Source organism: Mesoplodon bidens, assembly GCF_964165515.1.
Source record: "Mesoplodon bidens genome assembly, chromosome: X".
Classification (NCBI taxonomy): domain Eukaryota; kingdom Metazoa; phylum Chordata; class Mammalia; order Artiodactyla; family Ziphiidae; genus Mesoplodon; species Mesoplodon bidens.
The window spans coordinates 96524909-96813266 of NC_138163.1; the positions used below are offsets into that span (position 1 = coordinate 96524909).

Genomic DNA, 288358 nt, shown 5'->3' on the forward strand with positions numbered 1-288358 from the left:
TACTGAAGACGTGGAGAGACTAAGGGAAGGGTCATATTTTCCTCTCTCTCCCCTGCTTCTCTCCCAAGCCCTGTCCTCTGTTTTCCCCACACTCCAAATGCTTCTCTGTCTACTATCAGAATTTCCCTCTCTCCTCTACCTTTGCCTCAGTTTGATGCCCTCAGGAGACTTTCTTTTTCTGCAGGTAATTAAATTATGTAGAAAAGGACATTACTGAGAAGGTTAAACAAAGCCTCCGTTGTTGCTTCCCCCAGCCCCCATCCCATTTTTCCCAGCACCCACCAGAAGCTAATGGTATTATGAATTTAACGTGTAAAGTTTTGATTCAAGATTGTGGCCTTCCTGAGGACAATGACCACTCTTTCATCCTCCAGATCCTCTGCCTCAAGCACAGGCCTCAGTAAGTATCTGAGGAATGAAAGGAGGAGTGGACTTTCTGTTCTGTCTTGAACACTAATTATTGATTGACTTCCCAAGGAGGGGGAAGCTGTCCTGTGAGGGACACAAGGGCAGTGCCTACCCTTCAGGTACTTATGATCTGAATAAGGAGAGAAAAGAGTGCATAAGATAGCATATTCTCCAGGTCAAATGAAGGAACCAACTAGCATTGTTGGAGTTCAGAGGAAAGACTACCCTGGAGGCCTCAGAGCTAAGGTAGGATTTAAGTTGGGTGTTAAAGAAAAGAAGGTCTTAATTAATCAGAGAGTGAGTGGGGAGAACATTAGGAGAAGAAAGCAACCCTAGTGAATCTGTGGGGTAAGGAATATAAATACTTCCCTGGGCACACCAGTGTCTAGTAGGTTTCTTCCTGACATACCATCATCTACCATTAGCTGCCAGTCTGCAGCTGGAGTCCCCAGGGCAGCCTGTTATTCTAAAGCAGCTTCTCTGGTCACTTTTTGGGGATTTGTGAATGTCATCTACATGTTACTGGTTTCATAAATAGCCCTAAATTATATTCTGGATATGTTATATGAAGCCAATGGGTGTGCACTGAGGTATAAGATGGGCTGCTGCACTGGTAGGGCCTATACAGAAGTTTTCTTAAGTATTACTTTATATTTTATTTACCAAACATATAGCATTTACTAGTGCTAGGCATTGTGCTAAGCACTTTAAAATATTAACTCATTAACAGATACCAACCTCATATTGACCTATGAGGTAAGTGCTATTATTATCCTCATTTCAGAGATGAGTAAACTGAGGCACAGAGAGGTTAAGTCACTTACTCGTGGTCACACAGCTGATAAGCAGCGGAGCTGGGATTCAATCCTTTCTCTCTTTTTTTGGTTTTTATAACAGCTTTTTTGAGATATAACTCATGTGACATACAATTCACTCCTTTCCAGTGAATAATTCAGTGGTTTTCAGTTCATTCACCAGGTTGTACAACCACCACCTAACTTCTTCACCACCTCAAAAAGAGACCCTGTCCCCATTAGCAATCACTCCCCATTCCCCCACCCCAGCCCCTGGCAACTGCTGATCTCTTTCTACCTCTTCCGGACATTTCACATAAATGGAACCACACACTATTGTGGACTTTTGTGTCTGGCTTCTTTCACTCAGCATAAAGTTGTTTTTTTTTTTTAAATTGAAGTACAGTTGATTTGCAATGTTTCAGGTGTACAGCAAGGTGATTCGGTTATATATATATATGTATTCTTTTTTCAGATTCTTTTCCATTATAGGTTATTACAAGATATCGAATATAGTTCCCTGACAGTAGGGCCTTGTTGTTAGCATAAAGTTTTTAAGGTTCATCCATATTGTAGCTTGTGCCACAAAACTTCATTCCTCTTTACGGCTGAACAACAGTCCATTGTACCTAGGGACCACATTTTGTTTCTCTAGTCATCATGGACATTAGTTTTTCATAATCCTTGATTTGTCTATTTTTCTATACTAATCCACCTGTCTGTCCAATAGAACTTTCCAATGTTGGAACGTTCTAGATCTGCACTGTCTAATGTGGGAGCCACCAGCTACATGTGGCTAATGAGCACTTGAGATGTGGCTAGTGTGGCTGAAAAGCACCTTATTTAATTATACTTGAGTTTAATTACTTCAAATCCTGTGGGATGGACCACAGTCTATAGCTGCAGAGGAGCTATGCTAGATTGATCAGAATCGGAGGCTCGATTCACAAGTCACTCTGAGACTGTGCAGCCAAGAAAGGACACTCCAAGCAACCTGAAAAATAAGCCCCCCAGCTCTAGGAGATCTGCTCCCTGCACGGTCATGATGAAATACTGCACAGGGGTCTCGGCCCCTGGTCCAGCCAATCACAAAAGGGATCCAAATTCTGGAAGAAGTTACACATTGGCCCTAACCAGAAGGCTGAAGCTACCCATCATGATGTTGCAATTGCTACAGACCTGAGTGGCTGAGGAGGAAGGGAAACAGAGGTAAAGAACTGCTGGATTACTTATGCCTGACTCCCGGCCAGGCCCAGGAACAGTGGTGAGGAAATAGGAGGGCGTTCCCTTGTGTGATGAGTTATTTACATCCACTCCCCCAACAGCAGCTGCCTGTGCTCCCACAGCACAGCAAGGGCTCCTTGGCCTGAGAACAAGGTTGGTGGAGCTGGGACTTCTTGTTCCTCAGAGACAAAGCGAACCCAGAACTGACCAAAGTGAGGCACAGACGTGCACGTGAGGCCAGCACAGGGGACAGTCACGGCTCAGAGAAGACAGAATAAGCCCCTCGGTATGAAGTGCCCAGGGAGCCTGACAGCTCATCAAGGGGATACCCATCTGCAACCCAAGATCCAAAGGTTTTTACGCAAGTTGGCACTCAAGTTCACTTGGAGGCAAACCTGACCCACACCAGCGTGTGTGACCGTTATCGCTCTGACGCTAAACGTCACTGAACGCAGGCTCTGCCTCAGCGCTTGTCAACACCAATACCTAAAACCCAAAATTCTGAGTTCTGTAATGCACCCAGCCCCAGGGTTTTCAGGAAAGGGACTAGGCCAGTGTCGGGTCCTCCCAGCTACATTCAAAGCTCTCCAAAAAGGGTTTATTTGTTTTCCTCAGGACAGCTCCTCCAGATACCAAGAAGGACTGCTGTTTCAATGGAAGGATTCGGGAAGGGGGTGTACTCCTAGGGTATGCTTGGCCTTCAGAGACTGCTGCAGGCAGACACCGCACAGAACACAGGTGGAGCGCCTGCATATCAACCCTGGAAGATGCACCTGCGTGCCTCCCACAGGCCAGAGGAGGCATGGGAAGGCAATTCTTGGAACTCATAGGGTAGTGCTCCCAGGAACGTCCGCCTACGCTAGGTTTACATGCAGGGTGGCTTTCTTTTCAGGATAATATGAATGATAAGCCTTGTGTTCTAAGTCAGTCCCCAGACACTCAATCTTCCTGAACTCCCATAAGGTGTACAGGATAAAAAGGATTTCACCTAAAAGGTATCAGTCACTAGAAACAGCTCTTCATTCAACAAAAATATAAGGTGTGTACACTGTGTGCCAGGTACCAGGGTAGTCCTAGGACACGGTGAGTCCTAGACCCTGCACTCACAGGAAGAGACAGATGGCAGAGGCCAGGAGCCATCACGGATGCAGTGAGAGCAGCAGACGCACAGACAGTGCCCCCGCCCGGGGCCTGTGGGTGCAGGGTTTCCTCCCTGAGCCAGGACAGGGTGTGGAGGGGCAGCATGGAGCCTGGCTATGGGTTACTGGCTTGCAATCTTCTCTCTCCGGAGCTTTACTCTGCTCACCTGTCTTTTCCTTGATCTCACAGAGCACAATGAAGAGAGCAGTCTTCATCCCATGGCAATTCAGAGCATGCTTTCTGGCCCGCGCCTCCTCCAGGCTACGGTCGGTGATGGCCATGATCTGCTGCTGCAGGACGTCGCCCGTTTCGGGGCGCGGTGGGGTCCCGGGCGCGCGGCGCGGGGCGGTGGACGGCGGCGCGGGGCGCGGCGCGCGCTTAACCAGGAGCCGCCGAGCTTGGAGAGCTCGAGCTGACGTCATAGCCAACTGCCCCCATCTGTGTGGCGCGAGCGCGCGCGCGCGGCGCGCCCTCAATCAATTCTTAACCATTATGCTCTAGTGCCCCTCTCTACAAAAATTCTGGATGGATGGTTGAATTAAGATCCTTTAAATCTTGTTAAAGGAATCTTGAAACTATTCCTTTTGTTTCTTTTTAATAAACTTTATTTTAGAATAATTTTAGATTTACATAGAAGCGGCAAAGATAGTACCAAAAATTCACCCTGTTTCCCCTTATATTAGCATGTTACATAACTGTGGCCCTTGTGTCAAAATTAAGAAACCAACATTGTTACATTACTGTAAACTAAACTACAGAATTTATTTGTATTATACCAGTTTTTCCACTTATGTTCTTTTCTGTTCCAGGCTTCAATCCAGGCTACCATTTTGTATTTAGTTATCATGTCCTCTTAGTCCCCTCTGGTCTGTCAGTTTGTCATTCTCCTTGGTTCTCATGACCTTGACAGTTTTGAAGAGTACTGGACAGGTATTTTTGTAGAATGTCCCTCAATTTGGGTTTGCCTGAGGTTTTCCTTATAACTAGACTGGGGGTGACTGGTTTGGAGGAAGAACACCACTGAGGTGAAGTGCCCTTCTCATCTCATGGTATCAGGGAGGGCATGACATCCACATGACATCACTGGTGGTGTGAACTTTCATCACCTTTCTAGTTAGTGTCTACCAGATGTCTCCATCAGAAAGTTACTACATTTCCATTTCTATACACATCTCTATTCTGTACACATACTGGTTAGAAGTGAGTTATTAAGTCCAGCTCATACTCAAGGGGGAGGGTGTTAAGCTCCACCACCTAGAAGAAGGGAATACACATATTATTTGGAATCATTCTGTATGAAAGATTTTTTCCCTTCTCCTCTATTTATTTATTTGTTCAATCATTTATTTTTATCAGTATGGACTCGTGTGTTTCATACTTTGGGTTATTATTTGGATTATTATTGACTATTTTTAAAATATATATCCTTCCTGTACCTTTAAAAGGTTATTGGCTTGAAAATCCAGGATTCCTTATTGTGGATTTGTTTGAAGTAGGGACTGTCTGAATTAAGTTTGAGGGAGTGTATGTGTGCATGCAGATGAGGAAATTCAGTGATGTTACGTAAATTGACCATGCTTATATAGTATGTGATGGAATCTCATACAGGAATGGTGTCTACAGAATCCTAATAGTAGGTCTCCATCCTCTGCTTAAGCACCTCTTGTGACATGAAGCTCATTACCTCATAACACAGCTCTTTGGATGTTGAGTCTGCTCTACTCCTAGTGGGATTGCAGTCATCCAGGTAGTGGGATTGCAAGAGAAGAAGGGAAATGGTGGCCATGGGAAGAGCAGAATATGATAGAGCAGTTGACAAGAAAAGGGATTTGATTAGAGGAAGTGGTGACCGAGTCTATAGGATGAAGCAGCTAAAAACTGATGTGTCTCGGGACTTCCGTGGTGGCACAGTGGTTAAGAATCCGCCTGCCAATGCAGGGGACACGGGTTTGATCCCTGGGCCAGGAGGATCCCACATGCCACGGAGCCACTAAGCCTGTGCACCACAGCTACTGAACCTGCACTCTAGAGCCCGTGAGCCACAACTACTGAGCCTGCATGCCACAACTACTGAAGCCTGTGTGCCTAGAGCCCGTGCTCTACAACAAGAGAAGCCACCTCAGTGAGAAGCCCACGCACCGCAACGAAGAGTAGCCCCTGCTCGCCGCAACTAGAGAAAGCCTGCATGCAGCAACAAAGACCCAATGCAGCCAAAATTAATTAATTAATTAATTAATTTTTTAAGAAACTGATGTGTCTCCCTGGATTTCAGGGAAGTATTGGGTTGGCAAAAAAGTTCATTTGGTTCTTCCATAATATCTTACTTTTTGGCCAACCAATAGTTGTCTACCAGGCTGACAAAATATATACAGAGAGAACTTGTAGTGACTACTCCCCCACACCCCATGCCCATCTAGACCCTATTCTTCTCCCCCAGTGGACAACCTTTAGTTATTGTATTACTCCTTTGCCCATCCCCAATACATCCATTCTTAGATATAAACTAGATTCATTAATTCAACAAATATTTCTTGAGCACCTACTATATATGCCACAGGATCTATTCTAGGTACCACAGATGAGTAGTGTGTGCGTGCATGTGTGTAGGAGGTGAAGCAAGCCCTTCTATTGCTCTCTTTTATTTGGATTAAATTATTTCTCATTCCTTTTAGCCCTGATATGTTTTTTAAAAATCTTTGAGATGTAATTCACATGTCACATATCATACAATTCACCCATTTAAAGTGTACGTACAGGCAACTCAAGATGGCGGACGAGAGTGATACAGCAGTGGAGCCCCGGGCACCTCCAATGCATTCCAGAAATGCAGCCAGAAATGCAATGGAAATGGCCATGAGCACTGCAGCGATTGCAAGAACGAGGAGGACAACAGCTACAACCGAGCTGATTTGAGTCCAGCCAGTGACACTGGAGCCAAAAAGAAGAAAAAGAAACAAAAAAAGAAGAAAGAAAAAGGCCGTGAGACAGATTCAGCCCAGGATCAGCCTGTTAAGATGAACTCTTTGCCAGCAGAGAGGATCCAGGAAATACAGAAGGCCACTGAACTTTTTTTGGTGGCTCAGGGGACCTGCAAAATCATGGAGGAGGCTAGCAAGTGCAGCTACCAGTTCTGGGACACGCAGCCCGTCCCCAAACTGGGAGAAGTTGTGACTATGCACGGTCCTGTGGAGCCTGACAAAGACAACATCTGCCAGGAGCCCTACACCCTGCCCCAGGGCTTCACCTGGGACACCTTGGATCAGGGGGGACCATGGTGTGCTGAAAGAACTATACATCCTCCTGAACGAGAATTATGTGAAAGATGATGACAACATGTTCCAATTTGATTACTCCCCAGAATTTCTTCTGTGGGCTCTCCGGCCGCCTGGCTGGCTCCCAGTGGCACTGTGGGGTTTTAGTGGTCTCAAGTCAGAAACTGGTTGGATTCATCACTGCCATCCCAGCAAACATCCATATCTATGACACAGAGAAGAAGATGGTAGAGATCAACTTCTTGTGTGTCCATAAGAAGCTGCACTCCAAGAGAGTGGCTCCAGTCCTGATGCATGAGATAACCCAGAGGGTTCACCTGGAGGGCATCTTCCAAGCTGTTTACACTGCTGGGATGGTATTACCAAAGCCTGTTGGCACCTGCAGGTACTAGCATTGGTCCCTAAACCCATGGAAGCTGATTGAATTTCTCCTACTTGAGCAGAAATATGACCATGCAACGCACCATGAAGTTCTACCAACTGCCAGAGATTCCCAAGACAGCTGGGCCGCAACCAATGGGAAAAAAGGACATTCCAATAGTGCACCGGCTCCTCACCTGGAAACTGAAGCAGTTTCACCACAGGCCAGTCAGGAGCCAGGAGGAGGTGGAACATTGTTTCTATCCCCAGGAGAATATCACTGACACTTCTGTGGTGGAGGATGCAAACGGTGAGGTGACAGATGTGTTGAACTGTCTACCATCATAAACCACCCAACCCACAAGAGTCTAAAGGCTGCTTATTCTTTCTACAATATTCATACCCAGACCCCTCTTCTAGACATCATGAGCAATGCCCTCGTTCTCACCAAAATGAAAGGGTTTGACATGTTCAATGCAGTGGATCTCATGGAGAAAAAAAACCTTCCTGAAGAAGCTCAAGTTCAGCATAGGGGACAGCAACCTACAGTATTATCTTAACAATTGGAAGTGCCCGGCATGGGGGCAGAGAAGGTTGGGCTGGTGTTACAGTAACCGGTTGCCAGTGAGATTCTGGATAAAGCCACTGAGAATTCAAACCAGGAAATGGAGCCCCACCACTTGTTGGTCCAATTTTCACAAACGTGAGAATCTCTGGCAAGGGGAGCAGAACTGAACTTGCTTTACAAACCGCCACTGAATTTGACGATTGTTTTGCAATGGCATAGGCTGTGTGATGTCACCTCTGGCAGTGTCTCTGGTCTCCCTGTTTTTCAATTAATCACATCATTGTGCAGCCATGATCAAGGGAATGTAACTGCTGAAAACTAGCTCGTGACTGGCATATTATGGAGTTAATGGGTTAATAATAAAAGTATATATATATATAAAGTGTATGTACAGTTCAGTGGTTTTTAGTATATTCACAGATATGTGTAAACATCACAGTTAATTTTCAAACATTTTCATCACACCAAGAAGAAACCATTTAGCTATCATCCCTCTATTTCCTCAGTCCCTCCTCCCAGCCCTAAGCATCTACTAATCTACTTTCTGTCTCTATATGTTTCCCTTTTCTGAATTTTCATATGAGTGGAATCATATAGTATATAGTCTTTTGTGACTGGCTTCCTTTACTTAGCATAATGTTTTCAAGGTTCATCCATGTTGTAGCATATGTATCAGTACTTCATTCCTTTTTATAGCTGAATAATATTCCATTGTATGGATACCATATTTTGTTTATCCATTTGTCTGTTGATGGATATTTGGGTTGTTTCCACCTTTTGGTTATTGTGAATAATGCTGTTGTAAATATTCATGTACAAGTTTCTGTGTGGGCATATGTTTTCATTTCTTTTGGGTAGATACCTAGAAGTGGGATTGCTGGGTCATATGGTAACTCTATGTTTAATCATTAAGGAACCACCAGACTATTTTTCAAAGTGGCTGCACCATTTTATATGTTCCCGCCAGCAGTGTATGAGGGTTTCTACTTCTCCACATCCTCCACGTCAACACTTGTTATCTGACTCTTTGTTCTAGTCATCCTAGTAGATGTGAAGTAGTATCTCATTGTGATTTTGATTTGCAGCATTTCCTTGATGACTAATGATGTCTGAGCATCTTTTAATTTGCTTTTTGGCCATTCATATATCTCATTTAGGGAATTGTATATTCAAATTCTTTGCCCATGTTTTAATTGGGTTAGTTATCTTTTTATTATTGAGTTGTAAGGGTTCTTTATATACTCTAGACACAAATCCCTTATTCTTTTTCCCATCACTTGGCTGAGATCCATGTCTGGTAGGAAAGTGCCCAAGGCAGACCTTGTAGTCAAGGTGATGGTGTAATACGTCAGGAAAGAGCCTCAAACAGAAAAAGCTGTACATGTGGAGAAAGGGCCCAGCCTGCTTCTGGATTTACTAGAAGTCTGGCAGCCCGTGGAGGGAATCCTAGGCCAAGGGGAGCTGGCTACATCTAGCTAGCAGGCTAGCAATGCTACTCCAGGTAGCTGTTAAAAATTATTTGACCATACACAAACTTCACTAAATGATGCCCTTTCTGAGGAAAGCCTCACTCTGTGCTTGGTAATTTCAGCTCCTTGTCTTGGAACAATCATGCCAGTGTTCATAAAAAAATTATTCATGACACTTGTTAAAGACAGCAAGGCAGACTTTATTTGGGGGAGTACTACAATGGGGTTTACCATGGGGAGAGAGATGGGGCTTAACTTGGAATACAACAAGGAAGGGTAAGGATTTGTAATCAAGGAACAGGTTTAGGGTGGGTATATCAGTGTATGAAAGACTACTAAGAGGAAGCAACAGGGGTAAGGGGGGATTCTGGCTAAACTGACCTAACAGGATTCTAACTGAAGGCAGTCAGGGTGATCAGACATCACCTAGGGGATGGTAAAAGATGAGGAATTCGATCAAATATTGAGAGTGATCAGATGGGGGGGCATTCTGGTTAAAGAGACTTAGGAGTCTTGCTAAAATTGGACAATGCATAGAGGAACACAGGAGCTCAAAAGTCAGGGCCTAGTTGAGAAGATAGTTGGAGACTGACTTAAGTTTGGTCAAGGAGAGACTCTTCGACACTAGTCCCCCACCCCAACTCCCGTACATTTTCCCTGTCTGCTTCCCTATGAGTAGACAGTCAAAGGGGACAAACACTCCTCAAGGCTATTGTGTGGTCTGATGGTTGCTAGGCAGCCCCCAGGGCCCCTTTCAAACTGTAGCCTGCCCCACAGCCCTCCCGGCTGGGGTGTCCCTGCCCCACCTTATGACAGCTGGCTGCTATTATGGGTCCCATAGCAAAGACTCATCTGCCTGCAGGTTGCACTGCCAAGGGCCAGGAAGAGGCAGCTCAGGCCTGGTGGGGGAGGGGGGCAAAGTCATGTAAGTCCTTAGGATTCATCAGAGCAACCAAAGCCCATTTGGTGCTTCAGGATATCTCCACCACTCACCTTTTTGTCTCTTTTGTCATGCCCATTTCCCAGGTGAGGGAAGCTGGGAGCCCTAGAGTGTGGACCACTGGCACCCCTGGGGAGGGTCTGGCACCAGCAGGGGTTAATCTCCACATTATTTGGGCTCATTAGCCCCAGCCATAACCTCACTCCCTCTGTACTTCACTCCTAAAGGACCTGGGTTTCTGAGGTTCCTTCCCTGTCACCCAAATGCAAATTTGGGCAGGTCTGAGGTCCAAATCTTGGCTTAATTGTGGTCACATGGATAGACAGTGGTGAGAGTGGGGCTAAGCTTGTTTGTTTTGCTCAGAAAGGACCAGAGCAGGCAAAGTGGGACCTTCAGACGGTCTGTATGCTCCCGTCCCTGAGGTGGGAACAGTAGGTAATGTCACATCCTGGGAATGAACTCTGCAGATATGGGCAAGAGCAGAAGGTACTTTCAGCCTGGGAGCCTCCCAGGGAACAGACACTGCAGCCAGACTACCTACCTGGGTCCAAATAGCGACTCCATCACTTACTAGTTGTGTGACTCTAAGAAAGTTACTTCACCTCTCTGAGTCTCGAGTTCCATAAATGAGGATAACAGTTCCTAACTCACAAGGTTGTTGGGGGGACTAACATGTGTTAATATATGTAAAGTGATGTGTTTACTGTTATTTTCATTGTGAATGGAAAGAAGGCAAATGCCTTGGTTTTCAAGGGCCTAGGCCTGGCAATCCTTGATTCCCATAGAGCTGATAGGCACTGAGAATCTGGGGCATGGGCACTTCACCTACACTCATGGTTAATCCTCTCAACAACCCAGTAATGTATCATCAGTCCCATTTTGCAGATATATCTCTTAGCAAGGCAAGGAAATGGGTAGGGTTGGAGTAAGAGGGAGTGAGTGAGTGCGTGAAAAGCTCAGTCTCCTGACTTCTCCTACAGTGCCCTCTTCACTTCACAGTCTGCAACAGACAGCTGAGGAAAAAACAATTCCTGGACAGCAGGATAGAAAAGCTGTTCTATGAAATCAGAGTAAAATGGCTTAGAGGGAAGAACTGCCAATAGTTCTTAGGGCTTCCTGCTTGGACCCTGAGCCATGTTTTGACTTCTGGTTCCTGGGGGTTGTTGGTTTCCTCTGAAGAGGGAACTTATTTCCCTCCTGTAGGCAGAACCCAGGAAACAAACCTACTTTCCTATAAGCTAACCTGAGTACTCTCCAAAGAGAGAAACTAGGTCTTCATTAATCACCAACTCCAGCTACCTCATCCCTCCCACCCCTTACAAATCAACAAACACAAACACTTGAAACACTTGGCTCCCTGCCCAATGAGAATTTTGACCTTTATTTATTTATTTATTTATTTGGCTGTGCTGGGTCTTAGTTGAGGCATTCAGGATGTTCGTTGCTGCATGTGGGATCTTTTAGTTGCGGCACGTGGAATCTAGTTCCTGGACTAGGGATCGAACCCAGGCCCCCTGCATTGGGAGTGCAGAGCCTTAACCACTGGACTGCCAGGGAAGTCCCGAGAACTTTGATTTCTAAGGAGTGAAGAAACCTCTGACTCCGCTCCAGATTTGTTGAATAAATATCTACTGATTCCCAAGGCAGAAGAAATAATTTTCAGAAGGAAGAGATCAAGAACAAGGGAGAACAGTGACCTTGTTTTCCCATCACCACATTCCTCTCCATTTCTAAGCCCTCTCTACTACTCTTAGAAGGAGGTAGGGAATCTGCCTTTGACTACTGTAAGAATGGAGTCAACCAAAGTTCAGAGGTTAGCTCAGATGGAGAGTAACAGAACCCAAGTCTATAACCACTGATTCCCATCTCCTGGTTTTTTCACCCTCACAACTAGGACTCTCCCTAGACAGAGGTATAAACTTGCCTCCTGAGATTACCAGCCAGCCAAATTTTGGTACGAACTTCACCCTCCACCCTCACACTCTAGGTCAAAGCTGAATTAAGACTTCAGGAGCATAAGGACTAAAAAAAAAATGTTTTGGGGAAATCAGCTATTTGTCAATCAAGTCTTTTGCATCTTTAAATTCATATATGGACTATTCACGTGTAACATGCCTATCATTTTTAAATCCTCTGAAACAAATTAGATGTCATAAACTTCTCTTTCTCAGGAAAAATGGTTCTAAAGTATGAGGTAATTTGAACTTGTGAATTTGAAGTTGAATTCCAGATAAGTTATAGTTTTATTAAAGAAATTGAGAAAGTCCTGTTTAATGTGGCTGCCATTTTGGGGAACTTTTTTTTAAGTTATTTCAAAAACATGAGTCTTTTTTTGCCATATAAATTTTTGTTGCAATGTACACATAACATCAAACAGCTCGGGTGCAGGGAGTTCACCCTTTTCTAGGCTTCATATGACCTCTTCAAAGATCTTCAGACATTTTCAGAGAAACAGCAGATAAATTTATGTTTTATTATAATCCTTTTCTCCATTCACATTCTCAATGTCTTTCTAAATTAGAGAAGGACATAGTTCTTGTCCTACATTTTGAAATTATGATTTTATGACAGGCTGATATTTTAGCACCTTTTTTATGGCCAGCAATAAGGATAGACATCTTGTAGGCACATGTCTAAGGATGCTGTCTCCTTCCATTTCTATAAACTAAGAAATCTCATTATGTGCTTCTGCATGTTTCGAAGAAATTGAAAATGACCCCAAACTTTCATTATCAAAGCTCTAGTTTCACACGTAAGCAAAACACACTCCTTTTAAGCAGCGTTGTGTACAAGGTGTACAGGACATTTAACGGGCAAAAAATTTTCATTTTCTTTAGAACGTTTATAGACTGAATGGAATTTTCAAAATTTATGTGTGTACTGTCTGCTGAATATGCAGATAGATGAGCAAAATCTAGTTTGTATTGTTCTGCTTTCTGTGGTTTCATTAACATCTTCATAGGTATCAAGAAAGCAATATGAAACTCTACCTTTTTAAAAAAAATTGAAGTACCTAATAACTAAGTTTTTTCTTGCCGAGATCAGACTCATCATTTGACACACCGTAAAAAGCATGATCATTGGTAAGATATGACAGAATCAGATCTATGCTAGAAGGGACCTACATATCTGTTATCAAAATTTCCCCCTTTTGTTTGCCTAGATTTGCAACCTCGTAATCAGGATATGTAACTTTAGTCAGTTTCATAGAGTAATCAAAGGAATAACATGATAATGCATGTTCATTTGCGTGGTATGCCCAAGCTAATTCAGTGGCTGTTATTTTCAACCGAGCAGTGGCGTCTTTTGTGGAGACTTTTGATTGATTTAGAAGAACTTGCCAGTCTCATCCAGGACTTGTAAGATTCAGTTTCTATATGTGCTTTCACGTACCGTTCTTCACCATGCCCAATCCCAAATTCTTTATATTGTGTAATAGGTCCTGTTTGGGTTATTTACCTCCCTAATCCAGTTGTATATGGTCTTCATCTGTCTAAAATAACACAGTAATTTAGTCTTCTTTTTCAGTGATGCTAGTATTGGTATTGTAATGGTCCTCATTTTCATTATCTGCATTCTTGCAGAACATGGTGTTATGGGCTGAACTATGTCCCTCCCAAATTCATATGTTGAAGCCCCAACCTGCAGTATCAAAGAATGTGGCTCTATTTGGAGATAGGGTCTTTAAAGAGGTGATTTCAGGCTGTTAGGGTGGGCCCTGATCCAATCTGACTGCATCCTTATAAAAAGAGGAAATTTGGACACACAGGGAGACACAAGGAGTGCACGCTATGCAGTGGAAAGACCATGTGAGGACACAGGGAGAAGGCAGCAATCTACAAGCCAGGAGAGAGGCATCCGAAGAAACTAAACCTGCCAACATCTTGATCTTGGACTTCCTAGGCTCCAGAATTGTGAGAAATAAATTTCTGTTGTTTAAGCCACCCAGTCTATGGTATTTTGTTACTGCCACCTAAGCAGACTAAGACACATGGTGACAATATTTACAATGTTAAAGGTTAAACTAGCACTGTTTCAATACAATCACAACAAAGTACAGGCAAAGTCACAGACTGTTAATGCTCATGATTACAATACACTTAAGTTGCACACTGAAGTGGCATCATTCAGAGTGATGCAACAATGAATCATCCATTATTCATTCAGAGTGATGCAATAATGAATGATCCATTACTGTGAACCAAAATCATGGTTGTCAATATCAGTATCCAGGGGAAAAAACAGCTACAACAACTGCAGAAGGCAGATAATCTATACCATATTTGTTTCACACTAAAAACTGTGTTGTTTTCACCCCCTATTTTGGGGGCCACCATACAGGTTTTATACTCCCCCCTCAACAATATTTAGCACCCACCAGTGAAAACTGAGACTTTTGATATCCCAGGAAGGGGTTTCCTGGGATTCAGGACTTTCAGTGCTAAAACTGTAATAGTTCAAGGCAAACCAAGACAGTTGGCCATTCTAAGTGGTGCTCCTGGGATGCCACTGGCTATGTTCTATTTCTTGCCTGGGTGATGGTCACATGATGTACTTTATAATAACTTTTAGCTGTACATTTATGTTTTATGCATTTTTATGTTAGTATATTTGTTTTTCAATATATTTTAGAAAAAGTTACACCCCCTTGCTTCCCACCCCATATGTAATTCAAAATAAAATGATACTAAATCATAAAACAGAACAAAATCTAACCAATTTCTGATTTTTCCATGGTTTATATATAATTTAAAATTGATTCCACTTTTTGTGATGCCCTGCTTTGCTGGTGCCTTAGGTACCTGTTTATTTAAACAACCTGGTATTGCCCTCAATGAATGACATCACATTACCAGACACAACATTGGCAGGCCTTCCGACACTAGCCCCATGTGACCTTTTGCTTTTTATCACTCTTTCAGGTAGAGTTGATGGTTCCTTTCCACTGCACTTTGTGTCAGTGCTGATCACAATTAATTGAAATTAGGTGTTTATTATGTGTCTCCCAACATTGCACTGAACTCCTTGAGAGAAGAAGGAGTTCTTGTTCATTTCTCCATCATCAGTGCTTTGTGATTGGTACTTGGTGACATTTTTTTAATGAATGATGGGATTTTATTAGGGCCAGCTATCAAAGTCTTCCCTCCCTGGTGCCCTTGTGCTACAACTGCATTATAAGCCTGCCTATGTTGGCTAAATCCCAAACTGGCTCTGTCCAACTGACAGCATTTATTTTCTGAGCACCCCCATTACCCTAGAATATAGAGCTGGTATAAAATTCATTTATATGAGATACGTTTATTGACTGTATCAATAAATACAGTCAATAAATGTACCCTGACCTGTGCCTGCAGTACAAAGAGGCAAAATCTAAATTGAAAGGATACAAAAAATAAAATAAAATAAATTGAAAGCATAATCAAATGCTGAATTATGGCAGGGAAAACCGGTCTACATGAATCATTTACTGAGCCTTCTACATTGATGGCTCCTGGAAATAACTGCTTGACATCATCTTCTAGAGGTGTCAAACAGTTTCTTCCAAACACCCAAGGGGTTTTTGATTATTTTTCCAAATTTTATTATTGATTTTTTGGGGGGAGTGTGTCTTCCAAGCTCCTCACTCAGCCATTCTGAAAATCCCCACAATTATTTATTAATTGTTGTACAAAATTCTCTATCCATGAGAATAGATACTATAAATAGCCCAAGATAAAGAGGCATTGCTGTCTTGAAACATAAGGCAAAGATAGCTTCTTCATTGCCCAAAAGCACAAAACAAAGCAAAATCTGTCAAAATCATTTTTAATATTCAACTCATAAAATAACAAATATTATGTAATCTGATGGCCCTTGACCATTATGAGGTACTTCTGTTTTCCTGTTTTGTCTTAGAGGTGTTTTGTGCTTTTGATGCAATCAAATTTATTTACCTGTATCCCTATGTTTTATGCCTACCCTACCCTATATTTCCTTTTATAATTTTATATTTTATTTTCAGGACTTTTATATGAAATTTATTTTTATGAAAGTTGTGAGGTAAAGATCTAACTTTATTTTTCGTAAGTGGATAACCAGTGTTCCTAAGACCATTTACTGAATACTTTATCTTTCCTTTTTTTTTTGTGGTACGCGGGCCTCTTACTGTGTGGCCTCTCCCGTTGTGGAGCACAGGCTCCAGACGCGCAGGCTCAGCGGCCATGACTCACGGGCCCAGCCGCTCCGCGGCATGTGGGATCTTCCCGGACTGGGGCACAAACCCACGTCCCCTGCATCGGCAGGTGGACTCTCAACCACTGCGCCACCAGGGAAGCCCCCTATCCTTTCTCCTTTGTCAAAAACTGAATTCCCTTATACAGTTGGATCTGTTTTGGACTCTTTATTCTGATCCATTGATTCATTTGTCAGTGTTTCTTCCATTACCACATCATTTTAATTACTACACCTCTATGGTGTGTTTTCATATTTGATAGGGCAAGTTAAGTCTCAACCCACTGTTCTTTTTCAAAATTGTCTCAGCTATTTTTGTACTTTTTCTCTTCCAAGTGATTTTTAGAATCAATTTGTTGAGTTCTGTAAAACTTTTCACTAGGATTTTGATTGGGATTAAATTTAAAGACTTTTATAGGTCATTGACATCTTTACAATATTGAGTTTTACCATAGTGAAATACAACATATCTATCACTTCACTCAGATATTCTTCCATTTCCATCTGTAAAGTTTGGAGGTTTTTATCTAGATTTTGTACGTTTATTATAGATTTTTTTCCCCTGGGTAATTTATAGTTCTGGGAGTTGTTGTGACTGGGATCTTTTTAAAATCTATTACAATGCCCAGTAGATTATTGTTGGTGTATAAAACTATTATTGCTTTTTGTATGTTGCTCTTGTATTTTGCCACTTTGCTAAATTATTTTTATTGGTTCTAATGGTTTCTCGATTGACTGTCTTGGATTTTTTATGTAGACAATTATATTGCTTACAAATAATGATAATCATATTTCCCTTTTTATTATTTATATCTCTTTTGCCAAAGTTAATTCATTCATTCAATTAATATTTGGCAGCTGCTTATGTGCCAGGGCAGCTGCCATGTGCCAGGCATTGTTCTACACTTGGGAGATACAGTAATGGACAAAACAGACAAGGTTTATGCCCTCTAGTGCTTATATTCTATGCAGGAGACATTGACAATTTAAGAAAGGCATAAAAATGTCAGTCACCTAGCTGCATGTAAATCAAGGAAGTTAGAACACTCCCTAACACCATACACAAAAATAAACTCAAAATGGCTTAAAGATTTAAATATACGACATGACACCATAAAACTCCTAGAAGAGAACATAGGCAAAACATTCTTTGACATAAATCGTAGCAACGTCTTCTTAGATCAGTTTCCCAAGGCAAAAGAAATAAAAGCAAAAATAAACAAATAAGACCTAATGAAACTTATAAGCTTTGCACAGCAAAGGAAACCATAAACAAAATGAAAAGAAAACCTACAGACTGGGAGAAAATACTTGCAAATGATGCGACCAACAAGGGCTTAATTTCCAAAATATACAAACAGCTCATACAACTCAATATTAAAAAAACAAACAACCCAATCAAAAAATGGGGAGAAGATCTAAATAGACATTTCTCCAAAGAAGACATACAGATGGGCAATGGGCACATGAAAAGATGCTCACCATTGGTAATTATTAGAGAAAGGCAAATCAAAACTACAATGAGGTATCACCTCACACTGGTCAGAATGGCTATCATTAAAAAGTCTACAAATAACAAATTTTGGAGAGGGTGTGGAGAAAAGGAAACCCTCCTACACTGTTGGTAGGAATGTAAATTGGTGCAGCCACTATGGAGAAAACTAAAAATAGAGTTGCCATACAATCCAGCAATCCCACTCCTGGGCGTATATCCAGACAAAACTATATTTTGAAAAGATACATGCACCCCTATGTTCATAGCAGCACTATTTACAATAGCCAAGACATGGAAACAGCCTAAATGTCCACTGACAGACAAGTGGATAAAGAAGATGTGGTTTATGTATACAATGTATTATTACTCGGCCATAAAAAGAATGAAATAAAGCCATTTGCAGCTACATGGATGGACCTAGAGATTATCATACTAAGCGAAGTCAGTCAGAAAGAGAAAGACAAATATCATACGATATCACTTATTTGTGGAACCTAAAAATGAATACAAATGAACTTATTTACAAAACAGAAACAGACTCATGGACATAGAAAACAATCTTATGGTTACCAAAGGGGAAGGGGGAGGAGGGATAAATTAAGAGTTTGGGATTAACAGATACACACTACTATATATAAAATAGATAAATAACAAGGACCTACTGTATAGCACAGGGAAGTATATTCAGTAATTTATAATAACCTATAATGGAAAATAATATGAAAAAGAATGAATATATACATGTATATAAATATACATATATATATACATATATATATCTGAATAACTTTGCTGCACACCTTAAACTAACACAACATTGTAAATCAACTACACTTCAATAAAAAAAAAAAAGGTCAGTCATCACTGGCAAAATATCCCCAAACTTAGTGGCTTAAAATAACAATAAAGGGGGAGGGATAATTTAGAGGTTGGAATTGGCAGATACACACAACTATATATAAAATAAATAACAACTATATATAAAATAAGATAAACAACAAGGACCTACTGTATAGCACAGGGAATTAGCTATATTCAATATTTTGTAATAATCTATAAGGGAAAGGAATCTGAAAAAGAATATATATATATATATATATATAACTAATATTATATATATATATATATATATATATATATGAATCACCGTGTTGTACACCTGAAACTAACACAACAATGTAAATCAACTATACTCCAATTTTTTTAAAAAAGGCATAGGCTCTGAAATCAGAAAATAAAAAAAGCAATAAATATTTATCTCACACAGTTGATACTGGTCATGAATCTGGTAATAGCTTGTTGATGACTAGGGGTCTTTCTTGAGATTGTAGTCAAGATGTCAGCTGGGCTTGCCATCATCTGAAGATTTGGCTGGGGCTGGAGGATTCATTACCAAGATAGCTTACTTACATGGCTGGCAAGGTTCTGGTTGTTGGCAGGAGGCCTCAGTTCCTCATCTCCATAGGGCCGCTTAAGTGTCCTCATCACGTGGCAGCAGGCTGTCCCCAGGAAGAGTGATCCAAGAGGGAGAGACAGGCAGAAGCTGTAAAGTCGTTTATGACCTAGCCTTAACAGTATTCCATCATTTTCACAATATACTGTTGATTACACAGGTCAACCTTATTCAGTGTGGGAGGGGACTACACAAAGGTATGAATACCAGCAGGCAGGGGGCCATCTTTTTTTAAAATTTTTATTGGAGTATAGTTGATTTACAATATTGTGCTAGTTTCACATATACAGTAAAGTGAATCAGTTATACATATACATATATCAACATTTTTTTTAGATTCTTTCCCCATATAGGCCATTACAGAATACTGAGTAGAGTTCCCTGTGCTGTACTGTAGGTCCCTATTAGTTTACTGTTTTGTATATAGTAGTGTGTACATGTCAATCCCAATCTCCCAATTCATCCCTCCCCCCACCTTACCCCATCGGGGGCCATCTTGAAGGTTGGATACCACAAACTATACATGAATTTTGAGGGAATTGTAAAGCATGAAAGTAGAGGATGTCAGCTGTGAAGCATAGACAACTTGAAGCCAGGAGACAGGCTCATGAACAAGAATTGAGGATTATTAAAAAAGGAATCTCTAAGATAGTTATTCTCAACCATCAAACTCAATAATAACTTTATAACAAATATTTTGTAATACCCTTTTATTTTCCTGAAATGGAGTTTGTGGATAAGTAACTTACCTATATACCTACTTGGAAAAGATGAGCATAATGTCCTAACTGTAATATTAAGGACATAAAATTATATTTTTAACAAAATAAAACATATTTCAATATCTAAATGCTTAATCATGACTATACTGGAAGACATAATGAAGTCAGTGGCCTCCACCTGAAAATGCTAACTGATACCGGTGTGTTGTATTGGTCACTCAAATACCACAAATGGCATTGTCATAGTGATGCTGAAATGGAGCAGGACCCTATGGCCCCCCCCACAATGTCCTCTGCCTGCCTTTTGTCTGTGCAAAAACTTTTATTAAAGAATAAATTTAAATAAATAAATAAAATAAAATAGCTCAAAAAAAAGAATAAATTTAATCAGAGAGTGAGAAAATTCAGAAACAAAGGAAAACAGTCCAAGACTAAATAATAATAGTCACTAAGCATAATCAAGGACCTTTAGTTCCTCTTCATGGGCTATAGATAATATTCTGAGCCATATCCTGTGAGCTATCTTGTAGATATTGAAACCCCCACCAGATAGAAGAAGTTAACTACAGGATGACCAGACTGTAAGCATGACATAAGCAGCCACAATTCTGAGAATTGTGCTCAAGGAAATGGGAACAAACCGACCCTGGAACTGAAGGTTAACTGTACTTAAAACATCGAGGGCTTCCCTGGTGGTGCAGTGGTTGAGAGTCCGCCTGCCGATGCAGGGGACACGGGTTCGTGCCCCGGTCCGAGAGGATCCCACATGCCGCGGAGCGGCTGGGCCCATGAGCCATGGCCGCTGAGCCTGAGCGTCCGGAGCCTGTGCTCCACAACGGGAGAGGCCACAGCAGTGAGAGGCCCGCGTACAGCAAAAAAAAACAAACAAACAATCAAGATGATGCTGGTCAGAACACCACATGACCAACTTCAAGAGGACTGTCAGAGCTGACTCTTGCTTCTGCATGTAGCCCCCCCACTCTGTCTATAAAAGCTCTTGCACACTGGTTGTTGGGGGTCGGGGGTAGCCGGCCTTTGGACAGGAGTTCGCCCTCCTCCCGGGTTGCTGGCATCCAAAATAAAGCAAATTTTCCCTTCCACCAACTTGCCTCTTTATTGCCTTTTGAGAGGTGAGCAGCTGGACCTTACTTTTGGTTACATTGTGGTTTTCCAAATGATGAACAACTCTTGGTAAAATTCTGAATAAAACAACGCACAATCTTCCCTTGATTTACATGATTGTTGCATTTTTGAAAACTTCAGTGTTAATTTAAACTGTATAAAAATACTTGGTGTTTTTGTTTAGTATGGAGTTGTGTTATAAGCTCGGATAATCATAAACAGTCTTTTCACCTACATGAATGTCTAGCAGACATTCAAAAGTCACATGAGATAAGACCATCATGTGCACTGCAAGACTTTAGCAACCCTGAACCCTGCCCAACCCCCCGGTTGTTGTGACAACCAAAAGTACCACCGTATATTTCCCACAATGCCTTCTAGGGAGCAATATGGACCCCCACCTTCACTCCCGCCCCCACTGAGGACCACTTACCGAAGAGAGGGCAGGTATGTGTAGGCAGTGGAAGGAAATGAGAAGTGGAGGGGTATGGTTGTGAGGGGTACTTGAGAACAGGAAATGAGGCAATCTGAATCTTGGGGCTTCCATCGCCATACATATTTATTGATGGAATGAAGTTCTCAGAACCAAACACAGCCTTACACCAGGGATAAGAGGGAAGATGGAGAATGGGGTAGAAGAAAAGGCCAGGACTTGTGGACTCTGAGCTAATAGGACTTAGGACGACTATTGCACTTTTGCTGAAGTCACCTTAGCATTTTAGACACTACCTCATACCTTGCTTTCTTTCCCTTTCTTTGAGCCCAGACTAACTGGAGCTTCTAAAATGCTGAAAGACATCTCTATTTTACATATGAGAAGATTGAGGCCCAGAGAGATGAAATGCCTTACAGAAGGTCCCCACAGCAAGTTGATGGCTGAGCTGGGGGAGGTGAGGATCTTTCCACTAGAGTCCTTTTTTTTTTTTTTTTTTTTTTTGAGGATACAAAGAATTTCTTTTGGGGTGTCTCTTTCCTGACTGTCTTCTGTGGTTTGTCTGTGAGAACTGCTGATAGCAATATGTCTTCAGGAAATGCCAAAATTGGGCACCATGCCCCCCAGTTCAAAGCAACTGCTGTAATGCCAGATCGTCAGTTCAAAGATATCAGTCTATCTGATTACAAATGGAAATATGTTGTGTTCTTCTTTTACCCTCTTGACTTCACCTTTGTATGCCCCACAGAGATCATTGCTTTCAGAGATAGGGCAGAAGAATTTAAGAAACTCAACTGCCAAGTGATTGGTGCTTCTGTGGATTCTCACTTCTGTCTCCTGGCATGGATCAACACACCCAAGAAACAAGGAGGACTGGGACCCATGAACATCCCCTTTATATCTGACCCCAAGCACACCATTGCTCAGGAATATGGGGTCTTAAAGGCCCATGAAGGCATTTCATTCAGGGGCCTTTTTATTATTGATGATAAGGGTATCCTTTGACAGATCACCATAAATGACCTTCCTGTTGGCCGTTCTGTGGATGAGACACTGAGACTAGTTCAGGCCTTCCAGCTTACTGACAAACATGGGGAAGTGTGCCCAGCTGGCTGGAAGCCTGGCAGTGATACCATCAAGCCTGATGTTCAGAAGAGCAAAGAATATTTCTCTAAGCAGAAGTGAGCACTGGGCCATTTTAGGGCCAGGTTGCAGTAGGTGGCCATGAGAACAAAACTATTGTATTTTGTACTATTGTAATGCTTAAAACACAGGGCCCTACACTCAGCCGAGATGTGGTGTGGGACAGGACAGGCCTTTCCTGCAGGGGTTGGGGAGGCCAGCCTTTCTTCCTCTGGAGGGAATGGCCTGAGCTGTATTATGAGGCAGGCAAACTGATGTGTATAGTAGTAGGGTATCGCTTTGGTTTTTTGTAGTTTTATTAAACTTGAGCTGAGACCTTGTTGATTCTTCAGTTTAGGGAGGCATTAGCCTTTGAGCGTAAGAGAAATTTACTTTTTGCTTTCCCTCTTTAGGGGAAAATGAGGTGTGAGAGCTGCCTCAGAATCAGGAAATTATATTGAGGGGAAATGCAAGTAGATACAGGGAATGGACCTGAAGCAAGGTGTTTCATTTCACCATATCTGGAGAAGAGCAAGACCTACTACAGTATTGGCCAAGGCACTGCAATTTATGCTATAGGCTGGGTCGCAGGTTAAGAGCCCAATGAGATTACTGACATTTACTTTTACACTACTGGGAGGGCTGTATGAAAACCTGAGGCTTGGCCTCTTCTGATAAATGCCTGGTACTGGTTCTGTAAAAGATCAGAGTTAGAGGCTTCAGTATCTTTGGAACTAAAAGGGAGAGGGGGACACAAACACAAGCGCTGGTGTTCATAGGGTAGGGCTTTCTGTGTCAAAAGCACAGTGCTGAGCACCTCTTGGCTTCCCTGGGTTTCTATCCTTGATTTAAGGGTAGTTCTTTCTTGTCCTCATACCATTGTCCTGAGGGAGGGTTGTCAGTGGGGCAAAGGTGGATTCCTCCTGGGCTCTTGAGGCTAGGGCAGATTCAGGACTGAGAATCCTTCTGTATATCATGTGGTGCCCTTCTAGACACCTTCCAGACACGGCTACCCCAGCCTACCTACCCCTCCAGTATTCAGACAAGCAAGAACTATGAGCAGCGGTATAGGATTCCCGGGGCCTTCAATAATAGCTTATTATATGCCAGGCACTATTTCATATTTATTCAGTCTCCATAATAACCCTCTGAGGCAGGTACCATTATTTAGGGGACAGTTGCTTCTTAAGCCCTGTGACAAGTAGCATCTTGAAGCACTGCAGAGAAATGGTAACAGGTAATAATCCCATATTCCAAGGCAGGTGGCAAGTCTGGATCTGCTTTGGTCTTTTTTTTTTTTTTTTTTTGTGGTACGCGGGCCTCTCACTGCTGTGGCCTCTCCCGCTGCGGAGCACAGGCTCCGGACACGCAGGCCCAGTGGCCATGGCTCACAGGCCCAGCCGCTCCGCAGCATGTGGGATCCTCCCGGACCAGAGCAAGAACCCGCGTTCCCCGCATCGACAGGCGGACTCCCAACCACTGCGCCACCAGGGAAGCCCTGCTTTGGTCTTTTGACCAAACTTCTTTGAGCTTTGTTATCTTCATTTAAGACCTCTACTATAATTCTTTATCAAAAATGATCATTTTGTACCCAATAAAAGTCTTGCCCAGCCAAATTTTAAAAAAAGAATTTATTTTAATAATAGGCATCTGGTCAGTTTCTAGTGCTGGACCAAGGACTCTAGGCCTGGACATATTTCAAATTGACCTGGTTTAAATGGATCACACTCTACATTCCGGATTATAACTGCCACTTGGTGAGTAGACATAAGGTTTGCCTCAAAGCTAACAAGAAAATGTAAAAATATATTTATTTATCAGTAATAAATAAATGTTATACATATGACTTTTTTTCAGGTTAAAGCTTGAAATACACTCAAGGATGTTAAGCACTGATTTTTTTTCTCTTTCTTTTTTAAATTGAAGTAAAATTGACCTATAACACTATGCTAGTTCCAGGTACACAACATGGTGATTCAATACTTCTACATATTACAAAATGATCATCATGATGAATCTTCCACTTTTAAAAGGGAATTAGACCTGACTAGAAAGTGTAACTAGTGAACGGGCCTCTCTTTCCTCTTCAGGTTCCTTTGGAACAAGGTCAGGGACAGATAACACTGTTGTAATTCAGGCTCAGCTTCCTACTATCTGGAAGGTTAAGTCATGGGTTTGTTATGTTTTTTCTTAAAGAGCCAACCACTTGGAAGTCCTGAAGAATTGAAATACTTACAGTTGCTCAAGGGCCTGCCAGTGTCCCCTGACTTCTGACCAGATATGCCTCAAGCTGGCTGACAGTATTAAGAAATATGTGTCCTCACTAGAGAATGGACTTGAGGATATGGGGAGGGGGAAGGGTAAGTTGTGACAAAGCGAGAGAGAGGCATGGACATATGTACACTACCAAATGTAAAATAGATAGCTAGTGGGAAGCAGCCGCATGGCACAGGGAGATCAGCTTGGTGCTTTGTGACCACCTAGAGGGGTGGGATAGGGAGGGTGGGAGGGAGAGAGACACAAGAGGGAAGAGATATGGGAACATATGTATATGTTTAACTGATTCACTTTGTTATAAAGCAGAAACTAACACACCATTGTAAAGCAATTATACTCCAATAAAGATGTAAAAAAAAAAAAGAAAAGAAATATGTGTCCTCAGTGAGCGAGTGACCTGAGAAGGTTGACAGGCTGTCCAGTGACGACAGCCTCCTCCTTCTAGCCTCTGTCCTCTGCCCCTAATATGGGGATGGGGTGGGGCATACCAGAAGTTGGTCTTCTCAGAGTTGTCTAGCTTTCCTTCAAGGGACTGATAATATTCTCTAGCACAGTATCCAGAAACGTGAGTTGCTTCCCCAGGCATCCAGGAAGGGCTTTTGAGAAAGATAGGTTCATATTTCCTGGGGGTCCTAATTATCTATGGCTGTGTAACAAGCCTCCCCAGAACTTAATGCCTGACATAAAAAAGAATGAAATATGGACTTCCCTGGTGGTGCAGTGGTTAAGAATCCACCTTCCAATGCAGGGGACATGGGTTTGATCCCTGGTCCAGGAAGATCCCACATGCCGTGGAGCAACTAAGCCCGTGCATCACAGCTACTGAGCCTGCGCTCTAGAGCCCATGAGCCACAACTACTGAGCCCGCGTGCTACAACTACTGAAGCCTGTGCACCTAGAGCCCATGCTCTGCAACAAGTGAAGCCACCACAATGAGAAGCCCATGCACCGCAACGAAGAGTAGCCCCTGCTCACTGTAACTAGAGAAAGCCTGTGTGCAGCAACGAAGACCCAACGCAGCCAAAAATTAAATAAATAAATAAGAAGAATGAAATAATGCCATTTGCAGCAACATGGATGGGCCTAGAGATTATCATACTAAGAAAGTCAGACAGAGAAAGACAGATACCATGTGATATTGTTTATATGTGGAATCAAAACAGTGATATAAATGAACTTACTTACAAAACAGAAATAGAGGCATAGATGTAGAAAACAAACTTATGGTTACCAGGGGGGAAAGGGAGGGAAGGATAAAATTGGGAGATTGGGATTGACATATACACACTACTGTATATAAAATAGATAACTAATAAGAACCTGCTGTATAACACAGGGAACTCTAGTCAATACTCTTTAATGACCTATATGGGGAAAGAATCTAAAAAAGAGTGGGTATATGTATATGTATAACTGATTCACTTTGCTGTACACCTGAAACTAACATAACACTGTAAATCAACTATATTCCAATAAAATTTTAAAAAAGAACTCAGTGGATTAAAACAACCATTTTCTTATATCTCATAATTGTGTGAGTCAGGAATTCCATCAGGGTTTGGCTGGATGATTCTTCTGTCCCACATGATGGAGATTGCTCTCAGCTGGTGGATTGGGATGGTCTGGAGGGTCCAAGATGGCTTCACTCATATATCCGGCACATTAGTAGGGATGACTGGAAAGCTGGGCTCAGATGACACTGTTGTGCAAGGTGCCTACATGGGAACCCTGTGGCGTGACAGTCTCAGGGTAGTTGGATTTCTTACATGGCAGCTTAAGGCTTCCAGAGTGAGTGTTATAAGAAACCTGTGTGAAAGCTACATGACTTATGACCTAACTTCAGAAGTCCCAGCATGTCAGTTTTGCTGAATCCTTTTGGCCAAGCAAATCACTAAGTCTAGCCCAGCTTTAAGGCAAAGGGAATTAGACTCTACCTCTCAGGGAGAAGGGTAGCAAAAGATTTGCTATTAGCCTTAATCTGCCATACCAGTCTTATAGAAACATTCATTCATTCACTCAACAAATATTTATTGAATGTCTACTACATGCATACCCTAGTCACTAAAGACAATAGTGGGAAATAAAGCAGACACAAAAATTCCTGCACTTGTGGAGCTTACATTCTCCCAGGGGAGGTAAAAAACAAATAAGAAATTAGTAAAATAGGGGCTTCCCTGGTGGCGCAGTGGTTGAGAATCTGCCTGCTAATGTAGGGGACACAGGTTCGAGCCCTGGTCTGGGAAGATCCCACATGCCGCAGAGCAACTAGGCCCGTGAGCCACAACTACTGAGCCTGCGCATCTGGAGCCTGTGCTCCGCAACAAGAGAGGCCGTGATAGTGAGAGGCCTGCACACCGCGATGAAGAGTGGCCCCCGCTTGCCACAACTAGAGAAAGCCCTCGCACAGAAATGAAGACCCAACACAGCAAAAATTAATTAATTAATTAATAAACTCCTACCCCCAACAACAAAAAAAGAAATTAGTAAAATAAATACTATGTTAGATTCTTGCAAGTTTTAAGGAGAGAAATAAAACAGGGTAGGGGAATAAGAAGCATTGGAATGGAGGTAGAATGGCTAGAGAAAGCCTCATTAAGAAGAAGACTTTTGGGACTTCCCTGGTGGCACAGCGGTTAAGAATCTGCCTGCCAATGCAGGGGACACGGGTTCGAGCCCTGCTCCGGGAAGATCCCACATGCCACGGAGCAACTAAGCCCGTGCACCACAACTACTGAGCTTGCACTCTAGAGCCCACGTGCCACAACTACTGAGCTCATGTGCCACAACTACTGAAGCCTGCGTGCCTAGAGCCCATGCTCCGCAACAAGAGAAGTCACCACAATAAGCCCACGCACCGCAACGAAGAGTAGTCCCTGCTCACCACAACTAGAGAAAGCCCGTGCACAGCAGTGAAGACCCAGCGCAGCCTAATTAATTAATTAATTAATTATTTTTAAAAAACAGCAGCGTTATTATTTTAAAAAAGAAGAAGAAAAAGATTTTTGGGTAAAGAGCTGAAGAAAGTGAGGGAAATAGCCATTCACCTCTCTGGGGGCAAACATTCCAGGCAAAGAAAAAAGCAAGTGAGGAGGGCCTGAGAAGAGAGGGTGCCTGGTGCCTGGAATACTTGAGGAACAGTGAGGAGGCCAATGAGGCTGGAGGGGAGCGAATGAGCAGAAAGAGTAATAAAGTAAGACTAACTATGGAGATTGGCGGGTGAGCGGAACACCAGATCCCCTATGTTCTTGGGAGCCATGGTTAGCAGTTTGGCTTTTCTTGTGAATGAGACAGGAAGTCATTGGAGGGTTTTGAGCAGAGAAGTGATATGACCTGACTTTTGTGATGTCTATTTTAAAAGGAACATTCTGGGTGCTCTATGGAGAAAGAAAGACTTAAGGGAGTCTAAGGCAGAACAGGAAGTCCAATTGGCAGACTCTTGCAATCATGTTAAAGGTGATTCCTGGCGGCTTGCACCAGAATGATGGCAGTGGGCATGGTGAAAAGTGGTCGCAATCTGGATAAATATCTCCAAGGTCAAACCACCAGGATTTGCTGACAAACTAGATGTAGAGTACAAGGGAGAGAATAAGCAGGCACAAAAATATGGCCTCTTCTATAAGTTCACTAAAATCTCAGATCCCTTTAGATTCCCTGTTAGTGCTTTTCATGTGACATCGTTTTGTTGTGTATTTTTTTTCCCAGAGGTTCTATTTTATTTTGGTAATTGTGTGTGTATGTGTGTTTTACTTGCTTCCAGTATGAAAAAGAAAATTCACATCCTACTTATCTTAACTGAAAAAGTTATCTCTGTGTTTACTGTTTTAATTTTTGTCAACCATGACTTTCAACATTTTTGGTTAGATCTGAGAAAAATAATTTAATATAAATGTAAATGAATGTATCATGCTGATGATTGTTGGTTTCGAAAAGATGGGCCAGTAATATACAGCCCATATTGAACACAGTAGGCGTTTAGAAAATGTTGAATGACCTGAATTGGTACCTTCATCTAAGAGACTAGAGAAACTGAGAATCTGTAGTCTTTAAGAAAATTCTGTTAAACTGAGTTTCAGGATCATGTGTTATTTCATGCAGACACTTAGAATGATGGAGACTAAGAGTTTCCCTTCTGTTGTGTGGTGTTCATAGAAAATAAGCTACTTCTAACAGGTGTTTCCAGAGGCAGTGTCACTAATTCCAAGGGGGTAACTCACCTGTAAGGTCAGACTTAAGACTGGTTTGCTTTCTCATTCAACAACTATTCTCAAGGTATTCTACATGCCAGATTGTGTCCTGGACACTGGGGCTACATCAGTGAACAAAACAGCTGTGAATATCCTGGAACTTACTGATGGCTTGGATCTTGAGGACTATGGGCAGGAAGTTGTTTGTGGTCATCATATGTTGTTTTCTTTGTGGAAGGGCTGCTATCTGTGGGCAACGTGGTGAGATGCTGCTGGCTGCTGTTGCTTCTCCTCCCAGCAAGGCACCAGTTCATATACAGGGAAAAAGGTGGCTGCAAGAAAAGAGTTCTAGAGGCTGAAAGTCCAAGATCAAGGTGCTAACAGATTCAGTGTCTGGTGAGGACTGCTTCCTGGTTCATAGATAGCTGTCTTTTTGCTGTGTCCTCCTGTAGCAGAAGGAGGCAAAGGACATGTGACATCTTTTAATAGTAGGATTCCGGTGACAAATGCTGCAGTAAGCCTCAGAACACTGGACCAGTTGGGACTTGCAAGCCTAGAGGCACCATTCCACAGGAATTATGCTACTGGGCTGGCTAAATTCTCGTAGCCTGTACATAAGAGGTGGGAGAGCCCGTGTATTTCTAGCCAGTCTACATGTCTTGAGCAGCATTCATTTCACCAATGAAAAAATCATTTCTAATTTGCATTATGCTATTTCACAATCTCTGGTATCAACTGGAGAAAACTTAAGTATTGGTGACAGCCCTCTGGAGTGTGGGCTTCTTCAAATGAAAACTAACACATGGCTTGTGCATTTCTAATTCAGATACTTCAGATGTTAACCAAAAGCTCCTAGGATGTTGATCAACACTAACCAGATACACACACATGGATCCCACTCTCTTTGTCAAAGTAGTTAAAAGTAAATTTCCAGAAAATTTAACTCTAATTGGTCTCAGTTCTGCGTCCCAGAAGCACTTGGTCTATGGACCTTGAGAACTTAGATTCTTGTTGGGAGGGTGTGGGCTAATTAACTGGAGTGGCCTGCAATCCCTTCCCTCTGTGTCAATCTAAGGACACAGAGGTCTCAGAAAGAAATTTCAAATGGTGTTTTTCTGCACCACTGTCCCACCTCTGTCCCATGCTCTTTACCAATGAGGCTTATTTTTCCACTTCCCCAACAAGAGCCAGGATGGACACTGTAAGTGCATCTCAGGGGCAGCTGGCCACCCCTTCCTCACTCACCTCTGCTCACCTCACTCTGTTGCCCTGCAGCTCTGCCTCCTGGATGGATGGGAATGTGAAGGATGGGCTGGATTTGCTTAGGCAGAGAGGAGAGTGATGACAATCTGAGCTGGGGAAGAGCATGATCAAAGCCATAGAAGTGGAAGCACACATGGACAGGACGAGGAGACAGGAATTTGTCCCATGCAGTTGGAGCTGAAAGCCACAATAGAGAAGCAGTAGGAGACCAAATCTGAAACACAGGTTAAGGCCATGTAATAGAGGGGCTTGAAAATTTAGCTAATTCATTTGGTCTTCCTTTCAGTAATAAGAGTAATAACTTCTGTTTGTTGAACGTCCCCTATGTGCCAAACTGTCCCAGGTACTCTTCCTACATTGTCTAATATAATCTCCACATTAAAGTAGAAATTACTTACCCTGTTTTACATTTTGAGGAAGTGGAGTCTTAGAGAAGTTAAAATCCCTTGCTCAAGGTTACCTGGCTAGTGAGTGGTACAGCCCAGTCGCAAACCTAGGTCTGTGGTTCTTTAGACAATTTAAACAAGTTGCTCTCCTGTTTAAAAAACCTTCAGGTCCTTTGGAAGGCTGGGATAGAGGTGAGTTGAGTCCGAAGAGCTGATGGAACTCTAGGCTGAAGGTCTCCTTCATCCTTAACAGCCACCCGCTACTCTTTTCCTTCCAGAAACTCCAATCCATCCTGAGGAGCTGCTCTAGTCATCACTCCTACACAACTGGAAGCCCCGAGATCTGCTGTCTTCCCTGCACAACCTCACCTACCAGGCAGAGGCACTTTGGCTCAGTCAGGGTGGCAAGTACCATGTGTACACCTAGTCTACCTTTGCTTCAGTAACAGGGCTAAAGACAAGGAGCCCTTCCTCACAATCCAGTAGCTGATACAAGATACCAACTGCTACACTGATTACCACCATCCCAGTCTGCTCCTCAAGGATATGGCCACCAAGTTCTGGTCACTCAAGATCAAGTGTAGCCTACAGGCTCTATTCTAGCTGGGCATCTTTGAGTTGAGGAGTAGGGAGAGCTCTTTGTGTCTTATCATCCCTCTCTGTAGATTACACTGGCAGGACACCCAATTATTTGGGGGCTTTCCATCTGGCCATGTGACCAAGCTCGTGGCCTGGAGTTAGGGAGTAGCCAGACTAGATCACACATTTTTCTTGACTTGTGAACCCTCAACATGAGAACTAAAAGATAACCAGATACTCAGGTGCCAGTACCATGGCCAAGCAGCTAGGGATGGCCTTTTGGATCCCCTTCTCCCTCTCCTTCTCAAGAACCTAGTCCATGAGATGCCTGAAGGCCTGACATCATCCCCTCTGCCTATGTAGCCTGATGGCCAAAGTGAACAAGGCTGAGGAGAGAGCTGAGGATGAAGAGAAGCAGGAGACCTGTTCAGAGGAAAACAGCAGTTGCCCACCTCCATGCCATCACCCTTGGGGCTGGCAGAGTGTAGCCAGGGACTGAGAGCTGAATTCTCTGGGAGTGGCTTATGAGACAGTGATTCCACTGAGCATTTCCTGTCGGCTCTTGTTAGGACAAGCAGCACCTACTTTTTCTTCAGAGCATGAAGGAAGTGGGGAAGGCTAACCTATTGGATAAAAATGCTGTTGCTGAAGGAAGGAGAGAAGTAGGTTCTTGCGGCCTCTGAACTTGAGAATTGTGCAGTCCCTTGTGTTTATGTCTGTTCCTGTTGATTATTTCTATTAAATAAATATGTAAGGCTACTAAAGAGGCTTTTTGTCATCCGTCACCTCCTTCTCCTTATTCTAGTCTTTCCTAGTACACCCGAGACTGGCCTCCAAGTTGTAACCATTCCTATTTCTTTCCTTTCTTTCTTCTGTAATTCTCTCCAGGCTCCAGGTATCAATTAGCTACAAAAGCCCAGTCTTTTGCCTCGGTTTCTCCGCTCAAAACTCTAGCAATTTGTTGGGACTGCGGTCCTCTTGGAACTTCACACAGGCCTTTGAGTTTGTCCTTGGCCCTCTGCCTGGCTCTGATCAAATTCTTCCTTAATGGGAAGACTCCTGCTTGTATTTTCCCAGGGCTCTCCTGTGAATGGACCAATTATTCAAAATCCCAAGTCCACCAGGATAGTTGCTTCATGGGATTTTCATGTAAGAAAACCATGGTAAGAGGCATCTAAGAGTAAAAGAATGAAAAGATGGTTGATGACTTGAGCACAATGTCTGAAGGACATACTCCAATGATAGGATGTCTCTCTGAAATTTGTAGTATGGACTATGTTGGGGGACTTTGAGACCATGTGGAAGAGAACAGGGATACCATGAACTTTTCCTCCCTCTGCTACAGAAAAGGGAGTGAAATCAGAGTGTTGTGCAGTGTCCTAGTATGACATTATCATAGATCCTAAGCCCTGTGGTTTGGGCAGGTTCACATGGAGATTCTCCAGTGGGTCCTGGATTATGGAGTCAAACAGACCTGTGTTGAAGCCCTGCCTCTACTACTTAAGTCACTTGTCCTTCTGTACCTGCTTCTTCACCTTTAAATTGGGACTAATGATAGAGTTGTGAGGATTAAATGAGAATTCAAAAATGGTAGCTGTTACTCATAACAAGAAGACAAAGCTGAACTGAGTCTGTTGATCAAAGGAGAAAGCGTATAAGTTATACTGCATTTCAAGGAAGACAGAGGGACCATAGAATGAACCCCTCTGACCTGGTTGTCCCCCACTGCTGCTCCCCATTTGTAAGGTAACCATACAATGTATCATCCAAGCTGGGACACTTTTTTTTTTAAAAGAAGATGTTGGGGGTAAGAGTTTATTAATTAATTTATTTATTTTTGCTGTGTTGGGTCTTCGTTTCTGTGCGAGGGCTTTCTCTAGTTGTGGCAAGCGGGGGCCACTCTTCATCGCGGTGCGTGGGCCTCTCACTATCGCGGCCTCTCCCGTTGCGGAGCACAGGCTCCAGACACGCAGGCTCAGTAGTTGTGGCTCACGGGCCTAGTTGCTCCGTGGCATGTGGGATCTTCCCAAACCAGGGCTCGAACTCGTGTCCCCTGCATTAGCAGGCAGACTCTCAACCACTGCGCCACCAGGGAAGCCCACAAGCTGGGACACTTTTGAAAGTAAAAATAGGCTATTAATTATTACACCATGAATACAGGTATAAACTGGGACTGGCCCAGGGCAAACCAAGGTGTATGGTCACTCTACCCACAAGGAACATGGTATAACATAAGATAAAGGCCCCAACATTGTAAAGATAAAATCCATATGGTTTGAATCCATAAATCCATGCTCTTGTCTCCTGGGACCTTGGGAAAATCATTTTGCCTTTCTGAGATTCAATTCACACATCTTTAATTGCAGACTGAAAAATCCACTTCACAGAATTGTGGGTGAGGATTAAGTTCCTTGAAATTTTATGTAAAGTAACTGACAGTTCCAGGTGGCTAACAAATGCTAGTTCCTTTCCTCCTATTTTCCCTATGCCCTCAGGACAGGGTCCCAGTACCACTGTCTCTCCAAGCCCCAGTCTCAACTCAAAATGCCCAACTGGCCTCCAGCCTCATAACTCTGGACCCAAGTCCTACCCATTCAGAAAGCTCAGCTGTTAGCAACCCAGTCTCCTTTTGCCTGGCCAAACTCAAAGGATCTGAGGCTAATTATCATGATCCTATCTGCCCATATGTGCTCCCAGTCTTGCAAAATATTTTCTCATCCAACATTTCATCACTATATGTCCATGCCACTCTCTCACTTCATCCCAGCTTGGTGCTTTGTGACCACCTAGAGGGGTGGAGAGGGAGGCTAGGAGGGAGACGTAAGAGGGAGGAGAGATGGGGATATATGTATATGTATCACTGATTCACTTTGTTATAAAGCAGAAACTAACACACCATTGTAAAGCAATTATACTCCAATAAAGATGTTAAAATTTTTTTCATTAAAATTAAATCAGTATTCCTACCCTTAACTCACCATGAAACTCAAGAATGGTCTTAAATGGGGACATTTGAAACCATCAAAAAGAATACATGTTACTGGCTATCAGCATGACTACAAAATCCTGGGCCAGTATTTCACAGTATTCCTGGGAGAAAGTGATGAAATGTTGGATAAGAAAATATTTTGCAAGACTGGAAGCACATATGGGCAGATAGGATCATGATAATTAACCTCAGATCCTTTGAGTTTGGCCAGGCAAAAGGAGACTGGGTTGCCTTTTCTCCACACCCTCTCCAGCATTTACTGTTTCTAGATTTTTTGATGATGACCATTCTGACTGGTGTGAGGTCATACCTCATTGTAGTTTTGATTTGCATTTCTCTAATGATTAGTGATGTTGAACATCCTTTCATGTGTTTGTTGGCAATCTGTATATCTTCTTTGGAGAAATGTCTAGTTAGGTCTTTTGCCCATTTTTGGATTGAGTTCTTTGGTTTTTTGATACTGAGCTGCATGAGCTGCTTGTATATTTTGGAGATTAATCCTTTGTCAGTTGCTTCGTTTGCAAATATTTTCCCCATTCTGAAGGTTGTCTCTTCATCTTGTTTATGGTTTCCTTTGCTGTGCAGAAGCTTTTAAGTTTCATTAGGTCCCATTTGTTTATTTTTGTTTTTATTTCCATTTCTCTAGGGGGTGGGTCAAAAAGGATCTTTCTGTGATATATGTCATAGAGTGTTCTGCCTATGTTTTCCTCTAAGAGTTTTATAGTGTGTGGCCTTACATTTAGGTATTTAATCCATTTTGAGTTTATTTTTGTGTATGGTGTTAGGAAGTGTTCTAATTTCATTATTTTCCATGTAGCTGTCCAGTTTTCCCAGCACCACTTATTGAAGAGGCTGTCTTTTCTCCATTGTATATCCTTGCTTCCTTTATCAAAGATAAGGTGACTGTATGTGCATGGGTTTATCTCTGGGCTTTCTATCCTGTTCCATTGATCTACATTTCTTTTTTTGCGCCAGTACCATACTGTCTTGATTACTGTAGCTTTGTAGTATAGTCTGAAGTCAGGGAGCCTGATTCCTCCAGCTCCATTTTTCTTTCTCAAGATTGCTTTGGCTATTCGGGGTCTTTTGTGTTTCCATACAAATTGTGAAATTATTTTGTTCCAGTTCTGTGAAAAATGCCATTGGTAATTTGACAGGGATTGCATTGAATCTGTAGATTGCTTTGGGTAGTAGTAGAGTCATTTTCACAATGTTGATTCTTCCAATCCAAGAACATGGTATATCTCTCCATCTGTTTGTATCATATTTAATTTCTTTCATCAGTGTCTTATAGTTTTCTACATAGAGTTCTTTTGTCTCCATAGGTAGGTTTATTAATTTTAATGAAATTTGATGTGTCATATTCTGATTGTCAAAGAAATACATGCTTCATTGTAGGATACTTGGAAAACACAGAACAGTGTAAGGAAGAAAATTAAAAATCCCCTGAAAGCTACCATTCAGACACAGCACTGTTTCCTTCCAGACTTTTCTAGTAGTGTGAATAATAGAGTAATAACTAGTAATATTTAGTGAGTACTTACTATGTGCAAGCACTATACTAAGGGTTTTGTATTTATTATCTCATTTCAGTATTCACAACAACCCTATGAGGTACATAATAAACTGAGGCACAGATAGTTTAATTACTTGGCCAAAGTTACCACAAAGTATTAACTATTGACACTGTAGTTTGAATGCAGAAAATCTGCCTCTGGAGTCCAGCGCCTACCCCTATGCTATGTGGCCTTGTATGTTAGATATTTCCTACCTAATGCTTCCTACAAGAAGGCAGACAGAACATGCAAAAAGTAAATCGAAACTTTGCACTCACCATTCTTTGCCACATCTGTTCCTTTTCACCAGAGCTGTTCCCCTTCTAGGAGATGGGCTAGAAGCCACAAACTGGTCCAATACCATGCAACAGGAGGAAAACAGAGGAAGAAAATGAAGGTCTGGATGAGGTGGCCTGCAAGTTGAAGGAAGCCAGGATCAGACAGAGTAAACCACAAGAAGCCTATCCTCTATGAGCTCACACTCTGTGACAGATACTTTTGGCAGGCATTCTCCTATCTTCTTGCTAACAGAACCCCAACACTGATCAAGTCTCCAACAGAGAACTCTTGACCTCAGGGAGGGTGGGCCAGCACTAGGAGATGAGCCTGTGATTGGTTTATGAAAGTTACAGCAACACTCTTTTCCTTGACCAGTGATTGGTGCCAGTTCTGGCCAGTGAAGTATAAAAGGATGTCAGCTAGGAGACTTCTGGGAAAAGTTTACATCCCTTTCCTAGTGACCCAGATGCCTCCCTAAAGACTTCCCTGTGTATAGCATTAGGGACAAGAGTGAAAAGTCAGCAGAGAACATGAAATCCGTGCAACTCTGCAGGACAGAATATAAACACTACTAAAGCCCAAGGTAAAGCCTTAAAGGATGGGAGGGGTTGAATGGCCAGATCATGGAGGGAAGAAGGATTCCAGAAATATGATAAATGGCAGGGCTGAGCACAGTGAGCTTAGCCAGGGGATGAGGTACCATGATCTATTCAGCTTGGATCATGTGTCCATCATCCTTATGGTCCAAGAAATAGAACCTATTACCAGAAAAAAAAATAGAGATAAAAGGTAGTAGACAGAAACAATCGATGACCATTATTGGGATCATCCACTATTTATATTTTTTCAATAATTTCTCATACATTATCTGCTTTGAGAAGTCTGCCAAACCCACCAACCCCATTCTTTGACAACTGGATCCTTCCCCTCATAGGGGTAAGGTCCTGGCATCCATGTTGTAATCCTGACTTCTGGGTCAAGCTGATTGAACCGTACAGGATCCCTGATCCAATCTGGGACAACCAGATTCCATCCTGAGAATTTGGAACTGGAATACAGAGATGCTAGTCAGTCTCTGCTGGTCACTTAAACCTAGGACTTGTAAACTTGTAAAATAGGGAAGCTCTATTTAGTCAAGTTCATGGAAAAACAGAGAAGTCAGGATTGACTTCTGACTGTGAAGTGAAGACTGAAGCAAATATGGAAAGACAAAGACCACATGGACTGAAAGGGTTATTAAAAGAAACAGATAATTACCTTGATTCCTGATAACTTTCTAGTTCACAGATTTAGTCCCTCCTGAAACATGGCTGCACTTAATGACTCTGTGTTCCATGACACTCCCTATACCCTACAATCAATGTCTCCCTTTTAACTAAGCTAACTTAAGTAGGTTTCTCTTGCTAGCAACTGGAGGAGCCTTGATGAAGATATATTGTTTGCTCTTCAGACCAAATGAAGTAAGGGCAGTTAGTCATCATCCTCATTTCACACATAAGGAAACTGAGGACTCTCAGAGGTCAGCCATATAGTTTCCACTGAGGCAACTCACAGAACCTTTCTGAACGTAAGTTTGTGAAAAATGTCTGTGAGTAATGTCTGTATCTCTTGAGTTCCTTCAATTAAAGACCCATTGGGTGTGTGTGTGTGTGTATATATATATATATATATATATATATATATATATATATATATCACAATTTCTTTATCCATTCATCCATCAATGGACACTTTTGTTGTTTTTGTATCTTGGCTGTTGTGAATAATGCTGCAATGAATACAGGGGTGCATGTATCTTTTCAAATTAGTGCTTTTGTTTTCTTCAGATGAATACCCAGAAGTAAAATTGCTGGATCATATGGTAGTTATATTTTCAGTTTTTTGAGGAACCTCCATACTGCTTTCCATAGTGGCTGTAGCAATTTACATTCCCACCAACTTTGTGAAGAGAACATAGGAGAAAATCTTTGTGACCTTGGGTTAGAGGAAGAGCTCTTAGATATGACATCAACAGCAGAATCCATTAAAAAATAGATACATTAAACATTTTTATTTTTTTTAAAAAAATTAAAGTCTCCTGTTGTATTCCCATCATTTTAAAACTTTTTTTAAATTAAAAACTTTTTCTCGGTGGGAAAACCTTGTTAAAAGAATGACAAGACAAGCCATCAACTGGGAGAAAATATTTGCAAATCCCAGATCCAACAAAAAACTTGTACACGGAATATATAAAGAACGTTCTAAAATTGAACAATAAGAAAACAAAGAATCTGATTCAAAAATTGGCAAAAGACTTGAACAGACACTTTACCAAAGAAGACGACATGGATGTAAAAACACATGAAAACATGTTCAACATCACTAGCCATTAGTGAAATGCAAAGTAAAATCATAATGAAATATCACTACACACCTATTAGAATGGCTAACATGAAGAATACTGACAATATTAAGTGCTGACCAGAATGGAGTAATTCGAACTCTCATAACATTCCTGGTGGGAACAAAAACTGGTAAAGCTACTCTGGAAAACACTCCAGCAATTTTGTACTATAGGACTCAACAATTGCACTCCTGGGTATTTATCCTAGAGAAATGTAAACTTATGTTCACACAAAAAAAGTGTAGATGAATATTCAAAGCAGCTTTATGTGTAATTATACAAAACTGGAAACAACCCAACATCCTTCAGTGGATGAACGATTAAACAAATTGTAATACATCCACCCAATGAATTACAACTCAGTAATAAAGAGAAACAAGCTGCTGATACAGGCAGCAACAGGGATGGATCCCCAGGGGCTTATGTTGAGTTAAAGAAAGCTAATCCCTTTGTGATTCCATTCCCTTTTGAGAATATAAAATTCTCAAAAATGACAATATTATATATAGAGATGGAGAACAGCTAAGAACATATAGGGAATGAGAGGAAATATATAATTATAAAGTAGCAACTTTGGGAGTTCCTTTGCTGTGACAGAACACTTTTGTCTCTTGATTGTGGTGAGGGTTATATCCATCTGCACGTGTGATGAAATGTAATAGAATTATACACAAAGACATACCCCAAAAATGAGTGCATGCAAAAACTAGTAAAATCTGAGTAAGAGCTAAGTCTAGATAATTGTTTTGAACCAGTTAATTTCCTGTTTTTGATATGCACTTTAATTATGTGAGATGTTACTGCTAGGGGAACCTGGGTAAGGGGACACAGGACCTCTCTGTGCTAATGTTGCAATTTCTTGTGAGTTTATAATAATTAAGAAATGAAAAGTTTTTTAAAAAGAAAGAAACCTAGAGTCGGTAGTTAAAGCTATGCCCTAATTTTCTAACACTCACATGGCCCTTGTTTTCTAAAGACTATTTGCCCAGGGGTGACTTTCCAGGATATAAACCTTGCCACCAGTGTCTCTATAGAGCCCTTGATCTTGGGGAACTACCAGACTGAAGAGATGGAACATTAAATATTTGGGCAGGCTCTTTCCTCTAAAACAAATGTTCTTAACCTGGAGTCCATGGACCAAGCTTTTCAAGTCTGTCAGTGCCCTCTTTGATATTTTAGAATGGTATTTTTGTTTCTTTAGAAGCTATACACACATGATAAAATATTTGTAATGTACAAATAGTTAAAATCTTAGATTAAAAGCTCTCCAGGGGACTTCCCTGGTAGTCCTGTGGTTAAGACTCCACGCTCCCAATACAGGGGGCACGGGTTCGATCCCTGGTAAGGGAACTAAGATCCTGCATGCCATGGGGCACAACCAAAAAAACCCAACTCTCCAGCCTCAGAACCCTAGTCCTTCTATCCAAATGTAATTTTACTTTTGACAATTTTGTGTATTCTTCCAGGAAAAAGAAAGATACAAGTGGTAGCATACTATAGTCACAGTTCCTACTTTTCACACTTAAGAACAAATCATTGAGATCATTCCACATCACTGTAAACTGGTACAGCCACTATGGAACCAGTATGGAGTTTCCTCAAAAAACTAAAAGCAGAGTTGCCATATGATCCTGCAATCACACTCTTGGGCATATATCCAGACAAAACTCTGATACGAAACGATACATGCACCCCTATGTTCATAGCAGCACTATTTACAATAGCCAAGACATGGAAGCAACCTAAATGTCCATCGACAGATGAATAGATAAAGAAGATGTGGTACGTATACACAATGGAATATTACTCAGCCATTAAAAAGAATAAAATAATGACCTTTGCAGCAACATAGATGGACCTAGAGATTATCATACTAAGTGAAGTAAGTCAGACAGAGAAAGACAAATACCATATGATGTCACTTATATGTGGAATCTAATGAACACAAATGAATTTATCTATGAAACAGAAACACACTTGTGGTTGCCAAGGGGGGAGTGGGGAAGGGATGGATTGGGAGTTTGGGATTAGCAGGTGCAAACTATTATATAGAGAAAGAATAAACAATAAGGTCCTACTGTATAGCACAAGGAACTATATTCGATATCCTGTGATAAACCATAATGGAAAAGAATATGAAAAGGAATTAATATATATGTATAACTGAATCACTTTGCTGTACAGTAGGAATTAACACAACATTGTAAATAAACTATACTTCAAAAAAATAAAATTTTAAAAAAGATCATTCCACATCAGCACTACAGCTCTACCTCTTGGTTTTAAATAGCTGCTTAATGTTCTCAGAATTAATAGATGAACCACAGTTTATTTAACCAAACTTCAATGATGGGTTTTGCCATTATGAAAAATTCTTCAGTATCTTTATATGCTTACACCATGACATGCTTTTGAGTATATATACATATGGTAAATTCTTAGCAGTAGTCTTGCTGGGTCGAAGATACATAAATGGTAAATGCTGATGCACGCTGCAAAATTGCCTCCAGAGAACCTGTACAAATCATCCATCAACAGTGGAGGGTAGCACCTATTTCCCCTTATGCTTGCCAACCATGAGCATTATCAAACTTAAAATATTTGTTGTCATTCTGATAGACCACAAATGGCATCACTTGTTTATTCCTGGAGATAACTAGCTTTGGATGATTATGATTCTTCTGCAGTCTTTCTCCGAACTTCCCTCTTTGTCTGTTGTCCTTTATTTTTAATTAAATAATTGTATCTCTTTTTGTTAGACAAGTACTAAATAACATTCATTGTATAAAGACAAATCAAACAATAAAGAAGTATAGAGAGTAAAAGGGAAAATCCCTTTTCTCCTCCCCAACTCCATCAGTCCCACTCTGTCCTCAGAGCTGCAGAGATACTGCTGTGTGCCCATGAGTTTCACTCTGCTAGATGCCAATGCACCAGCACTCATTCTGAGTCCTCTCATTTGGGACTGGAATACTTGTGCCGGGGCATGGCTGAGGTTCAGCTTTATAATATCCAGAAAGAAGTGGGGCTGCTGAGCACTTCAACACTAATAAAGACTGCGGAGAATGGCTAAACAATGTATGTGAACAAAATGGCTTAAAAGTCCTTCAAAAGCTTTAGAGGCACCATTTCCCTACAGCAAACCATAAATAATGTGTTTATGAAAGCAGAGTCCAGAAGCACTTCAAGGAACCAAAGCTTAGTTAATTTATTTCCTATGTGCTTTGAAAGTAGTGAGATGGTTATTTAAACAGAGAGGGAGAGAGAGGAGGAATTAGTAAGAAAAGACAAAAGCGTAGTCTACATGTATAGAGACAGACTGGGGTAAATTATTTGACCCTTAATTTCCTCACATCAGATGGGAATAATTAGAAAATATCTAGCTCATAGGGCTATTATAGTAAATAATAATCTACGTAAAGTGCCTAGCACAGAGTTAGGCATAGAGTAAGTACTCTTAGCTATTAGCTACCCTTAGCTATTCCTAAAACCTGTCCTGGAAGGGGGAAGGTATTGTGGATAGGAAGCACTGAATGAATCAAAGCTTGGATTCTGTAATGGGGATAATGTTCTTAGGACAATGATGAGACCTGACCAGAAGTGGAAGATTTGTGCAGGAAAGGAATGATTGGGGAGGAAAAGTACTGAAGCAGTGGGGAAAATGGAGATATTTTAGGCAAAAATCACTGTGAGAAGTGGGCAGAACAGTTTGGGATGGGGAAATCAGTGGAGCGGGGGTGCAGTAGGAGGCTGTGGCAGTACAGGAGACGGGTCAGGGATATACTAACACAGGAGGAACCAGATGGCAAAAATGCTGTGAATTAAGATGAATGGACAAAGAAAATGTGGTATATACATACAACAGAATACTATTCAGCCTTAAAAAAGAAGGGAATCCTGTCACTTGCAACAACATGGATGAAACTTGAGGACATTATGCTAAATGAAATTAGCCACTCACAGAAAGACAAACATAAGTGCATGATTCCACTTATATGAGGTATCTAAAATAGTCAAATTCATAAAGAGTGGAATGGTGGTTGTCAGGGGCTGGGGGGATGAGGAAATGGGGAGCTATTAATGAAGCATAAAATTTCAGTTAAGTAAGATGAATAGGCTGTAGAGATCTGCTGTACAACATTGTACCTATAGTCAACAATACATGCATACAATATAACAATATCATACCCTTGAAAATTTATAAGAGTAGCTATCATGTTACATACTATCACAATAAGTTTTTAAAAATAAAATTTAAGAATAGAAAGAATCCCCAGACCCTGATGCCTAACTATTTCAGGTATTAGGAAAGAAGGGAGAAGAGAAAACTATACTTGTTTGCTGAATGGCTAGACAGCTGGTTTTACTCTAGGTGGAGAACTGAGGCCAGCAGTCTGTTCCCTACATATTGGGTATGTGTGCAGTGACTGCAGAAGACTCCAATTAGTAAGGTTTGCCTAGAGGTAAAATCAACAAGGCCGAGGTCTTCGGGTCTCCTTTCTGGAATTTCTGGCCTCTAAACAGTTCTGATTCAGAATGGCTGACACGACTATTACATGTAACCAAGGTTGCTAATTTAGAAACACTCACTATCCTCCTCAGACATTGTTTTTCACATGCAGATTTCAGCACTATTCCAAAACCTCAGTCCCAGGCCTGGTGGACCAGGGGTTTGCTACATCAAGAAGGCTGCTTTGAGGCCTGACTCCAAAATGGTGCCCATTCCAACCTATGGTTTCTCTGGCCTCAGACTGGTTATAGTCCAGAGATCTAGACCCTTGCTATTTCAAGTGTGATCCAAGGACCAGCAGCACTGGTATTACCTGGGAGCTCATTAGAACTGTAGAATCTCAGGCTCCACCCCAGACCTGCTGAATCAGAATCTGCATTTTAACAAGGTCCCCACATGAAAGTCTGAGAGACACTGACCTAGAGCATGGTTTTGGGAGTCTGACAGGTTTTGGATTCTTTGGGGGCAGGATGGGGAGAAAATGACTTTGAATGCAAATGTAAAATAATGTTGTGATGAGTCCCAATTTCAGAAATTTGAAAAAGATACCAAATCATAGAATTGAGGAAATGTGGTAGTTATATATTCAATAAATATATTATTACTTCTGTAACCCAGCTAGATGATGATATTAACAGTTAACATTAACTTTCATTGAACACTTACCTTGTTTCAGGTACTATTCTAAGTACTTTCCAGATAGGTTCTCATTTAACCTTCAAAATAATTTTATGTCTCACAACAAACCTATGAGACAGGTACTGTTATCATCCCCATTTAACAGATGAGGAAACTGAAGTACAGGGTATTTAATTGACTTGCCCGAGTTCACATAGCTAATAAGTATTGGAGCCACATTTTCAAACCAGTATATCTGACTCCAGAGGCCACAGGCTTAAATTCCATATGTCAGTTGACAAATTTTCCCCTATCCCAGACCTGGGAAGTTGGACCGTCTCTCCAAGATGTCTATATTCTCAATGTCACTTGATCACTTTTGGCTCGAAGAACCCGCTGTTACTGAAGTACTCTGCATCTCACTTGTATCTTACCTCCTGTGGCTGATCTCTTCTTTCTCTGAAGCAACCCCTCCATGAGACTCAGTCCCTTTTCCTTAATTTCCCCCAAAATCACACACAAAAGACATCTGCGTATGTAGCAGACTTTACTGAAAGCTCCGTTCTTCACTTTTGGCATTGATCATTGGATCATTATTAACCTTGGGTCATTCTTATCACCCAGTGCCCATTTGCATTCTCTTGCTCCCACGCCACAAATCATAGCCTATGGCTCTCGTGCTATTGCTGTGCTTTAGTAAAAACGGGCTTGAATTTGTGACTTAAGGGAGTCACAGATTCTGGTTCACTCCTTCTACCTGTTCCCAGAGCTGTCATTTCCTCTCATCTTCCCCAGTGAGGTTGCAGGTGAAAACATAGTTATTGAACAGTCACATGACCTGAGGCAAGTCCACAGGGGGCAAACCTCCTTTGGGCTTGGAGCCAGGGCCTGAAACAGGCTGAAGCTGGCTCAGAATAGGCTGGAGAACAGGAAGTCAAAAGCCCAAGAGAGAAATCATTCTGGAGGAAAAGACATCTGTGGAACGCAATCTGCTCTAATAAATATTAAATGGGAGAAAGAAAGAATATAAGGCACTATGAATCAGCATCACTCTAATTCTGTGTGTGTAGGTACAAACTGTCATATATAGAAAAATACTAAAAATAAATTCACCAAAACCTCAACAGTGGTATCTCAGAGAGAAGGAATTATAGATAATTTTACTTTCTTCACTATGATTTTCTATATTTTTTGACAATGATCCTACATTTTATAATCAGAGAAAACGGAACATTATAGTTTTAAAAAGCAGACTGTTGCTTTTCACATGTCCCAGTGTCATCTGTTGAGCAGTTGGGAACTGAGAGAGGTGGGTTCTGATCACTAGATTCTAAGAACTTTACCCAAGGAAGGTGTATTAGTCAGCTCAGCCAGCCATAACAAAAAATACCATAGAATGGGTGGCTTAAACAACAGAAATTTATTTTCTCATTGTTTTAGAGGCTGAAGTATGAGATCAGGGTGCCAACATGGTCAGATTCTGATGAAAGCTCCCTTCCTGGTTTGTAGACAACCACCTTCTCATTGTGTCCTCACATGGATGGCCTTTCCTCAGTGAGTACACACAGAGGGAGCAAGAGAGGGTGAGCTCTCTGGTGTCTCTTCTTAAAGGGACACTAATCCTATTGGGTTGGGTCCGGGCCCCACCCTTACAACCTTATTTAACTCATTACTTCCTTATTCCAATTACAGCCACAATGGGGGGTCTAGGGCTTCAGCATACGAATTTTAGGGGGACACAAATAGTCCATAACAGAAGTAAAGGGACGGGATCTACATAACTACTAAAGACCAGGCAGTTTAACAAATAATCTTACAAAATTCTCACAAAAATCTTGGAAGACAAGTGTTGTTTTTCCTCTTGTATATGTAATAATAGCAACAGTAAAATTTATTAAGTATTTACCGTGTGGCAGGCACAGGGTTATGGGGGAATCCCTGTTAAATAGTGGAAAAAAAGCTTATTGAAATTGTTGCCTGAAGTTAATGTGGAAAGTAGAACACGAAAGTGATAAATTTGCGTATTTGCTCAACAAGACTTCCAAGCAAAGTGTTGAAGGTGTGGCCTGGTATTTTCTTGCTACCCATAGTAAAATGTGAGAGGGGAGAAATAAATTAAGAAAAGAACTGTTAAAACTAGAAGGAACCAGTACATGATTGATTCTCAGGCTCTCCAGATGGCAGAAGATGCAAAAATTAAGAAATGGCAGACTTCCCTAGTGGTCCAGTGGTTAGGACTCAGCACTTTCACTGCTGTGGCCCCAGGTTCAGTCCCTGGTCGGGGAAGATCCACAAGCCACGCGGTGTGACCAAAAAAAAAAAGAAAGAAAGAAAGAAAGAAATGGCTTCCAAGCACTCTTAAGAAAGCATGGCATTGAGAAAAGGCTGAGAGAGTGGCTGTACAACCTTTTGTTAAAACCTCAGAAAGATCAAAGGATCAGAGTGGTATCCACTCATACAATGGGCCCTTTCAAGAGATTAAGGGTATGCCTCCCGGAACCTTTCAAACAATAGGGCCTCTAGGAAGCTTAAGAGCTATGTACCTAGCCATCTCAGGAGTCCAAGGTAGAGGAGAGCTTATCTTGAACAGATCTGTGTGTATGTATTTTTTCTAATGGAGTGAACCTCAATTAAATCCACTGAAGATTCCTAAAGCTTTTGAGAAAGTTATTTCAGCAGAAACACTGTTAGCTTGGACTGAGACAGAGAGTACAAAATTAAAGAAATTTTGGACCCCCCAAAATTCTATTGGCAGGAAGCAGGCTGATAAAACTACTCAGCTGCAAACTTGTGCCACCTTTCATGAAAAAGGAAGGTTAATTCAGAGGGCAGAACCAAGTGATTCAGAACTAATCAGGGAATATTTAACATTTGCCCAGCTGGATTTCAAAATTGCCATGGACTCTTTGATGCCTCCCAAGACCCCCTGCACCCTTTTCAATGGAAATGTCTATAGTGGGTATTCTATGCCTCCCCACCATTTTCTGTTGGTTGTATAGGGGTAGATTATTTGTCTCTTTAGTTTTATAGATCATCATATTGAGAGGAATTATACTTAAAGGACCACATCCACACCTGGACCTGATTTAAGTGATGAGACTCTGGACTTTAAGCAGATACTATAATGGGATGAGACTTCAGGGAATTTTGGGAGGGAGTGAATGTATTTTGAATGTGTGAGGGATGTGAATCATTGGAAGTCAAGAGGTGGACTGTGGCAGAAAGACTCTAACATGGCCCCCAGAACCCGCATCATCACCATCCCTTTGAATGCGGGCAGGACCTGTGACTTTCTTCTAACAGAATATGGCACTAGTAGCAGGTTAGCACTTCTGTGGTTATGTTGCATAATCTTGTAAGAAGCCTCCTGCTAGGACACTCTCTTCCTTACTGGCTTTGATGAAGCAAGTGGTCATGTTGGGGAGGCCCACAATGGCAAGTGTAATGGTTAGTTTTAAGTGTCAACTTGGCTGGACCACGGTGCCCAGATATTTAGTCAAACATTATTCTGGATGTTTCTGGTGTTTTTCTATGAGATTAATATTTAAATTGATGCCTTTGAGCAAGGCAGATTGCCGTCCATACTGTGGGTGGGCTCCATCCAATCAGCTGAAGGCCTGAGTAGAACAAACGATTGACCTCCCCAGAGCAAGAGGGAATTCCTGGACTTAAACTACAACATTGGCTCTTCCCTGGGTCTTCAGCCTGCTGGCCCACCCTGTGGACTTTGAATTTGCCACCTCCCTTATCACATGAGCAAATTCCTCATAACCTCCTCCCTCTCTCTCTCTCCCCCCCCCGCCCTGCTCCCTCTCACTCTCCATATCTGTACACACACACACACACAATTGGTTTTGTTTCTGTGGCAAACCCTAACTAATACAGCAAAGAAGCAAGAGTGACCTCTGGCTGACACTAAGCTAGGAACTGATGCCTTCAGTGTGGCAGCCCACAAGGAATTGAATGTTACCAATAATCATGTGAGCTCGGATGTGGATTCTTCCCCAGGTGAGCCCCAGATGAGAGCCCAGCCCTGGCCAATACCTTGATTTCAGCCTTGCAAACAACCCAGCTAAGCTTTGCCAAGACTCTTGATCCACAGAAACTGTGAGAAAATAAATGTGTATTGTTTGAAGCCACTAAGTCTGTGGTAATAGTCTTACACAGCAACAGACAACTAATAAAAGAAGGTATGGAAACTTGGAGATTCCTTTCTATTTAATGAGTCCTATTTTTTCTTTCAAGAGCTCCCCTAGGGGGCTTCTGTGGTGGCGCAGTGGTTGAGAGTCCGCCTGCCGATGCAGGGCACACGAGTTCGTGCCCCAGTCCGGGAAGATCCCACATGCCGCGGAGTGGCTGGGCCCGTGAGCCATGGCCGCTGAGCCTGCACGTCCAGAGCCTGTGCTCCGCAACGGGAGAGGCCACAATGGTGAGAGGCCCGTGTACAGCAGAAAAAAAAAAAAAAAGGGCTTCCCTGGTGGCGCAGTGGTTGAGAGTCCGCCTGCCGATGCAGGGGACACGGGTTCGTGCCCCTATCCCGGAAGATCCCACATGCCGCGGAGCGGCTGGGCCCGCGAGCCATGGCCGCGGAGCCTGTGTGTCCGGAGCCTGTGCTCCGCAACGGGAGAGGCCACAGCAGTGAGAGGCCCGCGTACAGCAAAAAAAAAAAAAAAAAAAAAAAAAAAAAAAAAAAAAGAGCTCTCCTGGCTTTCAGTAAGTCAGTCCTGTGTAATGCTTCCTTAGCAAAAATAGCCTATGGAAATACTGAAGCATCGTGGTATTATAGAAAGAGGCTCGGGAGTCATACAGACCTGGACTTGAATTCCACCTCCACCACTTCCTATCTGTATAACCTAGGACGAGTCACTTCACCCTCCCACCAGCATGAGCATCCCTTTCCTGAGCTTACATAGGGTATAATAACAGTATGTGTTTCTCAAGGTTGTTGTGGGGATTAAACAAAATAATAGATGTAAAGCTTGGAATCTACCACTTCAAACAAAGCAAGCACTCAATATGTGGAAATTTTTTAAATGCTAATTTGTGGAGGGTTCCTAAGCCTGCAAGACCCCAAGGATGAACACCATTGCCTATGGCTGCCCCAGATCCAGGGCTACTTGGTCATCTCAGGTAACAACTGGTAGTGGCATGATGTCACCATTCTCTCTAAATAGCAAAAGCCTGGAAGTACCAGGCCCAATAAATATTTGCTGAAAGAGTACAAGGAAAAGAAACAAAAAGTCTCTACTAGCCTGTAAGCCCTGTGAAGACAAGGACCATGTCTGTGTTGTTGGCCACTGTACATCCAGTACTCAACACAGTGCTTGGGACAGAATTGATTGATGTTCAATAAATAGTTGCTGAATGAATGAACGAACAAATGAATGAATGACTACCTCATAATGGGGCATGAAGGGAAGTAGGTTGGGTGTTTATTTCCAACGTGTGTCTTCTCCACCTGAATGGCTCCCCAGAGATCCCTGATACAAGTACTGGGGCCATCCAGGGACTCCCTTTAGACCAAATTATTTCTACTACTGTCTTGGGGAATGGTTAATTTCCCCCAAAGAGAGGCAAATAACTGTGAGAAGAAGGGCCCTGGTTATTTAATTAGAGCAAAATAGAAGTAGAATACCTTTTTTTTTTTTTTTTTTTTTGCGGTACGCAGGCCTCTTACTGTTGTGGTCTCTCCCGTTGCGGAGCACAGGCTCTGGACGCGCAGGCTCAGCGGCCATGGCTCACGGGCCCAGCCGCTCCGCGGCATGTGGGATCTTCCCGGGTCAGGGCACAAACCTGTGTCCCCTGCATCGGCAGGCGGACTCTCAACCACTGTGCCACCAGGGAAGCCCCTAGAATGCCATTTTTTAAAGCATTTACTGGGTACCAGGCACTGCTGAGGTTTTTACACACATTATCTGTCTCATTGATTTCTTACCACAACTCTCTAGGTTAGGTATTAACATTATCCCCCTTTGGCAGAAAAGATTACCGAGGTACAGAGAGGTTAGGTGCCTTGCCCAGGATCACACAGCTAGTAACTGAGAGCTAGGACATGAACTTAGGCCTGTCAGACTCCAAAGCCTATGCTCTTTCTACTACAGCAGTATTGGGATCTGGCAGTAGCCACAGACTTTTAGAAAGACAGCGGGCAGGGACCCTATCTTATTTGCCTTTGTGCCTCGAGTTCTGTCAGAGTGGCTGTCAAGTAGTAGAGATTCAATAAATGCTTAATAAACAAATCTATCAGTGAAGAACTCTTCCTATTCATTTGATCATTCATTCAATAAATATTTATTGAGTGTCTATAGTGTGCCAGGTACGTCTAGGTAGAAGCTGGGCATATAGTGGTGGACAAAAATCCCTATGGAACTTACATTCTAATTGGGGGAAATATACTATAAACACATAACTAAGAAAACCTCAGATGACGATGACTACTCTGAAGAAAAAAGAGCATGAAGTAATTAAGAATGACTGGGAGGGCTTCCCTGGTGGCGGAGTGGTTGAGAGTCCACCTGCCGATGCAGGGGACACGGGTTCGTGCCCCGGTCCGGAAGGATCCCACATGCCGCAGAGCGGCTGGGCCCATGAGCCATGGCCGCTGAGCCTGCGTGTCCGGAGCCTGTGCTCTGCAATGGGAGAGGCCACAACAGTGAGAGGCCCACATACCGCAAAAAAAAAAAAAAAAAAGAATGACTGGGAGGTGAGGGAAGGCTTCTATAAGAGAGGTCATTTAAACTGAATAATAAGAAGGTACTAATCATGCAAAAGTCTGAGGGAGGTACATTTGAGGAAAATGAAACAGCTAGTGCAAAGATCCTGAGGCAGGAATAAACTGGGTGTGTGAGGAACTGAAGAAAAAAAAAAGGTAGTGTGCTGGTAGCAAGTGAGAGAGAGGCTGAACACTAAGAGATGAGGTGTATTAGGTTGTTGGGGCTGCCATAACAAAGTGCCACAAACCAGGTGGTTTAAACAACAGAAATGTTTATTGCCTCAGTTCTGGAGGCTAGAAGTCCAAGATTAAGGTGTTGGCAGGGTTGGTTCCTTCTATGGCTGTGAGGGAGAATCTGTTCGTGCCTCTCTCCTAGATTCTGGTGGTTTGCTGACAAACTTTGGTGTTCCTTGGCTTGTAGACACATCACCCCGATCTCCACCTTCATCTTTACCTGGCATTCTGTGTGTGTGTGCATGTGTGCGCGTGTGCATGCACGTGCACTTGCTTCCAAATTTCTCCTTCTTATAAGGACATCAGTCATATTGGATTAGGGCCTGACCTACTCCAGTATGACCTCATCCTAATTTGACTAATCACATCTGCAAGGGCCCTATTTCCAAATAAGGTCACATTCTGAGGTACTGGGGGTTAGGACTTTAACACACGAATTTTAGGTGGACACAATTCAATGCATAACATAAGGTTAGCAAGATAGGCCAGATGAAGGTCATGGAAGGCCTCAGAGGCCAGGGTAAGGGGTTTGGATTTGCTCTGGATGTAATGGGAAGCTACCAAAGGGTTTCAAATCAGGCAACTGACATGATCTGATTTATCTTTGAAAAGGATCATTCTGTCTGCTGTGTTAGAATATGAAAGAAAACAGCCCGTGTGCCTGCATGAGTCATATGGCTCCCCTGCTGGGGATGGGAATTCTCATCATAACAACCATTTACTGGACCTGAGGCTTTAATTTTCTTTATTTATCATTAGTTTGCAAGAAAAACAAATTTACCTTCCAACTGATGAGATGAACACATATTTATAGCCACATATAAAAATAGTTTTCTTTCCTGGATGTTTACTTTTAAAAAATTATAAAAGTGACATATGCTCCCAGTAAAAACTTCAAATAATATGAAGGGAAGTCAATTAGTAAATACAGGCCCCCCAGACACTGCTCCCCAACCCCAATCCATCCCCACTTCTCACTTTTCTACACAAGCACATTTAAAAATAAAATCTCTCTGGAGATCCCCTTCCTAGGATTGCTTCTGATCACCTCTACACACCTCTATACAGATTCTTACCCACAGTAAATTTTTAACACTAGGCCAACTGTCCAACCAGGCAGGTTCCTGTTACTCTCTTCCCATCAACTGGCCTAGAAACAGTCAGGATGAACAGGAGCACGTAGCCATAAGATTAGTCTGGACCTGGGGTCAAAAACACTGAGTTCCAGCTTCTGTTACAACACTTCCTGCCTCTGAGATACTGAGCAAATCACAAACAAGTCTTAGTCTTAGTATCCTCATATTTTGCCTATCTCACGGGGTTGATGTGAAGTTCAAGGGTATTTGTGTAACAAAATATTTCTAAGTATATTGCTGCTAGTGTAGACAACCCTCCTCTCCACTCCCCATATTCACACAGCCACATCTGTTGGTATTCACCCACATACGAGGGAGTAACTAGAACTAGAAAGAGAAGTTATGCTGGAGGAAAGGGTACAATCGACTTTCTCAGTCTGGGTGATACCTGGGGTAGGGAAGGGTTCTCTGAGTGGCTTTGCAGGCTTCAGCTGTGGTCAAGTGGGGGCTAGAGCTAGAGGGAAAAAATGTAGGTGCATCCCTCTTGACAACCATAGCTGACAGATTGGTTTGAGTGTAGCTGGGATGCCCTGATTCCAGAGTCTCAGAGGCAGAAATAATTGGAAACCATTTTGGTGGGAGAGGAGGTGCCAAGATTCTGCTAATACTCAGCAGAGGCTGCTAAGCCCACAGATACCGGACTTGGAAAAAAATCTCTTTGTCATTAGAATAGACTGCTGGTTGATGCCACTCTTAATTGACTGTGTTTTGGATTGTCATCTCGGGAATGGGTCTATTTTTTCCTTTTATTGAATCTCCATTGTCTAGTGGTGCTCAATAAATACTGGTTGAACGAACTGACTATTCTCATACATTACCTCCTTTAGCCCTCAGGACCAAATGAATAACAATGATGTTTGTATAGCCAACTTGTAAAACCCAGTTTTCTTACCTAGTTTCATTCATTTCAACAGTCCAATCAGGCAGGTTTTATCATCATTACTCCTTTACAGATGAGGTTACTGAGGTCACAGAGGTCGAATCACATGGTGAATAAGTAGCAGAGCCTGAAATAAACATGCTCTTCATCACTTACAAAGGGTTGTATGAGATGGTGATTATCAGGTTGTGACTTGTAGTATAAATTATAAGAATTGCTTGGGGGCGGGTAAGCCTGGTGTCCCTGGAAGGTGGTATACATCTAGGGAAGAGATATATCTTCAGGCAGGAAACAGGAACTAAGAGGGCAAGTTTTACACAGGCTGCTGTTCTACCAGTACTGCATTTTCAGAGGTCTTGCTCTGTGCTGGGCGCTCTATCTGGCACTTGGGATACAAGAGTGAACAAGAGGAGGAACAATGAATTCTCCCAGGTGGTACTAAGTTGATGCCCACCACGTAGAAGTCTGATAAAGCTTCAGGGCAGGGTGAAGCCTGTAATATCCCCCATATGGTTTTTCAAATACTAGTCCAAGACCTGGCACCAAACCACCAAGAATCTATATTTTAATACCCATTTCAGATGATTCTGCTGCACAGTCAGGGTCAGTCCGATGAGTTCATTGCACATCACGATGGCTTCATTTTCCTCAAACTTTTAAATTAAAAGTTCTACCTCTGTCTCGGCTGTGCTATAGAGGCACTTTCAGACTAGAATATTAAAAAGGAGTGATCTCCACTACACCCCAAGGCCAGTGAGGTAACCAGAAAGATTGTCTCAACAGGAAGGAGAATCTTATGGAACACACAGCTGCACTGTGTGGTCCAGGAGCCCCTTTTCAAGAGAAGACTCTTCCTCCAAGGCCAATCTCAGAGATCCTGAGTTTTGTTTGATGGAGAAAGGTAGCAATTCCTTTATAGGAAGCCTGAGGCCCAGGTCCCCTGGCTCCAAATTCTATGCTTTTTCCATTCTGTCCGTCTTCTATTCTATCTGCAGCCTCCTGAATCAAGATCCTAAAATGTCTACTTAGAGACGCTAGCAGTGGGTAATGTATAGACACAGAACTTCCTCAACCCAACAGCTTGAAGAGGCCTAAAGGAACCCAAAAGCCATAAGTGTCTTTTTCTTACCCTGAATGTTGCTCTCTGCTCAGAGTCCTATTATTACTTTTGAGAATAAAATTTTATTTTTTACTTGTGGTTGTCTGAACACCTCTCTACCCCATGTCCCAGTAGCAGTTAAGATGAGATTGCTTATTATGAAGGAGGGAAGAGAGGCCAGGAGAGGCTTTGGGAGCTCAAGGGAAGGGCAGAACCTTTGATCCTAGGGAAGGAACTTAGGATCCCTGGAGCTAGAGACCAAAGGACAGGAGCTGGAGATGCCTCAGGAAGAGGGCGCGACCACACTTCTTGGTTTGCCAGTGTTATCGACTGGATGTTTGTGTAGCCCCAAATTCATACATTGAAATCCTAACTCTCAGTGTATTTGGAGGTAGGGCCTTTGGGAGGTGATGAAGTCAGGAAGGTGGAGCCTGAACGTGAACAGGATTAGTGCCCTGATAAAAAGGACCCCAGAGAGCGCTCTAGCTCTCTTTCTGCCATGTGAGGATACAATTCTGTAGTCTGCAACCTGGGAGAGGGGGTCTCACCAGAACCCCACCATGCTGGCACCCTGATCTCAGACCTGCAGCCTCCAGAACTGTGAGAAATCAATTTCTTTTGTTTATAAGCCACTCTGTCTATGGTCATTTGTTATAGCAGCCTGAGCTGACTAACACACCTGGGATAGTCCCAGGTTGTGCCTGTTGTCCCTGGGTAATTATTAACACCACCATCCCACCGTCAGAAGTGTCTTAGTCACACAATAAATTATATGGCAATCCTAATGAAGGAAGAACTGGAGTCCTTTCCTCATTGTTTTTATCTGAGGCACTGCTTCTAAAAAGAAACTACAACTTTCAGACACCAGGACGATAGGCTCCTTAAAGGCAGGGACTGCCATGTGATTGACTTGTTTTAACAATAAGAAAAACACGGTTTATTATATACGTTAAAAAGAGAATATCTGATCAACTAAGAAATACCTTGTGATTGAATTTTGTATTCCCAGCATCTAGCTGTATGTATGAATTAACGCTTTTTGCCCTGCCTACCCTCAGACACATTTTTTTTTCTGACCAAACCAGAGCTATACCAGTACTTTAATGATTGCACTGACATCTGGTGGTCATTTCCAGGTTCTTCTCTGGGCAGCTCCTGTACTAGATGATGGATTAATCTGTACCTTGTACTACATCAAAGCCATTTTTATCTGAGGCCTACAGCAACTAGTCATGATACTCTAATTCTTTGCAAGTTGTTGAGAGCTGGTAAGAGCTAGATGCAGTGTTTTTTTCTTAGAAGGTATTTAGATTAGAGGCAGGGATGACGATAAGTGTGGAAGGGGTCCAGTAAAATGATAAATAACATCAAAAACTGAAGTTTCCTTGTGGAATTTCAGGCTTATGAGGGAGTTATTTATACATACAGGTGTCCTTCCTGAAATGATACCAAGTAGGCCAAAGTCATTAAAGTCCTTGGTAGCAACAAGGTATCAAGTCAACACCAGTGCAGATGTAATCAAATGTCAACGGAAGAAACTCTTAAATGGAAACTTGGACACACAGTAAACTGCCTTCCTGGTGGTCTGGCTAACAGAGAGAGGGAGGGAGAGGGGAGGAGAAATCAGATGCAGGAAAAATAGAGCGAGAAAGTAGGAAAACCATACTTCAAAGTATAGCTCTCCTTTGTTTTCTGGGTTCCAGAGAGGTGTGAAAAGGAAATGTTTGCATATTCAACCACTTCCCCGAAAAGCCCCACTCCTCAGTCACTTCATAGGGTTTCCCACAGAAAACATTTTAATCCCAACCCACCATAACGAGGATACTACTAGCCCTACTATTCATTGGAGGAACATTTCCATCACCCATCCTACTCCTTGTAAGAACTGACGATAGGCAAGAGGCCTGTCAAAGCCCATAATCTTACATCATTAAAAGCTTAAAAAGAGAGAGAAAAAACACAGCTCCAGCTAATCCTCATTTCATCAGGAAAGGATCACCAATGTATGAGACAGGAACATTTAAGTAGCCATAATGAATGAGGTATCTGGAATCTCTCAGAAAATACAAGGTGCTCCTCATTTGTCTCCTTATGGTAAAAAGTATTACTCGATCTGTAAAACTAATTAAGTCTTTAATAAATCATTTTAAGAAGTGAGCCTACTAGCAGGAATTTGCAGGTACCTTTTACACTACCCTCCCCCAACCTCCACACCGAGCTTTTATGATCAGAAATCAATAGCTACAAAATTGAGGGTCTTCAGAAACACACCAGACACCAAGTTGAATAAGGCTGTGCTTTATTACATGCATAATTACAAATCTGTGCTAAGTGAAAAATGTATAAAGCAATGGCGACCTGGGTTTAAGCCACACAGAGAAAGGGCTGGACAATCCCATTAACCTTTCTGCCAAAGTCCATTCCATTGCCTTTAACGTGATTGTTTCCTTTTCTTACAATTTGCATAGCACTTACTTGTCAAAGTACTTTCCTTTCATTGTCTCAGTTTATCCTCACAACAACCCTGTGAGGTAGGTAGGGCAATTAACACTATCCCCATTTTGCAGATGGGAACACTGAGGCACAGAGCGGTTAAGATCTCGAGGCTAGTTAGTAGAAGCATAGGGAATAGAAACCAGGTCTCCTAACTCCCCAGCCCACATCTTCCTTTTTAGACTATGTTGCTATGCTTGACCAGGGAGCAGAATGAACTGTGCAGTGAGCCACAGCTTTGGTACAGGCTGTGCCTATGAACAGGGACAAATGTCTCTAAAAGTTAGAATAAAGCTAAGAAAGCGTGGCTAAAGGGTTGGCAACACTCAGATAAATAATTGCTCTGAACAGCTCAGCACCAAGTTTCCTGTGGAAACTCTATTAGCTTTAGTTGACTCTAGTTTCTGGACGCCTAGCTACTGCTAATGTCTATACCTTAGCTTCAGTTGAACTTTTACCAACTCTCAGGAACTAAAAATGTCGAGTTAGACAGGTTTTCTTTGGCTACTGCAGTTGGAGCCGGCCCTACAAATGAGCTTATTACAGAGACATTCATATAGTGGCCCATGGGCTGGAACCGGCCCCTCTGATCCTCCTGGCCTCACTGGCTCACCCGACAGGTGGTATTTTTCCCACAGCCAGAAATGAATGGACAGAGGTAAGAGCAGGAGGCTGGCCTTGGTCACATGAAGAAGAGTCACCATCATTACATCAATGGCATCCTTAGGTGACATGACCAGGGTGCTGTCCGTCAAGCCCAACTCCTTTCTGGCCTGTACCTGGTTAGCAGCATAGCTTCAAAAGACAGTTTAAAAGAACAAAATATTAAACACGTCATTTTTTATCTAGAATGAAATTAATTCTTAATCATTACATAGTCCCAAGGGACCAAATATATAATAAAAAGTAAATATTTATTAAAATCTGAGTGCTAAAAAGGCAGGACAATGGGAAAGAGAGAGAAAGGATAAAGTGAAATGGAGGAGGGAAAAGGAGCACTCTTGAAGGACCATATATTTGAGGTACACTCAATAAGATAATGAGGCTAAACATTCCTACCCTGACAAAACCATCTCAGGCCATTCCCTCATCTCCATTCTGCCAGGTGGCATTTCACTCATCAAACCCTAGACCACCTCTGACTTTCAACAGATTTGGACCTAGTAGATGATAAGAAGGTTTAGCAATGAATACTTCACATGTCTGCATTAAGATGCTAAAGCCCTGGACACCGACAACAGATACCATTGGCTTTAGCCCCTACAGTGGAGCAAAGCCCCACTGGCCCCATCAACTCAGAAGTATCTTCCATTCTCTACTCTCAGAACTATCCTCTGCCTCCCCAAGGTCCACATTCAAAACAATACACTTAGAGTAACTGAGAAAATTTTGAATTCAGGGTATTGGGGTGAGGAGAGAGAGACAGAGAGACAGGGGTGGGGAGGAAAGAGGAGGAGAGGCAGAGATCATTTATTTAAACCCTCATATTTTTATACCATCACACACTTTTTTCCCCTTAAAAGGCCAAACTTTAGGCAAGGCATTCATTCAATGAGTGTGCACCCAGAGGCTGAAGACCCTTTGGCAGGAACTTAGAGGTAGGAATTTATGACTGCGGGACTGGGCTGGATGACCTGATAGGTCCCATCCAAGAAACGCAAACTCCGCACATCACAGACCTTCTTTCTTTCTTGGGTGATTTGGCAAAATCAGACTACAAGGTGGAAAAACCGATTTTGCTCCCTACGTCACTTCAAAACTTTGCCGAGATGCAGATGTTCAGAAATGAGACTGTGACCAGCAAACATTTAGGGAGTAACTTGAAGTTGCTAACACCTACTAGTCCAGGAACTCCTCCCCTTGGGGCAAGCAACCAAAATTGAGGCTGAGCACAGCTCAGTGGTTACCACAGGTCCACCAGACCAACTTCAGTTCAAATTTACATAGCTCCCTGAGCTCTGAGAAATCCTCACCTTTTTCTTTTTAATCTACAATAAGTACCTACCAGGGAGGCTAACAATATAGACTTTTAAAATATTTTGCTATCAGAATTCAACATAAGCTACCTAAAGCTTATCACTTAGGCAATGGCAGTAGAAGCTGTCCTCCTCCGCAAGAGGTCTGGTCTTGGGTCAGCCCTCTCCACAAAAGTAGACTGCCTCCACCAAATGCTGCTTTGAGCCTCTTGGTTGCTTGGTCTTTGGGAGACTACAAAAAATTTTCTCTCCTTGAGGCACATGATCAAGCAGTTTATAAATGTTGGGGTGTTTGGCTTGGGGCATGGAATGGCCTTCCTCCCACCATCTTACAAGAACTCGTATACTTGCTTACTAGGGTTTTTCCACTGCCATAACTTTCCATTCTCTCTCCAAAGGGAATCCAGGTTATCCCAGAGGTGGTTAAAAAAAAAATCAAGGTCATAGGACACTGAAGTTCAGACCACATATTTAGACATCTTTTTTTTTAAGGACTCAATATTTCACCTCCCCTTTACTTTCTGAACTCCTAATTTTTCTCAGAGTTTTTAAGAGCTCAATACTCTATGCACCACCATGAAAGATGCGCTCCTGCTTTCTCTGAACAGATGAGTGGCCTGCGTTTGGCTCTAATCCAGTGAAAGTAAACCAGTTCCTCACAATACAATGTGGTCAGTCATCAGTAAGTACTCTGGCAATATAAAACACACTGGTCATGTCAAATTTTCAATTGTTTTCACTATTATTTATTAAAAACTCAACTTCAAAAACTGCACTCCTTGTGATTTATTAAAAAACAAAACCAAGAGATACTGTGGGGTAACAAGTACACCTTCCTACTCATCACCTAACTAAACAAATCAAGGTCAGGATCCGACCAGGACAGGTGATCCAAATACTTAAAACATACAGCAGTGATTACATTCCCTGATCGACTCTCTTGCACACTGTTTTAAAAAACATATTTGCTCCCCCGACACCTGAATGGGTTCATAAATTCATAGTTAAGAATTACTTCACAGCCTTAGACCACACAAAGTCCCCATTACTTTATTATTCTCGTGTTCAAGCACAATTGAAGACTTGCTAGAGACATTTATGCTTCTTCTCTGCTCTTCCTGTAAAGGGTTCAGATTCAGCCTCTGGTGCCAAAACAATGGAACTGCTTTGCAGTTCCATCAGCAAATTAATCGACTGCTCTGCCAGCTGGCAAATCCAAAGTACCATCAATGTCAGATTATCCACCAGAGGATATCTGCTCTGTGGATTATACCACCTCTACTCCACAGCTGGGCTGAGCCTGAAGGACACCAGAGCCAGAAAAGAGGGGGAGTGTCTGAACATACATCCAAATAGAAGTGATCTTAAAAGTGGCCATTATTTTGCTTGTTCAGTCCCCTGCTTCTGCCAATGGCATAACTAATCATGCCTTAACTATTTCGGCTTCTTTAATTCTTTACATCACAGATCTGAAGATACAAAATATAGCAGTTAGACTTTTACAAATCCATAGACTTTCATTCCTTTCGTGGCCTGGATGCCTACCAGATATTTTGCCTTGGAAAGGCCTAACTCACTCTCTCGAAGCACTTATTGGCATTCTTTTGTAAATCCTTTCCGTGTGTTGGGAAACTTTCTTTCTTATTACCAGAATCGACTGGTCTCGGCTCATACTGATTTTTAAATCACAGATTATCCAGTCTTTTGCCATTGAGGTATGTGGCTATTTGAGACTACTGACAGGCCCCCCTATATCAGCTTTGTTGGTTTAAGTATGTCCAACTGCTGAATTGGCAATGGCAGAAAGAACATTTTCCTTTGCCTCAAGACAAGAAACTCTGAGTGTTAAGGTGCTGAGCTAGCAGTCTAGCAGAGAGCTCTACCACAATTAGCCAAACTTGGAGCCAAACCATCGGACTGGACATATAATGGATACCATACACTACAGCTACTTCTAGCATATGAGTTACAAGGATTCCTGAGAAGCTGAGGTTAATGAATGAGATTTATCAGGAGTGAGGTATCAAAGGGATATTATTCTCTGGAGGGCCAATCGGTGCTTAGTATCTAGAAAGTATACCTTGGCACAGTGTTATCTGATTTCTTGAATTTATTCTCTGAAGTAGCACCTGAACACTGGCTCATCTGTCTCAAATCAAAAACAGAGCCTAGAAGAAACACAAAGGCAAACTTAGACACCCTCCATATCACTGCTGTACTATGAAATGCGACCAAACCTTTCACCATCATCAAATACCAGAAATACTAACATTTCCTGCTTTGCAAGCTTTAGTTGGACGGCTGATAAGAAAAGACAGGTAGTGAACTAGAAGTACACACATAAGAACTTTGATTTGTGCACAACAGACGCGGTGGTCAGGCAAATAGCCTCATCTCGTGTGAGGGAATCAGTGGTACAGAAGGGACAAAAGACGTGAAGTTACTGAGTCGTGACTATAATATAATATAACCTAGGGAGGTTTTTGTCTTTTTCATTAAAATGCTAGAGTGATATACTTAAAAGGAGAAACTCTGGTGACTGCCTTGATATTTTAGAGATAAAAATCAAAATAAGCCTTGGCTCTCCAGTTCTAGGCAATAAAAGAATTTCAGATTTTGGAAAGATAAGAAACTAGGGGTAAAATGTCCTAGAATTGGAGATTGGCAACTTTTAAAATGAGGTACGCTGAGGTGCTTGGAGTGGGAGGAGAGGCTGTGCCGCGTGACTGCTGATTCTAGACTAGAAGGATGGTGGGAAGCGCTGGGAACAGACTTGTAAAATGGGAAAGGCTCAACTCCTACCCCTAGCATTTGAGTCTCACTGCTGTGGGCGTCAGCGTGGAAATGGAGCTACTGGGCTATAGAGCAAAGCAAGTGGTTGTGCGTCACCTCTGGTCCTTAGGCTGTAAGATTGTAGAGGCTGGGTTTACAATTTAACTAGCCCTGGGAGTTATTTTTTTGTAACAGGAATGATTAACCGGGCACACTACTCAATTCCAAAGACAGGACTCAGGACTGAGGCGTGGGAAAGGGAGAATGGAGGGGGAACAACGGCACGTGGGTAAAGCTGTAGAAAACGAAACAGTAGTCGGAACGATGATGGTGGCTCTGTAACTCCACCAGGTGTCCCTAGAGTGTGATGTTTTCTACTGCAGTAAAGGTGGTAGGAAATTGAGACAGGCACCTTTTCAATTGTATACAAGCACCTTTGGTGTCACCAGGCCTTGTCCACACCCCTGGGTCTCAGGATGGTTCTGCATTTTATTTAGAATTCTAAGGAGCCTCAAGGGAGTCACAGCTGCCTATCCTGTTCCAATGCCTTGAATATACCTGAAAGTACCCCAAGCCTAAATTCATGATCACGGGGACAACACTGGCCTGTTATATATATGTACTTAACACTGGGAGGAGGCATGAGTGCCCAGTCATTTTAGTACTGGTGGTTGTTATGAAGGAATGCATGAGAACGCAGATACAGCTCGGGATCTTCCCTGGTTTACCAGTATGAAGTCTAGACTTGGTTCCCTTTACTATTCTTACATATTCCAGAAGCCAAAAGCACCATCACTCATGGAGGTGGCATCTGGGTAAGAGTTGGGACCTCACAAAAATGTGAAAGTCCTGGTCATTGACTTTGCTTAGAACTTTACTAATCATTCGTTTCAAGGAAGATGGAGAAATCATTCCTTGCTACTAACAAATTCATGGAGAAATCATTCCTTGCTACTAACAAATTCATGGAGAAATCATTCCTTGCTACTAACAAATTCATGGCAAAGTCCTTGTCTACTAGCTAACAAAGGCCATCTGGAAAATTACCCTTTTTGCAGACAAGGAGAAAATTCTATAACTTATCTTTTGTGCGCTTCAAAAGAGTACCAGGAACAAGCAAGCTATAAAAGTCAACCTCTCTACATTCATTTAGAGGAGATTAACCAAAGCAGCATTGTCTTATAATCAGATATTAAAATTAACATACACATACACACACATAAACTAATAATGCTAAATATTGTAACAAGAACAAGATAACATTTGAACTGAATTCACAGTCTGGAAAATACCACTACTATTTTCCTTCTGGCTTTCCTTTCTGTGGTTGGAAAAGCAAAGTCCCTGGTTTACACTTCATCTTCCACCAATGACAGAGTCCAAAAAAGTGACTTTTTCATGAGCTTCCTGCAGGCTATAGGTCAGGACGGTTGGAATTTTTCTTGCATAGTTTTCAGTGATTGCATATTGGCTAACATTTATGTTTTAAATTTAAAAAATCTTTAGAAAAAGAAAGAAAAAGAATTAAACCATAGCAATCTTGTTTACTCTTTCATGAAATCTTCCTAATGCAATATCACAGAAGCCTAACTGAATTTTCTCCTAAAGAGAAGATTAATTTCCAGAGATTATGTAGTGCAACTGGTTAACTTGTAGGAAAGAGACAACACACTAATATAACTTCACCATCCAAATGTGGGAAATGTTTTTTGGGTACCCAGTTAATAAAATATATCCATGGTCTGCAATGTCCTTCCTGTTTTATATCCAGTACAACCCTGTGATTCTAGTTGAAGAGAATGGAATCAGGATCTTGGTTCGCCATCTGTGCTATATGCTTTAGCACATCCTTTTTGGTAATGATTCCAAGCAATCGCCTAAAAGACAAAACAAGACAAGACAAAAATTAATCTGTAGTTAAAATAACATTCTCAAAGGTGACACTTTTTGTGGTCTTTTTAATCTTTGTCTTTGAATACTATCTGTACTTACAGAATGATGACAGGACTAGATTACATGTACCAGGTAAATGGGACAATGCATGGGTCCCTAAGCATGCTCTAAGCACTTCTTCCTCTAGGTCTTAAATCCTGCTATTTCCTGTGGTTTAAATATTCTTCTCTATATATACAAATCTTACCTTTTGCAACCCAGTTCAAATGTCCCTCTTCCAGAACACCTTCCCCGATCCTACGAGCCAGTAATAGCTGTGCCTTCCTCCTGGGAACAGCATGTTCTGTGCACACCTCTTCCGTAGCATTTGTCCAGTTTGCTGTGTTCTCAGCTTCCCTATAAACACTGTATGCTCCTTGAGGGCAGAGAAGGGTCTCATTGCTTTTTGCCTCTCCCCGGAATCTAGTGGAATGCCTTCTTACATGAAGTACAGATTCAGTAAAGGTTGAATGGATCAGTTAGGAAAAGTCCCTTACTGATCTCAATCCTGCAAGACACCTGCTATGCTATTCAGAAATTGTAGAGGGCGAAATTCTTTTATAATCACTAGATTAACATACCAGGGTCAACAACAACAACAACAAAAACAAAAACACCCACCCTTCTCCTCAACCTCCTTTCTTTTCCGATAAAAATAGCATGGCTTCCTTTACTGGATAAGAAATATCCCAGAAAGAAAGAGCCTTAGCCTTGGAAGTCAGAAGACTTGTGTTTAGGGAGTTCCCTGGTGGCCTAGTGGTTAGGATTCCGGCCTTCCACTGTGGTGGCCTGGGTTCAATCCCTGGTCCGGGAACTGATATCCCGCAAGCTGCGTGGCGAGACCAAAAATAAATAAATAAATAAAGCCTACCACTACTAGACAGTAACTGGGGGTCCTTGTGCAAATCTTTAAACTTCACTGGAACTTGGTTTTCTCATCCTCAAATACTATACATATACTACCTAATACCATTATAATTTCAGTGCTGCCTGTTCATGAGAACATAGTTGTTTCCTTTGTGGGGGAGGAACTGAGTTATTTATAATGTGCAACCAGCAGTTCACATCTCTCAAACCCACTATCTTCCCCAAACTCCTTTTCTATTAATTATGACAAAAAAAGAAACACATTCATCTTCATCTCAGAGCTTCAAAAAGGTCTATAAATGTTACAAATATTCATGTGAGTTGGGTTCTTCTTTCTTTATCTCTCTACATTCTCTTTTCCTCCCAAATCCAATTTGCCTTCACCAAAGAGCTCTCACCCATTGTGTGTAACCAGGCACTGCCGCAGTCCCAGCTTGCGGAAGATATCTACCACGATCTCCATGGGTGTAAGGTCAGTCACAGTGAAGGGGCTGAGATCCAGGATGTTCCGAAGCTTGAGGGTAGGTGCGGTGTATGGTGGCACTGGAGGAGAATGCTCGGTGAAATAAATGACAGAAGTGCTCACAACTCCATCCTGTTTTTTTCGAGCATTTTCTATTTGAAAAGTAGAAAAAAAAAAGGTTGAAAAAGGAAGGACTACTTCTAAACTTGACCCCTAACCAGTCCCCTCTCCACTCTGTCCTTCCCCTTTTCACGCATGCATGCATGCTTAGTGATTGATTGACAGCTGATTTACAATGTTTTGTTAGTTTCAGGTGTACAGCAAAGTGATTCAGTTTTATATATATGTGTATATATACATATAATTATATATATATCAATATATATAAACATCCTTTTTCAGATTCTTTCCCATTACAGGTTATTACAAGATACTGAATATACTTCCCTGTGCCATACAGGAGTTCCTTGTTGCTTACCTATTTTATATATAGTAGTGTGTACCTGTTAATCCCAAACTCCTAATTTATCCCTCCCTTCCCCTCATTCACATTTATTTATTTCCATAGTGGATTCCCTTATCCCAGTTCTGAAATCCTTACCAATTGAAATAATGAGGTCTCTTCGGAGGACAAAACCCACAAGTCTTTGGGACTCCCGGGACACCACAACTGGGAAGCCACTGTAAGTGGTTTCACTGATTATGGTCTCTACGTCTTCCACGGTCATACTGTCCTGAGTAAGGACAGTCAACAAAGGATCATTCCTCCGGGGTTTCATCACATCCATTGCCAGGGTCTTGTGAGCAAACTCTTCTTTGGCTTCAAGAAAGGGGTATCCATTGAGACGGATGTGGGCATCATAGATGCCCTCCCGCCCAAGAGCATCTGCCACCCACTTGCTTGTCATGGCTGCGGCCATCAGAGGCACAATGTATTCCAAGCCACCAGTTAGTTCAAACATTATGACAACAAGAGAAACAGTCATCCGAGTCACCCCGCCTGCAAAAAACAGACACAGGCTACTTACTGAAGGGAGCAAAAGTATAGAATTCATTACAGTTATGGGCCTGTCACAGGCCCCATCCAGAAAAAGCTACCTACCAGAAACATCACTAAAAGGAGGCCTCACCTATAGACCCCTGCAACTGCATTCAAGCAAGTTTACAATGAACATGAGTCAGACTTCTCAAAATAATCTCTACAAAAGTACAAGATACCTCCTTCATTCTTCTTCTTTTTTTCATTCGTCTGTTGCTCCCCACCCCCCAATTATACAAGTAATTGCATAAGATCTCTATGATTTGTGTAACACTACAGATACGAGAGGTTCTCTGGGATGTGCAGGCCCACTGTGGAAAGATCAGAAAATACATATATTTTTAAAGTATATAAAGGAAAGCCATTATCCATAAGCTCACTGTCTAGAAATATGCTGAGTAAAAATTTCAAATGACTTTTTTCAAAAACGTATGTTTTTATATAGATGAACTTGTATTATACGTTTAAATTCCCCACCATGCTTTTTCTCCTAACTTTATATTAGGAATACTTTGTATATTAGTACAAATGTATTTAACATTGTATTTAAAGATATTAAACCTATTAGCATCACATTCAGTGGCTGCATGGTATGGTATTATATGGATGTACTATACCATAATTTATTTAACCAGTCCCTTATTGTGCTTTTAGTTTGATTCCAGTTATTTGCTATTACACATAATACCATGATGCACATTCTTGTGCAGATCATCTTTGTCCAAATTTCTGATTATTTCCTCAATATGACGGAATTTGAGAGAAGAATTACTCTCAAAGGGGAGGAATGGAGATATACGGTAAAGAATGCTTTCTTAAAGCACTTGAAAATGGCAAGCCCAACAAGAAACGGATAGTCATCTTTAAAAAAATCTACAGTCAATTGTGTTTAATATCACTCATCTTTATAATGCCACCTGGGTAGCAATCTCTTTGAAATCAATGCAAACAGTACTCACCCAAGCAGGCTGCAGCCCCAACCATTGCATAAAGGCCAGGGGTGATACAATCCGCTCCTTGACTGCACCAGCTATTGAAGATGGCCCAGTCATGGTGGTAATAAGCCAGCTGTTCCATCCCTACTCCCAAAAGCCGACCCGCTATAGCACCAACAGCCATGCTAGGGATAAAGAGGCCAGAAGGGATCTGCAAAGAGAAAGCAAAAGATGGTCGGTGAGAAGTGACGTGATCGTCCGGCACATGGTAAGGGCTAGAGGACTGACCCTCTGCAAAGCGAACAGGCCAATGACAATTTAACTATGCACTATGCGAGCAAGTGGCCGCAAAGATTTGTGTAACACTACAGGGACTAGAGGTTCTCTGGAACGTGCAGGCAAGGACGACTGCAAAGACGCTTACCCTGATTCGGGGTCCATCAGGCAAGAGCCTGAACTCTCCAGACCAACACAGAACTGGAGGCAGAAATTAAGCCTTTCCCAAAGAAAAAGGAAAATAGATGGAGTTTCTCATATATGCAGACATTTTCCCCAATTTTGAATTCTAATCAACAACAATTACCCTTTATTGACTATCTACAATGTTCTATGCTGGATGCTCTATGGACCAGATTTCATGGGTTCTTTACAACCACCCCAGCAGGCAGGTGTTATAATTCCCAACTCGCAAAGGACCTAAGGTGCAGAGAGGTTAAGGAACTCACCCAAGGCCAAGATTTAGTAAACGCTGGTGCTGCGGTTTAAATGCAATGCTTGTAACCACTCTCATGTACTGAATCTTGACCCATTGCTCACACAAAAAGGATGGCATATAAGGTTTCAGTTTATTTTAACAGTATAAAGAAAGAATAAATAATTAAGTTTTCTTAATGAGATAGTGACTATGGTTGCATGACTGTCCCAAAAAGGAACCCCCATCTGTCTCCCCACTCTTTTTTTTAACACCTTTATTGGAGTATAATTGCTTTACAATGGTGTGTTAGTTTCTGCTTTATAACAAAGTGAATCAGTTATACATATACATATGTTCCCATATCTCTTCCCTCTTGCATCTCCCTCCCTCCCACCCTCCCTATCCCACCCCTCTAGGTGGTCACAAAGCACCGAGCTGATCTCCCTGTGCTATGCGGCTGCTTCCCACTAGCACTCTATTTTACGTTTGGTAGTGTATATATGTCCATGCCACTGGAAGCAACCTAAGTGTCCATCATCGGATGAATGGATAAAGAAGATGTAGCACATATATACAATGGAATATTACTCAGCCATAAAAAGAAACGAAATTGAGTTATTTGTAGTGAGGTGGATGGACCTAGAGTCTGTCATACAGAGTAAAGTAAGTCAGAAAGAGAAAAACAAATACCGTATGCTAACACATATATATGGAATCTAAGGGGAAAAAAAAGGTCATGAAGAACCTAGGGCTAAGACGGGAATAAAGACACAGACCTACTAGAGAATGGACTTGAGGATATGGGGAGGGGGAAGGGTAAGCTGTTCCCACTCTTTTTTTGACTCCTAGGATACAATAGTGCATTCTCAATTTTCTGTGCTAAGAGACAGAAAATGATGACAGAGATAATCCAAACAGCAGATTATTTTAAAATAGCTTGTATTCAATTCTGGAATATATTTGAATCAGGGTGTGTCTGATGGTCTGCAAATTCACTTTAGATGAAAGAATGAAGCCACGAGGTGAAAAGTAACTCAAGAAGCACTGCAAATCTGTCCAGGGTGTTGAGGAGGATGCATATCAATTCAGAAATTACAGTACTGCCTAAACCGACTTGCTGGCTCTTATTTTCTGTTTTGAATCTCCATTTCCCTAGAGAATAGAGGAAATACCTTGGTAGCTGAGTGCTAAAGAAAAGAAACAAACAAATGAAAACCAAGGAAGAGAAGGAAAATACTTTACAAATTTTCCTTCCTGGTTTCTTCTGACACATGGAAATGATAACGGGTATTGAAAATAAAAGATGCTGGCCTAATATCAGCTGTTGATAATCTAAATACTAATTTAGGATCACCTGTGAAGTTCTTGATAATTGGACACTGATAACTGTAAAAAATACATTTAGCTACATATTGGGTTGAGCCATATGAAATTGCTATTTTAGTGGTCAAAATGGTTGGCAACTTCTTTTGGTTCAACCTACTATTTTGCTTTATTCGTAACTCTAAAGCCACTTTATAAGGACCAAAAATGTGTTGGTCAGATATTGTTTTGATATAAAATGCACTGGAATAAATACCTCAGCATCCTTTTTGAGAGGCAAAATATGTTTTCCACAGAAAAGGAGAAAATGTTTCTACCTGAAATCTCATCACTGAGGTTTGCATTTGGCCTAAAACTGAGCTTGCACAATTTTAGATAGAGGTACAATCATCTAAGAAGTTATGAAATAAAAGGGCTTTGGGTCTTTCAAGTTGGACACGCCACACGAACTATGAGAATTGCACAATATCTTGGCTTTGCCCTCCAAACTTACAGCCACACAAATATCCACCAAGGACCAAAAGAATCTCCTCACCTTCATGCCAAAGGTGAATATAGTGATGACAATTTTCAGTATGAGTGTCAAGGCCAGCTGCCACATTGCACTGTAGACTCCCACACCAGCCGGTCTGTCGGGCAGCTCACCCGCCTTGCTTGTGTTGAAACGGTTCTCATAATCACAGAGCTTAGAGGAGTCCAGAAGGCCACAGTCATTGAACAGCTCAGAAATGAGCTCACTTGTGCTCATACGGGTGTACTCATTGGGGAAAGCCAGGATGGCAGTGATGGCCGTCATGACAAGTACCTCTATGACAGGATACTTGCCCAACTGGGTGGTCTTACGCTTCCGACACCAGGCGATGTTGGTGCGGATAAACAAAGCTCCCCACAGACCACCAAATATGCCCAACAGAATGAAGGGCACGAGCTCAAAGAGATGCCACGGGGTGTGAAACTCCACATAAAATAGAACCAGGCGGCTATTCCCAAACGGATTGATGGAGCGTAGAGTGAATGCTGCCACTAAAGCAGCAAAAAACGAACGCCACAGTGTTTTGAGGGGAAAGTAGTAGCTGACCTGTAAGAGAGAAAATGAGAAAGTAAACTCAGTCAACATGCATAAACTGGGGTGAAAACTGGTGCTGCAGGAATTAGAGTTGAGGATGAAAATGGCCTGGAGATCTCCGGCCCCGTGGCAAAGCACTGGAGTTGGGCAGAGCACTTTGGGACTGCAATGTACACAGACAATGGCCAGAATTCCTGGCACAAAATCATGTGCGTGGCTCTACAGACAGATAAAAGTATTACCTCTTCTAGGCTGAATAATACTCCGCCAATAGGTGCCCCAAAGGCTACAGATACACCGGCTGCAGCTGCAGCTGACAAGACCTACGATGCAAAACCCAAAATTAGTGAATAGATCAAGGCCACTTTCCTACCTTCAATCACATTTTAAAAAGGAATGTTAGTGGTTACTAAACATAAAAAAACAATTTTATATGCTTCATATCCAGTTTATCGAAAATGAAGTTCAATGTATACTTACTTTGAGAGCAAACACTGTATGCTGAATCTTGAACACATGGTTCACATGCTGGAACATGTAGAGGGCCTTCCTTCATAATTAATTTAGGCATGTACTTGATCTCAAATTATGCCCCCATCCCCAACACTCCCAATTCCGTAACTGATTTTGAGTCTGCAGACCTATTTACCACCGAAATGAAATACTTCCGGTGATGTATTTACATAGCACTTTCTTTACAAAGGAAAGCTTTTAAAATGAGATTTTAAAGGCTCTAATGATACAAAACTGAAGTAATGATTGGCTCACAGCTAGTCAGAAGTTGAAAATATTCAGACAATAAGTATTTAGAGTTTCCTGTACTATGTGCCCTACTCCATGCCTAGTGACCTATGGAAACAGAAGTAGGGGGGCAACTAGAGGCAAAATTGGGGATAGATTTTGAAAGGAAGAGAAGACCTAAATGTGTTTAGGTGTGGCAAGGAAAAGGGTGAGGAGGGAGAGGAAGTGGAAGAAGCTGTCAGAGAGAAGTTAAAAGGGACAAGGAGATGGGGAAAGAGAGCAAGTGATATTTCGAGAGCACCATCTTTTTATGTCATAGGCATTGGCGTGTGTATGTAAAAGGTGCATGACAAACACACCAGAATTAATAGAAGGATAAGGTCCTTTCATTGGATTCTGGTTGCTGTGGGGTGGTATATAATTTGTGGTAGTGAGGAACTATTTTTAAAAGGAAGTTGAATAAAATTAAGAGTTTTTGAAGCAAAAATGGTTCTCGGCAAAAATAAATAGGCAGGTTTCTCTGGGAGTTCAGGATGGCCAAAGAAAATGAAGGGGGTGGGGGGAAGAGTGATCTCTGGTGCTAACTGGGGAGGACTTTGAAATTCAAGGCTAGAATGACTTTCATCTGAGAAGGATGAGGACATTCAACATGGAACTTGAGAAAGGGGATTTCAGTGACTTTGTTTAGGATGAATTATGAGGGAGAAGAAAGAATCGAAGTGGCCTGTTTGCCTTCATATTATGTTGTAGAGTAGGGTCCATCTACACCCTACCTTCTCAAATCTCTATTTTACTCTCAACCATCTGGTCACTTTGACAAGGCCCTGGGACATAAGAGGGTTACTGCTGATGGTGAGAACAACAGGAAAAAAAACTGCAAAGTCTGAATAAGCAATAGGAACTGAATGACATATTCAAATATTCATGAGTTTAGTTAGAAATATATATGACATCTGTACAGAGCAACAGCCAGATCAAACTCTTCTCTTATTTTATAAAGAACTATTTGAACAAAAATGCCAATTTTTATGGAATGAAAGTAACCAACAATCTACAGTTTCAAAGTTACCTCTACCTATGCAAAACCAGCAACAATCAACACTTTACTCTTGACAGTTAAAATGTTTTTTTTCATGTCTTTAGCTTCTGTTATGCATTACTCCTGTCTAACAACCTCACTAATTTAATACTGCCTTTATGTCCCTCTAAATTTGACAGATAGCTAAACAACCTACTCAGATATCCCCCTCTCTCTCCTGCTAGCCTAACTCTCCTGCCAGGAACTTTCCCCCTTGAACTATCAAAATGTATTCCATATTTGAAATTTCAACATGTTTGAGTTTCCTTCTGAGTCTTACAGTGAATTTTGTTTTGTTTTGTTTTCAGAACAAAATCATTAGGTTCCAATTTTGTGAAAAATTCTTTCTAGTGAAATGACCTTGGTCTCGACCCATTCCATATGTGATTTCTTTGTAATTCAAGGAAAATAGAGCAAGAACCATTTTCTTAAATCCTTAATTATAGCAGGACAAAAGTAACCAATGACTTGGAACTTTTAAAAAAATGTTCTTCCTCCTCAAAATGACATACATTAACAACTGTATAAACACGAGAACAACTATAGAGATGCTGCAGCGGGGTTAATTTAGCGGGGTTGAGCCAGAAGACAGGGAGAGAGAGATCCAATACAGAGAGAAACCAATGCAGCGTGCTGTTACGTAGAAATAAAAGATGGAAAAGCTGGCATCTGAAACACATGCTGAATTTTATATTCTTTCACAGGGATAAACAACTTTCTTTTTAAATAATCTTCCATTAGTTTTGTACTTATTTTGTACTAGAAATAGCACACGCTTGTATAGAATTATACATAATAAAAGTTGACGTCCTTACTTCTCCCTCACTTTCCCCCTCACCAGAGGTAGACATTTTTTAACAGTTTGGGGTGAAACCACTTTCCAGCCATTTTCTTTCTAGGTGCATATATACCTACTTTTCAAAAACACTAACTGATTTTTACTATACACATTATTCTGAGATTGGCTTCTAAAAGTTTAATGGTATTTTATAGCCATCATTCCATGTGAGTATACATAGCATTATCTCATTCTTTTTAACAGTTGCACAGTATTCTAGAGTATGGACAGAATATTGTTTATTTAATCAGTCCCCCATTGATGGACATTTTGATTGCTTCCGTTTTTCACGATGTTGACAGATGCTTCACTGTCTATCCCTATACACCTTTGTGCACACATGGTAGGATGTCTGTAGGATAAATTTCTAGAAGTGGAACTGCTGGGTCAAAGGGCATTTGCATTAACACTGGTAGAATCCTTCAACTCTCATCCCTAAGGTTGTACCATTTACGCTCTCACCAAAAAAGAGACTATTAAGGCCGTTTGTTATTACCTCTCTGCGTTTGGCTTCATTCTTCCTGTATTTGTTGAAGCAGTGGCACAGGATGTTCCCACAGCAGCAAGCCACGTGCACTAGGGGGCCCTCTTTGCCCAAGCTCAGGCCAGATGACACTGCCAGCACCAGTGTTATGGTTTTGATAATCAGGGTCCACTTACCCAAATAGCCCCTAATAATGAAACCACTCAAGATAGTTTTTATCTGCAGGTCAAACACAGAGAGATTGAATACAGACTAAGTAAGGAAACAAGGCTAACAAGCAATAAATCTGGTCCTCGTTATAGAAACTGCACCTTTTGAAAACAACTGATATATAAATGCTTGGCCCACAGTGATCCCAGTTTGGGAGGGAGCCCAGCAGCCCAAGAAAGTGAGAAATGTTCTTTAAACTTTCATGTTCCTTTTTTTCCTTTTGCCCATGTGATAGCTGGGCAAGGTAGTATTGTAAGTATGAGAGTGCACAGTATGGAGAAGGGGCGGCAGAGATGGAGGGTGGTTCCCTTACTTAATCCTGACAGGCTAGTATAGCCTTGACTCTCTACCAAGGAATCTGTAACTATGACTTGGTCAGGAAACAGAGAGGAGGCAAGGACATCCAGGTAACCTAAAATCTCTGTGGTTTCAGTCACTGTCAAGCATTCTAAACCAAAAGTACTTAGAAATAGGGTTTTAGTCACCCTCCTTCTAGCCCAAATCATATTGCAGGAAATGTAGCAAAACAGTTTTATTTCTTCTGCTCTAACAAAGTTGACAATACCACTATTTTTTCAGACCAGAAGCCTGGGATCTACCCTAGGAGCTTCTTGGTTAGGGAGTCGGGGAGGTCTTCAGGGGCCTGGTTCACCAGGAACCCAGAGGAGGCTAGGAATCAACTCCCTCTATTTATTTATTTTTAAAATATTTATTTATGGCTGCATAAGGTCTTTGTTGCTGTGCTCAGGCTCTCTCTAGTTGCGGCGAGCAGGGGCTACTCTTTGTTGCGGTGCACAGGCTTCTCATTGTAGTGGCTTCTCTTGTTGCGGAGTATGGGCTCTAGGCGCACGGGCTTCAGTAGTTGTGGCATGCGGGCTCAGTAGTTGTGGCTCTCAGGCTCTAGAGCGCAGGCTCAGTAGTTGTGGCACATGGGCTTAGTTGCTCCATGGCATGTGGGACCTTCCCGGACCAGGGATCAAACCTGTGTCCCCTGCATTGGCAGGCGGATTCTTAACCACTGCCCCACCAGGAAGTCCCTCAACTCCCTTTAATGTCCAGGTAGCCCAGCCTGGGAGGAGACTTAAGGGAAGATCTAGAGAGGCCCTAGATTGCCTCGTGATCTGATCCTGCTTGATAGTCAACTGTGGTATGTGCTGGAATACACATTAAATCATTTTAACTAAAAAGGATTCATTATTGTTACCATTTATAAACCATTTTAGAGACTCACCTCAGGGATTCCGGAGCCACAGGCGTACGGTGCGAACACCTTGACAAGAGATACGGCAAGGAAGGCAAATAGGAGAGCCCAGAGGACATACATGAAGTAATTGACTATGTAAGCAAAGGCTCCCTGGAACAGGGGAAAAAGAAAGACGCTTGTTTTAGCCCAGACAGCCTCAGTGAGGCATGCAGCTCTTCTGAGTAATGGGTTTTCAGGAGAGGAGGTCAGAAAGAAAAAAAAAACAGTATTAAATCGCTCAAGATGTTCCTTCCCAGACTGTCAGCAAAGCAACTGTCAGCCCACTTGCTACTGAAAATGAGAGGCTTTGTTACACCCAGAGGACACTGACAATGCCTTCTAAGGATGGACAAGAATGAAGAAGCAAATTCACTTTCTATATGAGTGCTTTGATAGATTTTGTAGTCAAATATATATGATACTATGTCAATTTCATTAAGAGTCTTAACAGCCCTTTTATTGGAATGGCTGAACCTTGACTACACATTAGAAGTGAAGACTGGCTCCAGAGTTCCATTAAATTCATCCTTGCCTACTACCTACCTTGGTGTCAAATTCTCATAGGTTAGAGTATCTAAAATTCTTGGGTGTTTTTCTTAAAATAAGCAATGACATTCTGTAGAGACGACCACATCTTTGAGAGAGTTTTGCCACTGTTGTAGCAAAGGTGTAGTTGCTGAGTGGCAACAAGAAAATGCAGTAGAAAGTTTTGGGCTCTGACCATCAAACAAAATCCGTGAGATGTCAGATATCGCAAAGAATAAAACAGCAACAGCTATTTTTAAAAATGGAGAGAATATACTTATGAGACTATCCCCCATTATAATGAAATCTGCCAGAAATCTAATTTTGACCACTAGCAAGCATTCACCAACATTAAAGGGCTCGCAAAATAGCTATGCCTTACAAAAAAAGATATTTTGAACACTACCAGATGATGCTTGCTCATAGAAACATTTGAAGTTGAAACTCACTCAAATTACATGAAATACAAAACTCAAGGGACTTTCGACTTTTTAAAACCTAAAACACTATCAAAATAATTCATTGACCTAGACAAGGAGAACCAAAATGCTCAGGTTTTTTCTGAGTTATAATTTTGACACAGGTTTCCCATTACTTTAGTCCCTCAGAGGAACAAATAATTGCTCTCTCTTGGCCTTTAGAATGTAGCTAGGGAGGAAGAATACTCTAGAAGTAGGAGACAAAGAGGAAAAGGGAGGGAAAGGGGAAGTAGCTGAAACTGACTAGAGGCAGAGACCAGGAGGTCAAGTTCTTGGCAGGAGAACTCTTCTTAAAACCTAGAAGACTGTTTCCCCAGGCAAGAATTTCATTCATTAAAAGGAGGGCCAGAGAAAGTTGTCACTTGTGCAAATCTCCAGCTCGTTTGAAAGTTATGGTTGGAACACTTAAACACATGCACACAGCTCTCAAGGAGTAGCATGGGGGAGCCTTGTTGTGATGGAACAGTAGTTCTGCATCTTGATTGTGGTGGTGGCTACACAAATCTACGCATGTGCTAAAACTGTGGAGAACTACACACACACACACACACACACACACACACACACAAACACAGACTCACCCTAAATTTGGAGCTTCTCAAACTTTTCTACCCAAGTACATACTTCTAATCTAGGAGAGAGGATAGGGGGTGGGGTACCCAGAGCAGAGCTGAAATAGATATTCTGTTTTATCTTAAACATAGGACTTTTGCATTCCTTTTTAATGATTGTTTACATTTAATTTTTGAAAAAATTTTCTTCCAAATACTGATCAGGAAAAACTGATATTCTGGGAAAGTACATAGCATGTATCCTGAGGTTTCAACATACCCTCTGGTACGCTGACCTAACCCCAGTCTGAGAAGCACAGACTTAAACCCTCTCACACATATAGTATGTAGCTAACCCAAGCCAATATGCACAGTCAGATATATGTACATAAACACTCTTATTTCTGACTTTATTATTTTCTTATCCTTCTTTTACCTTCACTGAATCTGTGGGGGATGTGCCATTTCAAATTGTTTGTGGACCAAAGTCGGTACGAAAATAAATTTTAAAAGTACAAACAAACATCCTAGTCTTCTCCCCCTCACTTAACCAACAGAGCAGATGAGGAGTGAGCTGAGATAGTACCTGTTTTAGTTGGTGGAAGCCAGAGTGGAATTGGGAGTTGAGAGTTATTTTGTGTGCTTTCGTGTTTAGTAGGAGAGATCTAACATGCAAACCAAATGGTAAGAGAAAGGTAAGGAACCAGAAAACAAAGTTACTTTTACATCCAAAAAGATATGCTAAAAGACAAAGACAAATGAAAATTTTAATTTAGTCTCAAAATGTATGGTCAATTTTATTCCTGGGTTTCTGTTATTTTGCTATGGAATGTATCATAATTTTTTTAATGTTCTAATGCAATGCTCAGGGAAAAATCGCCTAAACACATTTTTAACCCATTTCGTCCTTTGTTAGAAATGATAGCTTACCTGTTGGCTGACTCTGACATTTCCACAGAAAAAACTAGAGAAAGATTCAGTCACACGGTGTACTAATAACTAAGAAGAAACATCAGGCTTGTTTAAAACAAGCAAAACATTTTAAGTTGTTGTGTAAGCATCAAACAACTCCACATGTCAGAAGAGATAGAAATAGGGCTGCACTTAAACCACAGAGAAAGGCAGCTGGCACTGGTTCCCCTTTTCATGAAAAGGAAAATAAAGGAAGATTCCACAATTGCCACGAGGACAGTATAAAAAATGAAGTAAATGTATGAATAATTAAATCAGTGGTTCAGAAATCTTCACTACGTGTTACCTCATTCGTGCTGATGATAAGCTGGGACCAGCTATTCCACTCTGGGCATTTGTCTCTGTCTTCAAAGGTGACGTGCTGGGAGTTCCAGCAACAGTGTTCATGGTTAAACCAGATTCCCCCTGTGCATATACCTTCTTTTAAGTCTGTCATCCAGTGAGCAGAGATGTCTATCAAGCCAGCTAGGGAACCTGATTTGAGGGGAGGGAAGGAAAGGCCACAGTTGTAAGAGAAAATAAGGGAAAAGGAATCAAAATGATGGACAAGTATATACTTTCTCATTCTATTTGCAACCTCCTTCTGATTCTCTGTCTGCTTGCTTTTCACCTTTTATCTCTAATGGATTTTACCTGTTATTAAATGCCTGTTCAAGAGGGGAAAACAACAACAACAACAACATTGTCTGCATTAAACACTGTGTGTGCAGGATCTTTATTGTATATGGGAAACTTAGAGGAGAGCAAAGTGGTTGGGTGGGAGCAAGGGGCGAGTGGATTTGACTTTTAGCTGCTTCCCCTGGCAAAGACTCTGCTTTGACTTAGAGTTGATGAATACCGATCCATAAAGACGGTCAAGTTTCTTAAAGTTTATTTTATTATCACTTTATACATAAAACTGAGAAACTGTGAATTGCCCACGTTGAAGAATATTATATGATATTTATTTGAGATGGCTTGCCAAGGGCAGTTGATGAAGACTATGAGGAAAAGGGCTCAGTCTCCATACCAATTTGGCTCCAGCGGCGAGGGAATTTGAGCGGTGGCAGGAAGGCATTCTAGGCTAAGGGAACTGAAGTTATAAAAGCACAAACTGTGATGTACATGGAAGATTAGATGAAGCTGTAGGTAGGCTGAAGCCTCCTGAGCCTAGGATGTGAACATCCTGAAGTTTTCTTAGTGACAAGGAGCAAATAGTATTTTATACAGAACGTTCCTCAAAGAAAATCATGAGAAAATGAATGGGGACTAATGCACTGCGGCTAATAGACTGATAGGGTTAAGATAGTTATAGTACTTTCAATTCTGCCCTTCTCATCATTTCTGCTGTCCAGATGAAGAAACGCTGGCATAAAGAAATTAAATGGTCTAGAATCGTGCTTTAGGGAAATAGCAAAGACATCATAAAATTCACAGCCCCTGAATTCCGAGACTGTTCCTGCATTCTGACACACTGCTTCTATTGTTGCTCTCCAATGCTTAAAAACAAAATACCCTGTGTGTATGAGGGAAAGAAAAATATTCGCTGACCACCTAGTGACAAGACATACATTAAAAAGTTGAGGATATTACGCCTACGTTCCAACAGGCTGGAGGCCATGTCATGTGTATGTTTTGGTAGGTGCTAAGAGTGCTAACACACTCTCTTAGTTATTTACATATTTGAATAACCTAGTCAAACCTAACAAATTGTTTGACACCTACTCTTGGCCACTCCAGTTCCCGCCGTCTCTTCCTTCTAACTCCTATTGCACTTACTGCCTGGATTCAGAAAACTAACACGATGTTAAAGAGTTTGGCTAATTCTCTGGTTGTTTCACGCGTGCATGTCTTATTCTACCTAACACTGGTACCCTCCATCCTATCTTCCCGTCCACATCTCCTTCTCCTTCTTTTCCCAATTGGCTCTTTCCTCCCTGGTTACAAGTATTAGCAGGTTTCCCCTGCCCTAAAGAATGAAATGCTTCCCCTTGTCCATGCTACCATTTCAAGCTTCTGTTCTTTCTCTCCTTCCAGTGACTACCCAGTATCCCCAAAACTTCTACAATGTTTGCCTTCCCTTGAAATCTGGCTCCTGGGTACTCCCTGGTAATCCAGTGGTTAGGACTCGGCGCTTTCACTGAAGGGGCCTGGGTTCAATCCCTGGTAGGGGAACTAAGATTCTGTAAGCCGCATGGCACAGCCAAGAAAAAAATAAGAAAGACATCTGGCTCCTCATATTTATCTGAGATGCTTTTTCAAGGTCACTGGTATCCTCCTAACTGCTAAACTACATAACCTTTTTTCAGCCCCCTTCCTTCTCATCGGCTTCTGTGCAATACTTGACATTACAGGCCACTCAGTCTACTATGAGCCAGCTCTAAATTGTCCAGACCACGTCTCTCTTCTGTGCGAGCCAGAAAAGGGACATCATTAACACCCTAGACCATGGGTTGGCAAACTATGGCCCGAGGGTCAAATCTGCCTCTGTGTTTTTAAATAGAGTTTTTCTTGGTCATAGTCCAGCTCGTTTATTTTCCTACTTTCTATGGCTACATTCTTGCTATACAGACCATTTGGCCCACAAATCCTAAAATATTTACTATTTGGCCCTTTACAGAAAAGGCTTGCTGACCCCTGGCCTAGATAATCTTTGAAAACTCTGCTATGGATGAACCATTTCTCATTTGCTGTGATCATTTTATACTCCATGGCTCATGAATTATCTCTAGGTAGCAACAGCATTGTGAACAACTGGGCACTGTGTTGAGTGCTGTATCGCTGTATTTCATTCAGTTCTCGCAACAAACTTGTAATATAGGTACTCTTATTATCCCCATTTTACAAGTCAGTAAACTAAAGCTTCCAAGGGTTAAGAAACTTGCCTGAAGTCACAAAACTAGCAAGTGGTGGGGCTGGGATTCAAATCCAGGTAGCCATAAACTAGAGCCTGTGCTATTAACTACCATTCCATCCCAACCGCCATCCAATTTCCCACCTTTTATTTTAGCTCAATATTCTAAATCTTCCTAGGCCCATCTTCTAATGCCACAAGGATATACGTCTCAGCATCTCTGCCTGGTATTCTTGGCTTTCTGCTTTCCCCATGGGAGGGGAAGCCCGCTTGGGAACCTGCTTTAAAGCTGTATTGCATAGCAAGTGTGCTATTCCTGGTTAAGATTATATATTATTTGGAGTGGCTTAGGAGGTTGATGGAGAAGATAGGAAAAGGTGGTACCATCCCAGTCCTCGGCCACCATGAAAGAGTAAGAATTTAGGGCCCCTAAGGGTATAAGCCATATCTTATATGCTTTTCTTTACTCCCAAATGAGAGAGTGTATATTTAAGAAATAGCTACAAAAAATCTCTCAGGAAGTCCTCTTCTACATGTTCTTTCCTAAACCCCATGCTTACTAATATGTTAAAAAAAAAAGGGAATTCCCTGGCTGTCCAGTGGTTAGGACTCAGTGCTTTCACTGCTAGGGCACGGGTTCAATCCCTGGTCGGGGATCAAGATCCTGCAAGCCACGCGGCACGGCAAAAAAACAAAAACAAAAAACAAACGAAAAAAACCTGTCTCTAATAGAAAGGTTCTTCCTCAAGATAAGCACCAAAAGGCAGTACTAACAGCACCTTAAACTGGATACAATATTTTATAGCATACAAATGCACTTAAATGCATTTCCTCATTTAACCTCATTTATTTAAGGAAGGAGATGAGGTATTAGTATCTCTTTATAGACGGGGACATCAAGCTTCCCAAAGGTCCATGAGCAATTCCGTTCATGTAGGAAAACAGTAAAGCACAGCATTCAATTCAGTTCATGACTTGGGAGAAGGGCACACCACAATTTTAGGAGATTTGTTTAGAAAGCTAACATGGTTTTCCATACCTGATAAAAGCCCAATAAGTAGCATCAACAACCAGCCAGAAAAAGCATCGCTCACACTGTGAATTAAGGCCCATGTTGACTCCTTGCTTTTATTGGTAATCTAGGGAGAAATGAGAAAACATTGATACATTCTACACACACTTTTGCTTTTTTACCTCAAAATGTGCAATAAAGAAACACAAAGACAAACCTATTCATTGGGAACAGAGTCCAATTTAGAGTTACTTCTCAAATCTTTGGCTGAACCAACACCACCACGAACTTTGAGCTTTATTGAACCCTGTCTTACTGAACCCCACCTTCATCTCCAGTATTGCAATGTCTGCAAGTACCTTATTCAGGACTTCCCTATTAGCTGCTAAATTCTTATAACATCAATCTGTTTTGCTTACTGCAGCGGTTTCTTTCTAGCCTGGACATCAGAGTCCAAAGATGGTCTCTTGACTCACAGCAAATAGTTTGATTGTTTTTCAAAGAATAAACAAACACGGGCTTATTTGAGGGGTTAAAAGTACAATTTGTGGTTTTCTACCTGGGGCTGTGCTTCAGGTCAGGCAAATTCCAAGACTTGATACCACAAACCTCTTACTGTACAGTGATCACAGATGCTAAATGATATCAGGGATGATCTCTTTCATTTTCAAAAACCTGCTGGGAATATCTGCAGCTTTCAAGAGGTGCAGAAACTTTTACCTTTTAGGTCCTAGTCTTGTCAATTTAACCCTTCAGTGCCCACACTTCAAAACCAAGCATTCTAACAGCTTTGTCATTAGTACTTCCTCCTTCTCTGTACCTCTATTTCTTTCTTTCTTTCTTTCTTTCTTTTTTTGCGGCACGCTGGTCTCTCACTGCTGTGGCCTCTCCCGTTGCGGAGCACAGGCTCCGGACGCGCAGGCTCAGCGGCCATGGCTCACGGGCCCAGCCACTCCGTGGCATGTGGGATCTTCCTGGACCGGGGCACGAACCCGTGTCCCCTGCATCGGCAGGCGGACTCTCAACCACTGCGCCACCAGGGAAGCCCTGTACCTCTATTTCTTATCTTTGAAACTGTAAGTTAGCTACCCCATCTTGATCTGCAGTGACATCACAAGTAATAAATTATTATAAAATTTTAAAAGCAGTTTAAAATTTCATTTTGACTTATGACTTTAAGTTTCCAATTTAAGTGCTGAAAGTAGATGAGGTGACACTTTTCCCTATGACAGTGTTTCCATTCAGATGATGAACAGTTAATGCTAAAAAAAGGTCACCTTTGAACATTTGATTAACACATTTTAATTGATTTTAAATTATTATTAGCTGATATAATGTGTCTCAGATGCAACCATTTTGATATAATGGGAAATGTGCCCTTGTCATATCACAGGTGGCTTTCACAATCTGAGTAACATGTTGAATAAGCAAATGGTGACAAACTGAACTCTGAATACAGATAGCAAAAATTCTAAAGCCGTAAGATTCTATATTTTAAAGGCTGCCTGATGAATTGATATAACAGAAAGAATATGTGTGTATGTTCCCAAACAGCAGGAATCTTATAAAAAACAGAATGTTTTATAGAGATCACCTTTTTGAGTTAGGAGAAGAAAACTCTATGGGATTATGACAAATCCAAGGACTACAAAGAAATTTCTCAAAACCTGTACCTGGGACAACCTGACTCCTGGGTTTAGGTGGTCTTGAGAAAGCCAGTCAGGAGCTCGGAAGGGAATGAAAAGTGATCTGAACCTGACTGCTCAGGAGATTCACTCAGGTCTGAGAGGAGGAAATCATGGATTCAGGAGAGAATGGAGTCAACTTAAAAATCGAATTTTAAATTTGGAATCAAAGCAGAAATAGTAAGAAAGAAAAAATAATCATACTTACTGTTGGCTGAAGAAATGTTCCCTACTGAATCAGGATGACTGGGGCTGGGGCCCTACCTTTTGAATAAGCTCTCTATGTGCTCCTGACACAAACTAGAAATTGTGATTCCCTGATTTAAATGATACACAGCAATAAGTTAAAGGCAAATGACCTTGGCGGACTGCTCTGAGAAGTTTTCACAGTACTTTGAAAAGAGAAAAGTAGGGAGATTCTCTTGTCATATTCAAAACAAACTGGGCCATAGCTATAAGTACCATCTATCACCTAACATATTAATGTCATTGATCTGAATTTGATTGGTCTTGTGGTTTCGTGTGAGTTGAATGCATAAATTTGCTTTGGTTTTATGGTTGTACAAGAGCTATAATCACGGGTTTACCCTGTAAGCTTCAGTAAACACTACAGCTCTGAGATTTTTTTTTCCCTTTATTCCTTTAAAAAGAGCCCATTTACTTTTCTTAGGTGTAAAAATCCTGCTTCAAGGGGAAACCATAAAAGAGAGATGAGATGGGGAAGGAAGATCTTTGAAATTTAATTTGGTTCCTCCCACCAACTTTGTTTTCACCTCTCTGCACAGGCATTTATACCCAAGGATCCTTTTCAACCACTTACTATCAGGAGATAAATCAGCATTAAATATAAATTCTTTTCAAAATCATATATAAGATACCTTAAAAATAAAAATATATTAAAAATAAACCCTACATGTCCAACAGAAAACAGATTCAGCCACATCCAGGGTTGAGGGAAAGAATACGTATAAAGAATCTATATCTTCAACTTCTTCTCCTGAAGTTTCCTAACACTCACTCACAATGCATCTTTCGTCTTACCTCTCGGTGCCTATCCCGGTCTCGAGACTTCTCTCTCACCCAGTCAATTGTATTGAAATCATCATAGGTCCCCACACCAGGGATTGGCTCCTCCAAGAAGTCCATCATCCTATTTGAAGAACCTATTCCTCCACCATTGTATGACTTGTCCTCTGGATTGAACAGAAAACAGACATTAGTACTTCAGACACTCTGGACATTTTTAATACCTCTTTTCTGAGCACCAAGAGGTGAGCCCTTAAACTATCAGATGACTACTGTTAGGGTGTGCTGATAAAGCAGAATAATCACCTGGTAGGAACATCCATCACATTCAGAAGTTTCTGTGGCTTAGGCACAAAATGATGAGCATCTCGAGGCAGTGTGAATGGAAAGGGACGTATGAGAGCCACAGTACAAAGGGAGAATTGACAGGGGTTGAAGTTCAGTGGGAAATGATTTGTGAAACAAAAAACAGGAGCTTGGAGCAGCTTAGGTATTTCAGTTTCTGTTCTAGGATGAAGACAAAAGGGTCAAAGGTCTTTGCAGACAAATCAAGTCAGAAACCATTTTACATTTATAAGGCAGTAATTCCATCCTCAGAGGTGGCTTTTGCCTGAGTGGGGACTCCAAAGAAAGCATGTAGGTCTCTTCTAGAGCTAAGCTGGTTGGAATGTACATATTTCCCTTCCATAGATATAAGACTTTGATTCCTGATGCCATGGGTTTGTGGAAACTTTTACTGAGTATGCCAGGACAGTCTAAGATTTCCAAGTAGAGATTTAAAGAAAAGTGCATGGCTCAGAGATGACATGTCCCTCCCTGATCCTTCAACTGGAAGAAACATATCCTTTTGGCCAAAAATCACAGTCCTTCACCTGCTTCGTTTTTAGCACTTCTACTCTAATTACTTAAGCAAATGCTTTATCTTCTTTTCTAGACTATAAGCTCTTTGAGGGTAGCCCTATTATCTGATTTACCATTGCCTTCTCCAGTGTCTAGCACATATCCACGACCCAATAAATATCAGCTGAACCCAGGTTTGTTTGATGAACAGTTGGGATGAGGGAGGAGTGTTCAAACTCAGAAGTTGCACTTACACAAGGTTCCTTAGTATTGCTTAACAAACTTCTTCAAAATTTCCACAATCCTCTGGTGGAACAAGATTTCACTATTAAACATAAAATGTAAAATCGTATTCAGGAATGCATGCAAATGCACAATGAGGAAAAATGCAGAGTAATGCCATCAATGAACTCAACCAGCCACAGCTCACATTTGCAGCATCAACCTTGGCAGGGACAAAGTTCTATCGAGACTGGTGATGAATTCCTCTGTGAAGAAGGCCAAAGTGGGCCTGAGCTGACCTCCTCTTCCCCCATCCATACCCCCACCTTCACTCTAAACTCCTAACAGACAACTTGAGCACCCTCAAAGGATAAGTTTGAATTAACACCCAAGTTGTACCTGGTTTACAAAGTCTAAGTCTCCTGAATACCTACCTAGTTCAGCGTACCTTTCGCAAGCAACACACACACATGAAAGGAAAAGCTCTGCAGAATCCAAATCATAGTAAGGGTGGGGGTGGGGTGGGGGTGGAGTGGAGGAGATGAATAAGTTAATCTTAAAACCCCTAACCAAAGTCCTTTCCATATCTTCAAGCATACCTGGCTGTAAAATGGTTGAATGCTTAATCACCAGCCCAGCATTTCCTATCATGTCAGTGGCATACTGATAAAGATTAACGCTGGTGTGTTGTTTGAGAGCTTGGAGGGAAACAGCCAGCCGAGAAATGAGGGCAGAAAGAGACTAAAGTATGTGGGGCAGGGGGGAACCAAGCTGTTTCAGTTCTCAAGACAAATGCTGACATGAACACAGGACACCAACCAACGAGAAACTGACTTTTTAAAGCAGGTTAATGCTTCAATTGAATTTGGTCTGGTTTAAGTGTGCTCCTTTCAGGAGAAATTTTCAAAGGATTTTGTGAAGCTGATTTTTAAAAGCACCTAATAGTTACCTAACGTTACACTATATATCAAATGAGGCCCCCAGCTGGAAGAATATTAAGACAAAATGAAGATCTGCAACAAGCTTCCTAACAGGAAAGAAAAAATCCTATTACATCACTAGGTAACATGAGCACTGCATCATCCTTCTTTGTAGATAGTCTCCTATTATAAATGCAAATTGTCAGGCAGCTCTAAAAGAGCAGGCAGTGATTAGAATCCGACAACAGACTGCTTGTGATTCTCCAGATCCCCTTCTCCCTGGGGTCACGCTTCGGTCCTTGGCCAGGCTCAAGTCTGCTTACCTTCAATCACAGCTTTCTTTTTTTCTGCCTCAAGGAAGAAATAACCTTGGCAGCCCGCATTAGCTCATTTAGGTTGAGGAGCTTTTACAGAAGGAGCCCCTGTCTGAACAGCTTTAGAAGGGCACTTGCTGCATTTTCTGCCTTTCACAGGAACAAACGCCACCTAAAGAACCACCAGTGTTCCCTGGCGGTCAGAATGTGATGTCACTGTTGGAATCACGTGACCAGACCCTTGGACCAGCCTTGGAGAAAGGAAGATTTTTAACCGAGCACAGAAGCCTTAAAGATGTAGTCTCATCTAAACAAATGTCATCAAACTTGGGGCAGTCAGGTCAGTTCAGAAAACTGGGATCCAGAAAGTTTTAGTTTTCAGACCTCATCTAGCAGAAAATCTATGAAGGCAAAGTAGAAATATCGGAAAGCATTTAGAGTTACAGGGACCCTAAGTTTAAAAAAAAAAAAAAAACGAGGCAGGGGAGACAGGCAAATATAGAAAGGCTTTTTAAAAAAGGGCACTGGGGGATTCCCTGGTGGTGCAGTGGTTGAGAGTCCGCCTGCCGACGCAGAGGACACGGGTTCGTGCCCCGGTCTGAGAGGATCCTGCATGCCGCGCAGCGGCTGGGCCCGTGAGCCATGGCCGCTGAGCCTGCATGTATGGCCGCTGAGCCTGCGCGTCCGGAGCCTGTGCTCCGCAATGGGAGAGGCCACAGCAGTGAGAGGCCTGCGTACCATTAAAATAAATAAATAAATAAATAAATAAATAAATAAATAAAATAAATAAGGGCACTGGATACTAATAACAGATAAAATCTCACAAATGTAACAAGCTAAATAAGTGAAATGAGTGACAGATGCCGGACACAAGAGAGCACATAACATGATTCTATTCATGTAAGTTCAAAGTCAGCCAAACCTAAATTATATCGTTTTAGGACACAAATGTAAGTGACTACATTCTAAAGAGAAGCAAGAAAATGACAGAAGTAAAGACAATAAAGCCAGAAGTAAAACCAGAGGAGAGAGGGGGTCGCCATCTGGATGGAGCACATGGTGAGGGTGGGGCTTCTGGAAGGCTGGCAATTTTTCTTAATCTGGGCAGGGGTTACCTGAGTATTCACATTATAATTATTCTTTAAACTGTACACACATGTTTTATGTCTTTCTATGCACACATCATAGAGAAAATTATGGAAAACTGAACCACATATGAATTTACTATACAAAGTCAGTTCTTTAATACCACCTAGTAATTTTGAACACTCAGAAAGCAGTCAAGAAAATGAGGTGTGTTAGTGGTAGTGCTCTAGCTAGAAAGCAACATCAAGTCTGATCTCATTCATCCAACCTGAGTAAAAGTAGCTATTTCAGCCAGGAAAATTAATTCACTACTACAGTCGCATTGTTTCAAAGGCTTTCCCTTCTCTTGTCTTATTCCAAAGGCTATTTTTAAGCAGGTTTTAATAAACTGTGCAGTAAGGCTAGTCCAGTAAAGAAGAATGAAATTGCCACCTCTCACTATACCTACCACTGCTGTATGATATATAGGAAAGTTGTTAAGAGAGTAAATCCTAAGAGTTCTCATCACAAGGAGAAAACTTTTTCCTTTTTTCTTTTCTTCTTTCTTTTCCTTTTATTGTATCTATATGAGAAGATGGATGTTAGCTGAACCTACTGTGGTAATCATTTCACAATATATGTAAATCAAAGCATCCTCCTGTATGCCTTAAACTTATACAGTGATGTATGTCAATTATTTCTCAATAGAACTGGAAAAAAGAGAAGAAAAAAACTGCCATCTCCGAACTCCCTACGTGAATCCACAGGACAGCCACTGTTGAACATTAATCTAGTCAGTGTGCTCCAATAATCAGACTTGAATGTAGGGCTTTAAAATGTTGTGATTACTCTCATCAGTTCTTAAGGCCCAATGCATCCTGAAATGTCAGTACAACAAAACCTTAGGAAATGTGAGGTGCTTCATGGAACCTGTATGCTTTTGGTCTGTCCATCACTATGATGACATCTCAGTCTCTTGATGAACTAACCTAGCACTAATGAGAAGTAAAATGAAGTGGCAATGGAGAGTATTGTGGCAAAGAACTAAAAAGCTTAAAAAGCAAAACCTATGGCCCAAGTGTGACTGTCTTATACAATTACACTTTTAGAAAAGTATGTATATCTTACTTAGAGAGGATGACAGGGCCAACCTCACAAGCCTCCTTCAAAGTTATTCTTTACTCAATAGGATTCTGCCTATAGTATCTGAAGACCACTACAGAATTAACTTACTTTAATAAGATTTACTTTATCTTTTTAGATTATTTTATACTTTAAGATACTATCTATCTCTTTCGGTACTTAAAAAGTGTGTAGTTCTTCAATGTACAGTGATTGGATTGCATAACCAGTACCACATCAATAACTTTTGATGAAAGTTCATGTGTTTTTCAAATACTCCATCAGTGCTTCTAGGGGAGGAACTTTCTTATTCCATGTAAATTTACCTCTTTTGAAAACTAGAGGGCTGATAGCCATGACACAGTCCTCATACTAAAATGAGATTTAATTACAATTCAGATTAAGAAATGAGGCACTGGATTTGCAGCAACATGGGTGGACCTAGAGATTATCAGACTAAGTGAAGTATCTCAGAGAAAGACAAATAGCATATGATATCACTTATATATGGAATCTAAAAAATGATACAAATGAATTTATTTACAAAATTAAAACAGACTCACAGACATAGAAAACAAACTTATGGTTACTAAAGGGGAAGGAGAGGGGGATAAATTAGGAGTTTGGGATTAGCAGATACACATTACTATATATAAAATAGATAACCAACACAGACCTACTGTGTAGCACAGGGAACTATACTCAATATTTTGTAATAACCTATAAGGGAAAAGAATCTGAAAAGGAATACACACACACACACACACACACACACACACACACACACTAAAATTACAATGAGAATTGTTGTATTCAATTTTTTGGCTGTAATTTATGCAATTGCTTTTTGTGATTTTTTAGAAGAGGAGGCACCTGTGTTACTTCATTACTGTAAAATTTTCTTAACCAAAATTTGGTGAATTTTAGTAGTCAGTCTACCTCACTTTTTGCTTATGATTCTAAATTTTTTTAAGTTGTGTTTACAGTATGTTCTTGTCCTTTAACTTGGTGAATGTAGTAAAATTCTCTCCCATCCCCCCCCAAATATATATGAATCACTTTGCTGTACACTAGAAACTAACACAACATTGTAAATCAACTATACTTCAATTTAAAAAAAAAAGAAATGAGGCACTGGTATTCAGAATTTGACATTATATTTCTTTTACTCTTTTCTACCCCTCTATTCCCTTCTCTGCCAAATTTGTAATCTCTAGCACATGTTTCTTTATACAGACTGCCAGGTCAACATATTATTATGGAAATAAGAGAAAGAAATGCTTACCAATTTTTAATGCATCCTATGACAAAACCACAATGATAAAGTTAATATTTGGGGACAAAGAGAGTTATCTTTGTGGAACACAGATCTGATCAGATCATTTTCTGTTTCTAACACATTAGTGGCTCGTACAACAATGTTTTTAAAACTTTCAACATAGGAAGACCACTTAATGAGCATTTGGCAGAAGTGTGGACTAGGAATTATAAGATATTCATTATAATTTTTAGAATAGGAAAAAATTATTTTATTTTTTTAAATAAGTAAATTTTTTAAAAAAGAGAGCAGTGTTATTTAAAAAACAGATTTTGAAATATTTTTCCAACCACTTTGGAAAAAATATTTTTAAATGTATAATAAGGATAATGACAATGACACTACTAATTTTTTAAGGTTTTACCAATGAGAGGGATGAAACTGCACTCTTTCACAGAGGTATCTATATCTGACTTGATGACAAACAGCTTAAGCTGTGGGTCTTATTCCACATCCAATTGGTTTCCTTTCTTACCATTTTTATTACTTAGCAGAAAGAAATATTAATGTCATAATACTTAGTTGTCAGGAATGGCAGTAGAGATTATTCCATTCAGGACCAACTACTGAGGTACAAAGAGAGTAGTAAAACGCAAAAGGCTTTTCAAAAAACAGTGTATTAATAGTTAAGCTTCTTTAGATAAACAAGGACCTACTGCATAGCACAGGGAACTACAGTCAATATCTTGTTATAACCTATAATGGAAAAAAATTTGAAAAAGAATATATATATATTATACACACACACACACACACACACACACACATATATATATGAATCACTTTGCTGTACAACTTGAAACACTGTAAAACAACTATACTTCAATTTAAAAAATGGTAATTAGGGGCTTCCCTGATGGCACAGTGGTTGAGAGTCCGCCTGCCGATGCAGGGGACACGGGTTCGTGCCCTGGTCCGGGAAGATCCCACATGCCGCAGAGCGGCTGGGCCCGTGAGCCATGGCCGCTGAGCCTGCGCCTCCGGAGCCTGTGCTCCGCAACGGGAGAGGCCACAACAGTGAGAGGCCCGCGTACCACAAAAAAAAAAAAAAAAAAAGGTAATTAAAATAAAAGATTTAAGCTTCTGGTGTGTAAATACTCTACCAAGGGAAGAAGAGTAAAATTAAACAACGACCCTAAATATCAGATTGGGGTGCTTATTAGGCAACTCTAGATTCTTGACTCTATACAAAAAAAGGAGTAAAACTTAGGTAAGTTTTGAAGGCATAGTGTGCCCTTCAAAGTAAGTTATATTTAAAATGATTTAATGCTCTAGCAGGAAAATGATTCAGGTTAAAGTACATCTAGCTCTTAAATGATAAAAGTCGCCCGAAAGCTAACCTGGATTGCCTGAGTCTGGGAAAAAATGTACAAAAAACAAGTCAGAAAAATAAGTCAACCTTGAAACAGCTTTCCCGGTAAGTTACACTTAGGTCTAAAAACTTAATTAATGGGTGTTTAAAAGCACACTGCTTGAATGAGGAGGCATATAAATGAATGTATTTAGCTCATTTTCCTTTATGGAAACCACTTTCTAATTTTTTTCTAAAAATCACATGATGCTTAAAACTGGAAAACCCCTTAAAATACAAGAAAAGAAACTCCAATTTGAGAATAATGTTTATTTCAATCCCTAACCAATATGCCATTAGACATTTCCCTGAGGAGCTGAACAGTAACTGATTAAGTGAATTAGTTAAACACTAACAAAGACACAAGGGGAAAGAGGATAGAAGGAAACCTCGTGCACCCTGAAGTACTGCTTTAATGATAACCACAGCTGCATGAGGGCTCACTTATTGGCAGCAGCCTAAAGAAAGAAATAAGCACTCAAAGAAATGGAGCAGGGCTATTGGTATGTATCACAGGACTTGAAAATAGTTCCATTTTTAGAATGTATTTCAGTTTTTACAGGGATATATTGTATTTTTGCAAGGCTAAAAGCACGTATACAAAAAAGTCAACACTCGACCTAGCACACATCAGCAGATATTCATCCTGCAATCTTTTAAACTGTACCTTCATTCAACAGCAAGTACTAAGGGTCTATTATGAGCCACTTCTCACTTCCATACCTGCGCCCTTTTCCCTTCTTGTATTGGTTCATCCATTCCAGATCTCCCAATAAGCCATGAACCCTTTCACATTCCATTCATCTCTACGTTTGAGAATACATTACCGTTGAAGCCCCAATAATTAGTCAACGTTTTTAGGACCTTTCTATATATCAACTTGTGCCTCCATTCTGCTTCCCCACTTACAGAAACCCAGAGGCTGAAAAGCAAATGCTTTTTTTTCTCTCCCGGCCACACCGCCCTGCTGCTTACAGTATTGAACTCAGGCCCACAGCAATGAAAGCACAGAGTCCTGACCACTGGACCGCCAGGGGATTGCCCAGAAAAGCAAATGTCTTCCTGTGTAAGCCCTGGAGAATGTCACAGGACCATGTTATGTTTTAATATACTATCTTAGTTTGGCCCTGGAACACTTATTCAGGGCGACTATTCCATTGATACACATCTGTACAGCCATACTGGTTGTTAAATAGTGAAATACCTGTGGCTGTAGATAAATAACTACTCTTTCCCAAGGACTCTCCTCCCCCACAGCCATCCCCCAGAGGCTCCTGAACTTTCCCATGATGCAGCAGCTGGAACACCAGGAGGCTCCAGAACACTACCCGCAGCTATATCTGACATCCAATCTGACGGGTCAGTGCCTGTGTTGTTTTGACTGTCACCCTGCACCCATTTCATTTAAGGACTGACTGCTTGGTTCCTGCTCACAGCACGTTGAAATGTGAAGCTAAGAGGCAGGAAGGACAACAAAGAGGAAACTCTCTATCCCAGCTCTGCTGAGCTAGACAATCAGAGAGGTGGTGAGAGAGGTGGGGAACGGGACTGCAAAAACAATAATGAATCTATGATATGTACTATTAAAATGAAGTGTGAGGGCCATGAGAAGTATATAGGAAGGTGGGGCATGGGAGAAAGGGATAGGGAAAAGGCTTTCGAGATATGTGTGAATCTAGATTCTTATACCACCTTCAGACTCCTTGGTTCCCACTGGATACAGCTCTGCCCCCACTGGGTTGTAGACATTTGCTTGACAGTGTACCTTTTGTGCCTTCTATTCCCAGCATCTGCTCTAATGCGGAAGTTCCCCACCCAAATCACTTTCATTACCAGTGGAGCCAGGGTGCTAATTGCCAGAGTTACCAATGTTATGAAAAATAGCTTGAGGAGTATGGCTTGGTATCTGCAGACCCCCACTGTACAAAATCAATGTAGAAATACAAGTAGAGGGGATAGGTTTGAGAACGTTGCTGAGAGGGTTGTCCACATAAAGAAAATAGCCCTCTGCTCTATTACTTGCTCTTCATTCCTTCCTTCTCAAATTTATACATAAAAGGGACTGACAAGAAGGCTGGTAAATGTAAAGGGTAGGGAAACCCTGCTCTAAAATGCACATTCCATACCAGAGTGTTGAGAAAGCCTTTGGCTAGCACGATCCTCCTGTGTGACTACTTGTGCTTATTATTTTAGAAGCAGCATTTCTCCAGTTCTTCTATATTGAGTCTGCACTGGTTTCTCTCTATTAATCTCCAAAAGGAAGTTGTGGACAAAAGATTAGCAACTATTCTTTAGCAGGGGAAAAAACTTCAAGAGAGGAAATACCAAGTAGGAGATTCTTCTTGGATTCATGGGAATAGTGTGATGTTGTGGACAAAAAAAAACAAACAAACAGTTAAACACACACACACACACACACACATATATAATCTAGGAATTGCTCTTAAGGAAACACTTGTACCTGTGCACACCAATGTATGTATGCTATTCACTGCAGCACTGGAAACAATGAAAGAGTTCAGTAATGGGGGAATAGCATAAGGAAAGAAGTAGACTGATGTGTACTGAAATAGAAAAATCTCCCAAACTTACTATGTGATAAAAGCAAGTTACAAAATAATAAGTAGATTTTTTTTTAAAATTAAAGTGTGTGTCTCTGTGTTAACTGGATAGAAAAAGAATTGAAAGGGTCATAACTGAGTTATTTTGAAGGGTTATCTCTGGAGTGGGAAGTAGTGAGGGGACTTTCACATTTTATATACATGTGTATTGTTTGAATCTTTAACAGTGAGGTGTATTTATGTGTTATATAAGTGTTTCTAAAAATAAAAATAATGATAATGCAGCTAGAAGAGTAGAGACAAGACATTGCAAAGGGAAGACTTCCATTCTGAGAGGCAGACCACTGGGGTATTTAGAAACAAAGCAGGTGACAGTTTCTGTAGAACATTAGGAGGAAAGCACCAAGAGGAAGATGACTTACTAAATTTTTACATGAAAGTCAATGGGAGGACTTCCCTGGTGGCGCAGTGGTTAAGAATCCTCCTGCCAATGCAGGGGACACAGGTTCCATCCCTGGTCTGGGAAGATCCCACATGCCGTGGAGCAACTAAGCCCATGTGCCACAACTACTGAGCCCACGTGCCACAACTGCTTAAGCCCATGCACCTAGAGCCTGGGCTCCACAACAAGAGAAGCCACAGCAATGAGAAGTCCACACACCGCAACGAAGAGTAGCCCCCACTTGCTGCAACTAGAGAAAGCCCACGCACAGCAATGAAGACCCAACGCAGAAAGGAAAGAAAGAAAGGGAAGGAAAGGAAAGGAAAGAGGGGAGGGAGGGAGGGAGGGAGAGAGGAAGGAAGGAAGGAAGGAAGGAAGGAAGGAAGGAAGGAAGGAAGGAAGGAAAGAAGGAAGGAAAGAAGGAAGAATGAAAGAAAGAAAGAAAAAGTCTTTGTGATCAGACCCATTGTCCAGCAGTGAGAAGATACAGATTCCAACCCTAGCTCCATAACTCACTAATTGTGTCACCCTGGGCAACTGTCTTAATCTCTGTGGGTTTCAGATTCCCCATCTGTAAAAATGAGGGCATATCAGCATGTATGATTTTTACGGTCCTTTCCAACTCTCATACTCTAATTTTAGCAATGGTTATTTGTGGGTCATTCGTACATTGTGTTGAATGACTTCTGAGAAGACATTAGCTTTGAGGAATTCCAAATGGTATTTTGATTGCATAGTTATCACAGAATACCCTTCTGGCAAGATCAATAAATGGTACTACCAACCCTTAGAAAAGTAAGATTCAGTTGAGCGGTGAAGTAGAGCACAACCTGGGACCCAACACTGCCAGTCTGTGCCTAACTAGAGCTATACCAACATGGCCACGGTACCTCTGGAGTACCTGCTAGCCACAGACCCCGGAAACACCCAGCACACATTCCTGAAACATCACAGCAACCCTCTCCTCTACCACATAATGCCATAAATCGGAACAAGGTGAGGTTCATAATAATCCACTCAGGATTTATTAGAGGCCAAATGCCCTCTAATTTCTTTCTCCCTTTGAGAGGGGACCAAAGTGGTCTCACTAATTAGAAAATAAACGGGGAGCTTCCAGATTCAGCTCTGGCAAGTAAAAAGCTCAGAAATTGTCTTGCTGTACACTTGAAACTAATACATTATAAATTAACTATACTTCAATTAAAAAAACAACAAAAAAAGATGTTGCTCCCATTCGTACAGCAAGAAAAAGCTAGACAAACTGAAAAATCAATAACTTTTCTTGGACCCACTGGAGAATTGCTGCAAGGGAAACTCTGACCCCCAAATCTGAAGAGACAGGCTTATCCAAAAAACACAGAGAGATCTGCTTACCTGGAGTAGAAACCGCTAGAAACATAACTGGTAGGGCTACTTAAACGGCAACTTTGACGAATAGCTGAAGGCTGTGTGTGGACTTCTGTGAGAGTAAGGAACTCCTGAGCCTATACTTCGGTGGGTTTTATCTCCAGGAACCCTACCAAGTTCTCAAAATGAAGAGCTAAGAAACATGTCCTCCTAGCTCAGAGGAGGAGAAGTGAAGAGCTATCATTGTGAAATAGGCCAGACCTGTCTCTGTAACAAAGGCCTATGCTCCAGGGGAAAATACTTTGCCTGAGCCTTATCCCAGTTGGGGGAAGGGCATTCTTCCCTCTCCAGCCCCAACCCGACCCTTCTAGTCTCACCTACGGGGAAAAAGCAAAGTCAGTAGGGGTCTGGGCTTCCTGGAAATGGGCTGGGAAAAAGCAAAGTCAGTAGGGGTCTGGGCTTCCTGGAAATGGGCTGGGAAAAAGCAAAGTCAGTAGGGGTCTGGGCTTCCTGGAAATGGGCTAGGAATGCTGAGGTCAGAGACAGGAGCAGGGGGCAGGGAGAACAAAAAGCTATACCACCGGATTACACTTTGTGAAGGTCAAAGACACAAGACACAGGTCCAACAGACACTGCACTTTAATCAGAAGATTATAAAATAACCTGCTCCCCCATACCATACAAGCACACCAATGGGGCTCCCATATCTTATTAACAGTGGATTACAGCTGCAAGACACAGAATCTCTTTCAAGGAATTGTACTTAAGGAAACTAAAAATCAAGAGAGGAGACAAAAACAAGGACACTACAGGAATTTAACCCCTGGCACCAATAATGACCCCAAACATTAAACAAAGCCCAACTCCTAGCCCGTTTAACATAAATCCTAACACAAGGGAATTAAACTAGAAACCAGTAACAGAAAAACAGCTGGAAAATGACCAAATACCTGGAAATTAAGCAACATACTTCCAAATAACCCATGGGTCAAAGAAGTCTGAAGACAAATTTTAAAACATTTTGGAGTAAATGAAAATGAAAATACAACATAACAAAATTTGTGGGATACAGCAAAAAGCAGTACTTAGAAATTTATAATATTAAATGTATATATTAGAAAAGAAGAAAGAGCTAAAATCAAAAGATCTGAACATCACCAAAGAAGACATACAGATGGCAAATAGCAAATGAAAAGATGCTCAACATCATTTGTCATTAGGGTAATGCAAATTAACAACAAGATCCCACTACACACCTATTAGAATGGCTAAAACCTAAAACACTGACAATACCAATTGCTCACAAGGATGTGGAATTACAGGAACTCTCATTCATTGCTGGTGGGAATACAAAATGGTACAGCCACTTTAGAAGACAGTTGGGCAATTTCTTATAAAACCAAACATAGTCTTACCATATAATCCAGAAATTGCATCTATATATTTACCCAACTGACTTGAAAACTTACGCCCACAGGAAAAACTACACACAGATGTTTGTAGCAGCTTTAGTCATAATTGCCAAAAGTTGGAAGAAACCAAGATGTCCTATAGTAGGTAGGTGCATGAATAGACAAACTGTGGTATATCCGGACAATGGAATATTATTTAGGGATGAAAAGGAACGAGCTATCAATCCACACAAAGACATGGAAGAACCTTAAATGCATACTGCTGAGTGAAGGAAGCCAATCTGAAAAGTCTATGTACTGTACGATTCTATTTATAAAGACATTCTGGAAAAGACAAATTTATAAAGATGAAAACGGATCAATGGTTGCCGGGGCTCAGAAGAAAGGATGCTGAATAGGTAAGACACAGGGGATTTTTTAGGGCAGTGAAACTATTCTGCATGATACTGTAATAGTGGATACATGTCACTATGCATTTGCCAAAATCTATAGAGCTTTACAGCACAAAGAGTGAACCTTAATGTATGCAATTAAAAAAAATCCCAGGATGGAATGCAGAATGTGGCAAAAGAATCCAATTATATTACAAATTTGAGAAACAGCCTCACTAAAGGGGTAAAGGAAAAAGATGCTGACCCAAGTAACTGGAAATGAGTGGAGTTTGTAAGACTAAAGGTAAAAGAATTTTGTATAAGCACTTTACTATAGTTGATAAAGTAGTTTCCCATGGAGGGTATGGGTTAACAATTTGAAACCATGCACGTACACTGGAAATGAACAGTTAAATATTGGATGGTGGATGGTGGGAGCCACGTTTCTCACGACCTGGAGGGGAAGGTTACAGACAAGCAAGGGGAGGAGGCAAGAATGATCCATGTGGTAACGGATTACAGTTAGAGACACCAGTATGATCTCATGTTTAGCTTCATATAGATGCAGATAGTTACATACAGATAATCTCTTTACAGGTATGTGTAAATACGTGGGTCAGAATACACCTATATTTATATTTCCTTACTGAGAGGGCCTAGAAGCAACAACGCCCCAACAGAAAAAAGCACACCTCATGCCCAGATCTTGCTTTCTTTTTTTTTTTTTTAAGTTTTACTTATTTATTTTTGGGTGTGTTGGGTCTTCGTTTCTGTGAGACGCCTTTCTCCAGTTGCAGAGAGTGGGGGCCACTCTTCATCGTGGCGTGCGGGCCTCTCACTGTCGTGGCCTCTCTTGTTGCGGAGCACAGGCTCCAGACACGCAGGCTCAGTAGTTGTGGCTCACTGGCCTAGTTGCTCCGTGGCATGTGGGATCCTCCCAGACCAGGGCTCGAACCCATGTCCCCTGCATTAGCAGGCAGATTCTCAACCGCTGCGCCACCAGGGAAGCCCCCCAGGTCTTGCTTTCTAATACTAATCTCTGCTGAAAGGAACTAGGGCTCCTTGGAGAAATGGCTGATTCTAGGACTGAGGCAGGAAATACATAACATGGGCCTGGAGCATACTGTAGTACCAGAAAGTAAATAAGTGCTCAAGAAACCTGCACAGTGACAGGGGTATATCAAAGGGAGACAGAGCCAATTGAAAGAGCTCCAAATGCAAAGTTAGAAAAATTTGAATAAAATAAAGTAATAATGGATTATAGCCCAAAGTATTAAACAGATGAGTCCCTACTGATATAAATAAGTGATGAATAAATAACTGAGAATAGAGAAATCTCCAACGAAGAACAATTCCAAATAGTGTTTGTAGAGACTTCACCCTCAAGGAGGTAGAGAATAACTTCCTTATTCTTAAGTGTCAGCTACGCAGTGACTTCCTTAACCAAAGAACACATTATGGAAAGGATGAAAAAAGAGTAACTTCACAGTGGAGAAAACTGACAAACACTACCTCAGCCACGTGATCAAGGTGCAGTGATGAGTCATATTGATGGTATATACCTTTGATATGATGTGGTAAGAATGACACTTTACCTCTAGTCTCCTTCCCCCAAGCCCCAGTCCAATTATGAGAAAAACATCAAACAAATCCCAACTTAGCAACATTCTACAAATACCTGGTCAGTAATCCTCAAAACTGTCAAGGTCACCAAATACAAAGAAGGTCTAAGAAACCATCACAGCCAAGAGGAGCCCGAGGAGACAGGACGACTAAATGTAATGCGGTGTCCTGGATGGGACATTAGGTAAAAACTCAGTAGACCTGAATAAAACATATACTTAAGACAAAAATATAAATATATAAATGGGGGAAAGAGTAGAGGGCATACATTCTGAAATCTGACCGGGTATTTTCCCATTAAGGAACCTAAAGGAAGCCTTTAAAGCCTGTGGACCATCACCATAGGCCTCATTTTATGGGGTCAGCATATTAAAACAGGTGAGGTTTATGGCCCCATGGAGCTTTTAAAAGATAAGGGCTACTTTTTCTTTTTTTCAAGCTCAAAAAGCAGCGATAACAATTGCCATTCTCCTAGGCTCAGCGTTTAGGGAAGTTTGAATATTATGAGGGTGACAGTTCCCAAATTCCCTTTCCTTCTCCTCCTGGCACCATCCACACAAATGAGTCAGTTTGGGAGAGCCTAACTGAGATGATGAAGGGAGGATTCTCCATGAGCTGAAGCCCAAGATGGTTGGTTTTTTTTTTTTTTTTGCGGTATGCGGGCCTCTCACTGTTGTGGTCTCTCCCGTTGCGGAGCACAGGCTCCGGACGCGCAGGCTCAGTGGCCATGGCTCACGGGCCCAGCCGCTCCGCGGCATGTGGGATCTTCCCGGACCGGGGCACGAACCCGTGTCTCCTGCATCAGCAGGCGGACTCTCAACCACTGCGCCACCAGGGAAGCCCCCAAGATGTTTTATGTTTCCCTCTGAAGGAATACTATAATCTTTCTTTACAGTGGGGAGGAACAAACAGAACTGTTTCACAGCTTCCATGGTGGATTTCATGCACTGTCATGTTTTTCATTTTAAAAGTTTTTTCCCTTCCCTGGGACATCGGGAGGTTATGCTGAGGCTGGCAGGGGTGGTCTGGGCATGTTCTCACACGTGAGGGGGAAATGGCCTGCTCATACTCCACCTGGACTTTGAAGTCATCTGTGACTCTTCTGGTTTATTCTCCATGTCTAATTGGTCCTATTGATCCCCACTCTGAAATTTCTCCAGAACTTATTCTTTCCCCCTCTCCATTTCCTGCTGCCTTAATTCAGGCCTTTGCTCTTTTGCCTAGATTGTTCAAAAATAACAGTTTAACTGGTCTTCCAGTCTCCAGCATACTCTTCCCCTGAATCTATCTTCCACACTGCCATAAATTCTCTAAAACACCAATCTGATCACATCATTCCTCTGCTTTTAAATCATTTGGTGACTCCTTGGTTACAAGATGAGGTCCAAAAGCGCAGACAATCTGGACCCCACCTAGATTCCTAACTAGATCTCCCAACCTATATCCTGCTCCAACTCTCACCATCCCCACCCTTGGAGTCTCAGGCCTCAGACACACAGACTCTGTTTCTTGAGCAGAGGATGCTCTCTCACGCTGCTGTATGCCTTTACCTGTGCTGCTCTTTCTGCCAGGAATGTCTCCTCATTCTACAGTTAGGGAGTAGCAGCAAGGCATGCTAGGTAGAAAGACAAGGAAGCGAGGGGGAAAAGAGAATCGAAGAACATTACCAAAACAACACAGTTCGTATCTGGGTGTTCCATAAATGAATGAATTGCTGAATTGCTGACCAGGAGTTCCAGGCTGCGGAGGCAGGCAAGTGAGAACAGATGGACTATGAGAATAGCTCTGAATTTTTTCCTGTTACTCAAACCCTTTTTCTATTTGCCTCCTCCTCCCCTTCTTTCAGATCTCTGTGTTTATGTTTCTTCTAATTTACAGACTACTATAACACTACCTCAGATGCATTTAACCATGCCATGCATAATTTATTTATTCATTACTCATAAATCAATCCCTCCAGCCATCTGGAAAACAAGGACCACTTCTACTGCCTTTCAAGCTCCTTTTAACTAATCTTTTTAGTACGTGCCATTGTGCCTGGTACAAAATGTAATATTTTATGCACAGTTTCACCACCAAATATCAAGGACTTTATGACCTTTTTTTCTGTTGTTGTTGTGTTCACTAGGAAATCCCATGTGAAAACATTAAATAAAATAAGAACAATTAAAAAGCAAAGCAAGAAAATTATATCACTACGGAGTATTATAAGTGGACTGATTTTTGTGTGTGGCTCATGGAAAACAGCCTCATTATTATACGGTCAGACCTTGGAAGCCACAAGTAGTAATTCTCCTGTAAAGGCTAGTGAAAAGTGGTGAAGGACTACTCACGTGAAACTATATTCCACAATCATAAGCAATGTCAAAATCTTGTCTGCCTCAGTTTTCTAGTTTATTAAATAGGAATAATGGATACTTGCCCCAATCACCTACCGAGAGCAACATGAACACAGAAAAACTACTTTGGTCATACAGATGCCATATGAAATCATTTTTCATTAGAAGCAATGATGATAACTAAGCCAAACCACTCTGGTTTAGCCAGAAGGCTTAAGTAGAGGTAGCCAGTTTAAGCTAATGGATACCCTAACTGACCACTTCACTAGAGCCAGTAATTGGTATGACTGACTCACTGTGGTTGTAAGTACTCATAAATGGACATGATACGCACATGTCCCTTTTATATTAGTAGGCAAATAGGAAAACCCACTAAATACCAAACCATGAGTACCTTTCTTTTATGAACTTTAAATTCAGGGGCTCTCTTCTACTGTCACTGCCCTGAGGTACCTTTACCAGGCAAATTTCTTGTTATCCTTTTGAACCTGTGGTTTTCTTACTTGTATATTCATCCCAAGTTGGGCACCTCCCCTCAGAGGAGCCTTCCCTGACCTTTCCAACTACTGTGGTATTCCCCAGTTATCATCTATTGTCATTCAGTTTATTTCCATCCTCGTACTTATCACAATGTGTAATTAACTAGGGAATCTGTTTATTTCCCCAACTAGATCTAAATTCCAGATCAGCTTGGATCTTATCTATGTTAATCCTGCCACTGTATTCCCAGTGCCTACAGCAGTACCTGGCTCATACCAGGTGCTCGAAAAGCATTTGTTGAATGAGTATGTGAAGGAGTTTTGTCCTCACAGTGATAATAAGGTTAATTCAAACTTCTTAGTATGACATTCAGGCCCCAATCTACTTATTTGGGCTTATATTCTGCCTTTTTATACCTCTGTATATTATGCCTGTTGCTATCTCTGTAAAAGCTTGCTTTCTGCCTCAAATGCTCTTCCTCCTACCAAATAACTTACCTTTCAAGGCCCTTCTCAAACACACCTTTTCTGTGAAATTTTTTTCCAATCCTACACACACACACACACACACACACACACACACAGAATGCGTCCTCTGCTAAGTCCTTGAATATAGGGTTATAATAGACATAATAATGATGATGATTATGATAGCTAACATTTTATTGAGCATTAACTCTATGCTGGGTACATAAGCACTTTATATGTTATTATCTCATTTAATCCTGAAAACAATTCTTAAGAGGTAGGTAGGTACTATCATAAGTACTTAGGTGTCTGTTAGGCTAGCTAGAATCAACTTCATGAAGGGACGGTGCCTTAAAGCCTTGCTAATTCCCAGAACCTAGCAAAATATCTGTAATGTCATAGGCCCTTAATACAAATTTGCTAAATAATAAATTCTGACAGTAGTTTCTTGTCCCCTGATTTCACTTTGAGAATGGCAATCCCAATCACTTAAAGAACCAGACAATAAAGTATATAAATTTAACCTTAAAGTGATACAGTCCTTTCTAATTATAACAAGAAACACAGAAGTAATAAAAGAAAAGGGTTATATACCTAGCTATACAAAAATTTTAAAAATTTGTAGATTAAAAAAACAAAGTTAACAAAGGCAAACCAGAAATAGAAAATATACATATTCAACCTATATTAGACAAAAGATTAATAATAATAATATAAAGGGCTCTTATAAAAAAAAGAAAAGATAATCAGCCCATTTAGAAAGACAGGAACATCATATGAACAGGAAACTTCCAGAAAAAGAAATTTTTTTTGGCCAGACCGCACAGTTTGGGGGATTTTAGTTCCCTGACCAGGGATTGAACTCGAGCCCTCGGCAGTGACAGTGCAAAGTCCTAACCACTGGACCACCAGGGAATTCCCCAGAAAAAGAAATTTAAATGGTTAATAAACATGAAAATATGCTCAAGCTCATTAATTTTAAAAAGTGAAAATTAAAACAATAATAGGGATGCATTTATTTATTTATCATATTATAAAGATGAAAAAAGAATTATAATATTTAGCACCAGCAAGGCTGGTGAAAGGGGAAATAAGCACTCTTACATACTCATGCCACAGAAATGCTCTCATACACTTAAAAGATACACACACACACACACACACACACACAAGCACATGGTTGTCCATTGTGGCATTGTTTGTAATAGCAAGAGATTGGAAGCAATTGAAATGTGCATCAATAGAAGCTTGGTTAAGTAAACTATGGTACAGCTATACCATGAAATTGTATGCAGCCAATGAAGAGAATGACGTTACTGCATAACCAAATAATAGACAAGGGGAATTCTCATTTTATAAATATATTCCAGATAATAAGAAAACAATTATAAAAAGGGGAAAGGATTTGAACAGACACTTCATCGAAGAGGATATAAGGTTGGCAAATAAGCACATGAAATGATGTTCAACATCATAAACCGTTAGGGAAATGAAATTAAAACCATGATGAGATAACACTACATAGCTGTTAGAATGACTAAAATTAAAATTACTGAAAATACTAAGAGCAGAACAAGTGGAAGAACTACCATACATGGCTAGTTCAGATGCAAAATGGTACAGCCACTCTGGAAAATGGTTTGGCAGTTACTTACAAAGTTCAGCATACATTTATCACACAGTCCAGTGATCCCACTCTGGGGTATACTACTCAGCAAGAGAAAGGAATGAACAACTTAAATGAATCTCCAAGGCATTAAGCTGAGTGAATGAAGTCAGTCTCAGAAGTTGAAACTATGTGACTCCATGTATATGACATTCTCATAAAGGAAAAACTATGGGACAGAGAACAAATCAGTGGTTACCAGGGCTTGGGGGTGGGGGAGGACTGACTGCTGCAAAGGGTAATAAGAAGGAATGCTTTGGGGGTGTTGAACTGTTCTGTATCCTGTCGGTGGTGGTGATTACAAGTATCTACGCATGTGTTAAAATTCACAGGACTGTGTGCCAGGAGATAAATAAATGTTATTGTATGTACATTGGAAATAATTTTAAAAAAGATAAATTGTCATCAGCAGTAATGATACCTTCTATTTCTCCATCTAAGGGAGGAACATCATCTCTCATGGAGAAATCCATAGCTGTCCCTGGTATGTCCATCAAGTCCTCATCACTGGAGCTGCTCTGGAAGCTATTGAAACTCCCCTGCTGAAAGCCTCTGTTATCCATGGCTCCTGTACAGAAAAAACAAAACAAAACAAAAACAGGAGGCTTATTACAATGATTTCCAAGCCCCTTACCACTTATTCTTTTTTTATTGTGGTAAGTACACATAACATAAAATTTACCACTTAAACCATTTTAAACTGGCAATTCAGTAGCATTTAGCACATTTACAATGATGTGCAATCATCACTATCAATTTCCAGAAATTTTTCATCATCTCAAACAGAAACTCGTTACCCAGTAAACATAACTTCCCATCTCCCTTCCACCCCAGCCCCTTATAACCTCTATTCTCTTTCTGTGTCTGTGATTTGCTGATTCTGGATATTTCATATAAATGTAATCATATAAGATGTGGGCTTTTGTGTCTGGCTTCTTTCACGTCTCATAAGTTTTTCAAGGCTCATCCATGCTGTAGCATGTATAAGTACTACATTCCTTTTTAGAACTGAATAACACCCATTGTATGGATATACCACATTTTATTTATCCATTTATCAGTTGATGGACATTTGGGTAGTTTTCACCTTTTGGGTTACCACTTATTCATATGTCCTCTTTCGTGCTCTTATTTTGACAGTATAGACGTACAAACTACTTAGCATAGTCAGTTACCCTCCAGATATAACATACCGCTACCCTTACCATGTAGTTGATATTGGTTTTTTGAGAACCATTGCAAATAAGCAAATCAAATGAGGACATGGGTACAAAACTCATGGGAGTTCACAATAAATAAAAATTTGAAATAAAAACTAGACAGCAGTATTCAGAAATGTGCTAGCCATCTGGGAGTGGAAAAATATTATTTTATGCCTCTGGCTCTCCCAGAGTTCTTAACACAATATAGATGCACAGAAATACTGGGAAAAAGAGGCATACTGTGCTGTTCAATGTTGTTCTCTGCTCAAGAATTTAATATTAAAGATGAAACACTTTCCACATCCCAAGTGGGAATCCTCAGATCATAAAATTTTATTCAAAAAAATCTTAGTATATTGATCTTTAAAAAAAAACCAAACAGCATTACAGCCAACTTTATCTAGCCCTGCAGCACAACACCCCCAGTTTTTGATGAAATCTTGATCAAGTTTCATAGTCAGCAAAGTTCTATTCGATTAGGCAAATAATACTCTTTTTTAAAAATTTCATTCATTCATTCATTTTATTTTTGGCTGCGTTGGGTCTTTGTTGCTGTGTGCAGGCTTTCTCTAGTTGTGGCAAGTGGGGGCTACTCTTCATTGTGGTGCACGGGCTTCTCATTGTGGTGGCTCCTCTTGTTGTGGAGCATGGGCTTCAGGAACGCAGGCTTCAGAAGTTGTGGCCAGCAGGCTCGGTAGTTGTGGCTCACGGGCTCTAGAGCACAGGCTCAGTAGTTGTGGTGCACAGGCTTAGTTGCTCCACGGCACGTGGGATCTTCCCGGACCAGGGCTCGAACCTGTGTCCCCTGCATTGGCAGGCACATTCTTAACCACTGCACCACCAGGGAAGCCCTAAATAATACTCTTTTAAGAAACTTCTTACTCTGGGTTAACAGAATTATGTGCAAGAATGTGGTAAAGACCAAATACGTTAAATTAAACTTCAGGGGGACTTCCCTGGTGGTCCAATGGTTAAGACTCTGTGCTCCCAATGCAGGGAGCCCGGGTTTGATCCCTGGTCGGGGAACTAAGATCCCACATACTGCAACTGGAGAGCCCGTGCGCCACAACTAGAGAAGCCCGTGCACTGCAACAATGACCCTGCGCAGCCATAGTTAATTAATTAATTAATTAATTAAAAATTAATTAATTAAAAATTAATTAATTAAATGTTGGGCCTAAAAAATTGGAATCACAGCAGTTAAATTAAATATTTTAAACATTAAGCATAAAGGAGAAAGAACCAACATTTACCAGGACTTCAATTAATTTTCAGGCCCTGGGCCATGCACTTAAAGTGAACTCTTTCACTTAATTTTTCCAGCGTTCCTAAGCTGTGGCATTAGCACTCCTAGTGCAGATGAGGAAACCAAAGCTCAGAGAGACTAAATAACTTGCCCAGCTAGTGTTTTTAGAAGAAGGTAAGCTCCAAATCATGTGCTCAATTTCACAACATCTCACTTATGATAAAGAGGTCAGCCTGATGGAGGAGGTCAGCATGAGTGACATTTATGAACCACCTATTATGTATGAAGCATTGTGGGATAGTGGGACAGATACAGAAATGATGCTGAGTAGGCCAGATGAGATGAAGATTGAGAGGCAAAGACTTGGGAGTTATCAACATCAAGGTGATGACTGAAATCAAGAGAACAGATATTCTAAGGGAAATCTGCCATTCACTTATGGATAAGGATGAATATAAATAAAAGAAACACATTCTCAACAACCTTCTTTAGTATACACCAATAGCTTGAACTCTGTGCAGACATGAATCTAAACAACAGGTTCTCCAGGAACATTACCATGCTTCCATGGTGACATATGGTCAGGTGGAGAAGGTAGGGTCATTTACCCAGAGGTACTAATAATTTAGAAAATTATCTATCATAAAACCATTCCCTCAGCTACAAAACCTCTAACCTTCCTATGTGGATCAAATGTTTCCTAGGATACTAAGAATCCATGCTTTGCATCTTCAGCCCAGCTCCCTCGCTTCCAGCCAATCCTTCATCCTTGCTAGACTCTTCCTCCTGCTCTATCCTGCTTCCTTCACGCCCCTTCTCTGAGCACACCTGCAAAAATGCACTTACACGAATTCCTCTGAATTATGATTCTAAGCAAGAAGGTGACAAAAGCGGCCTCTGCCGCTGCTCCCAAGTCTAACCTGACTACCATAGGATCCTTAAGCAGGTTTTTCCTATTACCAACGACACATAGGAAATTCTGAAACTCTCAGTCTTCCCTCCTGTCATCCAGGAAGAAGTGTCTTTAATCTTTAAGAAAAAAATTAGTCTCTCTACTTTGCTCTTGATCTGACTAAGATAACAGATCCTTACCTGCCTTACTCTGAGTTACTTTATCTTATCCTTTAAGGAAACCTACTATCTCTAGCCCTCATCTCTATCTCAAGCTCCAGTCCTTAATTCCCAAGAATTCCATTTGACACTTCTGTTGCTGCTTCAAACTCAACAGGATGAAAATGAAAAGCAAGCAGAAATAACATTAGCCTAAACACAAATAACAAAATCCAAACAAGGCATGTTTCCTGCCCTCACATCAACTTTCCCTTTTAAATGTAGGTGGCATCAGAGTCATTAGTTGCACTTAATATTTGTCTAACTCTGGGATTTACTACGTTCAACAAACCTATAAAAGCAATCTCAAAAGTAGGTATTCCAGGTTTCTAGAAATCTTAACGGAAAACAAGCACCATTTTAGCTGATGAGAAGAACTTGAGAGATTTTCTTTCTGTTTAAATTCATCCAACGCCCGTGAATTCCAGTGACTAGCACTGAACGTAGGCAAGAAAATTTGCAAAATGATGCAGAATCCTTTCCCTCTCTTCACTGGTTATGTGCTTCATTCAGGAAATGATTTAAAATACACAGTTCCAGCAACTCTACATTAGCCACACAAATCATAGGGAGAAAAAGTATGGGGAGTCCAAAAATAATTTATATTTGGCTTTGGAATATGTCCTGTAGTCATATTTTCAGAAGGTGTACCTATTGTTCTGGGAATTCATTAAAACAAAATAATGACGCTACAAGATGAAGACTCAACAAAGGAGAAGCTGGAAAACTCTTCCGTTTCCCCATTAGGACCTTACAAACTCCTTCCTGTAACCCACTGACACAGAACAATCCAGCTAAATTGAGCTGCCTCATTTCAAACATTTCGTGGAACAGTTATCTGGCTCAGTGTTTGGGTTATAAAGTGCTTCCTTAATAAGTACATAGAAATAAAGGGTCAACAAAAGAAAATTAGAAGCAGCAAGCAGATCAGGCAAAACAGATGCAACAAACGAGTTCAACAAAGAAAAAGGACATAATCAGTAAAACTCAAAGTGATATTTTGCCCGTGGATAATCCATTCTGGTAGTCGTTGGTTTTATTTTGCAGATATAAAAAAGTTCCAGACAAAAAGTTAAAGCAGCAGAATAATGAGGAAATAATTTAAAGTTCCTCAAAGTTGAGATTTGATCCTGCATTTAGTTGAACTCCAAGCCTATTGCTCTTTCCATAACACTCTGGGGCTTCCCTATGACATGTCAGTCCAGAGAATGGCACATCTGGAATAAATCAAACCTCTAGATGGTCACAAGCCTGAGGTCAGCCAGAATTTAGGGTAGACCAGGAACAAAGTAGAAGGATTTGATTTATTATCCCAACTAGTGGATTACTATAGGGCTTGTCATACATTGAAGGGTTATGGGGGGAAGGCAAACAGGGAGAAATGTTTGGTTGATATCTGCATTACATAGCTGACACTTTCAGTGCCTTTTGTCACCTTCTTGCTTAAAATCATAAGCTGGTTCCCCATTGCCTTTTGGGTCAAGTTTACATTTCTCTGTATGGTATTCAGAGCCCTATCAAATCTAGATCCCATCTACCCAGACAGACTTATCTCCTGCCATAGATTTGTTATACTCCACATAGGCCATGTACTTTTACACCTCCATACCTTTGCTCAGGCCATATATTCTATCTGAAATCCCACCCAGCCCCCATCCTCTTTTTAGCCTGGTGAAATCCCCTTCAATCCATCTAGGGCCAGCTCAAACAGACTTTCCCTCAACACCCCCTTTGTTCAGACATCTATGCTGATTGCATAATCTCTTCCACTTGAGTCTTGTGACTACACCATATCCTTCTCATTTTTGTGGTCTTAACAACTCTAGTGTTGTTCCAGAGAAGGTACTCAATAAATGCTTATGGAGGAGGATTCTAGTTGGGGAGGAATGGTTAATAGCCAGTCAACACATTTATATAGCCAATACTCAATAAATCTATGCCTTGCACTATGAGGGTAGAGGATTAAGGATACAAAAAGCGTTTGTTACCCTGTCACTGCTCTCAAGAATTTATGATCTAGTTGAGGAGGAAACTTCCGCATAATGTAATTATACAACAGCTAAGTGTTAAACTGTTAGAATAAAAGTGAAACTGGCATTTAGAAAATGGAAGGGAGATTGTAAGCTAGAGAAGGCTTCATGAAGGAAAGAAGGTATTCGAGGACCAGGAAACAAAATGGCCAAAGGCTTGAGATGAGACTGAGGCTGGCATCTGTGCTTGACTAGAGGACAGGGTAAGCTGTATGTGAGCAAATGGTTGGGAAGCCAATGGAGTCACTGCAGTTTTTGAGGCACAACATGATAAAAACATAATTTTAGGAGGTGAGTGTGGCAGCAGTGGACTGGAAGAGAGAGGATGAAAAGGCTAGGAAGGCAGTTCACCACTTCCAGTTTCAATGTAGGTCATTTAGGATGGAGGAAGAAGGGGGAAAAGGGGAAGAGGAGTGCATATTCCCAACAGCTGTACTGAAAGAGCCAAGTGGGGATGGGGTGGGATGGTGCTAATTTGTGGTATGGCATACTAGCATCTTGTTTAAATAGTGACAGCAACACATGTTGGTACAAACAAATTAATACCTCCATCTCAACTAGCCCATTTGGCAAAAGCAAATGTATAAACCAATGGGCAGGCTGATACACATGACCCTTCAAATAAAAATATAAAGTATATCACATATTCCAATGCTAACAAGCACAAAGAAGCAATAAACTTTTCTATTTCTTATTTTGGTTCAAGAACGATAACTGTTGACCTGCACATGGTATTCCGTGTACGTAACATATGCCAGATACCACAAATGTGGAAAAGGGAGGATGCAAAAGGAAAAAAAGGGTAAGAGAGGCATTATACAACCTACCAAGATACGAGTATTGTCTTATCATTTAAAAGAAAGAACATTAAGTCAATCCTAAGTGTAACATTGAAGGTGATAAGAACTGGCACATACATAAAATCACCCTTTCTCTACCCACTATACTTTGAGCTACTTGAGGACAGGGTGCCTTAAATCTGTGTTCCTAAGTGCCTGACACAAAGAGCGAACTCAGGGCTTCCCTGGTGGCACAGTGATTGAGAGTCTGCCTGCCGATGCAGGGGACACAGCTTCGTCCCCGGTCCAGGAAGATCCCGCATGCCACAGAGCGGCTGGGCCCGTGAGCCATGGCCGCTGAGCCTGTGCGTCCGGAGCCTGTGATCCGCAATGGGAGAGGCCACAACAGTGAGAGGCCTGCGTACCGCAAAAAAAAAAAAAAAAAAGAGAGAGAGCTCAGTAAATAATCTAGTTTATACTCCAATTCCAGTTTTAGTTACTTTATTTTGAGAGGCAGAACTGAAATGCAAATCTTGGACAGTAGTCTCTGAGGTGCCTTATTTCAGAGGTTTGGGCCAATCCTTAGCCCAAGGCACCTTCTCTACCTGTCATAATTTCAAGTAAAAAGTCCCAGGAGGAAATAACAGTGCTTCTTCTCACAGTGTGGTCTTCATCTGGGAGTCATCCTCACAGACAAGTAGGGGTTATGAGAAAAAACAGAACTCAGAGCAGGCAGTACGAGAACAGCAGTTCTCAAACTTTTTGGTCTCAGGATCCCTTTAGTCTTCAAAATTATTGAGGGACCTAAAGAGCTTTTATTTATATGGGTTCTATCTATAGATATTTACTGAATTAGAAATCAAAACCCAGAAATGTTCAAAATAAATATTTATTAATGTATTTAAATATAATAATACTCATCCCATTATATGTTTACGTTAACTTTTGGGGAAAAAAATCTATATTTCTCCCCCAAAAATTCGTGAGCAGCATTTTGCAAATCTTTTTATTTTTTAGATTTTTAATTCTTTCTTTCTTTCTTTCTTTCTTTCTTTATTAGCCTCACCATGCTGCTTGCGAGATCTTAGTTACCTGACCAGGGTTCGAACCCGGGCCCCCTGCAGTGGAAGCTCAGAGTCCTAACCTAACCTAAATATTAGTCCTAACTAATATTTCCTATAAATATTTTTCCAAAGGAGAAATAGCCTTGATATATAAAGAGATTGTTCAAATCATTAAAACTGAATCCCAACAGATGAAAGGGCAAAAGATATTGGTAAGTAGATAATTTATTAAAGAAAAGGGGGAAAGGGGTTTTAAAAATTCAGAGAAATTAAAATTGAAACAATAATATGCTATTGTCTCTTAGCATTTCTTCCATTTCATCTCAGAGATTGATTCTTTTTTTTTTTTTTGGCTGTGCCACATATATTGCAGGATCTTAGTTCCCCAACCAGGGATCGAACCCAGGCCCCTGCAGTGAAAGTGCCAAGTCCTAACCACTAGACCACCAGGGAATTCCCTCAGAGATTCTTCAAATATGATAACACTCTGATAGAAAGGCTTTCAAGAGTGACAAATAAGATGGCTAGAGAAGCACCCTGAAGTTCAAGGACAAGAGCCTGCCAGGCCTGACAAAGACACCACTCATATTTTATAGATCACTTTCACTTTGGAATATATGAGTAAAACACCAAAATAAACTTTAGGAAACCGAAATATAGCATTACATTGAAAGATTTGCCTACTATAAATAAGGAGAGTTTATTCCAAGAACACAAGACTGATATCACAAGGAAAATTGTCGACATCATTTATCAGACTAACAGATAAAATTTTAAAAGCCATAATTATCTCAACAGATGTCAAGAACAGATTTTAAAAGTTTATATTTATTCCAGATTAAAATATTTAAAAAATATTCCAGGTGGAAAATTTGTTTCTTGACATGATACAGAAAATTTAAATTAAAACCAAGAAGCAAAATCTCATTCCCCTTAATACAGGAAGATAATGATGCCTCCTGTTGCCTATTATATTTAACATGGTAAAAGAACACTTTAAGAGGAAAAAAGTGAAGAATGCATATAGGAAAGGAAGAAATATATTTTGATGTTTGGATTGCATGAATACATATCTATACAGCTCTAAGAATATTAACTAAAAATAACTAAAGGTAATAAATGAATTCAGAAATTATAAGGCAAATAGACAAAAAACAACTGCATTCCCATGGACTATCATAGAACTAGAAAATACAATAATTTATTTATGATAGAGACATACACTTGAAACACAATATTACTGTAAAATTTATAAAGTCCAAGTAGGAGGAAAAAAAGAATGACATAAGTCAACAAAGAAGTATCATGCTCTTGGATAGAAAGTCTAAATATAGTAAGAACAAAACAGACACTAATCTGAATTGTATTACAACTATATATTAATCTAGAGTCCCTATGGCATCCTTTAGATAACTTGAAAGATTGATAGTGAACTTCACCTGGAAGAATAAGTAGGCAAGGATACTAGTGTATATATTTTCTTAAGTAAATATGGCAAACATAACCTGTCAGATTTTAGTCTTCTACAAAGAAACAATCATCAAAACCTTATGGCACTGGATTAAGAATAGCGATTCTAGCAGTGGACACACACTATTTTACAAACTTAATAGCTGATAAACCAGAAGCAACACAACTATAAGGAAAGAATCAACCACTTTTTAGTAAATAGTTGAGGGACTGCTAGATATCAAAATGGAAAACAACGTACAATTACAACATATACCACATTGTGATAAATTCCAAATGGGTTTTTTTAGGGTTGATTTTAAAAATAACACAGAATAGTATATTCATTCCAGATGTGGTGAACAGGCAAAGTTATTTCTGACCATGGACAGATACAAAATGGATTAATTAATATGTACTAAAATAAATAACTTTTTGCATCAGGGAATGTATGCAATAAAATGAAGTGAAAAGAACAGAGGAACAAATCTGTGTCATCATTGATAAAGGTAATAACAAAGGTGGATGCACATATTCTAGTAAAGATTAAAGGAGGATTTCTGGTCAAGAATGTAATAAGGAACTTGGAAGTTCTCAGTCTCATCCTCACAATGAGAAAAAACTGAACAAACTGAAAATTAACAACTCTCCTTAGATCCATCAGAGAACTCAGATTACAGGACAAACTACCGTCCCCAAACTTAGGGAGACAGGCAGATACAGAGAATCATAGCTTACACTAGCGGAACCCTCTTTGAGAACCAGTGCCAGGGTAGGAGAACCTAAACTGTAATTGAAGAATAGCTAGAGGCTTAGTGTGGACAAATTTGAGAGTTAAGAACTCGAAAAGGCCCAGTGAAGACCAGAGAAAAATCCCCTCGTGCTTCCGGTAGGGGCAGGAAAATAAACAGGGCCTTCTCTTCTTTTCACAAGGCTGGCCCTCAAGAGAAACTATTTTACCAACACTTAACCAACTTAGCAGAAAGGAAAACTGAAGTCTAGCTCCATCCAGCCTTCCTGTCTCACGTAAAGGAGAAAAAAAACAAAAGAAAATAAAACTGAGAAGCACTTGTGAAGTTCAAAGCCAAGGGGGCACAGGCTTGCTAAAAGAATGAAACCTAATCATAGGACTGTAGAACACATCCCTTCCTCCATGGCTTACTAACACATCAACGGGGCTCATGAATAACAATAGGAGAATACAACTATAAGAACTGCAAAACCCAAATACATATGAGAGACAAAAACAAAGACATTAGAGAAAATTTTAGCCTCTGACACATACAGATACAGCAAACAGTAAACATATCCTAACCCCCATCCAGATAAACATAAAATCTCACACTAAAGGCCTATTTACTTTAGTTAGTTTTACCCAGCATATCATTGTCCAGCTTTCAAAAAAAATTCCAAGGCATACTAAAAGACCAGGGGAAAAAAAAAAAAAAACAGCATGTAGAGACAGAGCAAGCATCAGAACCAGAGTCAGATGTGGAAGGAATGTTGGAATTTTCAGAACAGCAATTTAAAATAACTATGATTAATATGCTAAGGGCCTTGGAAAAGGTGAACAACATGCAAGAACAGATGGGTAATGTAAACAGAGAGATGGAAACTAAAAGAAAAAATCAAAAGGAAATACCAGAAATGAAAAATGCTGTAAAAAAAAAAAGGTGAAGAATGTCTTTGATAGATGCATCAACAGACTGAACACAGCAGAGGAAAAGGATCAGCAAGCTTGAAGAAATGTCAGTAGACACTTCTAAAACTGAAATGCCAAGAGAAAAGAAGAATGAAAAAAATGAAAAGAATATCAAGAGCAGTGGGACAATTACAAAAGTTGTAACATACGCATAACGGGAATAACAAGAAGAAAAGCTGCAAAAGAAATATATGAAGCAATAATAATGAAGCAATAATGAAGCAATAAAAACCACAGGTCCAGAAAACTCAGAGAACATGAAGGAGGATAAATATATACATACATACATACTACAACTAGGCATATAATACCCAAACTGCAGAAAATCAAAGACAAAGTCTTGAAAGTAGCCAGAGGAATAAACACCTTACCTATAGAAGAGCAAAGATAAGAAATACATCAGACTTCTCTTCAGAAACCATGCAATCAAGAAGAGAGAAGAGTGAAAAATATGAAGTATTGAAAAGAACCACCAATCAAGAATTCTGAATCCAGAGAAATTATCCTTCAAAACTGAATGAGAAATAAAGACTTTTCTCAGAAAAGCAAAAATTGAGGGAATTTGTCAGCAGTAGACCTGCCTTGCAGGAAACGTTAAAAGATATTCTTTAGAAAAAAGAAAAATGATAGAGGTCAGAAACTCATATCTATGTAAAGAAAGGAAGAGTGCTAGAGAAAGAATAAATTAAAGTAAAATAAAATATTTTTTAATCCTTAATTGATCTATAGACAACAGTTTGTGCAAAATAATAACAGCAACAATATTCAGTGATGATATCTTATGGATAAGTGAAATGAAAGACAGGAATGTTATAAGGGACAGAGGGAGGAAGTGGGAATACTCTGAAAATAAGGTACTTGCATTATTACTCATGAAGTAGAATTGTATTATTTGAAAGAAGACTTAGATTAGTTGTAAATGTATATTGCAAGCATAAGGGCAACCACTAAAAAAAAGTAAAAAGATAAAAAGGAAAGGAAAAAGTATGATTAATATGCTAAGAAAGGAGGAAAAGTGGACTCATACAAAATGTTCAATTAAAACTAGAAGGCAAAGAAAGAGTAGAAGATAAAATAAGAAAACAACAAGGGCAACAAATAGGAAATGGTAACAAATATGGCAGATAATGTGGACTCAACATATAAGTAATCACTTTAAACATCAATAGTCTATTAAATATACCAATTAAAAGGCAGAGACTGCCATAGTGGATAAAAATACAACACCCAACTATGTTGTCTACAAGAAACCATGCTAACACTAATTAAAAGGAAGCTAGAGTAGCTATATTAATTTCAGAAAAAGCTAACTTCAGAGCAAGGCAAATTATCAGGGATAAAGAGGTACATTACAAAATGATAAAGGGGTCAATTCTCTAAGAAACCATAGGAATCCTTAATGTGTACGTGCCTAACAACAGAGCATAAAAATACATGAGGCGAAAACTGACAGAATGGCAAAGAGAAACAGATGAACCCACCATTATAGTTGGAGACTTCAACAGCCCTCTACTGGAAATGGACAGATCCAGAACCAGAAAATCAGTAAATACATAGCTGAACTAAATAGCACCAACCAACTGAATCAAGTTGGCGAATATAGAATCCTTCATCTAACAGCAGCAGCAGAATACACTTTCTTAAGCTCATATGGATCATTCACAAAGACAGATGACATTCTGGGCCCTGAAATACACCTTAACGATTAAAAAAAAAACAGAAATCATGCAAAGTTTGCTTTCAGATCATAATGGAATTAAACTAGAAATCAACAACAGAAAGGTAGCTGGAAAAACCGAAAATACTTAGAGATTAAAGGACACACTTCTAAATAACACATGGGTCAAAGAATAAGTCACAAGAGAAATTAACAAACATTTTGAAGTAAATGAAAATTTAAAATCAAAATTTGTGAGAAGCAGCAAAACCAGCACTTAGAGGGAAGTTTATAGCATTCAATGCATATATTAGAAAAGAAGAAAGGTCTAAAATCAACCCCCTAAGTTTCCACCTTAGGAAACTAGGAAAAGAAGGGCAAATTAAACCCAAAGTGAGCACAAGAAAATAAATAATAAAAATTAGAGCAGAAATCAATGAAACTGAAGACAGGAAATGAATAAAATAAATCAACAAAACCAAGAGGTGGTTCTTTTAACAGATCGATAAAATTAGTAAACCTCTAGCCAGGTTAACTAAGAAAAAAGAGAGAAAAGATACAAATTAATAATGTCAAAAATGAAACAGGAACCATCACTATTCATCTTATGGACATTAAAAAGATAATAAAGGAATATTATTAGAAAATCTATGCTCACAAATTTGATAACCTAGATGAAATGGACTAATACCTTGAAAAATACTATCTACCAAAACTCACACAAAGAGAAATAGATCAGTGAATATGCTTATATCTATTAAATAAGTTGAATCATTAATAACCTTCCAAAACAGAAAGCACCAGACCCAGATGGAATCACTAGTGAATCCTACCAAACATTTAAAGAAGAAATTATATCAATTCTCCACAATCTCTTTCAAAAAATAGAAGCAGAGAGAATACTTCCTAACTCATTTTATGAGACTAGCATTATCTTAATACCAAAACAAGACAAAGACAAGAATAGAAAACTACAATATCTCTCATGAGCACAGTTGCAAAAAGCCTCAACAAAATATTAGCAGATCGAATCCAACAATGTATAAAAAGAGTTATATGCCATAACCAAGTACGATTTATTTCAGGCATGCAAGGCAGGTCCACCATTAAAAAAATCAATTAGTATAATGCATTACATCAACAAGGCTAAAGAAGAAAAATCGTAAGAACATATCAATCGATGCAAAAAACAAAAAAAGCATTTGACAAAAATCCAACATCCATTCATGATAAAATCTCTCAGCAAACCAGAGAACTTCCTCAACTAGAGCTAACATTTTAAACTTAATGGTAAGAACCTAGATGTTTTCCTGCTAAGACCAGGAATAAGATAAGGATGTCTGTGCTCACCACTCCTATTCCGCATCATACTAGAAGTCCCAACTAATGCAATAACAATTAAAGGAAACAAAAGGTATACAGTTTGGGAAGGAAGCAATAAAACTGTCTTTGTTCACAGACCACATGATTGTCTACATAGAAAAAAACTCCTGGAACTAATGAGCAACTCTAGCAAGGTTGCAGGATACAAGGTTAATATACAAAAGTCAACTACTTTCTTGTATATCAGCAATGAACAAATGGAATTTCAAATTAAAAGCACAATGCTATTAGAGCTGTAAAATGTGCAGCTGTGGGGAGGACTAAATGAACCAGAAATCATTACTCCTTCTAGCCTGGAAAATCTCCAACATTAGTTTACACCATAGGAAACGATCTTTTTTGCCTGTATCATGAACAGCCACTCTGGGGTAGTTGAAAGAGTTTATAATAAAGTTTTTCAGTTGGAGATTGTGGCTATAGAGATACTCATCAGAGAACTATAACAACATTAGTGATTCCCAGAAAGTAATCGGGCTTGGAGGACAGGAAGCTTCTCCACGATGCATGTCATCTAGGAATAGATCATGTCATGAAGTCTCTTTCTACACCACTCTTATAGAGAACCTGGCAGTGTTTTCCTAAACAGATGCCCTAGTATCAAAAGCTCAACTGATGGAGTGAGATGTAAACCCCTAGCATAGTAGGAAAATACACATAAAGGACTGGAGAGAAGGAAAGAGTTCAGGACTGGTTGTCAGGAAACCCAGTCCTGTGTCCCTTCCTCCTCTGCCTCTCTAAATATCAGTTTTCACATTTGTAAAATGTGAGGATCAAGCTGCTCCCCCACCCTACCCACCAAGGATTATAGACTCTTTGAGGGCAGTGCTAAGTCTTAGCTCCAGAATCACACATCTAGGTTTGGCCAAGAATAAAATTGTAAAAAAAAATAAAATAAACACAGTGCCATTTACATTAGCAGCAAAAATATGAAATAATTAGGTATAAATCTAATAAAATGTGTACAAGATCTATATGATGAAAGAAATCAAAGATCTAAATAAATGGAGACATATTCCATGCACATGGACAGGAAGACTCAATACTGTCAAGACGTCAGTTCTTCCCAACTTGATCTATGGATTCAATGCAATCCTAATCAAAATACCAGAAAGTTATTTTGTGGATATCAACAAACTGATTCTAAAGTTTATATGGAAGGGCAAAAAAGTCAGAATACCTCACACAATATTGAAGGAGAAGAACAAAGTCGGAACACTGACATTACCCAACTTCAAGACTTATTAAAAAGCTACAGTAATTAAGACAATGTGGTATTGGTGGAAGAATAGACAAATTGATCAATAAAACAGACTAGAGAGCCCAGAAATAAACCCACACAAACATAGTCAACTGATCTTTGACAAAGAACAAGAGGCAATTCAATGGAGAAAGGACAGTCTTTTCAACAAATGGTACTGGAACTGGACATCTACATGCAAAAGAGAAAATGAACCTAGACACAGATCTGCAACTTTCACAAAAATTAACTCAAAATGGATCATAGACCTAAATGTAAAATGCAAAACTATAAAACTTCTCCAAGAAAACCTAGGTGACCTTGGGTTTGGAGATAACTTTTTAGCTACAACACCAAAAGTATGATCTATGGAAGAAAAAAGTTGATAAATCGGACTTTATTAAAATTAAAAACTTCTGCTCTGCAAAAGCCACTGCTAAAAGAATGAAAAAAACAAGGCACAAATGGGAGAAAATATTTGCAAAAGACACACCTGATAAGGGACTGGTACCCAAAATATACAAATAACTCTTAAAGAAGTTTTTTTTTTTCTTTTGGCCGCACTGCGTAGCTTATGGGATCTTAGTTCCCTGGCCAGATACTGAACCCGGGCCCTCAGCAGTGAGAGTGCGGAGTCCTAACCACTGGACCACCAGGGAATTCCCAAGAAATATTAAAAGAGTTTACACATAAGGAAATTTTGACTCTTAAAAATCATCCTGTGGAACACAGAAATCTGTATTAAAGTTATTTAAACCAGTGGTTCTCCAAGCACACCGTGCATCAGAATCGCCTGGAGGGCTTATTACACAGACTGCTGGGCCGCCTACCCGAGCCCACCCCCGATTTTCTGATTCCCTAAGTCTGAGGTGGGACCTGACCATTTGATTTTCTAACAAGGTCCCTGAGAATGCTGATGCTGCTGGCCCTGTGCATCAAAAAAGATGTAAAGTCTGAGAAAAATAAGAGCAAGGCCGAGCAGCCACCAAAATGGGGTTTTAGAGTACACAAAAAGTTACAGGGCACATATTAAACAAGTTGAGTCTTTTTTTGCAGAGTATATTAGGCGAAGTTGGGAGAGAACAAGTCCCACTTATTTAAGAGCTTGAGAAAGAAGACTGAAATGTTGTGTTTGTCTTTTCCTATCATACTCTTTCTCTCTCTGTGTCTCTCTCACCATCTGTAATACTGTATTGCTATAGTGACCTGAAATCATAAATCTGTAATGGGCAATGGGCAAAGGCACTAAGAAAGGTAGGAATGAATAGACCAGCCTAGCTGAAATGGAGAGTGCACTGGAGAATACTGCTAAGGCCACCTAAAAATGCTAGACTAAACCTGCATTCTCCATCCCCTCCCTCTTTACTCTTAAAGATTGATCCTAGATAGCATAACTCATTGGACTATCCCTCATTTCCAGGAGACAAAACAGGCTGCTGATAAGCAACCCTGAACTCTGGCACAATACCCTCTGCCTCTCTCTACACCCAAACATGTACGTAGTCAAAAGGTGGATGGAGAACATAAGAAGAGTTTCTAAGAAACTCCTAAATGTGCCCACAAAGCCAAACATCCAATGCTGTCTATTACGTTCACCTCAGTTTTTCTAGCAACCAGCATAGTGGCTGGCGCATAGTAAATGCTCCCTAAATAATTGCTGGAAGAGTGACCAAATCTGAGGGAAGTGATGTAAAGCTGAACGGTCCTCCTATATGATCACAATGCACACTTTCCTTAGACCCAGGCATATAGATGATGGGTTCAGAAAGCCCAGCACCTACATGCAATGAATATGAGGGAGGGAGCCAATCAGAAGGCTCAGGTATGGGAACAGTGTGTGTACATACACGTGCAAGCACTTCCACCTACCTGCAATGACAAGGCCCATCCCGACACACTACACGTGTACATAACAGATAATGATGAAATCTACTCTTCCATATGCTTCCAACGGTCTGTTAAAAAGAAGATTCGCCTTTCTGTGCACTGAGAGGATGAAACACAAGGCTTATTTCCTTGCACGTTGAGCATGCAGACATAATGATAATAAAGATGTTTATTCTCACACAAATCCCCTAGACAGTAAGGCCACTGCATCCCCCCCAGAAGCCACTCAATAAATATTTACCAAAGAAAGAAATGAATGGGAGAGACTGGTAATCTAAGGGCACTCTGCACTTGTCCATGTCAGGCAAGGCTCACCCTCTTAGAATCCTTGTACTGGGGCACTGCACTAAGAGTACTCGGGCCCAGGTACCAAGGACAGGAGAGACGGAGTAAATCCGAACATGCACCTGCATGTCCTAGGTGAGCCAGACAGGGACACACAGACAGAGACAGAGAGAGATGGAAATAGACAGATAGTATGGTAACATAAAAATCTAGGCTGTTCTCATCTCCATACTGTGTGGTATGCATATAAGATGAGCAATAAGAAGGGCCCCCTGCCCCTGTCCCCCACCCAATTCAAGAAGAGTCTGTGGTAGGCATCTTAAGGAAGCTCACAGTCCTGTCTGCAATTCCTGGGAGATAAGGGACAGCTTATGAGTGCAAACTCCTACACATCCTATAGGCAGGAAGCTTCTCCACAACTGTGTGCACCTCTCCATCCCCAGAGGAGAGGGGGTGAGGGTGCCCTCGTGAGTTGGGGGAATATCAAGACTCACTCTTTGGCACCCCCAACATTCATGCCCATCTGCACTGTGGATCTGAAGTTCGCTCTCCTAAAGGTGCTCACCAGAGGGCAAGTCCGGTGATTCTGCCTGTCTCATTCCTTACTGTATCCTTAACACTCAACACAGTGCCTGACACATGGCAGAAACTCTGTACATATTCAGGAAGGCAAAAAGGGAGACAGAAGAACGAACTCGGTCCTGCCCTATGTAGGCAAAGCTCCATCTATGTGAAGCCCTGACTGGAGACAACACTTGAGATAGCGCTCACTTCTGGGCTGAAAGGGAGGGAAGGAGGGAGGGAGGGGGTGGGAAGGCTCTGGTCCCCGCCCACCACCCCGGGTGGAGAAGGCAGGAAGGGAGTAAAAGGGAAGCTCACTCTCTAGCACTCTGCACCTCTGAGCACATAGACATTATTTAATAGGACATTTCTTCTAGAACACTGGCAAGCCCACTAGACAGAGAGTCCCAAGTCCCTGATTATTCTGTTTTCCTGTGCTTTCCCGATATCCACCAGTCACTCAAAAACTCTTACTGGGAAGGAAGAGGGGAGGGAAGGAGGGAAGAAGGGAAGGAGAGAAGGAGGGAGGGAGGGACGGAGGGGTGATTTATAGACTGTCCTTCTTGGTGCAGTTCAGCCCACCCTCTCTGAATCCTTGCTCAGGTGCATTGCATCAAGACAGCACTAGCACCCAGATAGCAAGGATTAGAGAGGGGGAGCAGGGCAGAAGGCTCAGGCACCTGAGTGCTCAACACGGAGAAGGCTCTCTATTACCTAAGTCTGTGCAGGAAGCAGAAGTCTGCACACTGTGTGCCCTGGGAGGGGGATTCCTAAGAAGCCCCATTCCGCAGCTCACCCAAACTCAGCACGTGCAGGATATTAGGTGGCACAGAAGTCCACTCACCTACACACATCCTTTGAGACAAGGATCACATCCATCTTCTCAGCCCATTGCTCAGCCCAATGTCAGCACACTTGCTCAATAAGTACTTGAGGAAGGGAGGGGGAGGGGAAAGGGAGGAGAGGTGATTCACAGGCGCTTTGTCCTTCCACCTGTAGAAAAGGGCCCCCGCCTGGGGTCCTGGAGTAGGTGCACTGGGGTCCTGGAGTAGGTGCTAGCACTCACATCTGGGGCTCAAGGGAAGTGGGAACAGAGCAGAAGGCTTGGAACGTGCACACCACAGGCGCATCTGTGTGAGGGGATAAAGAGAAGCCCAGTCCCCGCACGCTGAGCCTGTGTATCCACAGGCACTGTCGTGAGAAAACCGACTGTCCCAGGGCCCTCTAGACAGTGAGGCTGGAGTCCCTGACCAGCTAGCTCACCGTGGCACCCCCAAAGAGCAGGAGCTCAGTAAATGTGTTAAATGGATGAACAAAAAAATGCACACACAAATAACCGACTGAAAGAGCATCAAGCACAGGAAAGCAAGTGCTGTACAGGCTTCGTCCTACACGGAGACCAGGGTCCCCATCTCGCATCCCTGCGCAAGCTCAGGGCACAAAGCCGGCACCCAGCCTAGGTTGCGAGGAGACGGGAGCGGAAGTGAAAATCACGGTGCAGGCAACGCCATACGTGCTTTTGAGTGTGTGTGCACAACAAGGAAGTTCGAGCTTCTACAGATAAGTGTAAATACTAACAAAGTCTCTCTCCTGCCTTTCAGTTTGGGGCAGAAATGTTGTCTCTACTTAGGTGTGTCTGTGTGCATGTGCACGGGGGCACATGGGTACGCACGGCACAGTGAGAGGCCTCAATTCCTGGCACACCCTGCGTGCCTGTGTTCTAGGCTTGGGGAAGTTTATTCACCACACACCTCCACCTGACAGTAAGTCCTGTAAAGAGAGAAGCTATCCCGTATTCGGCAGGATGCTCCCAGCCCAGTTCATGGCACATAGAAAGGGATCAATACACATGTAATGACTGGATTGTTCAGCAGAAGGTGCACGATGACAGGGCTCGCCCTCCTGTAATCCATGCACATAGGAGGTGCTTTGAGAATTCACAACTCCGATATGCAATGGGTATGGGAGAAGGAGCAGTTCGTTCTTCTGCACACCGTGTGTGTGTGTGTGTGTGTGTGTGTGTGTGTCTAGTGTTAAGTGCATACCCTGAAAGGTAATGATAAGGCTCTTCCCTGATAAGAGTCTTGGCTGTGACTTCACATAACCTCCTCTGCTCGCCAAGTGTGTGGCTCTAGTCATGAGCACATGTACCCTCTGGCACAGCTCGCGGGGACACAGCACTGGGCACATACATGAGAAATGGGGAAACGTGTTCCCTTCCACCCCTCTACGGGCTAAGTCACTCGGAGGCTGATTTGCTTGTCACTGCATCCCCAGCACTTCCACTAAATCAGTGACTCTCAAACTTGAGTGAACATCAGAGTCAGTGGGAAGGCTTGTTAGAATACAGATGGCTGTGGTCCATAATTTAGTAGGTCAGGGGTGGGGCCCAAGAATTTGCGTTTCTAACAGCTTCCCAGGTGATACTAATGCTGCTGGTCCAGTGACCATGCTTTGAGAGCCACCATTCTTAAAGATTTTTTTTTTGATGTGAATCATTTTAAAGTCTTTATTGAATTTGTTATGATACTGCTTCTGTTCTATGTTTTGGTTTTTTGGCCATGAGGTATGTGGGATCTTAGCTCCCCGACCAGGGATCGAACCTGCACCCCCTGCATTGGAAGGCGAAGTCTTAACCACTGGACCGCCAGGGAAGTCCCAAGAGCCACCACTGTACATGGACATGAAAGAAATGAAAGCATGGGACGGGTGATGTAAAGACTCTCTACTATTTTAAGCATGGATGAGATTCACTTTCTATGAAACTTTGTACAAGGGCAATGGACTGGGACAGTATTTGTCTCCAAGTACCAAGAATGAGAGAGGGACCTGAATAGAAGGCTCGGGGTTCTTCAGACCTAGTCTATCACTCGTGTGTGTGTGTGTGTGTGTGTGTGTGTGTGTGCAGGTACAAGAAACATCACTCTCCTGCTCACAGGTGATTTTCCTATGATTGTGCAAAGATGACATGCCCTTTCTGCATATGCATGTGTGGGATAAGCAATAAATAAGGGTGACTTCCACCCAGGCTCCGGCTGTGGAAGAAGCGTGCAGAAAGCTCACTGTCTTGCCCACTGGATACGGGCGAGAGCACACTGCCAGTGACACTTAGTATCCTGCACACTCCGTGGATGCAGCTCTGGGTACAGGGGACACACCTTCTGTGTTTCTATGCCTGAGTGCTGTGTGTGTGTGTGTGTGTGTGTGTGTGTGTTTACAGGGAAGGCTCACTTTTCTGCATCCAGTGTGTTCACATGTAATCGTACAGAAAGGGAAAGACAAGGCTCTCTCCTGCACACAGCAGCATGAATGGGAACAGCAGTGAGAAGGCCTCCCTCACTGAGTCCCTATCCATGGGAGGGTTAGGAAAGCTGATGGGTCTGCACGCTGGGGTGGCAGTGGGAAGGCACAACAGGCTCCATCTCCTGCCCTTGCTGTAAGCGGGAGTCTCTGCACACAGGTCCACATCGCTGAGCATATCTGGAGGCTGGGATGTTGAGTAATCTTGCTCTGGCATATCCTGCACATGTTTGTGTCTGCAGAATGGGCAGCAGGGAACATAGAGATCTCCTTCATTCCTCTGAACAATGGCCTATTAGTGCACAGCATCCATGTGTCATAGTGTGTTTATTAGTCCCCCACCAGAATGTAAGGGTAGTAAACATGTCCGTTTTGATCCCTGCTACATCCTCTGTGATGACATAGTAACTGGCATTTAGTAGACACTCAAGTATCTGCGGAAGGAAGGGAAAGAAGGAAGGAAAGTTGCTGCACAGCAGCTCTGTCCTTCTAAATGGAGACATGGCTCCTTCCCTTGGAGTCCTAAACAGGGGCAGTAACTCAAGACAGCATGGGCTCCTAGACTGAACGAGGGAGGGTGGTGCACCCAGCCGGGGCACATGTCTGTGTGTGTGCACCCAGTTGGGCCCTTCTCCTGCACACAGCGCATTTATGTAGGACTGTACTGAGGCTTAGAAGATTCTCCTACACACATCTGGCTGTGACCAGGACTGGGGGTGGTGGTGGCCATGTCAAGTCCCAGTGTGCAGCCTGCCCACCCTCAGGACGTGTGGGCATGCTGAACGAAAAGGGGTCCATTCTCCAACCTGCAGGGACGGACCAGACGCGGCTCATTCTCTCGTGGGCCGGTTGCCCAGCACAGCACCTGAGCTAGAGCAGGTACTCAGTAGGTAGATGTAGAAAGGAGGAGAGGAGGGCACAGAGGCGCTCTGTCCTATGCGAAGGTGGTGCTCCCTCTCTCAGAATCCTTGCCCAGGTGCATTGCATTCAGAAAGCACTCTCACCCAGGTAGCAAGGATTAGAGAGGGGGAGCCAGAACAGAAGATTCCAGCACCTGCATGCCTTGCATGTGTGTTTAACAAGGAGGCTTACCGTTCTTGCCCAGTGCATTTATGTAGGATTGAACTAAAGTTAAGAGAAGGTTCTCCTACACAGATCAGTGTGAAAGTGGTAACGAGAAGTGTCATACTTGTATGTTGGGGTGGGGTGGGGTAGGTAAGTCCCGGACGTGGCCCACTCACCCTGGGTACATGCAGGGGTGATGGGTGATGACAAAGTCCACTCTCCTCCCTGGACTGTAAGATCCAGGAGGGCAGGGGCCAAGTCTGTCTTGTCCATCTTCTGTGTCCCATGCCCAGCACGGTGCCTGATAAATATTATTTGTAAAATGAAAGAATGAATGAGGGACAGACGGCAGGCAAGCATGCAGCAAGCAGCAGAGAGGTGATGTCCATATCCTCTGTCCTGCTCCATGCAGAGCAGGCTCGCCCTCAAGAATCTCTGCCCCGGTGCACTGCATTCAGAAAGCGCTCTCGCCCATGGACAAAAGAGAAGAGGGGGGAACAGAGCAGACAGCGCTGGTGCTGGCACCCTGTATGTGTGCAGATGTACATAGTTAACTCTCACGGTCCCATTCCCACAAAGTATCACTATGTGCATGTAATGAGACTGATCCCTTTCCCCAGCATGTGCATGTGTACTCATCTCCATGCACGAGGTCCCATGGCCACTCTCTCTTAGACAGAGCCTCTGAATACAGACCGTGAGCAGGTCTATTTTTCAGATCGTACGTGAGAGTTTACGCGTGTTGGCTGTGTGTTTGGGGGTTAACAAGAAGGCTGGGATGATCTGGCGGGGGCACCAATGTACATGCACATGCTGTAGGATGGTACAGTAAAGGGGCTACTTTGCCCCCTTCCATTCCTCTGCTAAACTGTAAGCTCAGGGAGGGCAACAACTGGTTGCGGGAGTCTCGTCAGCCACTGGATGTTTCTCCGTTACAGTGTCTGAACGGAGGAAGCCAAAATAAAGAGAAAGCTCATGCCCTGACGTAGGTGGAAGCCTGCCCCCAGGGAATGATGCCCATTCTCCCACATGTGCCCTCCAGAGAGCCCAGGGACGAGGACTCTGGGCCAGTCCATCTTATTCACCAGTGAATCTCACACCCAGTGCAGCGCACCTCATAGCAAATGCAAATATTACAACGACGGTGGGACGGTGGAAAGGTGATATAGAGGTGCTCAGTCCTTCTCCGTGCAGACCAGGCTCAGCCTCTTTGAATCCTTGAATAGGTGTGTTGCACTAGAGAAGCACTCACACCTAGGTTCCAAGGATTCGAGAGGGGGAGCAGACAAGAAGGCTCAGGCACCTGCAGTGTGTGTGTCTGTGTGTATGTGTGTGTGTGTGTGTGTGTGTGTAGCTATGACAAAGAGTCTCGGTCTCATGTATATACATTGATGAGTGATGGTATAGAGCGGCAGAGAATGTTCCACGTCAGATCAGAGAAGGTTCCTGATTTTGTGTACTTGTGGGTGACAGCAACAATGAGAAGGCCACTCTGTGACCACCCACTCTCGGGGCTGGACAAAAGAGAAGAGGGGGGAACAGAGCAGACAGCGCTGGTGCTGGCACCCTGTATGTGTGCAGATGTACATAGTTAACTCTCACGGTCCCATTCCCACAAAGTATCACTATGTGCATGTAATGAGATTGATCCCTTTCCCCAGCATGTGCATGTGTACTCATCTCCATGCACGAGGTCCCATGGCCATTCTCTCTCAGACAGAAGGTAGGGGTAATGGCTGATGAGGAATTCCATTCTCCTCCCTCAACTGTAAGCAACATGGGGGTAGGAAAGCAGTGTGCCTTGTTGACGACTGTAGGCTCACTGCCCTGCTTAGTCCCATGTATAGAAGAGGTGAGCAATAAACATTGGTGGGATGGCTGGAAAGAGGCTGGAAAGGTGCTCTGTCCTGTATGAAGATGAAGCTCTCACTCTCAGAATCCTTGCCCAGGTGCATTGCATTCAGACAGCACTCTCACCCAGGTAGCAAGGATTAGAGAGGGGAACCAGAACAGAAGGCCCCGCGTGGATTTAACCAGAGGGCTCACTCTTCTTCACAGAAGCTGCTTAGTTGTGCCACAGAAGTAAAGACGAGGTTCTGGAGCTTCACACTGAAGATGTCCCGTTGAACAGATATTTTGTCTGTTCTCTCAGATAACAACAACAAAGAAGTATAAACCTGTTAGGACAAAGAGACCAGGAGGAGAGAAGAGTGTGAGAGGAAAGAGAAAACAAATGAATATCACTGAGGCTCATTATCCCCCCAATCCTTTGTGTGAACGTGCGACCACATACAGTCAAGCACAGTTGTTCTCAAACTCCAACATGCATCAGGATCACCTGGAAAGCTTGGTAATACGCAGGTTATAGGGGTTTCTGACTCCATAGGCCTGGGGAAGGGCACAAGAATTTGCATTTTTAACAGGTTCCCAGGAGCTGCTACCACTGCTAGGGTCTGGGACCACAGTGGTGTGCTGGGAGAACCATACACCCTGTGAATACTCAGGGTATTCACATTACCCTGGTTTGAATCCAAGCTCCACCACGAATGAGCTTAGAGAATCAACACTTTCTGAAAAATGGGGTCAATAAAGCCTACCTCCTAAAGATGCCAAGAAAACGAAACAGGATGACAAACGCAAAGTGGAGTGCAGCACCTGTCACGCGGCTGTCGTCACTTCTACTTCTTACCCTCCGCTTAAATGTGTCTGTGTATTTGAATGAGTGTGCATTTTTAAGGGTGGGGGTCACACTCCTGCACGCAAGGGACGCATGAGAGGGAAGAGGCCTGAATACCTGTGAGACTGAGTACCTGCAGGGGTGGGGGATGAACAGATTCATTCTCTTGGATTCCTTGTGTGTGCGTGAGTTGACGAGTCTGTCTCTCCCTCAATCTCCCTTATCAACGAAGTTCACACCCCATCATATATAAAGAATATGAAGGGAAATATCAGAAGTTTCCTCTACTCTGCGTGCATGTGTGTGTGTGTGTGACAGAGAGAGAGAGAAAGAGGCGCAGTGGGGAACCACTGCAACAAGAAGATGCACCCTGGCACCCTTGTGCAAACGCAACATATAGGAATGGGGTTTAGAGAGCTCATTGTTCAACTGCAAGAGCAGTGGAATCAGAGGGCCTGTGCCTTTGTACTGGGGATGCATTATGCATGAAGTTCTGCATGCAGGCGTGGGGGGCGGGGGCAGCACATACGTCCACACACCAGAGTGGGGCAGCTGAGGCTTGCCCTCCTGAAAACCCTGCACGTTAGAGGGCATTTTAGAAAGCTCACCCTCCCAGGCAAGGGATGTGAGAAGGAGCAGGTGAGGAGAAGAAGTCAGAAAGTGAACTCTTTGAGTGAGAGTCCGTAAGTGCCTGTGGTGAGGGGTGGGGAGGGAAGCAGGGGGAAGAGAGAGAGAAAAATAGAGAAAAAATACAAGTGGGTGAATGAGAATGGGGCATTTGCCCCTGTGAGTATAAAACCAAAGGCACCAGTTGTCTCCCGTCTCTGAAAGCTCACCTGCCTGTCTGCGCTGGAAACTTGGCCATGCGTGGGCCTCCTGTGCACGCTCACCCTCCCGTCTATCTTGCTGGTGTGTATGAGCATGCTGGTATCTGTGTATCTGTGAACGTGAGAGCAAGCACTAACAAGCGAGTGCACCTTCATTCGATAACTTCTCAAGGGAAGAACCCTGCGACAGCTCACTGCTCTTCCTGGGAAATATCAGAGAGCAGGGTCAAGGGCAGGAAGGCTCCATCCCTGCTCACCCCGCCAGCGGGACTCTGTGCATGCAGGTCCACACCCCTGCGTAGATGCCCGGCTGTCCTGGGGGTGAGGCAGGATGCTTGGCGAGTGGAGACTAAAGAGTAAAAACTCATTCACTAGCATGTGTGCACACCTGCGCAGTGGGTACAAATGAGGCTCATTCTCTTTTATGTGCCCACTAGCCCGTATACTCAGGGGAATATGAGTGTCCTGTTTGCTGCTGGCTCCCTACAGACAGTGGACTGTCTGGCACATCGTAGGAGGTAACGAAATAATGGCAGGCAGGAAGGAGAGAGAGGTGACGTACAGGCACTCTGTGCTTCCATCTGCAGGTTAGGCTCAGCCTGCTCTAAATTCCTGCCCAGGTGCACTGCGTGTAGAAAGCACTAGCAACCAGCTACCAAGGATTAGAGAGAAGGAGCAGTGAGAGAGCTCCCAAGGGTGGTGTGGGAAGGACAGAAAAATCTCGCTTTTCCCAGCCCCTTGAACACGTGAAGGCAGGCTTAACGGGAGTGAGGAATGTTATTCTGTAGCACAAGCTCACAGGACAGTAAGCCCAGGGCCCCTGATGCTTTGCTAGCTTCCCAAACCCAAGAGATGTTCAAAAAGATCTGTGAAAGGAATGAGGAGAGGTGACAGATAGGCGCTGTTCTCTCTGTGTAGAAGACACTCACCCTCTGAATCCTTGTCCAGGACACTGCACCAAGACAGTACCTCCATCTGGGTATTAAGATTAGAGGGGGGAACAGAGCAGAAAACTCAGGCACTCACACAAGCAGTGTCAGCACAGGTGCCCAACTGATACATGAAAAAGAGGAAAAAGAACACTTAATCTTTGACCCCTCTTTCTCTCATACGTCACATCCAATATATTGGTAAATCCGATTGGCCCTAACTTTAAAATAGATCCATATCTGACCAGTTTTCACCACCTTCACCACTATCACCAATACCACCATGTCTCCATCAATCTGTCCCCTGAATTATTTCAATCGTTCTCCCTGTTTCTGCACTTGCTCCCTCTTATAGTCTATTCACCACACAACAGTCAGCATGATACTTTTGAAACAAAGGCATGTAAAACCCCTGTTATCTGATTTTGAATTGGAAGTGTAAGAATGATCTCATGTTTTTGTTTTTGTTTTTGGCCGTACCACGTGGCTTACAGGGTCTTAGTTCCCTGACCAGGAATTGATTGAACCCACACCCTCGGCAGTGAAAGCAAGGAGTCCTAACCACTGGACGGCCAGGGAACTCCCTGATCTCATGTTTTATCTAGAAACAAGACAAAGCAACAACAACAAAACCTTTTTTTTTGTTCTGGTCATTAAAGAAGCCTGAAAACAATGACCAATCCAGGGGCAATGAGCACCCCTAGGGCCTAGAATGTGGTCTCCAAATACCACGTCTAATAAAAGGAACCAAGGCTTACTGAAGACATGGCAGATTCCAGGTCTGGGGAAGGAGATGTCTGAGATAAGCCTGGAACAATTTTTCAATCCAGAAAGCAGAGAAGCTATTGAATCAATACTGGGGCCATGTCAAAAGAACTCAGGAACCAAGTTGAAGGTCTCCTGGCTAAACATGAGACATTTGAGCTTTACTGAGGACAAGAACTGCAATGGAAAGATCAAATATATTTAAATCCATGAGTTTATCATAATAATTTTTTTAAAGATTCTCTTTGGAGTAAGCTAGTGAGGCAACTCATTATTTTGAGTACTGATAAAGAGAATCAAGCATGCATCCTGCCTTTTCTATAAAAACTGTACCACTGGGTAACCAAACAGTAGTTGAGGGGAAGATTTTCTTTACAGAAGTATTCCAGCTAATAAATGAAGACGGAATATATCATCATTTTGCAAACCTAATGAAATAATGGCTCTAGGAATTGAGCATCAATGGCAACTAACATCACAAAAGGGGGGACAACCAACCATTATGTGCCTCTTGATAGAAGTACTTCTGCCCCCTTCCCCAAAATGAAGCCTGAATCTGATCAGGCTTCTAGATACAACTATCAATTTACAGGAAACACAAACAAGGAAAAACAACAAGTAAACTACACCACAGGGATGCAATCAGAAAAATCCAGCCTGTGGGAAACTGCAGAACAAATAGCCCACTTTCTTCCAACAAATAAATTACAATCAGAGAAAAAAGACAGATGGTGGGAAAAGGTATAATTCAGAGACTTCAGATACCTATCAACCAAACGCAATGTATGGACTTTATTTGGATCTTAATTTTTTTTTCTTTTTTTGGCCACTCCGCACGGCTTGTGGGATCTTAGTTCCCTAACCAGGGATCGAACCCAGGCCTTTGGCAGTGAGAGTGCGGAGTTCCAACCAGGGAATTCCCTGGATCCTAATTTATGATATTCTTGAGAAAACTAGACATTTGAACAATGAGTATTTGATGATATTAAGAACTTATTAACTATTATTGTATGATAATGGTATTATGGTGATGATTTTTTAAACAAGAGTTCTCATCTTCTAGAGATACATACTAATCATCAGCTTTCCATTTCCTCCATCAGATCTTACTACTTCCCATGCCACAATGGCCTCTTTGTTGTTCCTAGAACACAGTAGCCCTCTCTTTTTTTTTTTAATTTTTACTGGAGTGTAGTTGATTTACAATGTTGTGTTACTTTCTGCTGTACAGCAAAGTGAATCAGTTATACATATACATATATCCACTCTTTTTTAGATTCTTTTCCCATATAGGTCATTACAGCATCTTGAGTAGAGTTCCCTGTGCTATACAGTAGGTCCTTATTGGTTATCTATTTTATATATAGTGGTGTATATATGTCAATCCTAATCTCCCAATTTATTCCTCCCCCTCCCTTACACCCTGGTAACCATAAGTTTGCTTTCTACATCTGTGATTCTATTTCTGTTTTGTAGATAAGTTCATTTGTACCATTTTTCTAGATGCCATATATAAGCGATATTATATGACATTTGTCCTTCTCAGTCTGACTTACTTCACTCAGTATAATAGTCTCTAGGTCCATCCATGTGGCTGCATATGGCATTATCTCGTTTGGCACTTATCACTAATTGACACACTATGTGTTTTCCTTGCTCACTTTGTTCACTGCCTGTCTCCCTCCCACTAGGGAAGGAATTCTTTTCTTTCCATCACTGATGTTTCCCTAGTGCATAGGAGACTGTCCAATACATACTAGATGTTCAATAAATATTTGTTGAATGAATGAATGAATGGCTCACTGAATAAGCTGCAAATCCTGCATCTGGGAAGAGAACAGAGAAGGCCCACACTCTGATTCATGTCTATGGAAACGTCTAAGAAAACAGACCCTCACACACCCTCTTGTGCAAATAAATGTGCATTGGGGAAGGCATGGGATAGTGAGGGAACCCCACTTCCTGCACCCTATATGGATGTGTGCGTGTATGCACACTTGGGTTCGTGAGAATCAGCTAGAAGTCTCCCTTTCCATCACACCCCATGTATGGGAATCCTGAAAAGGCTCTCTCTCCTCCCCGCTAGGTGCTGACAAGGAAGGAACAGGTCAAAAGACTCACCCTCCTTCTAAGTTGTCCTCATCCCTGAGTATGAGGACCTGCACTTTGTACAAGATACAGGTAAGAGAAAACTCCCTCTCCTGCAAGATCTACGTATGACTGAGATGGGAGAAAGGACATAGGGCAGAGGGTCATCCTCCTTCCCACTGCTGGTGGATATGTCCGTCTTTTCTGAAGGTGTGTGTGTGTGTATGCGTAAAGGCACAAGAGAGCAAGGAAAGCCAAGGCTCACCATCCTGCAAACCCTGCATGTGGGAGGGGTTTTCAGAAAGCTCACCCTCCACCATGCAAGGGATGTGAGAGAGGGAGCAGGGAAAGGCTCACTCTCTTGGCACAAGGTGTGGGTACCCTCTAGAAAGTGAGATACAGCAGCCTGGGGGTTGCCCATGGACAGCGAAGGAGCGAGGGAAGAGTGCTGGGGCGTAAGCCAGGAGGGGCACACATGGAGCAGGACAGCCATGGTGGGGGGTTGGTGTAGCGCACACACGGCTTAGGAGGGAGGGGTACATCAAGACCCGGATCACCACAGTGTCTATGTGTTTGTGCTCATGTTTGTGCACTGCAGAGGGAGGAGAAGGCTGGCCCTCCTGCAAGCCTTGGGTGTGGGAGGGTAATTAAGACGCCAACGGTCCTACACTCAAGGCATGTAAGAGAGAAAGCAAGTCAGGAGATTCGGTCTCCTGTACACTGTGTGTGTGTGTGTGTGTGTGTGTGTGTGTGTGTGTGTGTGCGCGCACGCCCCAGATACTTTGGACAGGTATGTATGTGACTGTGCCCCATATATAAAATGTTTCCCATTTTAATGAGACTGTGTGTCTGTGTGTCCATGCACAATATGTACCTTCAAGAATGTTCACTATTGCCTATTTTTTTCCATTTTCCTTCTTTCTCTTTCTTTTTATTCCAAACACCAGTATGGCATTTATTATTTAGAGGGCACTGTTCCAAGTGCTTTTCATATATTAACTCATTATATCCCCATAAAATATCTACAAGGTAATCATCACTCTATTTTATGTATGAAACAACACTGGACCATTCAGAGAGGACACGTGATAAGAAAGCTCAGAATCTTAGATGCTGCTGTTTAGAAAGAGGCCCCACAAAGGCGGTGCAACCTGCTGACGATTGTATGCATGTGAGGGAGTGAGATGGCAGGAATCCTAGGCTGTGCAAGGCATAGGCGAGCGTCTCATTCCCCTTGTGCTGCATGGAGGGAAGGACGTGTGAGTGTGAGAAAAGGAGGTGGAGGAGATCTGTGTTCCATGTGTGCTGTATGCAACAGGGAGGCTCATTCTCCTGCTTATAGTAGGTGTTAAAGTCCACAACCCTACACACATGGCATGAAAAATGATAGGGTCTGGGTGTGGGAAAACAAAGCACAAGAGTGTCAGAGGGAGAGACAAGGTGATCAGTTTGCTAAGAAGGCTCCCTTTGGTGCCAGATCATAAGAGGGAGATTCAAAAAGTACAGCTTTTGGGACTTCCCTGGTGCGGCAGCAGTTAAGAATCTGCCTGCCAGTGGAGGGGACATGGGTTCGATCCCTGGTCCGGGAAGATCCCACATGCCGCAGAGCAACTAAGCCCATGCTCCACAACTACTGAGCCCATGCTCTAGAGCCCACGTGCCTAGATCCCATGCTCCACAACAAGAGAAGCCACTGCAATGAGAAGCTCATACACCACACTGAAGAGTAGCCCCTGCTCGCCGCAACTAGAGAAAGCCCGTGCGCAGCAACGAAGACCCAACACAGCCAAAAAATAATTAATTAATTATTTTTTTTAAAAAAAAGTACCGCTTTCTGCAGGCAAAGGATGTGAGATGGAAAGAGAACAGAAGAAAAGCCTTATTTACTGGCATGTGAGCAAGGTAAGCCAAGGTTCCCTCTCCTGCATATCGGCAGTGGTTTCAGAAAGCTCACCCTCCACCGGGCAAAAGATGCAAGCAAAGGAGGTGAGATGATTCACTCTCCTGAATACCTGTATGTATGTATGTGTGTGTGTACATGCCCCAAACAAGATGCAGAAAGAATGTGGAGTGTGTAAGCCATGGGTAGGCAGGTAGAAAAGCAAAGCCAGGGCCTGGGCCAAATAAGGTGGCTCATTTTCCTGCAGGCCTGTGTCCCTGCACTATGCATGTGTGGTGGTGGCTGGAAGGCAGGGGTGGGGCTGCAATAAGCCTCCCTTTTGCTCAAACTGCATATGGGGGCAGGGTCAGAGGAAAGCTGAGTGTGGGAAAAGGGAACAGTGAGAGGAAAAAGACAGAACCAGACAAAATGGGAGAGAGGGAGGGGGAGGGATGAAGGAGGGGGAGAAAGGGAGAGAGGCCCAGCCTGGAAATATCAATATGGAAGTCATCCACATAGGATGGTGTTAAGAACCACAGGACAACAATGAGAACTGCTGAGGACTAATGAGAAGTAGAAAGAAGTCATCCAAAGACTAAGCCCTGTGCCTCTCTAAGGTTTAGAATTCAGGAAGAAGAAGAGGAGCCATCAAAAGAGACTGAGAAAGAGAGGCTGCTGAGGTAAGAGGACAATAAACTGAGAGACAATGGAGTCCTGCAAACCAGAGAGAGGCAATGAGCAACTGTGTGTGGATCTGTCAAAAAAGACGACAAGGGGCTTCCCTGGTGGCACAGCGGTTGAGAGTCTGCCTGCCGATGCAGGGGACACGGGTTCGGGCCCTGGTCTGGGAGGATCCCACATGCCGCGGAGCAGCTGGGCCCTTGAGCCACAACTGCTGAGCCTGCGCGTCTGGAGCCTGTGCTCCGCAACGAGAGAGGCCGCGACAGTGAGAGGCCCGCGCACCGCGATGAAGAGTGGCCCCCGCTCGCCGCAACTGGAGAAAGCCCTCGCACAGAAACGAAGACCCAACACAGCCAAAGATAAATAAATAAATTAATTAATTAATTAAAAAAAAGACGACGAGATTGTCCAATGAACTGGGGGGTGCGAAAGGCATCAGGGACCTTGACAAGAGTGATTTTAGTGGTGTGGTGAGGATTAAAGCCTTAACTGGAGGGTGTTCAAGAGACAACGGGAGAAGCATAAATGGAGTTAGCTCCTTGAAGGAGTTTTTCTGTAAAGTGGAACAACAAAATGGGGAGAAACTGGAGGAGCTTTTAGGGTCAAGGAAGGAGGTAGTGCCTTTTAGTTCTTTAATTTTTTTCAATTTAATTTTTTTCAGTTTTTAATACATATATATTGTGGAAATTGAGACAACAAGAGGAAAAGTCGCTTGTCCAGGATCACGAAGCTGGTAAGGGATCATACCAGGATTCCACCACAGGTGATCTGACTGCCAAGACAGCACACCCAACCACCAAACCCCAAGCTGTGTGTGCCCATGCGCGTACGAGAACCACAGGTAATAAGAACTCACTTTCTGTGCATCCTGGGCACACATGTATGGGAGAGGGAGCGGGGAAATAGAAGGGAAAAAGATGAAGGATGTATCCTAAGAAGGCTCAAGCTGCTGTTATAGATGTGTGGGGGTGGGCACAGAGAAAGGAGTAATAGGGAGACTGACACTGTAGCACAAGCAATGCGTGCGTTGGGAGGCTGTAATAACAAGGTTAATTTTGTCACTGTAACCCACGCATGGGGTGGGAGGCAGGCAGTACTAGAAGGCCCCCAGTCCTACAACGCTGGATGAAATGAGACAGCTCACGTGTCTCTCTTATACGCAGACTACGCACGTGTGCATGTGAAAGAAAGAAAGAGGACTGCGGGGTAAGAGAGAGAGGCTAGTGGGACGGGGTTGGGAAAACACACACCAACCGACAGGATACGTAAGAAAGAGAATACGTTGTCAGCAGGGTCACTCGGTGTGTGTGTGTGTGTATGTGTGTATTTGGGTAAGCATGCTTAAAGAAAAAGCAAGTTCATAGTCCTGCATGCTCAAGGTAGAAAAGATGGGACAATTCAAGAGGCTTGCACTCTTGCATTGACAGTGGAGGGTGGGGGGTGCTGAGGGGAAAGAAGAGGCAGAGATGGGACAGGTATAAGAAGAATGCTTACTGATGAATCTTATAAAAATGTTAAAACAGAAATATTCACACAATTTTTATGATGTAAACACTTATTTGAACAAAGTTCCAAAACCTTTGAAACAACTAAAAGATAAAGGGCTTTTAATGTATAGACTAAGCAAGCAAACTTATCAGCTGTAGGATGATTCTCATACTCTTTTCCTTACATGTCAGTTGCTTGACAACGCTAATTATAGTGTAAAGAGCCCAATGTATATTCACCTTGACACTTTTTCTTTAGTCTTCAATCTTGTTGGCCAACAGATGAAAGCTCAGAAGTTCCATGCCATCCTTGAAGGATAAACTCCAGTTTCTGATCCTTCTGTTTTCCCCACTAAGTTAAGAGGGGCAGATAGTTTTCATTCTTCCACACACTCCACCACCCAAGACAAATACTAACAGGCAGAAGGATTCTTCTCCCTCGCTTCGTGTGTGTGTGTTTGTGTACACATCTAAATACATATGTGCCTGTGAGTCTGAGGCAAAAAATTTTTTTAAGTTCACTGCTGTTCTACAGAGCATGCTTGTAAGAAGGGAACTTTAAGGCAAGCTGGGTGTAAGAGAGAGGGCACAGCTCAGAAAGCATGTATACCTATAAAGCTTGTGTGTGGGAGGGGACCTGAGACAGCTCACACCCAACACGTGAGGTAGTAGAGCCCAAACAGGTCAGGAGGCTGCTGCTCCTCAGACAGAGGACGGACGTGCACCGACACAGGTACAGGGAGGCAGGGGGGCGTCATCAGGAGCCTCCTCCTCTCACCCACCGGTGTATATCATCTCTGTGTGTGTGTTGGGGCAGGGAGGGTGTCACTGTAATAAAGCTCAGTCTTCTGCAGCGTGCCTACGAGAAGGGCATGAAGAAGTCTCCGTCCTGCCTGCTGGGCGAAGGCTCACTTCTGCAAACTCCGCAGCTGGGGGTGGAATTCAGAAAGTTCACTCTCCTCGGGTTAAGCCATATAAAAGGGTGATGGGGTCAGAAGGCTCTTCTCTTGGGCTCTCTGTGTGAGGAGACATGGAAAGGCTCATTTGCCTGCAAACCTTTGGCGTGGGAGGCGGACTGAGAAAGTTCACACTGTTCAAAAATTTTTTTTTAATTTTTTGGTGAATTAAAAAAATTTTAGTTCACACTCTGACATATATAAGGCCTGTGAGGTAGCAAGCAGGTCAGAGAGTGCATGTGCTTATACATCTGAGGTGAGAAGCCTTGTTTCTCTGCACCTCTTTTGGGGGGCTGCTCATGAGACGGTCCATCCCTCTGTGCAGGGATGTGCAGGTGCCCGCTCAGTGGCAGGCGGTAGGGCACCTGCACATCCCAACCATTCACCTCCTCCCTTGTCTGGGGCCAGAAAGGGGCTGCTAAAGAAGGGGAGTCCCAGACTCCACTCTGTGCTCAACAACCTGGGGCTCAGAGAGAGGGAGAAAGAGAGAACTAAGAAGATAGACCCAGGGGTGGAATCTGCCATAAAAATGTTCACTGTTTTAATTTTGAAGTAAAGGAGCTGGCAAAATGGACTGGAGACCGAAATGGCTGTATGTACGTGTTTTGGAGGAGAGGAAGGGCGGACACTGTACAATGGGGACAGGACACATGGGAGGCAAGATAATAAAGTGATGGCTCTGCAGGAAACCCTGGTGATCAACAGGATAGGCTAGATAATGAGCTCCTGAAAAATCACGAGACAATGGCACATTTAAAGGCATCCAGAGTGCAGAAAACCCTAAAAAGGAGCCATATGTTCGAGGCTTGATATGTATAATGTGACTGCTTTCCTCAAGGAGCTTGGAGTCTTTACACCAAGTAAGTCCTAGGCAAAGTTCTTTAAGCGCCATCCCAGCTCTCAGACTTTGTGATGCCCTAAGGACAGACTTAAGCCAGATAAAATGAAATGCTGAACTAGTGACACAAGGCAGTAGGTGTAAAATGCAGGAGTTTAGGGGAGACACTGCTGTAGACCACATGGGTTGGCTTAAAGAGTGACCAAAGAGGATGGGAAAGATGCTGACAGGTCAAGAGGAAGAGGAGGTGAAGGAGGGTATTCCAGAAGGTGGCCGAGAATATGTTAAGGTGCTACTTAAGAGGCCACAAATAAACCAGTTTAGCTGGAGCGGAAAGTTCTGCCAGGAAGATGAGGGTGGATAAGGCCAAGGCCATGCTGTGGTCCTTAAATGCTGCAAGAATAATGAGTTGGACTATCCATGCGGTGAGCAACCACTCTGGAGAGGGAACTCTTAACGCGTCCACTTTAGTGTCAAAGAGGAATAAACTAAAACTAACTCCAACTTGCATTTCTATGGAGTTTATTGCTTGAGATGAGACTAAAAGAGAGATTTAATTTTTTTTTTTGGCAGTACGCGGGCCTCTCACTGTTGTGGCCTCTCCCATTGCGGAGCACAGGCTCCGGACGCACAGGCTCAACGGCCATGGCTCACGGGCCCAGCCGCTCCGTGGCATGTGGAATCTTCCCGGACCGGGGCACGAACCCACGTCCCCTGCATCGGCAGGCGGACTCTCAACCACTGCGCCACCAGGGAAGCCCGAGAGATTTAATTTTTAAAAAGAGCTGATTGAAAGGAAGATAACAAGTCCGGATGGACATGAGGATTGTGAAGGCAGGATGCAAATGACTAGGATGCCTGCAAAACACAGCTATAGGCAATGGGCAGTTCCCAGCGTTTTATAAGTTGGAGAACAAAATGCTCCTTCAGGAAGTTTAGTCTAGCAGCAAGTGGAAATATGGATTGGCACGAGGGGGATCAATTTAAAAGCTCAGCTCTCATGACTGACAGTTGTGAGAGGAAGTGATGCTGGGCAGGGTGGTGAGGAGAGATTCGGTAGATTTCAAGAGCAGGAATTGGCAACTCACACTATGCGGTGTTTTATGAACATGAGTCTTGTGACAATGTTTGAAACAAGGATTGATGAGGGTGGTAGCTGAGTCAGTATAAATGCGATGGGCATGAAGGATGCTTTAAACAATCTACAGAACTTGGATGATTAAGCTGGGGCATGATTACATTAGAAAATGCCAAGGATTCCAGCGTTAACACACAGATAATGGCTTTGGGCTAAGCATTAGGTATCTGGGGTCTTAGCATCCCTCACTGAAATGGTCATGTTGTATTGCAAAGCACTAAACAACAGAATGCCGTTTGCTGCACAGATACCAATGTATTTAATATACTTTTGCTACTCTGAATTCTGGGCAAGCCACCTATCTGTGACGGTGTTCCCAAGGTGAAACACTAATTTTTCCTCTCATTTCCCAACCCCTGTAGCTCGAAAGCCAAGATATAACACGTGATAAAACTGGCAGTTGAGTGGATTTCATTTTATAGCTCAAGGGAAATTTAAACAAAAAATGACAACTTGGAAGGACTTGACTCATAAGCTGAAGTCCCCTCTATAAATAGACACAGTTACACCATTCATTTGGTACATAAACTTATTACGTCTTACAACTTGGAGGACTGGCAGGATGAATAGAGTCATTATGTCTTCATTTATGCTTTTCTTAGTAGCTGTCAGGCCTTTGCACTGTCTCTCCTATGACTGGCTCCCATAGCACGTACACACACTGGGCCTTGCGTTCCAGTTATTTGCACTGTGCCTTATCTCTCCCGAAGGGAAGAGACTGACCTTAGCTTCACTTGGAGGCCTCAGATATAGGGTAGAAGCTCCATAACTATCTGTGAGATGAATCCGTTTGCTTTTAACCTAAGTACAGCTGCTCCGATTCTGTTTGAAGTACTGCCATTACAAGGCCCCACAAAGGTCATATCAGCGGCTCTTCAAATTACTTCCCCTTCCCCATTATTGTGCACGAAGATATGGATAAAATGATTTACTCATTCAGGAAGATTTCAGGGTGTGTCAGGTTTGGGGACACACACATACTCCATTCTTCAGTCACTGTTCTGCCTAACCACCCACGCAAGGAGTGGCAACTACTAGCCTGACAAATTACCGCCTACACCTCACTCTGTAATTCTAAAATGTAAGCTTATGAATAAGTCTTGATCTGAATTTAGTTCCAAGAGATAAGATATATAGAGTTGAAGGTTAATCCTTATTTTCTCAATGGGCTAGAGGAACAAAAAACATATTAACCAATCTGGGGAACTGGATTCTAGTTCCAACCCTGTCACCGATGTCTCCATCTCAGCTACTCATGGTGATATGACTAAACATTTGTTTTGGGGAGAAAATAGTCTGCTGAAACTTTGTGGAAAAATTCACCCAATCTTGTTTAACTTTTGTGCCCTATCGTATATATTTGAAGATAACATGCATAAGCCTGTGTTCTATGCTGTCCCTCAGGTTTATGCAGCAGAATGGAGTCATGGGTAAGATTCTTCTAGGAATATCTACCTTCTTAGAATGGAGTCCAAGACTGTATCAAATTCTGCACTGTTAAAAGTTGTGTTAGGGCTTCCCTGGTGGCGCAGTGGTTGAAAGTCTGCCTGCCAATGCAGGGGACACGGGTTTGTGCCCCGGTCCTGGAGGGTCCCACATGCCGCGGAGCAGCTGGGCCCGTGAGCCATGGCCGCTGAGCCTGCACGTCCGGAGCCTGTGTTCCGCAACAGGAGAGGCCACAACAGTGAGAGGCCCGTGTACCGCAAAAGAAAAAGAAAAAAAAGTTGGTTATAGTGAGATTCTAACTTTACCAGGTCAAAGGGGCTTAATATCTTCCAGAATCTAACACAGCTAAAGGGAATTTTTTACACTTCCTACTCTTCTCATTTTTTTCTTTTAAGCATCTGACATAAGGTGACTCCCCAATCCTTGAAATGCCCTCATCTTCGTTTGTGTTATCCTGTACTGTCGTATGATTCTCCTACTGCTTCTCTGAGCTTTCCTTCTTTTCAATCTTTGTTGCCACCTCTTCCTTCTTCAAGGTTCCTACTGTTTGTCTTCCCTCCTCCCCCACCCCTCTTACCCCCTGGCAAAAATACATCCTTGGCTTTCTAATCATCTCTCTGAGTTCTATTTCGGGTTTCAGACGTCATTATTCTCAAACAAATTCTAAGTATCTATTCCTGCTCTCCCATTCAAGCCACAGGATATTTCAAAGCATTTATCACAAAATAAAAAGGCTGACACCTAAAAAACATACCTAAAGCTAAACTCACTACTTTTCCCCAAAGCAAATTTTCTTAACCCCCAAGTCGCCTGCAGTCGCTATTGCTATTTTGAGCTTACCAATTTAGAATGTTAATTATCTTTTGCACCCTCCTACTGTCATCTTTATATTTAATTAGTTACCAAGTCCGAACTTTCTGGTTTGCAGTGTTTCATATTTGTTCCTTTACTTTCTATCCCCACCTTTCTCACAGGAGTCTGGCCCTGGCTGCTTTACACCCTTCATGATCTGTTATTCCTCTCCAAGACCGTCCCCACTGCCACATTCAATCTCAGACTCCCCTGCCCTCCTACTCAGAATCTCTACAATCCTCTTGCTCAGTCACGACAACTTCCTCATGGTCAACCCCCACCCACCCCCAACCAAACTTGTGTTACTGGGCCAGACTGGACTGTCACCTCCCCTTTCTGCATGTCCAAATGCTAACTGTTTTAAAGGCCCAGCTCAAGACTCACTTTCAAGACACCCTGCTTTTCCTAAATTCCCACTGGACAGTGCTACTCACTTGTTGACAATATTCTCATCCTCTACCCCCCTTGTTGTTTCTTGAATAATAAGCCCAAGAGAAGCCGGGTTGGGGGCATTTTTCTCTTATATCCTCTTCCACAGTGCTAGACATATAACGAGTACTCAGGAAGTGCTGTTTGGTTATGCAATGATTAACGTTCAAACTCTATTATTGTATTTGAAAGCCTCTGCTCTAATTTCTCTCCTCAGTGATCACATATTGAATCTAGAAGGGCCCAAGAGGGTCATGACACTCTGGTCCACCTCCCTACTCCTCTCCTTGCCTTTAACACATGAAACATAACACACGAAAAACATACATATGGTACTAAAAGTCTGTAATTTGAGAACTTTAGTAACAAAGGATCACAAAATACAGCTAGATACTTCCCTTAAATGTGAAAAACTGCTTTCCCGCCCACAGGAGTCAGGTTAAACAAAGCCCTTAAATTAAAAAGCAAGGACAACCGGAAACCTTTCCTCTTCAGGTCCCTGGGGAAATGCTGCTCTGAAGCTGACACTGGTAGTGGAGAAGGTGGGTGTGGGGAAGAAACTAGAATCTAGGGCTCAAGCCAAGAGAGGAAGAGACCCAAATCCACTGGGGCCCAGCACATCTTTCTCTAACACCAGAAGTTCAAGGGCGGGGGTCTCATTTCCTAATTTGTCTTGCTGTACGCTTAAATCTCTTTAAGTTATTGTACTGCTTATCGCATCACCCACCAGCCACCAAGTAACAAGCCCTTTCTAGTTAGCTGAAGGAAACAACAGCACACCAGTCACACACCCTTCTGTACACTGCCTCAGAGTAACTGCAACAACTAGTTTTTTGTGGGCCAGCAGAACTTACAGAACTATGTTATAAACCAAGGAAAAATTATAGCTCCACATATATGCAAACCTTTAGATTTTCAATATGTTCCTCAATTAACCATAAGGGCAAGCAAATTACTTGCATTAAAAACAATCTCTCAAAAAGTTGCTGGGGGGCTTCCCTGGTGGCGCAGTGGTTGGGAGTCCGCCTGCCGATGCAGGGGACACGGGTTCGTGCCCCGGTCAGGGAGGATCCCACGTGCCACGGAGCAGCTGGGCCCGTGAGCCGTGGCCGCTGAGCCTGCACGTCCGGAGCCTGTGCTCCGCAGTGGGAGAGGCCACAACAGTGAGAGGTCCGCATACAGCCAAAAAAAAAAAAAGTTGCTGGCTTGCTGCAAAATTAATATACCATTGAGTAAAGAAATTATTGCTAGGGGGAGAATGAAGAAAACAATGTGCAAAACACTCAGCATATTGTAGTAGCAAAGTGCAAGTTTTGCTGCAATAGATTTTAGGAGTGTGGCCCTTTTTTTTTCCTTGACACAAACCACAATATTTAAATATTTCTTCTCTTTGTTCCTTTTTAATTCCTAAACAGAGGTCTTGGAGATTCTGCCAGTGATGCATCTGGATGGTCACTGGGTATTTTAATGTGGGTACTGATTAAAATGCCAACCCCACAAACCACATAGGACCTCGAAGAAGAAAACAGGCAGGTTTCCCAGCGCAGGTACTTTATGAGCACTGTGTCTTATCCCACGGTAGGACACATAAAATACTGGCTTGGCCAAAACATTCATTCGTTTTTTTCCGTAAGATGGCTCTAGTAGCACTTACTTGTCTTTAACTTCCTTCAAAACAATTTTGTTAGATTGTACGTGACAGCTGTCACATCAGCGTGCACTTTTTAAAAACTTATCAAAATTGGTGAATTTCTGTGTAGCCATTTTAATATTGAAGATGGAAGGAAAAGCAATATTTTCAGCATATTATGCATTATTATTTCAAGAAAGGTAAAAACGCAACTGAAACGCAAAAAAAAAAGATTTGCGCAGTGTATGGAGAAGGTTCTGTGACTGATCAAACGTGTCAAAAGTGGTTTGCGATGTTTCGTGCTGGAGATTTCTCGCTGGATGATGCTCCACAGTCGGGCAGACCAGTTGAAGTTGATAGCGATCAAATCAAGATATTAATTGAGAACAATCAAAGTTATACCATGCGGGAGATAGCCAACACACTCAAAATATCCAAGTCAAGCGTTGAAAGTCATCTGCACCAGCTTGGTTATGTGAATCACTTTGATGTTTGGGTTCCACATAAGGTAAGCAAAAAAAACCTTCTTGGCCATATTTCAGCATGTGATTCTCTACTTAAACGTAACAAAACCATTCCATTTTTAAAACACTGTGATGGGCGATGAAAAGTGGATACTGTACAACAATGTGGAACGGAAGAGATCATGGGGCAAGTGAAATGAACCACCACCAACCACACCAAAGGCTGGTCTTCATCCAAAGAAGGTGATGTTGTGTATATGGTGGGATTGGAAGGGAGTCCTCTATTATGAACTCTTTCCAGAAAACCAAACAACTAATTCCAACAGATACCACTCCCAATTAGACCAACTGAAAGCAGCACTCAACTAAAAGCATCCGGAATTAGTCAACAGAAAACCCATAATCTTCTATCAGGGTAACGCAAGACCGTATGTTTCTTTGATGACCAGGAAAAAACTGTTACAGCTTGGCTGGGAAGTTCTGATTTATCCACCGTATTCACCAGACATTGCACCTTCGGATTCCATTTATTTTGGTCTTTACAAAATTCTCTTAATGGAAAAAATTTCTATTCCTTGGAAGACTGTAAAAGGCATCTCGAACAGTTCTTTGCTCAAAAAGATTAAGTTTCAGGAAGATGGAATTACGAAGTTGCCTGAAAAATGGCAGAAGGTAGTGGAACAAAATGGTGAATACACTGGTCAATAAAGTTTTTGGTGAAAATGAAAAATGTGTCTTTTTACTTAAAAACCGAAGGAACTTTTTGGCCAACCCAGTAGTATGTCAGAATTCATCGTTTGAAAGCCCAAAGAAAATAGTAACCATGGAAAGATAAGGATGTGGGAACCTTTTTATAATTTTTCCAAGCTGAAATGCAGAAGGCAAAAGAGAAAATAATATAGACTGGGGTGGGGCAGGGTGTAGAGACCGACCCCAATATCTTTTTGCACCTTTTGCAGATTCTACAGCACAAGTTGAGAAGATGTAGCCAGCCAGCTCATAAATTTGCCACTAACCACAACTAAATATAATTCAAAACACCTGGAAAGCTTTTTAATTTTTTTTAAAGAAGCGGACTGAAAGACCCTATAGATTTGGGCAGTTGTTCAGAATTTGTGCTGCCAGACAGATGGCGTCAATACTCTCAGGACAATGATACGAGTCAAAGGCTTAATTCAGTCAACTGAGCAGCACCTCTGCATATGGATTACAATTTACACTTCATAATGTACACTCCCACTAACACCACATGTTTAAGGAACCATCATTGGGTTTGTGAAAGGAAGTAAGTTCCCAAATTCTCACCACCCTTGGTTACACAGGTGTGTTCACTTTGCGATAAATCTCTAAGCTGTACCTTTGGATTTGCACACTATTTTGTTGGTGTGTTATAATATAATAGTTAGAAAAAAACCTTCCCAGCATCCTCTGACTAAACTAGTAGCATCATTAAACACCTTGCTGCAGAAACACATAAATGGCATAGCATTCCAGTCATTTGGAATAGACTCGCTGGTTGAGATAGAAACATAACCACTTGTGAACTACTGGCACATGGACGATAAGAACCAACCCTGCATCTAAATGCATAGGGGAGGACTTCCCTGGTGGCGCAGTGGTTAAGAATCTGCCTGCCAATGCAGGGGACACGGGTTCGAGCCCTGGTCTGGGAAGATCCCACATGCCATGGAGCAACTAAGCCCGGGAGCCACAACTACTGAGCCTGTGCTCTAGAGCCCGAGAGCCACAACTACTGAGCCCGTGTGCTACAACTACTGAAGCCTGTGCGCCTAGAGCCCGTGCTCCACAACAAAGACAAGCCACCGCAATGAGAAGCCTGCGCACCACAACGAAGAGTAGCCCCTGCTTGCCACAACTAGAGAAAGCCTGTGTGCAGCAACGAGGACCCAATGCAGCCAAAAATAAATACATAAATAACTAAATTTATTAATAAATAAATAAATGCATAGGGGAGAAATTATTCATTGATTAAGGGGTGTGCAGACTGGGCCACTTAACCCAGAACAGGGCAATCCAGCAATTTCCAAATTTGGGGCAACTGTAATACTCTCTCAGTTTAAAGTTTCCTCTAACCTCTAAAGGGAAAAAGCATTGCATGGTGTGTAAATGTGTAACAAAAATTAATAGAAATTGGGTGAATAGGAATCAATTTTTGAAGTTTCACAACATTCTTAACATGTGACACTCCATGGAATCATCAAATCAGGGCTGAGAATAACTAGTCTGAATCAGCAGAAAATGCCTGTGTGAGGCGGTACACCTAACCAAAACTTGTGCCATAGTCAACCCTATACAGTGGCCAATAGGTTATGTAACAGGGCAGTATTGGAAAGTGAGTACTCTGCATGTACCCAGACTATAGTCAATTTAATATATTTTTAAAATACATGTTTTAATCAAGTGCCTACTCTGCATTGTGGAAGACACATTTTAGGGGGAGAAAATGTTATTTTTATTTGGATAAAAGAAGATTCATTCATTCGTTCAACCAATATATATTAAAGAACTTACATGGCTAGGTGCCAGGATACAATTTTTTTTTGGAAGACACATTTTATACTCTTTAGCATCTCAGGCTACTTGGGAAGGCAGGAGGGTGGGCGGTATTAGCAGAGATGGAACAACTGTAGAAAAATAAAATATGGTGTGTAATCAGGTGCTAAGTGGTGCAGTATTAACTGTAAGTAGAGCAGCAGATTAAGGAAGGGGTATATTCAGTATGGCTTAGTATAGCTGCAGAAGTGGAGGAAGGAGGGGACACACAGTCTGGATCTTCTAGCATGGGCAGGTAAGATTACTGAAAAATAGGACATTCTGAGCCAGGGCAGGTACATCTAAGCAAAGGGCAAGGCAGTGTGAATCAGCAGGAGGCAGAGCTGTGGTACACAAAGTATAATTCAAAGCCTAGTGCCAGGCCCCAAACTTTATTACCAGTGTTCACCAAGGCAAGTCCAGAAATTAATAAGCATTTAGAAACTTTGACAGAGTAATTTTATGTTTCATGACTCTAATAATAAATACGAAGCTTTGTATGTCTTTATTTTCCATGTCTTTATAATTTGATTCTCTGAATGATTTTTATTGTATTATGCAAAAGTATCAATTCACAATGGGTTAGAAGCTAAAAACAAAACAAAAACAAAAAAAACAGCGGGTCTTTCAGCACAGCTCCTTGAGAAGCACTGGTTAAGATTGATGACACGTCTGACTCAAGGGGCTGGGGTGTGGAGGAGAGGTAAAGGAAGACAAAGATGAATAAATGAGGTGAGGCAAGATAATAAAGACCTTGAAACCCAAACACATGGAGGAGTTTACACTGGAGACAATAAGCATTGGAAAATCACCCTAGGTTCATCAATAACGAAGTGACATGAAGAAAGCAGTTATTTTGTAGGGCAGAGTCCATTGGTTGGGTTGGATTGGAAAGGACCTCAATCTCTCGGGAAATAAAGGGATTGGAGTAATTTGAAAATCTGGTGAAGAAGCTGAACTTGATTCTCCCCTAGCCTGGGGTGATGGACAATCGCACTGTGGAACAAGGGGTAAAGTTTAGTACACTAGCTATCCGGGGGGTGAAAAAGGTGAAACAGGACTCCAAGGTTTCTTGCTGGAGGCCAGACACAAAGGGACCTCATTTCTCTAAAAGGAGAAACTAAGCCTTGAACAAGGATGACAGGTGAAGACAGACTAGTAAGGAATGTGGGGGACCCAAAACACTTACTTGGAAGATGGAGGGCTTTTTCTGGGAGTGGGGGAAGGCAAGGGGTATAACCATGGGAAGCAAGTAAGGTCTAGAAGAGTAACACTATAAACACTGAGACTATGTATCTGTACCTCATCAAATCTGTATAATCTATAAACTAACCTATGCAGTTTCTACTCTGAGATTCCTCCGCACTGGAGTTAGTGTATGTTAAAATGGCTGCACTGTGGGGCAGGGGCCTTTCTGTAAAGGTCTAAATAGCAGACCTTCACTGAGCTTCTTCTCACAGGCACAGGCAAGAGAATGTTACCTGAGATTTAACAGGAGTCTAATTAAGATGGCCTCTGCTTGAGGATTTCCAGGGAAAATGTTTTATAATGACTTGAAAGCATCTTCATACAAAGTTTACAATTATACCACCACTGGTCTGTTAACATTTGGTCTTATATAAAGGGCAGTGATTTTTCCCCCCTTGCCGTAAGTATCAACCCATGTACTTGTCAGGGGTTGATTCTAATGGATTTAATAAGCAATATTTAATAGACTGCTTCTATATAAATATATTACTGTTAGTAACTTTCCAAAAGGATATACAGACAAATTGCTCCCAGAATCTGGCTGAGAGAAGTCTTATCAGATATCACCTATCTTGTACAAGAAATGTGTTGTTTACACCACCCACCAAGGGGGTAATAGGGTGGACCACAAACAACCTTGGACAGGTTCAGAAGATAAGAAAGCATTACGGGGCTACAGTCTCCTAAGGGGTCAAACTTCTTGAAACTTCAATAAACAGGCAATGTCAATGAACTTTTGCCAATGAAATATTTTAGAGACATAGGGTGGGGTGAGGATGAGAATGTCATTTCAAAAATGTGTTGGGTAACATAAGCTGGTTCTCCTGTCAGCACTCAAGCTTTTAACCTAGTCTACACCTGTGTTAACTGTTGAGTGACACACTTGCATTTTTCCTTATTACATAATCTTCTGTTTTTGAAGATTATCAAGTCCAGCAGCTTCTTCTGAATGAGTGCAAGTATATATTCCTTAGACCAGCATTTTCTAAACTGAATTATGGAACACCTGGTTACATGAGATGTTACCTCAAAAAAAATTTTTAAGTATGATTGCTCTATGGTCTTTAAAAACCTTTTCTGCCCCTCTTAGAATGCTTCTGAACCTCCTGGAAAACATTGTTTTGTGTAGGAAGTGCTGCCTTGCCTGAGCACAGTATTTTAAAATCAGTATTTAAAAGTCATTTATACTAGGTATTACAATTCATTTCATATTTTTAAAGTATATTTACTTTCCCAGCTGTACTTTCCATACTTTTCATTTTTAATCCTGACACTGGGGGAGAGCATTTGCCAAAACATCAGACAGGCGGCAGGAGGAAGACAGGTGGGATGTAAATTTAGCCACACACTGTTCATTCACAGAAAGACGTGACTAAGGATATATTTTTAAAGCTTATAAATATATATATTTATGATATTAGTATTACATATATATTACATAATTGTATTTTTAAATGTTAAGATACAGTGTAATAAGCAAGCTAGAAGACAATATAGTCAACTTTGCTTTTCAGAAAAAAAGAACTGCTGTATTCTGCTAAATTTTAAGAGTTTCTTAGAGCTGCTAGTGCAGACAGGAAGGTAGATTTCTAATGTTTTCTTCAATAACTGACATTTTTCTACATTAAAAATGATGAGAAAAGATGGAAAATTAAACCATGAATGCAAAGGGAAACAGTCATCTTTAAAGGTTTGCAGCATATGAACGTGCTAAATATCACACCTAAGATAAATATTTTTTAAATTTAAACAAACAAATCCTTACATACATTTGACTTAAGGAAAAAACAATTTATTTTCATGTCCTTAGAAAAAAATTCCACAGATGCTTTAAAAACATAATACCAATTGTTAATAGTAGAGAAAATGAATAACTAAAGCTGTACAAGAAGCCAGACATCTCAGCAGATATGGCAAAACAAAAGCTCCTTTGAAATTAAACACATTAGGGCCTCCCTGGTGGCACAGTGGTTGAGAGTCCGCCTGCCACTGCAGGGGACACGGGTTCGTTCCCCGGTACGGGAGGATCCCACATGCCGCGGAGCGGCTGGGCCCGTGAGCCATGGCCGCTGAGCCTGCGCGTCTGGAGCCTGTGCTCCGCAACGGGAGAGGCCACGACAGTGAGAGGCCCGCATAACGCAAAAAAAAAAAAAAAGAAAAAAGAAATTAAACACATTAAATTTTTTTTCAAATCTCAAAGAATAATGAATATTATTCATTAAAAACTAATCAAGATAGGATGCAATTACTATGGTATCTTTTCTCTTCATCTATAAAATGGAGATAATAATAATATTTATTTCTTGGGTTGAGGAGGGGATAATATGTAAGCCACTTAGCACCACACCTAATAAAGCTCATAAGTACAATGTTCAATACATATTATTTTTAATTATTTTTATTTATTTAAACTAAAACAACCCCAAAAAGCAGTTCACCGATTTTTCCCACCTCACACCCCCTGCCTCTAGCAACCACCAATCTATTCTCTGTATCTATAAGCTATAATATATATATATATTATATATATTAGATTCCACATATAACAAAGACCATATGATATCTGTCTTTGTCTGACTTATACTTATTTCACTTAGCATAATACCTTCGAGATCCATCCATGTTGTTGCAAATGGCAAGATTTCATTTTTTTTTAATGGCTGAACAATATTCTATGTGTATGTATGTATATGTGTATACACACTCACATACACACACACACCACAATTTCTTTATCCATTCATCCACCAATGGATGCTTAAATTGTTTCTATATCTTGGCTATTGTAAATAATGCTGCAATGAATGTGAAGGTGCAAATATCTTTTCAAGCTAGTGTTTTCATTTTCTTTGGATAAATACCCAGAAGTGGGATTGCTGGATCATATGGTAGCTCCATTTTTAATTTTCTGAGCAATCTCCATACTGTTTTCCATAATGGCTGCACCAATTTACATTCCCACCAACAGTGTAGGAGCTTCCCTTTTCTCTACATCCTCCTCTACACTTGTTATTTCTAGTCTTTTCGATAATAGCCATTCTAACAGGTGTGAGATATCTCATTGTGTTTTCTTTTTTTTTGAAGTATAGTTGATTTACAATGTTGTGTTAGTTTCAGGTGTACAGCACAGTGATTCAGATATATAAATATAAATATATATATATATCTTTTTCAGATTCTTCCGCTTATAGGTTATTATAAAATATTGAGTAGAGTCCCCTGTGCTATACAGTAGGCCTTTGTTGGTTATCTATTTTATATATAGTAGTGTGTACACGTTGATCCCAAGCTCCTAATTTATCCCTCACCCCCCTTCCCCCTTTGGTAACCATAAGTTTGCTTTCTATGTCTGTGGATCTAACTGTTTTGTATATAAGTTCATTTGTATCTTTTTTTTTGGATTCCACATATAAGCGATATCATATGATGTGTCTTTCTCTGTCTGGCTTAGTTCATTTAGTACGATAATCTCTAGGTCCATTCATGTGCTGCAACTGGCATTATTCCATTCTTTTTTATGGCTGAGTAATATTCCATTGTATATATATATATATACCACATCTTCTTTATTGATTCATCTGTCGATGGACATTTGGGTTGCTTCCATGTCTTGGCTACTGTAAATAGCACTACAATGAACACTGGGGTGCATGTATCTTTTCGAATTAGAGTTTTATCCAGATATATGCCCAGGAGTGGGACTGAAGGATCATATGACAACTCTATTTGTAGTTTTTAAAGGAACCTCCATACTCTTCTCCATAGTGGCTGTACCAATTTACATTCCCACCAACAGTGTAGGAGGGTTCCTTTCTCTCCACACCCTCTCCAGCATTTATTATTTGTAGACTTTTTGATGATGGTCATTCTGACCAGAATGAGGCGATACCTCATTGTGGTTTTGACTTGCATTTCCCTGATGATTAATGATGTAGAGCATCTTTTCATGTACCTGTTGACAATCTGTATGACTTCTTCGCAAAAAATGTCTATTCAGATCTTCTGCCCATTGTTTAATTGAATTGTTTGGTTTTTGCTATTGAGTTGTATGAGTTCTTAATATATTTTGGATATTAACCCATTATCAGATATATGATTTGCAAATACTTTCTCCCAAGCAGTACATTGCCTTTTCATTTTGTTAGTGGTTTTCTTTGCTGAACTGAAACTTTTTAGTTTGGTGTAGTCCCATACGTTTAGTTTTGCTTCTGTTGCTTTTCCTTTTGGTGTCAGGTTCAAAAAATCACTGCTACGACCTATGTCATGAAGCTTACTGCCTATGTTTTCTTCTAGAAGTTTTATGGTTTCAGGTCATATGTACAAGTCTTTAATCCATTTTGGGTTAATTTTTGTGTATGGTATAAGATGGTGGTCCAGTTTCATTCTTTTGCATGTGCCTATCCAATTTTCCCAATACCGCTTATTGAAGAGGCCATCCTTTCTCCATTGAATATTCTTGGTTCCTTTGTCATAAATTGACTGTATATGCATGAGTTTACTTCCGGGCTCTCTATTAGGTTCCATTGATCTATGTGTGTGTTTTTATGCCAATACCATATTGTTTTTATTTCTCTAGCCTCGTAATATAGTGTGAAATCAGCAAGCCTGATGCCTCCAGCTTTGTTCTTCTTTCTCAAGACTGCTCTGGCTATTGGGGGTCTTTCATAGTTCCATACAAATTTTAGGATTGTTTATTCTATTTATTTGAAAAATGCCATTGGTATTTTGATAGGGATTGCACTGAATCTGTGGATCACTTTGGGTAATATGGACATTTTAACAATATTAAGTCTTCCAATCCATGAGCATGGAATACTTTTCCATTTATTTGTGTGTCATCTTCCATTTCTTTCATTAATGTCTTAACAGTTTTCAATATACAGGTCTCTCACCACCTTGTTTAAGTTTATTCCTAGGTGTTTTATTCTTTTTGATGCAATTGTAAATGGGATTGTTTTAACTTCTCTTCCTGATAATTCATTATTTATAGAAAAGCAACAGATTTTGAGTGTTGATTTTGTACCCTGCAACTTTACTGAATTTGTTTATTAGTTCTAACAGTTTTTTGATGGAGACTTTAGGGTTTTCTATATATAATATGTCATTTGAAAATAGTGAGTTTTACGTCTTCCTTTCCAATTTGGATGCTTTTATTTCTTTTTCTTGCCTAACTGCTCTGGCGAGGACTCCCAATACAAGCATACCTTGGAGATATTGCAAGTTCAGTTCCAGACCACAGCAACACAGCAAATATCAAAATAAAGCAAGTCACATGAATCTTTTGCTTTCCCAACACATAAGAAAGTTACATTTACACTGTACTGTAGTCTATTAAGTATGCAATAACCTTATATCTAAAAAACATACATACCTTAATTTTAAAAATACTTTATTGTTAAAAATCGCTCACCATCGTGTGAGCCTTCAGCGAGTCATAATCCTTTTGTCAGTGGAGGGTCCTGCCTCGATGTTGATGGCTGCTGACTTATCATCGCTGAAGGCTGGGGTGACCGTGGCAATTTCTTAAAACAAAACAACAGTGAAGTTTGCCCCATCAATTGACTTTTCCTTTTGAACACCTAGAGGCTATTGTAGGGTTATTAATTGGCCTAATTTCAATACTGTTATGTCTCAGGGAATAGGGAGGCCAAGGAAAAGGAGAGAGACAGGGGAACAGCTGGTCAGTGGAGCAGTCAGAACATACACAATTTATCAATTAAGTTCGTGGTCTTATATGGGCACAATTCATGGCATCTCCCCAAATTACAATAGTAACATCAAAGATCACTGATCACAGATCACCATGACAAATAATAATTAAAAAGTATGAAATATTGTGAGAATTACCAAAATGTGACCGAGACATGAAGTGAGCAAATGCTGTTAGAAAAATGGCACCAAGAGGCTTGCTTGATGCAGGGTTGCCACAAAACTTCAATCTGTAAAAATCACAATATCTGCAAAGCACAATAAAGCAAAGTGCAATAAAACAAGGTATGCCTGTACTATGCTGAATAAAAATGGTGAGTCTGGGCATCATTATCTTGTCCCTGATCTTAGAAGAAGTTTTCAAATTTTCACTGTTGAGTATGATGTTAGCTGTGGTCTTGTCATATATGGCCTTTATTATGTGGAGGTACATTCCCTCTATATCTGCTTTGTTGAGAGTTTTTATCATAAATGGATGTTGAATTTTGCCAAATGCTTTTTCTCCATCTATTGAGATGATTATATGATTTCTATCCTTCATTTTGTTAATGTGGTACATCACATTGACTGATTTGTTGATGATGAACCATCCTTGTGTCCCTGGAATAAATCCTATTATGATCCTTTTAATATAAGTGTTGAATTCAGTTTGCTAATATCTTGCTGAGGATTTTTGCATCTATGTTCATCAGGAATATTGGCCTCTAATTTTCTTTTCTTGCGGCATCCTTATCTGGTTTTGGTATCAGGGTCATGCTGGCCTTGTAAAATGACCTCTCCTATTTTTTGGAAGAATTTGACAAGGATTGGTATTAATTCTTCTTTGAATGAAATGAAGCTGTCTCCTTTGAATGACCAGTGAAGCCTCTGGTCCTGGACTTTCATTTGTTGGGAGGTTTTTGATTACTAAGTCAATCTCCTTGCTAATAATAGGTCTGTTCAGATTTTCTCTTTCATCAGTCTTGATAGGCTGTACTTTTCTAGGGATGTATCCATTTCTTCCAGGTTGTCCAATTTATTAGCATGTAATTGGTTCATGGTAGTGATCCTTTGTATTTCTATGGCACCAGTTGTAACATCTCCTCTTTCACTTGTTTTTGACCTCTCTCTCTCTTTTTTTGTTGGTGAGTCTAGCTAAAGGTTTGTTAATTTCATTTATCTTTTCAATGAATAAGCTCTTAGTTTCACTGATCTTTTCTACTGTCTTTTTAGTCTCAATTTCATTTATTTCTGTTTTAATTTTTGGTATTTCCTTCCTTCTATTAATTTTGGGCTTTTTCTTTTTCTAGATGCTCCAGCTTTCTTTTGGTTTCCATTTGCATGGAACATCTTTTTTCATCCCCTCATTTTCAGTCTATGTGTGTCCTTATATTTATAGTGAGTCTCCTGTAGGCAACATATAGATGGGTCATGGGTTTTTTTGGTTTGTTTTTGTTTTTTTTTAATCCATTCAGCCACTCTCTCTCTGTGGATTAGGGAATTTAGCCCATTTAAAGTAATTATTGACAGGTATGTGTGTGTTGCCATTTTGTAGTTGTTTTTTGTCTGTTTCTGTAGTTCCTCTCTGTTCCTTTCTTCTTTTCTCTTCCTTTGTGGTTTGATGACTTTCTTTAGTGGTATGCTTATATTCCTTTCTCTTTACCTTTTGTGTATTTACTATAGGTTTTTGCTTTATGGTTACCATAAGGCTTACATATAACAACTTATATCTATAACAGTCTATTTTAACTTGATAACAACTTAAGTTTGATCCCATTTTGAAACTCAACATTGTTACTCTCCCCCCACTATGTTTTATGTTTTTGATGTCACATTTTACATCTTTTACCTTGTATATCCCTTAACTAATTGTTGTAATCATAGTTATTTTTACTACTTTGTTTTTTTAAGCTTCATACTAGCTTTATAAGTGATTAAACCACCTTTACTATATATTTACCCTTCCAGTGTGATTTAGTCTTTCACATGTGTTACTAATTAACACCCTTTCTTTTCAGCTTAAAGAAGTCCCTTTAACATTCTTATAAAGCCAGTTTAGTGGTGATGAACTCCTTTATCGTTTGCTTTTCTGGAAAATTCTCTCTCTCCTTCACTTCTGAATGATAACTTTTCCAGGTAGTATTCTGGGTTGGAAGTTTTTTTCTTTCAGAACTTTGAACATATTGCACCACTCCCTCCTTGCCTTCAAAGTTTCTGCTGAAAAATCTGCAGATAGTCTTTTGGGGGTTCCCTTCTATGTAACAAGTTGTTTTTCTCTTGCTGCTTTTAATATTATTTGTCTTTAACTTTTAACATTTTAATTATGTGTCTTGGTGTGGGTCTCTTTAGGTTCCTCTTATTTGGAACTCTCTGGACTTCCTGGATATGGATGTCTGTTTCCTTCCCCAGGTTAGGGAAGTGTTCAGCCATTATTTAAAAAGCAAGCCAGGTCCAAGTAAAATGTTTCACAACACTAAAAGCAAATATGCAAAGTCACAAGGACAGAGTGAAAACAGTAGCAATTAAGATAGTATAAGAAAAACAAATATAAGATAGATGGCCTAACAAGTATATAAGAAAGACTACCATTCGATGGCAAATAACCATTAGATTATTAAAAATAAAAGAATCACTGAGCACATCTATAAGAAACTGAGGCAATATTATAAATTAAGGAATTAAGGCTATCCTTCCACATCACTGAACCATCTCTTAAATCTATTAAAGCATGAATTTAAAAAGAAAAAATGTTCATTGCTAAGTGAAAAATACAGGATAATTACAATGCTAAATTTTATGCAGTAAATACAATAAAAATAATTATAGATTGGTTTAAATAAAATCTGACCCTACCTGATTACAAAAATACATTTTTTTTTAGGCCACACCGTGCGGCATGTGGGATCTTAGCTCCCCGACCAGGGATCAAACCCGTGCCCCCTGCATTGGGAGCGCAGAGTCTTAACCACTGGACCACCAGGGAAGTCCCTATAAAAATACATTTAAAAAACGTCTACTCCTGCAAATGGCAACAGAAACAGACTCACAGACATGGAAAACAAACTTGTGGTTACCAAAGGGAGAAGGGAAGGGAGGAGGGACAGATTAAGGGTATGGAATTAACAGATACAAATGACTGTGTATAAAATAGATAAGCAACAAGGATACAATGTATAACACAGGGAGTTACAGTCATCATCTTGTAACAGCCTATAATGGAGTATAATCTGCAAAAATACTGAATCACTATGCTGTATACCTGAAACTAATACAATATTGTAAATCAACTATACTTCATTTTTTTAAAAAAGGCTACTCCTTTTATGTTTGCTTATGTAAATTAAAAGACATTAGTCACAGAATTTTTTTAAAAAGAAAGCAAATTTTAAACCAAAAACAGACATTTTAAAATGATTTTTTTTTTTTTTTTTTTTTTTGCGGTACACTGGCCTCTGACTGTTGTGGCCTCTCCTGTTGCGGAGCACAGGCTCCGGACGCGCAGGCTCAGCGGCCATGGCTCACGGGCCCAGCCACTCCTCAGCATGTGGGATCTTCCCGGACCAGGGCACGAACCCGTGTCCCCTGCGTCGGCAGGCGGACTCTCAACCACTGCGCCACCAGGGAAGCCCATAAAATGATTTTTTTAAAGCTCTAGATAACGGTATTTTAAATATCCTGGAAATAAAAGAAAATCTAATGATTTTTTTACAAAACAACTGATCAATTTAACATGACAAACACAATTCTAGTTAGAGAACTGTTCCATTTTTTGAATGTGAGAAATCAAATTAGGAACAAAAACAATGAATCAATATATCTAAACAAAACAATCAATACAATTATCAGGTTTATCATAATATTCAAGTGGAAAATTTTGAGAAAATTTTTTCACAAAAAATTTATCATATACTCAGACACAAAAACATTCTCAATAAATATGAAGTGGCAGGATTTTTACATAGCACAAAGCAGTAAGATAAAAGTGGGACAAAAGAATACAAACCACGTGGAAATTATAAAATATATCTTTCTTAAATGACAACTAAATCAAGAAAGTAAGGGACTATTTAAAATTCAAATATGAATCAAAATATATCCATAGCTCTACATGCCTCTCGTAAGGGCGATTTAAAATAACTAATAAAATTGAGAAATTGGTAGTACAATTCAATGAAAGTGAAAAGCACACAAATTACTGACTTTAAAGATATATAACTCATGCAAAGATGATTTACATTATTAGGGGACTCCATATGCAAATATGTTTTTTAAAAAAAGAAAAGGAATAACTTTCTACAAAAGAAAAGCCCAAGTACCCAGAGTGAAATAAGGAAACTAAACAGACCAAAGAAATAAGCAACATTATCAACAAATTTCAAAAGAAACAAAAATGGCACTTAAATGTCTAAACAGTAAATGAATAATAATCCTATTACACAAATGTTTCCTAAAAGTGTTGTATCAAATTCATTTTCATGAGGTGAACATCAGCTTGATTACTAAACCTGACTTATGGCTAAACTCTGAAAAGGAAAATTATAGTTTTGTCTTATCTGTGAACGTAGATGCAAAATTCTAAATGAAATTTTAGCAAACCATATACCAGCACTTTAAAAGAACTGATCTTCATGGGCATTCAGATTTTAGCCTGAGGTTGCAAGGCTGATTTCTAAATAAGACCAGTGATTCACAAGAAAAATAATAAACACAAAATTAAGTGAATAAATATGGTTTAAATAATCTGAAAATTCAATATTCATTTCTGATTTTAAAAAAAGGATTTTCTTTTAACTATAAATATGATATGTCTGAAAGAAGTCAACACTGTTCTTAAAGCAGACACACTGGAGGTATACATCCAAAAAAAAAAGCAGAAAAACACAAAGATATCTAGTCACCATTCCTAATTAATCATGTTAGAAAACTGGACCATTGTAACAACGCATGAAAAATGAGCAAGTAGTATAAGGGGATAAAACTAAAACACCACTTTTTGCACATTATGTAGTTATATAACCTGAAAGACCAAGATATTCAAGAAACAAAATTAAAAGTAATGACTTCAACAAAGGGGCAAATTATAAGATAAAATCTCAAAAATCTATTGCATGCCAATAATAAACATCTTCAGAAATTTGTTTTACCACAGCAACAGCCACCAAAAAAAGTTAACCCAAGAGTTACCCTAACTGGGCCACCATATACTTTGTGGGGACTAACTATGGCAAAGATGACAACAGTTTAATACAATACAGAAACGTTTAGGCCTTCATTTCTGCCTAGACGTTCGCTGAATCCTGTCAAGTTTACTTCTGTAATGTGACAGTATGATGTACAAACCACAAGTAAATGGTTACTTAGTACCATATTCACCCACTGTGTTAGTAAAATAATAAAGCCAAATGACTGTGGGCTATTGGAATAATGAAGACACACTCAAATGCTATTGACTATACTACCCCATAAACCAACTGTCTGACCCAGTACTCTCAGTTCAGAGACAGGTCGCCCCCCTCCCCAAAGTAAATCTCTCCTCTCCCATTTATAAAGGGTGCTTTGTACAAAAGATAATTGTCACAATTGCATTCATAATCTTTTTTAAAAATCCCAGAGATGTGATTAAACCAACTCCGATATAGCACTTATTCCCCTCACTCACTGATTGTTCATTTCAAGTGATACACACATGAACGAAACATGCACTCTCTAATATCAAGGAACTTGGGTGATATTATTTAATTCAACCATTTAAATAAGTGTTATATCATGCTACATGATACATGGAAGTGTAAAAACTAATGTTAGCTGAAAAGGTCTATCAATGACAAAAACAAAAAACTGCATAACCAATGGTAAAAGCAATGTGGAAAGATTTTCTCTATATACACACAAATAGAAACAAAGGAGAGAGACAAGAATGTGTAAGAAATGGACAATAATATAAACAGTTGGTGTTTTAAATCTGTGGAATACTTTTCCACACATGCATACAAACTTGCACTGCAACTTCTATAATGCTTTCAATGGCAAAGTTTGGCATTATCTAGCTGCTTCTGTTTCTATTTTTTACAGGGAGACCAGCCTTTAGGTAAATGTAACTCAGTATTCCCCTCTTTTTCCTTCTCCTCCGTTTCTCTTCTAACTACCAATAACGTAAAACCCAAGTACTTCTTGTAAATTATTGTACTTGCTGCATTTACTGAATAGGGGGTTTTATGTTCCCTTTTTCTAATTTTAAAAACAGATGAATGGAACATGTTATATTTTTTTTACTTTTAAAAAGTTGCTTTTTTAAACTTGTGATCCTTAAATGAAATCTTTCAGTGGGTCAGTGACCCTTGATAGAAAAAATAAAATACAAGTTCCCCCATCCTGTTTTATATGATGCTACTTGTTGGAATGTAAAAAGGAATCCTGAAAGTCGACATTACAAGTTTCCCACCAGGGGGCAAGGGGCTCCTCTACATTTAGGCTCCCCCTGGCCCTTCAGGACATTTAAAGGAATTTTATATTTAGTCTTAAAACTTCCAACTTATTTTGTTCCTAAATGTCACCTGCATTAAAAACAATGTTTTGTCTCTGTTGCCACTTTGAAAAACAGCTCAAAATTAGGAGATCAAAAACAGAGAAAGAAATGTATGGCCACTGGCTCCAGTGAGAAGCATCACAAAGTCTTCAGGCTCAGAGGCAAAGAACACAGGACCCAAGGACTTAGACTAATTTCCTTAATGACGCCACTGAGAGTTTGGTGAATTTAATCTTTAGAAGGTTTATTCTATTGGTTTCAGCTTCAAATTTTAGCTCGAACACAATTAACGGTAGTCCAAATACATTCTCTGTGTTCTTTGCTATTCTCTCAAAAGCTCAACAGCTGCTGCTCTCTGGCTACTAGTAACAGAAAGAAATGAATTTAGTAATATTTGGATTTAAATCCTGAATCTTGAAAGCTCTGACTTCTGTACTTAAAAACTTGACTTAAAAAATAAGTAAATAAATAGAATAAAAATCTGCTAAAACTGAGACACTAAGGCTGAGGCATGGAAAAATAAAATAAAATACCTATGGTATCTTTCCATGCAATTTCAAGATGCAGTTTTTTTGTTTGTTTTATCACTGTTTTTCATTTGGTTAGGGTGTAGTATAGGGTTGAGTTTCCAGAATAAAAAGTAGGGAAATATTTTTTTTTAAGTAGGGAAAGATATGTATAAGGCTCAGAGATGGAGGAATGCATTTACCATGAAATCTGAAATTAGAATAGGATTCAAGCAACTCCAACTATGTGGGAGAATGGACAGCAGAAAAAGAATTCACACAGTGTCTTTGAATTACAGTGTGAGAAATGATGGTTCATTGGGGAAAGGAACTTTCGATAAATGCTTTTGAGAAAACAATTAAAATTCATTCCAGATGAGTCAAGGATTCAGTTTTTTTAAAATTATGAGACACTATAGGAAAATGGAAAGGTACATTTATAATCAATGTGTGAAAGAATTTTATTAATACCAAAGCAAAAGAAGAAATTATCACCTATGGGTGATGAATATGACTAAATAAAAATAAAGCTTTTCATACATTAAAAACATTATAAAGTTTAAAAAGAAAGCAATACAGATAAAAGCAGCCATGATTTTGATGGAAAAAGAACTTAATACCGAAAATAATAAAGATCTGATACAACCTGATAGTTAATACTACTTTCCTTTGGGTAAGTAGCTAAAAAATATAAAAATCTTACATCAGTCACCAAGAAAGGAACACTGAAAACTGTTTAGCCTCATCAGCTATTAAAGCACTACCTATTAACTCTGTAATAAAATTCAATGCTACAGCCACATTTTATTCTCCTGACAAATGATACTAGTTTTTAAGGTTACAGTACTCTGTTGGCTCCAGATGAATTAGTTAAAGCAACAAACAGGAGAAAAATCCATATTTTTTGGTCACTGGCATTTTTTATACTATTTCCATGCACCACTAGGATAGTTCTGTAACCTTTAGGGCATGTTTTTAGCATTTCAGTTCCTTTCAGATTTTTTTTTAATTTCAGGTTTTTAGTCATTTATGCCTAAGTCTGTTTGGCAGTCTTTCATAAATATTTCTCCATTTTATTTCTGCCATTAAGTGAAACTGCTTTTGGAAATTTGGTTGAAAATATTTCCAGTCACAAGCTCCTTTATCAATAAATAACTTATACACTTTCTGGTGATTTTACAACATTTAAAACATACTTCTAAAAAGGCATTTTGGGCTATTTTAATCATTTTGTTTCATTAAAGCCTATATTATGAAGAGAAACAAAGCTTTCAACATTGCTGAAGGACTGGCTGAATTTATTCTAAAAGTGGCATCAGATGTTAAATATTATTTTATGATAGAGGTGTTAGCTAACACTACCGTGGTAACCATATTGCAATATATACATGTATCAAACCAACATGCTGTACATCTTAATGTTATATGTTAATTATATCAATAAAAATAAATGTTATTTTAACTCTGTAATATAAACTAAGAGATACATATAGATATATAATTAATTCAGCATCCCAATAATCATAAGAATATTTACATCTTTAATCCTAAATACATTAGACAGTACTAGACCTTTAATGTGACTAATTAGAATTTATTAAAGTAAAGTTGCTTCAATACAAAAAAATTATAGGGAACAAAAAGTAGAGAAAGCATAGCCAAAGAAGTGAAGCAAGCAGAGGAGCTAAGAAGTCACCTAACGCTTACCTAATAATGGAGGATATTTTTTTAAATTCACAAAGACACGGCCAAACGAGTAGATATGTATAATGGCCTGAAAGTGAATTATATTTTGTTGAGTCTGAAGAATGGACAGAAATAATTCAAGGCAGATGAAAAGCTTCAGAACTATCCTGTGATACACAGAAATGAGCAATGTGAGAAAACTGTGGACAAGTTCATTCGTTCAAAGAAATCACCTGCTTCCCCAAAGTTTTAAAATCGGTAAATGGTTAAATAAACTGTGGTATATAGTGACGGACTAAAATCTAGCCATCAGAAATGAAAAAATGATAAATGTGTGGCCCGTGGTGGAGGGTGTGAAGAGAAGTGGGCTGTAGGAAAGACTTTAATAAAAGATAGAACACAAAACATCTGTCTTTCACTAAAAATCACAAGGACACAGAGGTAAGAGTTGTGGGGAAAATACTGCCCTCTTTTCAGGTATATTAGTATACAGTAAAGAAAAACATATGATATTCAACCTATTTTTGCTTGTTTCAGAGGACGAAATTCCCCCCATCCTCTGCAAAGTTGGCCCCCTAACCTTCATTTTGACTATCTTCTTCCTCACCTTTGTGCGGGCCTTTGGTTCAACTGCCTCCCAGGGACCCCTATATCTCCAGTGACACATGGTCCACTCCTTCCATTTAAAACAGAACCACAAACACTCCTTCAATCTTGCTGTCCCCTCAAGTAATATACACCCCACTCCATCCATAGATACTTTGTTCCTACCTTTATCTTCCACCTTGGTTGGAAAAAATGTCCATCCTTTTGGGAGAGTCTACAGACCAAACATACCCAACCACTACTTTATCCTGTCTCCTGGTCTTCTATGCAAAATAACTGCTTAAAAAAAAAAAGTAGTTAAGGGATCAGCTTACCCAATGTCACACCGTTGATTTGCAACAGAGAGAAAACTGGAATCCAGAAAGCTTGACGCCAGTTGCCCATGGCCACAAAAGACCCTTTTACTCCCTGTCCCTCTTCCAGGTGATTGAGATCTGCTAGTTATGGGCAACTGGAGAGGAGCAGCTGTCACCATCACAGCTGAATTGGCTTGAGGCTGGCTGGCCCAGCCCTGCCCGCCACCTGCTCCACACTCTAAAATCAGCCTTTGTACAGTCTGGCTTCTGGGAAAGAGGAGGCACTAGGAGGAAATGGGGGTGGGGGGAAAGTGGTTCTTTTTTTTCAGTCTCCCTCCATAGATCCTCTTTGGGGGAAGTCTAGACACACATATTTTGAAAACTCCCCTTGTGGTCCTGATGTTCAACCTTGGGTACTGACTGTAGTCCAATAAGGAGAGGTATGAAGATATATCAGATACCTCTAGGAAACTGATCACTATAGCAACTCTGTTGCTATGTTAATTACAGTAGACTTGCAGAAAAACACACCAGGGTTTAGAATTCTAGCCCTGACACTTACTTGCTGCCTGACTCTAGGCCCATCATTTTACTTCTTATAGCCTCAATTTCCTCATCCTACAAACTGGGGATACCACCATTAATTTCCCTGGCTTATTAAGTGTGCTTAAAGATTCACTGCACTGTGCCTGACACACATATACTCATGAAGTTTCTTTTTAAAGAGAATTTTTTAAAGCCTTCTATGGAAAATAACTGCTTTAAAAAATTATATTCAATGTCAGCATTTCTCTAACATACTCAACTTGTTAGGGAGAGAAATCCCTAATACCAGCACCTATTTTAACTCTCCCTCCCCCAACACAGACAAGGCTCTAAAATTCTTTTCTACCCTCACGCCCACTCAATAAAAAGCTTCTTTAGAAAACTATCCAATCCGAGTCGCTCCGAGTATCTACTATTTATGATACAAGCTTTTCCCCTGAAGGAGACTTTTCCTCCCCCATTGTCTTATCTATATCCTTGACTTCCTTAATGAGGCTTGAGAAAAATTTCTGTTCTGAAGTTGGCTTTTTTATTGGTTTCTTCCCAGAGAACCAAAATTAGCCTAAGGCACCTGCTTAGCTTTTTCTAGGACCTCCAAGTCCACCAAACCACCCTTCCCCCAAGCAGAACAAACTGGCCATGGGATCCAGTTTACCTTTGCTGCCTACCACTCTGGCATAACCTTTGAAAACACCTTTTTATGTACTGTTACAGCAACAGTCCACTGTAAAAATACTTATATACATAGACAAAGCCTGAAAGAAAACACAAAAAGAATAAGAGCTGCTGTGTTAGAAGGATGGGAGTCCTGGCAAGTTATTTCCAGAAGCCTAACATTAAATACAAATTTTAACAAGCAGTTCTTTTGCATAGATGACTGCAAACTGAAAGCTTTCAGGTCCCCCCTACTCAAACCTGTCACTTCTGAATGACATTATCCTCGCCTCCCTCCACTTCAGGAGTCTTAACTATTAGCAGCAGTCTCACCTCCCTTTGCCTATTCTCATATTTAGCAGTTCTTCAGGAATATCTGATACCAAGGACCACTTCACCCTGGAAACCATTACCGCCTGTGGATTGTTCTACCATTATTCCTTAACCACCACTCCCACGCTGGGAGTCTCCTGGGGTTTTTGCTCTGGCTCTGTTACCAACCCGCTCCCCCCCACCTCCCCGCCCCCCACCTGCAGTGAAAGCACAGAGTCCTAACCACTGGACCATCAGGGAATTCCTGCTAACCCACTTTTTGACTTTAGAAGTGGTTCTCAAATGTCAGCCTGTACCAGAACCCCCTGGAGGGCTTGTTCAAACAGAGTGGGCCGATCCCTGGAGTTCCTCCTTCAGTGGCTTTGGGGTGGCACCCTAGAATTTGCCTTTCTATTGGTTCCCAGGTGGATGCTGCCACTGCCGGGGGTGGGGGGCCACACTTTGAGAACCACTGCTTTACATAGAAGAGAGCTAAACTTGGTTAGACCAGGGTTTCTCAACCTCAGCGCTACTGACATTTTGGGCTGGGTAACTTGTGGTGGGTTGCCTTGTACACTACAGAATGCTTAGCAGCATCCTTGGCCTCTACTTGATGCCAGTAGACACCTGCCCCCTCCCCCCAGTCAACTGTCACAACCAAAAATGTCCCCATACATTTTCAAGTGTTCTGGGTTGGGGGTGCCGGGGTAGGCAAAATCACCCCAGGTTAAGAACCGCTGAGTTAGACTGACAGCCAAGCTCCCTTTTTAATGAAGCGATGAAGCCTCCTCCTCTTGTTCATAAAATGCAGATTTTTCTCCAGATGTGATCATTTTTGTTTAATTCATCCACGCATCTATCCTCCTATGTGTCAAGCACTGGGGGGCTACTCAGTTTGATGAACAGGTCCCTGCTCTTAAGGCACTTACAATTAATAGAAGAGCCAGTGTGATCAGTAGACCCAGGAAACTGTGGGGACATGGAACAAGGGGTCACAGCAGACTTTCTGAAAGATTACGATAAAGATGGGCAGGAGTTGGCTAGACAAAAGGGATGGGGGAGGAAAATTCCAGGCAGAGGTCATGGCACACTCAAAGGCATGGAGGCAACAAAGCATGAGAGTCAGGGAACTACTAGTTGTTCCTTGTAGCTATAGGCAATCATCTTTTTCCCCCATGTACGAAGGGGTTAGTTAGGGGAAAACAACATTATCAACTCTTCAATCTTTTTATCTCCTATATCCGTCTCTGGTAATTCTCTGTCCTTCCCCCATTTGTACCTTAAGCTATAGCCATTTTGTTTTTCTAAATTTGTTTTATTGAAGTATAGTTGATTCACAATGTTGTGTTCATTTCTCCTGTACAGAAAAGTGATTCAGTTATACACACACACACACACACACACACACATTCTTTTTCATATTCTTTTCCATTATGGTTTATCACAGGATATTGAATATAGTTCCCTGTGCTATACAGTAGGACCTTACTGTTTATCCAAGATATAGCCATTTTAAACTTCTTTCTAACCCCAGAGCCTCATAGAATCACTTTCTCCGGGCGCCTGAATTAAATCCATCTCCTCACTTCTATCATGACACCCATTACACTTAGTTATAACTGTTTTTGTCTGTCTGCCCTACTAAGCCCACAATCTCCATTAGGGCAGGAACCATGACTAGGCCTTTTTTCAATGTATCTCCAGCATCCTGAACTATGCCAGGCACAGACCAGCCACTCAAATTAAGTATCACCTGAATGAATGATGTCCTCAAATTCCGTATGTCCCAAACTGAACACTCACCAACACCTTCCTTCCACAAACTAGGTTCTACTTCTATATTCCTCTACCATCCACTTCCACCTCCCACATACCCCATTCATTTATTCTCATCAAAATCCTGGCATAGGGCTTCCCTGGTGGCACAGTGGTTGAGAGTCCACCTGCCGATGCAGGGGACACGGGTTCATGCCCCGGTCTGGGAAGATCCCACATGCCGCGGAGCGGCTGGGCCCGTGAGCCACGGCCACTGAGTCTGCGCGCCTGGAGCCTGTGCTCCACAACGGGAGAGGCCACAACAGTGAGAGGCCCGCGTACCATAAAAAAAAAAAAATCTTGGCATAATCCCTCACTTCTTATTTTTCTCACTCCATACATCCATTTTGATGTCTTCAGTGAGAAGCAAGATCTGTCCTCTAAACCTCAATAAATATTCATCTGGTAGACAATCTATGGAAAGAGCATGGGCTTTGGAATCAAATAGAAGTGGGCTCATCTCACATCTGCCTCTTAATCACTAGGTGATTTTGAACAAGTTATAATCTCAGAGCCTTAGTTTCCTTATCCTTAAATGGGTTTAACAGCACTAACCTTACATAGGTTTTTATGAAGTTAAACGTGAAGTACTTAGCACTTCAATGTTACTCAATAATGTTTCATTTCTCCTCACAGCATCCCTGACAGGAGTAAGCAGCGGTCAGGAAGGCATGTAAAGAGCTAAATAAAAGGTCAATAAAATGGGAGAGAGTGAGAGGGATAACATGGAAAGCCAAATAAGAAATAAAAATTTAATTCCCTTAAAGAATCATGTTCACTTCTCTATTGTTTTCTTTTCTGAAAATTTAACACATAACATTTATATTGATCAAGGAACACAATTAATATCCAAGAGAAATGAAAATATATGTCCACCAAGAAACTTGTATGCAACTGTTCATAGCAGCATTATTCATAATAGTATACAAGTGGAAACAACCCTAATGTCCATGAACTGGTGAATGGATAGACAAAATATGGTACATCCATACAATGGAATATTATTAGGTAATAAAAGGAATGGAGTACAGTTACATGGATGGACCTTGAAAACATTATGCTGAGTGAAAGAAGCCAGACGCAAAAGACCACATATTGTATGATTCCATGTATATGAGATGTCTAGAATAGGCAAATCTATAGAGACAGAAAGTAGAGTAGTGGTCTCCTAGGGTTGGGGGTGAATATAATTAAAACCATTGAATCATATACTCTAAATGGGTGAGCTGATGGTGTGTGAATTATATCTTAATAAAGCTGTTAAAAAAGAAGATAGAAGACCAGCTGGAGAAATGTCCAAAAATTTTTTTCCTACTTATTTCCTTCCTACATCCTAGTAGATTATCTTGTATATCCTACTCTGAAGACTGCCACCTTTGACTAAAGAGAAACTGTCTGGCTATAGAGAAAGTTTCTCTGGCACTGGCCATGACAAGGCCATGACAAGGCACTGCCAGAGAGGTTGGTGAGAGCCAGGCTTGAGTAGAAGTGAAGGGTCAGTGCCCTAGACCAGTGCTTCTCAGACTTGAAGGTACACATGCATCACCTGGGGACTTGTTTTCCCAGGGTTGGTGTGGATCTAAAATGAAAGAATGTATTAAAATGCATTATAATTGGTAAAGCACCATATAAATGTTGCTATTAGTCAAGTCAAACATTTCTGAGGATATGTGGGGGTCATTGTGAGAGGAGGAAGGGAAATGGCAGTAAGGTTTCCTTTTTCCTACTTTGCTTAAGGAAGTAACAGCCACTTAACCTCACTGAGCCACAATGTCTTCAAATCTGTATGTTGCAAGCATCCGGCACAGGCTGTAGAATCATGTGATTTTAAATGGCTTTAAAATTCCTAAGTAGAAAAGTCACATGTAGACAGCTGAGAGCTTATTCAGCAAGGTCACTTGGTGTGGAAACATATGAACTCTGGGGTCAGAAATCCTGGGGTTGAGGCCCAGGTCTAACACTCGCTAAGCTTTATATCTTTAGTAAATTCCTCAGTGTTTCACCATATTTGATAGGGGTGGGAAAATATATCTTGCCTGCATCACAGGGTGGTGGTAGGATCAGCTGAGCTGATAGTGAAAGCATTTTGTCAAACTCTGGATGGGTTGCTTCACAAATCTTTTTATTGCACATGTCTATCAAGTAGAAAAACATTCAGAAAAGAATCTGAAAAAGAATGTATGTATGTATAACTGAATCACTTTGCTGTCACCTGAAAGTAACACAACATTGTAAATCAACTACACTTCAATTAAAAAATAAATAAATAGGGACTTCCCAGGTGGGGCAATGGTTAAGAATCTGCCTGCCAATGCAGGAGACACAGGTTCCATCCCTGGTCCGGGAAGATCCCACATGCCGTGGAGCAACTAAGCCCGTGCGCCACAACTACTGTGCCTGCACTCTACAGCCCACGAGCCACAACTACTGAGCCCGCGTGCTGCAACTACTGAAGCCCACACGCACCTAGAGCCCATGCTCCACAATGAGAAGTCACCACAATGAGAAGCCCACGCACCGCAACAAAGAGTAGCCCCCGCTCGCTGCAACTAGAGAAAGCCCGCGCGCAGCAACGAAGACCCAACGCAGCCAAAAATAAATAAATAAATAAATTTATTTTTAAAAATATGTACATATAATGACACAAATGAGTTAAAAGTAAGAGACAATTTAAGGCTACAATGAGATACCACTATGCACCTACTAGAATGGCCAAAGTCAAATACGCTGACCATATCAAGTATTGGGACAGACGTGGAGCATCTGAAACTCACTGACTCTACCATTTTACATTACCATCAGCAACCACTGTGGATAACAAGTTGGCAGTTCCTTACAAGTTAAACATACACCTACCATATGACGCAGTCATTCCAATCTTAGCTATTTACTCAAGAGAAATGAAAGCATATGTCCATAGAAAGATTTCCTCACAAATGTTCATAGCAGCATTTATCACAGTAGCTAAAAACCATAAATAACTCCAATGTCCATCAGCAAGGGAATGGATAAATAAACTGTAGTATGTCCACACAATAGAATAAAAAGCAATGGAGGGCTTCCCTGGTGGCGCAGTGGTTGAGAGTCTGCCTGCTGATGCAGGGGACGCGGGTTCGTGCCCCGGTCCGGGAAGAGCCCACGTGCCATGGAGCGGCTGGGCCCGTGAGCCATGGCCGCTGAGCCTGCGTGTCCGGAGCCTGTGCTCTGCAATGGGAGAGGCCACAGCGGTGAGAGGCCCGCATATCGCAAAAAAAAAAAAAAAAAAAAAAGCAATGGAATGTTGGTATGTACAACACGGCTGAACCTCAAAATAATTATGCTGAACAAAAGGAGCCAAACAAAAGAGACTACATACTGTATGGTTCCATTTACATAAAACTCTACGAAATGCAAATTAACACATAGTGATAGAAAGCAGATTGGGAGGGTGGTGGTGGTGGGGCAGTGTCCCCGCTGGCTGAGAAGGGAGGAATTAACAAAGGGAAACTTTTGGAGGTAATGGATATTTTCATTGTCTTGATTGTGGTGATGGCTTCACAGGTGTATACATATTTCAAAACTTATCACATTGTACACTTTAAATATGTGCCATTTATTGCGTGTCATTATGTCTCAATAAAGCTGATTAAAAAAAATAGATAAAGGGCTTCCCTGGTGGCGCAGTGGTTGAGAGTCCGCCTGCCGATGCAGGGGACACGGGTTCATGCCCCGGTCCGGGAGGATCCCACATGCCGCGGAGCGGCTGGGCCCATGAGCCATGGCCACTGAGCCTGCGCGTCCAGAGCCTGTGCTCCGCAACGGGAGAGACCACAACAGTGAGAGGCCCGCGTACCACACACACACACACACAAAAAGATAAAAATCACATGTTTTCAAGGCCGAACAGAATCTTACAAATCATTAAACCAATCCTGGGCAGATCCTTCGGCCCCTCTGTCACTTTGATGTTCCTGGTTTAAGCTGAGGAGTATGAGCCCGTGTGTTCAACTTCCAAGTGGAATGAGCAGCACGAGACAACATAAGACAGACCTATTTCAATCCCCCTGCTGGCTGCCCTGGAAGCACATATGCTTTGTTGTATGTGACACAATTTTCAGTCATGTAGATATTGATGAAGTTCAAGAAAGGTTTTTCCTTGAACTTGGGACACTCGGTCACTAACAGACTGAGGCAGGATAAAAATCATCCCATGTGGGGTCTGTAGGAATCTGCTGTTGAGGGAGCAATGGAAGAGACAGCTTGTGGAACTGAACACTCTGATGGCTGAAAGAATGAGCCTTGGAGACAAGTGCCTGGCACATAGTAGATGCTCAAAAAATAAGCAAAAAATAATAAAAATAACAAAATTAAAAAATAAATACTAGTAATTCAGAATCTGTCATAATCTGGATTATAGCTAGGTAGAAAAATATCTTCAAAAAGGGAGAAAGGAGTTCAATAAACAGATCAATAGCATAAGTAGGATTTCGGGGGCATGACAAATTCAATTAAGCAAATTAAACTTACACGTCCTTCAGAAAGAATCTACTTGCAGCTTAATACAGGTAGCACAAACTGCCTGTATTTCAAATCCTAACATCATGACTTAATATCTTGTAACCTTGAACAAGATGCCAAACCTCCATGTTTCTTCACTTATAAAATGGAGGTGAAAATAGTATTTACCTCACAGGGTTGTTGGGGATTAATGATTTCTTATTTGTAAGGTGCTTAGAACAAAGCCTGGCACTAAATTGCTACTTGTTCATTAAAGCTGTAACTGGCAAAAGTTTGTTTCAAGGTACACTTTTTGCTAAAATACAGTGACTTTACCAACAATTGGATGGAATTAATGAAGTTTTTTTCAAGAAGTAATCTCTCACCTACTCCTCCTGTAACAGTTCTTTCAAAAGAACATACCTTGTTTGCTGCTCTAATTTCAACAAAAACAGCTCAATTATTCAAAACATTGCTTGATATTTTCTGGCACACAGTTGGTGCTCAATAAATGGTTGCTGAACAAATATTCTTCCAGACCAAAGCAAATGTACCATAAGTAACATTACTGTTTTTATAGTCAGAGTTAAAAATGCAACATGCATCCCATCCAAATAGGAAATAACCCAAAAGAGGTAGAGTTACCACCTAACCGGTTAACCAACTTCAGTGAAGTTGCCCAAGATAAGAAAGGTGCTAGTTCACTGCAAAAGCAGCAGAATTAAGGCTTTGGTTTAAGCCAAAATGATGATGCAATGCAGGCATTCCTTAGCACTTTTTGGTGAGAACAAGAAAAAAAAGACAGACTTAATGGTCCATAAACAGGAAGAACATGGACTGTACCCTAAATGGCCTCACTGGGAAACAGCACAGGTCTTCAAAGTAACTGACATGCGGACATCCCTGGTGGTCCAGTGGCTAAGACTCCATGTTACCAATGCAGGGGGCCCGGGTTCAATCCCTGGAACTAGATCCCGCATGCTGAAACTAAAAGATCCCACATGCCGCAACTAAAGATCCCGCACACTGCAACAAAGATCCTGTGCATGGCAACGAAGACCCGGTGCAGCCAAATAAATAAATAAATATGTTTGGAAAAAAAAGTAAATGACATGGAATTCACCTGTCATCCCTCTTTTGCAGGGAATACTGAGCTGGTTTGTAATGTTTGTCCTGAGATACCTTCTAAGGTGGGAAATCAAATTCCCTTTTTCCTAATGAAAGGCTGGAATCAAGCAGGAAGAAATATTTCCTTGCTTTGAGTGGCCCAGGTGAGCAGAAGTTGAAAGCATCATCTCCACAGGTAGCAAGTAAAGTGTCCTCAAAGAAGCAGCCAAGTGGTTACCACTTTGTCCTGGGTACTGCCAGACATTTCTGTTCGTCCTCCTTTCTAGACTACTTTTACATTACTGTGATGGCCACCTGTTGCAATAGTCTCTTCTTAAATCTTAATCAGCCTCTCCCCAGTCCTCAAACCATGTACTTCACTGGGAAGAGAGATCAAACACAGCTTTCTTATTCTTTGCCTCTCCAGTCTCAAGGGAAGGGTTACTGCTTCAACATGACTTGTTCATTCCGGCTTCCATCCTCTTACACAAGTCATTCTGCTCTACCCAGAATCACTTGCTCTTGCCCCCACCTCAAGTCAAACACTTCCTTAAAAAAAAAATTTAAACCAACATATGTCCCTCACTTTTTTCACAATCCACCTCTTTCTGGAGTCACTGGCTGGCTGTTCATTAAGTCTGCACCCCTTTTACCATCACTTGTAGTACTGGCCCAGGTACGTCAGGTCCCTAATCTCATTCCAATACTGGATTTTCAGCTCATGCTATTGCCTCTAGGCTAAGATGGCACCCTATCAATCTGTTATCGGCACTATACCTGGTTGGGCCAGGAAGAGGGTGGGGACCTTCATTCTCAAGGCAGAAAATATGGAACTGGGCCAGGCTTGAACTTCATTAAATAGGCCAAGCTCTCATCTGGGGAAAGTTCAAGGTGAGAATGACGTTTCAAGCTTAATCACCTAGAGATCACCAAGGACAAGTCTATAGTTTGACAAAGTCAGATTTATTCATGCATCATACGGGAGGGCACTCCAGAGGAACCACGGGATACTGCTCAACGAGAAGAAGGGAAACATCTTTCAGGGATGTTTCTGAATGATTCTGAGGAGGGCCTAAGGAAAGTGGGGATCAGTTCTGGATTGGTTATTATTTTTGAGGCAGGATTAGGAGAAGTGGGGATAAACTAAGGGTTGGGTGCTCTTCTGAGGCAAGGGCAGCTCAGCAGTTGTGAATCCCCAGTAACAGATGGGAACAGCAAAGTGGGTCTGGGGCACCATTAACAAGAAAGCAGTATTCATTGAAAGAGTGTATCTTTATGGCATTTTACAGCTGCTGCCTGACTTTGGGAGAAACAATGTTTCCTGTTAACTTTGCAGTTGTCCTCATTGGTGTCTGTCCTTCCAGCCCAATTAACAGAAAGAGCTGACTTTTTTTTTTCAGTCCCAGCTAATTCTCCCATCCTGGACTTTTTTGACTCTTTCAGTGAGATGGACATGGATGCCATGCATCTTCCAGTTTATTTTCAGTCCTGAAAATGTCTAGGTCTGGCAACAAATTATACAACCAAGAAGAACCTGGACTATATCTACTGACTTTGTAAGTTTAGGCAGAAAACTGAAGACTTTAGGGGCATGTGGGAGCTTTCTACCTCTTCCTTGTTGAAGGTCATGACTCTTGACCAGAAGGGAAGATATGGGAAATGAATATTGCTACTTAGATGATGTCAAAGAATAGGATGCATTTCTCTGGATAATCACTTAAGATCTCAGAATGATGAACTTCTAGCAAGGGAGGGGGAAATTTCACACAGATAAGGAAGAAATGATTTTGCTGGAGATTCATTAACATGATGAATATGGACTTAAGAGAAAATGTTAAGGAAAAGAAAAAAACACCACCAAAAATGTGACATAGAAAGAAAAACCATAGTGGAAGAGACACCCTCTGCTCTTCAAGAGAAAACCAGACAAAAGAGCTAGAATCGAAACTGACACACCACTGTAGAGCAGTTATGCTCTAATAAAGATGTTTAAAGAAAAAGAGCTAGAATCATGCCTAGGGCTTTATAAGTCCTCAGACTGATTTAAAGAGTAGTAGTAATACACAAAGTCACTGGGGCACTTCAAACACCAGAAAGCAATGATCTCACAGTTACCATCATCAAGAGCAAGTGAGATGGCATCTGGCACTAGATCATAGAAGGCAGTAAAGTATAATGGTTAAGGAGTGGTTTGAAGTCAGGCCGACCAGGGTGCTGGCTCTTGCTTGTCACGTAATCTTGGTTAAAACACTTACCCTCTCTGAACCATCACTGGCCCACCCATAAAATGGGTATTAGAATATTTACTTCACTAAGCTCTTATGAAAACCAAAGGCTATATAATACATTCAAATATCTATCACAGTATGTGGCACAGAGTAAGCACCCCAAAGGTGGCCATTATCATCATCATCACCATCATCATCCTCAACATCATTTGTAGTAAAAAGGCAGTAGTACTTTCTTATGGAATTTAATAAACCAGATGGTGGAAACACAGTGAACAACAGTTCAGAATAAAGCAAAGAGAAAGAAGTGATGTTATTACATCATGTTATTTATGAACTTTTCTGGAACAGAAGAAAGGTATAGTATATTGAATTCCATCCCCTCTCCCTGATACTTCTTTTCCCGTACACACACACACACACCCCTTCCTTCCCTCCTCTGTTTTCTGTACCTCAGGACATCGAATCCACACAATCTGAATTTCAAAGTCAATGCTGACCTATGAGAGGTCAGTTTTCACTAGACGGGAGGGTGCACAAGCCAGGTTTTATGAGTTGAAGGCTGAAAAATGAGGAAGCATAGATGGCTCTTTCAAGAAATTTTCAGATAAAATAAAGGAAAAAGATTTCCCATTAGTCTGTAGGGATGGAATTTGGGGGAAGTAAGTGAAAGAGGGATTCTTGGATATGTGCAAGTAGAAGAAAAAGAGTTCTTTGAGGAAAATACTAAAGACACAAGAGACAGAAGGAAGAGATGAATGGAACAGAGAATATCACTAAGGAGGCATCGGGGGATAAGTAAAAAGCCTTGGAGGGCTTCCCTGGTGGCGCAGTGGTTGAGAGTCCGCCTGCCGATGCAGGGGATACGGGTTCGTGCCCCGGTCCGGGAAGATCCCACATGCCGCGGAGCAGCTGGGCCCGTGAGCCATGGCCGCTGAGCTTGCGCGTCCGGAGCCTGTGCTCCGCAACGGGAGAGGCCACAACAGTGAGAGGCCCGCGTACAGCAACAAAAAAAACAAAACAAAACAAAAAGCCTTGGAAAAGACGATACGAGAATGAAGATAAAAGTAGCCATGGAAATAAATGTTTCAAGGGAAAGAGAGTCTGTGACCAGTGGGCTCTATCTTTTCAGGGAAGTATGTAACTAGATTATCTGCTGAAAGGAATTGGGGATAGGGAAGGCTAAATTAGGGCACTGGAGGGGTGCGGTAAGAAAATGGAACAGATGCTGTGGGAAATTGGAAAAGGAACCAACTAGGAATGTGTAAAAAAGGATTAGTGAGCAGCCGTTGAGGATCCAGCTGTGGTCAGAAATCACAGTTTGGTCATGGATATAATCAGCATGGTGAGGTGATCTTCCCGAGGACGACTCAGCAGCCTGGGAACAGGACGGAAGAAAACATATGCTAAAATCCATCGAGGTTCGAGGATTGGCAGGGCAGGTGCAGGGGAACAAGAGGGACGTGAGGTAATTGAGGATACTGGTGGGAACTGATATCAAATGGCAGGCAGGGTTGAGCTGGGGTGAGAAATGGCTGACTGAGTGGGAAAGACCGTAGAAGCAGGAGAGGACTGAAAGTCAGGAAGAAAAGAAAAGGGACCAGAAGTGTCGATGAGGTCAGAAAGGTTCTGTGAGAGGAACGGAATATGGGATGTGGAAGGCTAAAGGTACTAGTCAGAAACTGAACTTCAGAGCTTGAAATACCAGAGGTAGGACAGTTCCAGCTGGTGACAAGGCCCAAAGTGTGGCCATAAGATGAAGTTACTGAAGCAGACCAAAAATGAAGGTCACAGTATTGGAGGTCAAGGAAGTGTTATGCTGGCGCATTTGATGATGCATCAGTGTGGCCACTGACATGGTCTAGGATTATGCCAGGAGTCAGGAAAGCACAGAACACTAAGCTAGGTGCCAGAGGTCTCGAAGAATTTGAGCAAGTAAGCCAGGGATCAGATTATGCCAATGAAGAGAGTTGGTACGCTACCCAATGGCATGTGCATTCAAGAATAAGGAAAAGGAAGGTGTTGAACAACATCCTGGCAGCAGAAGCCAGCTTTGAGATTGAGGAACTATGAGAGAATGAGCAGCTTCCATTTAAGAGGGCAGTGAAGAAAATAGTGTCATCAAGGCAAAGAGTTCCGGAAAAATAGTTGAGAATATACGGACATTTCCTGACCAAAGAACAGGAGCTCTGGAGGCCACAACGGACCTGAGAAGGGAGTGTCAGCCAGGGAACAATATGCCTATGAAAGGGGAAGGGCTGTACTGAACTTATAAGAGGGAAATTTCATCCTTTAGGATGCTGAGGAAGCAGCAAGAGGAACTACAACTCTGTGTAAGTTTGACCAAGAAAGAAGAACTAATTGGTAAAAGTAGAAGTTAAAGAAACTTGAGGAGATACAGCCATGTCATCTTAAGTACTGTTGGGTAATGACCAAGAACAAAAAAGTGTGATAGGTACCAAGATATTCCCCAGATATTGAGGATGGACATTTCTACAAGAGACCATAGTGACTCTTAAGTGGACTACTGTTTAAGAGGAATAAAAGATTTCAAGGGGAAAGTTCTCATAATATCATCAATCGCCCATGATCCTGAAAGGGAAAAAGGAGAAATGACTAAAGAACCCAATGTAGCTACACAGGAAACATGCTGGTAGGCTACAGGAACTAATGTAGCTATAGCAAGCTCAGATTTTTCAAGGTAAGATCATCAACCCTAAATAGAAAATATATGTGAACAGGTGACAAAGAGAGCAAATGAGGGAGCAAGAACACCAGTGGGATAACTCAGTTCCTATTTTGATTCCGTCTTAAATGATAAGGATCATTTTCAAATTGAAAATGGTGGCACAAATGTGAACAGTAGTTTGTCAGAGCACAACAGATATTGAAATATTGAGACAAGCAAACAGTTTCAAATCAGTTTGGGTCTTTTGGGTCTGTCAAGAATACCACATGCTACTGAGATACCCAACATTCCTGATTGAGAAGCTGCTACTGGTATGTCTGAAAAATCACAGCCAACTACAAAAATGAAGGAAGACTATAACTGGACAACTAACTGCCCAATTTTCAAAAGTCAGATATTTCTAAAACAGCTCAGAAATCAAAGACTGCTGATCTTGATGAAAAACAGTCTACAATGGGGTATTAAACTTATGGTTATGAGCAATGATCAGGTAGTGAGACTGGTAGATTGAGGTAATGCCACTAAGTGTCTTCCCCTGTAGAATACATTCACATGAGACAGCGAGATATGCTCTACACTGTTATACAGATAGGTTGATTTATGATTGATTGAATAATCTTACTCAAAAAGAGTACTAATGGAATACTCAAAAAGAATGCTAATGGAATGTTATTCAGCAACAAAAAGGAACAAACTATCGATACATGCAACAACTTGGATGAACCACAAGGAAACTGCACTGAGTAAAAAAAAAAAACAATCTCAAAAGGATACACACTGCACAATTCCATTTATGTGACATTCGTGAAACAACATAATTATAGAGAAGGAGAACAGTTGCCAAGGGGGTAGACATGCGGGAGGGGGAAGAGATGTGGCCATAAAGGGGTAGAACAAGGGAGTCTTGCACTGATGCCAGAGTTAAGTATCTTGATCATGGTGGTGGTTACACAAGGCCACACATATGATAACATTTAATAGGGCTAAACACACACACAGACACACACACACACAATCTGAATTAAGCTCTACAGATTGTACCAAGCTCAATTTCTTGATTTTGATATTGCACTATAGTTGGGTGAGATGTTAACACTGGGAGAAGCAGGAAGGAAGTGTGCACGGGACTTCTCTATACATTTATTTACAATATCCTCTGAATCCATAATTATTTCAAAATAAAAAGTTTTTTTATGGGAATTCCCTGGTGATCCAGTGATTAGGACTCGGCGCTTTCACTGCTGGGTCCTAGGCTCAACCCCTGGTTGGGGAACTAAGATCCCGCAAGCTGCACAGTGCAGGCAAAAAAAAAAAAAAAAGGTCTTTTTATTGGTTTGTTTTTGTAAATTTACTTATTTATTTATTTATTTTTGGCTGCACTAGGTCTTCTTTGCTGTGTGTGGGCTTTCTCTAGTTGCAGCGAGCAGGGGCTACTCTTCGTTGAGGTACATGGGCTTCTCATTGCAGTGGCTTCTCTTGTTGCGGAGCATGGGCTCTAGGTGTGCGGGCTTCAGTAGTTGTGGCACGCAGACTCAGCAGTTGTGGCTCACAGGCTCTAGAGTGCAGGCTCAGTAGTAGTGGTGCACGGACTTTGTTGCTCCGCGGCATGTGGGATCTTCCAGACCAGGGCTCGAAACCGTGTCCCCTGCATTGGCAGGCGGATTCTTAACCACTGTACCACCAGGGAAGTCCCAAGGTTTTTTTTTTTTAAAGAGCACTAATTAACAAATCAATGTCCACCTCACAAAAGGAGATCTAGCTGCTCATCTCAGGGCTCTGTACTGACACAACTGAGACACCGTTTTTAACCCAACAAGTTAGGGAACACAGAGAAAGCATGTTGATCAAGTTTATGAATGATATAAAACATAGAGACTCAGCTAATCTGGTTTCAAACAAAACTAGAATCCAAAAATATCAACAGGCTGTGCTAGGGACTGAAATACAGTAGAGACAAAGGTGGAGCCCACCATATTGTATCCCAAGCACACAGCACCATGCCTGGCACAAAGAAAAGGGCTCAAAAAATGGTGAAAAAATAAGTGAAGGCAAGTTTTAAAATATTCAACAGGTTTAACGGGAGTTCACTTGAAAACGCCCTTAGGGACTTCCCTGGTGGTCCAGTGGTTAAGAATCCACCTTCCAGTGCAGGTGGCGTGGGTTCAATCCCTGGTCAGGGAACTAAGATTCCACATGCATGGGACAACTAAGCCCATGCGCCGCAACTACTGAGCCCACGTGCTCTAGAGCCCACGTGCCACAATGAAAGATCCCGCGTGCTCTGGAGCCCACACGTCACAACTAAAAGATCCTGCATGCCGCAATGAAGATGCTGCATGCTGCAACTAAGACCCAACACAGCCAAATTAATTAATTAATTAATTAATTAAAAAGAAAAGGCCCTTTAGCCAACACAATGATAATATTCCCTCAAACCAACACAATTTTCCACTTCATAACAAAGTATATATATATATATATATATATATATATTTTTTTTTTTTTTTTTTGCGGTACACGGGCCTCTCACTGCTGTGGCCTCTCCCGTTGCGGAGCACAGGCTCCGCAGGCTCAGCGGCCATGGCTCACGGGCCCAGCCGTTCCGCGGCATGTGCGATCTTCCCGGACCGGGGCACGAACTCGCGTCCCCTGCATCGACAGGCGGACTCTCAACCACTGCGCCACCGGGGAAGCCCCCAAAGTATATATTTTTTAAGGGCAGGTGGAGGTAAATATTATCATTGTGCTCTGCACTAATCTGACTGCATATAGAGGACAAAGTTCAAGTACTAGGGGCCATGTTTTAAAGGACACATGAATAAACTAGAGTATATCCCAAGTAAGGCAACTAAGATGATTAAGTATCTAGAAATCTTGTTATATGAACAACACTAGAAGGAGCGCACAATATTTAGCCTGGAGAACATACGATGTGGCAGTTGCAAGGGACACGTTAGATAATAATTATAGTGTAAGGACTTCCCTGGTAGCACAGTGGTTAAGAATCCACCTGCCAATGCAGGGGACACGGGTTCAAGCCCTGGTCTGGGAAGATCCCACATGCCGCGGAGCAACTAAGCCCATGAGCCACAACTACTGAGCTTGCGCTCAACAGCCCATGAGCCACAACTACTGAACCCACGTGCCATAACTACTGAAGCCCGTGTGCCTAGAGCCAGTGCTCCGCAACAAAGACAAGCCACCATAATGAGAAACCCACGCACTGCAAAGAAGAGTAGCCCCCGCTCGCCACAATTAGAGAAATCCCCCACACATCAATGAAGACCCAATGAAGCCATAAATAAATAAATAAATATTTTAAAAATAATAATAATTATAGTGTAGATCATGATATAATTACAATATTAAATACTCCTTTGGAGGTAGCATAGCATTTTACAATCTACAACGTGCTTTCACACTGTGTCCCTACCTGTCCAATATCTGAATGGCTGGCAAGTAGGGAAAGGGTTAGATTTTTTTCTTTCTGTGCAGTACAGTGGTTAGAGATTACAAAGATAGATACTTCAGATCAAAATAAAGAAGGATTTTCAAACATTTCAATATTCATGACAGTGAAATACCAATAGCAGTAAGAGCAACAAGGAAGTGCTAGAAGGGCTTCCCTAGTGGCGCAGTGGTTGAGAGTCCGCCTGCCGATGCAGGGGACACGGGTTCATGCCCCAGTCCGGGAAGATCCCACATGCCACGGAGCGGCTGGGCCCATGGGCCATGGCCGCTGAGCCTGTGCGTCCGGAGCCTGCGCTCCGCAACGGGAGAGGCCACAGCAGTGAGAGGCCCGCATACCGCAAAAAAAAGAAAAAAAGAAAGTGCTAGAAGATATAGTAAGTACTATACGTTATCTGATTTAATCATCACAACAGTCTTGTGAGGTAGGTACCATTATCCCCATGTCACATATGAGAAAAGTAATGTACACGGGGTTTAAATAATCTGCCCAAGGCTAAAACCACAGCTAGTGAAGTATCAAAACTAGAATTCAAATTCAGGCAGCCCCACTCCAGAACCACTACATGTGGGGTATTTGGAACAATCACCCGCTGAGGCCACTGCAGGGTGAGTGGACTGCTACCCTGAGTCAGAGGCTGGACTAAATCAAATGTAAGCCAACAGGATTCTAGGAATCTTAGATGACAGGCTAATTTGGACTGGAAATACAAAGTGGTGCCCTTCTGAAAGTGGTATGGCTCTAGTACAAAAAAAAAGTAACATTTTTAAAAGAAATATATAGTTTACTAGGAAGGTAAGGGACATTTCTGTCAAAATATTTCTTACACATATATTTTTAATCTTGTAATGGCTGTTTATGTTATTTCCTTATACATCTGCTCTCCTTTGTTTTCTTGCAGAGTACTTTGACCATAATTCTATAATTTCAGTCTTATCCTAGATTTATGAATGAGGAAAACAGCATAATGCAATGTGCATAGTAACTAAAAGAGCTATGCTATTGTGTGTTATGTCCACATTGCCCCTAAGTTGAAAACAAACAAACAAACACAGCAAAACAAGAGGGAAGGGATATGGGGATATATGTATACTTATAGCTGATTCACTCTGTTGTACAACAGAAACTAACACAACATTGTAAAGCAATTATACTCCAATAAAGATATTTTTTAGAAAAAGCAAAACAGGGCTTCCCTGGTGGCGTAGTGGTTGAGAGTCCGCCTGCCGATGCAGGGGACACGGGTTCATGCCCCGGTCCGGGAAGATCCCACATGCCGCGGAGCGGCTGGGCCCATGAGCCATGGCCGCTGAGCCTGCGCGTCTGGAGCCTGTGCTTCGCAACGGGAGAGGCCACAACAGTGAGAGGCCCGCGTACAGCACACACACACACACAAAAAAGCAAAACAAGCAAACAAAAAAATACTAGCTCTAAAGCAGGTTGTTTGAGAGTAAAGGCAACAGGATAAGGCCCAAAGAGCTAAGACACCTTGGAGGTAGTGGTACAGTTCTCTACACATTCAGATCAGTTTTGGTTTCATCAAAATCTGCAGTTTGAAGATCTAACAGAAGATGAGTGTCATCATAACTGAATCACAAAAGTACCTGGGAATTATTTCCTATTTCAACCCCTGCCCCCGTCAACTGATGCAACATATATTAAACTCGCAAAGCTCACTCCACTTTGACAGTTTTAATTAACAAGTTTTCTCTGCTTGAACATAAATTGAGATTTCTATCTCTGGGGAAATAAAAGTAGGGTTTTCCTTCATTAAAGATTAAAAAAAGAAAGAAACCTGCCATGTTGAAAGTCAGTTTAATAGTTGGTAGGCTGAACTGTCTTTGGGGTATGCAGTATATGATTAAAAGTAGAGAAAGAAGATAAAAAGTTGAGTCAAATCCAGATGAATTTATAAGTTAGATAGAGAAAAACAAACCAAGGTTGTCACAATAAGCAACCTGTATTCAGCAGCAGCCAAATTATCTCAGACTTTTACCAATGGCTATGCTTACAGCATCTCAAGGGAATTGAGGGCTGGGGTGACTGAATAGCTCATTAGAAGCCTTAAGAAAAACAAAACCACGCCAATTCTGTAAAATAAAAGTATTCACCAGTGAAGGACATGACAACGATTTAACTCTCAGGATGTTCATGGTGACACTGGTAATGATAGACAACAACTGGAAACAAATGTACAACAAGGGATTGGTTAAATCAATCATGGTACAACAATACAATGGGGCATTCAGAAGTGTTATTGTAAATGAAGAGATGACAATAGAGAAATAGGTCCATGATGTAAAGACGAAAAAAGGTGGTTTATAAAGTGGTACAATTCGTTTTATTGTTAAAGTTACACACACAACCTAGAAGCCTACACACATGGGTGTTAAAAATGTTCTCTCTTTTTAAAATTTGGGATGTTAAATTTTTTCTTTGTCCCTTATTTGTATTTTCTAGTTTTTAAAAACTGGTTACAATAAAAATGAATGACAATATTTTTAAGAGAAGAGATGGATTATCATTTCTAAGGGACTTAGTTACACTAACATTCTACAACAGCATCCCTTTGTAGATTTACCATTTTGGACTCTATGAAAGGAAAAACTAATGAACTGTATGGTATCCTCTGGAGAGCAGGAAGGAGTCACTGCAGCATCTTGTACATCAATGGGGCAAAACTCTATTAGCATAAAACAAACAAACAAACAAAACCTTCCTAGAAGATAAAGGCCCTGCAAGTATAGGGTGGAGACTCCCCACCACTTAAAGCTATAGAGTTCTTCCCTTTCGGAATTTTATCTTGAAAGCAATATTCTTCACACACACCCCACCACCGCCCCACAGTCTTTTAATGCCAAATGACTTCCACACAAAACCAAAACCAGTCAATATGATGCACAATTGGTAGGTGGCAGGACAGGAGAGAATTAAACACAGTGGTATTGGTGGGGGGAGAGGGGATGATTTTATTTTCTACTTCTTCCATTTCAAGGTAGAGAAGCTTCTGTTAGGATAACATTTCTGGCCTCTTTCTACCCCCTTACTTACTCCTCCCCATGGAAAGAGCTACAATTATTTTCTTGAGAGATTCAACAACAATTTATAAGAATAAATTGGTGTTAAATGTAAATTTCAAGGTTGGTCCATTGTAACCACAGTTTAAAAACAATTTATCTGCCTGCCCATCCATCTAAACATACTTAAAAACATATGCACAGGCACGAGATACGTGCTTAAGCAACACTTGCTCTCTGGCTAATCCAGGAGATTAGAAATCAGAAGACTTAGATAAGTAGGCTGTTCCAAAAGTGGAAGTTTCCATGTCTGTGCAAGAAAAGGATCTGCCAAAGGAAGGCACAGCAACACAAACGGGTCCTTAACAAATCCCCATTTCAATGTACAGGACCTCTTCTCCATCTTGTGCCACACAGAGCTTCCGTCTGGTGAGCAGAAAACCATGCCAGCTCAATGAACTGTCACCGATTTCTGCATGTCATTGGGAGTACAGAGGGGACATCTATTAAAATCCTATCCATCTTTCTCCAACCAGTTCAAATGTCACCTCCTTCCTGAGCCTTCCCTCTTCTTCACCACAGCTGCAAATAACTTCTTGTCCTCTTAAGATTCTAAGCCCTTTGTTTCTATTCTACCACTCATTACATATGACTTTATGTAGAGTCGCGTGGGTACAGGTTCTTTCACTATCAGTAGATAATAAGCTTCTTGGTGGCAAGGTCCAAGTCACTGATTTTTATCTGAGCCATACTCTCAACACAGTGTCTTCCACAGTTATTCATTAGATGTGCACAGGACTAAAACTTTAGAACTTACATAAGTTTAAAAGCATCTTCCCTTCCCACCCCTTAATGCAAGCATTAGAGAATAGCCCTGAAGTTCCCCCTTAGAGACTTACCGTTGACAGCAGCAAACTTTAGCCCAAGGTATTTAATATTTTTGCCTTCCTCAGATTTTAGCTTCATGTACATAATAGGGTGAGATATCTATCACCCACCAACAGGAGCTAGCCTGATAAAACTCTCTAGAGCAGTGTCATCTAACAGAAATATAAAAACATATGTTAACTTTATGTCAACTTTAAATTTTAACTTTATGCCAGCCACATATGTTAACTTTAAATATTCTAGAAGCCATGTTAAGAAAAGTAAAAAGAAATAGGTTGAAATTAATTTTAATAATAGATTTTATTTAACCTAATATATCCAAAATATTATCACTTCAACATGTAATCAATATTAAAAATTATTGAAATACTTTATTTTTTTATCATACTAATTCTTTGAAATCCAGTGGGTATTTTCCACTTAGAGCATATCTCGATCCATATCGGGCACTTCTTATTAGCTATAAAAGCTAGTTATTTAACCTCTCTTTACATCAGGTTCCTCAATTTTAAAATGGGAATAACAATATTCACCTTATAGCACTGTACTGAAGTTTAATAATATGTGTAAAGGGCTTAGAACGGTACCTGGCAAATTGTAAGGACTCAATAAATATTAACTACCTGTAGGAAGTTAAATAAATAGTTCTATATTCCACCCAAAATAGCTGTGAGTTTCATTTTTCGCATCTGTAAAATAACATAACATGGCCCACTTTGTAAGGTAATTATGATAATCTGAGATAATGTGTGTAAAGAACTTCTTATGTTGTTGTTGTTACGACAATTTACAAACCTCATACCCTTCCAACCTTTGTGGTTCTAACAACAGCATTGTTACCTTTGGATGTTCTTAATCCTCAGTAAAAGATATCTATAATATTTTTAAAAATTAACTACTTTTGGGGCTTCCCTGGTGGCGTAGTGGTTGAGAGTCCGCCTGCTGATGCAGGGGACACGGGTTCGTGCCCCAATCCGTTAGGATCCCACATGCCGCGGAGCGGCTGGACCCCGTGAGCCATGGCTGCTGGGCCTGCGCGTCCGGAGCCTGTGCTCCACAACGGGAGAGGCCACAGCAGTGAGAGGCCCGTGTACCACAAAAAAAAAAAAAAAAAAAAAAAAACTACTTTTATCGTTAACATCCTCCATTTACTTTATGAAGGAACTGAGCATATGAAGAAACTAAGTATATTTCCTAAGTTCATAATGCAAATCAATACTGGTTCTATTCCCTTTTAAATACTCATCTATTACACTATGGTACTGGCACACAAACAGAAATATAGATCAATGGAACAGGACAGAAAGCCCAGAGATAAACCCACGCACATATGGTCACCTTATCTTTGATAAAGGAGGCAAGAATATACAGTGGAGAAAAGACAGCCTCTTCAATAAGTGGTGCTGGGAAAACTGGACAGCTACATGTAAAAGTATGAGATTAGAACACTCCCTAACACCATACACAAAAATAAGCTCAAAATGGATTAAAGATCTAAATGTAAGGCCAGAAACTATCAAACTCTTAGAGGAAAACATAGGCAGAACACTCTATGACATAAATCACAGCAAGATCCTTTTGGACCCACCTCCTAGAGAAATGGAAATAAAAACAAAGATAAACAAATGGGACCTAATGAAACTTCAAAGCTTTTGCACAGCAAAGGAAACCATAAACAAGACCAAAAGACAACCCTCAGAATGGGAGAAAATATTTGCAAATGAAGCAACTGACAAAGGATTAATCTCCAAAATTTATAAGCAGCTCATGCAGCTCAATAACAAAAAAACAAACAACCCAATCCAAAAATGGGCATAAGACCTAAACAGACATTTCTCCAAAGAAGATATACAGACTGCCAACAAACACACGAAAGAATGCTCAACATCATTAATCATTAGAGAAATGCAAATCCAAACTACAATGAGGTATCACCTCACACCAGTCAGAATGGCCATCATCAAAAAATCTAGAAACAATAAATGCTGGAGAGGGTGTGGAGAAAAGGGAACACTCTTGCACTGCTGGTGGGAATGTAAATTGATACAGCCACTATGGAGAACAGTATGGAGGTTCCTGAAAACACTACAAATAGAACTACCATACGACCCAGCAATCCCACTACTGGGCATATACCCTGAGAAAACCATAATTCAAAAAGGGTCATGTACCAAAATGTTCATTGCAGCTCTATTTACAATAGCCAGGAGATGGAAGCAACGTAAGTGTCCATCATCGGATGAATGGATAAAGAAGATGTAGCACACATATACAATGGAATATTACTCAGCCATAAAAAGAAACGAAATTGAGTTATTTGTAGTGAGATGGATGGACCTAGAGTCTGTCATACAGAGTGAAGTAAGTCGGAAAGAGAAAAACAAATACCGTATGCTAACACATATATATGGAATCTAAGGGGAAAAAAAGGTCATGAAGAATCTAGGGGTAAGACAGGAATAAAGACACAGACCTACTAGAGAATGGACTTGACGATATGGTGGGAGGGAAGGGTAAGCTGTGACAAAGTGAGAGTGGCATGGACATATATACACTACCCAACGTAAAATAGATAGCTAGTGGGAAGCAGCCGCATAGCACAAGGCGATCAGCTTGGTGCTTTGTGACCACCTAGAAGGGTGGGATAGGGAGGGTGGGAGGGAGGGAGACGCAAGAGGGAAGAGATATGGGAACATATATATATGTATAACTGATTCACTTTGTTATAAAGCAGAAACTAACACACCATTGTAAAGCAATTATACTCCAATAAAGATGTTAAAAATAATAAATAAATAAATAAATACTCGTCTATTAAATCATGCAGGGCAGCTGTGAGCAACGGAAAATCATATTTTTTACCCATTTAAAATTCCAAAGTGCTAGCCAAATGGAGCTTGGGAGTCAGTCCAAGAGGCAACGTTCTTCAAAATGGTAGCTTAGAGAAATGCCATCCAGCTGTATTATACTAACAGTCCTTTAACCCTACCACTTCCTTTAAGCTCCGCCCCCCATTTGTGTAATATTGCATCCATGTTAATTGGTGGAGAAGTATAACTCCTTGGGTTTTACTCTGCAGTATTTTAGGTTATTTTTGTTGCTTTTTTTTAGATAACTTGTGAGGTTGAATATTCTTGCAAAAATTTGCAAAATGCCCAGCACCTAAGACTATCCAATCTTGACATACTTGATTGTGTTATCCAGGAAAAGCAGCAACGCAGAAGAGATGGCAGAACTGAAGGAACAATAGCCTAGAAATCAAGAGACCTGATTTCTGGCCCAGGGTTTATGATTAAATCACTATGTGACCTTGGAAAACGCAACTTAAACTCCTGAGCTATATCTCAGTTTAAGATAAGGTCACCTGCAGTATTTAGGACTAAGAATTAGAACACCAGAGCAATAACTGAAAACTGCATCAGGTCTTAGCATTCTTGTTTATCTCTCTTTAAGTGTTCTGGCAATAAGTTTCCCTTGAAAAAATGAGTATTGACAAAGTTTGGGAATAATTTCCTTTAGTATCCAAATAATTAGAATAGCTAGAAAAGCAAATAAGGGTCATTTATCTGATATTTATGCTGCTATCACTGGAATCCAGACAATCGTCATTATCTTCCAAGGTAAGAATTACAGGACATCAGCATAAATACAAAGGGGCATCAATGACCACCTCCATGGATCTCTCTCAACCCCAAATTCCCTGGTTTCTCAACTTCAGCGCTGCTGACATCTTGGGTCAGATCATTCTTTGTTGTAGGGGGCTGACCTTTGCTGTGGGGGGCATTATAGGGTATTTAGCAGTTTTCCTGACTTCTACCCACTAGATGCCAGTAACATCCCCCGCAGTTGTGAAAACCAGAAATGCCTCCAGACAGTGAGGTGACCCTCAATTCCTTTGTAATTAAGCTTATACTGAGACCTGCAATTTTCAGTGTGTCATCTGCTTATGACACAGCTTCATTAATATGACATGGAGTAATCAACTTCCACTGGCAATCTGGATTCTCAAAAGGCATGACCTTACCAGTAATTTTGCGTTTAATACACACACAGCGGAAAATACTTTTGTAAAGTGACCCATTACACTGCAGAGCTTATCCATATATCTTTTTCAGAGCCAAAACCATGTTTTCACACAAATAGTGATTCTGGTAGCTAATATTTTAGATTAAGATATTTAAGTTTTAGAGCCCATGATATTTTTCTTTAACGTTAGAACCCTGGCTTTAATTTACTGATCAAAGTTTCCAATAAACTATCCATCACTTTATTCTCCTCCAACAAATCCCCATGCTTCCTCTTACTCACCTAACCGCTCACAAGTTCTGGTTCCCAGTGACTGGGCCCTATACCCAGTCATCCACCTTTTCATCCAAAGTTTTGACAGATGGTTATTCTACTTCTTTGGGATTAGAACTGGGAAGGAGTACTAATGAGAGCTTATCAGCCATAAAATAATAGGATCAACCAAACATATAAGGAATATCTTTAATGTGATGGGGACACAAAAATAAATACATATTAGACAATGAAAGAACCACAGAATAGAAACAACCACAGAAAGAATCACATCAACCACATGCCCAAAGTCATTCAGCTAACTCATTTGATAGGCTGATAGTAGAGTGTTCAAGTTAAGGGTATTCAGACTGCAGTTATAGATGAAAAAGTAGAGTTTAGAGCTAAGTTTATGGGTTTGGGACTCAACACCTGGAAGGTAGGACACCAACATGATAATGGTGGTTACCTCTGAAGAGGAGGTTGAAAGAGAACTTTCACTTTTTACTCAAGATGCTTCTATATTATTTTTTTAAGATAAACACGTAATCATGTGTTACTTCTATAATTAAAAACCAAAAGAGGTAAGGCCAGAAGAGAAGATGAAATTTCACAGGGAGAGAATATAAAGGGAGAAAAGGCAAAGAACACTCCCAAATATGGATATAATTAGGGGGCAGAAGGAAGCAACAGCAGGAGAGGCAGGCAGAAAGAGAACTAGCAGAGTACAACAACTCTGTGGCCAAGGGAGGGAAGTTTCAAAAAGGAACTGAACTGTCAGCAGAACCAAAAAGGGAAAGGGGGAGAAAAGTAAGATGGCAGAACAGAATTTAGATCTGAAAGAGGCGTCTTAAAAATCATAACCTTCTCCCTATATTTTGCCACTCAATCTTTGAGAAAATCGAGGCCCAGAAAGGTCAGGCTGCTTGCTAGATAGGTGTTAGTAGCTAGAGGGCACAGCAAAGGGAGACCACAACATGTTTATGGATAGTCTAGCGAATGAGTCCAGTGGAAAGAAAGAAAAGATACCAGAAGAAAAGGGGGGATAATTGGATACAAGCTACCTAGAATAGACAGGAAGAGATGGGACTGAAGACAGAAGCAAACAAAAATAATACAACTTTTCCTCTGAAGCGGGATAACTTGTTTCCTTTGTCATTTGGGTTGTTAGATTGGGAGGTCAGGGGACTCACTCAGAGTACTTGGGTTTCCCCAGAACTTCACCCTTGGCACCATTCCCCTCTCAAACTATACACACACCCTAGACTCCATTTACCATCTTTATATGAAAGACTCCCAAATCTCTATTACACAGCCCAAACCCTCTCGTAAGCCCCAGACCTGGGGGAGATGAATCTCTACTTGGATATCTATAGGCATCCAAACTGAAATCTCCGTCTCCACAAGCCTACTCCTGCTCCAGTGCTCTTTGTCTCAGTGGAAGGCCCCACATGATGAATGATATTAGGCAAATTACTGAACATCACCTCTCACTATACCTTTGTAAGCAAGATAAAAAAAAAAACATTCACTGGATGACAATAGAGTCACAGCTGTTAGAGCAGCCTTACTCAGTAAGTGTCCCTTAATGTCTTAATGGTAAGTTGCACGTCTTCAATTAGCCTCGTTCAGCTCTATGCCAGGTGTAGCAGTCAATTGTAGACCACCTGCAACCATTTGTACCTCCTGGTGTTCATGCCCTTGCCTTGAGTGTGGGTGGGACCTGTGAGTAGCTTCTGGCCAACAGAACACAGCAAGGATGATGGATGTCACTCCCATGATTATTATAATTCCTTCTTGCTGTGGTGACATAGAGACTTTATGGTTTGCTGGCCTTGAAGAAGTAAGCTGCTATGTTGTAAAGTGCCTTTGGAGATGGCCATGTGGCAGGGAACTACAGGTGGCCCCTAGGACCTGAGGGCCTCAATCCTACAACCAACTAAAGAACTAAATTCTGCCAACAGCCATGTAGGCTTGGAAGAAAACCCCAAGGCCTCAGATGAGACTTGCGGTCCCAACCAACACATTGATTGCAGCCTGAGAGACTGAGCAAAGGACCCAGCCAAGCCATGACAGACTTGACCCACAGAAACTGTGAGATAATAAATGGGTATTGTTTTGAGCCACGAAGTTTGTGGTAATTTATTATGCAGCAAAAGAAAACTAATACACCAAGCAAAATTTTATTAATTACTTGGATAAAGATAATCATAAAATATGTATAATAATAATGCAAAAACTAACAAGACAAACAAGAAATAAAAATTTAACTACATTAATGTTTAAGTAAAAGCCTAGGTAGAAAGGTTTTTGTAAATAAAAATAATTAAAAAGAGAGAGAGAAAGAGACAGACAGACATAGACATACTTGGAGTAAGAAGTAGGCCTTAGGCTCATTACAAGCTCATAGTAAGATGTAGCTGCCAAAAACTCAATACTATTTGAGGCCATATTAATAAAGTATAATGGACAAAACAAAAGGAGAGCAGTCATACTGTACCATATGAACTGGTCAAATCAAATCAATAACTATTTCCTGGGTGCTTCTATTTAAGGCATTAGGAACATGTATGTCCCTGTCCCTCAAGTATTTTCCACTCTATCTGGGGAGCTAAGATAAACATTTCAATAAGTTAATCCATAATAAAGATTTTAAGAAGCAGTTTAAGACAATGATAGAAAAGATATTATAAGGCGGGCATTAGAATTCATCTGGCAATTAGTTAAAGGCGGTAACAGAAGCAGAAGTTCAGAAGAGGGAGACAACACACCATTAACAATATTATGATTATTGTTTTGCTGATATAATATAAAAGTGAATGTATTCAACACTGGGATTCAGTTTCACATTACTGAGCACAAGTTCTCAGATTTTGAAAAGATGGAGGTAAAAAAACCCATTCAGACAAGCTGTGTTATTTCAGGGGCTTTTTAGTGACAGATAACACTACATTTTACAGATGAGTAAATACTGGCAAAGGAGGGTTAAATAATTTGTTGATTATAACCCAGTAAGTCAACTGTACTGAGAAGCAGATTTTCTCTTAGTCTAGAATGCTAATGAAAACTCACATTACCTTTCTACATTACAATGGCTACTTTTGGTTAACAGTGTTTTCACTAAATAATTTGAAATCCTGAGTTGTCCTTTACTCTTCTTCTCCCTCCAAAGTTGACCAGTAATCAAGCTTTGTCATGTCTTCCTTTGTGATGGCTCTCACATTTATCCCTTCCTTTAATTCCCCCAAATTAACTTCTTATATCCAGGCCTTCACAATGTTCTACCCGAATCTCTTTCAGCGATCTCCTAACTAATTTCTGCAATTCCAGTATCTCCTTCCCTTCTGCCTTACATAGTTCTAACCATGACATTCTCTGCAAAAAGCCCTTCAATTGCCCCCCGCCGCCCCCACTGCTTGCAGAATGAAGTATGGACCTCTTATTTTGTGAGCCAGAGTTGGATTCAAGTCCTGGCTCTACCACTTCCTGCTATGTGACTTAAGAGCCTCGTTTTTCTCATTTGTTAAATGAGGATAATACCAACTGCCTCATATGTCTTGGTTTTCCTGGATCAGTCTCTGTCTAGACTAATGCCATTTGATTAAAAGGGTCCTGGTTTTGACATTAAATCATTTGGTCAATAAAGGGTTGTTATGAGGAATTAATGAGACAATGCATATAATGCATGTAACAGGCCTGGCACGACACTCTTTCTCATTCTCTCAAATGTACCTTGTACTTTGCTGCCTGAAATCATATCTCTAACATCAATAACGATAGAAGAACTTACCCCATACTACCTGGTCTACCTCAGGTGCCACCTCATCACCTTCGCCTAACTCCTATGGTATTCTAAACCCCTCTTATCATGTGTATCTAACACTAGCTTGGGTCATGGTTATTTCTACACGTTTTAACTTACTCAGAGATTAGCTGTGGGGAGGACGGTGTTTACTTCTAATTCCTCTTAGTCCCACTTGTGACACCTAGCAGTGTCTTTCACACAAAAGATACTCACTAAATTACTTAAATTTAGGAAGAATCCAGAATTTTGGCCACAAACTTCCATTTCACTTATCCATCGACTGTTTATTCAAGCCTTCTGCCTTCTTACTGCCTTGAGATCGTTTCACTTCCTCATTAGTACCACAGCAAGGTCACTAGAGCCAGACTGCCTTGGATCTAGGCTCTATCAGTTACCAGTTAAAAACGCATGAAACAGGACTTCCCTGGTGGCACAGTGGTTAAGAATCTGCCTGCTGAGGCAGGGGACATGGGTTCGAACCCTGGTCCAGGAAGATCCCACGTGCCATAGAGCAACGAAGCCCATGCGCCACAACTACTGAGCCTGCGTTCTAGAGCCCATGAGCACAACTACTGGGCCCATGTGACACAACTACTGAAGCCCGCGTGCCTAGAGCCCATGCTCTGCAACAAGAGAAGCCACCGCAATGAGAAGCCCGCGCACCGCAACAAAGAGTAGCCCCCACTCGCCACAACTATAGGAAGCCCATATGCAGCAATGAAGACCCAGTGCAGCCAAAAATAAATAAACAAAAAATTTTTTTTTTTTTTTGCAGTACGCAGGCCTCTCACTGTTGTGGCCTCTCCCGTTGCGGAGCACGGACTCCAGACATGCCGGATCAGCGGCCATGGCTCACGGGCCTAGCCGCCCTGCAGCATGTGGGATCTTCGCGGACCGGGGCACGAACCCGTGTCCCCTGCATCGGCAGGCAGACTCTCAACCACTGTGCCACCAGGGAAGCCCTAATAAATTTATGTTTTTTAAATGCATGTAAGGCACTTGGAAGAAGCACACAGCAAGTACTGGATAAATGACAGCCGTTATTATTTGTTCTCTTCTGTTCCTCGACCTTAGTCAAATCAGAACACTTTACTATGGAGAGGCCTCTCAGCAACATTTTCTACACAGGGCAGTCAACTTCTGGCTCTCAGCAGATACAAACTCCAGCCCATTTGTCGCTCAGGACCTTCTCTGTCCTTCTAGGATTTCTGTTTCTTGTCCCAGTTTCCCCCTCCTTTATGACTAGTCCAACGTGGGGCTGTTTCTTACACCTTCTCTGATCACTAGCGAAGACCAGAATCTTCCTGTCTGGTTCTCTAAGCATAACTTCCAGGTCCAGGTTCAGGTTCAGTCTAAAGCAACACTCCAGGCAACTCCTCATGCTCTACAGTTTCGCCAACCAGAAACATCTCTCAAAAGTTGCACTCTTAATGATTCCAGTCTTTCTACACCAATCTACAGCCTGAAATTGCTTAGCCTTTCTCACTCCAGCCTCTGCCACCTGCCCAATTACACATATAATTATACATCCTAGAGTAAAACATGTCTTGCTTCTTAACCCATTTTTAAGTCTTCTACCATTCATCACCTGGCTAAAATTCCAAATATTAGAGAACCAGGGTCAGTTAAGACTGGCTAGTGACTCGTCTCTATGTGCACACAGTTGAGTGAAGGAAATATTCATTACACCAAATCAAGAGGACATTCAGCTAGAAATTCCGTTTACCTCTTGTAGCTCAGGCAAAAGCCTTCTTTTGGTGGGGGGAGAGCGGGCTAAAATGAGCCTGAAGCGTTTGAGGATTTAATTTAATCAAAACTTTATTGCATAAATATAATCAACTTAAATCTTCTCCGCTTCAAACTTAAGACTATACCTGCATTCCTCCTTGGGTCCTTAAGCAAAAAGCTCGAGAAATTGTAGCCAAGCATTCACTTACAATATTTAAACAAGTTGAACAAGAACAACAACTATTTATCCAGACACTGAGACACTTAATTGTTTAATTGTGTGCTAAAATACAATTACTATGCAACTTAGGTATTAAAATACCCACAGATCAAAACTAATGACATAATTAAAATTGCTCCATCAAAAAAAAAAAAAAACAAACAAAAAACCTGGGCTTCCCTGGTGGCGCAGTGGTTGAGAGTCTGCCTGCCAATGCAGGGGACACGGGTTCGTGCCCCGGTACGGGAGGATCCCACATGCCGCGGAGCGGCTAGGCCCATGAGCCATGGCCGCTGAGCCTGCGAGTCTGGAGCCTGTGCTCTGCAAGGGGAGAGGGCCACAACAGTGAGAGGCCCGTGTCCCACAAAAAAACAAAACAAAAAAAACCAACCTAACAAAATCCTGATTTTTACCTAATTTTATCTCACTTTATTAGCATTAAGCTTTAAACAGAGCCACACCCATCCCACACCACACCCCAAGCCTCCTGGTCATGATGATTCCCTGGTAGCTTTCCAAGGCCTTAGATTTGCCCAAACTCTGCCTCTGGTGCTTCAGACTTGACCTCTCACCTCAACCACTATTATTACACCTTTTATTTCTTAGTATAATAGTGTCAAGAAAAGAATTGTGTGGAATACAGGTTTTATTTAAAGTTTATTACTTAAAGGCATTATAGCTTGTTGTAAGCAAGTCAAGCAGTATAGAAAAGTGTCAAGTGAACATGAAAAAACCCTAGCCATCCCTAATCCACAAGTAACAACTGATAATTGTTTCATGTGCATCATTCCAAAAAGTGTCTATGCATATGTAAGTATACATATTTACAAAGTTAGATCTATCTATAACTCTCCCCTTCTTTTTGCTGTACAGATGGGATCATACAGTACCATTCTGCACCTTTCTTTTCCCACTTAAAATGTATCTTGGACATCAACCTCTGTCATTATATAGAGAGCTACCTCACTCTTCTTAATGAAATACATTCCATAGTGCGTATACACCATTATTAATATAACCAGTCTCTCGTGATGGACATCATGATTATCGACAGTGAAAAAATGGCAACAATGAGGCAACTAACATCTTTGTAACATATACTTTTGTGCATCTCCTTTTTAGACTAGATTCACCGGGACAAAAGGTGAATTTTACATTTTGATAAGGACTTCCAAGCTGCCCTCCAAATAGGCTGTAACAATTTACACTCCCACCAACACTGCACAGAGGGTGGGCTTTTTAAAATCAATCACCTGGTCTGAAGTTCCTGCAGCTCAAATAAGGGACTAAATATTTAACACAAAAATAGCAGCACACTGATGATTTTGTTACATCTTTTACTTTATTTAACACAGTCTAGAAAACCAGGTGCGATGGCTGGTGGCAGCCACACCTTGCTGTGATTAGCCTGATTAGACTTGCCCCATCCAAATGCAAACTCAGAGGTACTATTCCTCACAATTCATCCAGCTCTTCAATAATGAATTCTTTAGGCTCTTTAGGCTCGGAGATTTTATTGAGTGAATTCAGCACAGAAGAGAAACCTATACTGCTCCTGGCAACACAATTATCTCTAACACCAGAGAGATTTTGCTAGTTTAACGATTTGTTTTTTTTTTCCCCCAGTGGTAGTGAACATCTGTAAGCATCGCTGCACAGAATCTAGTGAATCGCATCTAGAATAACACTTGTTTAACATTTTACATTTTGCAAAGCACTTTAGCATATCTTACCTTCTTTAATCTTCATGGCAAACGTGGCAGGAAGGCCAGGCAAGTATTACTCATTAAACAAAGGCTCAATGAACCCATAGTATGTGGCAGGCACTCTCTGCTAGACAGCTGGTATGCAAAGGTGAACGAGACGCTACCCTCTCCTTCACTGATACCCTGCCCTGTCCAATCTATCTGCAAAGCCTCCACACTGCACTTAGGATACTTCGTTACATGGCCCACAAAACCCTGTGTACCAGCCCCTGCCCACCCTTCCAATTTCTTTCTTTCTTTCTTTTTTCCTTTGGCTGTGCCACGTGGCTTACAAGATCTTAGTTCCCTGACCAGGGATCAAACCTGTGCTCCCTGCAGTGGAATCGTGGAGTCTTAACCACTGGACCACCAAGGAAGTCCCCACCCTTCCAATTTCATCCCGTGCCCCTTTATACCTCCTTCACTATGGTACAGCCCCACTGGGCCATGCTAGGGAAGAATTCAGGTGCTTTCCACCTCAGGGATTTCCATTTTGTTTCCTCTGCCTGGGATGCTCTTCCCCCAGCTCTTCACCTGGATAACTCCTGCTTATCTTTCAGTCTCAGCCGAACCTGTCACTTCTTCCCAGACCCTCCCTCCCAATAAATTATGTCTCATTTATTATTCTTTTTCAGAGGACATTATAGCACTCATGACACTTCACAATGAAATATTTGTGTATTTATTTGTTTGCATTCCAACTCCCCATATGACTGTAAGACTTAGGAGAACAAGAATCATGACTTTCGTGGCCACTACTATACCCCCAGCACCCACCTAACGCAGTGCCTGGTGCATGGCAGACACAAAAACAAAAGTACTAAACAAAAACAGTCAATGCCTTCAAGGGATATACGATATAGTGGGGAAACACAAAGAGAGGAAAGGCGAATTTTACCAGAGGATGGGCGAGGTTTCAGGAAAGGCTACAGAGAAGAGATGACCTCTGAGCTGATGGCTGAAAGATAAGTAGACGTTTGCCAGGAATGTGGCCTACTGAAATGCTCTAGGCCACCAAAGGTGGACTGCACATGGGGAAGAGCAAGGACCACGTGATGCCACACAGAATTTGGGCTTTGATATCTGGGTAGATGGTAGTTCAATTAATACAGCAAATGTAAGAAGAAGAGGTTCTACTATTATTATTTATTACCAGGGTCCAGAACCCAAGGAAAACAAGCCCTTGGCAGAGTCGGGCATTTGGATGGTGGCCATTCCCCTGCCAACCTGCTTCTCATCACTCTCAAGCTAAACAGGAAAGATCATGATTTCAACCTGGGAATATTCAGTGCTTAGTCATAGGTGGCCACACAGCAGGCCAGGCCAAGGAAGGGCAGTGGAAGCACCATAAGACCCAGTACAGACAGGGCCGGGGGTTCCTCTACATCTGAACACTTTTTATGGCCAGGAGATGTCAATGATGTAATTTAGTGTGCTTATCTTTCTGTGTGGGGGACAGAAGAAGAAAAGAAGAGGTGGGGAAAAAAGGGAAAAAAATTTTTCAGTGCCCAGAATATCTCACTCGCCTGATAACATCTATTTCATTGCCACTACATCAGCCCTGTCCCGGATTTATTTCTATGTTGCAATTTCTGTGATGCCCTTCATGGAAGGAGTCAGGCCAGAAATCCTAAATAAATACAGTAAAATGCTACCTCACCCCTAAATGGTATTGGGCTGAAAAGCATGAAAATATGTCATTACTAAGGGGGTTACCTCATCCTATTAACTCCTCAACAGCTTCTCTGGTCTGACCACAGGTCTATAAATACCTGCGTGTTAACAGAAGGTAGGAAGAAGAAGAATCCGGCATTTGTTGCCATCCGTAGTGAAACTTTCTAGACCCCCCTCCCCCTGCCCCACCACACACAGAACAGCGTTACATGAAACAGGAAGCTTTGAATCATAATTCTGGTTAAAACCTAAGGAACCTATAGTTTATTTCAAAAATGCTAACAGAGGCACAGGAAAAAGAAAAACACATCCTGGAAACCTCAACGACAAAACAATGCTTTGGGGGGAAAAAACCCTAAACTTTCCAAAGCAGCAATAAAGCAGGAAAAGCAATAGCAAGGAAAGACTAACACTTAGCAGAAAATTATAAAATAGCCAAGCCTGGGGGAATGGGGGCAGTGAAATGCAGTAGGGCTAACAGACTGGCATTCCCACGTGACAGCTGTATGACCCAGAATGAGTCTCCCTGGGCCTCAGTTTCTTCCTTTGCAAGATGAGACACTGGAAACAGATCACCTCAAAAGATCCTTTCCAGTTGAAAGATGAAAACTCTAATTCAAAAAGATACATGCACCCCAACGCTCATAGCAGCACTGTTTACAGTAGCCAAGACACACAAGTAACCTAAGTGTGCATCAACAGATGTATGGATAAAGACACACACACACACACACGAATATTACTCAGCCATAAAAAAGAATGAAATAAAGCCATCTGCAGCAGAATGGATGGACCTAGAGATTATCATACTAAGTGAAGTAAGTCAAAGACAAATATTATATGATATCACTTATTCGTGGAATCTAAAAAATAATACAAATCAACTTATATACAAAACAGACTCACAGACACAGAAAACAAACTTATGGTTACCAAAGGGGGGGGGATAAATTAGGAGTATGGGATTAATAGATATATGCTACTATATATAAAATAGATAAACAATAAGGATTTACCATATGGTTCAGGGAACTATATTCAATATCTTATAATAACATAGAATGGAAAAGAATCTGAAGCTGTATACCTGAAACTAACATAATACTGTAAATCCACTATAGTTAAATAAAAAATAAAATAAAATGGGGGGGGTGTGCTTCCCTGGTGGTGCAGTGGTTAAGAATCCTCCTGCCAGTGCAGGGGACACAGGTTCGAGCCCTGGCCTGGAAAGATCCCACATGCCGCAGAGCAACTAAGCCCGTGCGCCGCAACTACTGAGCCTGCGCTCTAGAGCCCGCATGCCACAGCTACTGAGCCCACGTGCCATAACTACTGAAGCCTGCACACCTAGAGCCCGTGTTCTACAATAAGAGAAGCCACTGCAATGGAAGCCCATGCACCACAACAAAGAGTAGCTCCCCGCTCGCCGCAACCAGAGAAAGCCCGCATGCAGCAACGAAGACCCAACACAGCCAAAAATAAAAATAAATAAAATAAATTAATTTAAAAAAATAAAATAAAATGAAATGTGGGGGAACTTTTCATTATAAATGAATTCTAGCTTAAAAAACAGAGGGATGATAAAATTAGAAAAATTATCATTTTTCAACAATTCAGGTAAAGATCGCCAATTAATGCTAAAACTACTGGATGAATGATTTGGGAAACAGGATATTCACAAGGTCTTAAAGTACCATACCACAGATTTTTAAATTAATTATCTATGAAAAATAGAACCTCAGCAATGAAGAGATATGGCAGACACCTCCTTAATAAGTGATGACCTTAGCATCACCAATAATGGGATAAACTGACATTACATGTCTTCAACCAAAATGTAATGCAGTGGGACATACACAACATCATCTATGTAATTTTCTTGCCAAAAGCACAGAACTGGAATCTAATCTCAAGAAAACAGTCACACAAAGCCAGACTGAGGAATGTCTTACATGACAACTGTCCTGGACTCTTCAAAACTGTCAATGTATTGAAACAAACAAAAGGAAAAGGAACAGGGGATTAAAGGGACAGATAATCAAATACCTCCTCCTTGATTGGATACTAAATGCCCCCTCAAGAAATGCTATAAAAGATATTTTAGGATAATTGAGAAAAATGTAATTATAGGCTATAAACTAGATAAAATTATTGTATAGATGATAATTCCCTATGTCTGAACACTATTATTGTTATGTAGGAGTAAGTCCTTGTTCCCCTGTTCTTTTTTTAATTAAAATTTTATATTGAGGTAAAAACCTTATTTGTAGATTCACATGCAATTGTAAATAGTACAGAGTAAGGCCATATACCCCTTGAAGTATGATTATTATTAACCCCATTCTACAGATGAAGAGGGTGAGGCCCAGAGATGAAATAACTTGCCCATAGCTATCAGTGACACAGCCAGGATACAAACCCAGGGAGTCTGTCTCCAGAAACTACACTTGACCCCAGAGGAGACAATTGAGGCTTTTGGAGCTTAGGGAACTCTGGCTACCAACTGGCAGAGCTGGGTTCAGATCCAGGTGTATCGGATTCCAAGGCCCATGTTCCTTCCACACTGTACGCTTGGGAAGGAATGACTGGCTCTTACAGAAAAAAATTCTGAAAGACTGGTTTTAGTTACCCCCTGTTCAACGTTTTTCATCATAATCCTTCTCCCCCGCCCCCATTCTGCCCCGCTGAGGAGTTGTGGAAGGGCAATAATGCAGAGAGACAAAGAAGTCATTTCTTGTACCTGTTGGAGATGAGACACACAGATACTAACGTTTTGATCAACAGAACAGAACCAGATGGCTTTTCCTAGGTGATGGTGGTCCAACTATCAAGCCACACAGCCATCTAGATTTCACACTGAAGTTCTATTATCAACTCACTGACTGCTTTGTGATGCTCCCCTTGGCCCCCAAGTGTTAGCTAAATCACAGTGTTTACAAATACACTGTGATATGCTTAAAAAAAAACCTGCAAAGTTGAAACTTACTTCCTTTGGATCTGAAGCCAACAGAACAGTTTCTCATTGCAACTGTTTTATTTTCACCCTTAACCCCTGACATATTTTGCCACTTCACCTTATTATGTAACTCCCACACTAAATTAAGTGTAATTTCTCCATTTTTGTACACATTCCCTGTCCCCAAACTCACTCTCAAAGAGGTTTTGGAGTCAATAGGAGAGACAGCTAAAAATTACAAGAGTACTTGAGGAAGTATTAGTAGCAAAAAACTGCTCTAACAAAGCCCTCAGGAGTTTGGTTTTTTTTCTTTAATTTGGAGGCAGAGGGGGCACAGAGAGGCTGAAACAGCTGTCCAGAAGCCTACACAATTCACTCCTTGTTGGAGGCACTGCTATTTTATACCTCACTTCCAAATTTTTTAAAGTAATACATATTTATTACATAAAATTTGGAAAGTAAAAATAAAAGGGGAAAAATATAAATGCATCCTACTACCTGGGGATAGCAACATCAACAACTTTGGATAATCCCCATCTATTCTGTATTTATTGTCACACTCATAGGTATTTTCTTTTTTGAAATATATTAGATTTGGTTTTTACTGCAGAGCACACATATCAGGGCAAAGTGCTACACACACAACTACAAATCATTCTGGGGAAAAAAAGCTGTAAACAAATAAAACTGCAAGTGCTTTAGTTATGCAGTCCCAACTTGAGGAATCCACGCTGGCAAAGGTGGATATATACATTCATAGGTATATACGTAACATGTAAAGACAGAGATACACACAAACCCCCACCTAAATTGAAGACAGAAAAGGAATAATCCCATACTCTTCCATTATGTCATGAAGATTTTCCTCAGCGTTGGTCTGGATTTTTAATCTGTGGACCTGCCATAATTTACTACCATTCCCCTACTATGGAAATTGTCTTCAGTTTTTCACCATTTATAAATACCTTAGTATATAAAGCTGTGTACATATATCTGATATTTCCTTCAGAAATTATACCTTTAAAAATTAACAAGGAACCCATGTTATGTACAGAAAAAATGGAAGATACAAATAAGTAAAAATAAAGTCAACCGTAATTTCTTTTTAAAATACTCGTGTGTCTATCCTCTTAGACTTTTCTTTGTACAAAACATACATGGACACACCACATATATTAATATGGGACCATACTATTAATAAGAAAAAGTAACAGTTACTAATAATAGTTATCATGTATTAAGTACTTACCACATGCCAGGCACCGTGATTTTCTGATTTAATCCTTTCAAACCGTCCTATATATTAGCTCAGCAGTTCCCTAACTTGTCTGCACACTGGAGTCACCAGGGGCTTCAAAATTCCCGGGGAGCTGCATCTCATTCCCAGAGATTCAGATTTAATCGGCCTGTGTGAGGCCTGGGTTTGGGTGGGCTTAAAAGATCCCCAGGTGATCCTAATGGACGTACAAGTTGAGAACTGTCAGGATCGCTGCTATTTTATCCCTCTTTTAACAGATGTGGAAGTTTGAGGAACGCTAAGGTAAGTAACTTCCCAAAACCACGAAGCTCATAAAGCTGGGATTTCCATCCAGCTCTTAAGCCCAGAGGCCACACTGTTAACTACTGATAATTTGGGATGTGCTTCCCAACCCCACCATTTAACACCATATCATGAACCTATTTCTGTGTTAATAAGTATAATAACTCCACAGTATCATTTTTAGTAACTATAGTATTGCATTGTATCAATGCATCAGAATGCAAGTTATCAATTTTCCCTAGTATAGAAAATGCTGCAATCGATATCCTTATTGATACATCTTTGTGCACATCCTTCATTATTTCCTTAGGATGAGTTCCAAGAAAAGGAACTGCAGGGTGAAAAGGTAAACATGGTTTTTAAAGCTTTTGATGAATATTGCCAAATTGACATTCCCACCAGAAGTGTATGCAAATGCCTGCTCCCTCGGGTCCTTGCCAAAGCTGCGTTTTGTCATTCCTTTTTAATCACTGCCAATTATATTGGAGAAAATAGTATGCCATTTTAATTCCCCCTTTCTTTGACTACTACTGAGATAGAACATTTTTTCATGTTTATTGGCCATTTGGATTTCTGCGTATGTATTTTCCTACTCCCACGCTTTGCACATTTTTTCTAGTAAAATACTTTTATTTTTCTCATTGAGCTGTTAAGTCTTTATATATTAAGGATAATGAGTCTTTTTGTAACTGTTTCCAGTTTTCTCATTAACTTTATGGTTTTGTGCAGAAATTTTAAACTTTCACACAGTTAAAACTGTATTATTCTACCTTTCATATTATGCATACAAAGATCTTCCCTATCCCAAGATTATATGAGTATTCTGTATTTTTTCAGTTTCTTTATAATTTCTTTTTTTATCTTTTAATTCTTTACTGCAGCAGTTCCCAAACAGGATTACACATGTGAATTGCTTACAGCACTTCTTTAAATGCTCAGGTCTTAAGACTGAATCACAATTGTGGGGGATGAGAACTGAGCAGGAATTTTTTTTAACATCTTTTTTGGAGTATAATTGCTTTACAGTGGTGTGTTAGTTTCTGCTTTTTAACAAAGTGAATCAGCTATACATATACATATATCCCCATATCTCCTCCCTCTGCGTCTCCCTCTCATCCTCCCTATCCCACTCCTCTAGGTGGTCACAAAGCACCGAGCTGATCTCCCTGTGCTATGTGGCTGCTTCCCACCAGCTATCTATTTTACATTTGGTAGTATTTATAAGTCCATGCCACTCTCTCACTTCGTCCCAGCTTACCCTTCCCCCTCCCCGTGTCCTCAAGTCCATTCTCTACGTCTGTGTCTTTATTCCTGTCCTGCCCCTAGGTTCTTCAGAACCATATATATATATATATATATATATATTTAGATTCCATATATGTGTGTCAGCATATGGTATTTCTTTCTCTCTTTATGACTTACTTCACTCTGTATGACAGACTCTAGGTCCATCCACCTCACTACAGATAACTCAATTTCGTTTCTCTTTATGGCTGAGTAATATTCCACTGTATATATGTGCCACACCTTCTTTATCCATTCATCTGTCGATGGACACTTAGGTTGCTTCCATGTCTTGGCTATTGTAAATAGAGCTGAGCAGGAATATTTTTGAAAGGCAATTCCGATGCACCAGCCTCCTTTATTAAGAAACCCTATTTTAATCCTTCTAAATTTGCGTTGGTGTCATTTTTCCAAGTTACTTCAGCACATTTGTTAAATAAAGCATTTCATAAGCTTGAAATGCTACTTTTATCCTCGTTGGTAAGTTCCGTGAGAGCAGAGACCATACCTGTTTTTACTGACCACTGCATCTCTAGAGCTCAGCATAGCGCCTGGTGCACAACTGGTGCTTGATGTTAATTGAATAAATAAATGACACCTGACAACACAAGTCTCCACTCTCATCCCGCCCTAAACTGGCTTCAATATTTCCTTGACCATTAGACCAATGAAACTGATGTTATTAATGATGACCCTAAGTTATCAAAGATATTAAATTATGCTCAGTACACTCTGTTTAAAATGGCCAGGAAATGTCTTAGAGGACTCCATCAAACAAAGTCAAAAATAATAATGTTGGCCATGTTTAAGAGGCATGGGAATTCGGATCCAATTCTCCATGAAGGAACTAGACAGGACTGACCCAAGAGACTAATGACACTTGGCTTCCTCTAGCTTTTAGAGTTCCTCTATTAGATCCAGAGATTGACTCAGAGCTCCCTTGAGCTGCGGACAGACCCACACATTCCCTCTTCCACGAGTCCATGGAAAGAAAACTGGAATAGAGAATCAGGAGACCTGGGTTTTAGTCCTATCACTACTATTAACCTGTGTGACCGTGGATATGCCACTTAACTTCTAGGGGTTGGGCTAGATGTTTTCTAAGGATCTCTTCATATCTAAACCTCTACATAAAGACCCAAACAGACGACTACAGGGCAGGCCTTCCAAGGACAACCTGAAATTCCCTCCACAGAACAGGGTGCCAGGCCCACTCCAGGCTATAGCAAATAATGATGATAGCAGTAGAAGCAGTAGTAGTAGTAATAGTAATGGGAGTAGTAGTAATAACAGCTATTGCTAAATTTTACTAAGCACTTATATGATAGACAATATTCTAAATGTCTTACTACTGCTAATAATGGCACACATTTATATGACACTATGTTCCAAGTGTTTTGTTTAATATTAACTAATCATCACAACAGCCTTATAAGGTGAGTCCTATTGTTATCCCCATTTTACAAAAGAGAAAACTGAGACAGAGAGATTAAGGGACTTGCCCAAGGTCTCACAGCTACCAAGTGACAGAACCAACAGAGTTGAACCTAGACCCATACTTTTAACTACTCTGCCACACCGCCACCCAAACTATCACTGTACTATGCTTGTCACTTCAGAGGTTGCAGAAAACAAGGAATGATTGCAGTTACTTCTGTGGAATACTCTCCTCTTCACTAATGCTAGAAAAATTGTTTTCCTCCAATGTAATCTTCAGCAGATCGGATTTCAGGGCCTGAGATAGCAAAATATATTACTTATTAAGAAATTATGACATTTTTATTAAGAATTGTTATCCATTAAAGTGTTTTTTATTATAAATCATTAACTACTGATGACATTTCCATTAAACAGAGAGAAAACACACAAGCTCTTTATGCATCATTAGGAACAAAACTTTAGCTCCCCACTTACACAAACTCTAATTCTACACTTTCAGGACCGTCTTTTAAACATTGACCTGACAGCTCACAGGTGTCTCCAACAAAACAGGCCAAACCAAACGCGGCACACTAACTTCCCACAGTCCCCATGCCCCTCTCACTACCTCCCATGTTCCCCATCTCAGTGAACGGCACCACCGGCCCCAGGCACCCAAACTGGCTGTCAACCCAGCCTCGGCTCCTCCCCGCATCTAGTCACAGGACGTTTCTAGAATCCATCCCATTCTCTGTATCCTTGCTGCCCCTGCTTCTGCTCAGACCCTCACCATCTCTTCCCTAAACCACTATACCAGAAACCTCCCAACTGCCTCTTGGCTTTCATTCTCTCCAGCTCCAACCCCACCTCAACATTGCTGCCAAAGTAATCTTTCTAAAACAAAATCTGATTATGTTACTTCCCTGTTTAGAGTCTTTGTCTTCGGGAGAAAGTGTAAAATCCTTCCTAGGACATACAAGGTTCTTTGTTATCCAGCCTCCGACTACCTTCCCTGCTTCATCTGAGGTCGTGGCCCACACATCTCACACAAGGCCAACAGAGCAACTTGGAAGTTCCCAAACAGTGCTTCTCTGTCTGCCCAGAATGCAATTCTCTCAGTTGCCCATCTGGCAAACTCCCACTCATTTTTTTTTTAGCCCAGCTCAAAACTCACAGTTCATCATGCTTTTCTCTGGACGTCCATCGCATTTCGCATCTCTCCCTATTATAACACTTACTCAACCTGACACAATTATTTGTTTGTATGTTTGTCTCCCCCGTAAGACAAGGAACCCTCTGGGGTTCTGCATCTTACTCATCTCTGTATTCTACTTGTTGAATGAAAGAATGTCTCAGGATTTAAACAAGAATATTCAAACTCCTCCTGATAAATGCCCATTGTGTGAGTCAAAGCAGGGATACAGGCCGAATCTCACGTCAAAAAGTATCTTTAAATTGACAACCCTCCCACATCAAAAATTCTTGTTATGGCTGTAACCAACAGGAGACAGTTTTAAAAGATACATTAGGGCTTCCCTGGTGGCGCAGTGGTTGAGAGTCCGCCTGCCGATGCAGGGGACACGGGTTCGTGCCCCGGTCTGGGAAGATCCCACATGCCGCGGAGCGGCTAGGCCCGTGAGCCATGGCCGCTGAGCCTGTGCGTCCGGAGCCTGTGCTCCGCAAGGGGAGAGGCCACAACAGTGAGAGGCCCACGTAACAAAAAAAAAAAAAAAAAAAAAAGATACATTAGACCACCAACAAACCTACCTATTGAATATTTATGGACATTCAAGCTCCTTTCATTCTACTGCATATAAGTGGCCCTTAACCTTTTGTGGGTCACAGAACAATTTGGGTAGTGTTTGTCTACCATTTCTTAAACCCATATTCCCTTCTGATAAACATAAAAATCCCACACACCCCTGGAGATTCTGATACTCTCCCAAAGGGCACCATCTCCAACCCCACCAAAAAAAAAAAAAACCAAAAGTAACTTTATATGTGGTAAGAATTCACAGGTTCACAAGAGATATAGTCTATCAGGCAAGACATCACTGAGCTTTGCTCTCAAGTTGTTCCATAATATTAAAACAGGCATTTCCCTTCTATCACCGAATATAATCATTATAACGCTAAATATACTTTCAAGTCTTTACTGGGAAGAGGAAGTCAAGGAGGTGCTGACATCTGTCTCCCCCACCTTTGAAAACCTTATGATAGAAATTTGCTGGAAACAAATAAAAAACAGAAATATGAAAAAATATCCTCCATCTCTTCACCTATAACCCCCACGAGTACATGTTCAAATGAAGGGAGTTCTTTGAAAATGCTCCTGGCACTGCATTTTCCCGCTACTCCTACCCGCCCCCACACACACACCCCTCCACCCCTACTTTAAAATAATCTGAACTTCCAGCTAGCAGTAACTCCTTTTAAACCAATATGCTAGTCCTGGCGAAGACAAAGGGTTAAGTTAAAGAAACCGCTGCCTGGCTGCCTGCCACTGGCTTGGAGGGTTGGGCTGGGATAGAGAATAGAGGAGGAAAAACCAGTTGAAGGCCTAAGTGCTAACTTCTTACCCTGCCACGTGGCCATCTTGATCCTATTCTCTCCCACGCTGGGGTCACAGGCTCAGAGTTTCCCGGAACCCCCAGTTTTGTAGGGAGACTCGACTGGGATGTAGATGGAACAGCAGCTGTGTCGTCTTGTTTTCTGCAAGATGCTCAAGCCAAGAACCTGAAAATATCAACAGGAAAACAAATACCTAAATGAAAAACATTCAAATCCTTGAAAATCATCTCCTGTCCCTCTCTGGACCTCTCTTTCAAAGATAAGCAGACATGGACAGTGTTAAGTTTCCACCTAAGCGACAAGGTATCACTGAAAAAAAAACGGGGAGATCTAGAGTCAGTTAATATTGCCCTTGAGTGCTGTCCAATTCTGCATGAATCACTGGATCTTCAGTAAGTGGGTTTCAGAATCTCAAAGGATGGGTGATTGGATGAGATAACCATTAAGTGTCTCTCCTATCTCAAAGTTCCACACTTTGGGGAATGACGAACAGCATAATTAATATCTGATGCCCTCCCCAACCTCCCCAAAACACCCAACTCTACAACAAAAAATTTGTAGAAAGGAGAGGACATTTTGTGACTAAAAGTTTTTAAACAGATCTCGTATAGGAAAAGAAAAGAAGGCATAATAAAAACTGAAGAGCGATGCCCTCGAGGTCGTGGTGCTTCCTCTCCGCTTCATTATATTTTCCCACATTTTGCCAATGTCCTGTAGAGAGCACAGACTGCTTTTAAAATCAGGAAAGAAAAGAACCGAAGGAAAAGAAAAATGTAAAAAAAAAAAGAATGCTAATTTAAGTAAAACCAAATTAATTCAGATAATTCCTATGTTTAAAATGTCAAATTCAGTCTTAGGACAGTACTACTTGGAAGGATATGAAAGGCGCTAGAAATGGGAGAAAAAAATGAAAGGTCTGACTACTTCGTTTGATTCAGAAGGTGAAAATATTAAACGCTTTTCTTGTCCATTTAAACAAGTTCTTCATTAAGTCTTCCTTACGTAGCATACAAGCCAATCTGCTTTTTCTAAGAAAAAGTCCTCACCTTTTTGACCTGGGGAACTTCAAAGCAGATTGCTATTTCCATAGCTTTCATACAAGCAACACCTCCACCCCTTAAGTGAAAACGCTAACGTATACATACTGAAGACTAATACGAACTTGAGAGCCATCATTTTGGCCTTTTTTAAATACCTTTTTTTAAAGGACTAAAGTGTGAATGTGTACACTAATCCCAAAAAGCCGATAGAGAAAAGACAACGCTTTGGATAAAGAAAGGCTTGCGAAGTCCAAGAAAACTAGGAACTCACAAAGTCCCAGGATGAATTCACCAGGAAAAAGCGCTCCGATGACTTATCTGGAACCTAGGACAGTTTGTTTTGGTTTGCCTTTTCTTCCCCTCTTATTTAGCGCGCAGTTAAATAGTACTGATCCGCGCCTCGTGGGACCAGGAGAATTTAACATCTCCGTAGTCAAACCCGGGTAGTTGCTAATAAATGTATGAAGCGTTCATAAAGCAGATTCTTACTGGCTTTTTGTACTCCACACTTCTGGATTTCCCTCACTTATTCGGGGTAGCTTACACTGACGTTATCACATGGGCACACGTACAACTTCACTTGGCACTCCTGGAAACTGATTTGCTCTGAAATATTAATAAAGTACCCGCGCATCAATGTGAAGGTAAAGTTTTCCCCTTGGGGTGGGTGAAGGCGCTCAAGCGCAAGCCTGTAAAGTCTAGAGAGAACCAGCTCCCCGCGTTAAGTGGGAAAAGGAAAACGCAGCAACGACTTTTCCGAGAGTGTGGACTCGGCTTCGCTACGACCCACACAAACCTGCCAGTCCAGAGCAGGGTGGATAAGAACGGGGCCTCGACAGGGCTTTACCAACCAAAGCCACCCTGCCTCAGTCCTGGAAAGGGGACGCCTGCAGCTAACCTCCCCCATTCAAAAGCGGGGCGGGCTTGGCGCGGCTCCGCTAGGAAACTTCGCTGGGACAGCGCAGGGACCCTGGCTCGGAGAATAGGGCTGGGCTCCCTGGAAGATGCCGCCCTGCACTGGCTAGAACTGGCCGGTCTAACTCCTCCGAGTGCCAAGCGGCAGCGGCCGGGCACGGGGAACCCCCATCTCCCGGGGACGAAGCCAGCGGGGGAGCGCTTCCCCTGTGTCGCTGAGCCCAAGGGGGTGCTCCGGGGGTGGGCCGGGGGCCAGCGGCCCGCCAAGGACCTGCTGGGGTAGAAACAGCCCATTTGTCTTTACCTGTCGCCGAGGTCCGGAGCGGCAGAGTCCGTGCCCGCCGCCGGCGGGCCGAGCGCTCAGTCAGCTCTGGCGTCCAGGACACTAAGTTGAGCTAGCGCCCCACGTAGCCTGCAGAGCTTCATTCACAGCCCAGCCGGGAGGAGGGGGAGCGGAGCAGGCGCGCGGCTCATGTGACAGACGCCTCGCAAGGATCGGCCAAGCACGGCCGCCGCCTGCGCGTGCGCGCCCCGTCCAGCCCTCTCCCCACACCTCTGCCGAGGCGCGGAGGAGGTGATGCCCGCCCAGGAGGCAGCAGGGCGGGGAGAGCCGCGGAGAAGGCGGTGCTCAGAGGAGTTTCCGCGTGCGCAGCCGCAATAAGTCGGCCCTGCTCGCTGCCATATTTAATGAGGACTGGGCGGGTCCTAACCCAGTGCTGGGCGTGTCAATTGCTTTTGAAAAAGAAATGCTCCTTTATGTTTCACTCTTTCGAGCCTACGCTATGTTTTTTTGGTTTTGTTCTTAAAACAAAACTGTTTACCCTGAGCTTCTGGCCCACAGAATAGTTAGTAGTAGAAATCTAATACTAATTACATTAGCTCACGTATTTTGAGCCTCTAATTATATGCCGGGCACTGTTCTAAGCCCTTTACTTTTTTCATCTCATTTAACGTGCACAATAACCCCACTGGGGTACGTACTATTATTTCTCCACTTTTATTCATAAGAAAACAGAGGCACAGAAAGGTTTTCCGAGCTCACATAATAGTGGTAGTATGAATAGTGATCAAATGTAGTGATGCTTGTAACAGCCAACTCGATCCTCATAGTAACGCTGGAAAATCTACACTGCGGTTTTTGGTATTGTCTCCATTTTAATCATTACAAAACAGAGGCTCAGGAAAGCAAAAATTACCGGACTGGTAAGGGGTAGAACTGGGATTCCAACCTAGGTCTACCTGACTCCAAAGCCCTTTGGCCTAGGTTTGGAAGAAACAGCCCCTCATTTTACAAAAGAGAAAACAGGCCCTTGGGGTTTGTTGACCTACTTAACATGATCCAGCTAATTATTTACTGGCAGAACTGAGACTAGAATTTATATAATCAATCCAGGTAATCTAAGTAGAACCCCAGGACGCTAATTCAGAGTCCACTGTAGTGAACAATTTTGAACGCCTGCTTTGGGCAAGCTAAGTGGTGTGAGATACAAAACCTGTATCCTAGACCAGTCAGCACTAGGCCACCAAGGACAAATCCATAATCAAAAAAGTCCGGCTTTTGGACCTATTGCAGCAAGGGAGACAGCACACCAGAGAAACCATGGGACATCTTACCAAACAAAGAAAAAGTCACTATGGTGTTGGGGGGAAGGGTGGAGTTTAAGTGAATTTTAAATGAAGCATTGTTTTAGTAAGCTCAAAGCAGGGCTGTGTGAAGGGGTCAACATCAGGTCTGGACTTCGAAGTGAACCCAGAGTCCTGTTTCCTTGGGAACCACAAAGTAAAGATAGATGTGGAATGTTGTGTCCAGATACTCCTTATCTGAAGCTCTGCACCTGGATTGGAAATTGAGGCTGCTTCTCTGGATACAAGAAACGTATGTACTCCAGACAAAGGTGGGATGTCTTATTCTCACTGATATGATTTCAAGCAGCAAAGTTCCTGATAGTCTATGATTGTAGAAAACAAAGTTTCTCAGTGAGTAAAAAACATGGTAGTCACTCAGATAAGGCGACTGTTATCCTCTTACAGCTGCAGCATGTCTTTGGGAGAAATATTGTTCCCCATTAAATTTACAGCTGGTTTTGTTTGTGTCTGTTATTCCAGCCTGATGAAAAGCCAGGTTTTTGCTTTCTCAGTCCAAGCTAATTTTTACTTTCTCACCTGAGAACATTTATTCTCTGCTTTCAGGCACTGGCAGTATATAGGTGGGTGGGTGCATGGGTGGGGGATAGCCACAAGCGACTAGAAAGAATCAGGGCAGGTTGTGCTGAGTCCTCTGATGATGGTAAATGCAAGCGGAGGTAACACCTTGTACAAAGGTGTGCAGGCAAGAAATCACATATGAGGACCTATGAGTAGTCCTCCATGGTTGAAGCTTAGGGTAAAGAAGTGTATGGAAGTTGTAGGCGATGTAACCAGAAGGTAAATTGAGGCCCAGTTTTGGAGAATTCTGAATGTTGGACTGAGATTTGTACTTAATTCAGAAAGTGATTGAAAAAGCAGGTTTTTGAGCAAGGTAATCCCTTTATTGGGACGCTTCCTTTTTTGTAGTTGAGGAATAATTGACATATAACATTGTATTAGTTTCAGGTGTGCTGACTCGCTATGATTACCACAGTAAGTCTAGTTAATATCTGTCACTCTTCTTTAAGAAGGTGAATTTGGAGTAATTGTTCAAGGAGAGGTTGGTTGGTTGCTTGGTTTTTGTCATTGCAGGATAGGAGAAACCAGAGCTTACCTGTAGGTTGAGCAGGAAGAGACACTAGTGAAACAGAAATTGAAGAGGCTAGAAAAGGAGGGGATAAATAGTGGAGTAAAATACATGAAATAGAAATGAGATGCAAAATACAAGCTAAGCTTGGAAAAGATGCATTTCCATATGAGACAAGAAAAAGATGGTTGCAGGATGGCAATCTGTTTGGAAGCCCCCACTGTAGAGCGAGCAAATACTGGCTTTACTTGGAATAGGCGTTTATTTGGGAGAGCTTGGGCAGGAGTGATTTATGGAGAGTATGAGGACTGCAGTACAACCAGATGACCACGTGGTGTCGCCACTGACCGCTGACAGCTCGGAGGGCTTCTGTTTTAGGAGCACACTTCATAAAAGAACATTCTATCTTTTGCGAATTGCAAAACAAAACCAGTTACGTGAATGGACTCTGGAGCCAGACTGCCTGGGCTCAGAACCAACCAGACTCAGACACTTATTAGCTGTGTCACGTCGTTCAAGTTTCACTCTCCTTCAGGTTTCTTATCTGTAATATGAATAATAGGATAAAATGTATTAATAGATTTTAAATAGTTGGAAAAGGTTAAGTGCTCAATAAATGTGAGCTAGTATTACTATTAATGGTGATGATGATTAATAAGGCTCCTTTGGATCCACAAGTTTTGCAGGGGTTATTTATGTGGTGAGTAATAAGTGCCTATACAACAATACCTTCCCAAGTGAAATGGTTAGAGTGTGGTGCTAATGAGGCAAAGTTAATAATTTAATCAGGAGGTATGGATTCTGTTAACTCTGTTCTCTTCCCCATGAGAACCTTAGCCAGGTGCCCCACAAGTGTGTGTACACGGTCACAAGTGGATCTGGCCAAAAGAGTGTAGATAGGTCAACATAAATAAGACCCTCTGTTCTCCTCCCCCATCCTTGGAAAAACTTGAAAAATTGTTCCCACCCAACCCCCCACAGTGGTCAGCAGACTTTTGGTCAAGAGCCATTTCAGGTCTTACAAAGTAAACAGTAAACACAATGTGATCTTAAAAGTTCATTATAAAGATACAATAAAACAGTGGAGGGCTTCCCTGGTGGCGCAGTGGTTAAGAGTCCGCCTGCCGATGCAGGCGACATGGGTTCGTGCCCTGGTCCGGGAAAGGCCACAACAGTGAGAGGCCAGCGTATTGCAAAAACAAACAAACAAACAAACAAACGAAAAACAGTGGATTTCTCTGTATAATAAAATGTAGCATTTTAGAGTTAATTTTGCAAAAGAAAAACCTTTAGAGCAATAGGTCACAGTGGCACCTAAACTGTCATATCTAAAGCAGCTTTATCTTTTTTAACCATTTTTTTAAATTGAGGTACAGTTAATTTACAATGTTGTGTTAGTTTCAGGTGAACAGCAAAGTGATTCAGATATATATATATATATATATATATATATATATATATATATATATATATATTATGTTTCAGATTCTTTTCCATTAGGGAGTATTACAAGATGTTGAATATAGTTCCCTGTGCTATGCAGTAGGTCCTTGTTGTTTATTTTACATATAGTAGTGTATATGTTAATCCCAAACTCCTAATTTCTCTCTCCCCCCCTTTCCCCTTTGTTAACCATAAGTTTGTTATCTATGTCTGTGAGTCTTTTTTCTGTTTTGTAAATAAGTTCATGTGTATCATTTTTTAGATTCCACATATAAGTGGTATCATATAATATTTGTCTTTCTCTGCCTGACTTACTTCACTTAATAGGATAATCTCTAGGTCCATCCATGTTGCTGCAGATGGCACTATTTTATTCTTTTTTATGGCTGAGTAATATTCCAGTGTGTGTGTGTGTGTGTGTGTGTGTGTGTGTGTGTGTACACACATACCACATCCTCTTTATCCATTCATCTGTTGATGGACATTTAGGTTGCTTCCATGTTTTGGCTATTGTAAATAGTAAAGCAGCTTTATCTTTAATTTTGAAATTGTCATTGCAAATCCAGAGTGAAATAGTTACATGAGTACATAGCCATGTAAAGTAGTAAGTGAATGTTTCTGGTATTGTTCTTTATTTGTTCCACATTTTGTTCGAGTCTTTACTATTGTGCCAGGCACTGTGTTAGCCCCTAGGGATACTAGCTTTAAAATAAAATAAGTGGTACAGGCTACTATATATAAAACAGATAAACAACAAGGTCCTACTGCACAGCACAGGGAACTATATTCAATATCTTGTAATAACCTATAATGGAAAAGAATATGAAATATATGTATGTATGTATAACTGAATCACTTTGCTGTACTCCAGAAACTAACACAACATTGTAAATCAACTATACTTCAATTAAAAAATAAAATAGGGCTTCCCTGGTGGCGCAGTGGTTGAGAGTCCGCCTGCCGATGCAGGGGACACGGGTTCGTGCCCTGGTCCGGGAAGATCCCACATGCCGCGGAGTGGCTGGGCCCGTGCGCCATGGCCGCAGAGCCTGCGTGTCCGGAGCCTGTGCTCCGCAAGGGGAGAGGCCACGACAGTGAGAGGCCCGCGTACCGCAAAAAAAATAATAATAAAAATAAAATAAAATAAAATACCATGCATAAATAAAATAAAATATCGGGGGTGCCCAAGGAATGCCTGGAATAGTTCTAGAAAAATGGGGCAGAATAAAAGGAAATGAACAAAGTTCTCTAGCTCAGGGAATCTCTCAAGACAGTAGGTTAAGTCTGAAAATAGAGTGATCTAGGATCATTTGCAGTCACCTTGTACTGGACTTCCCTGGTGGTGCAGTGGTTAGGAATCCGTCTGCCAATGCAGGGGACACGGGTTTGAGCCCTGGTCCAAGAAGATCCCACATGCCACGGAGCAACTAAGCCCATGCACCACAGCTACTGATCCTGCGTGCCACAACTACTGAAGCCCACGCGCCTAGAGCCCATGCTCTGCAACACGAGAAGCCACCACAATGAGAAGCCCGCACACCACAATGAAGAGTAGCCCCCACTCACTGCAACTAGAGAAAGCCTGTGTGCAGCAACGAAGACCCAACGCAGCCAAAAATAAATAAATTAATTAATTAATTTAAAAATAAAAAACAAAAAACCAATCACCTTGTACCTAGAGAGCTGAGTATCAAAATTAACAAATGGTTTCTAGGACATAATGGTAGCTAACCTCATGACTGGAGAAGCACTAATGAAAACCACAGTGAGTTACCCTCAGTAAAGCATAAAAATGTTGGTAATATACTGTGTTGACAAAGCTGGAGGTGGGAGGAGTCCTCTCATAAATTGCTGGTAGGAGTGCAATTAGTCAATTGAGGGCAACTTTGCAATAGCAATAAAAATTTCAAATACATGAGACTTTGATCCCCAAATTCCATTTCTAAGAATCTCTCCTTCAGTTATGTTTGCATAACAATAGGTGTAAACTATTGTGTGCAATTGTTTGTAAAAATTAAAATTAAAAACGACAAGATCTCCATCAGAAGAGGATTGATCAAATAAATAATGTAATTTTTAACTTTTTTGTTGAAGTATAGTTGGTTTACAATGTTGTGTTAGTTTCAGGTGTATAGCTGTATAGCACAGTGATTCAGTTATATATATATATATATATATATAATTCTTTTTCAGATTCTTTTCCTTTATAGGTTATTAAGAAATATTGAGTATAGTTCCTTGTGCTCTACAGTAGATCCTTGTTATCTATTTTTTATGCTCTTTATGTACTTATATGTAAAATTCTATGAAAAAAAGGAAGGTGTGGAACTGTGTACTTTCTCAATTTTGTGCCATGGAAGTGTATTACCTATTCAAATATGTATCTTAAAAAGTAATATAGAAAAATTTTTGAATAACCTGTCAAGGATGATATTTAGATTGAAGAGCAAGTTGGTCAGCTTCCTGCCTTAGTGTCAGCTAAAGAAAGATCCTGTTAGCCTGTGAGCATATACTAGAAAGTCTATGTCGTGCAAAACCTCAGTCTTTATAGTTCTCTAATTGGGCCCAGCAGAATTTTTGCCAGATGGTTTTCATGAGAAATTTTACTTTGTAAAAATCCCACATCAGGTTGCCCTCTATTTGAGAGAAGTCCAATTCTATTTAGATTAGAGCTGCTAAGCTCTAAGGGCGCAAATAAGAGAGTTCATTTAGAGAGTGGTTTTGAGGATGTGCAGGTCTCTACTCTGTATTCCATCCAGATCTGTATTGCCTTCTTTTCCATGCAGCAGTGCAAGCCCACAGAGTAGTGGTGGTGTTTTCTCAGAACCACTGTGATGCCTTTTCACCTACTACGGTGAGAGCTCCTTGAAGACACCGTCCATGTCCTATATTTCCTTTATATTCATCACAGCAGAGCTTTTCAAACCATTTGTGGTGAAGGACCACATTCCCCCAAATCCATTGTGTACCAATACTTTTATATAATACAATAAAAATGAATGACTAGAAAAATGAAATCAAAATGAAAGAGAAATACAAGCCCAATTCTTTTCTGATTATATTCAACAGACATAAAATTACTCTGTCAATTTTCTGTTAAGGTTTTGAAACATTTACTCTCAATTTCTTGTCATAGACCAGCAATAAACAGTTGAATACATCATTCTTCCAGTGTTTCCTATTTTGCAGAGTGTTTTCACATCTCTCCCCCGATTCTAGTATAACACGACCTTCGGAATTAAGTGGAGCAGATTTTATCATTCCCATTTGACAGAAGAGGAAGATGAGGCATGCAGATTAAATGATTTGCCTGGTCTGAAACAGCCCAAATTAGTCTCTGACTCCTATTGCATTTTGCGGCAGCTGCACTAAGAAAGCCCTCCAGTCAACGAGAGCCTCCCAAGAATTCCACCAATTAGAAAAACTTGCCTTAGGCTTTCCAAAAGACCGCTTGGCGTGATGGTGTGATGGAAAGCACAGAGATTCTGGAATCAGAGAGGTAGTTTGGAATCCAGGCTTGAGCAAGAGATTTTACCTCTGAGCCTGACTCCTTATCTCTAAAGTGGGGATAATGATAGCTTCTCCACGACGCTGCGCTAAGAACTAAATGGTGAATGTAAATAGCCAGGTACATAGTTCAGAAAGAATGGTTATTATTAAAATCAGGCTCGGTTTAGAAGGGCCCCATTGAAGGACGCGCTCTGTAATCTAGTCACGTGGAAATGTGCGCCATCTACTGGTGGAGTAAAGAACATGGCTCTGAGAAGAGAACGTTGCTCTCTGCTAAGAATGGGATCAGTAAACTGTGCCCTTCTTGTCTTTCTCTTTTTACTCCTTCCCAATAGTAACAGGTGCCTCTCCTGCCTCACAGTGAAAACAAGGTAGGAAATATGGTCTTTCACCTCTAACTGGTAGTAACAAGGACGCGTCCCCTTTCTGGCATGGTATCAGAGAAGGTCAGCTCAACAGATGATTTAAGTAAGATCCAGAGTCCCATCACATAATGTCAAAAATGTCCAGGATACAAATGAAAATAACTTGTCATAACAAGAAACAGGAAAATCTCAAATAAGTAAAATCAACCAACAGATACCAAGACCTATGTCACACAGATGTTGGAATTATATGACAAGGATTTTAAAACATTCAACATAAAAGTGCTTCAAAGAGCAGTTCTGAACAGGTTTGAAGTGAATGAAAAAACAAAGTCTCAGCAAAGAAATAGATGACATAAAGGAGAACCAAATGGAAATTTTATCCTTAGTACAGTTTTTTTAATTGAAATATAGTTGATTTACAATATTATATTAGTTTCATGTATACAGCATAGTGATTCAGTATTTTTGCAGATTATACTTCATTATAGGCTATTACAAGATAATGGCTGTAACTCCCCGTGCTATACAGTATATCCTTCTTGCTTATCTATTTTATAAATAGTAGTTTGTGTCTGTTAATCCCATACCCCTAATTTGTCACTCCCCTTGTCCCTCTTCCCTTTACTAGCCACAAGTTTGTTTTCTATAGCTGTGAGTCTGTTCCTGTTTTGCATAGACATGCATTTGTATTTTTTTAGATTCCACATATAAGTGATATTATACAGTGTTTGTCTTTCTCTGTCTGACTTATTTCAGTAAGCATAATATTCTCTAGGTCCATTCACATTGCTGCACATGGCAGAATTTCACTCTTTCTTACGGCTGAGTAATATTACAGTACACGCACGCACGCCACATCTTCTTAATCCAATCATCTGTTGATGGGCACTTGGGTTGCTTCCACGTCTTGGATATTGTAAACAGGGCTTCTATGAACATTGGGGTGCATGTATCCTTTCTAATTAGTATTTTCATTTTTTCCTGAATATATACCCAGAAATGGAATTGCTGGATCATATGGTAGTTCTATTTTGAATTTTTTGAGGAACCTCCATACTGTTTTCCATAGTGGCTACAACAATTTACATTCCCACCAACAGTATATAAGAGTTCCCTTTTCTCCATATCTTCTCCAACATTTCTTATTTGTAGACTTTTTGATGATAGCCATTCTGACAGGTGTGAGGTGACATCTCATTGTTGTTTTGATTTGCATTTCTCTAACAATTAGCAATTTTTCATGTGCCTGTTAGCCATCTGTTTGTCTTTTTTGGAAAATTTCTATTCAGGTCTTCTGCCCTTTTTTTTTTTTTTTTTTTTTTTTTTTTTTTGCGGTACGCGGGCCTCTCACTGTTGTGGCCTCTCCTGTTGCGGAGCACAGGCTCCGGACGCGCAGGCTCAGCGGCCATGGCTCACGGGCCCAGCCGCTCCACGGCATGTGGGATCTTCCCGGACCGGAACATGAACCCGTGTCCCCGGCATCGGCAGGTGGACTCTCAACCACTGCGCCACCAGGGAAGCCCTGCCCATTTTTTTTATTGGATTGTTTGTTTTATATTGAGTTGTATGAGCTGTTCGTATATTTTGTATATTAACCCCTTGTCGGTCACATCATTTGCAAATATTTTCTCCCATTCAGTATGTTGTCTTTTTGTTTTGTTAATGGTTTCCTTTGCTGTGCAAAAGATTTTAAGTTTAATTAGGTCCCATTTATTTATTTTTGCTCTTATTTCTTTTGCCCTAGGAGACTGATCTAAAAAAATATTGCTATGGTTTATGTCAAAGAATGTTCTGCCTATGTTTTCTTCTAGGCATTTTATGGATTCCATTCTTACATTTAGGTCTTTAAACCATTTTGAGTTTATTTTTGTATATAATGTGAGCACATGTTCTTGCTGTTTTACACATAGCTGTCCAGTTTTCCCAGGACCACTTGTTGAAGAGACTGTCTTTTCTCCATTGTATATTCTTGCCTCCTTTGTCATGGATTAGTTGACCATAGGTGTGTGGTTTTATTTCTGGGATCTCTATTCTGTTCTATCAAGCTATGTGTCTGTTTTTGTGCCAGTACCACACTGTTTTGATTACTGCAGCTTTGTACTATAATCTGAGGTCTGGGACGGTTATACCTCCAGATTTGTTCTTTTTTCCCAAGATTGATTTCTCAAAATGTCATGGGTATTTTGATAGGGACTGCCAAGTGGAAATTTTAGAACTGGAAAATACAATGACTGAAACTTTCCAAAATTTGGGAAAAGACATGAACCTACAGATCCAGTGGCTGAGCAAATCACAAACAGAATAAATGCAAAGAAATCCACACCAAGATACATCATAATCAAACTTTTGAAAACTAAAGGCAAAGAAAAAATCTTGAAAGCACCAAGTGAGAATTGACACCTTACTTAGGGGGAGGGGAACTATTTGAATGAAGGCATGGTTCTCATCAGAAACCATGGAAGCCAGAATGAAATGGCACAACATTTTTCAAGGGCTAAAAGAACTGAATATATAAGGAACACTTGAAATTGAACAGTAAAATAAAACAAATAATCCAACTAGAAAATGAACAAAAAACATGAAGAAGCATTTCACTGAAGAGGATAAATGGAAGGAAATAAACACCTAAAAAGATGTTCAATGTCACTAGCATTTAAGGAAATGCAAATTAAGACTATGGCGAGATATCACTAGACACTTCCTAGAACTGCTAAGCTAAAAAAAAAAAAAAACAGTGATAATACTAACTGCTGGCAAGGATGTGGAGAAACTGGATGTTTCATAAATTTCTGGTGGGGATGTAAAATGGTACAGCCACTCTGGAAAACAGTTTAGCATTTTCTTAATAAACTAAACATATACTTAGCATATAACCAAGAACAAGCTCAAGGTGCTATATGAGACGGAACAGAAGAGGCCTGTGACCACCCTGTGTCACTGCAACTGCCATCTGGTATCAGCCATCAGCCAGAAGAGCTCCCTGTGGAGCCTGTGGGCCAGCAAGCTGAGGGGCATTGGTCTTCATTAGCGCCCAACTGTACTTCCACCAGGTAATCAGTGTGAAGCATTTCATCTTGGCCATGGCTGTCCCGAAGAGCATCTCACTGCTATGCTACCAGTAGGACAGCAAGACTCTAAGCCTCACATTCTGGGATGACAAGACCCCTCAAGGTGTACACCGTGGACCTCATGGTGGACAATGCTCAGCTGGGCTTCAGCGTGTCTGTCCAAGACCACAAGCTCATGGTCTACCTGTACCTGCTGAAAGCCAAGGAGAGTTCTGGGGGCATATGCCTGCTGCAGTGGGCAGACGTCCACGTGGGCACCCAAGTGAACACGATCTGGAGGACCCCAGGTGGAGGGTCACCTAGGGGCCCAGCAAAAAGTCAGTAGTGTGGGAGAACAAACATTTCACGTGGTTTGTCACACTGGATAGTGGCATCGGGCTTCAGCAGCTGCTGAAGCTGCAAAACAGGCTGACCACTGTGCTGCCACACCTGCACTGGCCACAAGTCCTGCAACGGGTGGATGCAGCATGTGGACTATGTCCTACAGAACGTGGTGTTGACCTTCCTCGCCCCAGCTTCTCAACCGCTGTCTTCACTTCAGAACCGTGGAGCACTGTGAGCTGGCCAAGGTCAGCACCATGCCTGGCATTGTCGTGGATGACCTGATTGAGACCTATGGCATCACCACCCATTTCTAGACTGAGGAACGCTGCCACCGTCCTCATGCACTGCTTTCTACCACTTTTTTTTTGTATAAAACACGGGGAAATGGGTAAGCGGGGAATGATTGATACATGCAATAACTTAAATGGATCTCAAGGATGGTGAGTGTAAAAAAGCAATCTCAAAAGGTCACATATTATAGGATTCCATTTACTTCAGATTTTCAAAACGAGAAAATTGTAGAGATGGAGAATAAATTAGTGGTTGCCATGGATGAGGAATAGTGAAGGGAGGGGAGTGACTAGAAAGGAATAGCATGAAGGAGATCTCCATGGTGATGAAACAGTTCTGTATCTTGATTGCAGTGGTGGCTACACAAATCTACACATGTGATAAAAATGGCATAGAAGTATTCACACACTTGTACCACTGTCAATTTCCTGGACTGGATATTATACTATACTTTGTAACATGTAACTCTGGGGGAAATCTGGGTGAAGTTTACAAAGGACCTCCATAGTATTTTCACAACTTCCTGTGAATCTATAATTATTTCAAAATTAAAAGTTTTTTTAAAGAATGGGAAAAGAGGAATTGTAGACATTGAGTATAGACAATTCTAATGAGGAATTTTGCTGTAAAGGGGAACAGAGAAATCAAGTGGGTAGAGAACACTTGAGGGAAGTGGCTCAACAGAAGACGTTTAAAATTTTTTAATGGGAGCAATAACAGCATGGTTGAAGCTAATGGGAAAGACCCTATAGAAGGGAAAAAAATATGCTTGAGGGGCAAGGGAGGAGAAAATTGCTAAAAGAGGAGTGGAGGGGTTCGCCTCAGCTAAGAGCAGGGAAAGTTCATCCATAGTCATAGGAGAAAGGGTAGAATATATACATAGATTTAGGTAGGTAAGTAGATGCAGTGGTAGAAATTTGTGAGTTCTGTTTTCTGATTGCCTCTGTTTTCTCAGTGAAATTGGAAGCAAGGTCATGAGCTGAGAGTGAGGACGGGTGTGGAGGTGTTAGAGGTTTAAAGGGAGAAGGTATGAAATAGTTGTCTAGGAAACAGGGAGAGTAAATGGACTAGGATAATATTATGTGATTTCCTGGCAACATTAAGTGCCCACTTGAGGTTCGTGGTCTTGAATTTAAAGCAAGAGTGTCATTTTGTGTTTTTCTCCAGCCATGTTCAGCTCCAGTGATATAGGAGAGGGCTAGGAGTCATTGGTAATGACAAAATGGAGGCAAGAGACTGCAATTAGGTGGAGGAGAAAACTGGAAGAGAGGATTTCAAGGGACTGAGAGGCTAGGGTGTTAGAAGGATCAGGTATTGTGATATTGAAATCACAAAGAATTAAGACAGGATTAACTGCAGAGTTTCAGTGAGACAGAAACTAAAATGTTATATAGCATATATAATATATTTAACATACTCTGTGCCAGAAATTCAAAGATGGGGGTTTTTAGGGAGGAGAAAGGGAGAATGACTTGAAAATAGCAGTGAGGGACCTCAAGCTGTGGCAATAAAAGTAACCACTGCTCGAGAGGGCTGTAAGGTCCTTGGGTAGATCTAGATTTCAATCAGATTAAGAAGGTGAGGGAAGCATTCAGCAAACCGGGAAAGAATATAGAGGATTTTGCTGAAGACTTTGAGTACTAGTTAAGATGACTATATAATTTATCATCCAATCTGGAATACTTATGAGAATGACAAGTGTTAAACTGGGCAGGATGGTGGCACACCATGTACAAACTGGAATTGTCCTGGGCAAACCAGGACTATGATTCTAGAAGACAAAGTGGAAGGATTTCAGGGCTAAGAGATGGGGATAGAACATGAAATATTCAGATAGTGAGCAAGGAGTCCCAGGGTTTTTGTGATGACTGGCATAAACAAAGTTGAAAGGCATAAAGAGCTTAGTTCTGGTGATACTAAGGCAAATTATAGTGGCAAGTCTGTGAGTGTTTAGAGGGAGAAATGGGTGGGTGTTCAGGGCCTGCCCTTCACTCCTACCAATGGAGATACAGAGTCCTGGGTACGGGAGTTCTATTCCCAGCCAGACAGCAGCTGGATCCTAAGCCCCACTGAGGAATACCTTGATATTTCTGAAAGTCTTTGTGCTTCCAGTATGAATTATTTGGGGAACTGGGACTGGACTGACTGCAGCTAAGGAAATTAATAGACCTAGCTGTGAAAAGGTGAGGATGGGAGAGACAAGGGACTCAGTGGTATTTCCAACAGAAACTAAAGGGAAAGACACTAACATTGACAAAAGTAGAAAATACCAAGCTGAATAGGAAAAACTATAGAGTCCACCACTTAGATCTAAAAACCTAACTGCACAAGAACAGAATGGCTAATATGCTGCTGAATTACTCAAGGCCTCTTATTCCTCTTTTCTTTTCTATGTTCATTCCCTAGGTGAGTTCATCTAGTCTCATGGTTTTAATTACCATTAATATGCTGATGACTTCCCTACATATACCAAATGCTGGAGAGGATGTAGAGAAAAGGGAACCTCCTACACTGTTGGTGGGAATGTAGATTGGTGCAGCCACTATGGAAAACAGTATGGAGGTTCCTCAGAAACTAAAAATAAAGTTGCCATATTGTCCAGCAATCCCACCCCTGGGCATATATCTGGACAAAACTATAATTCAAAACCCCTATGTTCATAGCAGCACTATTTACAATAGCCAAGACATGGAAGCCACTTAAATGTCGATCGACAGATGAATGGATAAAGATGTGGTATATATATATATATATATATATATATATATATATATATATATATATATATACAGTGGAATACTACTCAGTCATAAAAAATGAAGTAATGCCATTTGCAGCAACATGGGTACACCTAGAGGTTATCATACTAAGTGAAGTAAGTCAGAAAGACAAAGACAAATACCATATGATATCACTTGTATGTGGAATCTAAAATATGGCACAAATAAATTTATCTACAAAACAGAAACAGACTCACAGATATAGAGAACAGACTTGTGGTTGCCAAGAGGAATGGGGGTTGGGGAGGATGGATTGGCAGTTTGGGATTAGCAGATGCAAACTACTATATATACATATAACTGAATAACTTTGCTGTAACCAGAAACTAACACAACATTGTAAATCAACTATACTTCAATAAAATAAAATTTTAAAAATGTGCTTATGACTTTCAAACTTATCACTCTAGACCTAATATCTCCCCTAAATCTCAGATCATATAACTGCCTGATTGAAATCTCAACTTGGATGTTTAATAGGTGTCTCAAACTTAATATGTTCAACACTGAATCCCTGATTTTTCCTTAAAAATATGTTCCACCCCCACTATGCCTCATCTCAGTTGATAGAAAACTATCCTTCCAGTTACTCAGGCCAAAATACATTGGCCATAGCTTTAACCCTAACTGTATCCCCAATTCTGTTTGGTTGTCTCTTTTTCTCACACCCTGCATCCAATGTATTAGCAAATGCTTTTGGTTTTCTCTTCAAAATGTACCCAGAATTATACACTTCTCACCTTCTCCACCACTACCTCACCGTTCCTAAACTCCATGATCTCTCACCTGGATTACCCTAATATTCTCCTGACTGGTCTCCTTGATTCTACTCTTGCCACCCTATATTCTGTTCACAACACAGAAGTCAAAGTGATCCTTTCATAACACAAATCAAATTATGCTACTCCTATGTTCAAAACCCTCCAATAGCCTCCCCATCTTACTCAAACAAAAATCCATACACCTTATCATGGCATGCAAGAAAGGCCCTATGATCTGTTCCCTGCACAACTCTCCTCTAGACACACTAACTTTGTATTGCTGTTTTAGATCTGCCATACTCTTCAACCTCCGGGCCTTTGCACTTGCTGCTCTCTCTGCCTAGAAAGCCCTTCCTCACCCTCACCCTCACCCTCACCCTCACCCCTACCAGATATCCCCTTGGCAAGCTCCTCACTTCATTTGGGTCTCTAGTCACATGTCTTATCCTTCCTTTCTACCACTCCTTCTAAAATGCCACCTCCTTTGTCATCAATTCCCTGGATTTATTTTTCTTCAAGCACTTTTTACAAGGCTATATATTTTACTCATTTCATTTATTATCACTTCCTCCCACTAGAATGTAAGTTTCATGAAGGCTAGAATTTTGTCTCATTTATCACTACATCTATGGCCCTAACAACAGTGCCTGGTACATAGTAGGTACTCAAAATTTTGATTGAATGGAGACAAAGGTATAAATACTTAAATAGATAGAAATAAATTTTAAATGGTATTATATGTATATATGTTATTTTAAGAAAAATACTTGTTTTAGATTTATTCTTAGATACCTTATAAGTTTTTTTATATTGCAAATGAGATCCTTCTTTAAAACTACATTTTAACTGCTAATTGCTACCATACAGGAACTCTATTGACATTTATGAGAAATTCTTATATCTAGCAACCTTGTTGAATTCTCTTATTCTAATAGTTTTATAGATCCTCATAGATGTTTTACATAGACAGCCAGGTCATCTGTGAATTATATATTTTATCTTCTTTTTCAGTTTCTATTCCTGTTTTTATTTCCTTTTATCATCTTAGTGCATTGTTAGAACCTCCAATTTAATGTTGGATAATAATGGCACTGGGTTTCATGGAGGTTTTGGGTAGATACCCTTTTTCAACTCTACATCTCTTATGTTTTGTTGTTTGTTTGGTTTTTTTTTTACAAATGTAATCAGTTATACATATACATATGTTCCCATATCCCCTCCCTTTTGCGTCTCCCTCCCTCCCTCCCTATCCCACCCCTCCAGGCGGTCACAAAGCACCGAGCTGATCTCCCTGTGCTATGCGGCTGCTTCCCACTAGCTATCTACCTTACGTTTGGTAGTGTATATATGTCCGTGCCACTCTTTCACTTTGTCACAGCTTACCCTTCCCCCTCCCCATATCCTCAAGTCCATTCTCTAGTAGGTCTGTGTCTTTATTCCTGTCTTACCCCTATGTTCTTCATGACATTTTTTTTTCTTAAATTCCATATATATGTGTCAGCATACAGTATTTGTCTTTCTCTTTCTGACTTACTTCACTCTGTATGACAGGCTCTAGGTCCATCCACCTCATTACAAATAGCTCAATTTCGATTCTTTTTATGGCTGAGTAATACTCCATTGTATATATGTGCCACATCTTCTTTACCCATTCATCCGATGATGGACACTTAGGTTGTTTCCATCTCCGGGCTATTGTAAATAGGGCTGCTATGAACATTTTGGTACATGTCTCTTTTTGAATTATGGTTTTCTCAGGGTATATGCCCAGCAGTGGGATTGCTGGGTCATATGGTAGTTCTATTTGTAGTTTTTTAAGGAACCTCCAAACCGTTCTCCATAGCGGCTGTACCAATTCACATTCCCACCAGCAGTGCAAGAGGGTTCCCTTTTTTCCACGCCCTCTCCAGCATTTATTGTTGCTAGATTTTTTGATGATGGCCATTCTGACTGGTGTGAGATGATATCTCATTGTAGTTTTGATTTGCATTTCTCTAATGAGTAAAGATGTTGAGCATCCTTTCATGTGTTTGTTGGCAGTCTGTATATCTTCTGTGGAGAAATGTCTGTTTAGGTCTTCTGCCCATTTTTGGATTGGGTTGTTTGTTTTTTTGTTATTGAGCTGCATGAGCTGCTTATAAATTTTGGAGATTAATCCTTTGTCAGTTGCTTCATTTGCAAATATTTTCTCCCATTCTGAGGGCTGTCTTTTGGTCTTCTTTATGGTTTCCTTTGCTGTGCAAAAGCTTTGAAGTTTCATTAGGTGCCATGTGTTTATTTTTGTCTTTATTTCCATTTCTCTAGGAGGTGGGTCAAAAAGGATCTTGCTGTGATTTATGTCATAGAGTGTTCTGCCTATGTTTTCCTCTAAGAGTTTGATAGTGTCTGGCCTTACATTTAGGTCTTTAATCCATTTTGAGCTTATTTTTGTGTATGGTGTTAGGGAGTGATCTAATCTCATACTTTTACATGTCCCTATCCAGTTTTCCCAGCACCACTTATTGAAGAGACTGTCCTTTCTCCACTGTACATTCCTGCCTCCTTTATCAAAGATAAGGTGACCATATGTCCGTGGGTTTATCTCTGGGCTTTCTATCCTGTTCCATTGATCTATCTTTCTGTTTTTGTGCCAGTACCATACTGTCTTGATTACTGTAGCTTTGTAGTATAGTCTGAAGTCAGGGAGCCTGATTCCTCCAGCTCCATTTTTCGCTCTCAAGATTGCTTTGGCTATTCGGGGTCTTTTGTGTATCCATACAAATTGTGAAATTTTTTGTTCTAGTTCTGTGAAAAATGCCAGTGGTAGTTTGATAGGGATTGCATTGAATCTGTAGATTGCTTTCGGTAGTAGAGTCATTTTCACAATGTTGATTCTTCCAATCCAAGAACATGGTACATCTCTCCATCTATTTGTATCATCTTTAATTTCTTTTATCAGTGTCTTATAATTTTCTGCATACAGGTTTTTTGTCTCCTTAGGTAGGTTTATTCCTAGATATTTTATTCTTTTTGTTGCAATGGTAAATGGGAGTGTTTCCTTGATTTCACTTTCAGATTTTTCATCATTAGTATACAGGAATGTCAGAGATTTCTGTGCATTAATTTTGTATCCTGCAACTTTACCAAATTCATTGATTAGCTCTAGTAGTTTTCTGGTAGCATCTTTAGGATTCTCTATGTATAGTATCATGTCATCTGCAAACAGTGACAGCTTTACTTCTTCTTTTCCGATTTGGATTCCTTTTATTTCCTTTTCTTCTCTGATTGCTGTGGCTAAAACTTCCAGAACTATGTTGAATAAGAGTGGTGAGAGTGGGCAACCTTGTCTTGTTCCTGATCTTAGTGGAAATGGTTTCAGTTTTTCACCATTGAGGATGATGTTGGCTCTGGGTTTGTCATATATGGCCTTTATTATGTTGAGGAAAGTTCCCTCTATGCCTACTTTCTGCAGGGTTTTTATCATAAATGGGTGTTGAATTTTGTCGTAAGCTTTCTCTGCATCTGTTGAGATGATCATATGGTTTTTCTCCTTCAATTTGTTAATATGGTGTATCACGTTGATTGATTTGCGTATATTGAAGAATCCTTGCATTCCTGGGATAAACCCCACTTGATCATGGTGTATGATCCTTTTAATGTGCTGTTGGATTCTGTTTGCTAGTATTTTGTTGAGGATTTTTGCATCTATGTTCATCAGTGATATTGGCCTGTAGTTTTCTTTCTTTGTGACATCCTTGCCTGGTTTTGGTATCAAGGTGATGGTGGCCTCGTAGAATGAGTTTGGGAGTGTTCCTCCCTCTGCTATATTTTGGAAGAGTTTGAGAAGGATAGGTGTGAGCTCTTCTCTAAATGCTTGATAGAATTCGCCTGTCAAGCCATCTGGTCCTGGGCTTTTGTTTGTTGGAAGATTTTTTATCACAGTTTCAATTTCAGTGCTTGTGATTGGTCTGTTCATATTTTCTATTTCTTCCTGAGTCAGTCTTGGCAGGTTGTGCATTTCTAAGAATTTGTCCATTTCTTCCAGGTTGTCCATTTTATGGGCATAGAGTTGCTTGTAGTCATCTCTCATGATCTTTTGTATTTCTGCAGTGTCAGTTGTTACTTCTCCTTTTTCATTTCTAATTCTATTGATTTGAGTCTTCTCCCTTCTTTTCTTGATGAGTCTGGCTAATGGTTTATCAATTTTGTTGATCTTCTCAAAGAACCAGCTTTTAGTTTTACTGATCTTTGCTATCGTTTCCTTCATGTCTTTTTCATTTATTTCTGATCTGATTTTTATGATTTCTTTCCTTCTGCTAACTTTCGGATGTTTATGTTCTTCTTTCTCTAATTGCTTTAGGTGCAAGGTTAGGTTGTTTATTCGAGATGTTTCCTGTTTCTTAAGGTGGGATTGTATTGCTATAAACTTCCCTCTTAGAACTGCTTTTGCTGCATCCCATAGGTTTTGGGTCGTCGTGTCTCCATTGTCATTTGTTTCTAGGTATTTTTAAATTTCCTCTTTGATTTCTTCAGTGATCACTTCGTTATTAAGTAGTGTATTGTTTAGCCTCCATGTGTTTGTATTTTTTACAGCTCTTTTCCTGTAATTGATATCTAGTCTCATAGCGTTGTGGTCAGAAAAGATACTTGATACGATTTCAATTTTCTTACATTTACCAAGGCTTGATTTGTGACCCAAGATATGATCTATCCTGGAGAATGTTCCATGAGCACTTGAGAAAAATGTGTATTCTGTTGTTTTTGGATGGAATGTCCTATAAATATCAATTAAGTCCATCTTGTTTAATGTATCATTTAAAGCTTGTGTTTCCTTATTTATTTTCATTTTGGATGATCTGTCCATTGGTGAAAGTGGGGTGTTAAAGTCCCCTACTATGATTGTGTTACTGTCGATTTCTCCTTTTATGGCTGTTAGTATTTGACTTATGTATTGAGGTGCTCCTATGTTGGGTGCATAAACATTTACAATTTTTATATCTTCGTCTTGGATCGATCCCTTGATCATTATGTAGTGTCCTTCTTTGTCTCTTCTAGTAGTCTTTATTTTAAAGTCTGTTTTGTCTGATACGAGAATTGCTACTCCAGCTTTCTTTTGGTTTCCATTGGCATGGAATATTTTTTTCCATCCCCTTACTTTCAGTCTGTATGTGTCTCTAGGTCTGAAGTGGGTCTCTTGTAGACAGCATATATATGGGTCTTGTTTTTGTATCCATTCAGCCAATCTGTGTCTTTTGGTGGGAGCATTTAGTCCATTTACATTTAAGGTAATTATCGATATGTATGTTCCTATTCCCATTTTCTTAATTGTTTTGGGTTCGTTATTGTAGGTCTTTTCCTTCTGTTGTGTTTCTTGCCTAGAGAAGTTCCTTTAGCATTTGTTGTAAAGCTGGTTTGGTGGTGCTGAACTCTCTCAGCTTTTGCTTGTCTGTAAACGTTTTAATTTCTCCATCAAATCTGAATGAGATCCTTGCTGGGTAGAGTAATCTTGGTTGCAGGTTTTTCTCCTTCATCACTTTAAGTATGTCCTGCCACTCCCTTCTGGCTTCTAGAGTTTCTGCTGAGAGATCAGCTGTTATCCTGATGGGGATTCCCTTGTGTGTTATTTGTTGTTTTTGCCTTGCTGCTTTTAATATGATTTCTTTGTGTTTAATTTTTGACAGTTTGATTAATATGTGTCTTGGCGTATTTCTCCTTGGATTTATTCTGTATGGGACTCTCTGTGCCTCCTGGACTTGATTCACTATTGCCTTTCCCATATTAGGGAAGTTTTCAACTATAATCTCTTCAAATATTTTCTCAGTCCCTTTCTTTTTCTCTTCTTCTTCTGGAACCCCTATAATTCGAATGTTGGTGCGTTTAATGTTGTCCCAGAGGTCTCTGAGACTGTCCTCTGTTCTTTTCATTCTTTTTTCTTTATTGTGCTCTGAAGCAGTTATTTCCACTATTTTATCTTCCACCTCACTTTTCCGTTCTTCTGCCTCAGTTATTCTGCTATTGATCCCATCTAGAGTATTTTTTATTTCATGTATTGTGTTTTTACTCGATGCTTGATTCATCTTTAGTTCTTCTAGGTCCTTGTTAACTGTTTCTTGCATTTTGTCTATTCTATTTCCAAGATTTTGGATCTGGGAAATAGAATCTTGGATCATCTTTACCATCATTATTCTGAATTCTTTTTCAGGTAGACTGCCTATTACCTCTTCATTTGTTAGGTCTGGTGGGTTTTTATCTTGCTCCTTCTCCTGCTGTGTGTTTTTCTGTCTTCTCATTTTGCTTATGTTACCGTGTTTGGGGTCTCCTTTTTGCAGGCTGCAGGTTCGTAGTTCCCGTTGTTTTTGGTGTCTGTCCCCAGTGGCTAAGGTTGGTTTAGTGGGTTGTGTAGGCTTCCTGGTGGAGGGGACTAGTGCCTGTGTTCTGGTGGATGAGGCTGGATCTTGTCTTTCTGGTGGGCAGGTCCACGTCTGGTGGTGTGTTTTGGGGTGTCTGCGGACTTTTTATGATTTTAGGCCACCTCTCTGCTAATGGGTGGCGTTGTGTTCCTGTCTTGCTAGTTGTTTGGCATAGGGTGTCCAGCACTGTAGCTTGCTGGTCGTTGAGTGAAGCTGGGTGCTGGTGTTGAGATGGAGATCTCTGGAAGATTTTCGCCGTTTGATATTATGTGGAGCTGGGAGGTCTCTTGTGGACCAGTGTCCTGAAGTTGGCTCTCCCACCTCAGAGGCACAGCACTGACTCCTGGCTCCTCAATTTGGGATGATTTGTTGTCTATTCATGTATTCCACAGATGCAGGGTACATCAAGTTGATTGTGGAGCTTTAATCCGCTGCTTCTGAGGCTGCTGGGAGAGGTTTCCCTTTCTCTTCTTTGTTCTCACAGCTCCTGGGTCTCAGCTTTGGATTTGGCCCCGCCTCTGCGTGTAGGTCGCCGGAGGGCGTCTGTTCTTCGCTCAGGCAGGACAGGGTTAAAGGAGCAGCCTCTTCGGGGACTCTGGCTCACTCAGGCCGGCCGGGAGGGAGGGGCACGGAGTGCGGGGCGAGCCTGCAGCGGCAGAGGCCTGCGTGACGTTGCACCAGCCCGAGGCGCGCCGTGCGTTCTCCCAGGGAAGCCGCCCCTGGATCCCGGGACCCCGGCAGTGGCGGGCTGCACAGGCTCCCGGAAGGGCGGTGTGGACAGTGACCTGCGCTCGCACACAGGCCTCTTGGCGGCGGCAGCAGCAGCCCCAGCGTCCCACGCCCATCACTGGGCTCCGCGCTTTCAGCCACGACTCGCGCCCGTCTGTGGAGCTCCTTTGAGCAGCGCTCTTAATCCCCTCTCCTCGCGCACCAGGAAACAAAGAGGGAAGAAAAAGTCTCTTGCCTCTTCGGCAGCTCCAGAGTTTTCCCGGACTCCCTCGCGGCCAGCTGTGGCACATTAGCCCCCTTCAGGCTGAGTTCTCGCCGCCAGCCCCAGTCCTCTCCCTGCGCTCTGACCGAAGCCCGAGCCTCAGCTTCCAGCGCCGCCCACCCCGGCGGGCGAGCAGACAAGCCTCTCGGGCTGGTGAGTGCCACTCGGCACCAATCCTCTGTGTGGGAATCTCTCCGCTTTGCCCTACCCAGGTATGTGGAGAGTTTCTTGCCTTTTGGGAGGTCTGGGGTCTTCTGCCAGCGTTCAGTACGTGTTCTGTAGGAGTTGTTCCACGTGTAGCTGTATTTCTGGTGTATCCGTGGGGAGGAAGGTGATCTCCGCGTCTTACTCTTCCGCCATCTTACCCGGAAGTCCTCCTTGTTGTTTGTTTTTAAATGATGAATGGGTGTTCAATTTTAACAGTTACTTTTTCTACAACTAAGATGATCATATGGTTTTTCTCTTTTTTAACTATTAGTGTGGTGAATTACATTAACAGTTTCTCTAATTAAATCACTTTTGAACTAATGGGAAAACCCTACTTGTTCATATTTTTAAAATATACATGAGGGAATAAATCTGCTTGTATTTTAGTTAGGAGTTTTCACTTATGTTTATAATCAAGATTGGCCTCCACAATTTTTTCATGCCCTGTCTTGGTCAGGTTTGGACATTAAGTTTATTCTAGCCTCAAAAATGAGTGTCCTATTCACCAGGAAATTTAACGTTATATAATTGTTGAAGATAGTCTTTAAAAAAAAAATGCTATGGTAAAGTCATTTTGGCCTCATGCCTTTCCTTAAGTGGATTTTTTACTACCATTTTGACTTATTTAATTGTTAAAGGTCTATTCAGCTTTTGAAGGTTCTGTATACACTTTGGATACAAGTCCTTTGTTAAGTATGGATTTGTATATATTTTATCCCAATCTGATGTTTGTCTTTTCATTCTCTTAACAACATCTTTCTAAGAACAGATTTCGATTTGATAAATTTCAATTTACCAATTTATTATTTTATAGGCCATGCTTGAGGCATTATTTATGAGAAATATGTGCCTAACTCAAGGTTTAAAAAAAAGATTTTCTACTATGTTTTTTCCCAGAAGTTTTATAGCTTCAGATTTATGACCATTTTGAGTTAATTTTTATAAATGGGGAGAGGCACGCATCAAAGTTTACTTTTTTGCAGGTGGGTATCTAATCATTTGAGCACCCTTTGTTGAAAATGCTATCCTTTCCTAATGCATTGCCTTTGCATCTTTGTCAAAAATCAATCCTGTGGGCCTATTTTTGGACTCTCGATTCTGTTCCATTGATCTATTTACCAATATTCATGCCGATACCACACTGTCTTGATTACTGTACCTTTATAATAAGTCTTGAAGTCAGTTGTTGTAAGCATTCCAACATTATTCTCCTTTTTCAAAATTGTATTTGACTATGTGTATCAAATCATCACATTGTACACCTTAAACTTACACAATGTTATATGTCAATTGTATCTCAAAAAAGTTGGAAATAAATTTAAGCAGACACCAAGATAACTCAGTAATAAATAGTGGTTTATTACAGTATTTTAAAAAATCAAAATTAATGTAAAAATCCATATTGAATAAAAATTTAAATGAAGATACAATCTGACCCTGGACTCAATTGCATGCCCCTTAAAAAATTGTATTTGACTATTCTAACTTCTTGGAATTAACATGAATTTTAGAATTTCTTGTCAGTTTGTACAAAATTCTTTTAGGATTTTTATTGAGAATACATTGAATCTTTAAATCAATTTGAGGACAACTGACATTATAACAATACTGTGTCTTCAGATCCATGATGAGGATATACCTCTTGATTTATTTACATCTTTTGTAATTTCTTTCAGCAATGTTTTCTAGTTTTCAATGCATAGATCTTGCACATATTTTGTTAGATTTTTATCTCCAAGTATTTTATGGCATAGTTTTTTTTAAATTCAACTTCCAATAGTATGCAACTTGTATATAAAATGCAATTGATTTTTGTATATTGATCTTGTATCCTCCAGTGTTGCTAAACTCATTTATTAGCCCTAGTAGCTTCTTTTGTGAACTCCTTAGCATTCTCTATGTAGACTATCATGTCATCTGACTATAGAATTTTAACTCTTCCTTTCTACTCTGTATACCTTTTATTTCTTTGTCTTGCTCTATTGTATTGGCTAGGACCTCCAGTAAAATAACAAATATAAGCAGAGAGTAGATATGCTTTCCTTGTTCCTGATTGGACTCAAAGCATTCCATCTTTCACCATAAATATAATGTTACATATAGGGTTTTTTTTTGTGGGTTTTCTTTAATGGATTGAAGAGATTCCTTTCTTTTCCTAGTTTGCTGAGAATTTTTATCATGAAAGGATCTTGGATTTTGTAAAGTACTTTTTCTGAATCTGCTGAAGTGATCATATGGTTTGTTATTTTTTCATCTTTCAATATTGTGAAAGACATTGGTTGGTTTTCAGATATTAAATCATCTTTGTAGTCTTGGAATAAGTCACTTGTTCATGATATTTTAGATTATTTTCTAAAATCTTAAGAATTTTTGCATCTATGTTTATTAGAGATATTGGTCTGTAGTTTTCTTTTCTTTCTAATTTATTTGTCTCATTTGGGTATCAGAGTAATGCTGGCCACATAGCATTAGTTAGAAAGTGTTCCTTCATCTTAAATGTTTGGTAGAATTTGTCAGTGAAGCCCTCTTGCCACGAGTTTACTTTGTGGGAAGGTTTGTAATAAAATTTTAATTTCTTTATTAGTTATGGGTCTGTGTATGTTATCTATTTCTTCTAGAGTGAGCTATTGCCCATAATATTCCCTCATTATCCTTTTAATATGTCTATACTATTGTCCATAATATTCCCTCATTATCCTTTTAATATGTCTAGGATCTGTAGTGATGTTCCCTTGTGTTATATCTGATACAAGTAAATTGTATCTTCTCTTTTTTTCCCTACTCAGTCTCAGTGGATGTTTATTTATTATATTGATTTTTCTCAAGGAAACTGCTTTTGGTTTTATTGATTTTTTCACATTTTATATTACAGTGATTTCTGATCTAATATTTACTATTTTTATCCTTCTGTTTAATGTGTGTTTGATTTGCTTCTCTTTTTCCAGTTTCCTAAGATAGAAGCTTGGGTCATTTATTTGAGACCTTTATTCTTTTATAAGTAAATGTTTAGTGCTATAAGTTTCCCTCTAAGCACTGCTTTGTTGTTGCCCTTATATTTGGTAAGTCATATTTTCATTTCCATTCAGCCCAAAATGCTTTCTAGTCCCCCCTGTGATTCCTATTCTCTGACCCACAGGTTATTTATAGGTGCATTAATTAGTTTCCAGATATCTTGGGATTTTCCAGATATCTTTCTGTTATTGATTTGTAATTTAATTATTTTATGGTCAAAGAACATACTTTATATTACTTGAATCCATTTAAAATTATTGATACTTTTTTATAGCTCAGAATTTGGTGTCTTGGTCATATTCTGTATGACCCTTAAAAATGTATATTCTGCTGTTTTGGGTGAAGTGTTCTATAAATGTTAATTAGGTCATGTTGGTTGATAGTTTTGTTTGTCTTCTATACCTTTAGTGATTTTCTGTCTCCTTGTTCTATCATTTTTTTTTAATTAATTTATTTTTATTTATTTATTATTTTTGGCTGTGTTGGGTCTTCGTTGCGGTGTGTGGGCTATCTCTAGTTGCAGCAAGTGGGGGCTACTCTTTGCTGTGGTGTGGGGGCTTCTCATTGAGGTGGCTTCTCTTGTTGCAGAGCACAGGCTCTAAGCATGTTGGCTTCAGTAGATGAGGTGCGCGGCCTCAGTAGTTGTGGCTCATGGCCTCTAGAGTGCAGGCTCAGTAGTTGTGGCACACGGGCTTAGTTGCTCTGCGGCATGAGGGGTCTTCCCGGACCAGGGCTCGAACCCGTGTCCCCTGCATTGGCAGGTGGATTCTTAACTACTGCACCACCAGGGAAGCCCTCTATCATTTATTGAGAGAGGGGTGTTGGCATCTCATACCTGTGAATTTATCTTCTTCTCCTTGAAGATCAAAAGTTTTATTTCATGCATTTTGAAGCTCAGTTATTTGATGAATTGACCATTTTATCATTATGAATGACACTCTATCTGTGGTAAAATTCTTTGCCCTGAAATCTATTTTGTCCTGCACTAATATAGCCACTCCAGCTTCCTTCTGATTAGCACAGAATATCATATTCTATCCCTTTATTTTTAATGTAGTTGCGTTTTTATATTTATTTTTTTAAGTGTGCAGCAGTTTTATTTTTTTAAGATTTATTTACTACTTATTTATTTATTTTATTTATTTTTGGCTGTGTTGGGTCTTGGTTGCAGCATGTGGGATCTTCACTGAGGCATGCGGGCTCTTCGTTGTGGTGCACGGGCTTCTCTGTAGTTGAGGTATGCAGGTTTTTCTCTTCTCTAGTTGTGGTGTGCAGGCTCCAGGGTACGTGGGCTCTATAGTTTGCGGCATGTGGGCTCTAGCTGAGGTGCGTGAGCTCTATAGTTGTGGCAAGTGGGCTCAGCTGCCCTGCAGCATGTGGGATCTTAGTTCCCAGACCAAGGATCGAACCCCCTGTCCCCTGCATTGTAAGGCGCATTCTTTACCGCTGGACCACCAGGGAAGTCCTATCTTTTTATATTTAAAATGATTATCTTGTAGGCAGCCTATATTTGGGTCATGCTTTTTCATCCAATCTGGCGATCTCTGCCTTTTAATTGGGGTATTTAAACCACACACCTTTACTGTGATTGTTGATATAATCATCTTTAACTCTGCCATCTTGCTATTGATTTTCTCTTTATCCCATCTGTTCTTGTTCCCATTTTATTCTTTTATTATTTATGTGTTTGTTTGTTTGTTTGTTTGTTTGTTTTGGCTCTGTTGGGTCTTTGTTGCTGTGTGCTGGCTTTCTCTAGTTGTGACGAGTGGGGTCTACTCTTCGTTGCAGTTCACGGGCTTCTCACTGCAGTGGCTTCTCTTGTTGCAGAGCATGGACTCTAGGTGTGGGCTTCAGTAGTTGTGGCACATGGGCTCAGTAGTTGTGGCGCACAGGTTTAGTTGCTCCACAGCATGTGGGATCGTCCCAGACCAGGGCTTGAACCTGTGTCCCCTGCATTGGCAGGCAGATTTTTAACCACTGTGCCACCAGGGAAGTCCCCCCACACACTTTTATTATTTTATAGTCTTCTTTTTGGATTAATGAGATTTTTTTTGGATCCCATATTATCTCTTTTTTGGCTTATTAAATATAACTTTTTGTTGTATTACTTTACTGATTGTATTAGGATTTACAGTATAGTTTAACCTATCACAATCAACCTTGAGGTAATAACAGTTCATGTACAGTATAAGAACCTTACATCAACATCCTTCCACATTCCCTCTCCTTGCCTTTGTGCAATTGTTTTCATACATTTTGTTTCTACATATGTTATAAGCCTCATAATACATTGTATCCTTTTTGCTTTAAGCTACCTATGATCTATTCAAGAAATTTGTAATATATGGACAAGAAACAGTATTTACCCACATAGTTTCCTGTTTCAGTCTCTTCATTTCTTTATGTAGATCCAGGTTTCCACTGGGTATTTTCTTTCTGCCTGAAAGACTTCCTTTAGCCTTTCTCATAGTACTGGTCTGCTGGTGATTAATTCTTTCAGCTTCTATGTGTCAGCAGAGGTCTTCATTTTTAAAAATATTTTTACTGAGTATAGAATTCAATGTTGACAGTTTTTTCTTTCAGTCCTTTAAAGATGTTGCTTCACTGTTTCCTGCCTTTCATGGTTTCTGGCGAAAAATATGTATAATTTTGATATTTGTTCCTCTGTATATAATGTGTCTTTTCTCGTCTGTTTTAGTATTTTTTTCTTTATCACTGTTTTTTGAGAAATTTGATTTTGATGTGCCTTAATATAGTTTTCTTTATATTTCTTGTGCTCACAGTCTATTGAGTTTCTTAGGTTTATCATTTTTGGGAAATTTGGGGCCATTATTTCTCCTAATTATTTTTCTTTGCCCTCTTCCCTCTCCTCTCCTGGGAATCATATATATTAGGCTACTTGCAGTCATCCCATAGCTCACTAGTGTTCTGTTCATTTATTTTCAGACTTTTCATTTTTGGGTTTCTTTTTTGAATCATTTTAAGTGCTATGTCCTCAAGTTCACTAGTCTTTTTTATTGACGTGTCTAATCTGCTCTTAATCCCATCCACTGTATTTTGTATCATAGACGTATATTTTCATCTCTACAAATTCAATATGGATCTTTATTTATATCTTCCTTTTCTTTCCTTAACATACCCCTACTTTCCTCTACATATATGGAATGTATTTATAGCAGTTGTTCTAATGGCCTTATCTAGAAACTCTGTCATCTGTGCCATTTCTGGGTCTGTTACTATTGATTATATTTTCCTTAATATGAGTCATATTTTCCTACTTCTTTGCATACCTGGTAATTTCTTATTGGATGCCAAACATTGTGAATTTTATCTTGTTTGGTACTAAATTTTCTGTATTTCTCTTAATGATTTTTAGCTTTTTCTGGGATACAGTTAACTTACTTGGAAAGAATTTGATCCTTTTGAGGGTTGCTTTTAATCTTTGTAAGGTAAAATCTGGAAGAGTAAATAAAAATAAAATTGAACTTCCCCTATTGCCAAAAAGGAAAGAGATCTTTTTTCTCTCCCTTTTCTTAGAGTTTTTTCCTTGAGAAACCTGGTATTTGTGAATTCATTCTCTGTTGCTTTGTTATGTATGTAAATCTTTTTTAAGGACTAAATAAGCTTCTTGCCAGCCTTATAATCCAGAAATGTTTTTCTGAAGGGACTGGGAGCCATCTCTCTGAAATGTAAACATCAAGGAAGGGGCTTCCCTGGTGGCACAGTGGTTAAGAATCCACCTGCCAATGCAGGGGACACGGGTTCAAGCCCTGGTCCGAGAAGAACCCACATGCTATGGAGCAATTAAGCCAGTGTGCCACAACTACTGAGCCTGCACTCTAGAGCCCACGAGTCACAACTACTGAGCCCACATGCCACAACTACTGAAGCCCACACCTAGAGCCCGTGCTCTGTAACAAGAGAAGCCACCTCAATGAGAAGCCCACACACTGCAACGAAGAGTAGCCCCTGCTCACCACAACTAAAGAAAGCCCGGGGGCAGCCATGAAGACCCAACACAGCCAAAAATAAATAGATAAATAAATAAATTTATAATTAATAAATAAATAAACATCAAGGAAGATAGCACCCCTATATTTCCCTGGCATCCTGGGAGTTTAGCCTAGGTGCTTTGCCCGAAGCTGTAAGCACCTGCTTGTTACAGAGATATGAGAAGCTGTATTTTTCCTTCAGATAAAGGCAATTAACTAGCACAGATGGCTACTCCAATTACCAGGTGAACTTAGGATGAACTATGAAAGAATGTGTAGCAAACAGTACTTTCAAGTCCTCTTACATAAGGACACATTATAATTTAAAAACATGTATGTAATAGATACATGGCATACATAAGAATAGGATTTCTTTCTTTCTTTCCAATCTCATTAGCAGATTGCCCGTAATGCATCACAGTCTGGTTTAATGCCTATTCAATAATAAAACTGTTTTCTCTCGTCTAGATTCATGGAGAGGATTTCCTGGATTGGCAGAAAATTGTACTTTTAGTTTTTCTCCAACAGATCAGACAGCAGTTTAAGGCTAATATTGTCCTCTACTGTGGCACTATTCTTCTGAGCACTCTACCCAAAGCTCTGTGTATTACGAGATCTCTCTACTCTGGATATTGGGGATATGAAATCTTCCCAATCCAGTTTGAGCTCATAAACTTGTTCTCTATTTTCATTTCTTGTAATTCATTTCCTGGCCTTGGGTGGTTTCCTCACATATATGTGCTGATCAGTACTCAGCTGAAGACTCTAGGAGAACCCACTGTATATTTCCAGAGCACTCAAGTATGCTCTCTCTCTCATTCTTGGTCTCTCTCTGTGTGTCTCTGTCTCTCTCTCTCCCTCTCCCCCGATCCCAATACTATGTATGCCCTGTGAATCTAATCACCTTGTACTCCTTGAATTTTCAGCTCAGTCTTCTTGACTCAGGGAGAGTGCCAAGCTCTGTTTAGATTCCCCCTGCCTGTGCTGTGACCTGAAAACTCTCCAGGCAGTAAGCGGAGGTAATCATAGGGCTCACTTTGTTTGTTTCCTTTCTCTCAAGGATCAGTGTCCTTTGCTGCCTTATGTCCAATGTCTGAAAAACATTGTTTTATTTATTTATCCATTCTTTTTAGTTGTTTAAGGCAACAAGGTAAACCCAGTTCCTTTTACTCCATCATGACTGGAAGAGAAAGTCCCTGTGTTATCTTTGAATCATAGTTTCTTCTTTTCCCCCCTCTTTTCCTGCCTCTCTTGGATTAATCACTTTTTAAAAAATCTCTAATGATTTTGAAGTTATTCACTGTATGCCCTTTCTTTTATAATTGACCATTTTCCACCTATTGTCTTGGACAAATGATGAGCTTCTTTGCTGTACTTCAGGCCCTGTGGGTGAAATTTTACTAGTTCCTTTTGTGTGAAAGGGCTCAGGGCTTAATGGATAGAACTCAATTTTTGCTTTGTGGCCATATCTTCCATCTCTGGAAGAGTATTATAACTCCAGTACCTAAAATGCAGCGATTCTCAAACTTTTTCATCTCGGAACCTATTTACACTTAAAAATTATTGTTCTGCTTTGCTGAGTTAGAGTAGACAAATTCCAAACTGTCTCTCCCACTAAATATAGCTGTAAAACCTGGACAGAATGCATGCAACAGCTATTTGAGTACTCTGAAAGTAAATAATAGAGTAGATAGGGGAAGAAGACTAGATTTTGTAGTATTACTGAATTATCAGTAAGTTTACCATTTTATTTCTTCTGGTGTAACCTGGTGTGGACTCATGGAAGTCCAAAACCCAAAAGAGTATGCTGAAAATTACTAAATGCTGATGGAAGAAATCAGAAAAGCCCTAAATAAATGGAGGGACGTATCATGCTCGTGGATTGGAAGACTCGACATAGTAAATAAGCCAGTTCTCCCCAAATTAATCTATACATTTAACACAACTCCAATCAAAGTCCCAGCAATGTTTTTTGTCAATATTGACAAGCTTTTCTTTTTTTTTAGATTCCACATATATGTGTTAGCATACAGTATTTGTTTTTCTCTTTCTGACTTACTTCACTCTGTATGACAGACTCTAGGCTCATCCACCTCACTACAAATAACTCAATTTTGTTTCTTTTTATGGCTGAGTAAGATTCTTTATCCATTCATCTGTTGATGGACACTTAAGGTTGCTTCCATGTCCTGGCTATTGTAAATAGAGCTGCAATGAACACTGTGGTCCATGCCTCTTTTTGAATTATGGTTTTCTCAGGGTATATGCCCAGGAGTGGGATCGCTGGGTCGTATGGTAGTTCTATTTTTATGAAGAACCTAGGGGCAGGACAGCAATAAAGACGCAGACTTAAAGAATGGACTTGAGGACACGGGGAGGGGGAAGGGTAAGCTGGGACAAAGTGAGAGAATGGCATGGACTGATAAATACTACCAAATGTAAAATAGATAGCTAGTGGGAAGCAGCCACGAAGCACAGGGAGATCAGCTCGGTGCTTTTGACCTAGAAGGGTGGGATAGGGAGGGTGGGAGGGAGACACAAGAGGGAGGAGATATGGGGATATATGTATATGTATAGCTGATTCACTTTGTTATAAAGCAGAAACTTACACACCACTGTAAAGCAATTATACTCCAATAAAGATATTAAAAAAATATTGACAAGCTGATACCAAAATTTCTATGAAAAGACAAAGGAATGAAAATAGTTAAAACAATTTTGAAAAGAATAAAGTCAAAGTAATCACACTATCTGATTTTAAGACTAACTGCGAACTTTACTTTGAACTTACAGAAATCAAGGCAGTGTGGTATTGGTGAAGGGACACACACATAGATCAATGCAGGATAGAGAGTCCAGAAGGAGAACCACACCAATATGACCAATTGATTTTTGAGAAGGGTGTAAAGGCACTTTCATACCTTCCTAAAGTGGAGGAAAGGTAGTCTTTTCAATAAATGGCATTGGAACAACTAGAATTAGATGTACAAAAAATGAATTTCAACCTTAACCTTACAGAAAAATTAACTCAAAATCAAAATATATCTATATGTAAAACATAAAACTATGAAACTTTTAACAGAAAACGTAGGAAAACTAGCTTCATGACCTGAGGTTAGGTAAAGAGCTTTTTTCACATGACATCGAGACATGATCCATAAAAGAAAAAATGCTAAATTGGACTTCGTCAAAACAGAAACTTTTTGTTCTGTGAAAGACACTGTTAAGGGAATGATAAGAGGAGCTACAGACTGGGAGAGAATATTTGCAATTCCCCATCTGACAAAGGACTTGTATCCAGCACACATAAAGAACTCTCGTAACGCAACAGATAGAAAATAAAAACTCCATTAAAAAATGGCCATTGTATGGAAATGTTAATATAAATGTTTCAGACATTACATGAAATTTCTAAAAATCTTATATGTTCTGATATAATGTTATAAGTCATAATTCTAGTTATTACTTTAAAATGTATATCTCAGAAATAAGTAAATTTCCTTGGCAATTGCATTATTATGAACTTTCATCAAATCTTTAACCGAGGTCATTTTTTTTTTTTTTTTTTTTTTTTTTTTTTTTTTTTTCTGTACGCGGGCCTCTCACTGCTGCAGCCCCTCCCGTTGCGGAGCACAGGCTCCGGACGCGCAGGCTCAGCGGCCATGGCTCACGGGCCCAGCCGCTCCACGGCATGTGGGATCCTCCCGGACCGGGGCATGAACCCATGTCCCCTACATCAGCAGGCGGACTCTCAACCACTGCGCCACCAGGGAAGCCCTAATCGTGGTCATTTTTAAGTCTTCTGTCATTTACAGACAGTTCTGGGTGTACTCTGATGCTTTTGCAAAAATGTTCCTATGAAAGGGTTTCATCTTCAAGGAATTCATGGAAAAGGCTCTGACAAGTACAAGTTTCTGGTAACTGACTATACTGCTGAACTGAATGAATAAGCGTTTTCAGAACTCTAATGGAAAACTGATGAATTCATAAAAGTGCTAACAAAAGATCAAGATTAAAAAATTAATTACATGGGACTGAGTGAACTGATGAGGATAATTATAATTTTTGTGAATTTCTGTTTGAATAAAAAAAAATCCCCCCCAAGAAACAAAATGGCCAAAAGGCTTGAACAGTCACATCAACAAAGAGGATTTATGGATGAAAATAAACACATGAAAAGATTTTCAACATCATTAGCCATTAGGAAGAAATACATTAAAACCACTTCATATCTATTAGAATGGCTAAAATGAAACACTGACAAAACCAGTTGCTAGCAAAGATGCTTTTACATTGCTCTTCTAAATGCAAAGTGTAACAGCCACTTTGGAAAACAGTTTAGAGTTTCTTATAAACATACACTTAACATATGGTCCAGCAATCCCATTCCTGGGTATTTACCTTAGAGGAATGTTCACATGAAACCTGTACATGGAATGTTCACAGTAGCTTTATTTGTAACAGCCCCAAAGTGGAAATAACCCAAATGTTCTTCAGTGACGTGAATGGATAAACAAACTGTGGTACTACTCAGCAATAAAAAGGAATGAACTATTGATTCGCCCAACAACTGGAATGGATCTCAAAGGCATTATGCTGAAGGAAAGAAGCGAGTCTCAAAAGGTTATATATTGTATGATTCATTTATATGACATTATCAGAAGGATGTAACTATAGTGACAGAGAACGGATCAGTGGTTGTCAGGGCTTAGGGGTGGGGGGACGGTATGATAAAGGGGTAGCACAAGGGAGTTTGGGGGGTAATAGAACTTTTTTTATTATTCTGTTTGTGGTGATGGTTGAATGAGCCTATACAAGTGTTAAAATTCACCAAACTGTATGCCAACAAAATCAATTTCACTATATATTCATTTTAACACAAAAATTAAAAATTATTGAACATCCTAAAGAGCTTTTGTTTATGTGGTTTATATCTATCAATATTTGCCATTATAGAAGTTACAAGTGATTTAAAAATTAAATATTAATTTGTTAATTCATTTAAAACAATACTGGATACATGCTACATGTTACATAAATAACATACTTGTAATGAAAAGTGACTATATATTCCAAAATATGCAAAAAATGTAACCTCATTGTTTTACATCTTTGCAAATCTCTTTCATGTCTGGCTGAATAGAAGACAGCTGGATTCTCATATCTGCTCTGCATCAATCTGTTGCAGTATCATAGGTCATGTAGCTTCGGGAAAACTGCTAAACACTTGATGGAGACAGTGATAAATGAGAGTGATAAATGCAAAGAGAATCTCAGCATTCCTGTGAAAATACTTTTGACTTTGTGGACCCCTAAAAGGATCTTGGGGACCCCGAGGTGTCCCTAGACCTCCCTTTCATTATCACTGCTAGTGTATGCCAAAATCTGATACCTGCTTAGGTCATTTTCAGCTTCAGCTCGGTGTCACTGATCTAACTTGGGCTTCCCTCTTTGTCTATGGTGCTTGGGAATTTCCTTTTCTTCATTCCAAACATGGCTATATATATTCTGTTTCCATTACATGTATCCAGCATTTATGTATCTGAAGTGGGATACATATCACATCAGCTTCATCTTCTTTATCAGCTGTCATTCTCTCTCTATATAATCATTGTGCTATTGATCTTTTCTGTTATGTTTGGTGTGATTGCCTTGTGCCTTTTCACAGTGTTTCTACCTTTTCAGTTGTGGGGTTTCTTTTCTTGTTTGCTTCTAATGTGGCTTTGTAATTTATTTTTCTTTTCTATTTTGTTTTGAGATTTAAAACTTGTTTTCTTAATTTCCTACTGTTTTCAATATTTTCTTTTAACCCTAGTATTTTTTCAGTTGTTCTCTTTTTAAAGAGCCATCATGATACCTATAATAACTATATACCATCATGATAACCTATGGTATCTATATAACATCATGATATCTATAATACTTCCAGTGTTTCTGTGGTACCCTTTCTCACTGTGTATGCTCTTCATTTGCCTTTTGCTTATGTTCCTTTCTCTTTTCCTCATTTCCCCCCAGTTTCTATGCATAGGCCTCGAATTGGTTCCTTTTTGGTTATCACTCATATTTTGATGGGTCAGCTACCTGTTGCAAAATACTATAAAGCAGTCTACATCCTTGATATAGGTTTATTGTATCAAATACCTTGTCTCAAGTCATATTAATTTATTTGTTCTAGGAGAACATCTCTATCTTTATCAAGCCCTACCGAGGGCAAGGGTAGTGGGAACAGCTTTCTGCACTGGGTGGCAAGGCAATAAAGGAGTGTATTGTCTTTAGATAATTTAAAAATAATAATAAAAAACAACTAAAACTCAATTTGATTTTATTATCACCAAACATCAGAAATTCTAAATAAATATCAGTGATAAAATACTCCTCCCCAAACCCCCGGGAATGCTCCCATGGCCCTCCCCCTACTCCCCTCCCTGGCCATGCATCTGATTCATCAGATCCATGTGAGTCAAGCCCTTTAGTGACACAATATCTTTACAAAGGGGCCTTCCAGTTTTTGCTGGGCTGCTTATGTTTATTTCCATTGCAGATCTATAATCCATTCCCCTGTCTTCAGTCCCACTTCTCATTCTACCAACCTCCAAATCCTCTTTAGGACTCCACTGGCAAGATGGGCTTCAACCTCTACTCCAGCCTCCTCATAAAAGTACTCTGGAGTTAGGCTTCTTCTCCTCTTCCACTCGAATATAGGCTCCGTGAAGTCAGGGGGTTTTATTCTGTTTTTTTCACAGATAGCAAGGACACTGCTATTTTCCCAGTGTCCAGTACAGTGCCTGACATGTAGTAGGTGATTATCTATCTATCTATCTATCTATCTATCTATCTATCTATCTATCATCTATCTATCTACTTGACCATGGTCATATGTTTATCTGTATTGCTGTGTGGTGCATCTCAGCAGATGGTACAGTAAGCAACATTATGAAAGACTTACACGTCCCACTGTGGCATGGACTTATCAGATAGCCACCAGACTTCATGGGGCTGTAAGGCCCAAGATTTACTCAGCAGCAAACTATGGGGACAGATGATTGAGGACTAGCTGCCAATCTCCGATATCCTGGCAGTGTCTAAAATATCAGGCAGGGAGGGATAAATTAGGAGGTTGGGATTACCATATACACACTACTATATATAAAATGAGCATTCTCTATTATACAGTGTATTAATTATTAATTCTGTCTTTATTGGAAAAATAAGTATAAAGTAAAAATAGATCTTTTTGTTCTCTAAAAAATAGAATAATAATTCTAAATAAATAAACAAACAAACAAATAAATAAAATATCAGGATTGTAGCACTGACTTGGTGGTAGATAGGGATAGGTCTGAGATAGTATTACTGAACTGGGGACTCAGGGACAGAAATTAGGTTGAATTATTGAAATAAAGTTGTATTTATTTCACTCAAGTTTGTGGACAACAGGTTAATACTACATACACATATATATAGCTAACATAATTGAAACCATCTTTGGAATAGATAGTACATTCACATGTGATGGTGTTCATATTTACTGTTCTGTACTTTGCTTTTTTTCACTTAACATATCTTGACAATTATTCCATATGAGCACATAAAGAGTTTTCTTTTTAACATCTGCATTTTAGCCCATTGCCTAGAGATACCATAATTTATTTAACCAGTTCTCTATTGATAGACATTTAGGTTGTCTCCAACATTGCAATAAATAACCTTATATATCATTTTGCCTGTATGCAAGTATGTCGATAAGATAAATTCCTACAAGTGAAATTGCTTAGGATAAATATACGCTTTTGTAAAATTTTTTGTTTTGTTTTGTTTTAAGCATATTTATTGCAATAACTTTGACAACTTATAAGAAACAGACCAAGTCCTAGAAGATGTGGCACGTATATACAATGGAATATTACTCAGCCATAAAAAGAAATGAAATTGAGTTATTTGTAATGAGGCGGATGGACCTAGAGTCTGTCATACAGAGTGAAGTAAGTCAGAAAGAGAAAAACAAATACCATATGCTAACACATATATATGGAATCTAAGGGGGGAAAAAGGTCATGAAGAACCTAGGGGTAAGATGGGAATAACGACACAGACCTACTAGAGAATGGACTTGAGGATATGGGGAGGGGGAAGGGTAAGCTGTGACAAAGTGAGAGAGTGGCATGGACATATATACACTACCAAACATAAAATAGAGTGCTAGTGGGAAGCAGCCGCATGGCACAGGGAGATCAGCTCCATGCTTTGTGACCACCTAGAGGGGTGGGATAGGGAGGGTGGGAGGGAGGGAGACGCAAGAGGGAAGAGATATGGGAACATATGTATATGTATAACTGATTCAATTTGTTATAAAGCAGAAACTAACACACCATTGTAAAGCAATTATACTCCAATAAAGATGTTAAAAAAAATTTACAAAACCAAAAATGGCAAAAAAAAAAAATACCTGAATAGCCCTATATCATCTGAATAAATGAAATAACTTAAAATCTTCCAACAAAAAATACCCTAATTCCATATGCATTCACTGGTAAATTTTATCCAACATTTGAGGAAGATATAATAGTTGTCTTACAGAAAGTTTCGGAAAATAGAGGGAATACTTCTCAACTTATTATGAGTCTACCATTACTCTGACACCAAAAGTAAAGCTATCACAAGAAAAGAAAATTAAAAACCAATCTCTCTCCTGAGCCTAGCTGGAAAAGTTCCTAATAAAATATTATCAAATCTAACTTAGCAACATATAAAAAGGATAATGCATCATGACCAAGTGGGATTTACCCCAGTAACAGAAAGTTGGTCTAACCTTTTAAAAATAATCAACGAAATTCACCATGTTAACAAACTAAAAAAGGAAATCCACGTGGTTCTCTAAATAGATTCAGAAAAAGCACTTGATAAAATTTAACACCTACTCGGGAACAACAACGGCAACCAAAAACTCTCATCAAATTAGGCATAGAAAGGAATTTCCTCAAACTTTTTCTTTCTGAGAGCCATTAAAGAATATTTAAATAAGTTGAGAGATATACCAGTCATGGATTAGAAGACTCAGTATTGTTAAGGTACCAGTTCTCTCTAAATTAGAATATAGTAGATTCAATGAAATCTCAATCAAAATCCCAGAAGCCCTTGTGGTAGAAATTGACAAGTTGATTCTAAAAAAAATTTTTCTTGGCCGCGCTGTACAGCTTGCGAGATCTTAGTTCCCCAACTAGGGACTGAACATGGGCCACCGCAGTGAAAGCGCCAAATCCTAACCACTGGACCGCCAGGGAATTCCCTGATTCTAAAATTTAGGTGGAAATACAAATGATATAAAACAGCCAGAACAAATATATTAAAAAAAAGAACAAAGTTGGAGTGCTTATATTTTCTGACTTCAAGACTTACCATAAATTACAGTTATTAGGACAATGGATTTTGACTAATTGCTCTACACAGAGGCTGTATCCATTTAATAGCTACCAACAATATCTCTCGGTCATCCTCACCACTATGGTGAGTTAGTAGACTTTTTTAATCCTTGCCAATCTAATATAGAAAATATGGCAACTCAACTTAGTCTTAATTTGCCTTTCTCTTATTATGACTGAAGTTGAGAAACATTTACATGTAGGAGACTTTTATTTCTTTTTCTGTGAACTGTCAATATTCTTTGCCCACATTTTTTTTTTTTTTTTTTTTTTTTTTTTGCGCTATGTGGGCCTCTCACTGTTGTGGCCTCTCCCATTGTGGAGCACAAGCTCTGGACACGCAGGCTCAGCGGCCATGGCTCATGGGCCTAGCCGCTCCACGGCATGTGGGATCTTCCTGACCGGGGCACGAACCCGTGTCCCCTGCATCGGGAGGCAGACTCTCAACCACTGTGCCACCAGGGAAGCCCTTTGCCCACATTTTTTACTGTGGTCTTTTTCATATGGATTTGTAGGAGTTCTTTGTATTTTAGGAAAATAAGCCCTGTGTGATATGAATTGTAACTATTTTTTATAGTTTGTTATGTCTTTTGGTGTTGCTTATGGTGGGTTAGAGCAATAAATCACACTTTTATTATAAAATATTACAAACATATGGAAAAGTGCACAGAATAATATATCAAATTCTCATGTACCCTAAATTTTGTTATTTGGACATGCTTACATACTTTTCTTTTTTTTTTTTTGGCCTCACTGTGCGGCATGTGGGATGTTAGTTCCCCAACGAGGGATTGAACCCGCATCCCCTGCATGGAGTCTTAACCACTGGACCGCCAGGGAAGTCCCTATTTGTCTTTTTAAAGAAATAAGATACTGCAGATGAAGCCCCTTTTTGTACTCCTTCCAGACCCACTCCCCTCTCTCCCTCCCCCAAGGTAATTACTATTCTGAAATTTATCTGTATTCTTCCCATCAATGTTTCTATACTTTCACTTACAGGTATGTGTCCATAAAAACAATACTTAGTACTATTTGGTGTATTTTTTAAATTCTATATAAATAATATCAAACTGTATGTATAACTTCCAAGTTTGTTTTTTACTCAATATTATGTTTGTAGGATTTATCCTTGGGGCTACATATAGACCAAATTAACTGATTTTTATTTCTATAAAACATTCCACATATTAATATACCAACATTTAGTCATCTCATCTCTCACTGGTGGAAATTTTACTATAAAAAGCAACACTCTGTGTGCAAGAGTTCTCTAGGGTTTATACCTAGAAGCCCAGTGGCTGGCTAGCACCATGTCCCTTTCAAAACCTGTGAGAAAACAAAATAAAACAACCAAACTCCAAACTGTTCTCTAAAGTGGTACCAATATATACTCCAGCCAGCAGTGTATGAAAATCCCAGTTATTCTAACATCCTTGCCGATGCCAACTTGGTATTCTCAGACTTAAAAATTTTTTCAGTCTGATGAGTATGAAAATGGTGTCTCAATATTTTTTAATTTGCATTTCCTAATTGCTAGTCAAATTGAATATCATCCATCTGGGTTTCCCCTTCTGTGAATTGCCAGTTCATATCTGTTTGCTCATTTTTCCCATTGTATATACTTCTTATTGCTTTATAAGAGTGATTTCTATATTCTGGATAATAGAGGTACATGGAACACACATGAATGACGTCCATGTTCAAAGTCAAGGCCAAAGCTGAATATCATTATCATAGCATAAACTCCTGAATTACAGGAATAATTCTGAAATTTTATCAGTAAGCGTTTTTACAATTACAATTTTATTAACAAACTTTTAACAATTTGACATTATAATGCAGGAATATGAATTTCTCAGTGCTGTCAGCAGCTAGACTCCTCCTGTGCTTACTGGAGTGCACATTTTCAGTACTAAACACTACTCACCTTCCACTGAGATCAGTGGAAAAAGAAGATATTTACACTTATATGTGGAATCTAAAATATGACACAAATGAACTTATCTACGAAACAGAAGCAGACTCACAGATGTAGGAACGGACTTGTGGTTGCCAGGGGCAGGGGGAGGGGAAGGGATGGATTGGGAGTTTGGGGTTAGCAGATGCAAACTATTTTATATAGGATGGATAAACAACAAGGTCCTACTCTACAGCACAGGCAGCTATATTCAATATCCTGTGATAAAACATAATGGAAAAGAATACGAAAAAGAATGTATATGTATATATATGTATAATGTGAATATATGAATCACTTTGCTGTACAGTAGAAATTAACACAACATGCAAATTATATTTGAATAAGATAAAATTTTTTAAAAAGAATAAGGTATTTAGGGCGCTTCACATTTTTCTCTAAAACTTTTTTCTTTTGAACTCTTTATAATCTTCATTAAGTCTGAACTAAAGGTGATTTATAATAAATGTTGTTATACATGATTTTGGAGTTTTTCTACCACATGAAATTTTGACATGGAAAAGATGACATTTTGCTCTTAATCCACCTTCACAAGCTATGAGGAATTCTCAAATAAGGCTTATAGTCTAAATGGAACTAAGCAACTAAAAATTAAATATAATTCTTAAATTTTATCTTGTTTAATGTTATGAATGCTCTGTGTGGAAACAACTCTTACAAACAATAAAATTATTGTATAATCAAGTATCTATTACTCTGCCTTGGATTATTATATAAAATAACATAAACATCTGTTAGTTCAAAAGGCATATAATGCCTTTCCTAAAATTGCCTAGCTAACATACTCTCTCTTAATATTGGCATTAAAGGTCAACCTATGTCCCTATTTAACTATTTGAAATCTCTTAATCACTTTTTGACATAAAATTAACAGCTTGCCCAATCATTAATTATTGCAGAATTTGCTCTTGCAATAATAAATAAAACTTTATTCTTCAAGGGACTGATAGAATTTCAATATATAAAACAAATTTTTTTAGCTTCAAGTTACATCTGGAGTATTTTCCTTCATGCCTTTTGCTGTTTATGTTCTGTATAAGAAATCCTGAAGTTATAATATTCTCCTGTATTTTCTTATGAAGGTTTTAAAGTTCTGTCTTTCACATATAAGACTTTAACCTCTCTGAATTTTTTTTCAGGGTTACGATGTCAAGTAGTGGCTTAATTTAATTTTTCCATGTGAGTAACCAATTGTCCCAGCAGATTTATTAAATTTTCTATCTTTACCCACTAATTTGTAATGCTCCCTCTGTTGAATACAAAGTTTCCATATGCGTGTGGATTTTTTTTTTTCTGGATTCTCTATTCTGCTCCATTGATCTATTTATCTATACCTTCTTCTCCTTCAAAATTGTTTTGGCTGTCCTTGGCCCTTTGTTTTTTCATATAAATTCTGAAATTTGTTTTCCCAGTTACATGAAAAAATCTTTGGATATTTTAATTGGATTTGTGTTGAATTTTAAATTAGTGAGATTTTTTTAAATTCCATGAACATGCTCTATTTCTCCATTTATCTAGGTCATATTTATGTGTTACAATGAAATTTTTAACATATTCCATGTAAGTTTTGCATTGTTGATTAGATATTCCTAGGAACACTGTATGTTTAGTTGCTATTGTGAAAGTCTTTTATTTTTATTTTTAATTTATTTATTTAATTTATTTATTTTTGGCTGCATTGGGTCTTTGTTGCTGCGCGCCGGCTTTCTCTAGATCAGGGGCTACTCTTCGTTGCCGTGCACGGGCTTCTCATTGCAGTGGCTTCTCTTGTTGCGGAGCACAGGCTCTAGGCGCACGGGCTTCAGTAGCTGTGGCACGTGGGCTCAGTATTTGTGGCTCGCGGGCTCTAGAGCGCAGGCTCAGCAGTTGTGGCACTCAGGCTTAGTTGCTCCACAGCATGTAGGATCTTTCCGGACCAGGTCTTGAACCCGTGTCCCCTGAATTGGCAGGCGGATTCTTAACCACTGTGCCACCAGGGAAGCCCCTGAAAGTTTTTTTAAAAAAACATTTCCTAATAGGTTGTTGCTTGTACATAGGAATGTTCAATTTCTGTACACTGATCTGGTCTCGAGCAACACAGCTGAACTCTCTTGTTGGTTCTAATAGTTTGTTGTAAACTCTCTCGAATGGGGTGCTGTTGATGCCCTGTCCCATACCCCGTGACTCATCTCTGTGTTCATCTACAGCTGTGGTAGAAGGTATTTGTCAAGCTGACTACTTTCCCCCTAAAAGGCATGAGTGTCTCTGCTTCTTTCCTTGAGGGCTTTGTCCAGAAAAACAAGAGCTTGGAGACACCACCGGGAAGGCTGTGGGGGAGCTAACACCTCTGGGGTAATATTCAACCAATGGGGGTGGGGAGAGTCAGTGGATAAATGCTCCAATCTCCCTGTCCTTCAGCGGAGTGGTTCTGACACATGTGCCACATGTGTGGCACACAGAGGGTCCTAGTGAGGTTGATTCCCAGATATGCATAGTGCTAACCAGCTCATTAATACATCTTGTATTGTTTTTTCTCCCATTCCCGTGTAACTTCCTCACTCCCTCACTTGTGCTTATTTGCATCACCTCTCAAATAAACTACCTGCCCTCAAATCCTGCTATCTAAGGGTCTGCTTTTAGGAGAATCCTAACTAAAATAAGTGGTTTATCTAGTTAATCTTATCATCTTTAAATAATGAGTCTTTTCCAACTCCTATACCTTTTTCTCCTGGTCTTACAACACTGGTTAGGAACTCCCCCACCACCAGTACAGACTAAATATAAAATAGAATGTAAAGTCAAGTGATAAAGGCATCCTAGTCTTATTTCTGAAATTAAAGGGAATGCTTCTAATATTTTATTTTCAAGTATGATGTCTACTGTAGAGTTTTGGTTCTCTATCAGGTTAAGAAAAATTTCTCTACTCTTAGTTTGAAATATTTTAAAAATCATGAATGGGTATTTTGTTAAATGTTTTAAATGTATTTATTAATATCATTTTTCTTTAATTTGTTAATGTGATAAATTTTATAGATTTCCTTTAAATAATTTTTAAATTTAGATTTGCATCTTATCAAAGTTATATAAGCATTTAGAGTCAAATAATTCTACAAGGCTTTTTATGAAAAACTACATTCCCCCCTAGCCTTCCCCCATTTCCCACTCCCAAGAGGCAACAACTTCCAACTCATGTTATTTTATTTTGATATTATTTAAAAAAAGAGTATTCTGACACTTGTTAAAATGGTAAGGAAGACTTTATTCAGGACTTTTGTGTTAGGTGTCAAGACTATCACAATAGGGGAGAGAGATTGGACTCAACTCTGAATACAACAAGGATAAGTGGGGATTTATAGCCAGTGGGCAGAATAAGGGGGTCAGTGGGTGAGAAATTACTAAGAGGAGACATCATGGTAGGGGGATTCTTGTTAAACTGACCTAACAGGATTCTTGCTGAAGGCAAGCCAGGGTGATCAGACATCAAAGTTGGGGATTCTCTCTAAAATAACTTAGCAGGATTCCTGGTGAAACTGGACTAGGCAGGCAGACGGCAGGGCCCAAGGATGAGATCTAGTCCAAAAGAGGTCTCAGAGGAGCCTGACTAAAGTTTGGTCAAAGAGAAAATCTTTGTCAGTTTTTACCTTGTGGCAGAGACTGTTAGTTTTGCTCATCCAAATCTAGCTGGGCACACAGCATTTTTGCAGCTTCCCTTGCAATTAGGTGGGTCATTTGTTCTGTAAAATTTCACTTAACCCCCTGTTTTCAGGATATCACCCCCATCTTCAACTATGTTTTTTGTCCCCTGGTATGGAGATCCTTTTTTACCCTCTTCAAAGAATAAATCTCCTTCTCAGCTTAGATGGGAGAGAGGAAGTTATATGGTTGAAGACAGGAAGAGGGGATAGGTTCTGGGGTATAACTAACGGAGCCGAATCCAGCCTCTGTACCCCGACACCGATTTAAATCTCAGACACAGAGTTTTGGATGAGGTAGAAAAGAATAGCTTTATTGCTTTGCCAGGCAAAGGGGGCCACGGCAAGCTAATGCCCTCAAAACTGTGTGTCCCAACCTGGAAAGGGTAGTGAGAAGTTTTATAGTAATGGTTCAAAGGGGGCATGATCAGCTCGTGGACAGTCTTATGATTGGTTGGTGGTGAGGTAAGTGGGAGTCGGCATCATTAACCTTTTGGTTCCAACCTGTCGGGGCTCTACGTGCTTGTGGGCAGCTTTGGGCAGCATACCATTGTTAACCGTTAACTTCTCTCACCTGGTGGAGGTTTCAGTATCTGCAAAAGGGCTCAAAGATACTGTTGTGTGTCTCCATTGGTGGGGAACCAAGACGTTGCCCCAGGCCTGCACTATTGTTTCTCTTGACTATTTCTCTTTGGTTTTGCATCCCCTCCCCTAATTAGCAACTGTTTGAACCTGCCCATTGGAACTCAGGGAAGGTCATGGAGGCTGAATGAAGCCTATTTCCTGTAATCAAAGAAATGGGGGACACAGGAAGGCTTTTGTGCCAAGGAGCCCCACAGGGTCCTGCTTGGTATCACTACTGCTTCTTCTTCTTCTTCTTCTTCTTTTTTTTGAAAGAATTGCATCTTTAATTTATTGAATACTTATGATAGTGTGATGGTGCCAGGAATTCTGCTGAAGACTAAACATGCATTATCTCTTTGAACCTTCACAACAACTCTTTGAGAAAGATTCTGTTATTATAATCTACCTTTTAAATTTGAGGTACAATTCACAGGCTATAAAATTTACCCTTTTAAAGTGTACAATTTGGTGGGTTTTACTATATTCACAGGATTGTGTGCAACAATTACCATTATCTAATTCCAGAATATTTTCGTCATCCCCAAAGGAAACCCTGCAACCACTAGCAGTTACTCCCAGTCTCCCCTCCCCCAGCCCCCAGCAACCATTAATCTCTGTCTCTATGGATTTGCCTATTCTGTACATTTCACATAAATGGAATCACACAGTAAGTGACCTTTTGTGTCTGGCTTCTTTCACTTAGCATAATGTTTTCAAGATTCACCCATGTTGTAACAAGTATTGGTACTTCATTCTTTTTATAGCTAAATAATATACTATTTTATAGATATACCACATTTTGTTTTTCCATTCATCAGTTTAGGGTCATTTGGCTTGTTTACAGATTTGGGCTATGAGGAATAATACTGCCTTGAACACTCATGTACAAGTTTTTGTATGAACATATGTTTTCACCTTTCTTGGGTATATTCCTAGGGGTGGAATTGCTGGGTCATATGATAACTCTGTGTTTAACTTTTTGAGGAACGGCCAAACTGTTTTCCAAGCAACTGCATCATTTTACCTTCCCACCAGCAATGTACGAGGGTTCCAATTTCTCCACATCCTTGTCAACTCTTGTCTGTTTTTTCTTGTCAAATCCTTTTTCTACATCTCCTGAGAGAATCACCTGTTTTCCTTCATTCTATTAATAGGGTATGTTACACTGATTGATTTTCATATGTCGACCCAACTTTGCACCATGGGATAAATCCCACTTTGTCATGGTGTATAATCCTTTTTATATGCTTCTGGACTTGGTCTACTAGTATTTTGTTGAGGATTTTCACATCTACTTTCATAAAGTATATTACTGGTCTATAGTTTTGTAATATTTTTTCTGGCATTGGTATGAGTGTAATACAGACCTCATAGAATGAGTTGGGAAGTGTTCCATCCTCCTGTATTTTGGGGGAGAGTTATGAAGGATTGTTATTAATTCTACTGTAAACACTTGGTAGAATTTACCAGTGAAACCATTTGCTCCTGGGCTTTTCTTTGAGTACTAACTGCTTCTTAAATTTTCAACTAAGCCATCTATTTTTAGTCTCACCATCACCCCTAATTTCAGAGGTCCTTGTTGACATCAATTCCTGAGTGTTTTGAGAATTTCTTGGCATAAATTGGGTTGGCTCTCTACTTGCTCCACTGCCATTTTAGGATTCAGCTTTCATTGGGTCTGCTAAGTCAGTTGTCATTCATCCATCTGCTTTCTCTGGCTTCTTTCAAGACTTTCTCTGCCTTTGGTTTTCTGAAGTTTGAATATGCCTAGGTGTGGGTTTTTTGTGTTTTATTTTGTTTGGTTTGGTGTTCTCTGAGCTTCCTGGATCTGCAGTTTTGTGTATGTAAATAATTTTGGACCATTTTTGGCCATTATTGCTTCAAATATTTCTTCTGCATACATACATATATCTATATCTATATCTATATCTATATCTATATCTATATCTATATCTATATCTATATCTATATCTATATATATTCTCTCTCCCTCTCCAAACTCAGTTTTCAGCAATATGTCAAAATTACTGATCAAGTAAGTGGTCTTACTGCTATGGCTTCCACTGGCCTCTATTCCAGGTAAGCACATCTTGGGTGCTGAATCTCTTTGGATCTGCCTGTCTCTCTAGATTTCAAGATGGCAGTTTGCCCTGTGACTTCAGTTCTCTGATGGTCTAAGAAAATAATCTATTTTCAGTTCACCCAGCTTTCTTGTTGTAAGGATGGGAGTAATAACTTCTAAGCTTTTTACATGTTGGTGCTGAAACCAAAGCTACTTTCTAGATCTCCCAACTTTATTGCTCCTATATACTCTCTCATTCTCCTTATCTTTGTGGATTTGTTGCTTTTTTAAAATTCCTTTAGGGACTTCCCTGGTGGTCCAGTGGGTAAGACTCCACACTCCCAATGCAGGGGTCCCGGGTTTGATCTCTGGTCAGGGGACTAGATCCTGCATGCGTGCCACAACTAAGAGTCCACATGCTGTGACTAAGAAGCCCATGTGCTGCAACTAAAAGATCCTGTGTGCCGCAAATAAGACCCGGTGCAGCCAAAATAAATAAATACTAAATAAACAAACAAATAAATAAATAAATAAAATTCCTTTACTATTAATTTAGTGGGGTCTTGGGAGAGAGGAAGAGCTAATGGGGGATTCAACCCTCCATCTTTAGCCAAATGTCTCAATAGATTTTCTAGTATTAACCCATCCTTGCATCCTTTGGACATGATATACTTTTTTCATATACATTGCTAATTCAGTTTGCTAGCATTTGGGGGATTTTTGTGTCTAGGTTTCTAAATGAAGTTGGTTATTATCCATAAAGATTATATATTTTTTGCACATAATGATGTGGAAGTATTCCATCCTTTTATATTTCCTGGAACAGTTTGTATTAGGTAGATTTGGTAGATCTCACCTTAGAAACATATTTTTTAATTTAGTTTAGGGGAGAGAAGATTTTTACTAACTATTGATTCAAATTTTTAAAATATTTATATAACTTTTAGGCTTTCTATTCTCCTTAAATAAGTTTTGCAAAGTTATATTTTTTTAGAAGATTGTTCGTTTCATCTACAATTTTACATTTATTGGTAGAAAGTTGTTTGTCGTATTTTAAAATTATTTTTAAAAATCCATTGTACCTGTAATTTTGTCACTCTATTCATTCTTTTTTTTTAAATCAATTTATTTATGTATTTATTTTTGGCTGCATTGAGTCTTCGTTGCTGCATTGCAGGCTTCCTCTAGTTGCAGTGAGTGGGGGCTACTCTTTTTTTTTCTTTTTTTTAACATCTTTATTGGAGTATAAATTGCTTTACAGTGGTGTGTTAGTTTCTGCTGTATAACAAAGTGAATCAGCTATACATATACATACATCCCCATATCTCCTCCCTCTTGCATCTCCCTCCCACCCTTTGTTGCGGTGTGCAGGCTTCTCATTGCAGTAGCTTCTCTTGTTGCGGAGCACAGGCTCTAGGCGCACGGGCTTCAGTAGTTGTGGCACGCAGGCTCAGTAGTTGTGGCTCACGAGCTCTAGAGCACAGGCTCAGTAGTTGTGGCACACAGGCTTAGTTCCTCCGTGGCATGTGGGATCTTCCCGGACCAGGGCTCGAACCCGTGTCCCCTGCATTGGCAGGTGGATTCTTAACCACTGCGCCACCAGGGAAGCCCCCTATCCATTCTTAATATTATTCACTTGTGCCTCTTGTTTTCTTGTTCAGTCTTGCCAGAGGTTTATCTTTTCTAAGAACCAGGTTTGGGTTTTATTGATCTTCTCTATTGCTTTCTTGTTTTCTATTTCATTGATTTATGATCTTATACCTAGCTTATACCTTTGTTGTGCTTTCATTACAGTTAATTTGTTGTCAGTTTTCTAACTTCCTGAATTAGACAATTAAGTCCTTAAAATTCATCCTTCTTTCTATTAAAAGTATTAAAGGCCATACAGTTCCCCCTAAGTTCCGCTTTAGCAGTCTCTCACAAGTTTTAATATCGATGTTATCATTCAGTTCTAAATACTTTCTAATTTACATTATGATTTTTCTTTAACCCATGAGCTAATTAAAAGTGTTTTTTAAACATTCCAAACAATTTTTAAAGCTTGTTGTTGTTGTTTATTTCTACTTAAGTTAGTTCAGGGAAGGTGATCTGGATGAAACCAATTCTGTGGTATTTATTGAGACTTACTTTATAGCCAAGAGTGTGGTCAATATCCCAAGTCTGCTTGAAAACAAAGTGTATGTATTAACTCTTATGTGCATGGCAATATATTTGTGAGTGTGTGTTTGTGTATGTATATATATATGTGTAATATATATTATTGTGTGTGTGTGTGTATATATATATCCATCCATTAGATTGAACTTGATAATTGTACAGTTCAGATATATGTTCTTATTGGCGTTTCTGTCTGATTAGTCTAACAGTCTCTAAGGAAGGTATGCTAAAATCTCCCACTATGATTATAGATTTGTCAGTTTATCCTCATAATTCTGACCATTTTTCCTTTGTATATTTTGAAGCTATGTTACTAAATATATAAAATTTAGAATTTTTATATCTTCCTACTGAACTGTCCCTTTTATCATTACATAGTGATGCTCTCTATCACTAATAATGATTTTGGTCTTATAATCTATTTTGTGTGTTATAAACAGAGCTACACCAGCTTTCTTTCATTTAGGATTTTCCTGAATATCTTTTTTCATTCCTTAATACTTCCAACCTGTGACCTTTTGTTTTAGATATGTCTCTTTTAAAGAGCACATGGCTAGATTTTTCAAAATCCAATCTGACACTATTAACTGGAGAATTTAATCCATGTGGATTATTGTTGTCTTGTATTATTGTATTTGGATTTGTTACCACCATTTTTATTTGTGCTTTCTATTTACCCTAATTTTTCAGCACTTCTTTATGTTTCTTCTCCTTTTTTGCCTTCAGTTTGATTGATGGGGGTTTTCCCGTTCAGTAGCTTGGAAGTTATATAGTCTTTTTTGTTGTTGTTTGTTTTGGTCTCTGCTTTTGGCTGTGTTGGGTCTTTGTTGCTGTGTGCGGGCCTTCTCTAGTTGCAGCGAGTGGGGGCTACTCTTCGTTACAGTGCGCGGGCTTCTCATCATGGTGGCTTCTCTTGCTGCAGAGCACGGGCTCTAGGCGCACAGGCTTCAGTAGTTGTGGCACGTGGGCTCAGTAGTTGTGGCTCGTGGGCTCTAGAGCACAGGCTCAGTAGGTGTGGCGTGCGGGCTTAGTTGCTCCACTGCACGTGGGATCTTCCCGGACCAGGGCTTGAATCCATGTCCCCTGCATTGGCAGATGGATTCTTAACCACTCTGCCACCAGGGAAGCTCTATATAGTCTTTTTTAAATTATTCCATTTTCTCCCTCTACTAGTGTGTAAATCAGGAAATTATGCACTGCACTCTGTTTCTATTTTTAATGGTTACCTCAGAAATAATGACACGCATAATTAACTTACAAAAGTCTAAAATGAAAAAAAAAATTCCTTTACCTTCCTTCCAGATAATACAAGAGTTTAGAACATTTTAACTCCATTGACTGTCCCAACTCACATGCTTATTATTGTCTAGTATTTCAAGTCTAGACTACAAATGATTATTGTTTAATACCTCATATTTATTTACATTTGTCCACATGTTTACCATCATCTTTACTTTTCATTCTTTCATTCATCCCATATCTTCCATCTGGGATAATTTTCCTTCTACTTTTTACTCACAATACACTCCTTTGAATTTCCTTCAGTGAGTATCTGCTGGTGAGGAACTATCTCAATGTTTGTGTGAAAATGTCTTTATTTCACTCTCATTCTTTAAAAAAAAATTTTTGCTGAGCATAGAATACTAAGTTAACAATCAGCAAATTGAAGATCATCCCACTATCTTCTGACTGTTGAGACGTCAGCTGTCAGTCTAATGACTGTTCCTATGACATGATCTGTCATCTTTCTCTGACTTCATTTTCTCTCTCTTTGGTTTTTTGCAGAGTCTGGGTTAGACCTCTTTTTATTTATCCTACCTAGGATTTGTTGGGCTTCTTGAATGTGTGGGTTGATTTCTTTCATTAGGATGAGAAACATTCTCAGCCATTATCTCTTCAAATATTGACTCTGCCCCATCAATATTCATATTCTCTTTCTCTCACACTATAATCAGATGTGTGCTAGACTCTCTCATTGTATCCTCCACGTCTCTTACTCTCTTTCCTGTATTTTCTATTTCGTTTCCTCTCTCCATACAGCATTCTTGATCATGTCTTCAGGTTTATCTTCTAGTTCATTAATGCTCTCTTCACTTATGTCCACATTTCTGCCAGATACATTTACTGAGTTGGTATTTTTCACTTCTAGAAGTTACTTCTCATTTTTTCCCAATATGCGATATCACTTTTTATAGATTTCTCTTCCCTGTGGATATTTTCAAATTAACAATTTGTTTCTTTAAACATGTATACATAGTTGTTTTAGAATATGGGCCTGGTAATTCCCTTATCTGAAATCTGTGTGAGTCTGTTTCTGTTATTTCTCATCCCTGCTGTTTCTAACTCAAGTTGCCTTGTTTCCTTGTATGCCAATTTTAGTCTGTTTTCTGGTCACTGTGCCCTTGAAAACTTATTTTGGGGGGTTCCCTGAGGCCTGGAATTGATAGATTCTCCTCCAGAGGCTTTGTATTTCTTTCTACTAAGTATATGGATTACTACCTGTCTGGAAGCCACTTAAATCCAAAGTAATAGCTTGAAGTTCCCTGGCTGATTCAGGCCATGGGTGATAGGGGTGCAAATCTGAGGACTGGAGTGCGGCCTCATTTTCCCAGGGATGATTTATTTTTTACCCACTCCCCCCTTTTGAAAAATTTTATAATCTGTTTATTTAATTTTTATTGAAATATAGTTGATTTACAATGTTGTATTTGTTACAGCAAAGTGATTCAGTTATACATATATATATATATATATATATATATATATATATATATATATATATATATATATATATATGTAATATATTCTCTTTTTAGATTCTTTTCCATTATACGTTACTATAAGATATTGAGTATAGTTCCCCGTGCTATGCAGTAGGCCCTTGTTGGTTATCTATGTTATATATAGTAGTGTATATATTTTAATCCCAAACTCCTAATTTATCCCTCCCCTTCCCCCTCTGATAACCGTAAGTTTGTTTTCTACATCTGTGAGTCTATATCTGTTTTGTAAATCAGTTCATTTGCATCATTGTTTTTTTAGATTCCACATATAAACTGTATCATATGATATTTGTCTTTCTCTGTTTGGCTTACTTCACTTAGTATGATAACCTCTAGGTCATATTGCTGCAAATGGCATCATTTCATTCTTTTTTATGGCTGAATAATATTCCATTGTGTATATGTACTACATCTTCCTTATCCATTCCTCTGTTGATGGACATTTAGGTGCTTCCATGTCTTAGCTATTGTAAAGAGTGTTGCTATGAACATTGAGGTGCATGTATCTTTTTGAATTAGAGTTTTCCCCAGACGTATGCCCAGGAGTGGGATTGCTGGATAATATGGCAACTCTATTTTTAGATTTTTAAGGAAACTCCATACTGTTCTCCATCCCACTCCCCTTTTTTATACCCTTTATTTTTAGCAAGAGAGCTCTGCTTGGTGCCTAGACAGCCTTTTGTACAGTTTTCTGGGACTGTTGGGAACAGGGGCAGATTTCATTCTGGTTGGCCCTTACACAGCTGATGTAGCTCTTTGGGGTCTCAGCTTAATGTGGAGAGGGTCTCCTATTAAGCCCCTACCATGGGCTGGCCCTGAGCCTTAACTTCTCTCCCTCCACCGCTGTGTGGCCACTGGTTCAAAGCTCAGGTGAGCAATGTAGGCAAATGCCCTCAGAGCAAATTGGCTTTGGTGTGCCAATACTCTACTTAACCTGTCTGGTTACAAGCTTTCATCCAAAAATTGGCCTGAAAGTTTCCCTTTGTCCTCTCAGCTCTTCAGTGGTCTTGAAAATTTTTATCCAGTATATTTCATTACTTCAGTAGGAAAGTTGAATGAAATAACCAAGGCTGCCATTGCCAGAAACTAGAAGTCCACACTCTTAAATGTTTAAACATTCATGCTTGACTTAACAAGGTCCAAACGCAGGCAATATCCCTACTCTCCTCCCAAACAATACAAGAGCCTTAGAATGCTTTAAATATTAATAGCCTCCTGCTGTTTTACGGGTTTTTGTGCTCTAGTGCCAGTTTTTTTATACCTCCATATGATTCAACATTATTGTTTTATGCACTTAATGCTTATTTAGATTGCCCCATGTTTACCAATTTTTGTTCACTGTTCCTTGCCTCCTATTCATTCCTCCTCTCCAATTTCAATTTCCTTCTTCCTGAAGTATATCTTTCAGTAGTTATTTTAGTTAAGTCTATTATTGCTGAACTTTCTTAGGTTTATTTTTTTCTGAAAACGTCCTTATTCCACTCTCAAAAAAAAAAAAAGAGTAGAAGTCCATCTCATCAGTATTTCTTGGGAGTACTAATTCTCCTCCGTGTGGCAACTGGTGACTCATCTTCATGGCATGTCATTTCTTTGCAAGTACAATCTTTTTATTGTTTGTTTCTGAGTACATCTTGGGCAGATATTGTCTTCTTCTGTGGGATTCTATGTGCCCAGTATTGTAAAAATGTGCTTGCTTTTCTTGAGGTTCTAGAGGTTTGAATTGTTCTGCTCCAATTTTTGTTTTAGTTTTTCAGCATGTGATTCCCATAATACACAGTAGGGTAAATTTAGACCCCATATCCACATATGACATAGGCCTGGGATTTTTATTTCTTCTTGTGGCTCCAGAGAGAGCATAAGACTTTTCATGGCTTACTCTCCAAACCCCTTTTTAATGAACAGAGAAGCTACTAAAGGCTTTATCCAGAGGCTTTAATTACAGCTTCTCTGCCTCTGGTGGACCTGAGGCTGGGCTGCCAGTACCTGCATGAGCACTAGATTCACAGCTCTGAGCCCCTAGCCCCTACGGCCTGATATCTAGAACCAATACCACAAATAGGTTATTGCAGTGTCCGTTTACAATTACTAGACTGGCTTTTTCTTTTTTCTCTGGAGATTTTACCTTTTGTTTTTTTAAGCTCAGCTGTAAGTTAAAATTTTTGTTACAGTTTATCTAGTGTTATTATGTGCTTGTAGTTGAGGGGGGTGCAATTCATGTCATCTTAGTGTGCTATATTTCCAGAAGAAAATCATACTTTATACATATGATTTTGTGCTGTAGTTATACTTAAGCATTTTCTCTTATCATATCCATCCTCATAAATACGCACTTCTCTGAGTGCCAAGGAAATTAAGTCCCCTTCAGGACCATCTAGATTAAGGGTACATATGAGGCCAGGTCTCTGTAGCATGTTGGATCATTCTCCGGATATACCACCTCTGTAGTTTAAATACATCACTCCCCTGGGGTCTGAAGTTCCTTAGCAGAGTGATTTTCAACTCCACAAAATTTTAGTAGCAGAACTCTTTCTTCAGATATTACTTGGAACCCCCAAATATAAAATCAACAGCTCCCTCTTATTGATTTTATATTTCAGAGTTCCTGATTCTCACCAATTTGCCCCTCCTCTAGCTCCCCAAGGTGTTCTCCAGGGCCATCTTCATAGATTCCTTGGGCACCAAGTACCACAGTGTGAAACCAAATTGAATGTGGTCCTCAGAGTGTGGTCCCATAGCCAGAAGCGTGAGCATCAACTGGGAATGTGTTTGAAATGCAAATTCTCAATGCTGCCCCCATCCCAGGACTACTGAAATCGGAAACTCTGGGGATGGGACCCAGCAATCTGTGTGTTAACAAGCCCTCTAGGTGATTCTGACACACGTTTAAGTTTGAGGCCTCACTAGAATAGAGTATCCCATTCAGGAGCTATTGGAACAGGGTTGGAGTATTGTCCAAAATTAACATTTCTGGGTGCCTAAATAAGCCCAAACTTATCTGGCAGGCTGTTTTCCATCCACTGTTTTCTTGTACATGAAGGTGATTAAAGACCCTCTCAAGGTCCAACTTTGCAATGGCCTGGGTCCCTTTGAATTGGCTCAATAAGTGAGAAATCACTAGGAAGAGTAGGGAATCCTTAGTTTTAGTTCATTAGGCAGAAATAATGACACTCTACATAATTGTTCTTGACAACAGGACTTAAGATCTGAAGCTCATAAAATAATGCTGAGCAAAAGAAGCCTGACACAAAAGTGTACATACTGAACAGTTCCTTTTATAGATGGTACTTTAAAAGGCAACACTAATCTACAGTGAAAAAAAGTCAGAATAGGGATTACCCTTTGGGGTTATTGACTATAAGGAAGCAGAAAGGGGGCCTGACTTATGGGTAATGTTCTATTTCTTGATCTGAGTGCTGTTTACAGAGGTGTGTTCATTTTGTAGAAATTCATGAAGTTGTACCCTGATGATATGTGTATTTCCTGTATATTTGATATGCTTCAATGCAAGAGTTTAAAAGTAGCATTAGGTCACCTGCAGGGGAAGGTCAGTGTGTAAATGACACACTACTGTGTGTGCTCGGCTACATACTCTCAGAGGACCAGGGCCTTTGCTTCTGGGTGCGAAATACACATTTGGTGCGCACATAGGTTCCTGGCACCAGGTCTATTGCGTTATGACAATGAGTAGTATGGGGTCCATTTTTGTTTGTTTGTTTGTTTGTAACTTATCTTTATTTTTATAGCGGAGTAAAGCTCATTCACAATGCTGTGTCTTTCTGGTGTACATCCACTTGATTCACTTACAGAGAGACATATATATATATATATATATATATATTCTTTTCCATATTCTTACCAGTCTTATATATTCTCTTACAGTGATTACAGTGTGTTGAGTCGAATTCTATGTGCTATACAGTGCTTTTTCTTGATTGGAAAAGACCTCTTGGTTGATGGCATCCCTGATCAGGATTCCCTGTGGATGGGGAAGAAGTGAGGCAGTTACCAAATGTGAACTATAGGCCAGAGTAAGTTTCAGCACCTGGCTACTCCAGGAAGTGGGAAGTGATAGGGTTCTGGATTTCCAAATCCAACTGGAAATTGGATTTCCAATTTCTTAGGCCAAGAAACTGTGGGAAGCATGTGCAGTGGGTAAAAGGTAAGTACCCCATTGTTTGGTCCCTCATCCTGAGCTCTATGGGTGGATAAGGCCCCCACTTGTGAGCACCCATCTTTTGCCTGTACCCTTCTGGGCCCAGATCATAAATCTACATATGAACTGAGTTTCCCTGGCTTTATCAGCTTGTGGAAGTAGAGAGTCTCAGTTAAAGAATTAGCTTACATTTCACCAGCTCTTGGCCACATCTGCTCACACAGGAATTCCAGCCCCCATGTAAAATAGCCCAATTGTGTCTGAAAGTCCCCAGTATGTCACAAACCAATCTGTTTTGGGCATCTCCCATGTTCTTCCTCACTTATTCTCGGCCCCATTTTTGTGTGCTTTGCCCATGAAGCTGCTTCAGGAGTATTTACGCCCTCCCTGCCACCCCACTGCTGCTGTGCCCACCATGGGAACATTGATGAAGGTGCCAAGGGTGCTACCTCCTGATCCCCCTAGAGGCCCCAACCATGGAGGTGCCCGCCCATGTACCAGACATGCTCAAACATGCCTGAATGGCATTTGAGCTCAAGGTAACACATACCTGCCAAATACGTGATGCCCTGGTTCCCACAGTGATGTGATCTGAAAGCAGGCCCTGCTGCTGTTACACTCCATGGCTCAATTTGGGGGTTGGTGATGGGTAGGGGCATAGGGCTGGGCTTGAATGGCTCCCCTGTTGCTGAGGGACAATGGTGTTTTCCAGACAGAGGTGAATGCTTCAATCAGGAACTGCCAGGTACAGCTGCTCCCTCTGGTGGTCTGTGCCTTCCACCAGTGGAGACAGGGAGATCAGCTTCAGCAGTCTCGCGCCATTCATATCTCTTAGAACTATTCCTGAGTACAGGGTATTTAAAAGACAGTTTCTGTATCAGACAAACCCAAAATGAAGAATATTCTATTAAAAATGCTAATGCCATACAAGATGCAGAAAGGCTGTGAAAATATTCCTGATTAAAGGAGGCTAAAGAGACATGACAGCTAAAAGCAATAGCTCGTCCTGGACCAGATCCTGTGATGAAGAGGAAAAATGCTATTAAGGAAATTATTGGGTCACCAGACAAAACTGGAGTACAAATGGTAAATAATAGTATTATACCAATGTTTAACTTACTGAAGCTGTTAACTATACTGTGATGTAGGGAACATGCCTATTCTTAGGAAGTGCACACTGAGGTACTCAGGCATAAAGGTCCATGATGTTATCTGTCCTCAGTCAGTCCAAACACACACACACAGACACACACCGACACACACACACACACACACACACACACACACACGGGAGTGCATACATGAAAACGATAAAGCAAATGGGGTAAAATGTTAAGCATTAGGTAAATCTGTTCTTTATACTATTTGGTTTTTTTGAAACTTTCCTGTAAGTTTGAAATTATTTCCAAATGAAAATGTTTTACAAATGTAAAAGACAGCATCTGTGCAAGCAGTCAGGATCTGGTGGCACATGCCCGACTGAACTCTTCCTGTGGCAGAGATGAGGAAGGAGGACATGGCGGTCTTCCCAGGCAGGGCTCCCGCACATCCCAAAGGGGAGTCAGATACCTGCATGAAGGTGCCAAGTGGCATCTGAGGCCACTTACCTCTTGCTCTCCCCCAGCCTACAAGATATCAAAAATAACACTTTTTACATTTTCTCCTGAGGATTACGAGCCTTGGGGTGGGGGGATGATGAAAATTTGGTTGTGAAAGGAAGGTGATTTGGTTAATTCATCCATCTGGAAAACGTTTCAAATACTATGTGCCAGGGTCTGTGCTAGGGGCTGAGGACATAGCCCAGGGTACAAGAGGAGACACAACCCCTGTCCTAAAAACGCCTATGAGCTAGCGGGGGATGCATCTACAACCACACAAATAAATATACATTTCCAAATGAGCTGACCGTGAAGTAGACTTGGGGAGCCCTGGAGGAGCCCAGCCTCTTACCAGAGCCAGTGAATCCAAGCCCCATGGGTCTGAAACATTCAGTTCCCCTCCTCCCCCTCAGGATTTTCTAGGTACTAGGTCCTTTTGTATCTGATGCTGAGGAGAAAAGAAGGAACCACCACCAGTGCTTAACCCGTCCTGGGCACATCCCATCTGTTTGAGCTTAGCCCTCCACAGGCCACTCTGCCCTCCGTGAGAATCAGAGAGGAGGCCGACATGCCACTCCCCCACTACCCCTGGGCTGGTGGACCAATGAGCTTTGGAAAACAGTCTTTCTCCTGATCTATGCCTGTAGGTGAACAAAGCTATGCCCATAATGCTTTTGGAGGGCAAAGACCACCAACACCCTCACGTGGAAGCCCGTCAGCCTACTGGCCCTGAGTCCCATCACTGGGGTGCTGAGTCATGATAACAACATGACAGTTTTCCAAATGGACAGAATAATGACTTTGGGGGGGCAGCTGTGGTTCTCCCCCCAGTCCAAGGTGTGGAACTGACTGGGATGCCCTGTACACAGGGAAAATGGTGGGATCCACTGCCTTGGGGCTTCAAGTAGACAGTACTGGGGAGGGAGTTGTAAGTGTGTGTGTGTGTGTGTGACTACATGTGACACAATGTGTGTCCCTTCTGTCCATGGGTCTCAGGTAGGGCTGACCCTCACCTCTAATGCATTCTGGTCCTGGTCCAAAGAAGTTTCAGATCCAACGAACACTTACTGAGCCCCTACAAAGTTCCAAGCCTTTTTACTTTATACTTTGACACATTTTATATCCTTTAATCTTTAACAGTAACCCTTTAAGGTAGGAATTATCTGCATTGTACAGATGAGAAAACAATCGCAAAGAGGTTCATTGATTTGCTCAAGTATATCATACAGCTTTTTTAAAAAAAAAAAAAAAAAACACTCACACACTATACTCTTAGCTGAGGCCTGTCTGTGTTGGTTGCTTATCTTACAGTGTTTCTTGTCTTCTCTACCTCTGGAGCAATTGCTCCCCTTATACAAAAGCCCCCTTCTTTCTTGTTTCACAGGCCCACGTGGGCTTTTCTTTGTTTAATACTGCATTTAATAGCACAAAAAATCACGAATACAAAGAAACTGGCAAAGGTGTTTGTCAATGAGATATCCCTGCCTCCTCCACTTTTCCACTTTCAAACCCATATATGTAATGGGCTACATTTGTATGAACTTTTCCTTTTTCCCCCCAGACATATAACTGTTATGTGATTGGTCAGTTGAAGCTGAAACACCCATGGAGAAAGATGTTTTACGGTTACAAGGGCACACACCCCCCCCACACCACCCCCCTCCCACCCCACACTTTCCCACACAATCTTTTGGAGGAATATAGGATATGTACCAGTGTCAGGATTTCCCTGCTCCTGCCTTCCCCACCCAGAGCATCCTGCCATTTAATCTTCCTTTAAATGACTGCTTAGACTAGAGCCTCTTCTCCCGCCCCTTCTATTTCTCTTCCAATCAGGACATTTTAGACACTGGGAACTGTTCAATTCTTACTCTGTCAGGCCCGTGGGCCATGCAAGTAGGTCCTTTAAATCTCAATGCCAGTTGTAGTACGGGTGCTGTCATCTTCCACTACAGGTAGGTAGGTCTGTGTGTCACTTCAGTAGGCTTGTGTATTCACTTCTTTCACTTTTTCTGACTCATGTTCCAGGACCTGTTTGTGATAGAACAGTAAATACCCTTCACTGTCCAGAACGTCCTTAATACTGGCCTTGGTGATGACGGCATCATCACACTTGAACCACTGGTCCTTGTGGTGCCGGATGAAGCTGGTGTAGTGGCCACTCTCCAAGGTTCCTTGGTGATTAACCACAGCAAACAAGGAATACTTATTCTCGTCGTTTCCACTATTGGTTGGCAGCTGCAACTGTCCATTCATCCTGCTCTCTTTACTCGAGGCCATGAACGGTGTCATATCCAGCTCCAGAGGAAAGGATATGTATGTAGTGATCTTGCGCCTCTGTTTGGCTGAGTGTTCAAACCGTTTGAAATGAAAACAGGCAACGACAGGTAATTTATTCATTGTGAGCTGTTTGGTAGATTCCTGGTAGCTTTGGCAACTACCACACTTGATTTTGGCACTGCTTCCTAAGTGCTCTGGCCTCGTAAACCTTCGCAGGCAGTCCGTGAGGGTGGTGATTCCTGGTATGTGGCTTTCCCCATTCACACTGCTCTCCCTCCCTGGACTCATAGGCCAGAAGGAGGTGCAAGAGCCAGGCAAGTCCAAACTGATGTCCCAGCATGGGTCTATCGTGGTGGAGACACCATGGCAGGCTTGACAGGTAACATCAGATTGCAGGCCACCTGTGAAGATTTGGTCAATGATGCAGTTACAGTGGTTGGGATTGTTGGCTGCCTTCCCGGCATCATCACCTTTGCAGTGCCTGTGCAGGACATCTAATGCTGCGATGAGGAACTCATGGGCATCCTGTTGCCTGTACCCTGCTAAATGCCGTGCGTGTATCCACACCAGGTGCAGTAATTTATAGGGAACGTGAGGAGATGGATTTCCAGAATACAACTCCCGAAAAAGCGAAGACATCTCACAGACCAGACACAACTCGGGACTTGGCATTTCACATCTGTGCCTGTCGGAGAGGAAGAAATCTCTCAGGATCGGAGTGTGGGTAAGGGCCTGGACGATGCAGTTCATAAAGCACGTGTTGCCAAGATTGATTAGTCCTCTTAAACCGATGGTAAAGCTAGAGGTAATTCTTCTTCTCCTTGGGTTGTGGCCCAGCAGTTCTAACTCGGGTTTGGTTGTCTCCCAGGTTGGATATTTCTCACCGAGGCCTGGCATTGAACACTGCTGGTGAGAAACCTCGGTTGAGGTGGAAGCTTGTAATTTCAAAGCTTCCCCTTGCTCTTCTTTGGCAATTTGCTCAATGTCTTTGTCATATACATAATCCTTACACATAAAGCAGTATATACCTCCGTAATAAAGGTCTACAGCTAAGTTGTGTTGTTTTGTCTCGGCGTGCTCATGAATGTGTTTCTCTGTGAAGCAGCCAAAGAAGACACAGGAAAGGCAAGAGTGAAGTCTGTTCAAATGGGTGCCGCACACATGGCAGATGCACGACTTTGCCTTGCTTTTCCTGGTCTCTGGGGTTCCACACCAGACGAAGCACTGGTAGATCACCCGCAGTTCCTGCCTCCAGTTCTCTCCCACCTTAAAGCTGTTCACGTGGGAACAGCCTGGTGGACCCACAGCGAAATCCACATCCAGGCATCCACCCCCAGGGCCGCGCCGGGGCCGGGGCCGGGGCGGGGGCCGTGGCCTAGGCTGCGGCGGGGTACGGAGCCGGGTCTGCGGCCGCGGCCGGGGTCGGCGGCGGGGGGCACGGCTGCGCCGCGGGGAGGGATCGGGGGGCCGCGGGGGGTCGGAGGGAAGGGTGGGGAGAGGAACCTCGTCGCTGCCGCCGCCACCGCCGCTCCTCGCCGGGTTCTCATCCTCTGGCTCCCGCTTCGGCTCCCCCTTCGGCCCCTGCTCCGCCTCCCGTGCCGGCTCGGGTTCGGGTTCGGGCTCCAGCTTGAGCTCTAATCGTTGGCCCGGACCCTCCGCCGTCTCCACCTTCCCGACAGCGTCCACCTTCCCTGCCGTCTCCACCTTCCCGGTGGCGTCCACCTTCCCGGCCGCCTCCACCTTCCCCGCCGCCTCCACCTTCCCCTCCACCGTCGCCTCCGCCTCCACCTTCCTCTCCGCCTTCTCCGCCGTCTCCGCCGTCTCCGCCTCCTCTGCTCCTCCGCCTCCACTGGCGGCGGCTCCTCCCCCTGCTCGCAGGGCTCAAGCGGCCACTGGGCGTGGCGGCGCGGGGGCCACGCAGACCTGGGGTGTCCCCCGCCCGGCCTGAGGGAGCGCGGTGGCTGTGGCAGCTGGACCCAAAAGGGACTTTCACTGAAGGAGGCGGCGGCGGAAGCAGGCGACGCCCCCGGGAATCCTCCCGCCGTAGCCCTCTAGCGGAGGCCGCTCTGCAGCCAGGCCCCGTTTCCTTTAATTCAATATTTCCCAAACTTGCTTGTTCACGAGAATCACGTGGGGAGCGTGTTAAAATTACAGATTCCTTGGCTCCACCCGCAGCCCCACTGAATCAGAGTCTCGAAGGGACGTGCTCCGGAACCTGTATCTTTAACTAGGTCCCGAGAGGATTCTTATGATCAGGCAAGTTTGGGAAACACAGCTCTAATTCATTGAGGCTGGCGGGAAGGGGGGCGGGGACCGCGCAGTCTCTTTAAGGCGCTTCCAGTTCTCGGCTCCAATCGCTGCTCTGACCCCCTTCATCGTCTCCTCCCCTCTCCTCGTCCTTCCCTTCATCCATGTATCCTCCCCCAGCCCTGCGGGGCCAGGGGAGGAAGGGTAGCCAAGTCCAGAAACGCCCCTGGGGCTGGGCAATGGCCCCCCAGAGGCCGGGTCCTGAGGAGCGCTGGCAGAAGCTGTGATAGGCCATCATCTTTGAGACTGAGCGTGTCCCCATCCCTGTCCCAGGCTCCCCGCCCACCCCAGGTTCTGCTCTGCCCCATAAGGATGAAGCCCCAGCTCCATTCTGGGACAGGCCTGGACCCCAGATGCAGCGGGGTAGAGCTCCCAAGGCCACCGGGCCCGAAGAGGCATGTCCCACGCCCATCTTATCGGAGCCCTGCACAGTCTGTGCCTGCTGCTCGCCTCCTCTTCACCTTTTCCTCGGGCTCCCAAGGCCAAGGGTGGGCTGAGGCTTTGGCAGCCGGCCTTTTGGCCCAGCAGACGCTGAGCCGCCCCGGGAGCAGTGGGAGGAACAAGGCACAACAAGGCCATGCCTGCTGCTGGCATCTCCCCTACAGCTGAGAGGGGGGCCTGAACTACAGGACACTGTCCCAAGACCCTCAAGCCCTAGCAGAGACCCGGGTCGGGCAGCAGGTGGGAGGGGCGGCAAAGCAGCTTCTATCCGTGGAGCTACCGGTGCGGGGAGTGGGCGGCCACGCGTCTGGGAGGCGCTGCTGCGCTGAGAGCTGCTGGCGGTGGGCAGCAGCACCAAGGGGCCCACGAAGACTGAGCCCAGAACAAGCGGCTTAGGTCTTGGGCAGCTGCGGGATGTTGGGAAGCGACCGCAGGTGCTGGTCCCGGGGAGTGCAGCCCAGGGCAGGCGTCAGCACCAGGCTCAGGAGAAGCAGATAGCCCGTGCTCGAGAGTCAGGGAGACTGTGTTCCAGGAAGAGTCTGGCCCCTGAGTCCTGGTGAAAGCTGGCCTTGGCCCAGTACACACTGCACTGCCTGGCCCGTGGGGCTGTGCTGCCTGATTACACTGTGGCAGAGTTCTCTCTGGTTAGCGGGGGATATCACCCCTCCACCTGGCCCCTCCCTCCAGGTAGGGGGATGTGCCTAAGCCTCCTGGGGTCAGCAGCAGGAGGTGGTTGTCGGGAATCAGGAGCCCCTGAGGAGGATAGGATGCTGGTTCCCATACACCTGAGGTCCCCAGAGCTGCCCTGGTGCCTTCCCTTTCAGCATCCTTCCAATATATGCCTGCCCTTTTTGGCCTGCAACAAGATGAACTGCAACTAGAGCACCCACTGAAGGAATCCTGCTCCTGCAAGGGTTGGGGTGGGGAAGCACAGGAGGTACTCTCATCCCACCTCCACAGAGTAACAGACATGAAAGAGACCTAAAGATCTCAGTGCACCCAAGGCTATCTGCCACTGAAGACTAACCATGGCAACCTGACTGCTTTACAGATCATCTTCCTGCAGAAGCCCCCACGTCCAGCATGTTCTGGAATGGAAGGGGGCGGCTCTGCCATCATTCACTCACTAGACAAATGTCTATCCAGCGCCAACCCAGACCAGGTGTTGTACTAGGAGCTGTACCAAACACACTTGCTCCAGGGCCAGAATCAGGGCTGGGTTCCCCAAAAGGTAGACTGAGGAAGTGTCTAGGTCACCAGCAGAGAAGAGACACCAAAAACAAAAGAATCAAGAAAAAAATATCAGAAACAGTTTGACATTCATTTTTTTTTAAACAGTCCTCATGGGAAAAGTCAGAATTTTATTGTACTTCCTTACATTCCTTTCCTGATTCCATGTTGCTTTTGCTCTGAATCACATGCGGGGGCGGGTGGGGGGGGGGTCAGCATAATCCTTTCGATGCTTCGTGCTTGTATGGGTCTGGATTCAGTCCTGGGCGAATGCCACCATCTCTGCCTCACAAAGACCTGACTGAAGGCTAGCCAGAGGGACTGACCTAAGAAGAGACCCCCTCCTCATTACAGCTGCCATGCTTAGGGTTGAATACAACTCTGGCCACAAGGTGGCAAAAGAGTATATGATGCTCCCTCTGATATTTGTTTTGTATGTTTATATAAAACTTGGTTTATATCAAAATGCTCTCTAAAATATTTTTTTAATGTTGTGCTCCTTCACGCACATTTAGGTTGACATCTCAAATTTTGCATCCAAAATGTCAAGCTTCAAATAATGTGATTTCTGACAGATATTAACATTCACAAACAAAACGTCACAGTTTTACGTGAAAGCAGTGAAACCTAAATACGTTAGTGATTTGAGAGCCACCGTCATGTTTTAAAAATTCATAACCGAGCTCTTCTTTGATAGTTAGGAGGTGTATATTTTCCCTTTTCTCCCTGGATTCTCAATTCCATTTTATTCTTCTAATAGAATTTTATCTTTATAATATATATTTTTGCACTTGAAATGATTTTATTGATTATCCTATCGTATTTCCCTGCAGCAAAAATATGTGCATATTCTGCTATTTAAATGCTTTTTAAATGTTCCTGTGATCCTAAAGTTCTAAGTGTTGTTCAAAATTTACTTTTGCTCAAGTTATCATGACAATTAGTATTGGAATATGATAGATCAAAAAAATTGTAAACATATTACAAAAATTGTAAACATATTACAAATTTTGATGGGTAATTATTAAACATAAAAACAAAAATTTACTAAAGATAGATAAGTCTTTTTTTTAAAAAAAGGTTGGTGTGTCCATAGATAAATATTGCTTATTTTTAGAGTGAGGCAGGATTCAGCATCAATTCTCTTCCTACTTTTTTTTGGTTAAATGTTAGCACACAGCAACCTCTTTTATATAAATAAGTAAATGGGAATGGACATTTTGTTTTAGCAGTATCACTCAAGTATTTGAACTCCTTTGAAGATATATGGGGGGAAATTACACAATGATTTACCTTCAAAATTATTTTTCATGATTAGCCAGCTGACAGCTCCATTGGGTTCGCTTTTTTTTTTTTTTTTCTTTTTGCGGTATGCGGGCCTCTCACTGTTGTGGCCTCTCCCGTTGCGGAGCACAGGCTCTGGATGCGCAGGCCCAGCGGCCATGGCTCACGGGCCCAGCCGCTCCGCGGCATATGGGATCCTCCCAGACCGGGGCACGAACCCGTATCCCCTGCATCGGCAGGCGGACTCTCAACCACTGCGCCACCAGGGAGGCCCTGGGTTCGCTTTCAATTTTACTGGAAGCCATCTGAATTGCAAAAGGATTTGATACCAGTATATTCATTTGTTAGAGCAATTTGTTTCTTCACCATCGGCAGCAGTGTTTGGAACTGTCTCTCTGGTTCCCTGAGGATTTTTTCAAAGATATGCTTTTCTTTTGTAAAGTGCAAAAAGGACTATGGTGAAAAGGGAGATGGAAAAAGAGATCCAGCTTGATTCTTCCACTGCTAGTGTGTTCTCTGGCAGATCAATTTTAGGAAATATGAAAATGAAATTTGAGGATGTAGAAATCGATCCCCTTAAAACTGTTAAGTGCTTATTTACCCCTTGGAAAGTCCTATAGCCCCAGGGTAATACACGCTCCACTTTTAAGGTTGCTGGTTTATATTTGTTATTATAAAATAATATATACATTGTATATATTATTATATATATAGTAATATATACATTGTATATATATATATATATATTGTAATATATACAATACTTGTGGTTTTTAAAAGGGGGATAAAAGAAGGCATAACATGAAAAGTTAAAGCCCCTCTCTCCCCTGCCAATCAAACCAGTTCTATTCCCCTGAAATAACCACTTATTAACAGTTTGTCATGTATCCTTTGGGAAATTTTCTATGCAAATACAAGCATGTTTTATACATTTATCCTTTTTATGAAAAATAAATGAGACTGTAATATACGTATGGATCAGCAACTTAGCACTATATGCTGGACATTAGGCAGCACTCTCTAAGTTGATCTACACAACCAAGGCAATGCCAATAAAAATTCCAATGAGTTTTTTGGAGGAGAATTTTACAAAATTAATATGGAAGAATAAAAGCCATTTCCCCCTTCTTCATTTCTCCTTCTTCCTCCTGGAAATGAGAATTTAATGGCTATAGCTGAGTAGCCATCTTGCAACCAAAAAACTGATTACCTCAGGACCTAATCTTACATGAGAAAAAAATGCCATATGTTACCAACTCTAAAAGGTACATCTCTTCATGCTTCAACATCTCTGAAATCTTTGAATGACAGCTTGTGGATTATATTTGCCAGCATTTTTTCCTCTTTCTTGGTACATCAAATAATGACGTGTCCTAGAATCAATATAACACTTGAAGGGCTTCCCTGGTGGCGCAGTGGTTGAGAGTCCGCCTGCCGAGGCAGGGGACGCGGGTTCGTGCCCCGGTCCGGGAAGATCCCACATGCCGCGGAGCGGCTGGGCCCGTGAGCCATGGCCGCTGAGCCTGCGTGTCTGGAGCCTGTGCTCCACAACAGGAGAGGCCACAACAGTGAGAGGCTCGCATACGGCAAAAAAAAAAACAACTATATATATATATATATATATATATATATATATATATATATATATATATATATATATATGTATATAAAACACTTGAAACATCATCCTATTTAAGCCTTTGTTATTTGGATCCCTGTTATGCGTAGCTGAATACATTTCCCAAGTGACAGCAGGCTTTCCACTTCACTCTTAGTGAAGTCCCAAGTCCTTATCCTGTTCTGTAAAGCCCTGTAGAATCTGGCCTCAGTCTCTTAGACTTCACTTTCTATCACCTCAGCCTTGCCTCAAACAAACTATACGTACTGTTGTTCCTTGAATAAGCTAAGCTGGCTCCTGTTTCCAAGCCTGTGCCCTTATTGTTCACTCTGCTTGGAAAGCTCTAGCCCTAGAAATCCTCATGGCTTTCTCCCTCACTTCTTCAGATCACTGCTTAACTATCACCTTATCTCAGAGCCCTTCCTTGGCCTCTATATAAAATGACACCCCATCCCTGCTTTATTTTTCTTCAAAACACTATTACCACATGATGTATTAAATATTACACACACACACACACACACACACAATTACTATAATGTAAACTCCATGAGAGTAAGATGCTCACTATTCTATTCCCAATGCCTCTTTGGCACTTAAAACATATGTAAATACATGTGAAATAAATAAATTAATGCTTTTCATCATGAGTGAAGTCAACCATATTTTCAGGTTTATTGATTATTTTGTATTACCTTTTTTTGTGTGTGAAATGCTTGTTTACATCCTTTGCCTAGTTTTCTTTTGGCTTCTTAGTAACCCTAATAATAAGTAAAACTTACATGGTGCTTGAAGTATACCAAGAGTCATTCTACTAAATTGCTTAACCCTCACTACAATATTAAGAAGTAGGTGTTGTTAAAATCCCCATTTTACAGATGAGGAAACTGAGGCATAGAGAGATTGAATGAAACCCAAGGTGACACAGCTAGTAAATGATGTACCTGGGATTCAAACCCAGCAGTTGGAATCTAGAGTTTAGATTACTAGGTATTAGTCCTTTGGCTGTCATATGTTTATTTTACCAATTATCATTTAACTATTGTATTTTATTTCATTTTTTCACCATATGGTGTTTAATATTATTATGTAGTCAAGATTCACAAACTTTATGGATTCTGGATTTTTAGTTTCTCAGGTTTTTTGTTGTTGGTTTGTTTTGTTTTGTTTTCCTGAGTATAAACATGTAGAGCAAGTGCAAGGTCCTGAGACAAAAAGCTTGATGATTTTAAGAAATGAAAATATGGCCAGATTGGCTTGAATTTGGAAGATGGAGAGTGGTATAAGATGATGAGTATAGAGATGTAGGCAGGAACAAGATCACCTGCAGCCTCATAGACCATTGTATAGGATTTGAATATTATCCCAATTATGATGGGAATCATTGGGGGGTTAGCAAGGGAATGACATGATATAATTTATGATTTACATACAATAATTATAATCAAATAATAGCAAAAGTAACTAACATTTATTGTTTCTGATACTCCAGGCACCCCTATTTAATAAGTACTTTACTAAGTTATTTAAACTTCATAACACCCTGATGAGGTAGGTCCCAATATTATTCTCACTGTACAAATGAAACCAAGGCACAAAAACAATAAGTACCTTGAATTTGCTCATGCTTACTCTCTGCTTCTATACCTGTTCCCATTCAGAATATATCTACTATCAACAATAAGATATCTGACACCTACTTTTTCCAGGCCCCTGACGTCCCACTAGTGGTCCGCAAGTCTTCACTGGGCTACAGAAAGGGAAAAAGGCAAGTTCACTCAGCACTAAGGCCCTCAGGTCTGGGAGCTGGTCAGCTGGGCCCTTCCCATCCCATTTGGGCCATGCCAAGCTGCCCTAAGTTCAGGAATAGCCAGCCTCCTGGCCTGGTCATAATGACCAAGGTAGCCAGCTCAGCAGCCCTGCTCATCGTTGTAGCAGGACAGGGCCTTGCACCCTGCATCCCCAGAGCCATACCAGCAACCAGGGAACTAAGTGATGGGCTCATCAGGATCCACCACAAGCTTCCGGGAGATGCAAGCCCTACAAAAAGAAGCAGCAGGCCTAGTGGTGTGGAAGGGGGCAGAGAATGGAAGTTAAGGCCTTCTTCAAGCACACATCGAGCCCTGGGTAACCTCACCCATGTGATTCCAATGGCCCAGGCCTTTTGTTGGCTGAAAGAAAGGAAAGGCTCATAGAGAGAGCAAAGTCAGGCTTGTGAGGGATGACAGCAAAGGTGTAGGTTATATACTGCATCATATGCTCACCAGCCATTTTCCCAGTTTTCACCACACATTGCTTCCAGTAGTCTGTTTCTTAGCTTCCCTCAGTCTTCAGCAACTCTGACTATACCTCTTCAGACTGCTGCTCCATTTGACTTATATGTTTTTTCTTTCTTTTTTTGTATTGAGTTATAGTTGATTTATAATGTTGTGTTAGTTTCAGGCATACAGCAAAGTGATTCAGTTATACATATATATGATATATTATTTTCTCAGATTCTTTTCCATTATAGGTTATTATGAGGCATTGCGTATAGTTCCTTGTGCTGTACAGTAGGTCCTTGTTATTTATCTATTTTATATATAGTAGTTTGTATGAGTTTGTATCTACTATCCCAAACTCCTAATTTATCCCTCCCCCTGCCCTTTCCTCTCTGGTAACCATAAATTTGGTTTCTATGTCTGTGAATCTATTTCTGCTTTGTAAATCAGTTCATTTGTATCATGTTTTTTAGGTTCCACATATAAGTGATATGATATTTGTCTTTCTCTGTCTGACTTACTTCACCTGGTATGATAATCTCTAGGTCCATCTGTGTTGCTGCAACGACATACTTTTGATTCCTTACCTCTCTGCTTCATAACATGGGCTCTGAACAGCCTCCTGCATGCTGGTGCACACCTGGCCAACCACCTATCTTACCTCTGCCTTTTAGAAAAACACTGGAATCCCAAAATCTGTTTCCAGTGCTGGAGGTTGGCCCTGTGGAATATAGCATGGCCCTGGGTCTGAGTTTAGACAGAGGCACAATGAAGAACATATTCTCCCATTTTATTCCCCAAAGTGTGGAGTCTGACTTCCTGTGCTTGTTCTAAATGTCTCTTTCAAGTTCAAAGGGTGGGAAGGGTAGATCTTGTAGTATTGTACCAAAACTGGTACTTCAAAATCTTAATCACACTTTCTCTTCTTTTTTAAAACCTTATTCCTATTTTTTAAATTCTTATTTATTTCATTTATTTTTATTGAAATATATTTGACATACCACATTGTGTCAAGTTGAGGTATACAATGTGTTGATCTGCTGCATTTATATATTGCAATAGGATTGCCATTGTAGAGATAGTTAGCACCTCTATCACATCACATAATTATCATTTCTTTCTTGTGGTTGGAATAATTAAGATCTAGTCTCTTAGCAAGTTTGATGACTATAATACAATATTGTTGTCTATATTCACTACACTGTGCATTAGATCACCAAGATCTATTTATATCTACTAGTTGCAAGTAAGTATTGTTCCTTTTTAAAACCACAAAAAAACAATATAGACAAAATTATATAATCTCAACAGAGGGGAGTTTAGCAATGTCTAGCAAGATTACATATGCACTCACCATTTGACTCAGTAGTCCCACTTCTAGGAATCTAAACCAAACATACACCAGCAAAAGTACAATGACACATACACAAGGCAACACTATGCACAAAGTGCAACACTATGCACAAAGTGCAAAATGACATATGCACAGGGCAACACTATGTGAAATAACAAAAGACTGGGAGAAAACGAACGTCCACCACTAGGGAACCAGTTGAATAAATTATAGTGGAGCCATAAAATGGAAAGCTGTGAAAAAATTTTAATAAAATGAAATGGAATACTATGGAATGAGATAGATTTCTATATAATATTTAGGAGTAATATTTGGGATATACTGTTACATGGAAAAAGCAAAGTATAGAATATTATATATACAGTAGTATGTTGGCTTTTGTGTAAGAAAAATGAGGGAATACAAATATTTACAGAAACATTATGAACTTATGATTTATTTATTTTTCTCTTCTAAAAATAAATATTTCCTAGCTCTGTCCACTGAAAAGATATAGCAGCAATGACAACCTACTAGCAGTGTGTATATTTAATGCCTAGATTGTGGTCTCTAAATCTCATTTCCTACCAAAAGGAATCAATCTTCCTTGAAGAAATAATTGTTTATAGGTATTTAACAGGAAATGTACAAAATGATCCTGGGACATCTTTTTTTGTCAAAGAGCAAGGAAGATATCAAAGACTAAAGTAGTCATGTCAAAAGAACACAGGATCCAAGATGAAGGGGAGTTCCCATTTGCCTATATTGGACAACTAGAGCATAAAAAAATCTGCAGTTAATCAACCATCAAATGTATAAAATATGAGTTCATAATGACATTAAAAAACATTGGTGGGACTTCCCTGATGGTGCAGTGGTTAAGAATCCACCTGCCGGGCTTCCCTGGTGGCGCAGTGGTTGAGAGTCCGCCTGCCGATGCAGGGGACACGGGTTCGTGCCCCGGTCCGGGAAGATCCCACATGCCACGGAGCGGCTAGGCCCGTGAGCCATGGCCGCTGAGCCTGCGCGTCCAGAGCCTGTGCTCCGCAACGGGAGAGGCCACAACAGTGAGAGGCCCGCGTACCGCAAAAAAAAAAAAAAAAAGAATCCACCTGCCAATGCAGGGGACACGGGTTCAATCCCTGGTCCGGGAGGATCCCACATGCCACGGAGCAACTAGCCCATGCACCACAATTACTGAGCCTGCGCTCTAGAGACCACGAGCCACAACTACTGAGCCCACGTGCTGCAACTACTGAAGCCCGCGTGCCTAGAGCCCGTGCTCTGCAACAAGAGAAGCCGCTACAATGAGAAGCCAGCTCACTGCAACAAAGGGTAGCCCCCACTCGCTGCAACTAGAGAAATCTCACACACAGCAATGAAGACCCAATGCAGCCAAAAATAAATTTAAAAAACCAAAAAACAACACCAAAAAAACATTGGTCACCCCTGGGTGATGCTAGGGCACCAAATTATTGTTTCAAAAATTAATAAAGATAAAAATTAAGAGCTTACCCACCTTTCCCATAGTTAATTATATTCTTCTTTATGCAATAATTCCAGATAGCAAATGCAGAAGGAATGATAGAATTACTATATCACTATTTATAATCCCTAGTGAAATAATAAATCTAGGCCATGGTTTCTCATCCCCAGCACTATTGACATTTGGGGCCAGATAATTCCTTATTTGGGGACTATCTATGCATTGTAGGATTTTTAGCAGCATCTCTGGTCCCTACTCCCTAGATGCTATTAGTACCACACACACACACCCAGTTGTGACAATCAACAATGTCTTCAGATATCGTTAAATGTCCCCTGGGGGACAAAATCATCTCTGGTTGAGAACCACTAATCTAGGGCAATGATCATGAATGGATTAAAAAAAAAAGATTAGGCAAATGATGATGGAGAACTTTACAGTGGAGGGATCAGGTTGATACCACATGAACCCACTGATCAATTTTAGCATCACTAAGAGTGGGACAGCTAGATATTATGTGTCTTCTGACGTGATGCAGTAGGAATCATACAGCATCACCTATTATATATATATATATATATATATATTTTTTTTTTTTTTTTTTTTGCGGTATGCGGGCCTCTCCTGTTGCAGAGCACAGGCTCCGGACACGCAGGCTTAGTGGCTGTGGCTCACGGGCCCAGCCGCTCCACGGCATGTGGGATCTTCCCGGACCGGGGCACGAACCCGTGTCGCCTGCATCGGCAGGCGGACTCTCAACCACTGCGCCACCAGGGAAGCCCATCACCTATTATATATTGATGCCAAAAATAAAAAAAAAAACTGAACCTAAATCTAATCATGTATCTAGCTCTAATTCCCAGTTGATGGTGAATATGGGAAATAGAAGAACAAGTTCAGTGTCACCACTAAGAAACAATCAGCAAAATCCAGAATGTGGAATTTTTAATAGGAAAAATGACCCATTTTTAAATGATAAATGGCATTTAAAAGAAGACGAGGAAAACAATAAATGTTTAAATAAAACAACAACAACTACAAGGTAAACTAATACTGTATGATTCCACTACATGACATCCTGGAAAAGGAAAAACTATGGAGACAGTAAAAAGGTCAGTGGTTGGGCTTCCCTGGTGGCACAGTGGTTGAGAGTCTGCCTGCCGATGTGGGGTACACGGGTTCGTGCCCCGGTCCGGGAGGATCCCACATGCCGCGGAGCAACTGGGCCCGTGAGCCATGGCCACTGAGCCTGCGTGTCTGGAGCCTGTGCTCCACAACGGGAGAGGCCACAACAGTGAGTGGCCCGCATACCGCAAAAAAAAAAAAAAAAAGATCAGTGGTTGCCAGGGGTTAGGGAGAGGTAAGAATGAATAGGCTGAGCACAGAGGATTTTAGAGCACTGAAAATACTCTGTATGATACTATAATGGTGGATACATGTCATTATAAATTTATCCAAACCCAAAGTGTGTACAACACCAAGAATGAACCTTAATGTAAACTATGGACTCTGGGTGATCATGATGTGTCAATGTAAGTTCATCAATTATAACAAATGTACCACTCCGGTGGGGCTGTTGATAATGGGGGAGGTTATGCATATGTGAGGGACGGGGCTATATGGAAATTTTCTGTACCTTTCACTCAATTGTGCTGTAAACTTAAAACTGCTCTAAAAATTAAAGTCTATTTTTAATTGAAAAAAAAAGAGAATGAGGAAAAGAAAGATGGGAGACTTACAAGTTCTTTTCTAGCTTTATTGAGGTATAATTTGCAAATAAAAATTGTATATATTAAGGTGTACAATGTGATGTTTTGATATATGTATACGTTGTGAAATGATTACCACAATGAAGCTAATCAACATATTCATCACCTCACATAGTTACCTTTTTTTAATGGTGAAAACAGGTAAGATCTACTCTCTTAGCAAATTTCAAGTATACAGTACAGCATTATTAACTATAGTGACAATGCTGTACATTAGATCTCCAGAACTTATTCATCCTACATAGTTAAAACTTTGTACCCTTTGACTAACATGTCCCCATTTCCCCCACCCTCCAACCCCTGGAAACCACCCTTCTACTCTCAGCTATATGAGTTGGACGTTTTTAGATTCCACATATAAGTTACACCATGTAGTATTTGTCTTTCTCTGCCTAGCTTAGGAAATTTAAAGATTTTTTAAAGAGACTTAAGAGAGATAATGACCAAATGCAACATTACATTTGGTTTGGGTCCTATTTTGAAAAAAAAAATCAATTTTAAAAATATTTCTTGAAACAATCAGGAAAATTTGAATATGAATTAGTGTTTAATTACATTAAGGAATTATTGTTAATTAGTAAATTGTGCTAATGGCATTGTGGTTATGTAAAAAAACTATTTTCTCTTATAGATACACACTCACATTGAATGAGATAATATTATACCTAGGATTTGAGTTAAAAGACTGCAACAAACCTTGGGGTGTAGAAAATAAATAAAACATGATTGGCAAAACATTGAAAATTGTAGAAGCTGAGTAAAGGGGATTCATTCTACTAACTTCTCTACGTTTGTGTATGTTTAAATTTTTCCATAATAAAATGAAGTTTAAAAACAAACCGAGTGAGACTTCTGTTCCTAGAAAGATGTGGTAGGTGTACTTCTCCCTATTTCTCCTGCTAAGTACAGTTTAAAACCCTGGACAGTGGTTATAAAATAAACATAAAAAGAGTCTGAAAAGTAGGCAGAAGAAGGCAGACTGGCTATAGAACTCAGAACCCAAGGAATGACAAAGCAGTGAGTTCCCTGAGGTTTTGTTCTGTTTTGTTTTGCTTCATATATCCTATACCGGGTGCTGGAGAAGCTGAAAACCTGGAAACATCAATGGGTATAGGAAAAAAAGAAAAGAAAAGGAGAGGAAATGAAAGGAAAAGAAAAGACAAGGCAAAGAAAAAAAGCCTGCTCTCTCTAGGCAGAGGACCAGGAAAGGGGCAACCTTGCAAGACAGAAAAGTTTTAGATAATAACCACTCTACTCCAAGCAAACCCCAGAGAAAAAATTGAGCCACCATCCATGCCAACAAAGGCCAAATGGAAAAGTTAAACTTCCACCCTTGGCAGCCTGTAATATGCTAGGATGGTGTCAGAGAAAGACAAGTTGGGAGCCTGAACGTTCACTCCTACTGGGCAGTAAAAAGGCCCCTTTGATGCAGTGTCAGTGGAGACTACATGGAAAGCCAGGACTTCATGCCCACCTGGTGATAACAAGGGGCCCCTCCTCTTCTCCCCACTGGAGTGCTATCCGAGGAGTCCCAGTAGAGAATCAGCACTTTTACCGCCATCTAGCAGTAACTAGCATCCCTCCCCATTCCTGGTGCCCGTGGCAGTCATGAGAACTACAACAAGGCATTCTTGCTCCTCTCAGCCAGGGTGAGAGGGTGTCAGCAGAGGCATAGGGGAGAGCCAGAACTCCCACCTTGCCAGGTATTATTGAGGAGACCCTCACCCCCAGGTGTCAATGGAGGCTGAATGAGGAACCTGGACTCCACTCCACCTGGCAGCAATGAAGTGGCATTCCCCTAACCCTGCCAGAGCAGTGCCAGAAGCATAATAAAAATAAGATATTTAAATGCTATCCACAGTCTCATAACATATTATCCAAACTGTCAAGATTTCAATCAAAAATCAGTCATCGGGCTTCTCTGGTGGCGCAGTGGTTGAGAGTCCGCCTGCTGATGCAGGGGACACGGGTTCGTGCCCCAGTCCGGGAAGATCCCACATGCCACAGAGCGGCTGGGCCCGTGAGCCATGGCTGCTGAGCCTGCGCATCCAGAGTCTGTGCTCCACAATGGGAGAGGCCACAACAGTGAGAGGCCCATGTACCACAATATATATATATATATATATATATATATATATATATATATATATATATATATATATAATATATCAGTCATCATATCAAAAGCCAGGAAAATCTCTGCTTGATGAGAAATGACAACTAAAAGACACAAACAGTATGACATAGATGTTCATTAAGATGCTTCAATAAGCAATTACAAACATAATAGAAACAAATTTTTAAAAAGAAAGTCTCATCAAAGAAGTAGAATGTATAAAAAAGAACTAAATGGAATTTTTAAAACTAAAAAATGCAATAACTGAAATTTTAGAAATTAATAGATGGGCTCAGCAGCAGAATAGAAGAGACAGAGGAAAGAATTAGTGAACTTTCAGAGAACTAGAACAAAAAGTTTCACAATTTGTATGGAAACACAAAAGACCCCGAATAGCCAAAGTAATCTTGAGAAAGAAAAATGGAGCTGGAGGAATCAGGCTCCCTGACTTCAGACTATACTACAAGGCTACAGTAATCAAGACAATATGGTACTGGCACAAAAATAGAAATACAGATCAACAGAACAGGATAGAAAACCCAGAGATAAACCCATGCACATATGGTCACCTTATCTTTGATAAAGGAGGCAAGAATATACAATGGAGAAAAGAGAGCCTCTTCAATAAGTGGTGCTGGGAAAACTGGACAGCTACATGTAAAAGTATGAAATTAGAACACTGCCTAACACCATACAGAAAAATAAACACAAAATGGATTAAAGACCTAAATGTAAGGCCAGACACCATCAAACTCTTAGAGGAAAACATAGGCAGAACACTCTATGACATAAATCACAGCAAGATCCTTTTTGACCCACCTCCTAGAGGAATGGAAATAAAAACAAAAATAAACAAATGGAAACTAATGAAACTTCAAAGCTTTTGCACAGCAAAGGAAACCATAAACAAGACCAAAAGACAACCCTCAGAACGGGAGAAAATATTTGCAAATGAAGCAACTGACAAAGGTTTAATCTCCAAAACATACAAGCAACTCATGCACCTCACTATCAAAAAAACAAACAACCCAATCCAAAAATGGGCAGAAGACCTAAACAGACATTTTTCCAAAGAAGATATACACATTGCCAACAAACACATGAACGAATGCTCAACATCATTAATCATTAGAGAAATGCAAATCAAAACTACAATGAGATATCATCTCACACCAGTCAGAATGGCCATCATCAAAAAATCTATAAACAATAAATGCTGGAGAGGGTGTGGAGAAAAGGGAACACTCTTGCACTGCTGGTGGGAATGTGAATTGGTACAGCCACTATGGAGAACAGTATGGAGATTCCTTAAAAAACTAAAAATAGAACTACCATATGACCCAGCAATCCCACTACTGGGCATATACGCTGAGAAAACCATAATTCAAAAAGAGTCATGTACCAAAATGTTCACTGCTGCTCTATTTACAATAGCCAGGACATGGAAGCAACCTAAGTGTCCATCAACAGATGAATGGATAAAGAAGATGTGGCACATATATACAATGGAATATTACTCAGCCATAAAAGGAAATGAAATTGAGTTATTTGTAGTGAGTTGGATGGACCTAGAGACTGTCATACAGAGTGAAGTAAGTCAGAAAGAGAAAAACAAATACCATATGCTAACACATATATATGGAATCTAAAAAACAAAAAAGAAAGAAAACGGTCAGAAGAACCTAGGTTCAAGACGGGAATAAAGGTGCAGACCTACTAGAGAAAGGACTTGAGGATACAGGGAGGGGGAAGGGTAAGCTGGGACAAAGTGAGAGAGTGGCATGGACATATATACACTACCAAACGTAAAAAAGATAGCTAGTGGGAAGCAGCTGCATAGCACAGGGAGATCAGCTCAGTGGTTTGTGACCACCTAGAGGGGTGGGATAGGGTGGGTGGGAGGGAGGGAGATGCAAGAGGGAAGAGATATGGAGACATATGTATATGTATAACGGATTCACTGTGTTATAATGCAGAAACTGACACGCCATTGTAAAGCAATTATACTCTAATAAAGATGTTAAAAAAGTTAGTGAACTTGAAGATAGAACAACAGAAATTATCCGGTGTGAACAGTGGAAAGAAAATAGACTGGGGGCAGGGACGGATGGAATGAACAGACCCTAAGGAATGTGTGAGACTATAACAAAAGTTTGAACATCTGTGTCATCACAATTAGAAAAGGAGAGGAGGAAAAAGATAGAGCTGAAAAAGTATTCAAAGAAATAATGGCTGAAAAATTCCCAAAAGACGTAAACCAATAAGTTCAAGAAGCTGAACAAACTCCAAACCGTATACACATAAAGAAATCCATGCAGGGCTTCCCTGGTGGTGCAGTGGTTGAGAGTCCGCCTGCCAATGCAGGGGACATGGGTTCGTGCCCCGGTCCGGGAAGATCCCACATGCCGCACAGCGGGTGGGTCCGTGAGCCATGGCCACTGAGCCTGCGTGTCTGGAGCCTGTGCTCCGCAACGGGAGAGGCCACAACAGTGAGAGG

The 288358-nt window shown here is 40.9% G+C and overlaps 2 protein-coding genes and 1 pseudogene across 5 annotated transcripts; 1 reads left to right on the forward strand and 2 right to left on the reverse strand.

Annotated features, from left to right (window-relative positions):
• The first annotated feature begins 22153 nt into the window (after nt 1-22153).
• Nucleotides 22154-22842, forward strand: LOC308609140 (peroxiredoxin-1-like; annotated as a pseudogene). Its single transcript has one exon. The product of its transcript is annotated as a peroxiredoxin-1-like (transcript).
• Nucleotides 22843-56113: 33271 nt separating this feature from the next.
• On the reverse strand, nt 56114-209984 carry CLCN5 (chloride voltage-gated channel 5). 2 transcript variants are annotated; one of them, XM_081222748.1, is made up of 14 exons: nt 209747-209984; nt 207496-207652; nt 103336-103482; nt 83070-83221; nt 80371-80470; nt 76785-76972; nt 73960-74082; nt 72531-72737; nt 69620-69700; nt 68847-69389; nt 66319-66505; nt 64922-65320; nt 64256-64472; nt 56114-62935 (listed from the first exon to the last, which is right to left on the reverse strand). In XM_081222748.1, exons 2-14 carry the CDS (start codon nt 207509-207511, stop codon nt 62845-62847), a joined length of 2451 nt encoding a protein of 816 aa, XP_081078874.1. In that variant the 5' UTR covers nt 207512-207652; nt 209747-209984; the 3' UTR covers nt 56114-62844. The 2 variants fall into 2 exon arrangements, with proteins under 2 accessions (XP_081078874.1, XP_081078875.1); XM_081222749.1 differs by lacking the exons at nt 72531-72737; nt 73960-74082.
• A 56932-nt stretch (nt 209985-266916) lies between these two features.
• Nucleotides 266917-271764, reverse strand: USP27X (ubiquitin specific peptidase 27 X-linked). 2 transcript variants are annotated; one of them, XM_081223242.1, is made up of 2 exons: nt 269608-271764; nt 266917-266981 (listed from the first exon to the last, which is right to left on the reverse strand). In XM_081223242.1, the coding sequence occupies exon 1, from the start codon at nt 271028-271030 to the stop codon at nt 269714-269716; it is 1317 nt and encodes a 438-aa protein (XP_081079368.1). In that variant the 5' UTR covers nt 271031-271764; the 3' UTR covers nt 266917-266981; nt 269608-269713. The 2 variants fall into 2 exon arrangements, with proteins under 2 accessions (XP_081079368.1, XP_081079369.1); XM_081223243.1 differs by lacking the exon at nt 266917-266981 and having other exon boundaries at nt 269436-271684; nt 271721-271748.
• Between the last annotated feature and the right edge of the window lie 16594 nt (nt 271765-288358).

Excerpts from the sequence above, each read along its gene's own strand:
- USP27X (XM_081223242.1), bottom strand. The coding sequence starts at position 271,030 with ATGTGTAAGGATTATGTATATGACAAAGACATTGAGCAAATTGCCAAA.
- CLCN5 (XM_081222748.1), bottom strand. Across the intron at positions 69,701-72,530 it reads ATGAAGCCAAACGCAGAGAG|GTCTTGTCAGCTGCAGCTGC; the intron begins GTAATAACAAAC and ends TTTGCATCGTAG. Across the intron at positions 64,473-64,921 it reads AGACCTCATTATTTCAATTG|AAAATGCTCGAAAAAAACAG; the intron begins GTAAGGATTTCA and ends CTTTTCAAATAG.